General features: G+C 39.6%; 10 protein-coding genes across 21 annotated transcripts; 6 read left to right on the top strand and 4 right to left on the bottom strand.

The window, feature by feature from the left end:
* The first annotated feature begins 100,597 nt into the window (after positions 1–100,597).
* Positions 100,598–104,441, top strand: ccni2 (cyclin I family, member 2). Its single transcript, XM_084940670.1, has 5 exons — positions 100,598–100,927; positions 102,173–102,329; positions 102,788–102,922; positions 103,277–103,351; positions 104,166–104,441. The coding sequence occupies exons 2-5, from the start codon at positions 102,216–102,218 to the stop codon at positions 104,328–104,330; spliced, it is 489 nt and encodes a 162-aa protein (XP_084796796.1). The 5' UTR covers positions 100,598–100,927; positions 102,173–102,215; the 3' UTR covers positions 104,331–104,441.
* septin8a (septin 8a) lies at positions 104,110–144,869 on the bottom strand. 3 transcript variants are annotated; one of them, XM_084940667.1, is made up of 10 exons: positions 144,645–144,869; positions 134,200–134,314; positions 133,726–133,921; positions 131,348–131,534; positions 125,703–125,864; positions 122,128–122,224; positions 116,020–116,188; positions 115,724–115,856; positions 114,524–114,693; positions 104,110–107,374 (listed from the first exon to the last, which is right to left on the bottom strand). In XM_084940667.1, exons 1-10 carry the CDS (start codon positions 144,672–144,674, stop codon positions 107,206–107,208), a joined length of 1,428 nt encoding a protein of 475 aa, XP_084796793.1. In that variant the 5' UTR covers positions 144,675–144,869; the 3' UTR covers positions 104,110–107,205. The 3 variants fall into 3 exon arrangements, with proteins under 3 accessions (XP_084796793.1, XP_084796794.1, XP_084796795.1); XM_084940668.1 differs by having other exon boundaries at positions 104,110–107,371; positions 144,645–144,865; XM_084940669.1 differs by lacking the exon at positions 104,110–107,374 and adding an exon at positions 110,380–112,808 and having other exon boundaries at positions 144,645–144,866.
* Positions 144,870–146,943: 2,074 nt separating this feature from the next.
* sowahaa (sosondowah ankyrin repeat domain family member Aa) lies at positions 146,944–149,844 on the top strand. Its single transcript, XM_084941281.1, has one exon. It carries the CDS (start codon positions 147,092–147,094, stop codon positions 148,571–148,573), a length of 1,482 nt encoding a protein of 493 aa, XP_084797407.1. The 5' UTR covers positions 146,944–147,091; the 3' UTR covers positions 148,574–149,844.
* Positions 149,845–154,811: 4,967 nt separating this feature from the next.
* Positions 154,812–188,131, bottom strand: shroom1 (shroom family member 1). Of its 7 annotated transcripts, none has more exons than XM_084940659.1 (10): positions 187,925–188,125; positions 168,260–184,278; positions 162,871–165,787; positions 162,595–162,781; positions 162,270–162,322; positions 161,073–161,693; positions 160,299–160,889; positions 159,633–159,735; positions 158,728–159,000; positions 154,812–157,348 (listed from the first exon to the last, which is right to left on the bottom strand). In XM_084940659.1, exons 3-10 carry the CDS (start codon positions 165,573–165,575, stop codon positions 157,094–157,096), a joined length of 4,788 nt encoding a protein of 1,595 aa, XP_084796785.1. In that variant the 5' UTR covers positions 165,576–165,787; positions 168,260–184,278; positions 187,925–188,125; the 3' UTR covers positions 154,812–157,093. The 7 variants fall into 7 exon arrangements, with proteins under 7 accessions (XP_084796785.1, XP_084796792.1, XP_084796790.1 ...); XM_084940666.1 differs by having other exon boundaries at positions 160,299–160,886; XM_084940664.1 differs by having other exon boundaries at positions 184,199–184,278.
* Positions 188,132–190,832: 2,701 nt separating this feature from the next.
* aff4 (AF4/FMR2 family, member 4) lies at positions 190,833–220,451 on the bottom strand. 2 transcript variants are annotated; one of them, XM_084940658.1, is made up of 21 exons: positions 220,045–220,451; positions 207,631–207,760; positions 203,997–204,770; positions 203,459–203,497; positions 203,226–203,312; positions 202,937–202,964; positions 202,776–202,839; positions 202,522–202,614; positions 201,748–201,892; positions 200,792–201,545; positions 200,502–200,653; positions 199,931–200,016; positions 199,362–199,584; positions 198,897–198,994; positions 198,417–198,480; positions 197,655–197,791; positions 197,176–197,247; positions 196,917–197,010; positions 196,727–196,770; positions 196,363–196,580; positions 190,833–194,542 (listed from the first exon to the last, which is right to left on the bottom strand). In XM_084940658.1, the coding sequence occupies exons 2-21, from the start codon at positions 207,754–207,756 to the stop codon at positions 194,415–194,417; spliced, it is 3,426 nt and encodes a 1,141-aa protein (XP_084796784.1). In that variant the 5' UTR covers positions 207,757–207,760; positions 220,045–220,451; the 3' UTR covers positions 190,833–194,414. The 2 variants fall into 2 exon arrangements, with proteins under 2 accessions (XP_084796784.1, XP_084796783.1); XM_084940657.1 differs by lacking the exon at positions 220,045–220,451 and adding an exon at positions 212,689–218,745.
* A 2,117-nt stretch (positions 220,452–222,568) lies between these two features.
* Positions 222,569–229,725, bottom strand: zcchc10 (zinc finger, CCHC domain containing 10). Its single transcript, XM_084940656.1, has 4 exons — positions 229,618–229,725; positions 225,987–226,148; positions 225,784–225,825; positions 222,569–223,480 (listed from the first exon to the last, which is right to left on the bottom strand). The coding sequence occupies exons 1-4, from the start codon at positions 229,656–229,658 to the stop codon at positions 223,237–223,239; spliced, it is 489 nt and encodes a 162-aa protein (XP_084796782.1). The 5' UTR covers positions 229,659–229,725; the 3' UTR covers positions 222,569–223,236.
* Positions 229,726–231,662: 1,937 nt separating this feature from the next.
* On the top strand, positions 231,663–244,563 carry hspa4a (heat shock protein family A (Hsp70) member 4a). Its single transcript, XM_084940652.1, has 19 exons — positions 231,663–231,993; positions 233,936–233,993; positions 234,496–234,636; positions 235,470–235,592; positions 236,857–236,956; positions 237,272–237,405; positions 237,701–237,945; positions 238,108–238,184; positions 238,425–238,576; positions 238,858–238,964; positions 239,545–239,678; positions 239,782–239,963; positions 240,414–240,497; positions 241,488–241,646; positions 242,114–242,239; positions 242,389–242,496; positions 242,617–242,736; positions 242,863–243,024; positions 243,494–244,563. Exons 1-19 carry the CDS (start codon positions 231,887–231,889, stop codon positions 243,704–243,706), a joined length of 2,532 nt encoding a protein of 843 aa, XP_084796778.1. The 5' UTR covers positions 231,663–231,886; the 3' UTR covers positions 243,707–244,563.
* A 2,817-nt stretch (positions 244,564–247,380) lies between these two features.
* Positions 247,381–253,274, top strand: rnf14 (ring finger protein 14). Of its 2 annotated transcripts, none has more exons than XM_084940654.1 (9): positions 247,381–247,488; positions 248,111–248,269; positions 249,046–249,107; positions 249,229–249,382; positions 249,922–250,307; positions 250,404–250,632; positions 250,863–251,035; positions 251,565–251,695; positions 251,809–253,274. In XM_084940654.1, the coding sequence occupies exons 2-9, from the start codon at positions 248,119–248,121 to the stop codon at positions 251,870–251,872; spliced, it is 1,350 nt and encodes a 449-aa protein (XP_084796780.1). In that variant the 5' UTR covers positions 247,381–247,488; positions 248,111–248,118; the 3' UTR covers positions 251,873–253,274. The 2 variants fall into 2 exon arrangements, with proteins under 2 accessions (XP_084796780.1, XP_084796779.1); XM_084940653.1 differs by having other exon boundaries at positions 248,977–249,107.
* Positions 253,275–258,393: 5,119 nt separating this feature from the next.
* Positions 258,394–260,900, top strand: endou2 (endonuclease, polyU-specific 2). Its single transcript, XM_084940655.1, has 6 exons — positions 258,394–258,495; positions 258,864–258,969; positions 259,084–259,205; positions 259,539–259,651; positions 260,257–260,410; positions 260,646–260,900. The coding sequence occupies exons 1-6, from the start codon at positions 258,394–258,396 to the stop codon at positions 260,898–260,900; spliced, it is 852 nt and encodes a 283-aa protein (XP_084796781.1).
* A 2,739-nt stretch (positions 260,901–263,639) lies between these two features.
* Positions 263,640–272,612, top strand: ndfip1l (Nedd4 family interacting protein 1, like). 2 transcript variants are annotated; one of them, XM_084940650.1, is made up of 8 exons: positions 263,640–263,825; positions 265,714–265,801; positions 266,252–266,382; positions 268,404–268,463; positions 269,003–269,090; positions 269,196–269,320; positions 269,595–269,661; positions 271,474–272,612. In XM_084940650.1, the coding sequence occupies exons 1-8, from the start codon at positions 263,796–263,798 to the stop codon at positions 271,575–271,577; spliced, it is 693 nt and encodes a 230-aa protein (XP_084796776.1). In that variant the 5' UTR covers positions 263,640–263,795; the 3' UTR covers positions 271,578–272,612. The 2 variants fall into 2 exon arrangements, with proteins under 2 accessions (XP_084796776.1, XP_084796777.1); XM_084940651.1 differs by lacking the exon at positions 268,404–268,463 and having other exon boundaries at positions 263,644–263,825.
* Positions 272,613–272,838: the final 226 nt, after the last annotated feature.

Below are 272,838 nucleotides of genomic sequence, written 5' to 3'. Positions count from 1 at the left end.
CACAACAGCTATAGTATAGGCCTTGTAAAACCTTACAGAGGAGACATGCCATTCTTTTGTGATGCTGGTGGTTTCCATACTTCAGGAAATCCACTGCCTGCAAAGGATTCTGAACCCCTTCAGTGTTAGGGCATTGTCTCACCTACAGTTGGTTTACTCTGGTCCGAATCAGTTGATGACATTGTAAAACTGTAGCTTTTTTCCTGTGGTTTGGTTTGTTTAAATCCATATGAACTCCAAGTGAACCAAAATGCATCACTACAAACCACATGAGAATTTTCAGTCCGCTGACTGGCTAGATGTGGGGTAGGAGCAACAAAAATAAATACAGGAAGAAGGCGTAGGATGAGTAGGTACAAAAAGTACCTGGTACCAGGTACTAGTACCTAATGTAAAACCCTAAAAAATCAAGTGCCATGCTGAGCCAACCCAACTAAGTACTAGTGGAAAAGGGCTATTAGAGAACACAGAGAATTACCATTTCGCAGCTAGTCACTAGCCTGTACAGGCATCGCACATACAGGGAGTGCAGAATTATTAGGCAAGTTGTATTTTTGAGGAATAATTTTATTATTGAACAACAACCATGTTCTCAATGAACCCAAAAAACTCATTAATATCAAAGCTGAATGTTTTTGGAAGTAGTTTTTAGTTTGTTTTTAGTTTTAGCTATTTTAGGGGGATATCTGTGTGTGCAGGTGACTATTACTGTGCATAATTATTAGGCAACTTAACAAAAAACAAATATATACCCATTTCAATTATTTATTTTTACCAGTGAAACCAAATCAGCGACCAATATAGCCACCTTTCTTTGCAAGGACACTCAAAAGCCTGCCATCCATGGATTCTGTCAGTGTTTTGATCTGTTCACCATCAACATTGCGTGCAGCAGCAACCACAGCCTCCCAGACACTGTTCAGAGAGGTGTACTGTTTTCCCTCCTTGTAAATCTCACATTTGATGATGGACCACAGGTTCTCAATGGGGTTCAGATCAGGTGAACAAGGTGGCCATGTCATTAGTTTTTCTTCTTTTATACCCTTTCTTGCCAGCCACGCTGTGGAGTACTTGGACGCGTGTGATGGAGCATTGTCCTGCATGAAAATCGTGTTTTTCTTGAAGGATGCAGACTTCTTCCTGTACCACTGCTTGAAGAAGGTGTCTTCCAGAAACTGGCAGTAGGACTGGGAGTTGAGCTTGACTCCATCCTCAACCCGAAAAGGCCCCACAAGCTCATCTTTGATGATACCAGCCCAAACCAGTACTCCACCTCCACCTTGCTGGCGTCTGAGTCGGACTGGAGCTCTCTGCCCTTTACCAATCCAGCCACGGGCCCATCCATCTGGCCCATCAAGACTCACTCTCATTTCATCAGTCCATAAAACCTTAGAAAAACCAGTCTTGAGATATTTCTTGGCCCAGTCTTGACGTTTCAGCTTGTGTGTCTTGTTCAGTGGTGGTCGCCTTTCAGCCTTTCTTACCTTGGCCATGTCTCTGAGTATTGCACACCTTGTGCTTTTGGGCACTCCAGTGATGTTGCAGCTCTGAAATATGGCCAAACTGGTGGCAAGTGGCATCTTGGCAGCTGCACGCTTGACTTTTCTCAGTTCATGGGCAGTTATTTTGCGCCTTGGTTTTTCCACACGCTTCTTGCGACCCTGTTGACTATTTTGAATGAAATGCTTGATTGTTCGATGATCACGCTTCTGAAGCTTTGCAATTTTGAGACTGCTGCATCCCTCTGCAAGATATCTCACTATTTTTTGACTTTTCTGAGCCTGTCAAGTCCTTCTTTTGACCCATTTGGAAAGGGAAGGAAAGGAAGTTGCCTAATAATTATGCACACCTGATATAGGGTGTTGATGTCATTAGACCACACCCCTTCTCATTACAGAGATGCACATCACCTAATATGCTTAATTGGTAGTAGGCTTTCGAGCCTATACAGCTTGGAGTAAGACAACATGCATGAAGAGGATGATGTGGACAAAATACTCATTTGCCTAATAATTCTGCAGTCCCTGTATATAGCACCTTCCTGCATTGAGAATACTACGGAAGAGGATTATGGCTACTGGGGGGGACTTTAATCTCAGAAATTCTGACTTTTTTCCACAGAATTCAGATTTTCTTTTCTCAGAATTCTGAGAGAAAAGACAGAATTCAAACTTTAATCTCAGAATTCTGAGGAAAAAGTCAGAATTCTGAGATTAAAGTGACTTTTTCCACAATTGTTTTTTCTCAGAATTCTGACTTTAACCTCAGAATTCTGAGATTAAAGTTTGAATTCTGTCTTTTTTCTCAAAATTCTGATTTTTTTCTCAGAATTTTGACTTTTTCTGAGAAATGTGGAAAAGAAGAAAAAAAGACATGCCCACTTTTTTTTCCTTTGGCCCTAATCCTCTTCCATAGAATACAAAGCATACATGGGTATGTGATATTTTTTAGCTCAAACTGGTAGTTAGTCCAGGTTGGGGTTGGCTCATGTTCACACGATAAATGAAGCGCTCTTGAGTGCATTTGGAACCGTACCAAGACCACTTCCTCCAAAGGGTCTCGGTGCGATTGTTTTGGTCGTCCACCTGATCATTTATTCACACCTGCACAAACGAATCACACCAAGTGGGAAAATGAACCAGAGTATCATTTACTCCGACGGACTAAACACTACAGGTATGAAAACACCCTTAATGAAACATTTTGGTTTTAAGCCTCAAACCTAAGCTGAGACTCTTCAGCTAAAGCTGATATTTTCAAATACCTTTAACGTAAATATGTTTTGGTACAAAGCTGCAGTAGTAAAAAAAATGAAAAAACAAAAAAACAGAATCTGTGTCCAGGAATGTATCTATATAACTGTATCTCTGTAATAGCAACGCACTCTTCATGGAGTCGCAAGTCTGCGTTCCAAATCCTATTATGCTATTATCTATGAGATTTATGATCTTGGTCAATGAGCCCAGGGTAGAGTTATGGTCCTGAATAAATATACTATGCTCTGCTGAACTCAAGCTTATCATGTTCAGGACATGCCATTACAGCCCCTGTTGTTCTAAAGGACTTACAAAAGTCAAAAAAAAAAAGTTGACTTTCTCATATTTTCACCCCTTAAAGTGATTTTCCTCCTTTTTTTGGAACTTCTCTGGAGTGTGTCCTTGTTTTCATATTCATGCTTTTTCTTTTCAATCCAATGACAATCTGCTAGAAGGGCATCTCAACCAATTGCTTGTTTGGAATAAATGAAAGCTGCAAAAAAGCTAAAATAACTTTAAGGCGATCAACTTGATGGAGTCGGGGACTATGACAAGTGCCACTGGCAAAGTTTGCCCTGGTTCCTGACACTTTAGAGATTCAGCTGCTGTGAGCTGCTCATGTATTCACAAAATAGTGAAGGATTGACCAATAAAAGAGTTCATAAAATGAGGAATAGATATTTCTAACTCTATACACGGAAAAAAGCTACAGAGAAAGAGTGATGATGATAGAGGTAGTTAGAAAGAAGGAGACGCAACACAAAGACAATATAGACTGAAAGTAATAGTGTGCTACATTTCATCAAAAGATAAAAGATAGGTTGGGCACACATTTCAATTATTGTGATAATTCATTCATGTTACCAGCAACATAAACGATTATTCAAATAAAAATAACTGATAATGCAGTTGCTTTGTAAACTGCTTATTAAATGTGTGATAAATTTTGTTAGCAATTAATTTATCTGTTTTTGTCAAACTCATCACATGGGACGCTCAATGCTGGCTGACCTCTAGTACATATGAATTGTGGCTAATACCAAGCTAGATGTCTGGTAAACACATTGACATATTGAGTATTAAGGTTCACTATCTTTGAAACTTAATATTCAATATGTGAATAGGGTGGTGGAAGCACGGTGGCATGATGGTTAGCACTGTTGCCTCACAGCAAGAAGGTCCTGAGTTCCACCATCAGGCCAGGGTCTTTCAGTGTGGAGTTTGCATGTTCTTCCCATGTTTGAGTGGGTTCTCTCTGGGTACTCCGGCATGCAGTTAGTGGGGTTAGGTTACTGGTAACTCTAAATGGCCTAAAGGCATGCCATGTGTTACCCCTGCAACAGACTGGCGACCTGTCCAGTGTGTACCCTGCTTTTGGGCCCCTCCCCCCGCAACCCTGAAAAAGGATCAGCAGAAGAGAATGGAGGGATGGAGTATTAAGGTCCAGGGAGAACAAACTCATGCATTCCATATAGAAAGGCCCTGGAGTCAAACTCAGAACCTTCTTGCTGTGAGACAACCCTACTAACCAGTCCACCAACAGCAATAATTAGTACTGGCTTCTCAGAAAATGTAGTTGAACCCCTGCAAAGTGAGAAGATCAGATTATTGCAGAGCAGAAATTTAATGCATTATCTTTATTTTTTATTTTTATTTTTTTAATGACAATTAATATAAGTCTTACGGAGCCCCGGAGGGGACATGGGAGAAAAAAAAATTAAGACGGACTTTTGCGAGATCTCGCAAAACTAACTCGGGATCTCGCAAAAGTTTTGCGAGATCTTGCCGGCGTCCGAAGAATGCGGCTAAAACTTTTGCGAGATCTCGCAAAAGTTTTGCGAGATCCCGAGTTTGTTCTGCGAGATCTCGCAAAAGTTTTGCGAGATCCCGAGTTTGTTTTGCGAGAGCTCGCAAAAGTTTTGCGAGATCCCGAGTTTGTTTTGCGAGATCTCGCAAAACTTTTGCGAGATCCAGAGTTAGTTTTGCGAGATCTCGCAAAAGTCCGTCTTAATTTTTTTTTTCTCCCATGTCCCCTGCGGGGCTCCGTAAAGTCTAACAACACTGAGCTGACATTTGGAACTTTTTAACCATGACTTGATAGCAAAAAAACGCCAACCAAAAATTCTTCAAAGTTTACATGGAAAAGTGAAATTTTGCTGGGAAAGTGGTTAAATGGAGCTTGTATTCTAAAGCCCTTAGAGTGTCAGTAGGAAAATAGAAAACAGTATATTATAGAAAAACACTATAAAAATGCCAGTCCAGATAATTATTGCTAATACAGCATCACCAAGCAAAAGGTTTGTTGATTTTGCCCTAAAATAAGCTTCCATTCAGAAGCAAAGAACTTTACTTGTACCCATCTTTGCTATTGCAGAATTCTTCTGTTGCGTTAAACTGAGCACTATTTGAGCTCAAGTCTCTCGCTCATGTCTCCGATAGCATTCTTTATTTATCCAAGAAATATCATGTTTCTGCACTGAGGTACTAGTTCTCAGTCTTCTTTATCTTTTTTGTTTCGGAGTGAGATGTCAAGAAGTCGCCCGTGCTGTGAAAATGCTGTCATCATTTGAAATGTAAAATAGCACAGAAGCACAACAGTGCTGATCATTGCTTCAGTTGGGCACGATGGGATGAAATGTGAGAAAGAAAAGTCATTTATTCACTGTGTTTAACAAACCCAGATTCAGCTTCAATAAAATCTTATCACAGGGGTTTTGTTTCAAACATTCAATAACAGTAAATTTAAAAAAAAAAAAAGAAGAAGAAGAAGAAAAAAAAAGCTTATCTGTATTTACCTGCTGTCTGTCTGTTGGAGTAAAAGAAGCATCTGAAAACATAATGGACAAAAAGACAACATCTTTTTATGAAAATAAGTCAACAAAATCAAACATTTTAACAATTTCATGAGTAAGTTCTGACAGATCATTCAAGAACAATGTTTAAATATTTCTTTCACAAAAGAGCTGATTCTCCCTTCTGCTTTTGATCAGCCTCCGTGCTTGCTGGTACTTTTAACAACAAAGGGCATCAGTCCATCAATGAGATCAGACGAGTTCTTGCAATGCTGGGAAAGCTCTGCTGTTCCTGATGGTAAAAGTAACATTTAATCCTCACAAAACAAGGAAGGAATGTAAATGCACCTGTCTTTTTAAAGAGCAGAGCATGCAGTGATAAACTACTTTTTGCCTCCAACTGGCTATAAAGCCAAGGCTAAGAAGCAATGTATTGTATATTATGGCTATAGCTATTGTCCACAGTCCTGGTGTAATTTGTCTACAACAACAACAAAAAAACTTTAGCATTCTGCGATACTGACAATATACAGCAGTGGAGTAAAGACATTTGCATGAAAATTGACTTATTGAAACTTAGGCAGTATTTACCTAATTTAAAAACTTTCCTGCAGACAACCGCACTCACAATGTGGAAAAATGATAAAAAGCAATAACTGGATTTCATTGTTTCAATAACTGTATAAACAACTACTTGCCATGTTGACTCTCCTCCAATTAAAAGTTTTCTTATTCAGTAGAATAGTTTCCTATTGTCATTGCACATGTACAATGGAAACGTAGGTGTTCCACACCAACTGTGCCGGAATAAAACAAATAGTAGACAGCAGCTAGCAGTGACTTAGCTGAAGATGTCAGGTTACACCCAACACATACGGTGTCAGATGGGGCCTTCAACATTATCAACAGAACCTTAAAATCAATTGTAAAATGTGAAAATAATAAGTAATGTGATGTCTTTTTATGGTTTTGGAGCTGCTGCATTCAGACTTTGTTGCCTCAAATATGGACAAAAGGACTTACAGAAGTATCTGTGAGAGGAACTAAAAGAATGCATGACCGTCTAGATTTCTTTTGGATGAACCTGAGCTCGTCTACCTGAGCTGCATAACATCAATGGACACCTGAACTGATATGTTTATTCAAGCTGAAGGTATCAGGGGTTGTTGGCTTTTTATTTTTATTTTTTTGCAATATGTCGGTGATGGTATTTTTTTTTAAATGTAGAAAAATGCCATTTCACTTTGTTTATTGTATGTTTGTTTGGGGGGTTTTGTTTTGTTTTTCTAATGTAATGTACAATAACATTAGTGCATTTGGCATGACTAAAGATTAAACAATGTAACTTTTAACCAAAACAATATTATTCATGCATATTATTACTGCAAAACAATGCATCATTTTATTTTGCTGTACTAGTTTGTGTCATCAACTTGTCAAATATCAGCTAATCCTTACAGCGCACACTATATGCATACAGAGGTCAGAATATGTAATCGGTAATGCGTTAACCCAGGGAACCGATGTGATGAAAGAAAAATGTTATTTTTTCTAAGGAGTGAATTAATGTTCATCAAGGCACCACTGCTACCACCACTTTAACAACACATCTCATTGCAAATGTCAACTCTGCAACAGTAGCTCTATATTCTGCAGTCCACAAAATCCCAAAACACATTCTTCTGGAGAGAGTTAATAGCTTATACACAAATGATGCCTCTATCATGGTTTTGTCATGTTATAAATTACTCTTGCTAAGTGGGAGCTGCAGGGAGGCTCAAACAAAGCAATCCAGTCTATGTAATGGAGCTGTTCATTATTAAACAAAAGCCTAAATGGAGCATGCATTAAGGGAAATGAGCAGAGGCATTCACTGTTAGTGAATCACAGAAGAGGACTTAAGGTTCACTCTGGTTGAAAATCTAAAAGATATTTTTTTGTATTTGTGGTGTTCTGTCTGCTGAAAAAATAATAATAGCATACACAGGTTAATTTTCACCATGCTGTTCTTTTGCTGCCCCAGCTTTGCTTACTGTGCTGTGCAATAAGAGACAGAGAAAGCAAGCCACTGATAGGCTGCTGTGAGTCATGGATGGGAAGTAGCTTTTGGAAACTTTACATTTTTAGAATCAAAGTAGAATAAACTTCTACACTGAAACTAGTTAAAAGCTGTCTCTCGCAATTCTGTCTGTGGGGGGAAAAAAATCAGCGATAGGTTCTCTAAAAGTAGGCCAACTTTAATTGAATCACAGAAAAGGGGGGAAAAGGTTTTTAATTTGTTAATCTTGAGGCATTGCATGAGCACTGCAAATTATTCAATTAGCACTGACTGCCATGGTGAAGGATGCCTATGACTTGCTTAATAATTTTGATTTTCCTCAATGGTATGCTTGGAGTTAACACTGAACATCCTACTTCTGCTTTTTCCAGTCTCGTCTGAAAATAGAAACCAGACTCTGCTAATTTAGTTTTAACTAGGCCTATGTGAGAGCCCGATGTAATGGGAAGGAGCAATAGTGAGATGTAATAATCGTTCTCATGGCAGTAGATAAGGAGCTAGCAGGAAAATTGTGTATTTTCAAATCGTAAAACTTACTTTTATACATATCTTTTATGGAAACCTGTGTCTACAAGAGGACTGACTTTTACTGACTTTTTGCAATTTTGTATTCGGGCCCTTGGACATTTCATTTCAGCTGCAGATTGATGCATTTTCGGCTTTGCACAAGGTCAGTCAGTATCGCTTCACAGTATATGACAACTTGTACTCAGTTGAGTATAAGTTGCAAAGGTTACATATAAAGTCAGCTACCGACCAGATGAAAAGCTATGAATATATAGTGCAACTGCTGATGCTCATTCACTGCTGAAAAAAATCATCAAAGCCACATGACTCTGAGCTGCTTAATGAACATCTCCCCTTAGCCACCCTCTTTATCTCCTTACGCTCTCTGTATTAAATTCAAAGCACAAAACAAATGAATGCGCGTCTGTGTGTGCGTATTTGTGTGTGTATTTGTGTGTGTGTGGCTTCATGTATAGTATTTCTGCATTAAAGTAATTGCAATTAAACATCAGGTCAGCGGCATATTCTTAAAGAATGCCCTTTAGCCTCATACTAAAAGGTCTGACCTCACATACAGGTGTTTGTCCAAGGCAGTAAATCCCACCTAACATCTAATATATGACCATGAACTTTATTTTATGGCTTTGACCTTACCCCCATGCTTCATGAATCACGTCTTTCTCCACACGGTTACTATTAGCACAACTGATATGACAAGTAGGCAAGTCACCTCAGGCAGTGAAAGATGGGGTGAACGTTAATGGCTACAAAAAGTAGCCACTGCACTATTACTTGTAATGTTTCCCATCTGCATTCCCCTTTACATTATCACCCTTAGTTCATACTGTTCTGTCGCAGTTTTCCCCAGGCAGCAGAAGATCAAATCCCTCTGTCTGTGTGATGGATTACATAGAAAATGCTTACATATTTTCTCACTAATGACAAAAGAGATTTGGACTGAGATATGAATTATTAACTCATAACAAGGTAAGCATGACACTAGATCCAGTTACTAAAAATAATGGCACTGCCCTTAAAATATCCCCAAATCTGTCCTTTCTGCCACTTCACCAGAATTTTACGGGACATTTGGCTGCATGGAACTCTGTGTCTTCCTCTGACTTCCAAGCTGTCCGGGCATGCAGGAAAAGAAGCAGGAAAGCTGGGCATTATAGAGCCAAACCACAGTGTAGTGAAGGAGGCTGAGCCTAAGCTGAAAGCACAAGTACAACTCTCTTAGACAAATTAAGTACCAAGCATTGCTGAACCAGCCAAATTTAAAACTCGGGGTGTGCCAACAAAGCTCCTGTGAAACACTTTGATGCAGGATTTTCAGTTTACCCTTGTAAAACTCTGACAGAGTACCTAAATTTGAAAAATTCATATGTTTTTGATATAAAGAACATGGAAGTTTTGGGAGTAGTAAAAGTAAATAAGATTGCTAGTAACAAGACATTTAAAAGCCTAGACCCTTTAGCTGAGTACACCCTGAAATTGCAGCACAGTTAAGCAGTGACCACTAGTAAAAGCCTGCAATGAGTTAATGTGTTAGACCAGGTGCAACTGTGCTCTTAAAAATCATTTCTGATTAAGATTTGGCTGCTATCCCAAGGTTATGTCTGTGGTTATCTCTGCACTGGTTACAGTGCTCCTGCTATTTTTAGATACTGAATGTCCTGTTTAGAGCACGCAGACAATTAGCAGTTTCATCGTGGATCTCAAACTTGTCCTCAGAGCTAACATCGATTTTTGTATTAAACTTACCTAACCTTTCTTTCACCACTTAATGAGACTAAAACACAATAAACGTGAATGTTTCTGAACATCCACAGAGTTGTGAACCTTGAGTTTGTCCCCAGAGTCATTTGAAGTGCTGGAAGTGGAAGGAGACGACCTTGCAAAGGAAAATCACCAAGCAACTTTCAACTCAACAACTGTTACTTGTAAGCTAAATAAGTGTCTTGATGTATCTTATGTAAAAATACTAACACTAATAAAAACTAAGATAGATACTAATATAAAATACAATACAAAACCACAGTTTCAAAAAAAAAGAGAAAGTAAGAAAAACAAACTTAGCCAGAATTTTGCTCTCATTAATTTATATTGGATCAGTAATAAATTGTCCTGACCTGTTACTGGCTGATCAGGCCAGTGTTATGACAGGCTGGTGCTAGTTTGCTCTGTAGGTACAGCGAAGAAATTTGGCTCATTAAAACTGTGTTTATTAGATTCAGTGATAACTAAACTAGAAAAAAAGTCATGTGTTATGACTGGAAAAAGTATGTGCTGAAGAAAATTATGTTTTATGTATAAATGAGAGCATAAAAAAGGAGAAAATTACTTTAACTGTGCTTAGCATGTGGTTGTGTACAGAATAGTATATCCCAAATCCTGTCAATGCAATATAATTTTCAAACCATCCCAAAATTTCTGGAAGGCATACACCACACATTCTGTATCTACATAAGGAAAACTATTAATACAACATTTATTTTAATCAGTGGTGCACTTTAAAAAAGACATTATCCTGAAGCTACAAACTGAGTTCCTCCCCTCTCACAGTAAATAGTGTGTTTGTAATCCGGTTTGCAACACACATATACTGTCAGAGTCATTGACGAGCAAAGCTAAGAAGACAGCGAGCCAAAGTTGGACACGCACGCACAGCTGCTTATGCATGCTGCAAAGTAAGCAGTGTACTTCAAACTAAAATTGCCTTCGCTACACACTTGCAAAAAGTTGGCAAGAGCAAAGTGTTCAACCGGGGGGAAAAGAGAGAGCGAGAGAGAGATACTCCAAAGAAAGGATTAAAGAGAGTGAAGGAGAAAGGAGAGAAAGGAGAGGCGTGGGGGTAGTTCAACAAATTGGATATCAAATTAGATTATTAGCTTGGACATGTCTTTTTGTGCACTCAGGCTTTCTCATTTTGTCTTGTTCTCCGTTGTTCCCCCTGTCACACCTCACTAAGAGACAATAATGTGAGAGGGTAGTGTGCTTCTGGCCGCAGAGAAACTTTATCCTTGGTCACCTTCTACTTTGCACACGGACATATACACACAATGAAACACACATCTGCAGACATTCAAAGAAGCACAAACAAGCTGGCGTTGTGTCACGATGAAGGTCCCATTGTGTAAGTAACACTGCGCAAAGAGGACAGGTGATTCACCTGCAACATCATCTCTTAGCCTCATTCTGTTATGTCTCACTTTCCATTTTTCATTAATGCAGAAGGGTCGCACTGTGCCTGACCTGACACAAACAGAGAAAATACATTGTACAGAAAAACATACACAATGTTTTAGATCCTTCTGGATGCAAGGCAACCTTTTTTTTAAAAAACCTTGTTGATGCTGTCATTCATGTTTGTTTGTCAGTGTGGGTTGCTGTTGCTATTTACAGAGTCAGAGTTCAGTGGTAGGTTGGAGGTTTCATAAGCAGAGCTGAACGTACAATAACGTCTCCCCTGTGGATGCAAAAAAGCTTGTGCGTTTCTTGTTGTTCTTTGAAACAACTCGGGTTATGTCAGATTGGATCAACTTGCTGAAATTATACCGAACATATCAAAGCAAAACAAAAAGAAAAGGAGCCACACACACACGTACAAAGTCAAATGAAACTTAGTGATGAGACAGTGGCTGTCAGGGTGAGAGATGTTGTGAAATCACCGAAACGTGGAATAGTGTCATCAGTCGGGCAGAGGAGAGCTAATGCTGATAGCCATCTATGATATCAAAGGGGAGAACGACTTATCAGCCTTTAATTGACCATAACCTCAGTGCCAGGAACTACTGTGTAAAATCGACTGTGGTACTAATACACATTTGATTTTTCAATAGGATTATTATAGGATTGTGCAAAATGCATTTTAAAACACTTTTTTGTAAATGCCTCAAGAGGAAATAGAAATAATTATTAGAAATTGCTCCTCATCTTTATAACAAACAACTTTACATATGAGATTAAAGTCTAAGTTGAAAAACACTGGGCTGAAGTTTCTTAATGTAAATAATGTCACAGATACTCTTTTATCATGAAAAAGATTCAGGATTCAGGCACTGACAGAGTTTTAACATGTACTAAAAAACTTTCTATAAATTCACTACAATACCTTGGGAAGAGTAAGAAGCCAAAAAACACAAAAAGAATTTCAGGTTTAAGCTGGTCATTGCAAGTTACCAAAGCTTAATATAACCCTACAGGAAAGACTCTTGGAGATTTTGTTATCTTTTAGTAAAGAGTACTAAAGATTTGCCCTCTAGGTATGCCCCAGCATTTGGTCCTGGAGCAAAAGAAGGGCCAACAGAATATAACTAAAGCCCCTTTTCCCTAGTACCTACTCGGATTGACTCAGCATGGTTTGCCATGGCTTTCATGGTTTTCCATTAGGTCATAGTATCTGTTACCAGGTACTTTTTTAGTACTTGCTCGGCTGGGTTCCAAGCAATCCAAGCACGTGCTAAAACGTGTCACACTGCATGCCACACAAGTTAGGACTGGGTTGTGATGGAAAACCAGTTGATCCGAGACGAGTCGTGGCGATCCATTGCGAGTCAATCCAAGTAGGTATTGGAAAAGGGGCTTAAATACTATGATCTCAAAACCGGAAAGCCATCATACTGAAGAACTTGTCTTAAAAAACCCAAAAAAGGCCAAGTATTAACGAATATAACATGGTGACTTGCTCTAGTAAGACATTGTCTTGACTTGCATGAAAAGAAAATCGTCTTTCTGTAGAAGGCAAAGTAACAGGATGAGTATATGGAGCAAGACTCATATGAGACCTACACTTGGAGTTGCAGCATCAAAAATAAAAATCACATTACTTTGATTTTATATAATTAAACTAGAGATAACAGACTACACATAGAGGAGGTTAGGGTTGCCTTGAAAGGCTGCCAGAAAGCGACACGTGTTAATGCCATGAAAGGTTCCATATGACCTGCACAGGTCCCCAGTCCATCACAGATATCCATTCTAGCTCAGATTCTATGGTCAATCTAGAATCACCAGTTAGCCTAGCGGGCATATCTTTGGACTATGGGTGAAAGCCAAAAGAAATCCAGAGAGATCCTAAGCAGGAACAGGAAGTAGGCACAGGAAGAACAAGGAAACAAGGAAACCGGCTGGTTGATTTGAATCCAAATCCTATTTGATGCGACAGTGCTGTCGCTGCATCACGCATTTTCTACAACAGGACTTGATGTGCTTAAATGACTGAAAAAAAAAAAAAAAAAAGATTTCAGAGCAGCATTTTAGAGCCAATCATTCCAGCTTTCACAAAAAGGCTCAGTTCTCAGGCAGCCAGTCCTGTTTACTTAACAGAAACGTTGTTTAATACGGCACACTTTCAAACAGGTCTATGTATCTGTCATGTAAGAGAAGATGAGGGATCTAAGAGAAGATGTTAAGTAGCACTGAACAATCCACAAGGGTGTGCAATGCAGAAGCTCATCTGTCATGCCGCTCTGCTGAAAGCACAGTCTTCTCAATACATAAAGGTAGGGTGTCACTGTTTTCTCAACACATTCATTAGCTCTTATTTTTTCATTAAAGAGTCAGAATGCCTACATGGCCCAAAATACAAATCGTCCCTCCAGACAAATAAAAGAATAAGTCACCACTACCTTACCTTATCCAATAAGTAATGAAAGGAACAGATCAAGAGATTTTTAAAAGCAAATCATCTCATGCAGGTGTCTTTCTCTACAGCGCCATGATCTCCGCAACAATCACCAGCTACCTTGTCTGCTCGTGATTGTGGCTGCCAAGAAAATCAGACCATCCTGTCAGTAAAAGAAATAAAATGCTTTCTGTGCCAAAACAGACAGACGCTCATGCATGAAAGTAGCCTCGCGAGTAGAAATGAAACCTCCTGACAGAAATACACAGACAAACACAATTATTCTCTTGATGGCACACTCTCCCTCAGTCCCATTCTCTCTCTCTCTCTCACACACACACACACACAAATGTGCAAGCATACACTGGCTGCACAGGGAGACACAAGAGGGATTTGCCCAAACGAGCTGCATGTGAAAGATGAGCATTGAGTGTAATCCCTGCAGAAGGTAAATAGACTGGGGGAGGTTTTATACAGAATCCGGGGAGCAGAACTGCGAGTGTCACCTCCCGCTGTGACTTTGAAGACTGTGGTTGGAGAGCACAGATCCAGATAGGACAAGGAGAACAGGGAGCAAGCACCTGTTTTTTGGCTTGGTCGGTTGAGCTTTTTTTTAATCTGTCTATCTGCCTGCCTGTTTCTCACTCTCTTTTCTTTTCCTTTTCTGTCTTGTCCTATTTTCCTCCATGCCTGCGCCTGTATTGTTATCCGACTGCCTGACTTTTTCTCTGTGAAGATAAAATGAATCTTTAATGATCCTCTATGGAAACTTTCCCAGTCACAAAAGCCATAGAATAAAGCATGAGAAAATATAAACATGGAAACACGGAGTGTAAGAAATTGGGGATTATATAAAGTTGTCTAGGTTGTCAAATGAAAACCTTGTAAACCGAAAATGTTTCTTCAAAACTTGTGGAGAGAAAACTTGTTAGAAAAGTAACTACATTGTTGCTAGACAATGATTTAGAATTACACTTTGTGGAAGTTTGCAAAGGGTTCATGAGCTCAAGATGCAAAAAAAAGCAAAGAGCTGATGTTTAGAAACTGCACCAAAGGTCAAAGAATTTATGTACCGACCACTGGTCAGGGCCGTGTCCCATAATAGAGGGATCTTGAATTACCATATTGTAGAAATTAAGACCAAGGCTCTCTTTAAGGACCAAGAGTTATCTCTTATCTCTTTAAACTTTGGACATGCCTGTGACAAAAGTAAATTTGACATCATTTTTAGTTACAGAACTCCTGCAAGACTTTATGATTGAAGCTTCTATATATTGGTGACAGCTCCAGAAATGGCCATACCTTCAATTTTGAATATGTTCCTCATTTATCTACAGCGCTATCAACATTTCCACATGCATTGAGTTGTTCAATATCAATGAAAATTATCAAGTGTTACCATGTTTACATGGTTTGATCTGCATTTTATGAAAAGTAATATGGAGCTGAGCATGACGCTTCAAAGATGCAATGAAATGGCTGTTTTATGGAGATGTGCTCTTTTGATTAAATAACATACCCTTTTCTCTGTTGCCTGGTGGTGGTGGTGGTGGTGGAGAACCCTGAATTTCTTTTTCCCCAAGTTCATTAAACACATTCTGTCTAGTCTTACAGTCGTACAGGGCTGATGACACATCTATCAATATTTAGTTTTGCCTAGTTTTGTTAGATAAAAACAGAAACTTTATTACAGTATTGAAAAAAAAAGATATTCTAATATGTCCAGCTTACTTTAAAGTAACCTGAACTTTCCTCTGTATTATTGTCTTTATCTTACAATATAAATCACACTGAGGTGACTGTGGTGTTTGTCTTCTAGAATCTATTTTAAGAAAAACAAGTATGTCAACATGAATGCACTAACTTCAGCATTTGGCTCACAGGTCATACAGAAGAAAATCACCAAATAACCCTTGCATGTCCATTACGTCAGGACAAGTATCTCTGTTGTTACACTAGAGAAGTCCCAAATAGCTTCAGTTGTATTCAAAGCTTTGGCTAGTTTGAAGGGTGTGCTGTGCACCATTTAGGAAGGATGTGTCTTTGACTTTACTTAAGTTTTGTACTGATTTTTAAGGAAGTAGCCTGAAGTAGCCAGATACGCACAATTTCCTCGTACATGTACAATGGCAATAAAAGGCTATTCTATTCTCTACTCAAATCTAGTTTTATGTTATATCCCTAATTGCAATCATTTACAAGTTTTTGTTTTTACAATGCACATAACATTAAATATTTGGTGTGATCAGCTTTTCATCTCCTAGTTGCCTGTTAGTGTGCAGTTTTTCAACATATTTATCAGCTTCTATGGTTCTGGGAAAACTAAGTTGTTTCACTTGCTTCTGTCTCCTCATAGAATTGACTCAGTGATATTGAGATCAGTACTCAGTGGGGGGGATACCATCTGTTGCAGGATTTCTTTTTCTACTTGTCACTGAAAATAGTTTTTTAATGACTTTTGCTGCAGAATAAATGTCGGGTGGTTCAAATGCTTCCAAGCTGTTACTGCGTTATGAATAGGAATCTAAACTTTTGCACATATGTGGACATATTGTCAGTTTGTTGTTGCAGCAGCTTTGCCCTTAATGTTTCTCCTGTGTATCTATTACTTAGCCTCTCCTCTCTCATCTTTTTATCTGCAGTGCATCACTTGCTCCCTCCCTCCGCCACAAGCACTGTCTCTTCTCACCGCTTTGCCTCTCATCAGCTTCCACATCTATCTCACCCTGCACCTTTTCCCTTCATCTCCCACGTTGTCAACCTCCACCCCACCCAATTTATCTTTCACTCTGTCAGCAATGAGATCAAAGCATCAAGACACAGGGTATTTAACCCATCACTGGTCCTGCTGATCAGCACCTTCTAAAGTCCTGCTGTCAGACTGACAGAGGCTCATATTCATCCAGACACACAAAGACGCATACAATTCACAGAGAAGTGGAGCAGCACTTATAACAAGAGTGACAGACTGTACACAAAAGATACAGATGTCGTCTTGCATCTGTGTCAAATAGATGCCATCTTTGGCATACTTTAATTACAGATTTTTTTTATTGCATACAAAACAGGCACACACACGCACACACACGCACACACACATACAAACAGACCCAAAGGACTGCTAAGCCTGCAAGGAGAAAAAGAGGGCAGGTTATTGGCCTCTAAAAACAGAAAATGCTGATGCCTCCCATCAATTGATATCTTTCATCTGTTCGATGGGGCAAATGCATGCATAATCACAATTACAGAGGGCTCTGATCTTTAATCTGCAGCTGATTCATTTTTGTCGATGCCTTTCATTTATATTCATTAGCTCTTTGAACCTGAAAAGGTAGATTTCCTTTCACACTGGTAAGGTCAGATGCTGCTCGATGTCATATAACTCTAGGTTTTCTATCTCTTAGTATATCTATCCAGCCGTCTATACTTTCACCCATAAAATCTAGCCATATACCAAGAAAGTTACCTCGTCCTTTGATTGAGGAAACCGTACTGAACATCTAACTAAACTTTGTAGGTAAAAATAGCTGCCTCATCTAGTTTCACAGACTCTCATTGTGAGTACTCCTGCTCGAACATTACTACAGTTTCAAAGTAGTTTCATCATAAAATGAGTGCCTTCATAATATCCAAAGAAGAGACCATAAATTATCACATTCATTACTCTTTCATCAGTGTTGCCAACGTAAGCTGGTGTTTTAAAGTCAGAGGAAGCAGATGAGAAAGAGTCCAAATGTTTCCCAAAGGAAGATAAAAAACAAATAGGAGCCCTCCAGGACTCAACACTAATTGACCTGAGCTTTTACAAATTGTCTGTGAAGTATCTTCACAGACAACAATAATTGTGTTGACAGATATTTTTAACCTTGTAGTTTCAAGACACACAGATGGAAAAAAGTGGCTTGTCTATGTTGCTTCTACCTAACAGAGATTAGGTAGATGTTTTGGGGGGGTTATACTATGAAGACTTGTACAGATAATCATCAAGTTGTAAAAAAATTCTTGAAAACACGAAGACTCACTTACAGACCTATATTCTTTCATAAGCTTTCACCTCTGCTTAACCTCAGATATACTTTAATTTTAAGAGATGTGATAGAACATGACAGGGCAGCAAAGTGACTATAAAAAATATGATTGCTGTAATTGGTATAGCAGGACACTGAGTTTATGTATAAATTTCCCCCCGACCTCTGTAACCTTGTCTCAAAGCCTCACAGATAATGTGCTATGGGCAACTAATATTGACAGATGTGTTTGGGAGTGATGATTGGCTTATTGATGAGATGATCTGGTGTAAATATAAGGGAAGACAGTTTTCACCTATAAGCTTACAAACGGCTTATAGAGACTAAACTATCATTTTTCAGATGGCATGCTACTGGAGGGTAAAGATCGACGATATTGAATCGATTGGGATTAATGATGTCATAGTTCAAGAACAAAAAGATTTGGAAAACTTAGAATCTAGGCCTAGATAGTTGTAGAAGAAGAGTTATAAAGCCTTTGCACCTTTCAAACTCCATGTATCCATTTTCTCCAATTTATCCAATTTCTATACAGTGTTGCAAAGGTTTGTCAGCCCCACAACATCCATTGCTTTCAGGAGCTCAATGCAAATTTCATCCACCCCAGAGGCTCTACCACTAAGAAGATGTTTAGCTACTTCAGAGATTTCACTCCCAGTGATGACTGAGTCAACACCTCCATCCCTGGACTCTACTTCCAATTACAGTGGGATTTCAAACTGCTGTTGATAAAATAAAGTGATTAATTCAGGGAGGTGGATTGAAATATGCATAGTGACAAAAACCAGCAATGATAAAAAACTGTCATCACTTTGACAGGTGAAGAAATTATTGGCACCAGAGCAGCTGTGACCAAACTGCTCGAGATTTTGAGGATATTCTATTTTTTCCAAGTCATGCATCACAAAGATAAAAAACCAGGGATGAGACCCTATGAATCAACATTTCCATCTCTACAACAGTCATGAATTTTTATCCTGTCATCAAGTTTTATTCAAAAGCTCTATCTGAACAGCCATGACTCACAAAGCCAACAAGAAACATGGACGAGAGCTTGTTAGCTTGTTGGAAAAACATTTTTTAGCTTCAGGTTTGCAAGTTGTCAAATCCTTCTTTGTTAACAAATGTGAAAACGGAGGCAGAACATCACCAATTAGACAACATCAGCAGGGGGCTGTGCGCGACTGGTCGTGGCAGGAGAAATTAATTACAATGTTTACCAAAGCTTAACAAAAGTCCATAATTTTAATCATCACTGCTCATGTCATCGTGGTTCATTCAGAAGTCATCCACTGGGAATGACTTGTCAGGATCTGCACCATGCAAATCCTCTTCCTGTGAGTTGACAGCATCAGTGCTCGGATGCACCCTGTGAGGTTTGATTGCGAAGCTAATTACTGTTTTTTTCAGATTAATTTGTGAGTAAATTAGCCCTGACTATATGACGAAAACACTGGCTGATTTTAATCATTTTGCAACATTAACCTTTTGGTTGTTAACAATCACGAATTTCTCTGGTTGAGCGATGTGCAGGGGCAGAGTCAGAAATGTTTTCTCCCTAAGTCTTAATGAGTGTCAGAGTCAAATATTAATATGTGCTGGTACAAAGGATCAATTCATCCACACTTTACTACTTCCTTCATTAGGCATGGTTGTCACATCCAGTACACACCAAAACATCTAGTCTATCATAAAGTCTGCATGCATGCTGCCCACAATCATGTGTTACTATTTGCTGTATTTTAGTAAACATAGTCAGTGGTGGCGCTTTACTGAACTTTGATGATTTGATGATTTCTAACTTTTTCCCTCCCTCTGCACATATTTATATGTACTTTGGATAAAATAGAATGTCTCTTATTATAGTGTAGACTAGATCAACACCATCTTCACCCACTGATCAGTACGTAGCACAGGACTTGCAATTTCATTCACCAATTCACAAAATAATTGTGGCAAACCTTGAGAACACTTCAAGATTTATCGCCCCACCGACTATGTTTTCTAAAGGTAAACATTATAAACTCAGGATAAATGGCCAGCTTGATCGCACTAAGTAAGTGTAAGGTTTAAAGGGGCCGTTTTCATTTCTGTCTTATTTTTTTGTTTTTATTGTTTTCCACTGGGGGAGCATTAAAGGATTTACATTTTAACTTAATCCATTTTTTTTCTTCAGATTCAAATCCACCTTTCTTGGAATGACAGTTCCTGAAAACAATGTTGCTAAAGTATCAAAATACAGTTTAAAATGGAGCAACAAAATAACAATAATTGAACAAGAAAAATGTAATTTCAAAATCTACATTTAATATGTTCACTGAACAGCTGTACATGATACACATGCGCGTGTGAGAGTCTGTCCTTCACTGTCTCTTGGGTTGTAGCACGCTGATATATACTGGGCAGCCTGTCTCCTTTTCATAGGGGCATTTTTTAAATTAACAGTGATCACGTGTTCAGTATTGTGAACACTAAACTGTCGAATCACTTCCAGAGTGGGGTTGTTTTTTGCACTTCATAATTATGAGACCTCTTTCGTAACTATGTTGGTAAGTTTCAAAATGGACAGTAGAGAATCTTTCAACAAAGAAAAATATGTATATTTTTAAAAATATATATATTTTCTGAGTTATATTTAGAGTACCATCTGAAAAATCCTTAATTCCATTCTATTTGATAGGACTACATATTGATGTTTTGGTTTTGTGGTAAAGTTTGTCCTATTTGTTCAATCCAGCATGACAGTTGAAATTCTCATTAATTGTCTTTTGCAACGTAAAGTTTGTTTATTAGTGTGCTTAAATATGGGATTTTACATAATTTTTTTTCATAGTTTAACTAGCCAGTAGTCTGACATTTTTGAGGATTTGTCCCTAATTATAGATCCTGATTCGATTTTATGACACATAAAGCCTGTGAAAATTCCAGGCTTTTATCTTTTGAGGTATTCATGTTCAAACATTGACTCAGATTTCAAAGAGCAAAAAATAACATGTTGGACTTGGGTGAGATGAACCATGAACCATGAACCTTTTTATATATGAAGCGAAAGCACAATCATTATATATGCCCAAACACTGGACTATAAAATTGTTATGATTTTTATCCAATCCAATCCAATTCAATTTTATTTATAAAGCACTTTAAAATACCCAGCACAGGAACAAAGTGCTGTACAGAAAATACATTAAAACAATAGAATAACAGAAAACAGCAAAATAAATAAATAAAACACATAAAACATAAAATTAAAACAGCCCTATATTAAAACAAAACAAGATAAAACAGCATCGAATCACCTAAAAACAACTGAAATAAAAATAAAAACCAACATCTCACGTGGTGTCAAAGGCCAGGGTAAAGAGGTGGGTTTTCAAGAGTGACTTAAAAACAGATAAAGAATTGGCCTGTCTAAAGGAAGCTCGTTCCACAGTTTTTTTTTATCACATTGATTTCGGACAGAATGACCCATCAGAATAAATTTTACCTCTTTAGCAAAGAGAGAGGTGAGGACGAGCATTTCGATCAAGCAGAACAGTAAAATAACCTTCATAATAAAACTTACATTAAAATAGTATTATTTATCTTACGCTGACTCTTAAGTTTTTGTATTTTTTACATCTTATACTGAAAATCTGATCCAGAATATGAGAGTGGACATGGCCAATCTCCACAGCAACATGGTTGTTACCTCATTATTACCTACAGTACATTCCAATTAATCAAATGTGATAAAATGTCAAACATAATGAACAACATCCTGTTAGCACATACCCTGTAAAATGTTTTTCTCTGTGAGCTGGGGTACATGCATATAACGCTATTTAAAATGGCAGGAACGTGCGCATGCATCTGACGAGATCGTATGTCGGCCTCGTGGGCAGATGCATTAAGTAGATGACCATATGATGAAATCTTTAGTAAGCTGATATGAGCTCTCCATTAAAGCAATCACTGTGAAGGCTGAGCTTTTGAAATCTTTTCAGCCATAAAACAAATGAAAATAATCAATCGACAGCAACACTAAGAGGGAAAAATCCCCCCCACACACACACCTCACTTCCCATGACACGCACATATGCTTCACTCCTGTCTGAAGTTAAAAAGATTCTTACCTCCTTTTTGACAGCTCCTCTGAAGATCTGAACATTATCCTGAAGCCTGGTCCCTGAAGTACATTTCTGAATCCTCCTTAGGAATTTCTCAGTCTTACTGAAACACAGGGAAGCTTTTTGCCTCACTCTCAGCCTTACATTCACCTTTTGTTCAGTCTTTTATAAATCTTTCCTTCATTTATGTAATTATTTCATTTTACTCCATTTTAATAAAATCAAATTTATTTTTGCCTGCTTTCCCCGTGTGTTCCTTTGTGTAACGTAGCTGATGAGTTTTATACTGAGTGGGAAATAAAACGTTCTGTTACCAAACAAACTTGTTCCTTTATGATGTACAGCTGTTCTATGAGATGTGGCACTTCATTGACAAAATGTCTCAAACAGGCATTGTTTTTGACATTGCACTTAGCTTTGAGTTGGATTAAATTTGACTTACGCTGCCATTCACCACTTATGAGGAATTCATGGTCACCTGCCAGAGAAGGGTTTTTTAATCTCTGTTCAATGGTCTTCTTTGACTTAAAATTTCCACTTAATAAAGGAGACAAAAGGACATAAGTTAGTACAAGGTAACAGCTCACCTAGCCTTATAAAGTCAATAGGATTTTGTAACTCAATTTCCTGTAATCCCAAGAACATCATGAAGAAAATAGATTTCTTGTCACAGGAACAAAGGCTATAGGTGGTGTGAGATGTCAGCTGCACTCTCAAACACAGCTACAGTAGTACAGAATTTGACCATAGAAATGATTTTTTTTGTTTTTTGTAAAGAGAGAGAAACTAAAGAAAGATGGGGATACCAGCCAGAAATACAATGAATATCAAAGAGGAATGGATATTACAAGTGGAGGATAAAAAGGGATCCTAAGGGAAATCCAGCAGGCACAAGAAAAGTTGAAAAGAAAGCAAAAAAATAGCACGAGAGAAGGGCAAATTGACTGAAATAAGAATGGAAAATAGAAGAGAGATAAAACACTGAACAGACGAGAGAGGCAAGAGGAGACAGGGAAGAAGGGACAATTAAATTGACCAGTGGTTTAAATGGCACCCTTGGGGAGAGCGGAGAGATGTAAGAGTTGGAGAGGAAGAGGAGCTGATTCCAAAAAATAATTGAAAAGAGGATCGCATAAAAGCATTCAAAGGTTAAGTAATTTCGCTTGAGGATCCCGCAGCACATGAATGTTGATCAAAAGCGAGAGAAAAACAATTGGTAGAAAACAACGGAAGGACAGAAGAGACGAGGACGACGGAGGGAAGGAAGGAGTGGAAACGGGGAGGCAACGATATTTCACTGGAGGATTAAGAATTACCCTGAGGGCCATCCCAGAGGAAGGAAGCATGATCAGAGAGAAGCACTGACAGTTGGTGGAGACTTAAATTCTCACAAGTTGTACATGAATTACCAAGGGTTTTTAAAGTAACCAGGAGTTCATTTAGAAGTTTGTGCCGACATATGAAAAATTTGCACATTTGTAAAAGTGAATTACAGAGACTAGCCTTACCAAAACACACACATGCAGACAGACACACACATATTTCAGTAAATACCCCAAAACACAACCTTCCGGATATTAAAAATTCAGTGCTTTCTGTTCTCTACTGTCAGTCAGTCATTTGTTTTGACAGTGACAGCATTCGTGTCTGTATCCTGCACTTCAGAGTCTCTACCTTTCCCTGAGCCTAGAAGGAGCTGATCATAGGTGTCTTTACCTTCTGGGTGGAGTCTGGACTTCCACACCTCAGCCTGACTACCTGGTTCTCATTAGCCTTATTAACAGCCAGCATTTACAGACCAGCCCGATCACCCGGTCTCCACCCAATTTTCTGCCTCCTTCGTGTAGTAATCAGGCTCAGCTACTGTATGCCTCTCCTGCAAACTCGTTGATTCCTTGTGCTAACTCTTGTCTCCATGCTTTCGGTGTGTAATTCCGTGGCCGAAGTGGGGAGTACTTACCAAATTCCCTACCTGTTGAGCTGATCTGCTTCTCCTGCAACCTTTTGTGAAACACTTACCTCTGCAGTTCAACTGCCTGCTCACCGTCAGTGTTCTCTGCTCCTACAGAAGACCAAACCAGTGGCCTTTCACTCAGGTTTCTTCAAGTAAGGATACATCTTGCGAAAAAAAATCACTTCTCTGATCTTTCAAGCTAACACCTATCTTCATTCCCAGAATTTTCTCACCCAGAGACTGCCCAGTTACCCAGAGTCGCCTCAGGGTCATCTGTTTCTATTAACTTTGTGCTATAACAACTTGGTCTACTCGAGTCTTGCATTTTAGACCTCCATTTATCATCGGCCCACTCAGTCCATGACAGATCCTATAGGATATGGTATACCGCACCATCAACCAAGTGGTTATTACAAAATAAAAAGAAATTTGCTACCATTTTATAATATGGCCAGTGATTAACAGTGTAATTTTCCTGTAATTAAAAGGAAGATCAGTGTCTTTTATTTGAAATTAGAGTGTAGTTTTATTTAACTACAAATAATTAAAGGTAGTAGATTAGAATAGGGTGTAATTAAAATTTAGCAGAAAGACAAACAATATTTCCCCATCTTACATTTGTAAATATAGTGTACGTTTGGAGCAAATGCTGTGTCATGGAGTGGATTAATCTTGCCTTTTACATTTTTTCAACATCATTATTCAATATTTATTATGTTTATGTGGATGATGATGTTTACTTATAATGGAAGTTGGGGAAATATTGTTAGTTTTCTTTTTTTGCTAAATTAAAAAAATTATGCAGTGCTTAAAACTACGTATGGCCTCCCTACCTGTAAAATACCCATTCTGATAGACTAAGTATAAATTAGGTCTAGAATTAACTTTCTAACACATTTTATGTCCTATAAAATGGTTGGTGCATGGTAAATATTATTAATAGGCTATAATAAACAATTGTTATATGTAAATCAGTTCCTGCTTAAATTAGACAAAGAAGTCTTACTGTACATTTACTCTTATTTTAAATATTGTTTCTCAGAGAAGGCATCCATATATACATTTCCAGTAATTTTTTTATTTTGATTATTTTTGTAGATATAAAATCTATTAATTTTAATATCATTTGGATTGTGGGAATATTATGAAGATGCCACACTGGTATCTGTCCTCCCCAGAAGGTGAAACAGTGAATAGAACAAATAGCTAATAGTATCTTTCCTTTATCTACCAACTCACTAAATTAGGGACTCTAAAGTGAATGTAGAGTTTATCTGTAGACATTTAAGAGGTAATAAGACCTTTGCAAAATTATGTTGTCGCAGAGTCACTTATCTCTACACACAAACGTACAACTATTTTATCTACCCCTAAGGATTTTCCCACATAAATTAACTTCCTGTTCAACAGTAAAAGTGCATTTTCTCCTAAGTGTTTTTTTTTTTTTTTTCTAATGGCCCACCTCCCTGTTGCACATCCATTGCCTCGGTTTATGACCTGGAGTGCAAAGTGAAAAGCAGCAACAACAAAAGCTGTGTAGTACAAGAGCTCTTGGACCATTTATACTGGAGTAAGAGAGAGAATAAACAGAAAACGGAGCAAGAGAGGGAAGGGCACTTTCTGTTGTTCAACCACAGTTTCAATACAGAAGATATTTAACGTTGTTTATTCATGTATACCAAAAAATGCACTAAATATTCAGAGGGTCACACACATAAGCACTTGTATGTTTAAACATTCATACATACGTTTATAAAACACCATTAACAAGATGGGGATTCGGTTATATTTAACCTTTTATAACTGTGTAACTGCTTCAGAAAATGCATATGCCACATCTTCCTTTGGCTACTCCAGAGACAAATTTTTAGTATTTAACTACTGATTACTTATTTATTCATAAATCCAATTATTGCTGACTCCCACTTATGATCATCTTCAGGTCAGATCATATCACAAAACAAAGTTAAAAAAAAAAAAAGAGTTTTATACTGTGAGGTGAAGATTCTACAATAATAGAGAGGAAACCAAAACTCTGGAACCACCAGAAAGAAAAATTGAAATCCAGTCATTAAAACAAGATTTGAGGTGTGCATTAGACCTAGTTTAAATATCGTTTATCATAATCATCTTTGAGGCTACTATTAATTAAATAGAATCTGCTTCTGAGCATGATTGCATCAGTCATTAAGATTGAATCATTTGGAGAATCACTTCATGGAGCAGATGTGGCTCAATAGGTAGAGTGGGTCATCCACTAATTGTAAGCCTGGAGGTTGGATTCTCAGCTTCTCCGGATGTCAGTCTCCTCCAAGAAAGATAAATCTGAATCCCAAAAACCATCTAAAAGGAAATATACTGTATGTGATATAAAAAAGGTGCTTAAAAGGTGCTGAACCCATTTACCTTATGGCAACATGTACTGTAAGGCTACAGTAACACTAGGAAAAACAATGGTTGGGGACGGCAGCACGACCAGAGTTATTGAGACCATGTGCAGTCACCATGCAACCAATTGATCACCGCAACTACTTGCAATTAGTCCCAGACAGCAAAACATTCAGTGCAACTAGTCACCAACCTGGTGTTATGGTTTCCTCCAAAAACAACTGTCAAGGTTTAAGGGATATATGCAATGAAAACAGAATTGTTTGCATTGTTAGATTCTGGACATTACATCTTTCTGTTCTTGCAACTTGACTTAAAAAAAAAAAAAAAATCACATTTCATGATCTTGTAATGTGGAAAATCAATATTTTCTCAACAATACTTTAATATGATCTACATTTCCTTTTCTGTCTCTGTAAATTTACTTTCTACTTTTATGCTCATGTTACTTCTTTATCCCTTTCCAGCAAATCCAATTACACCTCCCAATCTTCTCTGACTTCTTTACTGAGTGATAAAGTTCAACCACAATGGTCCAGTGGTCCTTCAGTGAACCCATATGCAGGGATCACATTACTAACAATGCTGAGAAAGATGACACATGGGGGTGGTCATTATTGCAGTGGGTTTGGAGTGAATACGAAATGTACGCGTACGAGTATTTCTAGATGGCAGTCTATGCATTCAATAATTCTTTTATGAAGTTTAATAACCCGCTCTAAAATGTCACGTTTGGGGTTTCCAGCTGACAAAGTTTAAATTGAAGATTAAACAAAAAGTATGTGTGCAAAAAGAAGTCAGTGGTGATGAACAAGGAACTTAACGCTGGCTTCCTTTCACACAATGGCTGCTGTTATAAGTGATTTTACTGAGGTTAATTAAGCTGGAGCTGTTTGAATAGTGGAGTAGATGACCAGAAGATCGCTCATGTCTAAGGTGTTTCAGTGAAGTGTGCATATGGGAGAAAATACACTAAACTCTACTCTATAAACACCTACTGTAGAAACATGGATGTACTAAAAATGAGATATCATTGCAAGCGTACGGCAGCTATAATCTATATGAAGGTGAAACTGCGCCTCGGTGCTACACCAAATCAGTTTGCCCACCCATCCAAATGTGGCTAAAGAAAAATTACACAGCCAATAAGAGCTTATGATAGCAACCATGAGAGAAGGAATCATCAATCAGAAGCTGATGACAGCTGGGTAATTTAAACTGCAACACGCCTTAGGCTTTTGCTTGTGCGCGCATCTGTGGTTGGATGTATGTGCATGCGTGTGACTATACAGTATGTGAGAGGATATTCCTCATATATGACTTGTCTTTTGTGGGTGTGTATGTGAGCGTACAGGTCTGCTAGCACTCAGCTCCACAGCTACTGGCACGTAATGAGAGCTTTATGTGTTTTCATTACTTTGTGCCAGACAACAGAATCACACTGAGGGCTGTTGGCAGCAACAGAGGCTGGAGGAATGCAGTCAAATCAGATTAAGGAGGTGAGATATATGGTACCACAGGTGAGTAGGTTGGCTGGCTGAACTAACAAATCCTTGCTCTGGGGAAGAATACACACAAGCATTCCTGTATCGCGAGGTGCGAAACCACACGTTAGAAGTGTGTGCACAAAAACACATTCACAGTACATAAAGCACACACAAAGCAAAAAGGACAAACTGAGCAAATGACCTGTGTACTAATGTGCTCATGGGTAAAACTGCAACTGCCACTAAATTACAGGAATGATTGGACTGGCAAAGATTTTGTAAAAGGGTCTGCTTTCTATCGGGGGGAAATGAAATCATGCTTGCTGTTACCACAACAACAGTGTTTGAAGTCATTTTAATGAGTTACCCATCATTCTTATTTGGCATGTTTCTTATAATGCCTCTATATGCTATATGTTAAAGTGAAAATGACAACAAAAAAAGTGGAAAATATGTTTTGCTTTTTTTATTATCGATTCTTGTTTTTTATTTAACAAACAGCATGTGGCATCTACTATTTTTTAACCAACACCTTTAAGCATCCAGGAGCAGGTGAAATGCTGAATTTTTCAAAGCATAGCTGTTTTGCCTGTGGTCTCACAGCATCTATCACAGACACCGAAAAACTCCTGCTGAACTTTACCAAACAATCCTTGCACACTGAAAAATAACAATATAGGACCTTTTGCATTACAGTGGGAAGCCTGTGGGTTTTGGCCAAGCATCAGAAATGATGGTGTTGCAGTAGTACATCTGCTGTGTATGCTGTATTGAGGTTTTGCAGATAGGTGACTACTAACCACATGACATCAACTTGTTGGCCATTTTGGACATGTAAACATTGCAGTGACAGTGTATGATCAAGTGAATAAGGAACCAGTCACAGACACAGGCTTAGAGAAAAATAAGTAATGATTATTGCCCAACCAAAAAACCTAAGTGCATAGGCTGCTAGCAGTCACCCATAGTTTGTGTGGAAGTGTCAGACTTCACTACAGACAATGGCCCTCTCCGAGCTCTAATGAAGCTGAAAAGTGCAACAGAAACAGGAAACAGGGACCCATTTTCCTTCAAAATAAAAGTTTTTCTTTTTGAAAAAAGTTGGCTAGAGCCCTGAGGCTGAGGACCAAGACCTGTAGGTTCCCACTCCTTTTCCAGTTTGAGCTGCACTTACAAAAGTTTTATTACTTCTTGGCTTCAAGTTAGTAACAGCAGAAAAACATGAAAAATTACAGGAAACCACAGAAAACTGCAAGCAGCTAAAGCCCAGTTTTTGATGCAACATCTTTTTTGCACCTAGCAAGAGGCAGCAGTCTCCAGAACCTTCTGCCAAATAGTCAGGGAATACACATTTTTCCATCACGTCTAGTACAGCGGACAAATCTTGAGCATGTGTGCGTACAATCTATGTTTTATATGTTGGGTTTTTGGTTCATGGTAGATAGCTTTAATTTGCACTTCTGTTTGCAGTAATGAACTGAATTCACTGGCAGTAACTCTTTGGATGTGCAGTAAGTGTCAGTACAGTGTTTGTGTCTGCTTTTAATGCACTCCTGCCTGATGTCAAGCCCATCATTGTTGAACCCTTTGCACTTTGCATGCATGGACAGCTTAAAATTCTCTCATCAAATGAATCATATTATTTACCACAGATGAAAAAGTTATCAATGTTTTGGCACATTTACATGGAAATAACTTAATAAATTCAGTTTCAATTAAAGCAAATAGGGTTGTATAAGCTTTTGGAATGGGATCAGAAAAGATACCAAAAAGTAAAATCAGTGCATCCTCAAAGAAAAGAGCTGACTTGCAGGAGTCAGCAAGGGAAGCCAAGATCCAGTGTGGCTTTAGATAGAAAGAGTGACAGATTTGGAAAGAAAATGACAGGGTAATAGAAGGTAAGTGCCTTGAGACAGTACAATATTTAATCTCGCTGGCACTAGGCTCAAATATACCCCTGATGAGTTTGGCCTGAATCCCACCACTTTCTTCTCATTTTTGCCACAGGTTTAGTGCAAAGGAGGAGGGGGTGGGTCTCCTTATTCTTCTCAGTAAGAAAAAGGAAAGGCTAGCTCGGGGAGAAATTGAGAAGTGGGAGGCAAACGAATTATTACTAGTAAATTATAAATGTGGGACTGGATGAGACTGCAAATTAATCTACTGGAGGAATGAAGGAATGAGGTGATGAGCGGCTCTGGCAGAAGAACAAGCTGTGACATTATTGTGCAGATTAAAAACAATTAAAGTTACTTGTGAAGTATAACTGACACAATGGCTGTATTAAAACTTTAGCGCATGTTTTGGGAGGGGTGTCTTTTAAAAGGCAACAGTCACAGAAGTTGCACTGATAAGTTTATATTTTCAAGAAACAACTGCTACTTCAGTATCAGTGGTGTTCCCTTCTGCCAGAAGAACTAACAGCACTAACTATTTTAAAGAGTCAAACTGTTTGTTGCCATTAAAGCATCTAATCTTAATGGAGGGGAAAAGCAAAATTGGCAACAAAGCATTGTCTCGTTGAGTCAGTATAGATATTGTTTTATTTCACCGTTTCTAGGAACATCAGCAGCAGGAGAAGAATATTTGGTGCCTAATTTTTTTTTTTTTTTTTTTCATATTGTGTATTCATTTGAGCGAATGAACCCATCTGCATCAGTTTACCAGCAGACAATGTCTTCGCTCTTATTTGAACATTCAGTCACTGCTACTAGAAGCTGCCAGATCGCTGCTCTGGCCGTCTTCCATATCATTCTGCTGTATGAGACTCAGAATGGTTCCAATTCCACCTCCTTGCAGCTAGCAAAAGTGGTCATTTTCCTTCTCTGGAGATCCATTATGAGCTGGAAGGACACTCAAACCAGAATATATTATGTACATGCACCCGCACTGCTGCTACTGCCACAACTAGAATCAATTTTGTGGGAAATACTGTATTCTAGGCCAAGTGAGTTAAGTTCAACCAGCATCATCCTCTATCGGTTATCTAGGATTTTTGTTAGACAGTAATCTCCCCAGTAGAGCATGGATTTAAAGAACAAATAAATAAATAAACAGCTGGACTAGATTTATTTTTCCTGGAAAAGATGACTTCGTCAAAAAAGGAAGCCCAATGGCCAAACATCTGAAGACAAACTACAGTTGTCTTAGAACAAATTAGTCGGATATGGGTTTGCCTGGGAAATTTCTGTATCTTCAATAGCTTCAAGTTGAGACATAAATCAATAATAATAAGGCCACCTACATAAGATTTACAAGTTCTTACTTCTTACCGTATGATTTCATATAATCAAACCATATATAAATAATGAGCAACTGTTTTTTTTTTTTTGTTTTGGGGTTGTTTTTAGTATTGAAAAGGGGGAAAAAGCATTACATTTCTCTCTGCATCATTACGGTCTCCATCGCCCTCTGTTTCTCTTCTTCTTGTCTCCTCTTCTCAGCAATCAGGTCAGTTGCGGAGTCTCGCTTACGCGCATGTGCTCCCACAAATCCTGCTCTCACACGACTTGCAACCTGACTATGCAAGAAAAGCAGCATGGGACTTGGAGAGACGAGGAAGGTAAAAAGGGAATTGAGAAAAGGGAAAATGTGCAGCCCACATCGGCGTCTTTGAGGACGACGAGGCGCAGGCACGTAACGCTTGCAAAAGAAAGACAGAGGAATGAGGAAAAATAAGTAAACAGAGAAAAGCTTCACAACATCCTCCTGAGACTGTGTCATCTATTTTCGCTGCCTGACAAGCATGTTCTTTCACAGCGATGCGCATCAAGGCAGGGGGAGACACAGCAAATACACAGTGAATCAGCGCCATCTCTCTCTTCCTAAATCTCTCTCCTTCACCATCTCCCTCTTTTCTCTCACACACATTCATCTCCCCATGGATGCCATGTCACTGACTTCAAGAGAGGAGCATTTGCATTTCTCTTCCCCTGTGTCTCTGAACTCACATGCTGGTTCACGTGACAGTGAGCGTGAACGTCTGTGCGAGCGCATCTGTGTCTGAGTCTGCCTCTACGTGTTTGTCAGTGTGTGAATATGCATATGCATATAGAGACGCGGCATGTGTACCTGCTTACAAGCATGTCACGTTTGTGCATTTGCATGTTCGCGTTTGGGCTTTCATCACTCCTTGTTCAACAACGGGGTGCATGCGCGCGTGTGTTTGTATTTTGACACGTGTTGTTGATTGTCAAGACGAGATGCTCTTTAGCCAAACATCTGCATGCTGTTAGACATGCAGCTTACAGCAGAGACGAACAGAGTTTATCTTGTTAAAAAGGGTGTATTCCAGCAGAGAGCCTCGAGGCAGAAGAGAACACATAAAAAATATGAAGATAAGCAAAGTTGTGCATCTTTCCATTATGCACGATTCTAATGTAAGGATCCCAAATGACTGTTCGCAAGACGTTTGGGAGGTTTGCAGCCGTCTGTGTGAATCTCTAGCTTCATAAAAATTGAAAGGATAAGCTGAATGAGAAACTTGGTCTATAAACTGTTGAGTTCTCTACCTTAAAGGTCAAAAAGGAAATGCATAAAGATTAGTAGTCCAGGTAAAATATTACAACGGCATAACTTTGGGCATCAGGTTAAAGGAGAAGAGGTGTGTTATTGATGTCTTTGACCACAGTCACTCAGCAGAACAGCTTCAGTGCTGCTTGCCATACTTGAAAGTCTCCAACTGAAACTCCACTATGTGCACAAACATTATGTCTCCAAAACATGCTAAATAATGAGACAACTACTTTAACTGTAAATTAGAAACAGCATGCTTCTTTATTCGGAACACACACAGAACTTTGAGCAAGTGAGAAGTATAGTATGGGTCTAAGTACAGTGTAGAGCCTAGAAATGGCCCCAGGCTACCATTTTCCTATTCAGAAGTCTTAAACAGTAAATAAATACATAAATACAGTGTTAGACTCTCTTATTTCTTTATATTTTACATCTAAGGAGCCAGAATTTCTTGTAATTTTTTGAATTGGTCATGACCAATATTTCTCCAGCATTTCTGAAGGTCTCTCAAACTTTTTCTATGGACATTGGCTTCTTTTTAATACCAGTGCTTGTACTTTTGATAAGTCACTTAAAACTGACCTATGAATCATTCAGTCATACATGTACCTAACTCAAGGGATGCACCAGTGTTGTGTCTACACAGACCGAACAACTAAGCAAAGGACCATCTTTAAATTGTATCTTTAGGCCATTTGTTACAAGCACCGTGTTATAAAAACACACAATTTGTTCCAATTTCTTTAGTTGGATCTGAAAAATGTCAAACACAATTTGACAGGCATGAGATGGTAGTTTTGTGCTGACAAGGTGATACCCAAACAACACTTAGCTGAAAAGTTTATCTCTTTATGAGTTCTTATAGCAGTCTGAAATCCATGTCCTTATGAAACAGGAAAAAAAATTCTGAAAATACTTTGCAGAGAACCTGAGAGATGTATTTAGCCTTTCAGTTAATCCATCTACTGTTCATTAAAGGCTTATCAGAAACAGTCTCAGTGGAAGGGAGGCTGTCAAGAAGCCATTTTTATGGAAAGGAAACAGTGAGAAAAGGATGAGGTATGTCAAATTACACAAGAAATATCTGTTGCCGCTAATTTTTCCACTAAGTAATACAATCTGGAAAGAATCTGATGGCCAACACATTCATTTTTCAGCATGGCAATAATCCCAAACATACTGCCAATACAGTAAAACCATACCTAGATAGAAATGTACATAGTGAAATACTGTCGGTATTCCAGTCACAATATCAGTCATTGATTGGCTTCCCCTGAGCCCAGACCTCAATATTATTGAAGCATTGTGGGATCTTCTTGACAAAGAGTAGAACAAAAGACAGCCAACATCTTAAGAAGAGCTTTGAATGTCCTTCAAGAACCCTTGAAAACTATTCCTGAAGACTACTTAAAGAAATTACACAACAACCTGCCTAAATGACTTCAGACTGTGCAGAAGAATAAAGGTGATCGTGCCAAATATTGACTTTCAACCTTGTTAGAACTACACAAACTCTGTTTTTGCCTTATATGTTGTATTTCCACCTATTTCCCATTTTCCTGACAAAATATAAAGAAATAACAAAAGATATGACAATCCCAATGACATGACAGCAGAACTATGGTAAAAATATTTTAGTACTTTAATACTAAAATAAAGAGTACATCTTTTATACCACTAATGTTTCACAAGAGTTGACCAGAGTCAGCCAAATGCAGGGCCGACATAAATAGAGACGTGCTGTGATTAACGTCATGGTTTTGACTCAGAGAAGAGGCTGAGTAGTTCAACCTAAAAAGGATGATACATACGAAAGAGATGAAATTAAAAAGGATTTCTCTTGAGTATATTATCTTACACACCTCTTATTGTCCTCTGGACTGACTTTTTGAGTTGAAGTGAACGCTCATTATCGTGGGAAGAGCATAAGAAGGAGCAGAGGCGGGAAAAGGAGGACCTCTCAGACATTCATTAGACTTCACATGAGTGCAAACACTCGTGACTAAAAACATAGGCTAATGAAATGTATCATAAAAAATTTATTTTAAGTCAACTCCTTGAAAAGCAGGTATTCATGTACACAGCTGTTCTCAACTCGTGTGTGAGCTGCTAAGACAAAAATAGACCCTGTGCTGAGTGTGCAAGACACATGTAACTCGTGTTAACAGAGAAAAAAAACAGGACACGTGCAGTCAGCTCTGTGCATTAGACTTAATGTTGAACATGGTACCCACATAAGGCACACTATATAATGTCAACATTCGTATGTCATCTCCTGTGTTTGAACCTTAGAGCTGACGTGCCCGTCCAGAGAAGATGAAATGGAAAAAAATGACAAGCATCTACCAGTAAGATGTCAAAGAAACCTGCAGTCAGGCAGATGAAAAGTACATAAAATCATATTTACTGGGAATGTAAAAACAAGCAATTACTTCCTGAGTCGACGTCAACTTTTTCTCTTTCAGCAAACATGTGCGTGTCAATTTATCAGAATGACAGTAGCAGATAAAAGCTTTATTTCTCAGAGTTTGGGGGAAACAGACACAAAGTACATGTACGCATACATTTCAGAAAAGGGAAGTGAGTTGAGATTCAAGGACAGGCTGGTCACATAAAGTAAGCAGAAAGTAACAAGAAGATTCGATATCCAGAATACCAATCAAGGCACACTGGTGAAGATTTAAAAAAAAAAAAAAAAAAAAAAAAAAAAACCTCCACGACTCTCATTTAAGATCAGAAAATAAATTGTAAGCATCCCTGTACTGTCTACCAATATAAGCCATTCTCCTTCATTCTAATTCAGATACATGTTGTCATGAACCCCAAGCTGCGTGAACTCCCTGAAAGTCATCAGAAGTCACGTGAAGGTTAGAAACCGACTATCTAACTATGATGTCTTTGTCGCTGTTTGTCTTCCTTTCTTCCTATCACACTTGCACCATCTTAACGACTTTGTGCCTTTAAGCATTCATCAAATCTACAGCCAATAAATCAACCATATCAGCAGGATGTCAACCCTCCTGGTGACTGATAATTTGCAATTCCTAACACAATGCACTGAAATATACACACACCCAAGCCCACACACATATGTCCTCCTTAACCTCGACAAAAAGGAAAATCAACCAGTATAAATGTGAGTGGATGACAGCAGTTAAACTAGATTTCCAGCTGGGCGAGGCAAGAGATTACTTGGACATGGACCTCCAGGGACCATGCAAGCTTTATGCTACTTAAGTGGAGTGCCATGATAGTTTTAATTGAAAATTTGTTTGCAATTTATGCACCACTGATGGCCAATAACAACAGACATTACTTAGCTCTCAACGTTGTCTCTAGTTTTTTTTACCTAACCCTGGAGGGCAATAGATGAGGGGAAGGGTAGTTACATTTATGCACATACTATTTTGCACATTCCTAAATTAAAGTGTATTACACACAGTAAACTTGGCGCAAACTGGTATCCGAGCACTAAAAACAACTGTCCACGCTGCACAGAGAGTGGAAAGACACGGCGCTCTCAGCGGCTTATCTTGGCTGTGCACCCTCAAATTAATTCAGTCAGTTATCATGCTACATGTGACAGTAAATTAAAGTAACTGTAAACGCAAGAGTGCAACTCTCTGGAGGTACACTTGAACAGTGGGACTGAAGATAACAAAGATACCTTTGCCTGCTATGAAGTTTCCTAATGAGGAGAGTAAGAAAAACAAAACAACTGGAGCTCTTGTCAGCAAGATGTCCAAAAATACCTCCCACATAAAGTGTGTAGCAAACGCCCAGACACATAGCACTCAAACACAGCACTCCATTATGATGTTAACACGTATACTGTACATGCAGGGAAAAAGCACAAAACCCCTGAGCTGCTTGGAGCATTTGATTAAACTGTCATCTGCAGCGGCAGTTGTCCGGGCCTGTTCTGCACTGCAGTCTAATGGCCATTAGACTCAGCAGTAACTGAGGGTTGTAGAGTGAGCAATACTGATGTACCCTTAATGGAGATTTCATTGTCACTACTGGGAACATCGTTAGGGTCTGCTAGCTTCACATAGCAGTGACATCTAACCAATTACTGTGCTTATGAGTCCAATTAATTAAGAAGACAATCTGAGTTTGGGTGAGAGGCATTTTTAGGCTGCGCAGGGGAACATGCTACCAGAGAGAGTTATGGTGCAGGAACAGGTGCACTTATTTCCCATCAGAGTGATTTGGAGAAGAAAATCCACTGGTCTACATCCTTGTGTGTGTATGCTTAATGGAGGTCAACAGGGTTTTTGTGACACAAGCTGACATAGTTAGCTGAAACCTGAACTGGCACTGAAAGTAATCAGTTAAAATTCATAGTCTGCACAGCAAGCTGTGCCATGTGGGGGGGAATTCATAAAATGCTTTGTTACTCTTATTAACTACATGCTTCATTGCCCTTTCAGTAAACTAGACTGCTTTCTTTGCTAATTCAAAATTAAAGGGGAAAAAACATGTCCCACTGAACATATATTTATAAAACAGCGTGTCTAAGAATTTGGAAATAGACTGAACTGTCTCTGAGTTTGAGTCTAAATTAAATATTAAATGTAAAGTGGTCTTAAATTGCGATAAATGTCTGAATTTTACCCAGTAGTTTGGTTGCAGAATGGATAAACTTTATGTCCTGTATTTGTTCAAGGTTGATTTTGTAATGAAGGCAATTCAGACGCGTTATTGGAGCTTGTGGTAGAAATGGCAAAAAGCCGCAGCTTTTTTGGAGTAGTAACAACCTTATTATATTGCTGAAGCATCTGCACAGAAAGCATGCTAATGCTAGCCAAGAACCACGTAACAGCCGTAAAAGCTAGTTATTAAGTAAAGTTCTGCATTAATTTTAAGAAAAGTAATGAGTAATGTGGAATACAGTACTTTTTTTGAGTAACAACCCCAACAATGTTGCTCACTGTGTTTATTTAGTGACTTCCTTGCACATGTTGTTCCTGATTATCAGCTAACACCAAATGTGCTATCGCTCGGAAAAAGTTCAAGTCACCAGTTTTGCCACTGAGCACTGCTGAAACTTGCTTGAATCCAAAATAAACTATGTTATTAAGCAGCAACACTGGCACCCAGGATAATTACGGTAACACTGCACTCACATAGCTAATGTCTGTTTCATGGGACGCTGATGGATGTTTCTTCAGGGTAGAACCTATGAGGAAATGGTAGAGCAGAAATAAATGAGAAGGAGGAGATATTGTATGTCTTTTGTTCTGGGCTTATTTATTTAAAGCCGCTTTAATAAGCGTGTGGAAAAAATAGTTCATTCACACACAGACCTGAATCCGCTAGTAAGAATAGCATCTCGAAAGTTTGCAGAACCATCACACAAGTCAGGAACACAAGAGCATCTGTCAAGAGAAAGTGAATATCTCCTATAGGACTGGATGAGGCATTGGTTAAAATTCACTTTAAACACTGAATCATGTCTGGGCCCGGGAGTGCCGATCTATACACCATTAAAGAAAGATCTTAACAGAAACTGGAGCTGAGTGATTCAACAAAATGCTGTTCAAACCGCGGAAGTACCTATTGATTGATAGTTGGCCGAAGGTGTGAGGACATTTCAGACTAGGGCATTTTGCCGACTCAGCGGGAGAGAGAGAGGTGACTTTTTCTTGGCCGTGTTTTAGAGACGTTCCCATTCGCCAAGCAATTTGGCAGCAAGCGGTCACTAGCAAATGTAACTAATCACCTCATGTTTGGCTCTTTTTTGCCATAAACATTTTATCCAGCAGCATTTTTCTGGACTTGACTCAACTTCACCACAGTCATGAACAAAATTAAATGGCTTAAAATAATTTTCAATTCAAGCTAGCAACGGAAGCAAAGGGAAGACTGCTGATTGGCTGGTTGACTGTTTGATACTTGAGAGGTTACTTTCATCCTTAATTAGCCTATTATTGGTTGGCTATGCTGTTATTTACAAGGTTTGCTATTTAGCTCGTATGTTACTGATTGCCATCTAGTTGTTTGTCCAGATATCCGCTAATTTCTTTGGATTTATCATCGTTAATGACATGTTTCTTCCTGTTGTGGGCAGGAAAAGGTTGCCTTTTTTTTTTTTCTTTTTAGGCTACTGATTAATCACAGTTCTCTTTTTGGATTACACATTACATTTATGAGGTCAATTCATGACCTTTATCAAATGACAAAAAGACAAACTTGTTTTTAAAACATCTACAAGAGATACAGCTGCAATGACTATTTTAGTTTTCACTGATTCTACCAGTTGTTTTCTTCTTTTTTATGGTTTGCCTCTAAAATGTCAGATAAAATTGAAAAATGACTGTTATAATTTTCCACATACCAAGGTTTGGTGTTTTGGCTTTTGTCTCACAGTCCAAAATGAAAAAGATGATTACTTTTTCACTGATTACACAAAAACATCAAATCTTTACAATTATTAATTTGAATGCCAACAAATGCTTCTAATGTCTGATTTTCACTGGTAGTACCTACACTACTGAGGAGTGTAAGGAAAATTACAGAATTTTCCCGGATGGCTGACAATGGTGAAGATAAGACAAGAAAAAAATCATTTTTGTTCAATATTCCTCTCAGGTGTCTTCTCTGTGTGCTCCAGTTGACCAGAGAATTGATTGCAGTTTGGCAGGAGATGCTAAAAGAGGTGTGTCTCCATGATGATGAAGGCAGCGCTGATTCAGCAGAGATTTAGAAGGGTAAGGTGACTCATTTCTAATACTCCTCATGAGTGTTTTATTAGTTTAGTTTCAGAGATCATTAAAAATAATGGATGCACCAAAATGGATCTTGGAGGTTTTGCTCAGTAGTACAGCCAAATACAGTTAATGTCATATACCCATGCAGCCACAGCAAATTATTGTAGACCACTTATCTCAGTCTATTTCCAGTAGACTTTAAAACTGAGAGTGGCTGCTTGCATTGCACCAACTTTCCGCAGCCCAGAGGGACAAGCTTTGGAGGCTACTGTGACCCATATTAGTACTCTGAAATTAGTAACCCCACTCTGTGGATGCAGTAAAACTGCTGCAGGAATGGATTTTTTTTTGATCAGTTCTATAATTTTACTCAAGCAGAACTCTGAAAATCATCAAACGTATAAGTTTGAACTGCTTAATTCAGTGGTTGCTCAAATAACACACAAAGGACTTCTTTTAAATGTGCACACATTGATTGATTTACCAAGCCAACATAAGCTGAATAATAAGATAAAAGAATTTCTGTAACAAACTAACAATTGTGTTATTTTTGATGCATATGCCTGTGATTGTATGGCTTACTCCATTTTCCCCTGCTGTATAGTAATGTGGAAAAAGATAGCGTGATGTGTGACTGTTCCCTCCTCTACCCTTAATGCTGCCAAACGAGGTAGTTAAAAGACAGTTAAAAGAGAAAGGTTGATGTGTTTTCTGATCTTCAACAGTAACTGACTGTTTTTTTAATTTAGAGTTTGGTTGTGATTTGTAGTCTCCTTTATCTGAAAATGGAACTCCTATCACCTGGATAACTGCAAACATTCATGTAATTAGATGCTGTAGCAAGCTCTCTCTGCCAATATCAACATATTCCCACTTGAAAATGTACTGAAGCAAGTAGTCACACGCACATGCTAACATGTTATTGGAAGCTCTTCACTGTGACTAAAGACACAAAGCCCACCAACGTAAACCACTAAAACATTTGTTTACAGCAAACCTAATCAGACACTTAAATCACCCTCACCCACCTGAACATGGGAGATTTTAAAGGAGCTAAGAAAGCTAAAGGTATCAGCGACAAGCCAGCAGCCTCGGTATGAGCAATCCAAGGATAAAATCCGTTTGGAGGAAAATTATGGAAACAAGTGAAGAAGAGAAAATTGGTAGAAGTACTATTATGAAGTGAAGTTATAAATATACTGCATAATCTTTATTCAAACTCTATTGCCCTTTTTTATTGCAAAAATTAAAAAAAAAAAAAAACCTGCATTGAAGAAAAGTTTCTTTTTGTTTGTATATCCTGTCAATTGTAGCTCTTAGAAAGAAAATCAGCAAAAATCAGTATCAGTGGGGTTACAAAGAAATCGGATATTGGTATTGAAATAACTGCAATTGTTGCAATTATGTAACTGAATCTAAACTTATAGACTACATTTTTCAACAGAAAAATATATTTTATGCCATCTTAATCAAAAGTTAGCCTCAAAAGAATTCAAAGAATGCACATTTTACTTTACTATAAATTCTAACAGTACACACATTTCTAATAACCTGAGGGTTTATAAAGATTATTGCAGTTTTCACCATCAAAAGGAAAAATGTGTGCTGCCAAAATCACAAAGTTAAATTGTTGACATCCACCAGTCCTCCAAACTTGAACTTTTCCACTTGCTCTGCCGAGTGAACTTAAGCCCTGGGTGTGAAGTTTATCGATCATTCTTGAAAAAGAGACAGAAAGCAGTGACACTGTTTTCCACAGACAGCAGAGCTTAAGTCTTTCTTTGACAATCCATGTGATGACTGTACAATTAAAGGCAGTCTGCAGTGAATTTGAACAATGAAAGGCCAGTAGCCAACGAGTCTATGTAAGGTGAGACTGAGGAAAAAAAGAAACAAGACCTGCCACCTTGAAGTTGCATCCCTTCACCAAGTTACAGTGTACATTGATCTTCCCATCGATTTAAGTTCTAGCTTTGAATAGAGGCTGAAAAGGGGATTTTGTAGACCACAATCACCTCTGACCTTTTAGATTTAAAATGTCATAACTCCATTGTTTCATTCTGTTGGACAAGCAAGTTCTTAATCCTACGTGGAAATCTTGCTTAAAAATGTATTTTGTGAGGTCACAGTGGCCTAATTTCTGGATTAATCCCTGATGCCAAGTGGACATGAGTTGCAAATTTGAAGAAATTCCCTCAAGGCACACTCGAGATATTACTTTCTCACGAAGAGGAAAGACACACGGATGGATGGACAAACACCCCAAAACTATATTGCTATAGACCAATGCAATCACTGCCAGAGAGATATAGAAAACCCGTTGCTAAGTAGATAATAAGGATGGGGTGCTTGGAAGTGAGCAGACAGCAGAGAGACAATACAGAATATCTGCAATATAGACATTATATTTATGCATCATTAATTTAATTTGAATGAAACGTTCTCTGCTCATTCGCAAGAGGCTGTTACAATAGAACCTTAGGAAATGTATAAAAATATGGAGACACAGTGCTACTTCTTCTTAGTTCTTCTTACTGCTTGCTCTACCATCTATTACCTCCACTTTTCATAGCTCCTATATTCCAAAGTACTTGTGCTCTTTTATTTTATTTATTTGTGTAATTTTTGAGAAAGGGTCATAAAACTCCATTTGCTGTTTCTCCTAATCTGGCATTAAAATGTCTGCCTAACTTGTCCTGTGGCTGTAGCTCTTCAAATTTATTCAAATCAATTTATTTTTGCTCTTCTTCCCAGTTCCCCTAATGTGCTTCCCATTTGTTTGTGTCTAAAACACTGACTTCACTGTCAGGCAAATTGCCATCACACCCTGGTAAACATTAATTCATGGCCAGCCCACCTTGTTTAGGGAATGATTTAGCATGTAGCAATGCCTGTTAGTCCTCTAAGAATCACAAATTACTTTTTAGTTGAGGATGTCAGCTGTGTCAGTGCGTATACTGTTGGGATATTTTTGTTGTCATATACTACATATTCGGTAAATGTGATTAGCCCTACTTCTCCGCTGTACAATCAGCAATAGGAATGAGTGAAATGTTCTGTGTGGAGCAATACAATCAGTGAGCTAGCTCAGTATGCTGAAGCAGCTATCAGTGAGTCCCGCCTTGATCAAAGAACAAAATTCTTACTCAAGTATAATAAGGGTAGTGCATTACATTTTATGCAGTATCTCACCTGATTTTAGTCTCTTGTCTTCGTGCATTTTCAAACTTTATTTCCACTTCATCTGCTCTCACACTGTTCTCATTTCCATTCCCTCACTCTCCACCTTTCATTCTCGCCCATTTACAGCCTTGCACCTGAACTTGGGGCAGACAGTGAGGACTCATGGAAAGCTCAGCAGACAGAAACTTTGGATTCCGCTGATTACTTTCTGTTCTCTGGTGGAAGTTGTGCCAGATATTGAAATAAACTGCCAAAGTGTTTAATTAATTAAGACCTTGAAATATTATGCGTATGAGAGGACCCATGTGTACTGAACAGTTCTTAAATGAATCCCACTCAGTTTCCTTTCGCAATTTATAAGTGTGTAAAGGTGCCTTCTTAACAAGAAGTCCAACACTTTTAATTTACATTGTGAATGTTGTGCCCTTTTTTTAAACAACAAATCCCTACAGAATTCAGTGTAAGATAATCTGAGTTATTTGAACATAGCAGCATGTCCATGTCATTACTGAGTTACTGTACAGTCCTACCCCAACCTAGTCGGATTTCTACAGCGTTTTAAAATATGAAAGACCTTCCATAGTACTCTGCATTTGCAAAATTTCGTGTGAAATTTGATGTTTCACCATTAAACAGGAAGTCTACCCAAAGTTTCTTATGCCTGATAAGAGTTGTGGCAATTCTACACTTTATAGTACAACCCACAACTAAGGGTGTAATCCCCCTATTGTAATTAAGTTTCAATTCAACTCCCAGATATTTTACAGGAAGGGAGACAGTCCTTTTGAAAGTTATGTTTGAACAGTAAATGTGTTACTGTTATTTTTTTTTTCATGGGCTTTAGTAAATGAGAACAATCCTTATCATGTTTATATTAGTAAAATAAAAAAAACATTGGAATAATAGAATAAATATCATGCACATCAACGTAATGAATATTTTTTTAAAAGATGTAAAAAAATTTTTAAAAAAACACAATGGCAAACAAAGGTAAGATCAGCACACTCTATATTATGCCCCATGCCCTGAAAAGTACATTATATTTATGAATGTAAGATAGCAAACTACTGTTGTTTTTCTGCAAAATTACCATAACTTTGCAAACTTCTTAAAATTACTTACCCAGTACTTACCCCCTTATTCTATGTGTCTATATATAATAGCATTGTGCATTGTATGTAAATATAATTACATTATAATTTCAAATAAAATACACTGAAATTCTGTTTAATCACAGGGGAATTACACCCTTAGTCACAGGCCCTATTATAAAGTGTTACCAAAATCTGCACTGCTTGTTGAACATATGAGATACAGCAATATCAGGTGTAATTAGTGGATGTCCTGTAAACCCACGAGGGAAATTATTTGCAACTCCTCTGAGCAAAAGCAGCAGATAAGAGTCCAAGCCTGAACACTGCAACCGTGAACCATCCAGACATGTATAAAGTTGCAAGGGCCCAATCGTTTCACCTTTCCATCTTTAATTCTTTCTTTTATGTTTGTTTACATTCACTCCCTCCCCTCCTTTCCTCCCAAGCTGTAGATGTCACAGAAGCATTTACCGTAAACTTACAGTTCACACAGCAACTATAATCTCATTTATACATATTCACACTGCATCCCAATCTCTTTTCCTGTCCCAGAAACAGTGGAAGACAACTGGGTGCAAGTGTGTGCCTTTGCTTAAAAGGAAGAATATATACAGTAGTGATGGAGCTCACAGCTAGAGGAGCCCGGAAAAGCAAGCACGCATTTGCATCATACCACACAGTATCAACAGTAACAATATGTTGCTAAAAATGAGTCATTGCAATCGTGAGCAGTCGTCATAATCTCAGCTATGACTCATGTTTACCACTTAACACATTTCGCATAAAAATATCATCCTGAGAAATAGAAATCGTTAGTTGTCCCATTACGACATCAGAGTGCATAAGCAATGCTGATTCACACCAACACGCAACATACGCATTCAAGCCTTCAACATTTTTAAAAAATAAAAAGCTCCTGGAGCTTTTGCTAATCCAGTCGACACCAGGATGTTCGGAATTTCGTTTTAATTTCAGCTATGTGACCTCAACTCTCCACCTCTCTAGGCAACTTCCTAGTATTTAATTACACTATCTTTTGCTTTGCAAACCCTTACAAAATCAATGTAAATCTTTGATGTAAAAGTGCACTGTTGTCTTTCCAGCAGAATGTTCTGCCTCGGGGTAGTTAGTCCTGAGGGGCCAGCTACGTGTATTGCTATGCATTAAACCACGGTAAATGAAGGACACCACTTACCGGGCTAGTTGTAAAAGCAGTGACTCTTCTCAGGAGCCTCCCCTTAGGAATGTGGCTCAGAGAAATGAATATGCAGCAAAGAGAAAGAGAGGACATTCATGCGCATGCAGGAACAAATACATCTAAAAACTATATCAACAAAGAGCCACTTTTAAACAATGACCCAAAAGTTCTGTAACTCTATACTTTATGTAACCACTGTTACATAAAAAAAAAGGAGAGAAAAAAAGATTTTATGTGGCAATAGATATACAAAAGAAGGAAAGTAGGTGAAACTGAAAAAAATGGCAGAAGGGCTAAGAGATAAGAGCCTGTCATCCTACATAGCATTTAAATTAGAGAAAGGCAGACAGGCTATAAGCTCTCACTGACAGCGACAACAACATTGTAGCTACAGTAGTAAAATAGTCATCTCCATGTTGGGACAAAGATTGGGTTTGATTAGAGACTGATTTCTGCTTATGACTGAACATGTACGAGCCAGAGACATAAACTCAGCACCTCAATATACTGCAAAACATCTTGGAGAACTTAATTTGGCATCCCACTTTTTAGTCTATTGCCGAGGTATCAGAGGGCTCTAATGTAACTCATTTCTACTGTATATTGGAATGCGCTGGAACACAAACCCGTGCCCCTAAGATGAACACGGATACAGATCTCAGACTTTAATGTTTTTCTCATTAAAGTTCAAGAGTGGGGTTTTTGGTGAGGGCAAAATGTTTAGAGCAAACTGCTGTCCTGGATTCTCTTTTCACACATTGCACAGGATTCAGATTCAGCACCCTGGTGAAATCATGTAATTATAGTCAAGAATGAGGTTTTCACTTTGAGGAAAAGCATGCTGCGGGATATTCCATTCCCACGACTGCTGCCGCTGAGGTTGCACTCTTGCATGCCTCAAAGACTTCTGAGGATCAGTCGGTCGTTCTGTGGGAACTTCAGGGTCCAAACTCTCCCACAGATATCGTCCTTAATGCATTCTTACATGTAATACACATACACACACAGTATACACAGATGCACTCAACAATTACTACTAGCTCAGATCTTCGCCCACCCTGATTAAAAAGTGTCAGCTTGCTCGCTGCTCGCCTTTTTTTCTTCTTCTTCTTCTCTGTCCCATCAGTCATCAATTCCCCTCCCCTGACCTAATCCTGAGTTCACATTAATTAAAGAGGGGGCTGGAGCAAGAGAGACAACAAGAAAAAGCCAGTGCTACACACACCTAAGGCTTCAGTACTACAAGTTCACAGCTGGAACAAGGACCGGGGGGTAAGAGAATCGCCGAGTCAGCCAACTGCTTTTATTTCATTTGTGGGTTTCAGACCTCAGGGTTTCCTGTAAACTGCATTTGGTAATCAAATCCATAGCATCTCAATGCCGCTGCCCTCCTTCTCACTTCATGCTCTCCAAAGCTATTTTCTTCCCACTCCCCCTCTCTGCCCTGCCCAGGCGTGGGTCTCATGGATCTGAAGCCATGGTATGTGTCACTTTGGAGTGAAGCTCTCGTAAAGCCTCCGCTGTAAGGAGCACTAGGTCTCTCTCTGCCTTTATGGAAAATTTGATTGAAGAGACTTGAAAGGACCTGTCTGCCAGCAGAGAAGATTCTGCTTGCTGTTCACCATCTGGAAAAGCTCACACCTAGCTAGTTTCTTCTAGTGGTCTGTGGGACTTTGGTTCCATCTACTGGCAGCAGGGGAAACTGCAGGCTGAAGATTGAGGGAACGAGCAGGGGTTTCTTGAGTCATTGAGCGTTTGTTTCAAATCAGTGAAAGGATCATTGTAATGAGTTAGTAACTTGTGACACTTATTGCTGAGTTCTGTAAACAGCCAAGCCATCTGTCTCCTCTCCTCACCGTCTTTGGCACTCTCCCTCTCTCTGCTCTGCAAGCCTTCCACACAAGCCCAACATGGCTCTCCTACTGCATTAGCAAATGCTATCTGAGAGATGTTTTATACATTCCCTGTGGGTATGGGTGTCAAAACTGTTGTCCTTAAAATTAAGGAGTAGAGGTTGAAAGACTGAGATTAGTCGAGTTGCATAATATTACTTTCTACTGAAATGATAGAAGCATTCCTCTGGCACACTGTCTATTAAATCAACATTCAGTCTTAACTGTTGAGCTTATTTCCTCACTACTGGAGTCCTTTACGAACACGAGGGAAGTGACCTTCACTGATTCTTGTAATGGTGTGCATGGGTGATAAACCACTTGACAATTTAATGGAAATAAACAACACTATAAAGTCTCTCTTCTCTTCTCAGGTCTGTCAACTTGATAGCAGTCTAATGAATCTTTGAGTTACAGCTAAGACCGTAACCGTGATGAGAAGATTACGATAATCAAAGGTCGTTAGCTCTTACGGTGCTACATGACTTGCAAATAAAACGGTTTGGACAGGATATGAATTTGCTGCACATTTGCACTCATTACGAGGGGGCTAAATTGTTAAGTGTGCCGTGGTTGCCTGTGGGCCAAATCATGATGGGTATATTCACATGCATCTTCTGGTTGGCAGCAGCTGTCTTCTGCCAATTAGACACTTTGTCTGTGTGTGTGTATGTGTCTATGTTTGTGTGTATGCATGCTTAGATTCATCGCCAAACACACCCCAGTTCCCTTTGCCCCACAGGCACATGCTGCCTGAGCCCTGGCAACCCTGACGGTGTTCATACACAAACACACACTAACCATTAGATCCCGCAGTTTCCCCATACCCTGCCCCCCACTACACCCTGGGTTTCAGTGAGGTAGACAAACAAACACGCACTCTCTCTTTCTCGTCAATCCAGATCTAATACTGTCTAAATATGGAACAAAACTGGGTGAGGACAAAAGGGAGAAAGAGCAGAGCACGGGAAGGCTAAGATGTTATTGAAAATGAAAGAAAACACAGCAGGAAAGGATTTCATATCAGTATAACAGCACGCCTGTGTTGAATTACAACAGATATGATCTCAATAATACGTTGTCAGACATCATTCGTGGTTTGACATCAAAGATTTTAATTGTGACTCACTTGGCGACACATGACACGAAACAAACTGTAGGTTTTTCGTAAGCCAAGTCAGGAAATAATTTTACTTTTTCTCTCATTCTGCAAGCTACTATTATCTGATTTTATGCTGCACACAGCATGAGCATGCAAACAGCAGGGCACCTTGCTACCTTGCTGAGATTTTGGAGGTGTGCAGCCGGCCACCCGGCGCTCTTCATTTAACACTTTACTATGGTTGCACCTCCTTGATCTGCTACACACTGCAACATTTCAAACCGATCCATTGTCAAAAAATGGCAGAAGTACAGTAACTGATGTCTTATTTTATATATTTATTTTTGGTGAAACAGACAGATAAGCTAAGTTCACAGACATAACACATGATATTTCCCTTCTCAATAAAAATCACCAGTTAAATGCTTTTAATGTGAAGCACAGCTGTAGGAAATGCTCAGTTTGTATTGGCATTTTTTTAGGAATGTGACCGCAAGCATAACATTTGTTATATTGCAAAGAAATACAAAGACACGATTTTTCCATATTGGTTGAAAAGCTACCAAATCTTAAGAAAATCCCCTTAAATTTGAAGTTCCACTGATGCTCACACGGTTCTGGTTGGGATCATTCTCAAAGTGGGTGGTGAACCAAAAGCCTTCTTGTAATTCCTTTGGTTCCTAGCACATTGCCGAATTTTACCTATAGTTTGCATGGAAGATACCGACTTGTCTGCAAGCAGTTGAGAAACTTGAAAAAGTGTGACACAAACTGGAAACATAGACAATTTGCCTTTTAAAAAAAGTGTACTTTACCAATAAGACTAGCACATTTTTCAAGGTGCAACTTATTTTGAGCATGAACAGTCTGTTTCCTGTTTGCATAGTGCTCTTAAGTTAAAAAACTGCCGAGTGCTTGTAGACAAGTCATCTACTAGATAACTTCCATATAAACTATGGGCAACTGTGGAAATCTGATAGCTACTATACCAAAGCAAGTGCAATGGGGTTTTCGGTGCAGCATCTTCACTGAAACCAATTTCACCTAGCAACAAGGAGGAACTTTAACCAACCATTCGCTAATTGAGGAATACACTTTTTTCCTTAGGAACCAGTGGTAACCATGGGATCACTCATTAGTTATTTTTCCCCAGCCATGTGGTTGCCAACCGGTCTCTGTGGCTGTGTGAATGGGGCCTAACTGTGGAAAGTGATACATTATAATAGTCTTGTTGACCTTTATTGCTGTGGACATGGCGAAATTCAGTTCTCGGCTTAAACTGGCTTTCTTCACTATTAAATGGTCTTCAACAAACATAATGTAACCACAAACGTATGGACAGTGCTATAGGACATGAATCAATTGGGTTTTAAATATAAACTTTCCAGAGCACATGGAGTCTAATTCAGGGGTCTTATTATGTCTAAAAGCTTTTCGTAAAATAGTCGGATATGATGGCAGTGTTATTTTACCTGCTGCTGCAGGGGGGGGAAAAAGCTTTGTTTACCTCACCTTTAAATGGAAAGAAAATTAGTTTCAAATTTGGAGACAGTGAAGCGCTAAAAGCTATTTACAGACCCTTATCACATACACTCTGTGCAAGAGTACTCACTAATGGTTTTAGTCCATTTTATATGACTATAAAACAAAAAAACAAAGAATTGTAGGTAAACATTCATCAATCCATCAACTGTAAATGCTTATCGTTTAACCAGGCTGACATTGGGCAGAGTACAGCCTTGACAGGTTGCCAGACAATCACAGGTCTGACACCCTGAGAGAGACAACCTTTCACACTCACATTCACACCTACAGGCAATTTATAGTAGCCAATTAATCTCAACTGGATGTCTTTGGAGTTATAGCACCAACAGGAAATCCACAGAGGTACAGCTGAAACTTCACAAAGACAGGCCATTGTTTTTCTTACATGTATACAAAGTAGCAGTGCCATTAATGCCAGGGGTCATTTGTAGCAACAATAAATGTTTGGCATTGTTAAAAAGGAAATCATGAATTGCAGCGAAAAACCACTGTCGTTTCTGCACTTTTTCTGTATATGGACAAAAAGTATTTGATGCCCAATACACTTGACTTTTAACCCCAAAGAAGAAATAATGAATGGATAAAAGCTTGAGTGCTCCTGAGTCGGCTTGCCAGAATACACTCTTAATCCCAAGGCGAACCATCAGTTGGACAAAACTCACACAAGCAAATGTGTGTGCACTAATAAAGATTGTGTGCCAGTTTTGACAGCTGTGTTTGTGTGAAACCTTTGGGCACTGGGACCTTAACCAGGCTGCCTGCCCATCCCTGCTGTTGGTCTGGTTCAAACTGATGCCACGCATGCATCCAAAAAAGAAAATGAACACGAAAAACAACTCAAACAACATCGAAATTTTGGACAGAGTCAAAAATTATGACATTTTCTGCTTCTTAAAACGCCGTTATTCCCCCATAACAGAAAAAGGTGACCACCAACCAACCAAAAACCGCCATCTCACAAGAAAGAGAGACCCGAAAATGACAGCAGTCGGTTGGAAGGTCACAGTCTGTGCACTACATATCCATTTGAGCTTTTTGGCATGGCGATCTGCTATGATAATGGCTGCCCGGAGGGGGAACTGGCTGGATGGATGGAGCTGTTTTAATCTCAGAGTGGTAGACCTCTGTGACCTTGTCAGGAGGTGTCCTAGGTCTGGGTGACTGACGAGACTCCCCACAGGCATGGCACATAGCAGGGAGCGTGACTCGGTACCCTCATGCAGTAGAGACTGGTGTTAAGAGAAAGATGAGAGGCAGAGTGTGCAGAGCTCATGTCTCAGGCTTAGTTACAAGACAGTGAGGAGCAGCTGCAGAAAGTTACAAGATAAGGTCAGTATGTGTCATGAGGAAGAACAAAAAAAAGAAGAAGAAAGGTACTTCTTGGAACGCATCTTTTCTTTTAGCAGTTACTTGCAAGAAAAATCCAACATATATTTTTTTACCAACAAGACTGATTTCTCAGCAACAGGCACTTCAAACCTGAGAGACTACAAGACCGAAAATGGAGATTGTGCTGTAGCCAAGCCACAGTCTTTGAAAAAACAAGCCAACATGGAAGTGGTAACAACTCTAATAACCACTTGAGGTCAACTTCCAGAGTAAACCTTAAAGCAGAAATAAAGATGTTCCTAGCCTGGTACAAAAATTGGTCTCTATGTATGTTTACCTTTCATATGGGTTTTTATTTTAATATAGCTCACCCTTTTTAAGTTCAATGATTGCTATAATTTATGCATGATCAAAGGCATGGTATTTTGGGTGCTAGCACAGACAGCTAAAGCATCACCTTAGGCCTGTTTCGCAGGGCTAGAGAATGGTCAGTGACCCCCTAGCAGAAAGTGTGTACTTCATTGTGATCAGTTTCACCTACCCAGTGACAGCTAGAGACCTTCCTCAGTCAATCGCCAAACAGTCAGAGATTAAACATTTTTCCCATCAATTGGTTGTTACCAGGGGGTCACTAGCCCACCTTTAGGCCTGCATGATTGGGGTTTTATAAATCGATTTAACAGCAACTACCAGCAACCTCCAGCAGCCACAACCAGTCATTGAATAAAAAAAAGCGATTGGTGGTTGCCGGTTTTGATACTTATCAAGAAAGGGAGGCATCAGCTTCACATCCAGCCCATGAGTTTCTAACCCCAAATAGCTTGAGATATTTTTGTAGATCCAGCTTTTTGGAAAACAAGAAGTCTTCATTTAGGAGTGCAAAGTCTAGAAGGTCAAGAAATTCTTTTTGTTGTTGCAAAATTGAGACTGATTACTCTGAGCTACATAAGTTATGACAGAAATGTTCAATTCTCAATCATTTTATTTGGCTCAGTAGCCCCTTTATCTGTTTGTACAGAGTTTATTATCTTTTGTGTTTCTTGCTGTTTAATATGCCAAACCAGCAACCTTGCTTTTTCACCCAGCTCTTAGTAAAATTGTCTTAGCTTTATCAGATTTTCTGTTGCATTCTCTTTCAAAAAACAACAGTTGATAGGGATTTTCAAAGAAATCTGTCTCAGTCTACCTTGTTCTGTTTTTTTTTTTACTGTTCCACCTCCAGTCTGGAACATTTGTGCTTAAAACTTACAAGGCTGTCATCTGACTTCTTTTAAAGGATAACTTTCCCAGTGCAAAGCTGCAAATAACAGGTCTGTGTTATTTTCAAAATAATAATCAAGTCATGCCCCCAATTAATTTCATGAATTCTGGATTTTTAAGCCAGAGTGGTAGATGATGGCATCTTGGAGGATAATGCAAGGGTATAGGTATGTTCACAATGAGGGAAACCAGGGAATCATCTTAAATCATTGTACTATCATACCAGCAGTGTATAATTGTAGACATTAAGGTTAAAGTGACCAGGCACTAGTCAATTCTGGAAAATGTAAAGTAATTAATGAGAGTAATAACAAAAGGTTTTCTTCTCACCAAGCATCAGTTAACTCCTTAATATAGTTTACTAACTAGTTTCAAGTCTGCTGATAAAAACTGCTTTTCCTGTAGCTTTATATCAGAGTGAAGTCTTAGATTAAAATTGTCCCCTTTAATAAAGTTTGGGGCAAGGTAGCGAGATAAAAGAACAGTTGTTTGAAAAAGGAGGGGTTGTCTTATTAGGTCTATACATATTGACCAGATTCAACCTGAGAGAATTTCACACTGAATAATCAGATAACTACCAAATCAATTCTCCTTAATGCTGATAAGGTGAAACAGTAGCGAGTTATGTATGAGAGTAATTATCCCACATCAGTGTAACGTAAAAGAAGCTGGGAATACTTGGTCTGACCATCACGTCGTCATTCTACTGATGGGTATCTTGGAGATAGATTATTTTAATATTTAGTTGGCTTATTCTACTCGTGAATTGCTTTAGCTTGACAAGTTTGATTAAACCTCTTATATTTCATGAGGTGAACTGAAGTTCAGAGGACACCTGATTTATTCACATGATATTAAGTTAAGTGGAAACAAAAAAAAATTAAAGAGAACAAAAAGAACAACACTGACAGCCATCAGCTGCTACCCCTCAGCATCCTAGCACATATGGTATAAATTTGAAACTCCTATGTTGCTTTGTTCTCATGTTATCACATTCACAAACTTGGGTGTCCATGCCACCTGCATGCCTGGTGGTGTGATGACAATAAAAATGACATACCATACAACACTGAAAAGTATGTATATGGAGTATACTTTCCCCAACTTAAATAGACCTTTTCTTTCTGCAATAAAAGTATCCAAAAAGCCTTTTAAAAAGAGCCATCCATGCCATCATCACAGTAAGGAACAGTATGCCCTAACAATATGGACATCCAGGATGGAAAGTGTGGCCAATTTTCTTCACTTCATTAAAGATTTCCTTACATTTTATCAGTGCAGCTGACACAATGGGTGCCAAATGAATGAAACCAGTCGTAGATATTTGTTTAATATGCACACTGACATTCTGGTTAAAAATGACTCCAAGATTCCTCACATTGTTACTGGAGGCCAAGGTAATGGCTTCCAGTAATATGTCTTTAAGACATGTAGATTACCTCATTGATCAGTATCGTCTGGCTTCATAGATGAATAAAGCTGGGTATCATCTGCATAGCAATGACAATATATGCAGTGTCTTCTAACAATATCGTCTAAAGGATGTTTGTATAATGTAAAAAGTATTGGTCCTTGCACAGAACCCTGTGGAACTCTGACTAACCCTTGTGTGCAAACATGCACAAACTGGAAGCAGATATGGTTCAAACTAGGGCTGGGCCATATCATACCGTTCACGGTAATACCGGTATAATGTTGGGCAACGATTAGAAAATGAAATATCGCGATAGAATATGGGTAAAACGCGCATGCGCAGTGCCTTTATTTTCATACGCACATGGCGGGAAAAGCATGGCGGCGACGCAGAATGAGAAGAGCGAAAGCGGATCGTTGAATGAAACGGATGAACCAGAATTGGTTTGTAAAAATGCTGCAACTTCAGTGGTGTGGAACTGGTTTGGCTTTCATCCGTCAGATACACAACAAAGCACTATTTTTGGTAGCGCATGCTAGCGGGCCGTCGTTATTACCGTGTTTTTTGGAAAATACGGAACACTTAAAAATCAATCCTTTGACAGTGCCCCTTATAATCCCGTGTGCCTTATGTATGAATTCTGGTTGTGTTTACTGACCTCGAAACGATTCTATGTGGTGCACGGCGCTCGAAAATCTGTCAAATGTTTTAGCACGACTTTGCTAAGCTACGAACCCACACCACTTGATGGATTGTCGGAGCATTACGGCTATTGTAGGCAGGAGCCTCGCGGAGTGATACGTACTGCGCTTCAACATAATATTACCGTATTGTGTGTGTATAACCTCTTTTTAAGTTTTGTGGATATTATACATGGTTATGCTGAGGATATGTTGGCCAATTTCCACTGGAAATGCCTTTTGGTTAAACTGTCAGCAAGGATTTGCATTTGCACTGTTAAGTTTTTATATAACTTTAATGCACATAAAAAACAGTTGCTTGTTTAAGTGAAAATACGTTGATGTTTGTTTGGTTTTTTTGCACTAATAAAGTTGTGGAGTTGTAAAGTATTTTGTCTAGTGTCAATTTTATCATCAGTTATATTGTTATCGCAAATTTTCAAATGTATATCGTGATAAATATTTTTGGTCATATCGCCCTGCTCTAGTTCAAACCACTGCTACAATACCGACGGTGTATTCTAACCTCCATAGTAAAATATTATGGTGAAAGGTATGAAATGCTGTTCATAACCTTTAATCGAAATCCTGACCGAAACTCTTCAAATAAACTATTCCTTCACAAATGTTGTTTGACTGCTATTCTTTCACCCATTTTTAATATAAATCAAAAGTTAGAAATCAGTATAGAATCAGCTGACACAGCTGGATCAATTAAGTGCATTTAAGTAATGGTGCCTTAAGAAAGGTAGATTAATCACATTTAAAATTGAAGCGTTAACTAATGGAGAAACTTTTTTGAGTAGCCTTGTAGGAATGGGGTCTCAAACATGGTGAAGATATTGACTATCTATCTATGGAGCTATGTGTGAAGCCAGTATTTTCTGAATGTTAAATACAAACTTATTTTGGTGCCACATCACAGTGACTAATGACAATATACAATCAGTCAGCTTGTAGCAAAGAAATGGCTCTAACGAAGGTAACAAAAATATGATGCAGACAGCAAGGCAGAATATTTTTATTCATACAAGCACACAAAGAGAAGGCACACAGAGTGCTCTTTTTAATTTATGTCTGAACTACACTTTCCCCAAAAGACTGAACCTGCAATGCGAAAACAACCTTTCATAACCCCAAAGCATATTCATGCAGTGCAAAAAGCAATGTCTGTCTGGTAACCTGGCAACTCTCAGCAAGAAAGGCAGGGTGATAAGACTGAATCTACTGAAAAAACACAAAACTTAATTTCCCTCTACACACTCATGAGCCAAAAGATATGCATATTAAACTATTTTGGACACACTTAACCTGTAAAGGAACCACAAAAACAATGTCAAATCCACTCCTGAGACCATATTATAGCAACGCCAGCTCTTATAGTATGGTCTCAGGCTATTTCTTTAGAAAATGAGTTTTGGGAGCACAGGATGGATGGAAAAGTCAATTATTAAATAACTGAATGATGTATGTGGCATACAACAGCTCAGTTTGGCAAAGCAGCAACACATCACATCCTCTCACTATTAATGTAATGCCAAACACACTTCCATGTGTCTTCACATTTTTGTGCAGGAAAGTTGGTCAGCAGACAGGAGAGCCTTGAGACTCATGTCTGCTCTATTCAGCCACTCAAGTGCTGGTTACGCTGTGTTGTCTTTGTCCCCTGGCACAGCTGTTGTATCACAGCACTGGCAGAGGATGGGTTGTAAGGATGGGTAGTGAGTGCTGTTACTGTCTCCCACCTGTGTCTGTACTGGCAGGTTGGTTTTGGCATACATTATAATTTTGCCTCTCCTCTGGTTCATGTTTTACACTGAAAAATCTTGCTCTCAATTTGTTCCAAATGTGCAGATTGAGCAAGTTGTTTTAAGCTGTTCCAGTCTGCCTCCACGGTACTGCAGTAAAGCCCATGCTGTACTGTGAAGAGGCATCTAAATGACGTTGACGAGATTTTATAACGGCGCACTGGATTGGCAGCAGGTAAACAGAAATGTGAGACAGGAAATGATGAGACAGATAAGTAGATTATATGCCAAATTAATATCAATCACAAGATCCTCAGGTTGCACACCAATACCTGGACCCCTGTAGAAAACCAAGAAAATGCAGCAGGCATTCGAATTACTCGAATTTGAGAACTACCTTTCTATGAGACATTCATTGGGATAACACTGGTGTTACTGCTGATTATTGAACACTGAAAGCAGTCAGGGTTTGGCTTAACACGTGCTTACACAATTGACTCAGGCCAACAAAATAAAGGAAATCCTTTTCAAACAGCTATCAACAATTCAGCAGCTCTGGTGATTTAATATGATGTTTATGTCTATAACACTGAGATAATTATATGGCACTGTGTCATTCACGATTGTGAGGCATGAAATTTTTCTTTGCATTTAGAGATAATTACAAGAGCAGTGAACAAACGATAATGCATAACGAATAATGAGAAATCAAGTCACAACTGCTGCTGAATGTTAATCTGATCCAGGCGCTTAACTTCACCTACACATTCACTCATGCCTAATCTCCATGTTTGCAGAAGAGGAACAAGAGTAGGCAGCTGCATGGAGCTTTTATCAGCTCTTTGAAAGTGACTAAGCTTGTTACAGCAGGGCCAGGAAAGCACAGCTTGAATTGCTTCTAAATAAATAGATGTACAAACAATGCTGACATTGAACATACTGCTACGATTTTGGAGTAATTTTGGCCAGATTGCACCGACCAATATAAAACGAGTTTGGCTGTTCAGACCAAAATATTCTTTGCTAAAAGCAGTTGCATAACTGCAGATATATTTTTTTCCATTCCTATTCATTATGTGTGTGTATATAAGTTATTATATAAGATTTCTATTTTTTAGCAATTTAATTCTCTTCATTCTTTTCAAGCTCAGGTATATTTCTGCATAAACTGAGAGAAAATCATGTTCCCACTGTGGGCAGGCAGCAGGGGCAACACATTTAGAAACCCCATTCACACCTGTGAGCAATTAAATCTGTGGGACGAACACTTCAGTGAAGAAACCACCGTGACAAAGTTGAGAGTTAAAACTGCAATTAAACACCTCCTGTTGCTCCTTCAGTAAAAGCCAGATCTAAACCACATTTTTAATGATGCACCCGAGTCCCGAGCACAACAGCAAAACACACTCAACCAAACATGCATGGTCACGCAGATGTAAGAGAGCAAATTACCGGCAAATCCCTTAATAACACTTAATAAGTCTCAGTTTATATTATCACCTACCAGGGATGTAATGGTTCTCCAAATCTACGGTTTGATTCAGTCGGTTTTGTTTTTTGTTTGCTTGGGTTTCTTAAGTTGTTTTGCTTTAGGAGACAAACCCATCATGCGGTTCCATAATGAAGGGCATCTGGCATTAAAAAAAATATATAAAGCTGACAATACTTTATTTTGGCCAAGTATCATTCAACTAACTTAGTCCTTAACTGGTATTCTTCACCCTATATTAGCACACATGCTATATACACCACAGAAAAGCTCATAATTTATAAACAAAAAATTAAAAAGTATCTTTATTGAAAAATTGTATCTCAAAGAGGGTATGTTAAGCGATGTAAGCGCAAATAACCATGTGGGCAGAGAATATTTTCATTTTTCTGGCACATTTCACATAATGTAAGTTGCTTCCAGTAACTTCAGGACAGTTTTAATGTCCATGTTTAGTTTAAGACCAATTCACACTTATTCAAATCGCTTGGATCCACTTCACAGTAGACGAACACACTGTCGTCATTCAACGTTACTATGAGTGGGTTCCATCTGCGGGGCAGGATGCCCCGTCAAATCAATGAATTGACGCAGAACATTATTGCACAAAACATTTTCAATGCAAGCTTTCACACTATCAACAAGCTAATGCGAGTCATTGGGGTATGACGCACAATAACTTGCTGGTATAAAACACCATTCCATATTAAAGTGATGGTTTCCAGCTTCCTTGGGAAGATTTTTAAAAAAAAAAAAAAAAAAAAAAAAGACAATTTTCACACCATCCTGTTTAGACCAACCTAACTATTTTTCTTGTGTCAGGCTGACAGTTTCTCCTCCCCCCTTTTTCCCCACAGCTACCCACTTGTCTCTCATTTCATCTTCGTCTCTCTGCATTTTTCTTTTCTTGTTTTAACTAATCTACAAAAACTACAGTAACGTTTACATCTCGTGGATGATTTGGATTAACTGAGCCCATTAAGCTGAAGTTAGTCTTATAATGACTGACAGGTCAAGGCATTTAGACATTTTGTAATACAACTCTTCAGCTTTTGCACTAGTACCATTGTGCAACCAAATTTCAGTTTTCCTAAAGCATTTATCAGCCTTACATAATTTCTTACTTTACAAAGTGACTCAAAACTTGATATTTGCAATATTTATTGATTTCAATGTTAAGTTTTCCATGAACAATGACCTACAATTTAAAAAGAAGACTACTAGACCTCGGGGGACACGAGTACCTAGGTTGGCTAACCATTTGACCTTGACCTTTGACCTTGTTAGTCCAAGGTCAAAGTTTACCTTGAAAAAAAATTTCAAGAAATCATTTTAACGCTTTCCACCTAATATAATTTTTTAATCCTCATTTGATTTGAAGCACAGATCACAATCAGTTATTTAAGTTCAAAATATAATTAACAAAGCATAAATATAGCTAGTGTGATGTACAGTATATTCATCTGATACAAAACGCAGTGATCGAGGTCAGCAATCAGCATATGACTCATACATAAATCCTGGCTGAGAATAGAAGCACTGAATACTTTCTGGAACAGTGAAAGCCTTCATATTTATGCAAACATGTGGCACAGCTTCATATCTATACATTATATACACGTCACTAACGAGCAACAGCAGGACCCCCCTACTCTGTATGCACCGTTCAGTGCTTGGCTACCAGATTTCATTCATTGTGCTCAAGGTTAATTGTTTTCTAGGGGAAACACAAATGACTTGTAAGTAGCATGTTCATGCAGCTGTTGGTACATGTTTGGGTTTGTGTGATGCGCATTCGCGTGTGCACCAGTGTCAGAATGATTTAGCATCACAATTAACAAGCAATTGTGAATAAACAGACATGCATATGTTTACCCATCTCTTATGAATATATATAATATGTGGCAAAAAAATAAAATAAACCTAAGTAGATGCCCAGCTGTGTTTTCACGTGAATAAACAATCATCCACGTCGGCCACTCAAATGGAGGCACACATATCGGCACAAACAAGAAGAAAAAAAGAAGCACAAGCACAAATCAGGAGGGATTATGTCACTGTGAAACCAGTGATGAGAATTTCAAGGTTAAGGTCCAAATTATGAGGTGGCAGTTTGCCCACTCAGTGACCTAACAGCCTACCTGGCACATTAAATTATTTTTATGAAACATAAAATCTTAACTAGCAAACATCTGTCTATGCATTCTTGGTTCAAGCAGTCCCTGGAATCACTGAGCAGTGAATAATGAATGTGTATACCAGGGTTTTTATAGTAAGAATATTTATATTTTATTCTTTTATTGTTTTAAAATGATACAAGAGAATGTAGAGTTTTGAATTTGGGTAAGCTAAAAAAAGAAACTGATAACAAGATGTATATGAGGCATAACGGCAGATCTGAATTTTGCAGACCTCTTTTTGTGAGTCTCCTTGGACAAACAGCTGCAAGCTTTTCGCTCGATAAAGTCTTGTTCTGACCAATTGCAGTTGTGCATATGTAGTGCCCTTGATCTCAACTGAACAATATCCTTCCAGTAGACATTTGCATTGTTAATCTGACTATGGAGGTCACCTTACTGTGCAAAACCCTTTGAATCCAGAAAAAAGAAAAAAAGAAGAAAAAACAACAAACATATTTCTGATTGTACTCCTGACCGAGCACCAACTTTCATCTTGGACACTGTAGACAGCTGAAAACAGCTGTTTGGATGGCGAGTCATAGCTGCAGAGCAGGTTGTCATGACAATGATTGCTGCCATGGGAAACCCAGGTGAGTTTGACACAGACACAGAAGTTGTGCAAGATTTGCTTTTAGAAAACAGACATTTTACGGCTGTTTTTACACCTCTGCATGTTATATTTTTGCTTAAATCAAACTCAAGGAGCAAACTCAACAAACCATCAGCAGTTGTTTTAACTGTCTTGCATATTTTTCTCATGAACAGAGACTTCGGTGAAGCACAGATAAGTCATTTTCTTTGCAGGGAGCAAAGGTGATTGAGTGACTGACGGATTGACGCAGGTTAGAGTGGCTGAATGTTTTTGCAAGTTGGGATCTAGGCGACCGTGTTTACAGGACGACCTCCAAACACATAAATAGGAAGGTGATGGACAAACTGGGTTATGTAGTAAAACTAGCAGATAACAAGGAGGGCCTGATTACCACCATGATAGTGAAAATGATGTGGCAGAGAACAGCTGCAACATCCAGCCTTTAAATACCCAGAGCTTGATTAGTCAACTCGGAACAGCTGTGGAAAGGACAGCCCGAGCTGGAAGCCTCCACCAGAAGGTGGGCCTGCAAACGACTCCACCTGAGACTTAAAGAGGAAGATTAAAGGAGGAGAGACAGAGAAGGAAAAAAGGGAGAACCAAACCCCATCCCTGCCTCATTTTGCCAGTTAGTGGAACAAAAGTTTTCACATTTGCAATGCTGCCTTGTGGTTCACTGTGAACAAGAACAAGATTATTTCTGTGATGGAAAAAGCAGAATTTGTTGAACTACAGAGCAAAAGGTAATAACTGAGTGTAAAACAGCTCTATATTCCATGTGTGTTGCTACACATCCACGTTGCATTTGTACTGCTGAAGGTTAATTGCAATCCAGGGAAGGCACAAGTGGTTTTGTAACAGCGATGTCTTGCAGGTTGCATTTTGTGTGCGTGTGTTTTTGGGTGTATATGAGTGTCACACTAAATCACCATCACAATTACCATCCAGTTGGAAGTAAACCTGACATCTAAGTGTATGTTCTTCTCCTGCAAGTACACACGCACACAAAAACAAACCCACGGTTTTACCATCAGCAGTGCTGCCCGAAGCAATTATGAAGGTTATTATGGCCCAGTTGCGAGTGGCATGGTGGTGCTTGTGTTTGGAGGCTGACTCGACAGGTGAATTCTTTATTATTTTGACTGCTGGCTACTGAAGTCGAACAAATAAATACACAAGGCGCACACAGGCAAGCACGCACACTCACACATGCCCAGACTGCCGGGCCTGACCTGACAGCCGCCTACCCTGTGGTTCCCTGCCAGGTCAGACTCGTTAACTGTATTCCACAGCCATTTAGAGCCACTTAGTGCAGGAAACCGCTCCCTCACTTTCTCTCCATCTCTGGTGTACCGCACTCCGTCACTGACTCACTCACTCTCTTGCTCTCTCTACCACTCTTGTTTATGACAGGCTTTTCCCCTACCATGAGTTTCTCCCCCATTGACCAAGTTCTGGCCATTTAGCAAAGCCTATTAGGGCCCATTGTCTTTCGTGTGCAATGGCCAGTCAAACCATCTCAGCCTAATCAGAGCGCAGGGAATTCATCTCAATCTTAAGTGGAGAGAAGTGTTTGTTTTTCTCTCAGACTGTCCAAGAGGCAAAAAACACACACCGCTCAGCTAAACAGCTCCACAGAGACAGTGATAGGACACTAAATTGTCAGCTTTCAGTCCATTATATTCAGACAATCATAAATATACAACTGTCACACTCCAACAGCCTGCAATCAATCACATTTAAGCTGTTAGAATATTATAAGCAATTGTTACTGAGTTGCTCAATGATATGCAGGTCACAGCGGGATGTGTTAGCATATGTGAGTGTAGCTGTCAAAATTAAGCCGTATTTTGTCACTGCTAACTGCCACATCTGTCACGCACACACTTAAATTGAATTGATCATGCCAATCAGGCAGTCAGTCATTTAGAAGGATAAACTGCCGGGAAGCCAGCCCAAAAAAAAATAATAATAATAATAAATCAGGTCAGTAAAGTGCCAAGCCGGCACACAAGACTGAGCAGTGCCACAAAACAAACCAATGCATAAAGTGAATAATGAGTTAACAAAAATATAAAGAGAGACACGCGGAAATCAATTATGTTAATCAAGTAGACAGTGATTTCCTAAATTAGCCCTCCAGACATCCATTTAATCGATGACAATAATTGAGATCCGTAACTTCTTTACAGCTTCTACATATTCCAAATTCTACGCTGGCCTCGAAGGTTTGACAAATGGAGGAATTAAAACTTAAATATGGCCAAATGCTGAATAAAAGTGGAGATGACAAGCCAGGATGCTCAATTACTTTTCATTAGTCATGTAATTTGGTTAAATGGCCTTGGGAGTGGAAACCTTTTTATTTAATTGTCTACAAAAACTACAGAAACATTTAAATTTTGTGATCTGGACCAGCTGAATTCAAAAAGCTGAGATTATTTGTCTCATATTGGCTTGTAAATGTAGGTATTCAGAGATTTTGTGACATTGCGCCACAATAACCTTTCCAGTGGACTGGTGCAGCCCGCGTTCAGTTTTGCTACAGCATTTATTTATTAAACTTTCATGCGGTCTTACTTTACAAAGGCTGACAGTGACTGAAGACTTGATATTTGCTAGATAGATCGATAGATATTTCAATATTAAGTTTGGAGTGAGCATTAACTAACAAATTTGAAATACAGCATATCAAAACATTTATTCAATGAAAGCAAAATGGAGCATTAATGTTTCTAACTGCTGTAAGGTAGACTAGGCTAGTATTAAATGGATAGGCTGGGGGGTCTGCAATTACTAGAAAACTGCTGAATGGAGATGAACAACACTCAGCTAGGTCGTAGTATTTAATCCAGGGGTCTCAAACTCCAGTCCTCCAGGGCCGGTGTCCTGAAACTTTTCCCATGTGTCTCTGTTGCAATACAATTAGTAGGTCATTAGCGAGACTGAATGCATGCTGAGGTGGCAATTCAGCCATTGGATTCATGTTATAGCAGCTCATGAGTGAATGAACATGGTGCAATAAAAGTACTTTTAGAAGTACATTTTTCCAAATACTTAAATTTACTGAAGTAGCGTTGGTGGTTGCCACTTCAGCATGCAGTCAAGTTCTACACTCTTGCTAATGACCTACTAATTTTATTTAGGTGTGTTGCAACAGGGACACATGGAAAAGTCTCAGGACACTGGCCCTCGAGGACTGGAGTTCCCTGATTTAATTGATGCTCAGTTGGTACTAAGGGGCTTACCCAAAGAAATATCACCTGCACCATTACACCGACACCAGCAACCTGAACCATCGACACAAGGCAGGACAAATCCATGCTTTCACACCAAATTCTGACCCTACCATCCAAATGCTCCGAGTTGTCAAACCAGGCAATGTTTTTTTCAATCTTCTCTTCTTCAATTTTTATGAGCTCGTAAACTGTAGCTTTAGTTTCCTGTTCTTGGCTGTGTGGAGTGACACTGAGTGTAGTCTTCTGCTCCCATCTCCATCAAGGTTTGAAGTGTTGCTCAGAGATGCAATCATGCCTTGTTCAGTGTCACTCAAATCACCTTTCTTCCCGAATCTAATGTTTGATTTGAACTTCAGCAGGTCATCTTGACCCAGTCTATTTCTGCTAACAAGCAGTCGGACAGCAGCCAAAAACTGTATATTTTCCAGTAATTGGTAGCCTTTCTGTCAGACGTTAAGGTGTACAAGAGAACAGCAACAGGGGATGTAAAATTTGTAACAAAATGCAAGCAACAGCTTCTGTTATGGGGCTATGAGAAATTTACCAAAAATAATTCACACTAAAGTAGGCAAAACAAAAACAGAGTAGTTCTCTTCAACTGAAATGTATTTTTCATGCAGTTTTGCTGTTACAGCACAACAGTCATAAAGAAACAAACCAAATCCAAGATAGTATAGTCTGATACAGCAAGAAAGTCAGGAAACTGTAATGCAGAATAAAGAAAATTGAGTATATTTGATCATAAGACAATAAAATTCCTATGAATGAAAAAATAAAATAATGGTCAAATTTAAGTCATTTTTTTAGTTGTTTACCAATCAGTTTCTTCTCCTATAATCTTATTTGTACAGTTTCATCAAACCATGGAGCTAGAAATGCATGACAAATATGTTAAAGGGACATGCTGAATTCTCCTTCTAACCTATTAGCCCTGTGCTGTCTTTATTGTGTTCATCATTGTTTATGGGCAGTGACAGGAAATGTCACATCTGTCACCTATTATGAGGTGCTAATAAAATTTGTGTGAATTATTCTCTCCCACTGAAGCTGTACCTCTCTAAAATAAGTTCAGGTGTGCTAAAGAATGGCACATAATCATGCAGTATTCACTCCATTTTTTTTTTTTTTTTTTCTTATCATCATAGCCTCTCCGATCACAAACAGTTCCTCCCTTATTAATGCAACAGTCATAACTGAGCTTCATTCATTTTGAACAAATCACAGCATTCTCAAGAATTTTCAAAACTTCCCAAATGTTACCGGCACCAGACCTAGGGGAATCTGGACCGGCAGCAAGTGGCACACAGGCTAGAGAGCAAACAAACTGTGGATTAACAGAGAACACCGAAGTTAGCGTCTTGCTCAGGCCGCAGTTCATTTATTTCTGCAGCATATACACAATACAAATCACACTAAACCATGCATTCTTCCCATAAAATAACATATTTCATAAACAAAAGTTACAAAAAGTAGTCTCTCAAAAGCAAAATAAATATAAACTAATTCAAAATAACTTTACATACTCACAACTTAATCTGAACACGTACGGCTAAAGCATAACAACATACCAAAATAACCCACCTCACATTCGCGCCATATACTTTTGAACATGGCGTCCCCCGAACGCAACACAACATAGCGGCAGACGACTGCAAATGTTGTTTCACCAACTTACAGCTTTCCCCTTAACACATGTACTCAGTACTGCTTGGCTAACACTAAAACAAACACTACAACACATTTTCTGAAGTCGCGGGTTGCCACTGTCATAGCATATACTTATAGTGCTACGGAACATAATAGCATTATGCCGATGATACATTAATGCTCATTACAACAAAATACCACAAAACGACATCATCACAATCATCTCAAAATATGGCCGAACAGTTGTTACTCAACTTACATGACATTCAGAACCAGTTTGGTAACATAAAAGTTTGTTTGTCAGTACTTGTGGATTAATAGAGAGGACACCGAAGTTAGCATCTTGCTCAGGACGGAGCTCATTTATTTCTGAGCTGCGCATGCGCAGAGCCTGTAGCGAGTCTCTGGTAGTTCCACAGTAGTGCAAGAGCACCATCTACTGGCATAATGAGATATAACCTTGGTCTGGCAACGCATAACAATGTCAAAATAAGTCACAATAATAAACAAAAATAAGGGGGTATTTGGTTTCCTTACAAAACTAAACATGTAGCCTTTTCCAACCTGCTACACAAACATAAATCCCCCCACAAAAGCAGCATTGCTGATCGGGTTCACCTACAAAGCCAGGCAGTCTATAATAGTTAAATTACAAGCATCAATTAGTATTAATCTACCCATCCATTACTGTTCAATTCATCCAAATCATTGAAATTTAATCTTTTATTAGGTGAATATTAAAATGCAGCAGGTTCACATTTGGCATCCAGTGTCTGACAGAGCACTGTGACACAGCAACTGAGATAAACTGAGGAACATATATAAATCCATGACTAAAAGCACAGTATATTGTCAGAGCCAAACAGCCTCCAATGATAGTGTGGTATAGTGAACAAAGATATGCAGCAGGAGGCCTGCACCGGGATGACTATGTATAAATTAAACCCAATTTCAAACCCAAACTATCCCCCGTTCCCAATCTCATTTTAGCCCAATTTTAGTGCAGGATTGCATGTTGAACCACAACTGAGGAGGTCATAATGCATGATTACCTGTCGGAACAATCTGGTTCTAGTGCCAGTGTCCGACATGTTGTCCAAAAACAAATGCTGAATACATTTAGAGTTTGAACTATAAACAGTTTCCTAACTTTCAAAAGAAATGGCAGTCTATTCCTAATGCCTCACAGTCAGCAACAGCAGAGCGTACCCTTTTTACTTGCGCTTTTATGCCTTAAATGTCTTGGTAAAATTTGTTTTGGTGATTTATATTTACAAAATAATAACCATATAACCCTCCATATTTTTTAATTTGTTCATCAAGGCTGTGGAAATCAATCTTTCTCAATCAAAGAAAGAAACTCCAGCCTTGTGAAAGCATTGAAGCAAAAATTTTGGTCAAATCTCTCTTAGCTCGATTCATCTGTATAGTGTAAATAGAGACATTGTGCTGCGGAAACATTAAGTAATGTGTAGTGTTCAATGCTGGCAAGCAGACATGTGCACGCCGAGCATCAGAATAGGGGAAGAAAAGTGATTTAAGTGATTTTGAACATGGCGTGTGGTTGTTGGTGCTAGACGGCCCAGTCTGAGTATTTTAGAAAAGGCTGAATTGCCAAAGGAAACTTCAAATAACTATTCTTTACAATCAAGGTATGCAAAAGAGCATCTATGAATGCACAGCATTCATTTCATATCGTATTGTGGATGTGCCAGTGTGCCATATTTTCAATGTATGACTAATAAAATGGCCACTTACTAAAGAGAGCTGATTTTTCCAGAGACTTCCTATGAAGAAATGATCACGTGTGTCACGTGATTAACCTAAAGCCTGTGTGAATCCTCAGATACATTGTCAAACAGGAAACCATCCATTAAAAATAAGCGCAACAACCATAGAGCTAATATTATTTTTACAAGTGTTTAGCTGTCAGTTCAGTTTTAAAACTATGAAAGCATCATAATACAGTTGTCAAACCATCGCTAAAAGAAAAGTTAGCTAAGCCGCTACAAGGACTTAATTGGCCAGGCTCGCATCAGACATGCTGACATGTTGTAGCAGGAAAAGCAGCGGTGTAATTAATAGGGCCTCGGCGGCTGTACTTCTACACTGCCACACACAGAATAATAAACATCATTGTGGTTATTAATTACACCTGCTCTTTTCCTGCTATAAGTCAACATGCCTGAAGTGAGAAAGACAATTTGCTGGCATTATAAATATACACGTCACAAAATACATTAATTAGAAGGCAGCTTGTGAACCTGTTAGCACAAGAGGCAACTAACGCCAAGCACTAGGTAGTGATGGGATGATTACTGTCATCTCAACCAATAATAAATCCTTCTTTGGAAAGAGATCCTGCCCAGAAATATAAAGGAAACGCTAAAGCACTTGAGGATGACAACTAATAACATGATAACCCCTACTTTACCTAGCTAATTAAGTGGAAGGCAACAAACTGTGAGAGGAAAAGTCTGGACAGAGTGCTGACAAGGTCGGAAGTTCATTTTACTCTAACGTTTGATAGCCCTTTTTTTTTTCAGTGGCTGGTAATGGATGGAGCAAACAATCCAAGGGCTACTTTTTTAAACCTCTGTATTTATATGCTCATTTTTCTTATTTATTTAATGGTGGTAAACAACTTGGTTTCAAGCAGTTTGTATGAACACTGTAAGTTCAGCGTAGGCATGGGTGTAAAATGATCACTGCTGGTATCAAATAATTAGTGAACTCAATACACAATAATTGCGTTTTTCATTCATGTAATAAATCATATTGTGGTTTGATGGGCTTTGTTGGATATCCCAGCAAACATGGCTGAAACCCCAATATCATCTCCCAGGGTGCAACTGCTGAAACATATCTGAGCGATGTTGACATCGTTTTCCAATGAGGTCTAGTCAGACAATGTTTTACATTTACATTTAAATTAAGCCATTTGCAGTTATGTACACAGGATTTCTGTCTCATTTGTTCCCTATTGTCTGCTGTCCCCAACATCAGCATAATGTAGCTTACACCCAGGGACCAGGACTGAACTGGTAATCAGGCATACTGGGTAGCTTTATTTATTTATTTATTTATTTATTTTGAGCAATTATGGTGGGCTGCCTGGATCAACAATGCCATGGCTGATTTTATTTGTCCAGCCCTGCCAGGGACAAACTAGGGACAACTAAAATGTTAATATTGATGTAAAGTCAAGTATCTCAGTAGGATAAGAAACTGGCTCAAAAGCCTGAGATCACAAATATTTTGTTTATTTCATTTTTATTTGATTTGATTTTTTTATAAAATCAACAAGTACCTCAAACCAATAGCAACGTTGGTTGCGTGAAGACACGGAGTGGAAGTCGGGAGCACACGGGGATGTATTATTGTTGCGTATCAGTTCCATCACTGTAAATAAACGCACTGCTTGTACATAGAGCACTGCGCCTGGGTCCTCCTTCCCCACACCCCCCACGGTTTGCCATGCCAAACCATGACATTTACTTACACTGAATGTGCAACAATGAATGCAAATGATGGAATTGTGAGTCAGCAGATCATTGGGCTCCAGATCAGGCAGTTCCACAGAAAAATATTCTCCCCCTCTCAATAACTTTTCTGGGGTCACCTTCATCAGATGCACAGATGAGAACAAATGGGTAAGAAAGGAGTATAAGAAAACACTATGAAGAGTGGGGCGGCAACAACACTGACTGTTTTCTGCTTAACGATTCAGCATAAATTGAATGTGATCCCTCTCCTTAGGTAGCAGCCAGCTGAGTTAATTGTCAGAGGTGTGCTGGACTGAAGGGCAGGAGGCAAAAGGACCCGCCCCTGCAACAGAAGGTGTGGTTAATCCAAACACACACACATATACACACCTTAATACACAGACAGAGGAGAGGAGAGAGAGACGGATAGAAAGGATGAGCCAACACAGGAGGGCTGGAGGACCGTGGCATTAACTTTCCATCCAGCCATTCTCTTCCGCTTCTCCTTGTCAGGGTCACAGGGGGGGCTGGAGAATGTCCCAGCTGTCTTAGGGTGAGAGGCAAACACCCTGGACAGTCTAACACATAGAGACAGACAACCATTTGCACTATGGGCAATTTAGAGTTACCACTTAACCTAACCTCACTAACTGCATATCTTTGGACTGTGGGAGGAAGCAGGTGTATCTGGAGAGAACCCAAGCAGACACAGGAAGAACATGTAAACTCCACACAAAAAGACCCCGGCCTATTGGTGGAATTGAATTGCTGTGAAGCAACAGTGCCCTGGCTTTAACTTTAATTTTGGAATTGTTTTTCAACAATAGATGTTGACAAGAATCCTCAACTGAACGTTTTCAGTCTCTAAAAGTTCTCTGCAGTCCTATTTTTAGAGCTTTACCAAGAAAGATGTCACTAGCAGTAACTACACTGCTGTATAACCAGAATACAACCAGTTGGAGACCAGTTGCATGGAGTCCCCTACTGCAAAGAGACACATCACAGACCAGTTGCATTCATCAAGACAGGCGAGCTCAGATTGATTGCAATGTTCTGACAATCTGTCTGCAATTATAAATAAAATGCCAATTATTTGCAAGCATTGCCCCATCTCTCAGAGAGTGATGGATTGCTGTGTGCCACATCTACTTGCAATCAATCTCCAACAGCAAAATTAATCAGTGCAATCATTTCGCATTATTCAAGTATGACTGAGCCCTAAAGCAATCAAATTAGAATTTGAGCATTAGGAGCTTTAAATCTTAATCATCAATACCTTAGACAGAAGAACCTTGTCATATAATACCTACCTAATCATACATACATACATACCTTATATATTAAGTGGCCAGTAATAAATACCAACAATTCAACTTTTACAAGAAGTTATAATTTGGCTTTACAGAAATTGGGTTAGTCCATATTAAAGCTGGGTTAGTATGAGGACAATTAAATGCTACAGTAGATATGGATATCAACATTAGTATAATGATAATAGTCATATAACTGCTAAATAAATGTGCACTACTACGTAACTAATGATACTTAGAGTAATTAGGTGAGCACTGTTGCAAGTACAACTCAAGTAAAATTGTGGCAGTGGCTGCATCGTTGCACTGCCAGCAACACTTTTATTAGCAGCCACTACACTGATCCAAGTACTTGTGGGTCTCTTTTCATTTCTCATCTTTATAATTTTGTGTTTTTATTGTTGCACAAAAAATGAAAGGTCTAAATAGGATCGTACATCTCTATTTTTAACATCCTTTGGTTTTTTAGAACTTCTGAAGCCAGACAAGTGTGTCCGATTATTTGATTTAAAATGTATTTGAAGGCCAAGAAAATTTAATAAATAAATCAGATAAATTATGTAATTAATGAAATAGCTCAAAGAAGCTTTTACATTATACAAAAAGCTTATAAGAAATTTTTACTTTTATTTGAATCAAATTGAATAAAACCCACCGTTAGTAGACAAAATGGTTTAGCGAAATGAATGGTGGAAGACATTTGGCAGCTTACCTCGCTTTGCAGAGCATTAGATAATTGTAAGAGTTTTTCTTCCAAGTGCTTCATGTGGAAACTTTGCTTTCTCCCATATCAACTGATTTATTTAAGCACCTAGATAGAGATAAATACCACTGGTACCACTGTTGTCTTTGCTGCACCCGTAGAAAAACAGGTGAAACGATGCCTTTTTTGGAACAGTGAAGAAAAATCCTCTCTTCACAGAGTTACTGTTCAATCATGTAAGGGGTGAAGAGCCTGTGTGCTTTTCTATTGATTTCCTATTTTCTATACTTTTTTCCACCACTCATTGGCTTCATAGGGAAAGCCCATACATTCAGTTAGAAAATGGTGCCCCCTGCAACTTAGGAGAGTTTATTTATAACCACACTAGATTCATTCCCTTAAGCATATTCACAGGGTGGAAACATAGCTTGATCCCTAGACCTGCTGCTAAACAATTGACTTCCCACTCTGTAAGGATGTGTAAATACCCACAAGGAAATGAAAAGAAATAACTTGTAAGAATTTCCTGTTTACTAAAATAGTAAATGTTTGAACCGATTTCTAATTTTTCTCATATGTTCATATTATTTACTTACAAATGTGATGAGTAAATCGTAGCATTTAGGAAACAAACTGGCTTTTGCCTTTTCTTTTCTATTCATTATACCTTGGTAAGTAGCTGGTTGGTGTTTTTTAGATAAATCTGTCACTTCCATGCAAACTACAGGTGACTGCAGACATTTTCTAGACCAGAGTAACCACAAGGAGGTTTTTGCCCACTGGTTAGGGAATACACATTTTTCCCTAGCAACAAGTGGGTCAATGGGAGAAAATTGGGGTCACTGACCACTCTGTAGCCCTGTGAGATTGGGACTAACAATCATTTTCCTTGGAGGTGCCATCGACTTACAGCAACCACCTGTAACCAGATGGAGAATATTAATTTTTCCTTCGCGATCGGTGGTTGCCAGATATCACAGACCAGTCTCTTAGCTCGGGGGCCTTATTCGATTAATCCTGAATTGTCAGCATGATAAAAACTGTTCTGTGTACATTTACACTGTGTGTGAATGGCCGGTTTCTGTGTGTGTGTGAGTTCATGCACGTATTTGTGTGCGTTTCATTTAGTGTAGAACTACATTTATGCACTGTCAATTAGCATATCTTTCCTTTGCAAAGTACTGTACTCCTGAGGCACCAAGCTCCCCAATATTTCACACATGGGACTATATCACAATGATTTAGGGAAAAGGTAAAAAGCTTAAATGTATATCCAAAATGTTTGTTTTTCTTCTTTTTGTTTTAAGGATGCAGGTCCATTTTTCAGTACAGCACCTGCTCTCAGATTTCTTGACTGGTCAGCCTCAGAGTGTCATGCATGTATGTCAGACATGCAGGAAGAAGCACAATAGCCCCTCGGGGACAGTCCTGTTTTCTTTCCTGTTTCCCTCCACACCTTAGACTTCAGACAGTTTATGGCTGACTGCTATCATGGGCTGTATCAGCGGGGACCTGGCTTTGTCGAGTGATGTCGGCTGAACCACCTACAGCTCAGCGTCTCTGAGAAAGAAAAAAAAAAAAGCTGGAGTGGAGTTTAGGAGAAAGGAGACCCCCTTGTCACCTGACTTCATGAAAGGAACGGACGCAGAGGTGCTTGAGGACTTAGATACCTGGGAGACCAATGCCTCTCATCTCTTTTAAGCCTCTCTGGATGAACACAGGAGTAACTTTGGCGTCAGACTGTTACCATTAAAGGGCAACACTGAACACTACAGGAGATCCTTCCTCCCAGTGGTCATCAGTCTGCACAGCTCCACTCTCACTGCTGGACTCTGACAAGGATTATTATCTTGCACAGCAATTGCGTGCTTCAAACTCAGTCCAGTGCTGTTAACACTTTCATCGCTCAGATTTATTTTTTTTATTTTTTGGCGGGGGAGGGTATCAAATCTACTTGCTGTGTAGTGCATCTATTGTCATAAAGCAGCTCATAACTTAATGATCCTGCTTTTAATTGTTAATACTTCACAGCGTGGCTCACGCTTGTTAAGTGAATAAGGAACATATGTAAATGACGAGGAAGGGAAATGCTGGCGAATGATGGTTGCAAGGAGGGAGGGGCTTCTATCGTGGCTTCTGAAGTCAGCAGATCCTCATGGACTGCTATGCAAAAAGAGAAAGAAGAAAGAAATGGTGTGCAGAATTTACCACACACATTTATGTTGACAGAAAGTGCTTGTTGCATGGTTTCTGCATGCTGCAGCTAAATTATTAATACATTTGTAACATTGCAACGTGAGTTTTTGCTCACCGTCTGTGATTTATATGTGACTATAGTAATCTGTACATTGCACTGTCGCTCACACAATCCTCTTCCAGGTTCAATAATACTAAAATCCCTTTTTTCATGTAGAAGAAGGGATTGTAAGAGATTGTAGGGCAGATTGGGGGGCCTCAGACTGAACTACACAGCACACTTGGATTGCACGTCATGTTGTTTTTGATTGATTGACACACAATTTTACACTATTTTTCCAAAAGTATTTGCTCGTCTGCCTTCGCATGCATATGAACTTGACGTACATCCCATTCTTAATCCATAGAGTTTAATATGATGTCATCCTACCCTTTCAGCTATAACAGTTACAACTCTTCTGAGAAGGCTTTCCACAAGGTTTAGGAGCATGTTTATGGGAATTTCTGACCATTCTTCCAGAAGCACATTTGTGGTCAGACAATGATGATGGATGAGAAGGCAAAGAACGCAGTCTCAGCTCTAATTCATCCCAAAGGTGTTCTATCGAGTTGAGTCCTGACCTCAACTCCAACGAGTTGAGGGTGAGGCCAGTCAGGTTTTTCCACACTAAACCTGCTCATCCATGTCTTTATGGACCTTGTCATCCCCAAACTGTTTCCACAAAGTCGGGAGCATGAAATTGTTCAAAATGTCTTGGTACAGAAGAAGCTGAAGCATTAAGTTCATTGTACTGGAACTAAGACGCCAAGCCCAATCTCTAAAAAAACAACCTCAGAAGGCTCTGGTTTAAATTCTTCCACAAATAATGGCATAGTTTTTGTAGGACAGCAGTTCAATGGCAAAATGACAAAGCAACCTTGGTTTTAGATAGGAATATAACCAGAGTACAACCAGTTGGCAACCAGTTGAATCAAGTTTCCTATTACAAAGAGAGATGTTGCAGATGATTTGTGCTCAGAATAACTGTAAAATGTTGGCTGTATGCTTTTATAAATTAGATTGCAATTATTTGAAAACCTTCGCCACTCTCACTGAGATTAATTGCGGTCAGTCTGAGTTGGATTGTGATCATTTTGAGACAGGCCTTCTTCCACCAGGAAACCTGTGTAATCAACTTCTGATCAAAAGTGGTTTCACAGAGGTTGAGCATGCACAACGTTCAGCCTATGGGCACCCAGTCAATCACTGCAACTACTTGCAATTGGTCTCCAACAGCAAAAAAATTGAAAGCAATCACTTTCAAACCACAGTTTTTTCCTAGTTGCAAGGAGGCTGTTGTCCTGTTTTTACTCTAGTATATCTGAGCAAGAAAAGCAACCAAATTAGAATTTAAGTATCAGGAAGTTTACATCTTTGCCATCAGTGTCCTAGGCAAACGAACCTTATCATATATACCAAAAGGCCAAGTCATAATTTAAGTCATAATTTCCCTTTGATAGAAATTAGGCTAGCCATTATTAAAGCCTGGCTTGTATAAGAACAATTTTAAAAAGTCGCTATGGATATTAACATTAGTATAATGATCTGTATAATTGATCAATAACTGTCCACAACTATAATGCCGATGATAGTTAGCTTAATTAGTAGAGCACTGTTGCAAGTACAACTCAAGTGAAATTATGGCTTCATTGTTTCTCTGCCAGCTTACAGCTTCATGAGGGTGCAGCAGTAAAGACGTTTCTGTCACCTGTTTTCTTTTTTTTAATCATACGCGTAATGTTTCAAGGACAGTTGCTTCTTAAGCCTCATTAATTTTGGACTGTCAGCCACAGGGCAATTGTTTTCCCTGCTGAACAGGTCTTCTGTGACAAGGCAACTTAATAATGAGAGAGTGGAGAGAGTGTTCACTTATTCACAAGGTTTAAAGTAAAACTAGGAGACACGCACACACATTCACACATCAGACGAAGGTGAATGAAGCAGCGCGGCCCATCCACTCTCACAGCAGTAACAGCTTCGGTCCTCCACAACACATATCCATCCACAAGAGCAGTTTGCTCGTGCGTCACACATTTGTCCTTTTTGCATTATTCATTCAAATGTGCTCATCTGTTTTAATATTCTAAGATCTTCCCATAGCTTTTTATTCTCTCCCTGCGTCACTTTAATGACAGTGCCGGTGCTGGAATTGAATGATTTCAAACAAACAAAAATTATTATCGCAGCCCAGGCCATTCATTCATTTCTTATTCATATTTATCTGTTTTCAATTGTTCTAGCTAGTAATTGGAAAAAAAAATTGCTGTGATGGCAAACACTTTTGAATACAATAACAAATGCGCTCCCATCAGTGGATAAACAGCAACTTGCCAGTCAAATACTGACTGAAAGCCTGTAAATGCTATTAAATTCCAATTCAGACAATACAAAAACATGAATGTTCCATCTAAAAAGCCTGTTACACAGCTATTGCTTGTGATTTCATTTGCAAATTAGGATGAAATGTGGATTTTTTTTTTTAAACTCTGTCATGATCTAAATTTTCATTAACTGGCAGCAAAGCATTACATCAACGCAAATACTCCCTGGTTGCTTTTTTAGAGTACCACAGCATCTCTGCAGCCACCTCCCTGGGGCCATGGACACCAAGGGAGGGAGTCGTTTAAATCATGGTCTATTTAAAACATAGGCACATAGGAGGCAGGCTGGAGCTCGCTTGCTGGATAGTTGACAAATATTTTCTAAATCTTAAGCAATGACAACAGTGAGCTTGGGGAGGAAGACAGAAGGAATTAAACAGAATAAAAATGAGATGAGCACAAAATAGGGAGGCGCCAACCAGCCAAACATGGGAAATGTGCCCATAATTAAGAAATCGAATTTATTTTATCACAGCAAAATGTAATGTTGGAGGTCTGCAGTGTAATAATTCGCTTTAGAGTCTTATATTCCTCACACTCGACATTATCTCATTATTGTGATCTACAATTTGTGTCTTAAACGACATCTTGTCTGTAAAAAGTCTTTTTTGAGTGTTTTGAAGAATAAAAAAATCCCACCATAAGAAATGAACAGAACAGTTTGAACATAAAAAAATCCAGTTGCTGAAGTCAATGAATATTTAGATTTTACACATGAAATGCCTTCTCACTTCAACCTGACAACATCAGCAAAAGCACATCTGTTTATTCGGTTCTCGGGTCGAAACCACCACACGCAACTCCCACCTCCCCCACCCTCTGTACAAGCTGGATTTCTATGCATGGGCGGGCTGCAGATGTGTCCAACTAACAGGCCAGTAGCAAGTGAGTAAATTCTCAAACAAGTGTGCAAAGGACAAACGCGGTTCCACTGACACGTTCAGTCAGCGTTGTTGAATAATGGATTCTGGCTCGTGAAACTGAATTGGTCATGTTTTTTTAATGTCAGCGTGAACTTTGACCTTGCACGTGCTTTCCTAAAACAAAACAAAACATCCTTCCCAATCAGAAGAGAAACAGGCTCTATAATTATCATTGCAACAACAGATAAATGTGTCACCCAAATATTCACTGACTCGTGAATAATAAGGACATGATTTTAATTAACATTTCTGCAAAGCTATAAAGAGTTCACAGTCAAATTATCAGCTACATGTTAGCCGACCATGTATTTCATTTGTTTTCCTCACGCTGTCTTCTTTTGCTGTAACTACAGCGCAATGCACTCAGTTATATAAAGGCAATAAATGCACTTGGTTAACAGTTGGTTTAAAGATGGCCAACAGCCACTGTTTGGTCGTCCTTCCACTCTTACAACCACTCCAAAATGCAACACTTTTGACTGCAAAAATGATGCATAGCAATTGGCCGTTGTCCAGACAGCAGTTTTGTTTCCTTTAAATGTTGCGCGGGAAAACAAATGTGCAGACTGTATTTTCTTGCGGTCTTAGCTGCCGACATCTCCTCCATTTAAAATTCACATCTCCGCTTCATTTGTCAAAGATGAAGCTCAAACTCTACCAAGTTACGTACAACCAGCTTTTCTTTTGCTGAATAAGTTCATGCTTCAAGGTCAATTTTGAGCATTAAAAGGATGGTATAAAATGCCTCAGAGAAAAGGGGAAGAAAATACTGAAATGGTGCTCATAAAGCCTTTTTGTTAAATATGGCTATGAGATTTATACATTGGGTGATTGATACGATGTTAGGGAAATAAAGGATCCTCTATAACTGACAGAAAACTGTATAAGAAAGTGTGCTTTAGGAAGAGTGCAGGAAGACGCCAATGTACACAAGCTTTTTGCTCAAGCTAAGATGGAAGCAAAACAAAAGGTTCATTGGAGAATATATCTTGAAACTGTTATTTTCCCACAATCCTACTGGGGTTAGCATGAGGACAAATCCAGCAGAAGGCCATATTGAGTTAATGGGCAGAGAAGTCCCTTATCTGTTCAAGTGGGCCAGAAACATTGGATGGATGAATTAAAGCTCAAGCAAAATGGATTTGAAAGTTTAAAAAAAAAACACTTAAGAGATGTACTGGGACGCTGTTTTGATGCGGAGCGTAGATGAATGTCCACAGACAAAGTCTTAATTTGTCCTGATGCACTGTGATGAACTCTATTTTCAGCATGCACTGCTTACTTCGCTACAGCCTTTTACCATCAAACACAACCCCATCAAGAGCATCTGTTGTTTACTGCAGCGAGGAACATGAGAGACACGTGTTCCTCGCCGCGTTCCATTTTTGATGTGGCCATTACTCTTGGTGCCAAAATATAAGAAACGCTGTGGTACATTTTCACTCCACCTGTGCTGATGCCTCAGTTCTTATCATGTTTGTCACACATGAAAGGCATGCCCGCTCATGCTTACTCCACTGTTTGTAAATGGGTGCGCTGTGAGTGAAATGGACAAACACATATCTGTGTGGCAGGGATAATAAAGCAATGTCAACGGCCCGATGAGTGGACAGGATAAAAGCATTCAGATGACTGTTGTCTTTGTAAATTTTTACTTTTGCGCTGAGCAGAACTGATAGAATTAATAGATAAGAATTATGGTGTCAATTATAACCCTGACAGTTTAAAACAATGCCGAACCGAGACAATTTGACATCCTGTCAGTGAAAGCATTTTGCTCTGTTCTGACTATTTTTGCCTGCATGAAACACGGAAACCTCGCACACAAAACTGTAACTTTCCGCCTCAAACTTTCCACCTCGAGTCAGGAAAAATGAATCATTACTCTTCACCTCTTCCCCTCTTTTGGTCACATTCACACCCACGCACTTGTCATCATATTGTGATGAGCTGTCTAGCTTGCCTACAGCATTCTGCCGCAAGTGTTGGAGAATCTTCAAGAAGAAAAGAAGTGCTGATATTTCACCATTTCTTGACCTTGCTATTTTTGACACATATTCGGTGAGCTGTACAAGCCGCCCCACTGGTGGTAAGGCATTGTGCAGCATATCACATGTCTTTTTAGCTTCAGATTTATTTTCTTGAGCCCTTAACTAAACAGTAAGGGTTTTATGAGACATATGTGCGCAACAACATACAAAAAACAAACATACTATTGATCAAGTAGCTTCCAGCTTCCAGAGTTCTCCTCAGGCAATAATCATATTATATTTTGGCTCACATTACCACATTAGCATCATGCACTTTGTGCATGAATTTGTTGGCCTCACATCTATGATGATATGATGAAGCTCTGGTTCCACCTCATCCAATAGGTGCTCTGCTAGATTTAGATCTGTTAACAGTGGAGACTTTTGAGTACAGTGAACTCACTGTCATGTTCAACAAACCAGTTTGAGATGATTTGAGTTTTGTGACACGGCTGCTTCCAGCAGAAAACCATCAGAGGATGGTCATAACTGGATGGACATGGTCAGTAACAACACTCAGATAGGTTGTTGTGTTTAAATGATGCTTAGTTAGTACTAACAAGCCCAAAATATGCCAAGAAAATGTCCCCCTCATCATCACACCAGCAGCAGATGCCTAAACCACCGATACAAGGCAGGGCAGAGCCATGCTTTGGTGTTGTTTACTCTAAATTCTGACCCCACCATGCTAATGTCACAGCAGAAATCGAGACTCATGACAGCAAGTTTTTCCAATATTTTGTTGTCCAATTTTGATGAGCCCGTGCAAATTGTATCCTCAATTTCCTGTTTTTAGGTGAGAGGTGTGGTCTTCTGCTGCTGTAAACCATCTGCTTCAAGGATCACTTCGAAGGTGTTGTGCATTCTGAGACGCTCTTCTGCATACCTTAGTTGTTGTTGTTGTTTTTTTTAGTTATTTTGTCTTCTTCCTATCAGTTCAAAGCAGTCTGGCTAGTCTCTAAACTGCAGAGAACTGCAGCTCACTGGGTATATTGTCTTTTTCAGACCATTTGCTGTAAACCCTTGAAATGATTGCGTGAGAAATCCCAGTAGATCAGTAGTTTCTGAAATACTCAGACCTGTCCGCCTGGTACCAACAACCATGCCATGTTCAAAGTCACATAAATCACCTTTCTTCCTAGTTTTGATCCAGGTTGTCTTTCTTGTGTCTACTTGCCTGAATTCACTGGGTTGCTGTCATATGATTAGCCAGTTGATTAGGTGTACCTGATGAAGTAGCCAGTGAGTCTAAATGCTGCTTTTCAAAGTCAGTCTGGACAGCAAAATTCATAAAATCCTCCCAATGAACCTTGTTTGCATACACAGCAGGATCTTGACTGATCATAACAGCTTCTGTTTTATCTGCATTTAACCCTCCTTGAACATGAAAATCACATTTGTATGATTATTAAAAATTTCCTTAATGTTGTTAATTTGTAGAGTAAAGACTTCAACATTATCTATAAATTATCAAATACAAGCTAAATTGTTCTCTTGAGGACCTGAGGGTGAAAACATATCTGGTAGAAATGTACTATTGCATACAAATGATCTAATCAATCAGACTGCACTTGGCTGGAGCAAGCCTGTACATATCACAGTGATTTTCACTATTTGTGCAAAAGAAAGGCTCGTGTCAAATCACTGCTACATATACATATAGATATACAGGGAGTGCAGAATTATTAGGCAAATGAGTATTTTGTCCACAACATCCTCTTCATGCATATTGTCTTACCCCAAGCTGTATAGGCTCGAAAGCCTACTACCAATTAAGCATATTAGGTGATGTGCATCTCTGTAATGAGAAGGGGTGTGGTCTAATGACATCAACACCCTATATCAGGTGTGCATAATTATTAGGCAACTTCCTTTCCTTCCCTTTCCAAATGGGTCAAAAGAAGGACTTGACAGGCTCAGAAAAGTCAAAAATAGTGAGATATCTTGCAGAGGGATGCAGCAGTCTCAAAATTGCAAAGCTTCAGAAGCGTGATCATCGAACAATCAAGCGTTTCATTCAAAATAGTCAACAGGGTCGCAAGAAGCGTGTGGAAAAACCAAGGCGCAAAATAACTGCCCATGAACTGAGAAAAGTCAAGCGTGCAGCTGCCAAGATGCCACTTGCCACCAGTTTGGCCATATTTCAGAGCTGCAACATCACTGGAGTGCCCAAAAGCACAAGGTGTGCAATACTCAGAGACATGGCCAAGGTAAGAAAGGCTGAAAGGCGACCACCACTGAACAAGACACACAAGCTGAAACGTCAAGACTGGGCCAAGAAATATCTCAAGACTGATTTTTCTAAGGTTTTATGGACTGATGAAATGAGAGTGAGTCTTGATGGGCCAGATGGATGGGCCCGTGGCTGGATTGGTAAAGGGCAGAGAGCTCCAGTCCGACTCAGACGCCAGCAAGGTGGAGGTGGAGTACTGGTTTGGGCTGGTATCATCAAAGATGAGCTTGTGGGGCCTTTTCGGGTTGAGGATGGAGTCAAGCTCAACTCCCAGTCCTACTGCCAGTTTCTGGAAGACACCTTCTTCAAGCAGTGGTACAGGAAGAAGTCTGCATCCTTCAAGAAAAACATGATTTTCATGCAGGACAATGCTCCATCACACGCGTCCAAGTACTCCACAGCGTGGCTGGCAAGAAAGGGTATAAAAGAAGAAAAACTAATGACATGGCCTCCTTGTTCACCTGATCTGAACCCCATTGAGAACCTGTGGTCCATCATCAAATGTGAGATTTACAAGGAGAGAAAACAGTACACCTCTCTGAACAGTGTCTGGGAGGCTGTGGTTGCTGCTGCACGCAATGTTGATGGTGAACAGATCAAAACACTGACAGAATCCATGGATGGCAGGCTTTTGAGTGTCCTTGCAAAGAAAGGTGGCTATATTGGTCGCTGATTTGTTTTTGTTTTGTTTTTGAATGTCAGAAATGTATATTTGTGAATGTGGAGATGTTATATTGGTTCCACTGGTAAAAATAAATAATTGAAATGGGTATATATTTGTTTTTTGTTAAGTTGCCTAATATTTATGCACAGTAATAGTCACCTGCACACACAGATATCCCCCTAAAATAGCTAAAACTAAAAACAAACTAAAAACTACTTCCAAAAACATTCAGCTTTGATATTAATGAGTTTTTTGGGTTCATTGAGAACATGGTTGTTGTTCAATAATAAAATTATTCCTCAAAAATACAACTTGCCTAATAATTCTGCACTCCCTGTATATCTATATCTATATATATATATATATATACATACAGTAAGTGAAGTTTGGTGCAATAATAGATGTGCTTTGAACTTTGATTTCTTGCAGTGACTGTCATGTATTTGGTTATATGCGTGGTCTCCAGGGAATAACACTCCTTTCGTATTAAGCTCTTCCCCCACTGAGCATCCTTCCTTACGCAGACCTCTGCTCCCTTTTAATTTTCCCTGCTTCCAACCCTTTGAACCAAACGTTGGTTCATTCATTAATATTTATTTCCCTTTACATCACTTTGATGGTGGAGCCTTTTAAATGTTTAATTTGGTTCAGGGCCATTAAACAGTAATGCTGGAGTCTTTTAATTCTAATGTACACATTATGCCACAGACTGAACACAAGCTGTGTGGACATAGCCTCTATACTCTGCATCACTGTGGCCAACTGTTTTTGCCTCAAGTCCATCATATATTGATGTTGGTCAGAACCAGTAGGAAGCACATTTGAATACACTGGATAGTTCTTTAAGACCATTTGCAAATGAGAGCAAGTAACCTTGTAAAAGGTGCTTAATGGTGTGAAGAGGAGTATATTAAATAAAAGTGTTAGTGAAAAGCTAAGACTAATGAGAAATTTAAAACAAAATATAAAATGAAAAAAACAGTCTAGTCTGGATTCGAGCCTTCTGGTTGTAAGTCATGTGATTATGCCACCCACCATACCTCAACTCTTCATATTTTGCCTCCAAGGTGCAATAGTCCTCCAAGGCTTCTGACACATTGGCTGCTTTTTCAATCATTTTCATTTCAGTCCTTGTACCTGAGCACTTTCAGAGGAATGTTTGTTTGATAAGCCATTTAACATTCACAAGCATGAAAAGTCATCTAATTCAAGGGTTGAACCAACATTGTGTCTACACATAACAGACAACTTAGCAAAGAATCGATTCAAATTTTGTCTTTACGCACTTTGTTACTAGCAGAACAACAACTTGGCACATCTGAGGACGGTGTACAGTGTGTTCCTACAAATGTGAGGAAACCAGATAAGTGGATGGCCAAAAACTACAGCAGGTGAACAGTATCTGAAAATCATGACCCTAAGACATAGGAGGAAAGAAATATCGGCAAGACCTGAAACAGAACCTGGGAGCTGCAAATGACTCTTTAGTTGATTCATCTACTGTCAAAGAAGCCTCATCGAAAATGGTTTTAGAGGAAAGATGTGCTGTAAAGAAGCAGGGGAGAAAAGGCAGAGGTATGCCAAATTACACAAGAACTGGACTGAAAATTCAGGCCCCATCTTATCTTAATGACCTTGTAGTACCATATCACCGTATTAGAGCACTTCGCTCTCGCACTGCAGGCCTACTTGTTGTTCCTAGAGTATTTAAAAGTTTCCAGGCCCCTCTTCTGTGGAACCAGCTTCCAGTTTGGATTCGGGAGACAGACACTATCTCTACTTTCAAGATTAGGCTTAAATCTTTCCTTTTTGCTAAAGCATATAGTTAGGGCTGGACCAGGTGACCCTGGATCCTCCCTTAGTTATGCTGCAATAGACGTAGGCTGCCGGGGATTCCCATGATGCATTGAGTTTTTCCTTTCCAGTCACCCTTTTCACTCACTATGTGTTAATAGACCTCTCTGCATTGAATTATATTTGTTATTAACCTCTGTCTCTCTTCCACAGCATGTCTTTTATCCTGTCTTGCTTCTCTCACCCCAACCGGTCGCAGCAGATGGCCCCGCCCCTCCCTGAGCCTGGTTCTGCTGGAGGTTTCTTCCTGTTAAAAGGGAGTTTTTCCTTCCCACTGTCGCCAAAGTGCTTGCTCATAGGGGGTCATATGATTGTTGGGTTTTTCTCTGTATCTATGAAGCGCCTTGAGGCGACTTTTGTTGTGATTTGGCGCTATATAAATAAAATTGAATTGAATTGAATTGAATTGAATTGAATTGAATTGAATTGAATTGAATTGAATTGAATTGAAAATTAGTGGCCACATGTCTTATGGAGTGATAAATCCAAATGTGAAATTTTTGGTTCAAATTCTCCTCAATATGTATCCAGAAGGTCAGGAGAGAGCATTCACAGCTTAGTGGAGGCTGTCTGAAACAGCATTTCAGCCAGTTGTGTTAGGGATTGTCAAAACTGATGGAATTATGAATGCATAAAAGAACCATCAGATTTTGATCCACTATGCAAAACCACCTCGGATTGGCAACGGCTTCATTTGTCAGCATGACAATGATACCAGATACACTGCCAATGCATTAAACATGCACCTGGATAGAAATACACACAATGGAACACTATCAGTGAGCAAAATTCCCCATAACATAAAGTTGAAGACATATAAGGCTTCCAAGTTTGGTTTGTGCTGCATTGCTCTCCTCACTTGTCTGCCTTTATACTGAAATGGAGGTCTTGTTAGACCACATCAAACACATGTCCCAGCTCTCTGTTATCCCCACTCACACTCATTTCCATGTCTCTCTAACTGTTGGGCTCAGTTCTTTCCTACTAATGCATCCCCATCTCTTTTTACTTTGTAGTCCAACACATGACACCGACATCAATAGAGGTCCACCACCTTTAAAGAAATTACATTAGGTAAAATACTGCTCAGAGGGAAGGCAAGAAAGGAGCATCTCACAGGAGGTTTATATATAACACACATAAAGAACCACAATCAAGTAGTCACACAGTGTTACACAACCTGTGAAATGTGTTGTATAATGTGTCTGGTTGCTTTGGAGGAGCTTTGAAAAGTCATTTCAATAATGTTGTAAGATGTAGGAGTCATGGCACCTGACAAAAGATGTCATCATGTTACATTATGGAAAGTTTAAGACCCAATTTTTTGGAGCTTGAGCTTCAAAGGTTTCGACTGTCCTTTTTAAACGTGTCTCTGCAAGTTACTGCACCACTGGAGTACTCGCTTTAAAAGTCTGCTGTGTTTATTCATAAACTTTAGAGACTTTTCAAAGAGCTCTACTTGCAGGGAAGCGGTGAAAACATGTTATGGATTCTCTTTGACTTCTCTCTGCAGCAGGAAACCTTTATGTCTTTATTTATATTTTACAGGTGATCAATGTTTTGGAAAGGAATGATTTAGCTTTGAAAAACCATAACCATCACTTACGCTTCTGTTGGACCACATGTGTTTTATGACCCGCTGAAAGTCTCAGCTGGCCTGTGCGAATGAATTCTGTATCCAGTAACTGGATGCAGGAGGTGATCTGGTGGGACTCCAAAAAGATGACACAGTTACAGCAAAATCAATGAAGTCTTTAATAAGCTGGAGTTTGAATGAAACAACACATCTGTTAGAAAATTATATCTATAAAATTCAAATGATTTGTGTAATTACTTCCAATCATTTCACTGTGTGAAATAAACTTACAAATCATCTGATTGATTTTCATTCATGCAGGCCTAAATAAATCTACATGTTTGCAGTTCGTGTGAGGATTTATGCTACCCTGCTTATTAAATGTTTCATTTTAAAGGGACAGCATACACATGGTTTCACAGCCTTTTTTTTCTTCCCCTCAACTAACCCAGGAAAGCTAAATAAAAATGTAGAGATTACATTAAAATGTTGCCCAGTAACAGTTTATGCAGATATAAGTCAGGTTCAAACCTGTTCACTTTTTATTCACAATTTAAAGTTGAGTTTGAAGATCTTTTAGTATTATGTTTACTTATTATAGGCTCAACATATACACTATATACACATCAATTAAAGCTGATATCCAACCCTTCATCCAAAAACACATTATCCTCCAAAAGATTTTTTTAAGTCATTCAAAATTCACTTTGAATGAATATTAAAATCTATTAAATACAGTAGATGGTGTTTTTTTCCTTCATTCTCATTTACCAGCTCTGTGAGTGAATGAATGATAACAGAAGCAAGCTGAAAAAAAGCTGAGGCAGGAATCAATTTAGCGTGGACGAGGGCTGTTAAAGTGCTGTTAGAGGCCACAACACTGTCCACCCATACATCACTTGACAGTACGTGCAGGGTGTGTTTTAAGCTGAGGGTAAGTACTAACAATGTACAGCATACTTTGCTCAGTAACTGTACAACAAGCAAGATTTAACATGCCAAGTTACAAAATTCTATTAGCACTTAAACCGACAACTCCGAGAAAACGTACAATATTAATGCTGGATTAACCTCCGAATAGTAATTTTAACATTAAGCAATAAAACAGAGAAATATCCTGAAGGCAAAGTGGTTAGTAAATCTAATAAAGCAGTTGTCTGCTTCAAACTGTACACATAAGCCGTTCCAACAATAAAAAGACGTTGTATAAAGATCTAATAAAGTCAGCTATAAAATAATTCTGAAGAATGGGGGTAAAATCCCATCTCATTAAGTCACAAAAACAAATAAAAATATAATTTTCATGTAGACACAATGTATCACAGATAAAGTGCACTACGGTGTAATTACTGGAGTAAGCTACACAGCTGGAACAGACAACATGCATTTTGTCTGTCAATGAATTTTCTCGCAGAAAACAACATAATCCTGATATTACAACTAACCCCACACAGTCTAGCAGCTCAAATTATATTTTCACTGCCAGATTCAACAGTTTTTTTTAAATATTCTAACTAAAGTTTTATATAATATATGCAAGCAGAAAACAGTAGCTGTGTTATTTTGAGTGGAAGATGTTTATTTTGTTGGTTTTTTGGCAGGTGAAAAATATGGTTATCTCACAGCTGTGGCTCGTTGCTTCGTGTCTTTTCAGTTCATGATCATTCAGCGTGATTTTGTCACAGAGCAGGTATTCAGGTGTGCGTGCAGACGATACAGTTGTGTATCTGTCTGAGGGAACATTTTCATATTCAAAGCTGTTGCGGTACAGATAGTGTTTGACTTAAATACCAGGGGGAGGTTTAGACACATATTTCAGTAATTTCCCTCATGCGAGCCACAGATATGCTTTTCTATGTATAAGTACAGCTGTTTGTACAGGCAGCATAATAAGATGCATTTTACTATACAGGTCTTAGCATGACCTCAAGCATAATTTCATACTTCCCATCTATTTATCCAGCATATATAAATAGTTGAAAAATGCATTGTGATGATTGAAGCTCCTACAGTACTGTTTCTGTTTCTTCTTCAAAAAGCTTTCTATTGACGCGGGATGAAAGTCAAACTTGAAACAGTCCCTGTAAAATGATGAGGTGTGTAGTCAAGGTGGTGGGTGCCTTCAATTGTAGTTTATACACTTTGGTGCCTTTGTTGTGGTTCATTGCGTAGTTGGCTGCAGCTAGATCAAACACCTGGTGGTGGCTTTGGTGGTGGAGTTTCAGGGTGACCGGCTTCTCCGAGTGTGTTACCCTAGTCATCCTTGAATTCCAAACTCTGAATTGCAGTTTTTCATTCACCCATTGGCCGGTATTACTCAACAAAAGTCATCAAAAGTTATGAATTATATAATGCTCAGTCATTTTAAAATGTAATTTAATTACTCTCTGGAGAAAGTAAGTCGTTACAACATAAAACCCGAGGCACTCCCATACATTGACATAAATATCTGTAATAATGATGATAGACATATGGGTTTTCTTTTAGCCTTTAACTTTGAAGACAAAGCCAACAACACAAATTAAAGTTGAAAACTGGCCTAAGCAGACTTCAGTCCAATGACTATTGTGTTTCTACTATAGAAGCATGTATAGGTAGAAATGGAGGCTACAATGCTACAAGCCTGAGAGCTCATCACCTGTAGAAAATCAGGCTCTGGCTGTTGGGCTGGGGTCAACATAAACTCAGCTTTAGTATCATTCCTCACCAGCATCGTCGCAGTCAGAACTCATTCAGTTGAAGACTGTTTGCAGACCGAGTCAACCACATTTCCATTTGATCACCATCTGGACACACCAGAGTGGTTTTGAACGTCACAAATCTGTTCCCCATGTTTTAGGCCATTTCAAGGGCAACAAGATTGCAGACATTTGCAATAATTTGGGTCATCAATAGTTTTATAATGGAGTTGTTTCTGTCCTGAATGCTGTTTGCACTCAAATTGTAGACAAATCAAAACAATTGTAGTGGCAAATCAAAACAACAGTTAACTCAAGATGCTTTATATTGTAAGGTGAAGATCCTACAATAACAGAGAGAAAACCCCATAAATCGGTTGGTGACAGTGGGAAGGAAAAACTCCCTTTTAACCAGGCTCAGGGAGGGGCACCCATCTACTGCGACCAATTGGGGTTGAACTTTTTAACATGTTACACCCAATATTGCCATTCGCACATGCAATGCAAAGCCCTTTACATACTGCTATAAGTTTTATAAAATGCTTTATATTTAGTATATTTTTCATTTTTTACTTCTTGTGAATTAAGCTCACAAAGTATTTAGTACTCTGACGCTTTACCTTTGCCGTGCACTTCAACAAAACAACCTTAAAATTGAATCAACCTAACATGAGTCATTCAAACAAAAAGGACGACACCGTTATCTTATCAGTTTAAGCTCAGGGTGGAGAACAGAGGATTTCTGAAGCAAAGTTATGCTGATGTTATAAGTAAGTTTATTTTACAAAGAGGTGGAGGACCAGACACTAACTCAACAGCTGCTGAAGGAAGCTTCTGGTCTGGAACAGTCCTCTGTTTAATGAATTTGCTTTGCTGTGTTTCTATGACTGACAGTAAAATATTACAGTAATAAAACATGACTGCTGTTTGTTTTCTTAATACTGACTTTATCTTTGAGAGACTCCAAGATGATAAAAAAGATGCAGGCGAAACAGATGTTAGCATAAACTGACTTTAGTGTGATAATTAGGATCCTGATTGTTGGGGCAGGCATTATTGCACAGCTGTTAACAAAACAACTTGTCTTCATTTTAAAATCGGTTGAATAACAATTATTTGATATGTTGAAGTAAATAAAGAAGAAAGGTCTGCTTACTGTAGATGTCAGTATTTTCTAAGTGTGTGTGTGTGTGTGTGTGTGTGTGAGAGTGTGTGTGTGTGTGTGTGTGTGTGTGTGTGTGTGTGTGTGTCCATCACTACATTAATGAGCACCTTCCAGGCAGGTTGCTGTGATGAGGAGGTGCTCTCCTTTCCACAGAGATGAGAAATGATGGTGGCAGCCCAAAGTCTAATTATAAAGTGGGTCTAACAAACCAGCCGTTCATATGTCTCTCACAGCTTAATACCTCAGAGGAGGCAAGACAGATTTTTCCTGTAATTTTCATTCTTTGTCTTCTGTGCGTTTTGCTTCCTCAGAAATGTCGGAATGCCGCGTGCTTCCCTCCTCCACCTACACAGTAGCCGCTGCAGCTACCTCAGTCACTCCCCGAGAAGAAATAACATCAATAAACAGTTGTCATGGTTTTCAAACTCCACCAACAAGACTTGGTGAAATGCTGTTTAATCTATTCTTTAAAATACACGTGGGAGGATGTTTGTGCATTGTGTATTCTGAGTAGTGAGAATGCCTTCAGACATTCATCAAGAGTAAAACATTGTAGTTCCCCAGGGGTCAAAAAGACTTTCTAAACATAGTTTAATCATAGGAAAGAACAAAAATAATTAGAATACAGTTTAGTCCTTCTGTGATGAGAACTCTGTGTGACTGAAACTAAAATGCCTTGATACTTAAGTCTCTGACCCAGCAAACATGCCCATGCAGGCCCAAACCCCTGTTTATAGGGATGCTCACACTTGCAGATGATTAAGACCATATGGTTAGCCGCACCTGGCTGCTGCTTAATTTTTTTTATTCCTAGTCCAGCAGTGAGTATCGTAGGTTTTGCACAAAGTTCAGTAAAAACTTTATTTTGTAAGTTTTCTTCACCAAACTATCAGAAAATTGAATAAAATACTCAGAGTTGGCAGAGTTTTACTATTGAAACTGATACTCAAAGTTGGCTACACAAATAGAAAGATGTAGCTTTAGATTGTGGTCCCCCGAGCCTGTATAAAAATGATTTGGTTGGTTCTTAACTGAGCTCAAATGTGAGTGTTTTGTTTTTTTTCCCAGCCCTGAATATTTTACGTGGGTATCAAATGTACTTCAGAAATTGTGAAGACTCAAAAATAAGATATAAAATAATTACGATTTAAAAAGCAGCAAATTTCAATCCTGTCTGGCCCTGCAGCATAGACGATTTTCTTAGTACGAAGGTAAAGCTTTGCATGGCTTCACTGGATGCGCTAAAGTGAATGTACAAGAAAAATCACTTGACTTTGTGGGATCAGGTGGGGACTGGTCACTGATTTGACTGATTTTATATGGAACGAATTTTGGAATAAATTCAAAAATCAGCCTCCTGACATGTTCACATTCTGGTGTTAAACTGGAGCAACATCATCAAATTCAGAGCCCCTTCTGTTTTCTTTTCTTTTCTTTTTTTTTTCTTTTACCGCACAGCTTGTTTCTTTTTTGGTGTGGATGTACAAATTTTTCCAGGTTTTATATTCCCCATTAAATGCCCATTATTACTGGGTAATTATTCCCATAGTAGTGCAAGTTAGCAAACTTTGGTTCCCTATACTAGTTATCATTTCATCCATTGTAATCACCAACAAACATCTAGCCAGCTATGTAGCCTAGAATGTCCTTAAGTGACCGGCCGTCAACTGCAAAACAATGTGAGATGAGCGAATCACTTCCAGTGGGTACGCAGCCTGCCTGACCCTCACTATGGTTGCAAACGTCATGCAGGTTTCTGTTTAAATAAACTCAATGACAACAAGGAAAGCCACTAAACGAATATGCGGTGAAGTCAGGCTTCTGAAAGAGGAACTAAGAGGAGAAAAATTCACAAGACAAGTGGAGCAGATAAAAGTAGAAGCTACTTTCAGCTTATAAGGGGTCGCCACCCCAACTGTAGAGGAGAGACACTTGAATAACATAACCTAGCTAGGAGAGCAGCCTAGCATGTCCAGGTGAGTCGACATGTTTAGCAGAGCATAGTTACCAACCAACCTAACCAATCCAGGGTAATGATTTAACAGTCATTTTATTGGACTGCTTTTCCAGTTGGTGTCACATTATTTATAACAATAATGGCAATGAGCTCTGTGAATTTCTTGCCCAGGGCAATGGCGACTCTAGAATCGCCACTGGCCTGTAAATTTTATGACAATCCAAATTGGTGAACTGACTGACATACAAGTGCTACTTTCCCAGGAGCTTTGCTGCTTACATGGCTAGAAAGTCATGAGATTCTACTTCGAAAGAGCTGTGCCTCACATTTTCGGGGTTGTGAATGAGTGCAGTTAACTCCTTATATAAGATGATGAGGCGAAGCAAGCAGATGAGAAACAGTTGGAGGGGTTTGTGGTGCAGCATGAAAACTCAGCAGCTGCAACTCCTCCTTCACTTCGGTGAAATTAGATCAGAAGGCATTTTGATATTTCGAAATGGATGTACAGCTGCTTTCATAAACCCAAACTACATTATGCATAGAAGTTGCGTGGGGGTGCAACCATGCAGATATCATATATTAACGGATCATTCTGATCGCACGGTTTTATTGTTTAGGGTACTTTATAAAATTGCTAATAATTCCCATAATGAACACAATTGTTCTGCCTAATCTCCACTGAATTCTAGATAACTGTAAAGAATGCCCTTGCAGGTACTACTACATAATGATATGTACAGTGGTGGACAATTAGCTGTGCAATAATGATTATTATACAGTGGGTGGTTTCAGCCAAGCAATCTTGAGCCATAAATTTTAATTTGTTTAATGCCTGAAGTAAACCCGCACTCAATACAGATCACACCAACATTTAGCATAGCACCCGAGGTGCTATGCAACAGAAAAAAAACGATTTAAATGGAAATTTGCTTATTCCATTTTAACTTACATGAGACTAGTGATTAGAATTTCATTTTAAAGTTAACTGGCATTCAACAAAGGGTTCCACAAGCGCCTCAGCCAGTCAGAAAGAGACTGGAACCAAGTCACTCACACTGAAATTATTCAAATGAGTGAGCGTGATGCTTGATTTGTCTGATTAGGTAAACCTAAATAAACTGCTCTCACTGAGTAAATCATTGACTCTTTGCTTTCAGATTTACCAGCGAGATGCACTTGAGAGTTAAGGACGCGACAATCAAAATATAAAAGGTAAAATAAAATCCACGGCTGACACTCCAGTCACAGAATCTAATGCCGAGAGAGAGACACAGAGCAAACACAAACTAAACTGAGCACACATGCTAAAATGAAAAGGTTTGCGCTGGATCAAGGTCGTTTTAACATAAGCCTAAAAGGTGAAAGGCACCAGAAGAATCGGGGATAGAAAACTCGAACTTCAACAATGAAAGATATTGAGTTTCCAGAAATTCCTAGGCGACCTCTGCTCTGCTTCCAAGATGATTTTATTATATAATATTTTCCTCTCTTTGTACTCAAGAGAGCTTTTGTTCACTATCCCTTTTCACTTAAAGCAGCGCAGCCTCTGTGAACCCACACTGCCCCCTATTGATCAAAACCAGCCCCGGCATCAACACTTGGTGCTCTGTGATGAATAACAAAACTGCTTTCTGTGAAGCAACTTTCTCCTCTCCAGTGTTTTACTTCCACAAAAGAAAATGTGACTCGTGCTTACCTCTGTAAAAGGACAAAGTGAGAGCCCACCGGAGGACATAATAGTAAAGACTAGATAATATGCAAGTTCAAACAGAAAACTTGTATGCACTCTGCAAAAGTATTCTGCATAAAACTGCACTCTGGTTATACTGCAGTGGGAGTGCACGGAAACAGCTCTGCACAATTTATTTATCAGTCAAGATGCTTGACTCATTTGCATATGCTGAGTTCCTGCATATATTTATGTAGCAATAATAGAAAAGACGGTGACTCAGTCTCTAGTGGTTACCTCCTGCTTTTTTTCCCCCTTTTTGAACAACAAAATTAACGATCATCACTCAAAGAAAAGAGATTCTATTTGCTGTCTTTGGATTTAAGAAGACACGGACAGGTGATGTAACCGTCCACTGTTTTATTTCCGTCCATTATGTCTCATCAGACACACTGACTGTACAAAGTAATAGGACAACCTGCCACCTCTCCATTAAACAGCCCATGAAATTGATTGAGCTGGCCTCAATGTTATTACCTCGATGTTTTCCATCTTCAGCGTACAACCTTTAATAAAGGCGTAAAGGCAGGGGAGAAAGTAACACAGTGGGGTTTTTTTATTATTCAGATGGAGATGATGGTCAGGCTGTCTTCAACCCTTTCTTCTCTAACTCTTCTCTAACTATATGAAGTCTTGCCCTCTTGAAGTTATGCATTAAAGCTGGGGTGAAACCGTACATCAGAGAGCCAATGACAGTAGGGTGCTCCGGAGGAGGAACAAAGAAAGAAATGTACTTTTATTAAAAAAGGTTCATGGAATGGGTGTTCAGTTCAGCATTTGATCTTCGTATCACAGAGATGATGAAGAAAATGAAAGAAAACATGACTGAGGTTAATGAAAATCAGCTGAATGGTGAGACTGCTTGGAACACCTATGAGCTGGCCTCTGTCTCCCCCCAGTGGTGGAGGGAAAATGCAGCGATGTTTGATGGCTCAAGTTAATTTTATGTCAGCTGGCAGGAAGTAAGCCTATTTGCCTTTAGTGATTCCAGCAGCATTTCGATGGCCAGCTTCCATTTACCCTTCTCGTATCTGCACTATGAAAAGTCGATGAATAAGTGCAGAATACACAGTCTGGTCTATTTTACTGGAAGCATTAAATATTCGGCTTGAACTGCTTTACTGTACGCATGTGCACTATGGGAAGTGTTCTATAGATTAATAGTACAGTCAGACTTTGAAAACATTATTCTGCAGCGGAGCAAAATGTCAGATGTTAGCGTTTAAACATCATTAATGCACATTTTTCCTCTTGAAGATCTTATTTAACTTACGCCTCTTGTTTTTGTTGTGTCATATAACTTCAATTAAAGTGAAATGAACATATAATGATGTTGAGATTATGGACTTATATGACATCAATATTCATAATAAGTCATAAAATATGTCATCAAAGGATTAACCGGGTCCATTTATGAGCAAACCATTAAACATGAGACTAACGTTGGTTAAAAAGCTAGTTAGCGCCATCACCTCACCAAAAACAGGGTTTGAATCCACTGACTGACTGAGGCCTGTAATAGACTGGGGACCTGTCCAGAGTATACCCTGCCTCTCACCCTGGTATACCCAGCCCCAGGTGGAAAAAAGTGGACGACATTATAACAAACAAATCAAATATTTTCTTGTTTAAGCCTCTCAAATGTGAAGATTTTATACTTTTATCACCTTTGTGTCTCTGTAAATTTAATATGCTTTAACTTTGTTGTCCTACCAATAACACCTTGAGTTCTTGGCATTGAGATGGACTTCATATGGACCAAATGATCACCTCGGTCACTAGGTGGATAAAAACAATTTGTTGTTATTAATATGATTTCCATTCCTATCTTCCACAATCTCAGTATTACTTTTTCCTCTTTTTTTTACTTTACCTCACATTTATGTTTTATTTTCTTCACTCTTTAACACTGTGGTATATATAAAGGACTATTTTTCCACTATCTCATAGTATAAGGCCCTTACTATGCATCTGTGGCACTTTACTTATTTTAGAATACACTGTTTTTATTTTTTATCCTGCTGCTGTAAGACAATAGTTTCCCTTGTGGGATCAATAAAGCATGAAAAATCCTATTCCTTCAACATTTATGAGTGCAATGAATAAAATAAAACATGACGTTGAAGACATAATGTCAGCAAACCAACAAGCCCAGGATGACAGCACTAGAAGGGGGTACTGTGTACCATGCTAGAAAGCTAACATTCGCTGCTTATCACTAATCCCAAAGAACAGTTGAGGCCAGTGTGAAGGTAATTAGATTTGTAGGTACTGAACTTTAAATGTTAACGGATTATAAAATGTTTCATTCTCAAGAGGACATTTATGACTTCACTTAAAGGCAAAAAAAATCAGAGTACCACCAAGGTCAGTATAATTCAGCCTCTGGAGGCTCTGTCTGGGTCATGCATTCATCAGTTTTTAAGAGATTTTACTTTGGAACAAAATATTGGCCCTAATAACAACAGTCTGGTTATATACTTAAAACTCATAGTATGAAACTACTGCAGGATGAGATCTGATAATCAGTGATCAATTATTTTCTCATTATCAGCCACTGTCTGTTAACAGCTGTCATCTATGGGGACTTTTTTTTGTACATTATGTCCAAAAAGGGAATTCCCAAAAATCTGGGCATGCCTATGTGAGCTGCAATGTGGAGGTGACGTTGCTCTAGAGGGGCCTCAAAAAGATCAGCCATCTCAGTTTGGCCCCAGCAGTGATCAAAGTCGGAGATCAGATGTGACTTTAGGCATATAATGTGCTCAGCCAAGTGCACAAAGCCTTCCTGACAGGACAGAGATGGCTCTGCGTTGACAATGATTTACGGTGTGGTGTGGAGCATTCTTCGCCTACGAGGGTAGACAGGAGACATAGGAGGTCTGCAGACGCACTGTAAATTCTTGTTAAACTGATCAGAGCAGACAGCACTCAAACATCACCGAAACATCAAGCTAAACATGTAGAGTCTCCTTCTGCTTCCCACTTAAGATCCAAGAAGCCGAAGCCAGCGTACCCCTGAGGCTCTGTAAGTGTTTTCAACTCTTGTACAAGCACTCCGGCTTAACTCCCTTGTGATTTTACTATAGCACTGCATAATTACATACGTTCCGTTAAATAAAACTGTGTTAAAGGCAAAAAATATATTTTTACTGGGTTACTCAGATAGCCTAAGGTAAATACTGATGTTGTCTAGGGAAAAAAAAAATTGTCACTTGACAATTTGGGATTATTGGGTAAGTCTAATCTATTTTATTTATTTATTTATTTATGAAGTGAATCTATAGTCTGTTGCAAGAAACAGGAAAATAAATAAGCACAGATATTTTTTAAAGTCCATCTAGAAATGATTTTCACATGCCTGAAAGAAATTATTGGCTTTTTTGTAAGCAGGCTGTTAAAAAAAAAAAAAAAAGACACCTCCTTCCAGACAGGTCTTTAAAAAAAGTAATAAAGTGCAAAAGTTCAAGCAGTCTGAAACTGTGAAATCAAGTGAGTGTCACAAGTTATGTGAAGTGATTAAAGCTCCATTGTTCGCTTGCTGAGCTATGACCGATGAAGGGTAAAAGAAAGGAATTTTGCACAAAAGAAATTAAACTTCATTAGTTTGACATCGATTCCTGAATTTACATATTAATTTGGCTAATACAAGAAACAAACCTTTTGAAATAAACCTTGCAAAAAATCAGTCAGGCATCATGTTTTAGTAACTTAACAAGTGTTAAAAAGGAGTTCAAGCCCATATCAGCTGATAGTTTAGCTGATTCATATAGAGCCTATGCTATTTAAGCTGCTGTAGCCAGCCTATAGTTAGTATGCATTTGCAAGCCTCTTTGCAACCCTCCTCCATGCTTAATCTGTCCTATCTGTTCTTGCTGATGCATGCTCTTTTACCTTTCTCCAGTCTTATGTCCTCTATGAATTAATGTGAAACAATGCTGGAGGTCCAAGAAAGGAGATGTGCTGCCAAATATAAATGACTGCATATAAAAAGAAAAACTGATTTTAAAGATCATTTTCTACGTAATGCAGAGGTTTATTTTGCTGCCTTGACCAGTTTTACATGCAAAACTATGATAAAACACAAAGTGTCCAATCAAGAGAAGCACTGAAAAAGAATGGCAGCGTTCAGATTCTAGGAAGTGAACATAATTGGGTAAATAAAGAGAATTACACCATATGGGGGAGATATAAAAAAGTACTGATATGTGCATCCCCAGAATATATGTGTGCATAACCTCTAGATCTTTGCACAAAGTCTCAGTTTAAACACTCAGAAAATGAGGACAAGCAAGATATATATAAGACAAACACAGCCTGACTTGATACACTACATACTGTGTTCACTCTGCTAGTTACACTCTGTCAACATGCAGATATGCTGCTTGCTGTGACTGTTGTTTCTTATCAACATTCCTGTCTTGACCTTGGTTCAGACACATTGGTCAACTTTGAGCAAGTGTTTGAGAAAACAAACACTTGCTGCCCGTGGCTTGTTGACTAGTGTAAGGTAAGGTTTGCCTGGTGTATAAATAGACAGAGAAAGTCTAACGCTTCATTTCTGAGGTTTTCCTGACAGGAACCACAAGCACAGAAGCAGTCAGGAAACTGTGAGACACAAATGTGTTCTCTCCTAGAGCCGTTGTGTTGTTTGATTTTCTCTAAATGTGAGCGCAATTTTACCTCATGTTTGAAATATTCCTTTTATGACTCTATCTTGGGAGAGCGTGCTTATGTGATGGAGGAGAAAAATGGCAGACCAACAAAGATATAAGTATATAAGAATAGCATGATTTTAGGGTTTAGTTTTAGTTTACTAAAACTTTACTTTAACTAGCTGGAGACACCAACAGACTAAATAAACCAAACAGGAAGGCTGACTCTATAATTGACGGTTGGTTGGTGTTGATGGTTGGTGTTTGTAGTGATTTTTGGTTGTTGTAGTTGGTTGCTGGTTGTTGCTGTCATTAAACACAGGTGTTTGCCTTTATGTATAATTCTTCTATAGACTCGATTTTATGGCAGCTGAACGTAGCAACAGAGTAGCAAATAAAAAGAATAACATGTGGCTGGTTAAACAATAACTTAAAGCAGCGGTCCCCAACCTTTTTTGCGCCACGGACCGGTTTGTGCCCGACAATATTTTCACGGACCGGCCTTTAAGGTGTCGCGGATAAATACAACAAAATAAAACTAGTACCGGTACCGAAAAAAAGAAGATTTATTCATAACACACGTGAAAAGACCCAGGAAAACCGAGTTAACAATAAAAACGATAACAAAATAACGCTGAAAACCGATAAAAACCTTGAAAACCATACATTTCACACCTGAGCCTCAACTCTCGCGGCCCGGTACCAAATGACTCACGGACCGGTACCAGTCCGAGGCCCGGGGGTTGGGGACCGCTGACTTAAAGCACATAGCAAGTATTTTATTTCTTCATGTGAGGGCAAGCACTACTTCAAACCGCTTGTCAGAGTTTCATATCAAAGGCAGGCTGCTGGATTAAAGAACCAAGCAACAAAAACACCTTTTACTGTTTTCAGTGTTTGGTGTCGTGGTTTTTGTTGCACAGCATCTTAATTTCACTTTTCTAAAGGCCACACAAGATAATCTTCCCGTTCAGAGACATCACTCCCAGATCTGACTAAATGGGAGCAAAAGGGTCAGAAAACAGTCACTCCAAATAATAGTCTTATCATCCTTCCATGGTTGGGAGACTGTATGAAATGCATCTTGGGTGCAATTAATCAAATTCTGCTGCCAGTGGTGACACATTGATGAATGCTCCCATGTTTTTACTGGTTAAAGACAAAGGTGGAAACAAAAGAAGCACATTTCTGTGCGATTTCTTACTGTCACACAAACAAAACATACATCTTTATACTTCTAGAGACTCTGAGAACCTTGTGTTGATTTATTCAGACATTTTTTGTTTCTTTCTAAGTGCTTGTTTTACTGTAAAAAGCCCCACATAGGTGTGATTCATCATAACCGGATAAAACTAGAGGTGAGCTTTCATGAATTCTTATAATCAAGTTTTCTGCGGATTCTGAGGGCGACTGAGGTAAACAACCTGCTGTAAAAACTAAAAATGCTTTATTGAGCAATACTTAGTATGGATTGCAACATCCTGTGGTGTTGCAATACCAACGATGGGGTTTCATTTGTTTTTCTGAGGTTGGCAAAAAATTATGTAACAGGAAATTTCATTTGAATGTGTGGCATTTTGATACCTGCATTCAGGCTATCGCATGCAGCAGATCCACGCAAGTTGCACAGAAAGTCAAGCATTTTTTTTTTTTTTTATGTTTTCCTGCTATGGTGCATGATACGGTAATAATATGTGTGTGTATATACATTCTTGAGCACCTTTATGCATCTAAATCAAACTCTTGAATTTGTTTTAAATACAAGTGAATTCCTAAATAGACTGCTCAAAAAATAAAACAACATTTTCAAAAAAAACAATGGGGAAAAAATTACCATGCTGGATATGAACTGGGTAGGGAAAGAAAGGATGCCACATCATTGGACAGAAATGAAAATTATCAGTCTGTAGAGGGCAGAGGTCATCCTGTTCCTCCTTGCACAAAAGAGCAGATATCAGGCGTGCTGATGGGTTAAGGAATGCCTTCTATGGTCTTCTCATAGAGTAACTGCCTGTCTCCTGGAATCTCCTCCATGCTCTTGAGACTGTGCTGGGAGACAGCAAACATTCTGGCAATGGCACGTAATGACGTGGCATCCTGGAGGAGCTGGACTATCTGTGCAATCTCTGTAGGATCACATCATACTACCAGTAATGATACTGACCCTAGTCAAATGCAAAAGTAGTGAAAAAAACACAACAAAAATGTCAGCAGCCGCCAAGTCTAAAAGCATTTCTGTTTTTGGTGGCTATCTCTTTGTTGCCCCTTTAGTGCACCTGTTGTTAATTTCATTGACACTAAAGCAGCTGAAACTAACAACCCCCTCTGCTACTAACTGCCCAGATCAATATGCCAGAAGTTTAACTGACTAACTTGATGCTGTACTTTGAATAAATGTTCCTTTAATTTTTTGAGCAGTGTATTTATGTTGAAAGGCATAGCATAGCAGTCAGTATACACTAAAGCATGTATATATTTGTAATATCATTGGCTAAGCCATCTTTTCATTTGGATGCATACCAAATAAGGCTTCCATCTTCCATATATAGTATTTTTGTATATTAAAAGTTGCATAGGCTTTAAAAACAATCCAGTGATGGCTGGGCTCTGTGTTTTTGATACAGAGAGATCAAATTCAGCTCTACTATATGGTGGTCCACTGCCTATCAAGCTAATACTTGATAGGCAAGCTAATACTGCTGCCAATGCTGTTCGTAGAAGTGGTTTATGTTTAAGATCGCAATTTCAGACTCTCCTCCATTAGGCTAAAACAGCTAAACTATAAGCTCAGACAGCACCAGATTAAACAGTGTTAAACTCAGCTAATGGCCCCTGTTGACCACCCCCAACACGTTGCCTCTATGCACACAACTTCAAAGCAAACAGTAAGACTACGCATGTCTACAGACTTGAGCTGATATAAAACCTGTAGCTAGTTCGCCAGAGTAATGTGATTGAGGGAAATTAAAATCCTAGATGCACATTTCTCTCCGTGGTGCATGAACTAACATTCATTTCAGCCATCACAAAATGTTAAATGCTACAGGGAACTGCAAGTTTCGGGCTTGTGGAAAGAATTTCAGGCAGATCAGATTTCAGGTTTACAGATTAAGAATGCAGGAGTAGTCCTAAAGGTAAACAGTGTCTTAGCGGTACATTACCCACAGTATTACCAAAGAAAACTTAACACAAAGAAATTACCACATCAAGACTGCTGCACACTAAACTTAATGTTTGTTGTTCAGGTGAACTTTGATGTCAGTGAGAGAAAGGTTAGCAAAAGTCTTCTTCTTCATCTGGCTGCTCTCTTTAGGGGTCAACCATCTCACCCAATCGCTAGTGTCCTCCTCTATCACACCAACCTTCTGTAAGTCCTCCTCCTTCTCGCCACTTCTCTATGGTCTTCCTCTTTTCCTCCTGCCTGGCAGCTCCATACTCAGCACCTCTGTCTGACCTGAGACAAAAAGGCAGGACATATGGGTGCACCATCTAAGACAGATAAAAGGGGGCACAACCACTAAGAGACTTAAAGACATATTAATATATTTTTTTAAATAGATTAGTAAATGAACTGGAAGACAGTTAAGGGAAGCTAAAATTGGGATGACATGCTCTGGTTGGTTGCATCAGATTAAAATCTAGCTGCAGTGTTTTGCACCAGTTGTGGGCGAACAATACATCGTAGCAGGTCTCACGACCATAATATAAACCTTCCCTTTTAATCTTACTGCTATCCTTCTCTTGCAAATCAGCCCTGAGACTCATCTCCAGCCACACCACTGTCAAACTAAAGATTTCCCCTTACTTGCAGGCATGCATATTACACATGTGCTTTCTATCCCACAACTATACAAAAGATCTACCTGAAAAGGTCCATCTATCCATTTTCACACACTGAGACCTCCTTGTCTTTATCTTGCTGGCCACCTCCTCCACCTCATCCAGGAGGGGGGAGGGGGGGCACCAAGGTGTCCCACAGTCTGCCAAGAGAGAGGTCTTCCCTGAGGCCTTTCCTCAGTAGGACATGCCTGAAACACCTCACCTGAAAAGGTCCAATTGTAAAATCAGACACAGCCACAGAGTTGTGAGGCTGCAGGATCTCACAGCCCTGTGGGGAATGAGCTGTATCAAAGGACTTTGGAGGGGAGGGGAAAGAAAAGGGACAGGACCAGGAATCTAGCATCCCAGCAGTGAGAAGAGGAATGGATGGGACTCAAATACCCTGCGCAAATGGAAATATTTTTCAGGTAGAAAGAGCAGCTGCTGTTCATCCTTCTGCCTCTGTGCAGGAATGAGTCCCACACAGGATAAACCGAGAGCAGCTCTTTATATTTCAGCAAACACCATCACTTTCTTGCTGCACACAGCACAAATCTTCCATTTCCAGAGCTCGCTCGCCCATTTTGTGTGACGGGTCCCGTATGTCTGACCCACTAACACATTTCCGTTTATCAGGCGGCGTTACGTCACGCCAGTGGGCGGAGTCTAGTCGTTCAAAACACAGCCTGCCTTCAAATCCTCCCAGATTTTTTTTACGATTCCCACCTTTTTTTTTTAAATTTTGCTCTCATTTTACAGCCACCCTCAGCTTTTTCGGTACTCGGCGTCTTTTTTACTTTTTTAAATTTTTATCTGCTCTTCGTATATAATGCGGTGGATCTCCGTGTATTCTTTCCGACCTGGTTTTTCTTCCGAGATTGACTTCACGAACAGCATCATCCTCTGTTGTTTGTTTTCTGGATGCTTTCGATGGGTACGGATTAATTTAAAAGCCGTATAAATGCACCTGCCGTCGGAGAGACACTCGGCTTTTAAAATCGCAGAGGTAAGACTGTGTGAGAGCTAAAGTGGAGGGTTAACGGGAACAAATGTTTTTGTTTGCTGCAGCAGCAACTGTGCAAGAGGCTGCAGGAGCAGCTGCGGGGCATTATCCCGCCTGGAGCCCGTCTGCGTTGTGCTGCACGTACTGCACATCAGAACAAAGTCCATACTTTCAAATGATTTTGAATTTGCATTTTGTCAGCAGTGTGGAAGTCGAGCAGACTTGAGCGCGCAGTTCATTTCCTGCTTCGCTTCTTTTTCTGAGTAGAGCAGATTGTTTACCAAAGCAGACTAAAAACCGCCGCTGCAAATTTCGGTTTCGAGCCAATACCAAGTGAGCGCAGGCCCAGTGTTACCGATACGGATGCTTTACATTTCAGTTTTTCTGCGTGATGAAGAAATGCCCCTGTAGTAAATGAAATCCATCTGTAAGCACGACTCTCAGGGTTTAAACTGTAAGAAATGAATGTGTAAAATTACAGATTAAACTTTGGTACCTTGTTGCCCAGACTTCCCTCGAATTATAAAACTTTCTTTTTCTTACTATGAAACAATTTTTTAAAAAAACAAACAAACAAATTCTAAAGTAGATGCAGAAAAACAGGAAATTTTGTTATTTAATAGTTGTAATTGTAATTGTTGTAATGTGACCCCACTGCTGAGGTCTTTATTAGGAAAACCTATATATCCTATGAAAATACTGCATTAAATAGCGGCATTTAGACAAATGTCTCCTTTCTGATTAATAGGAGACATATATTGAACTTGGGGGGTAGAAACAAGGTCAAGTATCAGTCCAATACCAATACTAGCATTACTGTTGATACTGTCGATATTTGGATCGATTGACTCATCTCTACTGTGGATCGTGGAAATCGCATTTTTGCACAAAACTGGTTTGTATTTAAAGAAGCTGCTCAAGTTGATGTTTCTATGAAACGTTTCATCTTCCTGAACTTTACTAAGCTGCTATCATTTTTCTTCTACCCGTTGCCTACTGGTGGTGGTCAGAGGGCCCGGTGGCGCCAGTGTCCGGCAGCCTCGCCTCTGTCAGTGCGCCCCAGGGTGGCTGTGGCTACAATGTAGCTTACCATCACCAGTGTGTGAATGTGTGGATGACTGGATATGTAAAGCGCTTTGGGGTCCTTAGGGACTAGTAAAGCGCTATACAAATACAGGCCATTTACCATAATAGAAGAAAAAGAATGTGATAGCTTCTTGTCTCACCCAACCCTGCCCCCACCATCAGGTGTGTGTGCCCTGGGTGCAGCCTGGCCTGTGCTGTGGATGTGATGAAGAACCCAGGAGCCGCGGAGAGCCGTCGGCTGGACGGCCTGCTGGAGGCCGCTCTGGTCCGAGAGGCTCGCCTCTGGAAGGTACCAGTCTTCAAGAATGGATGCATCCAGGTGAGCCCATAGTTGTTAGGGGATGCATAAATATAGGGTGTCATTTTTGCATTTTCAACCTTTTCAGTAAAGGTGTTTTTTTTTTTTTTTTTTTTGTTTTGTTTTTTTAATGTTTATAAAGCACAGACATTTTATAGGCAGCTCAAACCTTTTTTTTATGACATAAAAAATGGAATGATGCCAACAGGAAAATCAATTTTGATTCGGTCAGTAAAAGGAGCCATTCTTATGACAGGAACCAATAAATCTCTTAATCTCAAAGTAGTTCAGCTGGTATTATAGAAAGGCAGCCTGTCATCTGGTTTTTATGTTGCTGTCATTGTACCTCTTAAAGCAATAACCACAGCAGAAAACCTTACAGGTTCTGGTTCGCACCAGGTTGCATTTTATTCTTTCATCTAAAATGTAGTTCTTTGCACATGTAAATCATTAATCTGTTTTATCCTTTGTCCGCTCAGGGCGCTGACATCTCTTCATCCCAACACCAAGAAATGATCCTTTGGCTTGGAGAAATGAACAGGCTGTTTCGTTTCTGTCCAGAGACCTTTGCACTGGGAGTGTGTGTCCTCAACCGTCTGCTGTCTACTGTGAAGGTAGACAACAACACGTGATGGTGGTGGTGTCCGGCTTTTGGTTTACAGCTTAATTTGCCCAGTAACTAAGGGTACACTTTAGAATAATAGATTCTGTAGTTTTAAATTAAACTGCTTATGCAAGCAAAGATTCAAAGTTGCATTGCGCACATTTCACAGCTAATATTCTGTATGCACACCCTGAGGGGCTGTTAGTTTATCCAGTGCTGCAGGAACAAAGAGGTGAGAGCGAGGCAGATCTTTACTGTTGCAACATATCATGTACTTAAAAGTTATCAGTTGTGATGTTTGATTTAATTTCCGCGGGTCTTTCTTTATGGAGGCAAACTAAACAAATCCTTTTGTGTTTTATAGGCTCAAACAAAGTACCTGAAATGCATCGCTTTTACCTCACTGGTTCTGGCTGCCAAAATCAATGAGGAAGATGAGGTAAGAGCAAGCTTTAAGCTACAATGCGAAACCAAGAGTTTAAGGCTCAGTCACAGTAGAGTCAAATTGGAGAGCAGCCAATTTGACTGCTTTTTTGGGGGGAAAAAAATCAGTGGTTGCCAGGTGACTGCAGTGAATTTATGTACTTTGATTATTGGGTTGGGGGGTTTTTTGTTTGTTTTTTCACACAACTACTTGAGCGTGTGATATCCTCACCCTCTACATTGGATTGCAAGGTGATTGCACAGGTTGCCTGGTGTGAGGCAACCTGTCTCCAGACAATCATGGTGTGACTCGGACTCACTGCAATCACTCTCAGACTGACTGTTAAACTGATTTATAAACGTGCAGATTTCCAAAACCTTGCAATCAATTTGATACAGTCTACACAAATTACTGCAACTCCTCTGCAACACATCTCTTTTCAGCAGGAGACTAGTTAACTGTATGTATTCTGGTAATATTCTGGCAGCAACTACATCACTATTTATGGAATTTTCAAAACTGAGGTTCTGACTGGACACTTAATTTAGCAAGTAGATGGCAACAGAATTGGATGTTCACCGATTTATCACAGTTAATTGCAATGTTATTACAAACTGCATGTAGTTGCCAACCAGTTGCAAACTGATTGCAGACTGACTCCGACTTATTGCCGTTTCAAGGCAAAGGCGACAAAATCACAAGTTTGTTGCACATGATCACTAATAACGATTTTAAAAATAGAAATAAAAATAAATAAACACCTCCGACTTCAGTGCATTTTCAAAACATTGTTTATTAATTTCCCTTTTCGTCTGTGTGTGTTTAACAGGTTATAGGCTCTGTTAAAGGCCTGGTTGTGCAGAGTGGATGCAACTTTTCAACAGCGGAGATTCTTCGCATGGAGAGGATCATTCTAGACAAGCTGCACTGGGACTTGTACACCGCAACACCCATCGACTTCATTCACATAGTAAGAGAGAATTCAGCAGATTGACAAGCAGACAGAATTTTTTTTTTTTCTTTCTTTTTTGTAATCTGGACCTGAACTCGAAATGCTTCATGAATTCAGCTCCTGGTCTTGCATAAAAACACACGTGGTACAAAAGCGCACATAAAACTGTCATGCTTGCATCATGTTTGCTTCAAGATGGCATTCACAAACCCTCACACCTTCACCTCCCCCTAAAGAAAAGAATTGGTCCTTGTAGTGATTGTGCATTTATTTGATATGACTCAATGTGGCTACAGTTATATATATTAATATAACAAACTCCATTCAGTTGATAAAGAAATCCTGGATTTCACTAAAAGCATATCTGGAAGGCTGGATTGTGTTTTTCTTCATGCCACTGTTTTAGAAATCAGCTTTGATTTCTTTATTTTTAATGAGCAAAAATTCCAAATATTTGTTTTTCAGGTTCTTAAATGCAGATTTTAAATAAATCCTCCAAAGATTTAATCCAGACATTTTTTTTTTTCTCACTTTCCTTCTAATTCATTGGCAAAGATGACATTTAGTGATTCATAGACTATTAAATTTGTCCATTGCAGAGTAAACAGATGAAAGAATTCAACTTGGAATTAAACTTGACATTAAAATAAAGCTTTAGTGCCATTTTGTGATCTAAAGATTTGACTTGCAGATCTCCATAGTGGACAAAATCAAGTTTTTGTGTTTTTTAAGCAATAAGTCAAGCGTTATGAGGCTTCTCTAACACAGAAGGCTGCATGTGCAAGCTGCAAGCAAAGTAACATACGTTGCATATCAGGCCAAGGCACTTCTGACTAACCCTGCAGCCTCGCTGTGGAGACCTAAAAGATGAGCGGCCAGGAGGGTATAAAGATCAAGGATCTCTAAAATTATATCAGGGGTAACCGCTCAAAAGCTTCGTGTTGTGTTTACGGCTTGGATCTGTGGCACTACTTGTTAAATCTTCCCAAGTCATTGCCTGAGGAGGTAACCGCTCACTGAACTGTCAACAAACACACACACACATTATTTGGATCCCCCCTCGTGCAGTTGGGCCTCGGGCTGTATTCATAATGCTTTTAAGTGAAAGTCAAAGAGCAAAAATTCACGGGACTGAGGTAAACGTCTCGCCTGTGAAGGTGCTCTAAAGAAAAATCTTTATCCATGTGATAGAAATAAAGCAGGTTGTAGGCCAGAAGCTTTATGAATACAGCCTTGACAAATGGTTAAACTGAATTCAGCCACATGCTTTACGAGTTTTACCTACGACTCATGATGCACACTTTCAAATGCATCTGACTTTTTAGAAAAGTTAAATATTTTTATTTTTGTCTTCTCATGGATTCTGACTCTGTCTCAACCCACACCTCAACGACCACCAACATTCCCAACAAATGTATAAATAACATCGTTGTGATTCTGAGAGCAGTGTAGGACTTCTTCTTAAAGCCACCAACCATAAACTGTCCCCCCAAAAAGCAGCTTGGCACATTCAGGCTGAATCCCCACTAAACTTAGAAGAAAAAAAAATGGCACTTCCCCTCCAGGCTGATATTTATGTCACAGGTTTACCGAGTGCAGTTCTTATTGTGGATCTATTATTGTCCTAGCGCTTGACTTTTCAGTTATTACAAAATCCAAGACTTTTAAAATAAAGACCTGATGTATTAATAAAAACTATAATAAAATAAAGACATTTTCTCTCTTTGTACTATTCAAATAAATACTTTAACTATACTTTTAAGTATGTCACAATTACATTCCCCCGGCCCTGAAGAAGTTTCCCTTCACTAAATAAAACTGTATTCTACCGTTGTCTACAAAACGGCTAACAATAGACTCTATCGATTAATTTGTCACAGACGCTCCACCATGACACTTTGATATGAATAAATAAGAGGATTTACAGAGTTTTCTTCGTGTTACCTCTCGTCGTTCTTCAACATCCATGTGAAACTCTTGGAGAAGCGCAATCAGCTGTGTGACGCTAAAAACCATCTTTACTGCTACATTACCCTGAAAAGGACTCCAGAAAGAAGTGTAGTGGTGAGGGACTCAAGAAATTATATTGACTTTAGCGCCACACCGCTGAATCTGCAGCTCCAGGAACATAACACTTTCTTTAAATCCCATGGCTTATATTTGCTACGGCGTAAAAGACGAAATAAAGCAGATGAACCAAACGCTATGTGACTAAATGAATGACGGGGTTTGAAACAAAAGCTGGATGAATGCATTCCTATTTTTTGATTCTCGGGATGTTCATCTAAACCAAAAGACTGAGCCAGCTTATCAGCCTGTACTCACTGGTTTTAGTGAAGCAGATTAATTAGTTTATGTTGCTATTTGGAAAAACTGAAACCACCTTCTTTTTCCACTGAGCCCCAACTCAGGTTTGTCAGTTACCTCCCACAAACGGTAACACAGAAAAGCACTGCACGTACAATACGATACAAACGAGATTACAATAAGCAGTCGGACAAAGAGGAGGGGGGTTTGGCGGGCTTCATTAGCAAAACCTGCACTGCTAGAGCTTCAGGTTTGGACCTCTACACTCACCTTTGAAGAGTGGATGATCAATCGGCAGATTGATCACGTCTTTGTTGGTGAGAAATTTGAGTAAAAGGGATGATTGATGTGCAGTTAAATGCACTGGTATACTTGATATAAATCTAGCAGGTTAGGAGTGGGCAATGGGTGGACAGACGATGAGATAACAATGACATCGTTATGCTAACATTTTGGTCTCGATTATGTTCTTTCCCCCCGTTGGTCCATCCTAGTTCCACGCCATGCTCGTCTCCGGCCACCCCCACCTCATTCCGTCCATCGGTCTCGGATCCGGTGTCGGCTGGTACCCTGCAACGGACCCCGGTGTCCTCCCCGTTGGGCTGGGGAATCAGAAGAGACCTCCCGGCCTCCAGGTGGCGTTGTGGACCAGGCAGGTGCAACACTGTATGGCTTGCCACCAGCTTTGGCAGTTCAAGGGCTCCACATTGGCTTTGGCCATCATCACTTTGGAGCTGGAGGCACTCACACCTGACTGGTTCTCCATGTTAACGGATCTGCTGAAGAAAGCACAAGTAAGAAAAAGCGCCTGCTACTTTCTCTGGTCACGTTAAACATCTTAACGCAAGATATTCAGGGATTAACACATACTACAGCCCAACCAACAGTTTCATGCATTCTGCAATTAGTGGTTGATTTTTAGCTCAAGTAGATTTTACCGCAAACGTGATAATAGAAAACATGGGCAAAAACTTGGACAGTATTGGTCGGTTTGTTGACCTCATGCAGAGAAATGTAATGTATGTTGAAAATCTAGCACTTTCAGTCCAGGCACTCCATGAGTCGTAGCAAAGCAGTCCATCTCAAAATCCACTGGAAAAATCCCAAAAGCTTGCCCATAGCTGTAAATCTGCAAGCTGCTTTGCAACCCTGTTTTTGTTTGGTTTTTTGTTTAGTTTTTTTTCCCCTGATCGAATCAATGTCATGTCAGTCACTGATGTCCACTGTGCTCTCAGCTTCTCATCTATGCATAAGAAATAAAGCTGAGGCCATAGGACACAGCCATAATGACAAACATTTGATCGTAGAAACTGTTGCACGTCAGGTATTTCTATTTGTATACCACCAATTCACAAAAAGCTTAGCCTCGAGATGCTTTAAATCCTAGAGTATTGGATTGAACTCTTATTTGTTGCCATGTCAAATCTTTAATTAGAAAAGTAACTTATTAGCAGTAACCCTGGCAACAAGCCTGTACAGGAAGTAACTAACAAAATGTTGTTTAAACACTGCATGTGTCTTCATTGTTTGAATTCTGTCGCAATTTCCATTTAAAAGCACACTAACACACCAAAGTCACAAGAAAGACTTTCCTACTCTGGCAGTGGGACCATCTGAAGTATAATAGACTAAAGTAGAATCAACAATATAGTCTGTAGGCCATCATTTACATCATGCTTGTCTTCTTTTTCTTGTTCATCTCACACACATTATCATGCTTCTTCTTGTTCCCATCCCCCAGGTTGACAGTGCGGAGTTCATCCACTGCAAAGAGATGGTGGACGAGTACCTGCACAGCCTGGAGTTCTCCCTGACAGCCAACGCCGTCTACATTTTCAACAGCACTCAGATCCAGGAGGAAGAGCGAGCCCAAAGCCCCACGCGGCACTTACGAGAGTCCAGCAGGGGCCAGGGCGATGGACAGCAGGGGGACTCGGACGAGTATTACGACGGATTCAGAAATCTCTATAACGAGGAAGCGACTCCCGGGACAGAGGGGAGCAATCGCGATGATTCGTTTGAGCAGGAGGACATCTCGTCGTGCCCCCCACTGCACCCTGCTGTCAACTAGGAGGACATTTTATTCACACCGTCCACCTTTCGTCTACAAGGACATTGTGGGACCCAGATGCTCCTCGCTAACCATAACATTTCAAGATTTTGTTTTTCCTAAAAGATTTGGCTAATGTAAAATTTAGTATTATTTTAGTTTCTTCTTTGCACTTGTCCTCACTGACTCTGAAGGTGTCAAGATTTTTTGGGGGGGTCTTATTCTGATCTTGTGGCTTGTTCTGGGCAGCTGAGCTGAAGCTGTGGGGAATCACTTACGTTACCAAAATTAGATTTGAATGTTTCTCTTTAGTGCAAAGTTACTGTTCTACCTGTAAAGGCCTTCTTCCCCTTACTTTACAACCTTCTTTTGGTTCACATCAACCCCAGATTTTTGGGGGGTGTTTGTTTGTTTTGTTTGTGGTTTTTTTTTTTTTTTTTTTTTTTAAGGCCTGTTTATTTGCTTCTTTTCCAAGTTTGACGGTGCCCCCCCCCTCCCGAGCCACATAGCACTTTGATATTAAAAAAAAACAAGCTTTTTTTTCTTTCTTTTTTTTATACAAATAATTATATATTTTTAACCTCTTATTATTTTAATCTTAACTCTACTAAAGTTTTCCAATTTTGTTAAATGTTTATTTACCCTTTTATTTAGAAAAGTTAAATTTTTACTTAAAAGCTTTATTTCATGACTTAATTATGCAAATGTTTTTATTAAATTAAGTTTCAGCCTGAGTTGGCTTAAATTATGCAGCCGTTACATATCATATGAGTACCTTTTGGGAGATTGATTCAACACTAGAGCAGAATAATAAAAACAATGGTGATTTTTGACGGCATGAGATTATCTGATTGATGATGCAGCGTCAGTGATAAATTAGCAATTTTTTTAATTTTTTTTTTTAATTATGTACTGTATGATAATCTGAGGTTGACCTATGGGATTATTCTTTCCTCTGTGTAAACTGATGAAGGCTGATGGATGGGAACGCAGCGTCTCTTGAGGAACTTTACCTCCACCGCTCTACCAATGCTGGAGAGACTGATCTTTGATTTAATTTTTTTGTTTAGGTTGCTCAAATTGTGTTCAGTCTCAGTAACATGACCTCTAATGTGAACAGGTTATTTTCTCATTTGTAAAGTCTGCTTTGATTCATCAAGTCAATCTGAACCGAGCAACACATATTCCTTCAGATACTGAGGCAGCTATATCTTATTGTCTACCATGGAAATAAAGCTATGATTTCAACAAATAAAAACTCATTTCCTGATATTTTGAATGTTTTTGGTTTTTTACTCAATTTTTGCTTGATATTTAGAGATTTTGTCAATTACTGCATACGAGGATCAAGTAGTTGGGATGGGGGGGTCAACAAAAAATCGGAAAAGTCAGTGACACTAAAAAGAAACAGGTGGTGAAACATTTTATAGCTAATATAACTGCACCTACAAACTGTGGAATAATGTTCCTCAACATAAAATTGCAAATATTTCATCGCCTACAGTACATTTTAGAGAATCTGGAGAAATCTCTGTGCGCAAGGGAGTTTGCTTGTAGTTTGTTCATCCACAAAATCTGAGCTCACAATCAGTCGTAAGTAGGTTAAAAAAACTTTTATCTAGTCAAACCCCTGAAATACGTCATGCATCTCAGCAGCTATCACTTATCTGTCACTGGCTTTGATGTTGTGTCTCAGTCCAAGTATGTACATGGAGGCTGTCAGGGTGATTAGCAGGCAGTGTTAGTGTACTAAAGCACAGAGAGAGCTCTGAACATATTGTAGGGCTGAATGAGGTCCAGTGAACTCTGCAGGTGGTAGACAGAATAATACCAATGCTGGCAGATCCTTCACAGTAAACGGAAAACAGTCTCAATTACCCAATAAAATATCTCAGATTATTATAGTCTGTGTAGTTTTTCATTGATAATAAATATAGCATTTATATACATGTTATATAAATTTAGAAAAGAAATGCACTTATACCTGTACCTGTTATATCATACAGCAGCTAGTTAACACTGGTAACAGGAAAAAGGGGGATGCCCCTGGGCTCGTAGCCAGATCTGTATTCATGACATGACCATATTAGGATTTCTGCCTTCACTGACATCACAGTCTAGCATAGAAAAAAAAAAAAAAAAAAAAAACACAAAGTGAGTGTTTTGTGCAGTAAAAATACTATATACCTCATCTATCTGATATTTTGGTCATATTCAATACGAGCAAGCACCTCTGTAAATTAGGTTGCATTCAATTAGAAAATGTTATTTATTGAAAGAGAATGGTGGACGGAGTGAACAAAGATCCCGCTCACTTTTATGAGCCCAGTTGGTGGCCCAGGCAGACGCTCACAGAAAGCAGCAGTGATGACTGAGGTTGATGAAGATCCACCTTTTATGACGCATGACGTCAATCGGGTGGTCAGGGATCCCTTTGGCGAAGAAGTTACAGATGGAGCGTCCAGAAAAGAAATCTGGAGAAATTCGAAACAATGAAAGAACTTAAACTGAAGTGGGGAAGGAACTGGGTAGGATGTGGCCGGCGTCAGGTCGTACGGGTTTAGTAGGGTGAGTTTACTTGAATAGTTTGTCATTTTTTTCTTCCATTTAGATAGTCCTGGACAGGAATTGGGTCAACTTATACGAGCCACTCTGTTCCCAGTTACCATAGTTTATATTTTCATACTGGAATGATGAAAAAGCTGAAATGCAAACTGAAGGGAGGACACACCTTTCCACCTCTCACTCCTTTGACAAACACACAGCCACACCCAACAGAGGTGAGCAGCGATGGTGAAAGCAGGGAGGATTGTGTGCCGAGCACACAGCACTTTATTCTTCAGTTAGAGATCGCTACACAGGAAACACTGCCTCAAGCTGACAGCTGTTTGGTTACAGCGAGGGGCCGTCAGCCTCTGTGTGTTGTCTTAATGCGCACCTGAGGGAATGAGAGTCTTCACCTGCCTGTGCTTCACTTTCAGCTCCCCGCTGGGTAAATATAGACAAACAAATCATGGCAGAGACGCATCAAAGTCAGGAGTGGAAGGGTGGGGGGGGGGTTGCATTTATTTCCAAAAGACACACAGTAAATACAGCTGCTCTCTTCTACATCTGAGTGTAAACGCGTCTACATCAAGCTGAATAGTTTCCTGAATCCTGGGTTTACGTCGATATACTGGCTTTGTGTTTGCGTCCACTGTCATAACAGTCACATCGAGACGATCAACTCACCGTTTACAATAAAGTTAAATCACTTACGGACAATGTACACAATCATATGTGCTTCTTATAACAATATCAGATTTAAAAACTAGTACATTTTGCATATTAAGCTTGGTAAGCTCTAGAAAATATTCACATACATTTAATGAGTTAAACTGAAACAGCACCAGAATATTGCATACATTTTTTTAAAAAAAGACTTAAGATTATTAGTTTTAGGTTGTCAGCACCTATGTGTATGCAATATGCAGTACACAGGTACTCAGTTATTGCTATTTAAGTATATTATTTGGGCTTAATTGATAAAAAAACAAACAAAAAAAACCCCCGACTTTAACCAAGTTTAACCGACACATTTTATCTGGGCAATATTTCAGAAAGATCATGTATTTAAAAACAAAAATCTTTACTGATATCTTCTTTTATTATTTTTGTAATACTTGCTGAAGAGTTTCAAAAATGTTGCCCAGGTGTTACGTTGTAGTACCAAACAGTCAAAGGTTCGAATGGTTTTAAGCTCTTATTTCTTGTGTGGATAGTTAATGAAGAAACAAAAAGAAAACAACAAAATATTTAAATCACAATTAAGCAAAACAAAACGCATATACATACATATTTATTTTAAAAAGTGTCCAAAGAGGAGGAAAAAAAAAAAAGCAAAACAAACAAACAAAGATCCTGAATAAATGAGATGGCCTCTGATGGAATGTGAATATTTTTGCTCATCATCTCTCACCATCTTTCACTCTTTTCTTCCCTGTGGCTTCACCATCATCATCATCCTCAGTGTCTTTGGTCCGTGTGCACAATATCAAGATGGAATGTCAGAACAAACAAACGAAAACAAACAAACCAACAAAAAACAGATGTTGTCGCTGCTATGGTGATGGAGGACAAATCCATGGCCGCGTGAGGAAGGGTATACAGCGCCCAAAAATTAACTGAAAAACAACAACAAACAATAAACCAAATAAATCGAATGAACAAACAGCGACTTTACTGAAATAATAAGTGAAATAAAAGAGAGGGATCAGAAAAGCAGCACTGAAGCAAAGAAGTCAGGAAGCTCAGATAAAATCGTAGCGCGTGTGCTGGTGAAAGAGGTGTGAACCTTTTAAACTACACTCTGTATGATGATTACTTCGAACACCAGTCCTGAGTGAAACGGCCAAAAATGATGTTCGGAAAAGCACAAAATGGAAGATCTGCAACAGGAACGAGTAATGCACGTGAGCGGCCACAAGATGGAGCCATATGCCTGGTCAACTTGGTGGGAATGACCATGAAGACTTCACTGCCATTCACCTATGACCAAAGCTTGGCATACACACAGAGATGCTTTTTAACCACTCAGACGGCCACAAGCTTCAGTCAAAGCCAGCTCTGATTGTGATACAGTGTGTAAGGGACCACCAGCCAACAAAACAAAACTAACACAGATAAAGAACTGAAAAGGAGCTACACGACAGACAGAAGTAAAGTGAAACCTGAACATTGTACACGTTTGACTGTCTGAAATGGCCTTGCTTCTGTAAGCCACCACAGTGGGTAATAACTGAAATCATCAATATGAGATTAAAGTGCAGACTTTCAGCTTTAACTCAAAATCCTGAATGAATGTGCAGGAATTACTGCTATTTGTTGATATATGTGCCCCATATTCACAGGACAAGTGACTGGCAGGTAGAAGGTTCGTGGCCAGGTCATTTCATGAAAAACTGAGCAGATAAAAGTTGATTCCAAGTACTGAACTTGCATTTTGTAGCTCCTAATAAGGATTTCAAAACGTTATCAGCTTCAAGAAACTTCAAGCTAAACTTCTGTTTTACTACATGAGTTTTATGGAGGTTGAGCAAAAATGTTGTTCTAAGATCAAACTCATTTTATAGCTTCAACAGTCAAGTTGTACTTGACCAAGACTAAACCAGAAAAAAGCAGCCTCTTATCAACAGTATGTGAACAAGTTGGTCTAAAGACAAAACAAGCTGAAGGTTCCTAGAATGCAGCTTTAAACGAAGGAATTTCAAAACAATGCCGACTGGGCTTTGAAACAACCGCAGCACCTTGATCCCTGCTGTGATGGGTGAGCTATAGATCGCTATGCATCTCAGTGCAATACTGTACTTAAAAAGAAAGCATAAAATATAAAGTGGAAGATTTAACAGCAGTGTACACGATGAGCACACCCCTACTGAAACATCAGTTTTGCCCTTTCTGAGGTTTTCACTACCTCCTGACTGAGTATCCTGAATAATTAGAGCGAGGCGAAAGGAAAGAGTGAAAGCACAGGAAATGTTAAGCTTGGGCAGGACAAAAAGGAGAGGAAGTTTCCTTAACGCATGCCAGGCCTTTATAATGGTTGAAATGCTTGTGTATTGGAGACAGGTCGACAACAGGTCTAAAGCAGCAAAACACGCTCTATTCAAGGCTCCATAAATCCAAGGGAATTAGCAGAATGCTAACCTCGTGTATCAGTGTTACTCAGCAAAACAAGAAGAGACAAGAGCAGCGGGGAAATCATTTCAGGTTCTGAAGGCACACAGTGAAAGGCAAGAGGATTACTTAAAGAAAGGAGTAGGATTTAAAAAAGAAGCAGCTTCCTGTTACTGAGAGAAGAATGACACGAGTGAGTGACTTAAAGGAGGGACTGCCTTACTTTTTCTTGTCCTTGTCTTTCTTGACGGGCTGAGATAAGGACAGTGTCTCGGCTGCCACCTTCCTCTTGTTAAAGGCGTTCATCTCCTCCTCCAGGTATCCTCGCTTATCCTCCACCTTCTTCTTCTCCTCCTGGTGCATCCGTTTCAGCTGCTCGAACTTTTCGTGCAACTGAGGGGGAGAAGACGAGTGTGGAGACGGACAAATGGGATGAGGACAAGAGAGACGAAACTTTAGAAGAAAGGGCAGTTTAGGAAGAGTTTGTCTGACTAATATTTTTATACTCAAACTGAACTGAACATTGGCTTTTCCTATATTTTTTCAGTGTATATAATTTTGTCTTGCATGGTTATATTACTAAGAGCAGGTTAAATAACCATATTATGAAGTGCAGTGAAAAACAGGGCATCCCCCTGTTTAGTCATGCACTGCTTCCCTTGTGATCGACAACACACCATCATCTGCTATTGCAGCGTGCAACATCAATATGTATAACATTGGATGCACTGCAGAGCTGCTCAAAGTGTTTTTGAGGGCCCTGTATAGTTGACAAGTAGACACCGAAACAAAATAGAAACTATTAAATGCAGGTGTTAAAGACCTAAAGTGTGGCTTTTATGGTTACTGGGAGCCCTTAGCAACATTTTATGCACTCCTCAAGTACAACAAGGAAAGAATGCACTATTGTAGATTTCAATCGTAATATTATGATGGAGGCGAAAACTCGTCTCTTTTCAACACTGAGAAAGTTGGTGGTAAACTGTAGAAACTGCACAAAATTTAAAAATGCCAAGACAAACTTTCTTAGATCAGACATACAGTCAAGTTACAAACAATAATTTAAAGTGTTTGATCTGTGCATTTCTTTCTGTGTAGTCACAGCTTCCTAAACTGACACTGAGTCATAACTTTGAGCCTCACTGTAGGGAAATAGTGCGATGAGGGTCTTGGTACTTTCTCACAGTGGCGCCAGATATGAGTAATTAGGATAAACCAATACAAACAGAGTCGGTCATTCACATGTGCAGACACTTTGTCATATGTTAAAATGTGCTGAACTCAACAGGTTTTACAGATGCCATGCAAAACTGTGTGCACAATATTTCTGATCTTCTGACAAAAATGCACCTGAAGTTGATATGTGGACATGTCAGGTGCAATTACTATCAAATAAACGACAGCTCGGCTTTTCCAGACTGACCTCTCTCTCCTTGTCTTTAAGTTCTGCTTCCGTCTCTTTTACTTTGTTGACAAACATTTGCCGCATTTCTTCCTCTTTGCGCTGCAGATCCCCCAAGAACTCTTTCCTCTTAGCCTCATACGTCTCCTGAAGGCTGCAGAGCAGTAAAGCCAGGACAGAGAACAGAAACAAAGAAAGATTAGGCACAGTCTTCAAAAGATAATAGTTTCCTTTCATTGCTGTTGACAGTTGGTTGACTGTGTGAGCCTTTCGATAAACGCATTGTCTGTGTTGCACTGGGTGTGTCCACCATCTACCTGAATGGCTCGCTGTCAGGATCCGTATCTTTGAAACCCATCTCCTCGAGCTTGCAGCGCCGGTACAGCTCATAATGGCGGGCATGTGTCTGCTCCCTCAGATCCTCCATGTTGACTCTGATCAGCATCTCTCTGAGCTTTACAAAGTCGCAGTGGCTCTCGTTCTCAACTAAAAGGACAAATACAGAACGCCATTAGTACAGCAGCAGAGACTCAGGAGGCCCTTTTAGTTATTCCCTCCACATTAGACTCCTCTGGTGTCCAAATAATGTTGTTTTCAGTCCTTGCTTCACGCCTTCATTCAGTGCCTGGCCATCATTTTCAAATGACTTTAACATGCCATCTGTCGCTCCCTCAGCCTCTCTTCCTCTTAAAAGCAGGAATGTGAAGCCTCCACAGGAAACAGATAATTCGGCATGTACATATACGCCATCCTGAGTGATTAAATTAAACCAAAGCAATTTTTTTTTCCAGCAGACTTCATATTCTGCACTTTTCATGCTCACTTGTTCAACTGGAGAGAATTTTCACTTTAGTTTCACATGAGTGAGTCTCACACTTAAATGCCTTCATGGTGACGAAAGGGCAGGAAGTGTTTCCTGCCTCACAGACTGACAGCAGAGGAGGGGAGAGGGGATGATGGGTGCCCTGGGCATCCACTCTGTTGAAGCCTTCAGTCACAGGTCACCTCACCCCATCAAAACAATAAGGACTGTTCTGATAATAAAATGTGTTTCATTTTGAGGCCAAAGCTAAGATCTGTAATGGCAGGAAAACCTAAGATGACTGAACCATTTTGTACAGTAAAACAATCTCAAAGTTAAGATAAAACAATTGAGTCATAAAGAGCTAATACAGGCACTTTGAGGGACTGTAGATCAGGAAGTACTATAAACCAGCTATATAAATGCAGTCCATTTGTCATTATTTACTGAAGTTCTGACGCGAGTTTTGTATTTTAGCTAATACTGACAGTTTCCCACCATAAAACGATGATCTTCCATTCAACTATAGCTAGCGAGAATCCCAATGCTTGCTACAGATCTGCTGTTGCTGAGAGAAATCTTATTAAAATAAAATAAAAACAAAAAGGGTTTAACTTGTGTGCAACATCATTTGTTCAGATCAAACATGCAAGGCAAGACTTCAGTACATTAAATAAAAACTTTTAATACCTTCTGAGTTCATTCGATCTCTTTTTGTCTATATTGGAAATTAACTTGAAAAACCATCTTCAGTAAGCTTTTTTTGTTTTGCTTTTAAATAACAGGAGACGATTTGGAGAACAATGAATGGAGTATTAGTAGACCCCCAAGGATATCTTCATAGACTGTTTGACTAAACTAAAAAAAATAAAAGCATAACTCATTAAAAAATTTGTTGAAAGTCAAGTTCATCAACCTACTGGCAAAACTCAGCAACCCCTTAAGATTACTTTGGTTGCTTCAGACCCGGTTTGTGAAGAAAGGTCACCATGGTGAGAAAATACAAAGGCATTATGTTTAAATACCACCAGAAGCTCTAAGGATGAATAAACAACAGTGGTGGCATTCAAAAAGCACAATTAGCATGGCAATTAGCTTTTCCAGGTGGACACAGATGTGAAAGTCTGCAGAGGATGACGTTAAAATATAACAATGCAACATAAATATTTAAACAAAACAACAAAGGGTAACTTAAAAAAAAAAGAAGGCATTCCTTTATTAGACTTGGACAAAACACAAAATAAACTAACAAATTCTTTTGAAACCAAAATTAATTTAAAAAAATCAGCAGTCATTCAGCTGCATGGCTCAGTCACTCATGTATTTTCTGCTCAAATTTGCTGGCTAACCGCACATCATTAGTGGAAAAAACATGGGTTAAAAAAAAGAAACTAGCCGTTTACTGGGGCTGCATCCAGGCTACAGAAAATTATTGTTCATTTGGCATCTAATAGCCTCTCTTCTGCACACTACCACCACACCCCCGTGAGGACTGAATGAAGGCCAACTCTCCAGCTGCCTGCAGCACTGAGCCCTCAAGATACAGAAGCACATGGCTCTGCTGGTACACAGACACATGCACAGAAATACAGAAGCAAGCAAGAGAGATGTGGCTCCAAATAAAGTTATCAAAAGTAAACATTCATGCAATTGAAAATCTAGAATGATCGTTTTGTACTGGGTTGATTAACTGCTCCGTGAGTCTTTGGAAAGGCTTCCAGATGTTTGGAGTTTCAAAGATAAATATTACAGATTAGGGAAAGCCTTGCCTCATCATATACATCCTTCAGTCTCTGCTGAATCCTTGAATTCCTTACTGCTTTCCAAATATTTATTCCCTGCGCCAAGGAGGTAGGTAGGATTTTGATAGTGTTTGCATGTCATTCTATCTGTAAACACCATAGCTCAAACTGTTTTGAAACAATTCTGATAAAACTTAGAGGTGTAGAGTGGGGTCATGTTAACAATCCATTAAAATCTGGCTTACATCCACCAAGGTCTTCAAGGTCAACTCACTGAATTATTGTGCAAATATTGACAAAAAGCCTTATAGCCAAGTGTGGGCTATATAGAGTTGTTGAAATTGACAACAGGTTTTCACACTGACAAGAAAATATTGGCATGGAACATTAACCCTAACCCTTTAATTTTATTACAGTACAGTAATGGGTTATAACCATTTAAATACAAAACAATTTGGGCACATGTACAATGATCTGGGTCATTTATGCTTTCTTCAAGAATTTTAAGATGGACAGATGGAAATATTCACAATTTGCTAATCTCTCACTGTCCTGCTGTGAGCTTATATACATACTATGTGTATATACTATTACGATATTTAAATGGTAATAAAAGCGAGTCATGTTGTAAAGTACATGCCGTACTTCATGCAGGGATGTGGGAACCAGCGGTGCTGTCTTTTACAGTATAAAGACGTGATCTCACCTCATATTACTTCAGTGCATGATCATTTCCTCTGGGGTCGTGTCTAGACTCTTCTTCTTTCTTTTTTTTTTTACTTGTTTGTATAAGAGAACATTAATAAATTGTGGTCAAATAATGCCCTTGTACAGTGAGGCTGTTTGGGTGGTGACGAGTCTTCAGGCGTGTTTGGTGAGGAGTTCTGAATTTAAAAATCCAGGGTCACTGTTTATTTCTGCTTTCTGCTGAAATATTAAAACCAACGAAATATCGATGGACGGATTACATTCTCAGAAGAAAATAAGTCTGCGAAAAACTTGATCTATGTGATTATTTAGTAGCTTTTAGTGATACTTTTACTGAGTAGATTAATGCTGAATAATACATTTTTTAAAATCAAGAACAAATGTACGTTTCTGAACTTACATAAATCCACACATTCTCAGTATTTACTGTTTATGTGATTAGGGATGTGTAATTTGATGCCAGAAAAATATTCTTAATTTTGTGTTGTTTTCTATCTGTGTGAATAGTAACACATAGAAAGCTGCAGAGAAGGTCTGCTACGTGTCACAGATGTCTGGAGTTCAGAGATAACAGCACAATAAGATCTTGGGGAAGATTAAATACACACACACACACACACACACACACACACACACACACACACACAAAGACCCCCTGAATAACTCTTTTAGTCAGCAGACAGCCCTCGTCTGTCTTTCTTCAAGCTCATGGAAATTTCTCATGACTCTTTAAGAGGTTACCATAACCCATCTATATGACATCTGGCATCTACAAACTGTTTCCACAGATTGAGAGCCTCCCTTCAGTCAGCTGCATGTTATAAAACACAGAGACCTCTGTGCTCAGATACTGTGACAAGTGTGTTGTATGAATGATGAGCAATCAGTGTGAAAGCAGGGCTGAGTCAAAATGGAAGCAGCTTTGCTGTATTATATCCCATCAATTTAGACTTTTGATGCCAGACATTGATGGACTTTACTGATGAGACATAACCATGCAGACAACAACAAGCTTCAAGAGTCTACTGCACAAGTTATAGTTGTTTCTAAATACAAAAATAAACAAATACTACATACCTGCTTGCAACTATAATACATTATTGTGTGTTGTGTAATATATAAGAACACTTGTAAAAATAAGAAAAGCAACCAGGAAAGAAATGAGCTTACAGCAGGGCTGACAAAACTTTTTTGCAGTAAGCACCAGTCTGTCGGATGGTTGACTGGACTAGAGCAGCACAGTGACCGATAAGTCCAGAGGAATCCATCCCACAGGAGACACGCAGCAGGCTTTAGAAATAACCACAGTGTCCTCTGAGGGTTGGAGAATGAGAGTGGCCAGTAGATAATGGAGACAGGAGAGGAAGAGAGGACGGGTGAGGGAGGGAGCAGTAAACGAAAAAGGAAGGAAGGAAGCGAGAGATGGAGGGAGAGTGGAAGGGAGTGAGCGAGGTTCTCTGAGAGGATGACTCCCACATGAGCAGCAATATTCTCACAGCAAATCTGTGTGTGTGTGTGTGTGTGTGTGTGTGTGTGTGTGTGTGTGTGTGTGTGTGTGTGTGTGTGTGTGTGTGTGTGTGTGTGTGTGTGATTATTAAATTAAACTGTTTACCATCATTGACAAACACAGAGGAATGAGCTGTGGGAAACAAAAACTCCCAAGAAACCCAACGTCTCCACGGGCAACGCATTCATGCCAATATCCAGGCATACATCCAGGCTCTGCACGCCTACAAACACAATGCATGAAGCTAAAGACGAGACATCATTAACGATAAACTGTCTGCGTGCGCACAGAGACACTGTCAAAACGATCTCCATACTTCATTTTAGTGTCACTCCGCATAAAGTGACACTGTCAGCTGTGGAGGGCATTCGGCATTAACGGGTAAAAATAAACAGGAAAACTATGGGATGCACTCGCCACTCTGCCACGTGCAGGAAACATCCTTCACCAAGGATACTTAACTGAGTAAAACATCCTTAACAAACAAAAAACAAATAAAAAAAACAAGAACAACAAAAAAAAGTAGTGAGTCCAGCTACTAGTTTTTGTTTTTTTTTTTAATTAAAAATGAATCATATGATTCAGAGCTTTGTCAGTCATATATTATTTTTTACTGTACATAATAATTCAGTGATTCCTGCAGGTTACTTTTCTTTCCACTGGCTTTATTGTTTTTCTCATTCTACTTTCTCAAATACAGAGTTACTGCCTGGTATGACTTTTAATATTGCAAAACATCCACATGAACACCCAAACACAGGCACAAGGACACTGAGCCACCTACTTCATCAGATATATAAAAATAAACAAAAGATAAAAATCCCACATGACCACTGTCAGCCACATTCACAGCACAGCAAAAACAAGAAAATCAAGCAAACTTATAAAACGGCGTAACAGCAACTGTACAACAGTTCAGCGTTTGTGCCAATATCCCAAACAGTCACCTGTCACACATTAGGTACGCCTATTCAAACGCTGAATAATGCAAATGCCTAATTAGCCAATTACAACTTAGTACTTTTAAGTAAAGAGACAAGGTCAAGATGACCTGCTGAAATTCAAACAAGAGCATTAGAAAGGGGAAGAAAGGTCACTTAGGCAACTTTGAATGTGGCATGGTTTTCGGTGCCAGAGTGGTTGTGCTGAGTAATTCAGAAACTACTGATGGTTCAAAAAAGAGGAAATATCTGATGACTAGCAGTGCTCTAGAAGAAAAGGACTTGCTGATGTCAGAAGTCAGAGGGGAGTGACCAGACTTCTTTGAACTGATAGCAAGGCAAAACTAATAATCATTCACTACAACCAAGGTATGCAGAAGAGCATCTCTGAACACCCTGAAACCTTGAAGCAGATGGACTACAGCAGCAGAAGAGCACACAGGGTGCCACTCCTGTCAGATATTAATTTGCACAGGCTCACCAACATTGAACAAAGGACCGGAAAAAAACATTGCCAGTTGTGACTAGTACTTTATGGAATATAACCAACCACTGAGGATATATATAATATGTGGTATATTACAAGAAAAAAAAAAAACACTTTATTTTTGTAGTAGTCCTGAAAAATTAATCAAACAAGAAATGATCCTTTAATAAACCAGCTATTTGATTGTAAAATACAAACACAACATATTGTGGTTAAATTTCTTGTCAGCATCTCTCACCTTGAACGACACCCCAGGGGTACTGTCTGGCCCTCACTGCTTTGTTCCCCACTTTGACTTCTTCCACACTCCCGACTACAGCAAATGGCAGATGGGCCTGCACAGAAAAACAAGTTAGTGTCAAAAAGCTTTTTACAAAAAAAGTTCTTACTGGTGCAATAAGCAGGGGACCAGGGTACACTGCCCTAAGGAGATTTTTTTTATTCTTCACAGAACAAGTCAATTTTCAGTAGGCTGTGGTGTAAAGGATAAGCTGTTTCACTGTGTTTGTCTGCTCTCTTATCCTTCACAACCAAACCACACCAGTGCAAAGCGTAACCATGTTTACATATGAGCTGCACCAGTGATCGGTTTCACGTTTTAAAACAAAATGGGTCTCCCAACTGCGGCTCAGATGGGAGACCTATTTTGTTGAAGTGATTAAACACACACGCTTTATTATTGCTCTCGGAGCTACTATGCTTCATTAAGACCAACAGTGAGGAGGCATCGCAGGGGAAACATGCCTGACACGCTACCTCAAAAATTAGATGGCAAGTTGAAACCAGCTGGCTGGTTACAGCTCAGAGGAACCAGCAAGCTGGCGAGTGTGGGTGCTGATGTAACCAACTATGAATAGACTGGGATACTGTACAAGGACAGTGCCTCGGAGACCCAAATGCTGTCTCGTTCACCATTTTTGTACATGCGTGGGTGTGTTTAAACATTATGATTGTACATGAGAGGCATAATGAAATCTGATCTAAAAATAGACAGATATTATCATGAAAATGCACTTGTGCCTGATGCTTCAGCAAAGGTCTGTAGCATACGTTTAATTATAATCCTACTTGTAAGATGAAACTTAAGTTGGAGTAATATCATAAAGTTTATGCACTTTTTAAATTTTTTACCTAAACCAAGGAGGTTACATTTTTGGTAGCGCTTGCATGTGTGTGCATTCAATTTTGTCATTCTGTCTGCAAACACACCAACTATAAAAGTCTTGCATGAATTCTGATCAAACTTTGTAGGACTGTAGAGTGGAGTTGTGAAGGTCAAAGTGATAATAATGCTATACAGAGCTATTTAAAATTATGTTTCTTACTGCTACTGTTTGTATTATTTTGTATAGGTAATGATATATGGTGAATCTAAATATCACGTCACTTTGGGCCTCTTCTTCAAGGTCAAGTAAGGTCAAACTTTCATAAAATGCTTTTTATCTTTTAAACTACGCTTAAAATTTACTGTCTTTGTCTGTATTGACAAGTGATACTGATACAGTGGGATGCAAAAGTTTGGGCAACCTTGTTAATAGTCATTATTTTCCTGTATAAATCGTTGGTTGTTACAATAAAAAAAAAATGTCAGTTAAATATATCATATAGGAGACACACACAGTGATATTTGAGAAGTGAAATGAAGTTTATTGGATTTACAGAAAGTGTGCAATAATTTTTTAAACAAAATCAGGCAGGTGCATAAATTTGGGCACTGTTGTCATTTTATCGATTCCAAAATCTTTAGAACTAATTATTGGAACTCAAATTGGCTTGGGAAGCTCAGTGACCCCTGACCTACATACACAGGTGAATCCAATAATGAGAAAGAGTGTTTAAGGGGGTCAATTGTAACTTTCCCTCCTCTTTTAATTTCCTCTGAAGAGTAGCAACACGGGGGTCTCAAAACAACTCTCAAATGACCTGACGACAAAGATTGTTCACCATCATGGTTTAGGGGAAGGATACAGAAAGCTGTCTCAGAGATTTAAGCTGTCTGTTTCACAGTTAGGAACATATTGAGAAAATGGACGACCACAAGCTCAGTTCAAGTTAAGGCTCGAAGTGGCAGACCAAGAAAAATCTCGGACAGACAGAAGCGACCACTGGTGAGAACAGTCAGAGTCAACCCACAGACCAGCACCAAAGACCTACAACAGCATCTTGCAGCAGATGGAGTCACTGTGCATCGCTCAACCATTCGGCGCACTTTACACAAGGAGATTCTGTATGTGAGAATGATGCAGAGGAAGCCTTTTCTCTGCCCACAGCACAAACAGAGCTGCTTGAGGTTTGCTAAAGCACATTTGGACAAGCCAGCTTCATTCTGGAATAAGGTGCTGTGGACTGATGAAACTGAAATTGAATTATTTGGGCATACCAAGGGGCGTTATGCATGGAGGAAAAAGAACACAGCATTCCAAGAAAAACACCTGCTACCTACAGTCAAATATGGTGGTGGTTCTATCATGCTGTGGGGCTGTGTGGCCAGTGCAGGGACTGGGAATCTTGTCAAAGTTGAGGGACACATGGATTCCACTCAGTATCAGCAGATTCTGGAGACCAATGTCCAGGAATCAGTGACAAAGCTGAAGCTGCGCCGGGGCTGGATCTTTCAACAAGACACCCAATGACCCGAAACACTGCTCAAAATCCACTAAGGCATTCATGCAGAGGAACAAGTACAACGTTCTGGAACGGCCATCTCAGTCCGCAGACCTGAATATTATTGAAAATCTGTGGTGTGAGTTAAAGAGAGCTGTCCATGCTCGGAAGCCATCAAACCTGAATGAACTAGAGATGTTTTGTAAAGAGGAATGGTCCAAAATACCTTCAACCACAATCCAGACTCTCATTGGAACCTACAGGAAGCGTTTAGAGGCTGTAATTTCTGCAAAAGGCGGATCTACTAAATATTGATTTCATTTCTTTTTTTGTGGTGCCCAAATTTATGCACCTGTCTGATTTTGTTTAAACAATTATTGCACACTTTCTGTAAATCCAATAAACTTCATTTCACTTCTCAAATATCACTGTGTGTGTCTCCTATATGATATATTTAACTGACATTTTTTTTATTGTAACAACCAACGATTTATACAGGAAAATAATGACTATTAACAAGGTTGCCCAAACTTTTGCATCCCACTGTATATGGGGATATATGGGGATTCCAAATATCACATAATAGTTTGCATCCAAATATCATGTAACATTTGACCTCTCACCTTATATCTTTAAAGAAAGCTTTATGAAGAGAAAGAAAATGAGCTGACTGGTTATATAGAAGTATACTTCAGTAAAATAGTATATAATACGCTGAAGTTATTCATACCCAGTTATTTATAATTCAATACATTTTACCAATTACCTACTCCTCCATTAAGTTTATATACAAAATACAATACTGTTCCCTTAAAAGTAAAAAAGGCCCAGAGAGTGAGCTCCCATGGCACAGGTTTGTGCACTCAGAGTGCCTGTTATAGTTATGCTTGCATAGGCAGACTAGTGCAGAACTTCTTTTTAGTTCTTGTTACGAACTAAAAAGAAGAATAGAAAAGTGCCAATCAGTGCAATCAGTGGGTCCAACGACATATGATCCTTGTATATAGCTACATACCCACGGTTAGCTAGTGTTTGCAAATATTATAAATATTTTACAAAGTATACAGTCAAAATGGTGAGACTGTAATTCATCTGCATTGAAACACTGACTCTTTATTTATGGTGTTTTAGTCAAAGCATATGTTACCGTCATTAAAACAAAGAATGTTTTGACTTTTTAACTGTTTTTGTGCAAAAAATATTACTTACATTCATGGAGGCATTGATCTCACTGACAGTTTCGTCATCTGTTGGGAACTGATATATCTGGACGCCGTTGCTCACCAGCTCGCTCATTATCTTTATTTTGAATTTATGAAGCTCGCTCTTGGAGATTGTGTCCGCTTTGGCAATGATGGGAATTATGTTGACCTGCGGAAATAATGACAAAAAAAAAAAAAAGTGAGATAGTTATTAAATATGTGGTGCACTGCACTGTTGTTGCTAATGTGGTGGAGTCTTCCAAAAATGATAATGCAAAGACGTTTTGTGTTACATTATGGAAGCATTTGGTTTAGCCTGGTTTAAACGTTGACATGACAAAACAAAAGGATGCACAGGAAACACCCAAATGTTTTCAGATCATGACAGATTACAGCAATTGCCATCTAACCATCATGAGCAAACACTGCTTAAAAAAAATTAAAGCTACATTAAATATACTGAGGTTTTAAACAGCTGTGTAGCGCATCTATAAGACCATGCACAGTTAACTGAATAGCAAATAAGCCCAATCAGAACCCCGACTGATAAATAAAACAAACAGTGATTATGAAAACAAACTCGGCTCCATCTACAATCAGCAGCAGATGTGAAGAAATAAACGCACAGTTTGTCTGCATTCCTCTGTACGGCTGCATTTCCCAGATCACCAACTGGGAAGATGGGCAGGACTCCCACAGATCCACACAGCAATTCCACAGCACGCCTTAGAGTATGAGTCAGAGCTTGTTAAAAATCAAATTTGAATCTCATCATACTTTGTTGGCTCGTTAATTTGCAGCGGGGTGGCCAGTATCAGGTTTTAACCCTTATTTAACAAACTAATTTAACTAATCTCGGTGTTATATTTGCTCGCTTCCCACAACTGAGTTTTCCCAGCTGACCAAAGATCATTCCCAAACAGTTAATGTTTGTTCTGAGGGACGAGGAACACCAGCTGTGACCACATTAAAGCAGTTCACAGGAAAGATAATCCCTGAAAAAACAGCCCAATATTTTTGGCACTTTGTCATTTAATGTTATACAAGGAAATATCTCTGAGTGTGCAGGTGAGACCACGCTGATACAGTCTGAGCCTTAATAATGAAAACGCTTACAGAACAATATGAAAACACCTAATATGAATGGATCCCATTATTATCGTTTGTGTTACATAATTATGTGGATAATGAGCTGCTTAACTCAGTTTTCATAATGAAGTTCCTGTAATTTCTGGGCTTTGGTGAACAAGAAATTGATGTACAACACTGCTGTGGAGTCAATTACTCACCTTTTTTAAAGGCTGGATTTATTTATAGATATAACACTGCTATGATAAATTACTTATTGCATGCCGCTCGTAATAGATTAGTTTGAATCATCATGTGTTTATTTTTTCAAGAAAAAATAAACACATGACTCTTGGGGATGCTCTGGAGTATTTCCTGATTTTTTTTTTAATCTGATTTATGGACGCTGCTGGATAAGAAGATTCTGGGAAAGTCGCAATAAATCTACAAATATAAAAATAGATGTTTAGCAAGATGTTTTCAAGCACGCCCTGGAAGCCTAAATAATACCTGATGGCAATAAAAGCAGGAACACAACAAATGTCTCACAGACTTAGATAAGGGTTTAAAAGATCTCAAACCTGCAAGCTGCCACTGACTGTGGATAACGTCACACAGCACTGATGTGAGAACAGCGTAGGCATGGTCTGGAGGACTCATGGTAAGTGGGCAGCATGACGTGTCCTGTCCCATGCACAGTCTACTCAGGCAGCAGCTTCTCTTGAACCAAACCGAGTATTTTCAGTACTACTGTGTGCTATATGTAAGGAGCGGACAATGCCCTGACCTGATTGTGCCAACACTGTTCAAAGCTCATGTGGAAAAACGGCACTACAAGAGTCAGGAAGCAGACTCCTTATTACTTTTAGAACCCCAGCATGTAATGTGTCCTTTCAGTAATGCTCCGTCAAGCCTCTCCCTCTATTTTTACTTTGGAAAACATCTCATCTGCCACAAACAGGAAAAATGGTATAACCAAAAACAGCAAAATGGAACCTAACCCAGCCATGTGACAGTGGATTACATCACAAATTAAAAAGGTATTCTTAAAGTTAAGCAGGAGGCATGAGTCCTTTCAATTGAACAACCTCAATAAACTGACTCTTTTACATTCTTTAATTTATAAAGTTAAGTAGAAATGTTTCCCATCCGTTAACAAAAAGAGTTAAAACCTTCATTTAAAACAAACGACACTCCTTTCAGACTCTTATCTCTCTTCCTGCCTTCATTTACTAAAAACCACATTTTACTTTACGGGCCTTGTGTGGGGAGGGCTGAGTCGTTAACAAGAAAAACACCATTGTCTGGGTTAGACAGAAAAAAATACACAGACTGAAGGGAAAAGCTGTTTCTGGTCTCTTTCCCTGGTTTTTCCTGTGACAACACTATCTGTCAGAGGGGACAGATCTGTTCATTTATCTTTTTCATTTCCAGATACAACTTAAGATTTACACACAATGTAATGATGCTTTCTCTGACAAGGATATGTCTCTGCATTAAATTTGATATTAAAAACACATAGCCCTGATTTATCGAGCCATGAAAAACATAACGATTTCCAGCTACTGGGATGGGTTTTTTTTTGGTTTTTTTTGTTTTTTTAAATTTCTTGGTTCTGCGTGTTTAAGAATTTGATTTTAGGCTGTAAACGCGTCTGTAATCTGTTGAAAACTAACTGGTATAAAAAACTGAATGCAAAAACATAAAATAACTTTGTTAAAGCTATTTGGTTTCTTGTCTTGGTTTATGCAAAACAAAGTAGGCACTTTCTGTGGTCACCCTCCAGATATCCAGAGCCCATAAACATAAAATAAGACAGAAATCTCATAAATGTGCAAAGGTTGAATATTGTTTGGTTTGCAGGGGTCTTAAATGTTGCCTCCAAATCTATCTAGAAAGAGAACCCTGCACACATAAAGTCCATCTGCCCTGTAAAACACAGCAGTGTCACTTCCACATTGCAGTTACTCAACATTGGCTTGTTTTCAGATACAACAGCAAACACACTGCACATTGTGGAAAAATTGCTGGGACAGAGCCACTGAGATCAGAGTGGTACTCATCGTGAACACCCGCAGTGGGTTCTGAATTGTGTAAATCATTAAGGATAAAAAATAAAGCCTACATTTCTTCCGGTTTAATCCGGAAACACTTTGTGAATGTGTACAAAAAAATGTTTAAAAAGGTGTATATATAAAATGTCTCTGATTGTTACACTGGAGAATCAAAAGAAAAAAATGTTAATCATATGGATCTACATAAAGTTTAGGCTGTGGTAGCTGCTCTGCTACAGTATATTTAGCTCAGGTAAGTTGGATGAGTCAAAGCAGAGGCCATGGCTTGGCTGTGTTCACTGTACTCATTTGGGTGGTATAAGGAGACAGTTGGCAAACATAGCGTGCCAGGTTTTGATCGTTCTGTTGGCACATCAAGACAGCACACGGGCTTGGTGGTCAGCGCCATCGTTTCACAGCAAGGAGAGTCCTAAATTTGGATTTCTGTCCTTTTCTAAAGTTCGTATAGGTTCCTTCACAGGTTAGGTTTGAACTCCTGTATCCCTAAAGGACAGTTTTAGTAAAAATACCAGAAGCACTGGTTTAATTTTGTAATAAAAAAGTACTTTGAAAAGAAAAGAATAAACCCTTGGGTTTTTAAGATAGGGTTTAATATACTGAATCAAATTTGTTCCTGAAAGCTGAGGACTGAGTTAAGAGCCGTTGCATAAATTATTTATACACTTTTTCTGATGCCATAAAACTATTAAGTGTCCCTGTAGAGCGGCATTTGGCTGAGGTATCTAGTTTTTATTATGAAGAGTATCGAGAGACTTCTGGCAGAGATGGCTTGATTGTTGGCAGGGGAAAGCCAGCAGGGTTGGTCACAAGCTGACCATCTGCTTTATTCTGGATTTATTATTACTGCACCAACAGAAACAAACAGAGACAAAGCTACCACTTCATCAGCTCTACAGCAGTGCTATTAGGAGTTAAATAGACTGAAAAACTAATCGCAACCACTGCAGATCAATCTGAATGATCGAATTAAATTTGATTGCTGAACCTTACAGTGTATTGTTTTGGTATAATCTCATACAAATTCACAAAAATTGGCTTATGGCTTCCACATAAAGCTTTGTAAGTGAAATGTGACAACTCCTGTGTGAGTTTACTGCCTCACAGCTTTAAAGTTAAACGAGCTCCTGCAGAGCTGAAAATACAAATCTCCTCTTTCACCGTCATTCACGCTCCTCTGGGTTTTGTCTGCTTCATAATGTCTTACAGCTCACCTCCCTGGCTTTTAATAATTAATTTTATTAAACTGTGAAAACAGGAATAAAATGACAAAATAAACAGATAATAAACAGGCAATGACCACTTAATACAATAAAATATAAATAATAAAATAATAAATACAAATGGCTCCAACTTAATGGCTCCAAACTGACTTATCTGGCTTGTCTAACTATGTACACCACAGTGACTCCGCCCCTTTCCCCTTCTTTGCCCCAAGTGCTGTTTTGATGAGATTTTTTTTTCCATTTGTTATTTAATGAAGGCAATCCCAACGACTGCATCTCCAGTGAGATACACTCATCACATACAGCAAATCATAGATCCATGGAGCAATAATCTGTGCAGTAATACTCACAACAACAATGAAAAAGCCACAAATCAATGTCTTCCTGAATCTGACTATTGACTGTTGTACAGCTGTGTGCTGACCTGCAAACATATACCAAACTCAATCTCAGAGTGAATTAGAAGGTTGTGATGCTGATGTATTGGAAGCAGAGTAGTTTAAACTGACATAAATATCTTTTTATAAATAAGAATCTGTCCCTTAAAACAGTGGTCCCCAACCTTTTTTGCACCACGGACCGGTTTATGCCCGACAATATTTTCATGGACCGGCCTTTAAGGTGTCGTGGATAAATACAACAAAATAAAACTAGTACCGGTACCGAAAAAAATCAAATTTATTCATAACACACGTGAAAAGACCAAGGAAAACCGAGTAAGCGATAAAAACGATAACAAAATAACGCTGAAAACCGATAAAAACCCTGAAAACTATACATTTCACACCTGAGCCTCAACTCTCGCGGCCCGGTACCAAACGACTCACGGACCGGTACCGGTCCGAGGCCCGGGGGTTGGGGACCGCTGCCTTAAAACACCAAATCAAATTTTTTCACTATGCTGGCTTTTTAGGTGTAAAACTAGTCATGGAGAGGTTCTCTTTCCCCAAATCACGACTATTACAGTTCAAACCATTAATCCTTTTCCACAGAAATAGCCAAATAGGTTCAGCCTAAACACTGCCATGTGAACTCTTCTTGAAATCCTAAAAGATGAAATGGAAACTTGCATAGTCACTGGAACATTTTTGTTTCAACTTTACTCTTCTCTTTTGGGACACAGAGTCCACACCCTGGTAGGCAGATCAGGGATGCCCTCGTTTCAGTGAAATTCAAACCAGTCACACGGAAAGGGAAGTCTGACTTCAGACTAATATTATTCAAACACACTTGCATTTTTCCAGAGGGAAAATATAGATGCATGCTTGTGTGTCACATGTGCGTACCTTGCTGTCCAGTTTTTTCATAGTAACGAGGTCCAGGGACTTGAGGGAGTGTCCTGTCGGGGCAATGAAATAAAGGCAGATGTGGATCCTGGTGTCGTGGTAGTTAAACAGCGAGCGTTTGATCTTCAGCTCTTCCTGGAGATAGTTTTCAAACTGAGTGTCAATGTAGTCAACAATGGGTTTGTAACTGTGGAGAGAGGAGGGGAGAAAAGAGAAACCGTTAGGATTTATGTCTGTGGGTCAAAGCTAAATATTTGTCTTCTTATTCATGCGCTGGTAATGAATATGAAAAGGGAAAGGGGACTTTTCACAGGAAAAGGAAAAGACACAGATATGTTTTCAGTAACTGTGAGATCTGATTCAATGCCAAGATCTCAGCTTAGAGTTGCACAGCTTAGTGCTGCATGAAATTTGTGTTCAGCTTATGGAAGGTCCAGTTGAAACTAATCAAAGAGGCTGCAGAAAACAACGCGTCCTCTCTCTCACAGAGCAGTGACCGCTTTTGGAGCCTTTAAGTGTCACCAGTAAATCAGTGAAGGGCACGAACACAAAGTAACACATCGTCTTCTTTACAGCCTTTTCTCCTCGAGCATTTGCGAGAAAGGACAGGAGAGATGGGGAGTGCCTTTAATGCTACACCACTCGCTCACAGCTACTTGACTATACAGCTAAATGTCAGAAAATGTTACTTACATTTCATTAAAATAACACATTTCTGTTGGTTATTGCTCCAGTACAGTTGGTTTCTATAAGCTGTTTTCAATCTTTTAACCACAAAAGCCGGTGACCAGCCTCATTGGGATGTTTTGAATCACATTCACACCAGACTTGTTTATTTGAGTCTGCAGCTTTAACTCGTTTCATTTGGGAAGATGAGAAGAAAACCATTAGAAGGAAGCCACGTGCTTAAATAAAAAACTAAGCGAACTGTTGGTTCATTAGTCATAGTAGATAACATCACACAGTCATAGTCTGGTTCTCACATCAACACTTGTCATTTTCTGGCTATATATCTCTACAATTATGATCATCTACATATGAGATGTTCAGTAAATTTGTTTGTATTGAACAGATGTCTCCAGACGAATTCCTTCGTTTATCTCGTGCTGTTATATTTGGACACTGCACAACCAACTCAAACACTGTATGTTTTTCTTGCTCTGGATAGTAGAAAGGCTTGAAAACAACTGCAACCAGTGTCAAACATCTTTAACACCTCCTGAATCCATATTCAGTCACATAGACTTCAAAGTGCCTCAGAGTGACCAAAATGCAACCCAGATGCTCATGTTTAACATGCGTCTGCAAAAGTAAAAGTGAAAATGATGACATTTTGTCTTTAGAAAACAACGAACTCTGAGAAACAAGCCCAAAAAACAGGGCTATAAGGACATAGCTGTTTTGTTTTGTTTCTTTTAGAATTAATAGGAAGCAGTTCCCTTGTGTGCTCTGGAAAGATGCAGTTTAACACTAAAGATGGAAAATCGTGACAGTCCTGTTACGTTTAATCTAAGAGCTTGAATGTGATTTCTACAAACTCTCTGACCTAAAGCCAGTAATTCCAAGTTTTTCCTGTTAACCATCACCATACACTACTTCCATCTTTGCTAAACATGACAAATAACTGAAAATGACATCATCTTGTCGACTGTTCAACTCCAGATGTGCCACTTCACTGATGTTTTACAACTCAAAAGTGACACATAAGTAGAACAGGAAAAAAATGTATTCCATTCCCTCAGCTTGCAACATGTTTACAGTCATCTGTCCTCTCACTTCACATCCATCTTCAATCTTCTCTGAGGAATGCACAAACTGTGACCTTTTGAAGCTCTCTCAGTGTGCCGTTACACTCCGCTGCAGGCTCTGTCCTTCGCCATGTTGGTTTAAACGGTCTACAGAGAAAGCTGCTATCAAAGAGCGTGAGAGTGCTGCTTGCTGGCTAGGCCACAACAAGTACACTTAATTCCACAGCTGAATGTTAAAATAAACAAATCAACAATTTCCTCTTTATTTCTCCAACTTCCTTCAATTTCAGCCTTCGGAGACACCATAAAAGAAAAGTGCAGAAGTCTGGACTGACAGTGGTTTGTGTGTCTGGGTCACTCGTTTGCCTGCGTAAGCATCTTTTCATTAAAAATGTGTCAATGTCATTTTGCAGCTCGCCGATTTTTGGGGAATACTTACAGGGAAATCTGCTTTTACAACAGACCAAAGGAAATCACAGTCAATTCGGTTTTTTTACTTCTGCTTTTGGCTTATGGGATAATGCAGAGATATATTTGTGATCACCATTGTTAGTTTTTGTTGCTGGTTACCAAGCAGGTCTGGATACTTTGTGAGGCACTCTGGGCTGCATGTATGTGCACTTAGCTCACCTATCCTCTTTGTTGATCTGATCGCCGAAGCCAACCGTGTCAACAATGGTCAGTTTGAGGCGGACGTTGGTTTCTTGCAGGTCGTATGTTCGAGGCCGCAGATACACGCCGTTCTGGTAGTGGCTCGCCTCTTCATTCTCAAACATGGTGTTAAAGAGCGTGTTCATTAACGTCGACTTTCCGATACCAGTCTCCCCTGTGAACGGTTGGAAGCAGAGAGGGAGATGGAGAAAGAGAGAGTGCGTTAGCATCACTTGGGAGTACTTCATCAGCTTTCAGACATCGATTTTTATTGCTGTAACAGAAGTGTAAGCCAGTGTATTACGTTCATGTCAAGAAATACAACACAGTGCTGCTGTTTGTTATTTATCTTTGTAGCTAAACATGTCACTCAGTGCAAAGTAAATCAACACGAGGGCCAGAGGGACTCTGGAGAAATGTACAGTAGTTACACATTCTCTGTCCGATACTCACCTACACATAGGATGTTGAAACAAAAACCCTGCGTGACCGATTTGCTGACCAGCTGCTCAGGGAGGCTGTCAAACCCAACATGGCCACCCAAACTGAGGTTACGTTTCTCTTCATTCTACAGGACACAAAAAAAAAAAAAAAAAAAAAAACATCAGAAGTGTGGCGGATGTCAGGAAAACACATGGCCGAGTCATTATTCAGAAGAGGATGGCACAGATACTGAAGCGCTCACATTCCAATGCGAGGAAACATCAAAGACCTTCTGCTCATTCTGCACATGTAAAATCCATCACATTATGAGTTAGGTAATCGGGGCCTGCAGTGAGGATGAGCTTCAAGAATAATCACTCAGAAGCACAAAGAAGAAAGACATGCTTTAACAGACAGAGGAAGGAAGTGATTATATTTGTATGGAAAATGGAATAAGGCACTTGAAAACATGCAAGATGCAAGTTAGCAGCTTGTTTTATAGAAAACCCCAATGTGAACATTTCAGAACTCCACCACCACTCCAACTTACACACTATAATAGAAATATATCGTTAATAGTGGGATGATAACAGCAGGTACAGAAGAGGCACCCAGGCTGCCTTATCTGCAACACCTTCGTCAGGTTTGATCTGTGGGATCCCCTGCCACTTCAAGAGCAGCTGGGAGATTTAATCCCTCTACTTCGAACCTCCGCCCTGCTGGAGGTGCATTGTGCACCTCTAAAAAAAAGGAGCACCCACAGGGCATCCTTATGAGAAGGCTAAATCAGCTCAACTGACTCATCTCACCGTTTAGGATCACAGGGATATTTCAGCAGGTTGTATCAGTGATCTTGCTCTTTCAGTCGTTTCTCAAAGCTCATGACCATCGGTGACATAGATCGAACAGTAAATCGAGTGCTTTGACTTCTGATTAAATTCTCTCTCCACTGCTGAGGTGAAGTAAGATGCCCACAGATGTCCAAAAAAAACAGCCACGGAAGTATTTAACCTAAAACACAAAAGTTAGCAATGCACGACAAACTAAAAACCACCAGAAAAAAAAACAACAACAACAAATCAGGAGGGTTGTAACCTTTTTTCACATTTGATCTAGCTCATTTAACCAATCTCAGCCAAAGAAGAGAGTTAAAGCTGTACAAGAGGGCCAGCACCTTGAGATGAATAGGGCCACCCGATCTCATCTGGCTGAGCCACGAAGGACTGCATATTTGAAAGCTGAAGTCACCAAGCACAGGCAGCTGAGAGCAGAGCACAGCCAACAATACAGAACTGAGAGGTGGAGGCAGGCTCCGAATACACAGAAGATGACTTTTAAACCTAACTGAACTGCATAATACAGGCTGGAAAGTGTGTGTGTGTGTGTGTGTGTGTGTGTGTGTGTGTGTGTGTGTGTGTGTGTGTTCATTCAGGGGTTTCGGGAGGTGAACGAGAAAACAGGGCTTAATGTGTCAGGCAACACAGCTGGAGTAATCCAACATGAGCTGAGATAGGCAATACTGAGCTGAGCTGCAGCACATTGGGGAGATTACTATACTACACTAACATGTGTTAAAAGTAATAAATATCCTATATGCATTGATAATATGAATATTATTTAGATGTTTTAAAATGCACTAATGTTTATTAAAAAAAACATGCTAAACAAAGACATCAATTTCACTGCAAACCCCACAGCAACAGACAGAAACTCCCTTCATTACATATCGTTCTGAATTTATTAATGAACATTGTATTTATAAATGTGAAAGGAGCAATAACACAATAATTGTGCATTGTAATAGGTGCATGACAGACTGAATATATTAGTATGCTAAAACAAGGGATAAAGCCGGTTTCAGTTGTGTGCACTGTAGCTCCATAATCATCCTCGATTTCCAGTTCGAGCAGTTTATACAGTTTATACAGCTCTTGTTCTTAAGTCTGAATACGTATATTGTAAGTCGCTTTGAAAGGAAAAAGCAATGAATAACTGCAACGTTTGCAGGAGTCGGTTTCAGGTTCACCGAGATGAATGAGAGGAAGAGGCTGTGGCCATTCTTTCTTTGTTATTCGCTGTAAACTCAGACCTTGTCAAACAACATTAGTCGGCCTGCTAGTCAGCATTGGTAGTCAGCCTGCTGAATGAATGAAGCCGGGTAGAGATGTTCAGATAGAGCAGTGGTTCTTAACCTGGGTTCGATCGAACCCTAGGGGTTCGGTGAGTCGGTCTCAGGGGTTCGGCAGAGCCTCCGCCGTGACATGCACGGCTCATTTTGTGCACCAGTAAAAAACATATGTATGTCTTGAATTTGAAAAAATCTTATTTTATTTTTCACTAAAGAGGGGTTCAGTGAATGCGCATATGAAACTGGTGGGGTTCGGTACCTCCAAAAAGGTTAAGAACCACTGAGATAGAGGGAAGGGAGCAGACTATGATATTGTGCCTGTAAGCGAAACTAAACTCTGGATTCCTGAGTAGGTTTTAAAATAGGAGTTAAAAATTTACATAAGCCTGTATTTATCCAGGAAATTATAAATAAAGGCTTGCGTGCTGCTTTTCCATAAACACTTTTGTACTTTAAATTCTGAAAGTGTGTACTTTAGTTTGTAAGTGTACTTCTTCAAGCTCAGAGTTCCTATTTAATACTTTTATAGACATTTAGAGCATAGCTAAGCTTAAGGAGGGTTTTTTTTAACTTGTAAACCTGCTTCTGTGGATATTCCTCCAAACTTACTAAACCACAATGGTGAAACAAAAATTCAGAAAAACAACAAGGATTCTGACTCACTCTGGATCATTTTGGGTTGACCTCCTACACTGAACCTAATCACGCTGTCAGTAGCGCATGATTTTTGTGTGTAAGTGAGCGACACATAAGAAGCAGATGGACCCCGTGAACGGCTGCTGCAAAATGAGTGCCCAGGCCTGACCAAGAGTGTTATCTTTTAGGAGAAGACAGCACAGAACTGCAGACGTGGACACAAACTCCCCAAGCTGTCACTCGACTGGCTGAATGTGTAAGTGTATGCACTGGACTGACTGCAGGAGGAAGCACTCAGTTTCCTTAGTGTCCTTAGTGCAGTAAAACGGCTATCCAGCCATGTGCAAGTACTCCACTTTAAGTAAAAACTTAACGAATCAAAGAAGTTGGGAAAATAAAAATGGACTGCAATGACATTTCATTTCTCAAAAAGAAAAACAGTGCAGAAATAGCTCAGATAGAGAGTTGAGAGTTGATAAGAAACTCATTTATTGCAATGAGTGCAAGATGTTGCAGAACTAAATGTGTTAAATAAAGCACTTTAATTTCAGCTGCCAAAACACTGCACATTTTATTGTTAATATAGATTTATATTAGAGATTATAGATTTAACTCAAGCAAAGTGTGACGTACAGCCAAAAAAATAATATTATGTTAAACATTTCTCCATCTTTGGTATTTTTCAGGGAGGCATTAAAGGATTGCCTAGTTCACTATACATTCTTTTCACCCTATGTAATTCAAGCCAACTGGATTTATTTAACAACATGACATATCTAAAAATAAACCTGCCTGTTTTTTTTGCTTTCTGGTCCATTTAGATTTGATGTCGAGAACATAATAACACCCATTAGCAAATACAGGATGTATAACCAACAGACAAGAACCGTTAGGGAAACTATGAGGTATCTGACTGTCCACCCACCCACCCGAGCTAGCTCGGAAGAAGAGAAAAGCAGCGGCACAAAGTATGTCAGGAATGAAAAGCTTCTGGTTAACTGTCTCAGGCTGAAGAGACAACACAGTTCCCAGGCCACCAGGAAATGGTTGCACAGAAGAGGCCCCAGGTGGCTCCAAGTGAAATGAGCCACAAACAATATGGGCTAGGTCACAATGCTGCTCGCTCGAAACTAGCCGAGTTGCTAAAGCCTTTTATTATTGTTGCAGATGAAAATCCGATGTGAAACAAAAAGAATGGCACAAGTAAAGGTAATTAAAGGTAATCAGTTTCAAGGTCCTCACCGTCACATCTGCATGGTCTACTGGGTCACCCAAAAAGAGTTGTGATACGTTTTTTTTAAAATAAAACCTGTGCAAAAACTAAAAGAAAAGCTCTCAGTTTGTTCTGTAGTATGTGTATCCTGCACTGCAACCCTGAAGTCGGTGAAACACGTAACCATTTTCATTGTATATTCTGCCACATGTTTAGTTATGATTGTTTAAGGTACAAAATAATGAACCTCTGCACGGGATCACTTAATCAGGGACCGAAATACTGCTCGTCTGCCGCTCTTATCCAAGCTAGTTCTTTCTTTAAAAATGCAACTCAGTGCTACAAAGCTGTGGATATTCAGTGAATTTCTGGGCTCTAACCAAGCAAGCCGTGAGATCATTTTTTCAAACATTCTATGTGATTCGGATCTGACCTGATATAAACTCAGGCAAAAAACCAAGCTCTGTTTCATGTGCCCATCAGTCCACAGAAACACTCGGTCACCGGCCATCAGTCGGCCCCTCCCTCTCTAGCCATCTTCTTTTCAGCTGTCTTCCAGCCTTCTGGCCTACATCCCCGCCTGACTGGTGTCTGCAGCTTGTGTCTGCCTCAGTGAACCTCCACCTGACAGACAGCAGCAACCACGCACAAACATACAGTTGCAGCTCATGTTTGTGGGGAAGAAAACTTCACACATTACTACTACTACTTTAACATCTTGATGTAAAATTTGTTTAGATATAGTTTGTCTGTTAGCAAAGACAGAATTCATCCACTTGAATGTGGCATGAAATGAAATTACTTTTATTGTGATTCAAACTGTATATACTGTATTAAGCTTTTGCAGGTAATGAAAGTGCAAATGACATTTTGGGGGCTTCTTGTCACACTTTGGGTTTGATTTGACTTAGCATCTGTGAAGGGAGGAGACCACAGGACAGCCTCAGTGACAAACCCACACACGCACACATTTATCACTCTTTAGCTGAAGTGGCTGCTGACTGGTGTTTCCTGTCCAATGAGAGCTGTGTAAGTTCATGAAAGTGTAACTCTACTTTCAAACTGCCAGTACACAGTACTAACATGTCACACTTTTGAAATCAATAACGTATTTTATAAATTACGTTACAAATATTTTTGCATCTTACTCCACGTCAACAAGCATTAAATGCTGAGTGAGGTGTTTTTGCGTTACTGTCAGGTCAAACCACACCTACAGACTTCTGCTCCACCGGTTCTCAGCAGCTGCCCATGCTGGCAGCGATGTTGTAATGGTAAAAATGTTGACGGTTGAGATTTGAATGACGTGTGCCTCCTCTTGTCTTTTATGCTATTATAATCTGCCCCACGCTCGTGAACATGCTTACATTACTACTGAGCCTCACCAGTAGTAACACCATCCATGCCGAACAGTAAAGACAAAAGGGAAAAAAAAGGAGTGACAGATGGGAAGTTGAGACAGGAACCATTTTACGAGACAGATGCACAGCATACTTATCTTTATGGGGGTTCCTTACCATTAGAAAAGAAGAAAGTATGTTTTTGTTTTTAACTTATCCTATCAGCCACAAAAGCAATGTCTCCTGAAAACGACAAATTAAAACGCATGGTATCAGACGTCCAACTGTCCCGCCACACTGTTGAACACAGAATATCGGACATTAACACGGCTATTGAATCACAGTTGCACTCTGACCTTCAAGCATGTGAGTATTTTAGTGTGGCATTGGATGAGAGTTGTGATATACAAGACAAGCCTCAGTTGGCAATATTTGCACGGTCTGTGTCAAACGATTGTGTGATCAAAGAAGAACTCCTGGATATTGTGCCATTAAAAGACAGAACCCGTGGCATAGATGTGAAAGAAACCATGATGGCTGCATTTGAAAAAGCAAATCTGCCCATAACGAAATTAACTGCAATAGCCACGGATGGAGCACCAGCCATGATGGGATCTGTGAACGGGCTTGTGGGGCTGTGCAAAGCTGATCAAACTATTCCTGACTTTTGGAATTTCCACTGCATCATCCACATGGAGCAACTCGTGTCTAAATCATTGAATTTAGATAACGTCATGAAGCCTGTGATGGAAATCGTCAACTATATCCGCACACATGCGCTTAACCACAGGCAATTCAAGAATCTCATCGCTGAGGTGGACCAAGAGCTTCCAGGTGACCTGCCGCTGCACTGCACTGTGAGGTGGCTGTCAAAAGGCCAGGTACTCTCTCGCTTCTTTGAGCTTTTGGATGCCGTGAAACTGTTTATGGAAAAGAAGGACAAGGACTATCCCGAGCTCTCGGACCTCAAGTGGATTATGGGTCTGGCCTTTTTGGTCGACATGCTGTGTCACTTGGACAGACTGAACCTGACCCCGCAGGGTAAGTTAAAAATGCTGCCTGACCTGGTGCAAAGTGTGTTTGCGTTTGTCAACAAACTGAAGCTGTTCACATATTCAAAAGGGAGATTTAACGCATTTTCCCACTCTGCTAAAAGCCAGCAGGCAAGTCGCCAGCGCCGCCCTGAGTAAGCAAAGAGCCAGATATGCAATGCTGATTGAAAACTTGCACGAAAGCTTTGTTACCCGGTTCCATGATCTACAATTGAAAAGGCCACAGATTATGTTCCTCGTCGACCCATTTAATGCAGAGACCGGCTGTTTGAAAGTCCCGCTAGTCACAGATGAAGCTGCGGCTGAGTTGGAGATGATCGATCTTTGTGAAAAGGACCAATTGAAACCTGCTTTAAGGGAAGGGACCATTGAGTTCTGGAAAAGTGTGCCAATGGAAAAATACCCCAATGTCAAACGGGCTGCGCTTAAGATACTGTCAATGTTTGGGTCAACATACGTCTGCGAGTCTGTGTTTTCTACCCTAAAACATGTCAAATCAAAGCATCGATCTGTTCTGACTGACACACATGTGAAAGAATTGCTTCGAGTGGCAACAACGGAATACAAGCCAGATTTAAAGAGGATTGTTCAAGGCAAGGAATGCCAGAAGTCCCACTAAACAACATGCATTGTAAAAGTAAATGCTATTGTAGATTATTATATTTTTGTTTGTGGACTTGGTTGAACTGAGAGTTTGTGTGTGTGAGACAGTGCACACAATGTTCATTGTTGAAAATGACTGGCCTGTGGTTTTAGTACTGTAGGAGTCCATTTCTGTCATTATCATGTTGGTGTGTGACATTTACAATAAATCTGGCTGAGCAGAGATGTGTGTATTTTGTGTGTGTGTGTGTGTGTGTGTGTGTGTGTGTGTGTGTGTGTGTGTGTGTGTGTGTGTGTGTGTGTGTGAGAGAGGGAGGAAAGGATGGGTGATGTTCATGTGTGCCCATGCGTATGATGTGGCTCTTTGCAATAACACAGTAAAAGAAAGTGGCTCTTGGTCTCTGACTGGTTGGCCACCCCTGTCTTATACTAACTAGCAAACACGTTGTTGAATACTTCTGGTTGATACTTAAAAGCTGATTTAATTCAAAAATGTGGATCCCAGGGAAGAAAAACTCCAGGACGTAAAATATGTAATTTGCTTTATGTGCTAATTTTGAATGAAGTAAGAGCTTGATTTGGCTAGTCATATAAAAGGAAAAGGAGCAACCAACTGCACAGTCCATGCATAAATATGATTTTGACTTAAGAATCTACCTTAACGCAGTTTTCTCTTCTCCTGCCCTTCTTATTGGTATTTACTGATGAAACTGGAGGGACCCTACCTTCTGTTTTACCGTCCACTCTGCCAAAAATGGCCAAATCAGTTCTGGGTTAATGAGCTGATGGTTGACTTAATTTTAAAGAACACAAATATTCATCTGGAGCAAATTCCATAGAGAAGAGCAAAAGTTTGATTTAGAAAACATGATGTTTGGAGCTGATGCCAATTTGAATTTTTAAGGAATAAATATCACAATATTGATGTACTGGACATCATAATGTATACATGCAACAGCTACTTTTCGCTGCTCCCCTATTCACAAGGGATCACCACAGCGGTTAGCTCCGCATGTTTAATTTGGCAGAGTTTTTACACCGGACATCCTTCCTGATACAAGCCCAAAGGCATTTGCGTTTCCTCCTGGGATGGAACTTGGGATCTTTCGCTTGTCCTGCGAATGTTTAAACCGCTACTCAAATACAATATGTGAGTTACACTAGAAGGGGAAAATAACTTCGCAGCAATGTGGTTTACTAACCCGTTAGCATCTAAACACGAACACAATGCTTATCTCCACGCTGTCTGCTCAGCTGTGGTGTGCACCCTGCTCCATGTGCTGCAGGGTGCACAACTTAGCCAGAGAATCTTTTTCTACATCCAGACATATCAGCGTACAGTTTCATATATCAGATCGGCTGTAGGTATGGGAGCATGTCTAGCCGCCAGTCTATCCGGTTCAGCTGTTCATTGTGGACCACACTTTGTTACATTTCACTGATAACTAAGAAAATAACTGAGCTACATACATGGTAATCCTCATTCAGCCTGTGCTGACATTATTTTGCAAATTTAACCTCAGTAAATAAAGAATTGGGAGACAGATATTGACTCATCACAGCTGAGGCTGCAGCTTGGATGTCATGATTCATCCGATTCACCAGGTTTGACAAGCTCGCCCGAAGGCCGTTTAAGCCCCACAAGTTCTATATACAGCTTACAACGCTGATGGCGGTAAACTTGAGCCACACTTTGACCTAAACAATGTGATACAGGCGTGTTCCTTCTTGTTCCAGGATGTGTTTCATTAACAAATGCATGTGCAACTAGAGCACCAGCTGTATGAAGACATTGTAAGCACAAGTTAAATAAGCTTTTAAAAGAGCAAGGACCTGCCTGCTCGCCTGCTTGAGTCCTTACTCCACATCTCTTGGCTTTAAGCACTTTATGGAGCTAATTTCATTTCACGCATGCAGTCCTCACGGGAGAGACAATACTCTTCAGGGTCAGTAAGCACTGTGCCTCCTGAATGTGCTCGGGCTTTTTATTTTTTTTAATTGCATCCAAATGAAAATGAACATCATTATTTTTATGCTACACACTCTAATGCAATCAATAATTGAGAACGACACACATTGTTAGGCAGTTGGCTTGTATTGATCACTTCATGTGGATCCGGCCTAGAAAGTTATCCCAGCGCTACAGGCTCCACCGGATGGGGCTGACGTGGAAAAACAATCCAACCAAGCACACATCTCTATCAATAGCTGGGTGTAATTAAACAGTACTCCCTTTACACAAACTGCCAGGCCAGCAGGTCAGTTTGTTCAATGTGGTCTCACTTAGTTCAGGATGTTAGACAGCTGCGTTGCTGCCAACGCCGGCCTGTTTCGCTGCATTCTCAGCATTTTTCTCATTAATCAATCCTCTAAATTTCGTATTCCAGATGAGACATTTTGGAAACTTCCACTGGGCTCTGAGCCCCCATTCCTGGATACCTTCCTAATTTAAGAAATGCGAGGAGTGCAATATCCTCTCTTTATTTCTGGATCCTCTCCTTTTCTTCGCAGACATGTGTTGCATCAATAAGTGGTAGGAGTGGCCGGGAGTGTGTCCTTAATCTCTTTATCCCTGCAAGTCAGCTCTGCTTACAGCCTAACACAGAGATCTTTTCAAGCATCTGCCAAAAAAGTTAATCACCTTCTCCCATTCATTTGCCACTTTACTACAACAACATCATCACCATTATTACTAACATCATTCATACACTCACCTATTCTTTGTCATGTGACTTTGTGGGAATTTACAGAGAATTTTCAGGTATGTTTTGCGACACTTCACTGTACCTACAGAGTCACACCTGAATGACAACATGGCATGTTACTATGGATGTAATCCAGGATGCATTCCACCCTCAACTGATACTACTCTGCCCAGCCTGCTACTGTGCCACTGTACAAAGCAGTATCATGAACTGACATACCCATGGCTGTAAACATAACATTTTGAGTCTAAGGAAAAAAAACACAAGTGTATTTATTACTCATCACTGCGATTAATACACCTAAAGGAGTCTTCAAGTGGTAATTTTATCCACTGGCTAGCCAGTGTACATGCCTAACTGTGATTCTCCATGGCGGTTGCAATGTTTGTTTCCTTAATTTCTAACAATCTCAACAGTAAATAGTTTAATGTTTCCATACGCTACACCCATATATTCAGCAACGCGTCCACGCGTGTAAACGCAACCGAAGAGAAAAAAAATGCATTACACGGCACGACATTAAAAATAGTCAGCTACTGTAGCGTACTTAATTTCCCCATAACTGGGAAAAACACAGTCACCATCACCGAAATCACTCCCACCATCTCGCCTGAGCCCACAGTCCAGGCTCCAAAAGCGGGGGAGGCTTAGCTACATACATACCCACACATAGACAGCAGCTAACACACACTTTTACTAATCACAGCCAAGTGTGCCCGTAGCTGCACTTGCAATGTTTACTGCTCCTAGAAAACAGAGAGGAAAAAAAACAAGGAGCTCCGGATAGCATTTGCTTACCGAAAACACGTCAACGTCCGTGGCAGCCATGGTGCGGAATGTATGGTGTTGGTGTGCTGAAGCAGACCGAGCAGAGGCGAAAGGGAGCAGCCCTTGTGTCTCCGTACTAGCCTGCTAAACTACTGACTGAGCCGAGCTGACAGTGATAGGAAGAGAGGGACACAAGGCGGAGAGGAGCTGCTGAACTGGGCAGGGAGGGCGCTAAGCTAGGCGACGAGAGGACTCCCTGCTACTTCGGTTCTGCTTCGCTCAGACACGCTACAGTTTTTCATTCGCTTTTAAAACGGTACTAGTGTAAAAGAACAACAGTTATTTTTTTCTTTTTTTATAAACTAATTTATATATAAGCGAAAGGGTGAGAGAGTCGGTTATTACAGTACTTAACGGCTGTTTGACGGAGCACTGTTTGCGCATGCGTACGCACATTCCACATTTTTATACATTTTGGCTGTTTTCACATAAAGAAAGCTATTTTTAAGTAGCTTTTCATTATATTGATTATCAAAGTGAACTACAAAAGATGGTTGCTATGTAGTTTTTATTAAGCACTAAAGAGTTTCCAGGCGATATAAGAATAAATATTTATACCTAAGTTAAAGTCGAGCGTGAACTATCCCAAGTATAGTTGACATCTTTGGTTGTGACATATACTTTTTCAATATGGCCAGCTTTCTCAATCGCTGCAGGAATGTCATGTTGCACATTCTGCAAGCCAGGACAGGAGCGAGCAGCAGAAATATGTGTCAGTCAGAGATGGATATCATTTAAAAAAAAATACCCAATCATTTGGATGCCAGTCAAAACATGGCATTCATATTTAAATTAAGCTAATTAGGTCAGAGATTGAGTTTACTAGAATGCAGATCAGCCAATCAGAGAGTTGGAGCAATCCGTCACGTGATGTCGCGATTTTCAATATTTTTCTGTGTTATCTGTCACGCAAAAAAAAAAATAGAATATGTATCTTGTATGTGTGTATATCAAACTGGCTTTATTCCAGATAAATGAATGGTATTACTATCATGAGTAAGAGCAGTGGTTAAGTTATAAGATACCGTTGCAATAATTAGGATTTCCAAAGAACTAAGTGGCAAACCTCCAGTACTCAAAAGTCAAGCTCACACATGCCACAAACTGCAGTTCTTCTAATGGCCACTTGCAGCTCGCTCGATGAGTAAGTCAGTCTGTATTAATTACAATCTTGATGTTAAAGTGCCCAACTTTATCAGGAGAAATAGAAGGAAGGTCAGAAAGAGTTGCACTGTGTCTTTGAGGATCTCAAGAGCACATACTGGAAGAATTAAAAGAAGTTAAAGTGACTAAGCGGCATTTTAAAAGGCTGGTACAAAAAGGCTTTTGGCCTCTATGGATAGTGCCCCCCTTCATTGGGGAGATGCATAACTCATCCATGTGGATACTGGAGTTAAGTGTGTGGCTGTCTGATTGGTTAATGCTAACTGAATGCTCACACAACATGACTGACCAGTTGTAATGTTTATTCTGGAACAACATTATGATGAAGATATAAGATATATAAGATAGGAACAAAACTAACCTGGCAATATCAAATAGTATGTGGTGAAATTATCTGACAAATACTATGGCTCGCTGCGAGGTACAGACTATCAAACAAGGCTTTGGTTCAGTTTTGTGGAGTAAAATTGCAGCAATTTATTAGCCCGATGGAGTCAACAAGATAGGATGGCCACAACAGCCACAGCCACAACAATGATGCTTCCAATCAGATGGGTGAGGTCACGGTTGCTATGTCCATCTTTTATTTACAGTCAGTGATGGTAACAGATTATATAACCTATATGACATTTTCAAAATACAAAAAAGAAATAATGAGCCCACATTTCATTATAAAATATATGTAACTAGGTTGTAACCACAATGATTTATTACTTTAATAAATTTATTGATTTATTTAATTATTTATTAATCATTATTATGATTAATATTATTTAAAGTGTAATATTTTCAATGTTTCAGTGTTGAAGTATAACCCTTGCATATAAAGTATAATCCTTATTACAAACATTTCATGTTTGTGAGTACAGTACCTACATTTCAACACCTCATGTGAGCCTAATCCAATATTTTTTAGCCTAATTACCAAATATTTTCTCCTTATCATTTATATGTACTTGTAGCCTACGAATAGGAACAAAGTGATGTTTTTTGTTTTATTTTACTGAGGTCTACATTGTTGATTTACCGAAATTTTTGAGCATAAGAATGTTGAACTACTTTGCTCATAGTAAAATATGTACATACATTATTCAAATTGTCCACGTCCTCACTTTCCCCGGAAAGAGCCTCCTCCAGGTGTGGGGAGGAGAGGGAGCGTCCAGGTAAAGCGGTCTGTACCGTCACACGGATAAAGGTGTAACACACCGCGCAGCTGTAAGGAGCTTTCGCTTTTTTCTTTTACAGCGCTAATAATGATTTTGACACAAGAATCCATCCTGTCTTTGCTGGTAGCGGAGGGTGGAAGAGTGAAGAAATCCGACCTGGTTGATAAGTTCAGAGGGTCGGTGGACACTGCGGATCCCGAAGAAAGAGAACGGAATAGGGAGCTTTTCAAGACTTTTGTCAACAATGTAGCGTTTGTGAAAGAAATCGACGGCGAACGGTATGTTGTCCTGCGGAAAACCTATCAGCATTTGTTGGAAGGTCCAAAGATCCATGTGGAAAAGCCTGAAAATGAAAAGATCCCGCTGACAGGTGAGCAGCAGCGCCCACCTGCGCAGGCTGGAAGCTCTGAGGATCAGGGAGGTGTACAATCAGCTGTTACTGAACCTGATCAGGAAGAGGCAAGTGAAAGTAGTGACCATCCCACAGAACTGCTTTCTCCCATACAGATGGCACTGCAAAGGAGTAAATTTGCAAGTGTACGACTTAAAAGGTCGCTGAATGTTGATGTCCAGCTGCAGGATAGAAAGGGAATTAACTGCTCAAATGCGCCTGTAAAGAGCAAGCCATATGCCTTGCCTCTGAGGATGCCCCCCAGCGCCACTAAAGTGGAGATCCACAAACTTAAGCCTGACCCAGATGAACCCGAAGAACACCCAAAAACAGATGCTTTCAGGGACAAGAGAAACAAACTTAACCCTGACCCAGATGAACCCGAAGAACACCCAAAAACGGATGCTTTCAGGGACAAGAGAAGAATGCCTTCGGCGGAGAGGGGCGGCAGCACCGGCTCACCCCAACTAAGGAGGGCAGCGAAGAGCACCAAGGCATCAGAGGAGCACAAAGACACCAGGATTCCCTCTATGTTTCCCCTGGAGCACTCAGAGCATCAGTGGCTCGTCAACTGCGCCGCCGGCCACTGGAGCCAGGTTTACGGCCTGCTGCTCAGAGACAACCAGCTGGCCGAGAAGAAGGACTTCATATCAGGGTTCACTGCTCTGCACTGGGCAGCCAAAACTGGGAACAGCGACATGCTTGTGAAGATTATCGAAAAAGCCAGGCAAGGAGGGGTTCACGTTGACATCAATGCAAAAACACACGGGGGATACACTCCTTTGCACATTGCTGCATTGCATGACAAGCAATATATCATTGGCATACTGGTGAAGGAGTACGAAGCCAACATAAGCATCAGGGACAACTATGGCAAGAAGGCCTACCACTATCTCCACAAAGACGTTTCTGAGTCTGTGAGAGAGATGCTTTGTAAGCCCAAACCCCAGCCGGCACAGGACAGGGCCCTGCATGAGAAAGAGGAGTTGGATTTGTTCCCGGATCTCTCCAAAGGCCTGCATTCAATAAGCCGCCTCTTTCAACCAAACGTGACAGGCTACAAAAAGAAGCACAAGCAGCGGCCGGGGCTGTACTCCCTGAACAACGACCCCATCGAAGAGGGAGAAGACAGCGGCGCCGGCTTCAGGCACAGGCCCATGTCAGATGTTTTTATGTGAAAGCAAAGCTCTTCCCTGACGGAAAACACACCAATGACCTTCAAAGGATTTGGTTAATGCTCTCTTTTTTATTTTTAGCCTACTTTCTGCAGTTATTATTGGAGATAATGATACAAAAAACATGTGGAGGGATTCTATAGAAACACAATTTAAGTGGTTAAGATCAAAGAGAAAAGATTTAAAAAACCTCGAGGTCAGCAGAAGCTGTGTGTGACGTTACCTGCATGAGGTGAATGTCAGACAATGGTGGCTCCTGTGAGTCATCTTATTACTCACACAAGTGTGGGCTTTTGTAGGTGTGGCCCCTTTAGTCTGTCTGTTTTCAATTGAACTGAGCTTTAAAGTTGTACAGAGAATTTTCTACTGAGTCATTTCAATTAAGACCAAAGCATCATCACCTGAGAGGAATCTGCGTGTTCAGCAAACTGGTAATAAGGACTAATGTATAATATCACAGCATTACAGTCACAGGAGTTAGCATGTGGAACAATTGTACAGACAAAGTGGAAAAAAATAGTACATCACTACATAACTTCACAGACCAGCTGAAAAACAACAAACTGAATGAATATAGGATATGTTCCTCTCGGTGATTGAGTTGTTTCATTGTGTTCTTATGAAGACTTGTCTTCATTTTTGTTGTTTAAGGTGAGAATAACCCTCTTTTTTTGTAAAAAAGGAGTAGGTCTCAATAAGTGTTTAACTTCTAAATACACCCATTGAGGTGTAGTATGTATATAGTATGTAAAATTTAAGATGATTTCATATTGTGTTTATATATCACACATAGAGTGTTAGGATGGTACTTAAATTTTTCCTGTTTTTTCTTCTGTTTATGTTTTTTATATGAATACTATAGCCAGAATTAACTAAACAAAAATAAATGTAGTGGTTTAGACCAGTTTTCCAGTTCATGCCATTAAAAAAATTAAGGTGTCTGTTTATGTAATCGAGCTTCCATGGCCGATAAGTCGTGCCATGAATTCTCTTCCACTGTGATGTCGAACGGGCTGTTTTTCTTTTAACCACCGACTTTAATCTGGTTGATCTTCTTTTGTTTTTGTCAAAGTACCCGTTCTTATTCTTCTTTTGATTTCAAACTAAAGCGTACATACCGACAGGAAGTGAATGCAGAATAAAGACATTCTGTTACTCATTTACTGAGATCAAGACTTGACTTGCTCTGTGTTTTCATTTATGAGCAAGAAATGCAGTGCAGTGATCTCACAAAGCAGGCATGCGCAAACAGGAAAAAAAAAGAGGAGGTGTTAATTTATAGGGGAATTAAACTTCCAGTAGAGAAAAATATAATTGTTTTGGAAAGAAGAGACTTAAATATTTGTGCCTCTGAGGGCAGGTTTAGAAGACTAAGCTATTCACTGCTTCACTTTAAAATAGATTAATTATTAAAGGCTGTGAAGCATTAAAAAATTCCCCCGAAGGAAGCCGACTCTGGATTTCACTGTAACATAATCAAATTTATAACAAAACAAAAAAAAAAAGGGGGGGGGGGGTACAACTTGTATCATTCATTAAGGCCACACAGGTGCTCCATAAATCATTAATGCCCCTGTATTTGCCAAGTAATTCTCCAGGCTTGGCTACATCTCCTGACTTGTCGAGACAGCTGTGATTAAGCCAGGTAAGCATCTGGCATTGAATGTGTGTGGCTGAAAGATCAGAACGAGCTTTGCATACACTTAACTCTGCGTGTGCTGCAAACTGGAGGTAAACGAGAGGCAGGTGAGAGCGGGAAGAAATAGCAACATTTAGAAATAGTAGGCCAGCTCACTATCCCGCTGTTCGCCTGCCCTTGACTCGTCTCCCTCTGCTTCTTGCGTGTCTCGTTATGTCACTTTCCCAGAAGCGTACATTGTTTGTACGTCAAGATGATGTTTCATCTCAGAGCCTCTGGGCTTTATTAAGCAAATGTTCTTTTCTGTGGCTGCTGCGGGGAGGAAAGCCAACACGGGTTCAGAGAGCTAGGAGAGTCAGCACATAGAGCTGATGTCAAACTGTTAATGCACATAAACATATGAGTGTTTAAGGATTAAACTGTACCATAGAGAGCAATCAGAGCAATCCATAATTAAATGTTGTCCTAGTAATGTTATACTGTTACAAGCCTAAAAGTGCACTACTGTAGCAAACCATAAAGGAAAAAAAACACTATCTGACAGCAAATTCGTAACGGAATAGTTTGGTACTCACACTCACTGGGCACTTCATTAGGCACTGTTCAAATCCTTGTTAACTTTTTACATGTTTTTAATGTAAACAAGCATTAACACAAATGTCTAATTAGCCAATCATTTGGCTGCAACTCAGTGTTTTTAGGCATGTAGACACGGTTCAAGAGGACCTGCCAAGGTTCAAACGGAGCATCAGAATGGAGAAGAAAGGTGATTTATGTGAGTGACTTTGAACAGAGTGTGGTTATGGATGTTTCAAGTATTTAAAAAAACTCCTGATCTTCTGGTATTTTTGCCACACTACCATGTTTATGGAGAATGGCAATGGAAAAAAAGAGAAAACATCCAGTGAGCAGCAGTTCTCTGGGTGAAAATATCTCACTGATGCCAGAAGTCAGAGGAGAATGGCCAGACTGCTTCAAGCTGATGAGAAGGAAACAGTAACTGAAATGACCACTCTTAAGAACCAAAGTATGCAGGAGAGCATCTCTGAAAGCACGACATGTCAAACATCAAAGCAGAAGAGCACACTGTGTGACGCTTTTTCAGATAAGAACAGGAAACCTATCTACAATGCGTGTGGGCTCACCAAAACTGGATAATAAAATCAGTGTAAACAGCATGAAAGCATGGATCCATCCGGCCTTGTATCAGCAGTTGAGACTGCTGGTGGTAATGATATTATAATATTTTCTTGGTACACTTTGGGCCTCTTAGAAACTACCACATTTCTTTAAGTTAGCTTTAATAGGTTATCAATGTGTTATTAAATGGAAACAGGCCACTTTGCAGCTCTGTTTCCTGCTTATTACATAGAAACTACCAGGTATTCCCAGGTAATAATCACACTTCTTTAAGTGTGCTTTAATAGGTTATTCACCCTACCTTATATTGTAAGGTAGACTCTACAATAATATGACAGAGAAAACAATCATATGACCCCCTATGAGCAAATGGTTTGGCGACAGTGGGAAGGAAAACCGAACTTTTAACAGGAAGAAACCTCCAGCAGAACCAGGCTGAGGGAGGGGCGGCCATCAGCTGTGACCGGTTGGGGACCCACCTTCTGGTGCTTCCTGCAGGATAGTGCACCATGTCAAAAAATTCAAATAATCTCAAACTGATTTGGTGAACATGACAATGACTTGACTGTACTGGTGTCCACTCACTAGATTTCAATCCAACAGAGCACCTGTGAGGTGTGGCAGATCAGGAAATTCACATCATAGATGTGCAGCTGTTAAGTCTGCAGTAAGTGTGTGATGCTATTGTGTCAACATAGACCAAAATCTGTGAGCAATGTTTCCAGCACCTTGTTGAATCTGTGCCTTGGAGACCAAGGCAGCTCTAAAGGCAAATAGGGGGTCCAGCCTACTTCTAGTAGGTGTATTGCACACAACCCACATTTCTAATGTCTGTAATTTTAGCAGTAAATTTAATAAAACAACACAAATCAGTCTGTCAGTCTGCCCCAGGGCAGCTGTGGCTACAACTGTAGCTTGCCTCCACCAGTGTGTGAATGTGAGAGTGAATGAATAGTGGAATTGTAAAGCGCTTTGAGGTTCTCAAAAAGCGCTTATATAAATGCAATCCATTATTATTATTATTATTATTATTACAAATGACGCCTGCCAACACCCCCCTTAGTCACATAAAGTGCACATTTATTTCTCTGCATTATGTAATGACTCCTAACAATGTAAGGCAGTGCACCACGGCAGTCTTGCAATATTTATTATGGCCCATAATGTTTGACTTTTTTTCATTGCATTGTTGGAAATGTGTAAATCCTGGTAAAATCATAGTTATGTAACATTATGCTGAGAGCTGTCTGTAAGGTGCTCTGTAGATCGAACCACCTCTCAGCAGTCCAGTAATACTGACCTCAATGCTAAAACATATAAATGAAAGAACACCTCTGTGACGGTGTCAACGAAATGTATTTATAGATATCATTAAAGCATTTATGGCAGACCAGGTGTACCTAATAAAGTGGATACTGAGTATATTGAGAAAGGCCTGGCATTCATATTGTACACTGTTCAGCAGGAATATATAGTGGCAATAAATCATAGCCATATACCATTTTACCGCAGCCTAGTTAGACTGAGACCAAGCCTTTGTTAGTTTTCATAACTGAGGTGAGTAATGACTGCCAGAAGGTGGAGGCCAACACAAGGTGTGCTGACATTCCTGAGGGCAGAGGGTTCAGAGTTCAGGTTGAAAAGTGAGCTTTAAAACCACTAATCTGAGCTCCTGGCAGAGACATCACTGAGTCACCCACTTTGATAAAGAATCCTCCTCACCTCCTGCAGGCACTGTGTCTTCTGGTCATTTTAACACAGTTATTTGGTTACATAAAGGGGGGGGGGGGGGGGGGGGGGGGGGGTTGTGGAATATATGCTTGAGTTTTCTGTTTCCCCACATTGCTGTGGATACAGTGGGTGATTATCAGCAGCAAGGCTCTTCATTATCTGGCGCTGTGACAGAACTGCTGCTGCTGCTGTGTTTCACCATGCTATATCCTCCCATTTGCTGTCTGGAGTATATCTTTATACTGTCTCTGTAATGATGCTAAACCAAATTGCCATGCAATCAGCGTCTTGGAAACAAGATCTCGCTTGTTTAGGATGCTCAGAGTTGTGTTGTATGACACCGCTGCTTCTCTGGGATTCTGTTTTGTTTTGTTTTTGTTGGTTTGCAAAGTACTCCAAGTGCTGCGTGGCGTCTCTTCTCGTCCACCTGGGGATTTCTCTGCCACTTTCCAAAACAAAACCAACCATTTCTTTGCTCATTTCATTTTGTGTCTCTTAATAAGCATGTGCTGACATCCTCGAAGGCATCCCACTGACTAAACAAATGGGAGCAGCGAGGCCTGAAAGACACGAGAGGCGGAAGACAGCATCAGTTAGTGTTACTTTGAAACCACACAGTCTTTATTCAATCAATTAAATAGGATTATATTTCTGTTAATCTTCCTGTTGATTTTGGTCCAGACTTTCATGTCATTTGGTATACCTTATATCTGTTTGTTAACACGATTATATAACCAAAGTGAGATACACGACACAACCTCAGTGCATTTAGATATGATCAAGCAGACCAGCTGAAGTTCAAACTGAGCATCAGAATGACGAAGAAAGGTGATATAAGTGATTTAGGTGATTTAACAGAAAATACTGGATATTTTCGTTCCCTGGGTGAAAATATCTTGTTGATGCCATAGTTTAGAGAATGGCCTTCGAGCTGATAGGAAGCCAGTTATGGAGAAGAGCATCTCTGAATGCACAGTATGTCCAGTCTTGAAGCAACTGCATTATAGCAGAAGAAGGTCACACCAGTTGCCACTGTTATCAGCTAAAAACAAACACTGAGGCTTCAAATCCCAGCCTCACTGGAAAAATGCCACGTGGTCCGATGAGCATCAATTTCATTCAGATAGTGTAATCAGAAGTTGGTGTAAAGGCCATAAAAGCATGAATAAATCCTGCTTTGTATCAAAGGTTCAGGCTGCTAGTGGTGGTTTAAAGGTGTGGGGGATATTTTTGGCACAGTATTATAGCTGACCATGCTGAAATTATTCCACGAAGAATTAAAGCAGTTCTGAAAGGCAACAGGGGGCCAACCTGCTACTAGCAACAAATAAAGTGTCAAGTGAATGTAGTGCACATTAATAAAAAATGTATTTTAAAAAATATTTAGTTTACATGCATAGATGATGTATGTATTATCTCCACAATATCATTTTTTAATTAAAAAAAAATGCAGATTAAGAACAAAACAGGCTCACAGGAAGTTCTCTGCTAGGAAAATTTGGACTTTCAGAAACAATGTGTTGATCTGCCTGTAGAGGGCAGAGGCGAGCTCTGATTTGAAAGCCCAAACAGGATATCAAATTTGTGAAATAATGAGATAAAATGTTATGTCTGTACTGGTCTCCCACAGTGAATCCTGCAATGGTAGCACCAACCTTAAATCCTATCTTTTTGCATTCCTAGACAAATATGCCATTATTTGCTTTGAGGGGGGAAAAAACAAAGGAGGAATGAGTGTGAGCTTAATTTATTCACAATATTACAAACATGATGGAATTTGGAACTCCAAACAGGCACAAAACAGCAACTCTTGACAGAAAACAGGTGTGAGACATGCCAGAAGAGGTGGGTTTACAAATGTCTGCTGCTGGCAGTCGGGACTCACTGAAATGTCTTTGCTTCTCTTGGCTTTAACACAAATTCTCCTCGTATCAGTGTCACAAATCTGCAGTTTTTGGATCAAACCCGCCTTTTCCTTCAGCTAAACACAGCTGTGATTGAAAGAGAGAAACAAGCAGTGACTCAGGAAACCGCGCACACGTACAGTAGCAAAAACCAACATTTATCCGCGTGCAGCCAAGGGTCTTCTGTTTCTCCAAAAATGCCGGTCTTTTGGATTCTTTAGGAATTCCAGCAGGCTGAACGGAACGGCATGCAGCCTCTCCAGCCTTGCGTCAGCACAAAGGCCAAAACAAGCATACGTTTGTTTAGCAAACTGAAGCGGTCAGAGTCATAAATCTCCAGAGAAATGTTTCAGGGGTGGTGGCCAAGGTGGAAAAACTGTTTACCACAAAAACATGGAAATATTTATCCAAGGTAAAAGGGCACGTAGTTACTAAGAAAAACACTTTTTATTTACTTTTTTAAATTTTTGAGACTGCTACTGCGTCTTTGTGGTCGTTATTCCATAAATATAACATACATAACCCACAAGCGATACAGTGTGGATGTATATATATATATATATTTTAGCCAGCAGGTTCATCTTCACAGGAGTTTTGCTGAAAGTTAACACGGCAAATACCAAAAGGAGTTCTGTCTTTCTGTTCAACACATACACACACACACGCAGACAGACACACACACAAGCACGCGCGCGCACACACTGCGTATACAGTGATGATCAGCAACATTAAACAGCTCTCAAAAGTGTTGGACTGAAGGTTCTGTGAGAACAGAAATGTAAAAAACTATGAAAACTAGCTGACAGATTTTAATGGGGAAACAGTGGTGCAGTTAAAGGTGAGTGGATGTGCGGGTAAAGTGTGTTTGTACTTTCAGAAACAGCCTTTAACTTAAGAGAAGTGTGTAAAATGAAACAAGCATCACGTGTTTCTAGAGGGGGCTACTTTGTGGAGGTAGAGAACAGGAAACCAGTCTAAGACGCCTGAATTGAAGATTGCGAATTTTTCTCATTAAAAAACTTAAAACAAAAGGCATTTCAAGTATCAAGAATTGGCTATGTGACAAAAGGACATTGGGGAGCAAAGTACTCAGTGATATAATTGTTGCTTATGTGTAATCTGCTTTTAAGAGGCTTAGCACCTCCGTATGAAGAACTATTCCAGTATAAATCATCAAGGCTTTAATGAAATTAACTGGAAAAGAATTTGTACACAATTTTTCATGCTGATTGATGCGCTCGTGTACCTTTTAAAAAAGATCACTTCAACATTCCTATTTAAAACGAACCTGAAACAGGAAGAAATATTGTTTAAATGGATGGAGTAAGGCTTCCACTTGAAATGATCTTGAATCTGATTTGAAGAAATGTGCATTTAGGTTTTTTTTTTTTACAAAGTGCTTTTTTCCATTCACCTATTTTTTTTTTGGTTTTTAGTGCCTTCATTTGAAACACATTTAAAAATAAGAACATTAAAAAAAGATTAAATCTTCTACATCTATTGTACATTTTTACTGATATGATACAGTACATCGCTCTCTTTCAGACTGCTTTCTTTCGCTGGCGTCCTCCCGCTGCTCAAATACAATCTTAAAGCTTATAGTAGGTTTCCACAGGTGCAGATACAGGGCTGAAGCACTAATTAAAAGTGAAGGGAGGGTTTCTGCATTGCTAAAAAGTGTCCCCACAGCAGCTCTAATGGAAAGTGTTCCACAGCTTCAGCTATCATCAAGGCACACAGAAAAACCCCCAAACAAAAACAGTTCACTCCTGTTCGAAGTAAAAGATGTACCGTAGTGGGACAAGCCTGGAAACAGTGGTGGGCGGAGTCAGTGAGCATTTATGAGTCTCAGCAGATGACAGGAAGGTAAGCAACTTCAGTCATTACTGCTCACCTCATGCACTGCCTATATAAACAAATAGAAGAGGGGTATCGTGGGTCTTGCTGTAGCTCTGCTAAACTCTTTTCAATGACCAAAACAGCCATGACAGAGTGCAAAGGGTTGCAGAGACCAGCTGGACCTCTACAAAGCCAACATGTCTCTACATGTCTCATTTTGAAGAAGCCATCCTCATTTTAGGTAAGCGAAGCAAATCCAAAACTTCCCCCTCACAGATCCAGGCTGCCGGTAAGGGCCTCCAGCTGCTCCTCTCCCAGCCTCTGCTTCTCCTCCAGGTCCTTTTGCCGGATGAGCAGCGACGCCTTGGTCTGGACGAAGCGCCGGTAGTCCTGTAGTTGTTCAGCAGACAGCTGGCGTGACAGGAAGGTGGAGACGAGGTTTTCTCTGCGATCCAAGTTATCCTTCAGATCTTTGGCATCCTCCCTCTGTTTGCATAGCAGACGATGGCGACTGTCCAGAGATTGCTGCGTGGAAACGCGAAGAGAAAAAATGATAAATTCTAAGGGATAGAGTTAACGGCTACATTTCCTCTCTATTAGACACATGTTCATAACCAAAATAAATCCCTAAGACAATCATGTGACATTTTGTCCCATATCTCATATGGGGTGTTTTTATAAGTGACAGGAGATAAAGAGGAGTGAAAGTTGCGCGATTATGTTTCAAACAGCTACAGGACAGAGGGTGCAGTGTTTCCTTGTGTCAACAGAGGGCAGGGTAGTTACAAATGTCATCGAAACTGGGTTGGAGTTTCGATGAGTCAGTGTAAATACCAGTGTTGCTGATAACAGCGAGAAAACAAATGAGCCCTCTACCAAGCCCTCAGTATGCAGCACGCTCAGCGCTGCTATTACAGAGCACAGGGCTAACAAAGAGCCTTTTCAGGGGAAAATCTGGAAGTCTAATGCATCCATGCAAACATACAAAAAATTATGCTGGAAACACTGAAACAGGTTATTCAGAGAGGGCAAGAAAGCACAGGCAGAACTCGTGTTACACCTGTGACGTGGCCACTGGATTAATGATTAATTAAGAGAGCGCGGAAATTATTTAGGAGAAGAAATTTGCAACATGAAAACTCTTTTAAGTGAAGCCCCTATCAAAGTGTGATCCATCAAATTAATCTTCAAACATTTGATAAGCTGAAAAGTGGCAATTAAGCCCAGATAAACCCAGCAGCATTTTTTAAATTCCACAAAGTGAGAAACCTTGACTCCATTACAGCTGCCCTTCAACTTTTCCCCAAGTGGTGTGTTTGCTGTTCTAAAGTAAACAGAACAAGAGTATAGCTGAGGGCATGGGAGCAGCTGCACACTTCTAACACTCGCTCTCCGTGGTCTTTTTGCCAGGAGCTTCTAATGAGCCACAGTGTATATTGAGATCCTTAAGCTTAGTGACGTAGCATTTCTCCCAGGAGCACTCGCTGACAGTATGCTTTTACTCACATGATTTAGTGTTTATGTGTAAACAGCATCAGCGTGTGAATGGCATCAAAATACATTGAGCACATGCTGGTGTATTTGAGAGAGTTCATTAAAAAATTATTAAATTATTTTAATTTTTTTTAAATTATATGTGTTATGTAATGTGAATGACTGTTATGTGTTCATGAAAATCCAAATCTGAGTCAAAACAAAGGCAAAAACAGATGCTGTAAGAAGGATTGAGTGATTGTGGGTTTTCTTTGCAGAAACTTGGAGAATTTTGGAGAGTTTTCAAAACAATCCCTGGTAAACAATTATGTAACGCTAATTAAAAATACTAAATTAATTATCCAGCGTTATTTTCACAATAGTTGGCATGCAGAATCAGCCAGTCAGAGTCAATGTTTCAGGTTCCCCACCTTCTCCTCAGCATCAGTGTTCTCATCCACGGTGCTCAGGGCGTTCTGTACCCTGGCCAGCCGAGCAGACAGGCACAGCAGCAGACTGACCACCCGCTCCAGGTCACCTATGAACAGGTTGTACCTCTCCAGTTCCACGGGGAGACAGCGCTCACGGACAAGCACCTGTAGCGCTTCCCCGCGGGCTGTGTTCTCCTGAACCTCTACCTGGAGGGCTCCACGCGTCTCTTCATAAGAGCGCAGACGGTCCTCGATGTACGAAGCCAACAAACGCTGAAAGGAACAAAGAGAAGAGTTTGAGACGCTTTAGATAAATGAGATGTGGTGAAAAAAAGCTGGATATAAACCAGTTAAAAATATGTTTTTTTTTTACATTTGCTGCCATGGAACCATGCCATGAAGGTATACTGTACTAGCAGTGAGTGTGCATGGCAGCAAGGAACAGGGGGGAGTTGCTTGCTAAGCCAAACATTAGACAAGAGGGAGACACTGATAAGAGGCAGACAGTATATCATGTGATAAGAGACAGAACTATTGCTGCTTGAATAGTCCACTTAAGGCCAAATAGCTTACAGATGGTATCAATATGAAATCACCAGAGGCTCTGGTTTAAAAATTAAAACTGAATGAGGCCACAGTTCAAACTGTTCACATAAAAGCAGTGCTCATTCTGTCTGGCTTTCACTCATTTAACAAAGCAGTGATTTGAGACATACAGAGTATTTTTACCCATAAAGCAGACAGACCTTTGGTCTCATAGGGATGTCTTGAATGTTTTTCAACTAATGAATTATTTCTTCTTACTTTGGTGAGGAATTTTAATGTTGAAAAAACAATTAAGCTATACTTGCTCTGTAATGCACGTTGAACTAAACTACTCACTATTTGCATAAAATGATGATTACCTTCTTCTCTGTGATGTCACTTTTGCTTTGCAGGTCTGCTGATTTCTCACTGTCGGGAGCAGGGGGACAGGGAGAGGCTTCAGACCCTTCCACTGTTTCAGCACTGCAATGAAATTTGGTTATGTTAAAACAACTTGATTCCTGCTGTCACAATATAGACATGCTCAAATGACATGTTTGTTTCAGCTAGGCCACATTTTAACAGCAACACAGAGTTAACTGAGCAAAGTCCAAATGTTTTCTGCATATTTAAATACTCTGAAATGCATCTGCACATTCTCTTTGTATCTGAAGTGTGCTTACATTAGCAGAAATAGAAGTGCATGCACAGCAGTAAGCAAATATACAGGTGTGTCTGTGCATGAGATGTTACACAAGATAACAGAAGCACCAGTGGAGCTCAGTTCGTTAGCCAGTTTAAACTAGTGTCAAATTTCATGGAAACCCATCAAACTAGAAATCCTAATTACCTGAGTGCTGCACACCATTGGAAACTCTAGCTTGGCTATTATTATCCATTCTTTACGTTAACTGCTTCTTCTTCAGGAGTGAAGAAGACCTCCAGCACAATTTCTATTTTCCACGAGTGTAATAGTCATTCCATCTGCTTTGTTTACCACTGCTGAGTTTACCTGAAGTGTTTTCTTCTGGCACATGAACATTTACCTTTCTGCTGCTCCATTCTGCTCTTGTTTCTTCTTGTAGTGCTCCTCCATGAGCAGTGTGTCCTCCGACAGCAGCTGCTCCATCAGCATGAGCGCTGTCTTACGATTGGTCAGTGGATAGAGCACTCTAGCTAATGTCTGGTCGGCTCCGACAACTGCTTCTACAAGCTCCTCCCACTTAGGTCTCTCAGCAGGTGTCTCCTGGCCCTCCGTCTCTCCCTCTGGTGTTCCCCTTTCCTCCATCTCCTGGTTTTCTCCCACATTCTCATCTTCCATTACCGGATCTTTCTCCTCATCCACCTGATGACTGATGTCTTCGTCGGAGACCGACGTGCAGGGAGACACAGAGGTTTCACTCATCTGCTTTAGAGGGACTGCACTAGTGGAGTCGAAAACACTGTCAGTCAGAGGTGTAGTCTTGACTTCCTCTTTGACCTCTTCTTCTGGTGACAGAATCCAGAGCAAAGGATCTGTGGTGACGCCACAGCTCAGAGACACCTCATGGTTTGAATCAGGTGGCTGGCCATTACTGCTTGGTTCATTCACCGACTGCTCCCTCTCTGATTCAGTCACAGAAGATGTGCTGCCTCTGCTGGAAGTCAAGAAAAATCACGATAAAGATTTACACCTGATGAAATTTGCAAAATCTTTTTTTGATGTAATGTTTCCTGTTACTGATTAATTCAAATGAGGAAGAAACTGGCACATTTAATTAGCACTTTTTTTCTCCCCAAAATGGAAACATTACCTATTTTCACATGGGGTCTAATCTTACCTGGACCTGTTTTCAAAAGGAAGCTTTGTCTGAGTGGGGGTGGACGCAGTGGATTTAATCTCCCTCTCAGTGATCTCTTCACCTCCAGGGGACGGTGGGTTTGAGGAAGTCTCACTAGGCGGTCTGCTAGACCTGCATTCATCTGTGACAGGGCCATGAGATCCAGGACTCGCAGGATGAACCTTGGCTTGAGAAGGGGAAGAGGAGGAGATAGGGGAGATTGATCCACTTGAGTTCCTTGATCTGACTGTAGCATCCTCCTTTGAGTTCTCCTTCAACAGGGCTTTCCTCTGGGTTTGGTTTTGTGACTGTCCCTGAGTGTGCTTCTGACCAACAATCTCTGGCTCTTTTCCTGTTTTCTCCGAAACACTTTGTTTCTTCCTCCTTCTTTCCTGCCCCTGGGCTTCTCTTTCATCAGAAAAGTCTGGTCGTCCCATCCCACTCGATTGCCTCAACAGCTGATCCAGCTGTTCAGAACTTTTACTCAGGGCTGACACCTTTGTCACCTGGGATACCCCAAGCTCTTCCATGGATTTTCCCCTCTGTGACGGTACACGGACCTGGTGATGGTCCACAGGAGCTGACTTTCTCGAGGATTCCTTAATGGCAATCTTCTCAGAACTAAAATAAGAACAGAATCAGACATAAAGATTCATGGCAACTGTAAGTTACTTTGGAGCAGAAACCCTTGCAATGACGTGTACCCCGCAGGGGCCAACACAAAGAGAGAAGAGCAACCATTCACACCTAAAGTAATTTTGAATCACCAATTAACCTAACCCTACCAGCTGCAGTACCCAAAGAGAACCCACGCAGACATGGGGATGTCTGATTCGAACCTCTCGCAACAGTCCTAGCCACTGTGCCACTATATTACCTGAACATGAATCATTTCTAGAAAATAAAAATATCAATGTTCAAAACAGGAGACTCAAAGTTGAAATCAACATAATTTCAAGAAGTAGGCTAACTCATTGAAACTGGTTCAGTCCATTACTCTTCTTTTACGGTCCATGTGTAAATCTTTTGAAAGGAATGTCGGTGAGCTGGAGGAAGTTGGTGTTGACTTTCCAGCACCACAATGAAACAAGTTGAACTTTATAGTCTGTGCCACAGTGCACACATCACTGACCTAATACTTCTCTGACCTAAAACCCAATAAAAGTGTCCCAAATTATCTGCAGCACTGGTACATACCTGCTGGTCTCCATAGTATTAGCTGGTAGTAGATCCTCCTCATATTCATTTGCCTGCAGACCCAAAAAAAGAACAAAAACACTGAATTTAATTTGTACTGGTGTCAGAAATTACTACACTGCCAAGTGAACATGACCTGAAATATTTTGCTTTAATTTTAATTTTGTATTATTTACGTTGCTGCTTTTTAAATGCAATACAGACTCTAAATTAATTAACTATATCAGTGAAAGGAAATCTACAGGTGACTTTAGTAAGGAATGTCATATTAAGGATACATCTAAGGGCTTTTTAATGATATTGCAACTAATTTGGCCTGCTTTACCTCAAGTGTGTGCGGTGTGGATGTGGAACGGTTCCTAAGGAAACTGGGTGGTTCTGGCTGGTCCAAGAGACTCTCTGCTGATGCAGACTTTCCCTGAGAAGGACCTTGGCTCTCTCTCCATCTGGACTGATTTTGCTGGCCACTATATTGGCCTGAACAGGACTGTGCTGAGAAGAACTGTGCATACCTGTTTTGTGAAAATTAAACAGAATACTTTAAATGCTTGATTTAATCCACACTACAAAGGCAGAACCAAAAGAAGCTTCTCAGCTGTACCTGATCGAGCTGGTGGAGGAATCGAGGATTCGGCCTGCAGAGTGGGGTCTGTTAAGCTTCTTCTTTGTATTTTTAGCTTCATAATTCCCCGATAGAGACCTGGGACCTGGCCAGTCAAATGGTTTCTCCCCAAGAGAGTGCCTCTGTCTGGGTGGAGGTGGTATCTGAGACGTTGGTTGCTGGGGTTCGGCCGCTTTATGGCCCGTCTTACGCTCCATGTAATCCACCAGAGCCTGATGTCGCAGATGTTTTAGGTTTGTCTTCGAGGTGCTCGAGGTTGAAAGAGCTCGACCTCTTGTCTCAAACATCTTCCTCCGTGCTTCAACCAATCCCTGCTCTTCTTGCGGCACCTGCTCCTCTCCCTCATTTTGATCCACAAACAGGTCGTCGCTTTCATTGCCAAATGAGCGGCAGGCTGAGTGGTGTGGGCCACCGCCGAGGTGGTTGAGTTTCTCTGGCTCCGAGTAAGACATCTTCTTCTGCTCAGGAGTCAGTCTCTTTCTGCTTCCAATTCGTGCCACCTGTGGCTGGGCAACATTTGTTGGCCTCCCACTTTCATTTTCATGCTTTTTGCCAATCTCCATGTGATCGCTGATGTCTTCTTCTTTTATGCTCCCCTTCTCCATCCCTTCTGAAGTGACAGAAGGAGTGAGCGTGTCGCTAGAAGTCTCTGAGTCCTGTGAGGAAGAGAAACGATGAATCACTCCAGGCCTCAGCTCTGGCTTTTCCCTGATCCGGTGTGGCCACGACAGCTGCAGGTCCCTCCTTTTAAATGACGTCTCCCTCAGAACTTTTGATTGAGCATCTTTCAGCTTCTCTTTGTAGTACTTTTTAAATGAGTCATCCAAGGTGTTACAGGCAACTGAAATATCATCACCTCTATTATTCTTGCTAATGTCGCCCTGTGGAGGTGTCTCACTGTCATTTACTGGCACATCACCTTGGCCTGTTTTGTTTAAGACTGTTTCCTTGCCTTTTATACTGATCCCAGGCTCATTCTTGGGCTGTAATGCTGCTCTGCTGGCACCAGTGAGGTGGTACAGAAGCGGGGTTGTTTCCTTGTTTATCCTCTCACTTGCAACATCCCCTAAGGGCTGCCATTTCCCTCTCTTTGCATGATCGTCTCTCTTGTGGTGGTTGGACTGCTCATTGCTAATCAGTGATGTATCCTCCATTGTTGGTGAGGCTGATTGTGAGCAGCTTCTTTCGGGACCACAATAAAATATAGGGTTGCTGGCAGTGTGCCGGCCAATTTCTCGATTCTGCACTGTGTCGATTTCTTCTAAGGCCTCGAAGCTTCGCGAGGACTGCGTCAGCTTAAAGGACGGTCTAAGTTGCTCCCGACTCTCAGAGATCATATCTTTTCCTGGGGTAACAGAAGTGAAAACATCATTTTCATCTAGAATTGTACCACTGGAAGAGCGAGAAGTCTCTTGGAGAGGTCTAAACAAATTGTCCATTGTGCTGTGGCATCTTTCTCTTAGCTTGTGCGTCTCCAACACAGTAGAGACTTCACTTCCAGCCTCAGAACCACAAACAGAAAGAGAGTGTGTCTTCAAACCAGACTCAGACAGCTTACACACTCCAGTGACAAAGTAGTATTGACCCTTGTGCTGAATGCTGCTGCCGCTGATAAGACTCTGATCATTACTCCCCCAGGGGCTGGCAGCTCGGGCTGGCTCTGAACCAAGCCATTCGTAAGCAGAATGCGCCCTTTTGCGCTGACTTTCAAGATGGCGCTTACTAGCTTTGCTATAATGGTCTCCATTACATCCACCAGTGCTCGGGGGCTTTTTGGCTGGCAGGTGGTCAGGCTGACTTGTGCCTCGAGGAATAGATCGGCTTAGATTGTTTGCTGACTTCTGCTGCTCAGAGGCAGCTTTGTTCTCTTTGATGGATAGGTATTCTGGGTTCAGTGGCAGCCTGGTCTGATCATTAGGCTGGAGGTGGGGTCGGTAGCTTGGTGGCACCTGTGCCTGTGGCTGCTGCTGTTGAGAGCCTCTCCAAACTGGGTATACTGGGTCAGAAGTGAAGTCCGAGTTGCTCGTATCAGCATTAGCTGTCTCAGGTTTTGTGGCATTTAGATCATGGTGCTGCCGAACTTGGGGTCTGGCCTTCTGATAAGGCTGCTGGAGCTGAAATTCAGCATTATTATGATGGATGTTTTCAAAGTTTTTAGTAGCTATAAAACTATCCAGGCGTGCTGGAACTGGAGGAGGACGGACAGGAGGGACAGCACTTTGGGCTGAATTCCCCAAATGCATCTCTCTTTTTGAGAGTGCTTTGTTGTTGGTATGGACACTGTTACTGCCATTGTAGTTAAGGTGGTTTACATTAGTGTTAGTTTTGTTGCGGTACTCCTGGGTGATAGATTCAACTGAGCGATAGAGCTGGTCCATGGTCTTTGAGTCAGACTGCAGAACCTGGGTCGGATGGTAAATGGACTTTACATACTTAAGATCAGCATAGTGGCTGAAGGAGTTTGGCTGAAGGTCCTCTGGAAGAAAGGGAGATGGATAGTCTGGGGCAGTGGAACCACCAGAGAAGGAGCTATAGGCAGAGTCTCCTTTGCCGTGTTGGTGGTGTGCAAGTTGGTCGACGATGCTACTGCTGGACTTGGCTGGGGAAAGCCGGCTGACAGGCATGCTCAGAGGATGCAGATCCACGTTGCTCATTCTCTCAAAGTGGAAGTTGTAGGAATCCATGGAGGACTGGGGCGAATGGCAGGAAGGGAAGGGCAGAATCTGTAGATATGGTGTACGTGTATGAGCGCTGATGCATGTGTCTTCCTTGTGGTTGAAACTGGGAAAATTACCACAAACACATCTGCACCAGGTTGTCCGTCACGTTGGTTACTATTTAGGTCATTTTCCTGCCTTCTTTTTCCGTAGTCAGAGCCCCATGAAACAGTCTGCTCCTGGTGAAGAAAACACAAACACAGCACAGGCCTGAAAACTCAACTTAGGCTTAATGTTTCAGGACAAACGTGGTACAAATGACTGCTCAAGAGTGAAGTGGTTTGAGAAAATATGTGCTCAGACAGCTACAAGCAGTAAAAGGCTGATATGACTATTTATTAGCTTTGGGTAGTTTTCACAAACACCCCATCTCATAGCTGTTAAACTGCTTTGCAAGGCATGGCACGCAAGTTTGTTGTAAATTATCAACATGGCATGTCCTGTGGCTGAAAACTACACAAACAACAACACTGGAAAATGAAAGAAAACCACCTTCACCCAGACTGTAGAGCATGTTTGTGAAAATGCATGTTTTTGCAAGGTGCCTTCTGCTTAGCTATGCCAGGGGAGCAGGGAGGGTGTCAGAAAACAGTAAGTCAACAGTGAAAAATATTTGCTTTGCTTTAGCATTTCTAGGTCAAATTCCTCTGTTGGGAAATTCTGCGTGATCCCTTATAAGATGTAAAGACAAATTATACACCGGTTCACTGATTTAGTATTTGTTTTCTTCTAGCAGAGAGCTAAGAGCATCAGGTTTAAAGTGTTCATGTTGTTCACATTAGGCTTACAGGCAAATAACATTAATATTTTTTTATTATTAATGTGAGATAGTATTTTGTAATCAAAAGCAAACTAAAACAGTATCAATCAAACAGGTTTAGATAGTTAAAGTACACTCCCTTTAACACAATTACACCTTTGTCTGCCTCAACATGTACTCAAAATTAACACTATTATGTGAGCAAGACAAGTTTCGTGCCATTTTTTTTTTTGTTTTAGGGTTCTTACAGTTCACGCCAGCTTGGTTTTGTGGGTCAGTGCAGTTAACCACCTGTTGAAGAGGTCTGCCGTTTTGCATCAATAAGACCTCTAATTAAGTTCCCTGAGACTAGCAGAGCACATTGCAGCACACTCATGAAAAAATGTCAGGAATTTCATATAGAAGAACAGAAGCACCTGAGGATTAGTCATGTGACAGGTGTATAATGCATTGTTATACACAAGTGGCTCATAAAAACATTTGTTTTCCTCTTATTCACTGCACACCGCAGTATTTGATTTATGTATTTGTTTTGTCAAATGACTGTCTAAAATATGATATGTTAAGAGCAACATAATAATCAATGATCAATGCACTATTTAATTATAAAAAGATCACTATCCTCTCCTTCAATGTAAATCTAAATGTTTCAGAAGCAATATCTGCAAATATGTAAAATTTTCAGATTTTATCAAGTTTACCACCTGACCCCGTGACTGGAAGATGCTGTGCACCGCTAGTGTCACACCATTTCAAATGACACTTTTTATCTGCAACATTATGGACATGTAATTGCTCCACTCTAAAGGTAACTGTTCTGACATGTATATACAATATACTATTTAATGTTGAGGCCACGTGCCTATGTGAGTGATGTGCTGCTAACAAACAGATTCTGCCAGTTTCCTGTTTGATCAGGAACTGAATAGAAACAATCAAATTTAGATTTTATATACTTATTTACTGCATTTTGAGTTCTGCAGTGGATATTTGTTCATATAGTCACTGCAGTTCATTCTCATACAAAAACCAGCTCTGGCAAGTGACTGCGGCGTTTGAGCGTTACAGTGGACTCTCCCATGACCTGCATGCATTTCTTTCACTATGTCATCAAAGTTTATAGTCACACACCTGTCATGCATACACAAAAGCAAATGCTGCTAATATAACAGAGTCAAGGCAACCAACCCAGTTTTAGGGCTCACCAGCGACCAGATTTTGCTCAACTGATTTTGTTTCCTGCGTAATCGGGAATTGTTTCATTCACAAACCACAATGATGACTTGAGATTCCTTACAGTCGCTTTCAGAATTTATTTTTTTCCCAGTGTTTCCAGGTTTTTTGCCTGGTATTAAAAAAAAACTGCATTACAGATAATCCGAGGTGGCCGTTTTGCATATACACAAAACCCACCTCCCAGGAGCCATTCACAGCTAAACTACAGTATTAAGGGGGGTATCCCATGTGTTTATGAAGGGCCTTCTGATCTGTAGTGTGTTACTCTGCGTGTGCCTTTGTGTGTGTGTGTGTTTTCTAGCCATCCTATTTTCACTGTGAACAGAGAGAGGCTCCCAAACAGGGGAGCGCTGAAGTGGAAGTGATGGAGGGGACAGGCAGTGACAAAATGTACAGAGGGGAGAGAAGGAGGGAGGGTAAGGCAGAGGGTGACCGGCCCAGACAAATACTCTCACACGCAAACCACAACAACAAGAGACAAGAGAAGTGAACAATGACAACAGGAAAGCTGAACACAAGTTAGAAAAACAGACCAAGTGTCACAGCAGCAAAACGGAGAGGGAATTAATCTGGAGCTCTACTGTGTTCAGATTGGATTGAAAATGTATAAACTTTAGGGAGCACCATCAGAAAGAAAGGAAAAAGAAAAACTCACCAGAACTCTGAGTCAAAGTCACTGCCCTTCCTGATTTCCATCTGAAAAAGAGAGTGTTTCCTAAGTTCCTAATCTGAAATAAAGATTTGCCAATTGATTTCCATGCTTGTTTCTCATTCAGAACATTGTTCGTCTTCTAAAGAGGGACCAGACCAAGTAACCAGGAGAGCCAGATATTAGAGAGAAGACTTCTAGCGGGTTCCTTCTCCCCCCACTGAGACCCGAGGCTGCCTAGCGGGGACCACTGATTGGCTAGCCGATGACGTCCGGCTCTCCGATGCACAATGAGCGCAGCGGAGGGAATATTTCACTGCTGCAGATAGCTGCTAGTGCTGCCGGCCGCCTAAACAACAGAGAGCGAGAGAGGGGAGGAAAAAAAAAGAGGCCTCGCATTCCTGGCTGGCTTCAAAGACGGAGCACAGCCCGGGCGCCATTCATTCCCAAGGCCCTGAGCCCGGCACATGGAGACTAGCCAAGGCAGGAGGGAGGGGATAATGGTGGTGGGTCGGGTGGGTGTATGGGTGACCTCCCAGCCTCCACCCCAGAGGAAAAAAAAAAAAAAAACAGTCACAAAGAACAGCTATCCCCCACTTTCATCCTAATTTTCCTCTTTCCACAATTTCTACAAGTCTCCTCTGTATTTCTTAATAAACTCATAAACTGGGCATCACACAAACAAAAATATAACACAGCAGTACTGCAGTATTTGTGTTGGTTTGAGATAAGTGGCCTCTTTTTAAACCTACAAATGTAAAGCATGTTCACCATGTCAATAATACACTTTGAATTAACAGGTTAGTTTTATTAAACCCTAAATGGGCACAAAAGACACAATATTAAGAGAAGACTTAAACCTTAGCATTGCAACACGACACTGATCAGTCAGTCACACGAGTCAACAATAACCTCATCTTTCAAAACTCCTGCGTGATTGTGTAGTGTTGTACAAAGAGCCTTGTTGCTTTCACTGTTGTTTTCTATTGAGGCTGGCACCACTAGTGCTCTGCTATGCGGGATCTTTGTTACTGTCAGCCACATCCACGATGTTCTAGTGATTTCACTGCTGGCTGACTCCACCTGTTGTAAATGTACTCTAACTTTTGTTTATGATCATGCTGAGAGAAGGAAAGAAACATTAGCATGTAAAACTGTAGCATTATCACTGAGAAAATTGACTATAATAACACTTAAAAAAGCAAACAGGCAAGCAAAGTTGGCTTCAAGTATGTTGAATGGTCAATTCTTGAGCTAGATTTGAGCTTAAAGCAATTTCCACACGTGATTACAAAAGAAATCCATAAACATAACATAACATACGCATAAACAAGGATAAGCTCATGACCACTTTCTGCCTGGCAACTGAGCTAAGGACTATATCATGGCAGATGGAGGGGAGAGTAAAAAATTTAAGAACTGCAGGCTATGCAAAAAGCAGATTTTTTTTTTATGTTTAAAAGAAATGGTCACAGGAGGAGCTTGTTTTTATTTTGTTAGGAAGACGGGATTCATAAAACCAACAAATGAGAGGAAGAGAGGTTAGGCTGATCTAGAGAGGGAGGAATGAAGTATGGGAGGGGGGTGTTAAATTCTTTCTCTTTTTTTAATGTCTTTTATTGGTGATTACGTGTTCCAGCGTGACCTTCACCATGAAGCCACGAGACTGGACCACCAAGTCTCTGAGAAACAGATATGACTCTCAGAAGGCAGAAATAGAAAAAGAGAGGATGCCAAGAAGATCAAAAGAAAGAAAGACAAATATGCAGGGAGAAACTATTAAAACGGTTAATCCTGCTGGCCCTGCTACATCTTCTGAGAAAAATGACAACAGGTTGGTTGATGGACACCCCCCCAGACAGACCGCAACAAATGCTTCTGTTATGAGCCCACAAACTACTGTTGGTACTGTTGCTCTTAATTAGAATACTGAATAAGTGTTTTTCCAGCACCATGTCACTGCAGTTGTCTCATTTTTCCAGAAGGCAAGCATTTTCTGCTACAGTCCTCAAAGCAGAGTAATGACATGTGTCTGCATAGTTTTTAACTTTGAAAAAGGACTTAGTTTACCCAGAACCCACCGCAAATTAGTCCTATTTAACACTGTCATGAACTTAACAGCTTTCTATAACAGATATGGCTCATAGCTAAGCCATATTCAAAAGGTTTATCTTTGTAAAGTCAACAAAACCTCTGAACCTTTGTAGACACGTCAAGATTTCTGTTGACCCTCCTGGTGGTGGGCCCCACTTTACAAGTGCTCTTTAAATGACTGTAAAAGTGCCAGTATGCCCGCCACATTGGCTGTTTCTCTCACCACCACTAAAACATCACACAGTCACTTTTATATATGCCTGCAGTTAACACGCAGGAAGTCACTGCAGTATTCTCCTGAACGATAAGCATCACCACATCAGCACCAATATACCAAGGGAAGAAGTTACATCAAGATTTTACCATCAGCTTGACATTACCATAGTTGATCAACAATTTCAGGCTAGCAAGAAAATTCTAATTATTTTGCAAATTGCAAAATTACAAAAATAAGTCCAGGCGACTTTTATGATACTTGGGTAATAAAGGACTACGGAAAGCAATTTCCATGCTCTGCTGTCTTGCTGTTGGTGAAAAAGATTTTTCCATCACAAACAGTAAATCATTACATCTTATTATTATCATCATTTTTTTTTTCTTCTGACTTTGGTGATTATACTAATTACACATTTGTGATCCTTTTGACAAAAACAAAAAGAAAGGCACACCAGATTAGCAGTTTGAAAACCAATCCTGGGCTGTATGTGGACACTACTGCCCACAACTCCCACTGTGTTTGGATGTATATCAGCTGCAGCACTGAGCGGAGCCTTCCTGCAGAGCAGAACATTCACTCCGTCTGAGAAAAGTTCAACCACAGCAAATAGAAATGACAGATATTTAAGTTGATGAGAAGCAGACCAAGACTCACAGAGCAAAGCTTTGACTCAATGTGTAAAATTAGAAGCCAAAGAACTTTTTGGCTCATGAAGGCCTTCATCAAGACTACGAGCCGTGATATTCTTCACTTACTGAAATATGCACATAGTGCTTTAACCTACATTCCCTTTCACTGAAATCCACAAAACCTAACTACCAGGGAGGCAAAAGAGACTCAACACAAGCTCAAATTAAAATAAAAGTTAGAAACATGACTTCACTTCTGGACAAGAGCCTCCCAGAGGACCAACAGGGCATCATTCTATTGTCCTCAATCAAACAGAAGCAGGGAGGAAGCCGTATTTGAAAAGCTGGAAGTGGATGTATGTTGAGCTCTGACAGAGCAAAGCGGCTGGTTGCGGGAAAAGGAAAGGGGCTTGCCATGCAGTGTTATCATTAGCACCAGCAGTGTACTTCTTTGTGTATGTGTGTGTCAGACACACATATGTATGAACCACAATGATTAAACAGTGAGAGCTGCAGAGAGAAACTGTGAAACTGTTGCTGGGCAGTGCTCACATCAGTGGCTAAAATCTCTAGCTGACCAAGACAAGCTGTCACACTCTAATAAGCTCTGCATTCCTGCCCTGATCTGGCCTAAATACTTGACAATATCAACACTGAGTCCACTTCATGTTGTTGTTGTTGTTTTAACAAAAAGAAAGTATAGAAAAAAGAAAGCAATATGTTTGCAACGCCAAACACTGAATGCATGTTTGTGCAACTATGACACTCCTTTTGTGTTTGCATAGATGCAAATTACTAACATCCCTTTAGTTTAGCTGTGCTTACGTAAACGCCAAAGATGAGACACACAGAAAACCCAACAAGGGCAATAAGTGTATATTAATAACATGCACCAAAGTTATTTTGTATCCTTCCTGGTCAATGATTAACCAGGAACTGCATCGTGCCTCGCAGCACTTGGCTCAAAAATGAGTACAGGCCTCTAAGAATGATAAACTATTCTCAACTGGCCTCTGAGAAGACAATTACTTTTGTATTAAAGACCCCCCAGGGCTTTGCAATGTGATCTAGTCATGGTCAGTTTAACTGGATACTGTAGGAATTCCACTGCACTAGAAGAGTAAGAGCCTACAGACTATTGGGTTTTACTTGTGTGAAGGCGAGTCTGCGAGTCAGTCTAAAAATGGGCCGTGCAAATTCATAATTTCGGCTCCATATCCTTTTCAGTCTTTGGTATGTGTAATAAAATCTGAGAACATACTGACCTAGGTCAAAATCCAGATGTAAAAAGATAGTAAACAGCCAATTACAAATATATCTCAATAAACTAAATGTTGGCCTGTGGCCTGATAAGATAATCTGATCATTTAGATACAGACTTTATTAGGTGTCCTATGCTACTACCAGGTCGGACCACCTTTTTTCTTCAGAATTGCCTTAAGTCTTCATCGCACTGATTCAAAAAGGTGGCAGAAACATTCTGCAGAGATTTTGCTCCATATTGACATGACAACATCACACAGTTGCTCCAGATGTGTCAACTGCACATCCATGAATCCAATTTCCACTGTATCCCAAAGGTGTTCAATTGGATTGAGATCTGGTGACTGTTAAAAACCATTTCAGTACAGTGACCTCATTGTCATGTTCAAGAAAGCAGTTTGAGATGATCTGAGCTGACATGACACATTAACCTCCCAGAAGCAGCCATCAGAAGATGTGTGCATTATGCTAATGAAGGGACGGACATGGTCAGCAACAATACTCAATGTAGGCTGTGGTGTTTAAAAAAACGCTTGTGTGGCACGGACATATCCCCCACACTATTACACTACCATCACCAGCCTGAACCACCGATACAAGGCAGGATGCTTTCAGCATGCTTTCATGTTGTTGCTGAATAACAATTATGACCCTACCTTCATCACAGTTAAGCAGACGACAATCTTTGTTTGGGCATGCCACTTTGAATATTTTGGAATTAATTTGTAGAATATTCAGAAGATATTCAGAATATTCAGAAGACACCACTGCAGGGCAGCAGATAAAAAGTGATTGTAAATGCGTGATACCATCAACAACAAAGGAGCCATGGCGACAGCAAGTGAGAAAGAAGAGACTGGTCCCTACAGGAAGCTGAGACAAACACCACAAAAAAGCACAATAATAAATGACCCACTTCCTGGTTAGTGGTGGGGAAAGTCTCAATGACTCCTTCATTACAGAAAAAAGTTATCTTTAAAGAAAAAAGTTGTCTATTCTTCTTGGGTCCTGAGTGTCAGCCCTCACAGCTCAGCCCGGATCTCTCAGCTGTCACTGAAGGCACTGTTAGCAGTCTAAACAGGGAGGATAATTTGATCTTCATCCAGCTCAGCTCTGTCTTTTCTTTAAGCACTACGTGTCGCTCAACTCGTCAAGCAGGGTACCAATTATTTTATTTTTATTATTATTTATTAACTTCTATCTATAAAGTGTAGAAAAATAGAGGGAGGGGGGGACTCAGTTTCCCTTCATCTTTGCTTTCTCCATCCCAAAATCAAACACAAACACTCACATCTGACATCCAAGAGTCACAGATTTGTTGGTGCCAATACATACACCACAACTATTATTAAGACATGCATGCTTACAACTTCTGTTTATGATATACACACATATAAAAGATCACATATACTGAAACCTAAATAGCTTTACATTGAGTATCGAAAATCCAGTAACAATGTAGCCATGTTTTACTGACCACTTTCACGTCTTCAGCTGACATTCTCTACCAGTGAGCTCAGTGTCGCCTGGTGGCAGTGACCATCTCTGCCATGTTACATAACGAGCTGTGGTCTGACTATAGACACATAACAAACACTGGATATCACACATGGTGGCATTGCTGCTGGGGCTACAACACCACGTGGCTTCACCATGAGGACGTGAATTCACAGAGGTGGAGACTTCCTGGAGAGAAAGTAACTTTACAGAGCATGTATTGTTCTTGTAAGACCAATCCCTAATCTTACACTATCAATGTCATGGACAAGGTATGAACACCGACTTCAAACCAAAAAGAGCAAATAAGAATATATGCCAATATAAGAGTAAATACTATCTTCAGGAAAGACCGCGTGAGGACATGTGTTACTAATGAACAACATAAAAGAAGTAAACAAGAAAACAAAAACTAAAAATAATCACAGCAATAGTGCAGAGGATTTGGAAATCCTTATGCAAGACGCTAGGCATCTGCACCTAGACAGTATAAAATACACTACTCATAAAATGCATTAATGCTGGTAAACCCAGGGTAAAGCTGTTAATGGGCTTCTCTATAGCACAAAGGCTACATGATATGACCTGGTTCTCAGGTTTTTCAAAAGCAGCTGCAGTCTAACGCTCTCTGAGGGTTTACAATGGAAATCAGTGTAACCCCAGTTTCCTGGTCTTTATTAAGAAGCTAATTAACTCTGATTTTAAAGCATGGAGCTTACAGTTAATTTAGGTGTGTATTCCTGTAGTAATCCTTACTGCAGAACATGTCAGATGTAGTAGCAGCCTCAGCCTAACTCACATATCTGCTTCTATAATTAAACTTTAAAAGATTGAGCATTAGAAATACTACTTATTTCATATAGTTATTATTAAGGGAAAGTGCAGATTTTCTTCTGTTGAATGGACTGGGGCAAAAACCCTGATTATGAAATCTAATCTCTAACACATTTTGCTGACATCATCATGATGTCAGCAAAATGTCTCATCAACTACTAGCTGGGCTACCTTTAAATGACTACAAGTGAACTGCCATGATTACCTTAAAGTTAAATCCAGTGCTTTGGTTTACAACTAAATACTGGTCATTCCCATGAGTCTCAGCTTTACTACGTGCGTGTAGTGCCAATTAGCAAACGTAAGTAGATTCTTTTCTTATAGCTGACTTTACACTCATGACAATATTGATCAGCGGGGCAAACACCTGACCCTTTATGGTGACATGGCACTTAGTGCGTTATCGCAGGCTGATTGGCTGGATTGGGAGCTTGGCAGAAGCACAAGGAATGTGCTTGATAAGCAGCGAGAACATGTACTGCAGGTAAAAGCAAACAGGCTGTTATAATCATTACACAAAACCCCAATTTTACTTGTCGTTTCTTTCAGATCACATCCCGACCTCAGGCCACTCTGAGAATTCAGTTATCAGTTATGTTAATGGTTAGTTCGCAATGGCGTCTCTTGTGCTCTAGTGTCCACTGGAAGAAATTCTCAATTTCTACACGGTTCTTACAAAAGTTGTTAATTAAACTGCTGTATCTAAATATTACTCATACTATTAAACTGGCAGTGAGCTCACCTGTTGGTCTGTGTAGATAGTACGTGAACATCTGATAAGAGACAGCCTGCGGGACACTTCCTGGTCGAATACAAAAGTGCATAAGAGAAGATCACAGAACTGTGAGCCCTCAGCAAAGCAATGAGGTCACTATTTGATTTAAAAGATAAGTTTAGACCATCTATGTCTGGCATACTCTGAGACAAACACGTTGAAAACGGACTGCCCTTTTTCCTATCCACTGTGCTCAGCGCGGCTTAATTTCGATTTGCAATCCAAAAGTTCTCATGACACCTCCAGACAGGAAAAACAGGCCTGTAGTGAAGCTTTGTTATATCATAAGGACAAAGTTTTAGTTTCAATACTGATTACATAATGACGTTAAATATTTAATCCTCTACTGAGGGAATATGCATGGGCAGAAGTGCCAGGTTAACAATGTGCCAATGGCGAATATTTGCAAAGATGCCTAAGCACCAATTATGACTGTTAGCGCAGAGACCAAGCACACTTTAGATTTAGTTATTTGATTAATCAGAATTTACCAACCCTTCTTCTAAGAACCATGTCAGCCATTTAGTAGCAACACAGGGACGTACTACAGGTCTAGCCTCAGGTTTATAAGGTTTGTTACTGCAGTCATGGAAAATCCAAAATCTCATCCCCATCCATCTGCTGCCACACAGATCGTAAATTTTCACGTCAACACACTATCCTATTACCTTTGAGACGCTCCGAGGACATAAGTAGAAATGGGCGTTTTCCCCTCTCATAATTGTTCAACCTCCTGGAGTGGCTAAAGTCAGGTTACAGTACTAAATGACCAACGGCACTCCAAGACAACAGCATTCCTGGTCTGGCCTTACTGCTCCCTTGTACCCATATAATGTGAGGCAATTATCAGTAGTGAATGGACAGTCGTAGAACAGAAAATAACAGAAGCATTTCAGAGACCGGTTTTGAGGAAAACCTGCATTCCAGACTCTAACAGTAAATACACTCCCTCATTGCTGAGATCCAAGCATCAAGGAAGGGCACTGCACACTCCTACAAAGGTTTTTGCTCACTCGGTAACTCGAGTTTGGAAGATTGTCAATTGTCAATCAAACACCAAAACAAGAAGTGTTCCCACGAGTTGTTGTAACAGCAGTTTCTCAAGTAATAAATATTTACCACGTTTCCCCATTCACTTCTATTGAAGCTTGTCCAGCTGACAAATATAAATGTGGGTTTCCTGCTCGGGTCACATGTTTTTTTTACTGCGTTGTCATCTCACAAAAAAAAGGAAAGAAAAAAATCGCTGTACACATGTTATATAAAGATAATGGCTGTGCTGTGATTTTGGCTAAATGGACAAGTGAAATTATCGCTCAGGGAGAAAGTTAAAAGCAACAGGATGCTTGTAATTTTCTTCTTTCACACACTTATTTTGGGTGTTGCAGCTTTCTAAATTGTACAAAGGAAAAGAGAGAGGCGTGCCTGGGGTGAGAAACGCCTTTGATAGCTTTTTGTTTCTAAAGCGCTATGAAAAGTCGCTAAGTTTGTAACTATGACATGAAGTGAAGAAGAACGATCGTGGCTTCATGTCAGAGTGATGAGAGCAAGGCATCAGAGTTAAGACTGCATGTACCTCCACATGTATAAAAAAAGAAGGAAAAAAAGAAGAAGAAACACGCAAATCCTGAAACTTCCATCCATGCACTTATGCAATGAACGAACCTCAACATTCAAATATTCAGCTACAGCCCTAGTTTGGTTACCTAACAGGCTCCACCCACCCTGAATGCACACCTGTGCTTGTGTCGGTCCATTAAACTAAGCCTGCATCCAGTCACAGGCACAAAAAAAATATTTAACCAATAAACTCTGCCAGTAGAATAACATGTTTTTGTCCTGCTTTTGTTGAATTCCTTTCCACAAAGAGCACATAAATGCAGAGTCACTGCAGTCAGTGGCAAAAGCTTACTGACAACAGGAGTCATTCACACATGGAGCTTTTGCTGCTGGGCATGTCAGTGACATTAAGTCTGGAAAGGAAGGAGACAAAGGAGAAAACAAACATGAGGATAAAAAAGGAAAACATATAAGAAACTGTTTGATCACTATCTAAAGTGGCATGATGAAAGTAGCAGACATGCCTCTAATCTCCCTCTTTTTACCTGGCACTATGCTTTTAGATGCATGAAAAGGACAGTCCAGATACAGAGCAGCAGCTTCATCAAGGACAACAAGGGGAAATTTGCTCAGTGTTGCATTAGGAGATTTGAATTGCAAAACAACCGGGAAGGCAGATAGAGGCAGTCTGTGTGGGCAAACAGTAAATATGCACTTCTCCCTCTGCCTCCAACTTGACACTGAACAACAGATCTGATCCAAAGCATATTTTTGAGGAAGGAGATTTGAATGTTTAATCTAGAACCCACTTGGCCACTGTGACCTCCCCGCTCAGTTTAACACCCTCCAAATGGCAGATGAAATCGAGCAAATTAAATTGGCCAGCATTCTCCACATTTTTGTTTTCGCTCAATGAGTGCAAATTATCAGGATTACCCACCCTGATAGAACAACCGGATTAAGCCAAGGAGAGATGAAGGCCCCTTACCAGAGCCTGACTAACGGGCAGAGCTGCAAGCAGTAACTCAGTCAATTAATCAGGTTGTTAAACTGAAAAATTGATAACTTATTCTTTTCATAATCACTTGTTTTAATCCCTTTAATCTACTATTCCTTTAATTTCTATAATTTGTTAGCCTTGGCTCCTACCCATTCCTCTTAAAGTGTAAAACAAGTGAGGGTTTCCAGCAGATTTCCTTTTGAGAAGGATGCATTTCATCTGCTATAGTAACCAAGTGAATAAAGTGCCTGGAACATAAACATGACTGGAAACCACCTCACTGTTTGGCAGTTACTTGTCAGAAACCATCTGGTGTCTGACTTTAAATTCCTGTTTATCTAAAGAAGTACTTTCGTGCATAAACATTGCAGGTACAGAGACACCAAGATTAGAGTAATTTAGCCACCACACTAAATAAACTTTCTGCTTCCTAAAATACTAACTTGCTAACTGAAAATGCCTACAAGCACACAAAACAAACAAGTGGTATGATCACATCTCTCAAGGTAGTTAACAAAAAGAACAGAAGCTAAAATGCTCAAGCTGACCCATGATCAGATGCTACTACACTTTATTGCAACAGATCTAGCAAGCTGTAATTTGACCTCCTCACCCCTGCTAATCATCTTTCCACTCTACATGCACACAAAGTACATTTAATCTAGTGGGCAGCTTAATGACAGATTTTTTTTTTTAATTCTTAATTCCCAGCTTTAAGCATGCTCCACATATTTTTTCATGACCATATAGTAAACAAACCAGTACCAAACACTTCCAGTGATACCTACTTCCTCAGTTTTGATGCATAGTTAGGGCTGTGCGATATGACCAAAATCTCATATCCCAATATAAAACATCTGTCGTCCGATAACAATATAAATCACAAAAATGTAACATTTTCTATAAATTCCGTGAATCTCGGGTAGCTGAAGTGTTTCCAGCTGAGCGTCGTGTATCTGGAGTCGAGTGTTTTACCGATGCATTAAACTACACATTTTTAGACATAGGTTGTAACGGCCGCCGATTTCTTTGTGAGTATTTATTACACGGCGTGCTGCAGGGAAAAGCCTGTTCTAACGTTTGAGTCTAAGGTTTATTTTTTAGCACCTGATGGCTCTTTTTTTGCTTCTCATCGGTAAATACTCTCCATACACTTTCACGTGATTCAGTTTATTTTGAAAAGTCTCAACAGGATCTTGAGCTTTATTGTGAAAGGTTTATGTGGAAAATAAACAAGCGGACACGTGATGGTTTTACCGTCGCTGTTGCTAACGACAATGCATAAAAACAGGCGCTTGTCCGTCCATAGTGTGGTTATATTAAATATAAGAGAAAGAGAGAACTTTAGGAAATTAATATAGCCACTACAGTGACCATCAAAACGATGAAAAAATATTGCCGTAAACAGTTTATTTTGCGACACAACGAAACAAACGATAGTGTAAAATGAAACGATAGATGTTTTTATATCGTCATCCGATATATATCGTTATATCGAACAGCCCTACATGAAGTAGATCATTTATCTTTTTGAAATGACTGCAGTGACAGTTTCCCTCAGTACAACACACACAGTATAGAATATCACGCCACCACTCAGTTGGTGTGTAGGCTGAAGAAAAAGAAGACGAAATCTCCTGTAGACCCCTGTCCTCAGGAAGTTGTGAGTTCTCTTTGTGCAACAAGGCCCAGCACGAGGCATTTCCTACCTTTTGCCTGGGGACTCTCCACACTAGAAGAACATTGACTGACCCTGAAGACTGTGTGTTTTGTTGCCAACTCCGGGACTCAACTCTGAAACCTGAAAGACAGGTGACGTTTGTGGAGAAAGATGGCTGCCGCATGGCATGACCTCCGAGTCTAGCAGTTTTATGTGAGTCAAAAGGCGAGGAGTGCCTGCTTGATGTTCCCGCAACTAGCTGGGCTGACCACATGTTCGAGCACGAGCCAGAACCAATGAAACATCTGTGAACCTTGTTCCTCTCCTTCCAGGAGCAGAAGTTTCCTTTCATTTTCCACTTTATTTGTCAGGGACCATGTCCAAACAAACAAAACATTAATCTCCTAAGAGAGGAGGTGCATTATACCAGATTTAGCTGCTAGCTAATTTCCATCTGCAGTCCCTGAGCATTTCAAATAACAAATAAAAATACACAGAAACACATCTACAGTTAGCAAATTATACTAATACAAATGTAGCTGATAGGTCTATACACTAATTCAAGCATCTCGGCTAAAATTTAAAACCACATGGTACCACAGTATCCATGTGAAGTTATAGTCACAGCACTTTTCTTACTAGCCCCAGATAGAAAGCTGGTATAAAGCCCATTTTCCCATCATAATGCAATCACAAGCAAAGAATTTGTTCCCTCAACAGGCTGATAAGTCTTTCAAACTAAGTAATCTTGGCTAAGCGCTTTTGCTCTGAGAAGTTTTCTTTATGCTGCAGAGAACTATATAATAAAAAATAAACAACTAAAAGCAGAGTTATTATTTTATCTGGAGTACAGTATTTCTTTGTTGCGACATGAACTGAGTTTTCTGCATTCGTTCCACCTTTGCCTAAGTAGTTTCACTGACAGAGCACATGACAAAGGTGTATCAAAAGAACAAATGTGTGTCTAATGTCCTGATAATTACAGAGTGCCACCCACACCTCTGCATACGCCTCACATTATACCAACGCCTCTGCCAAGGTGAAATACTTGGTATTAACTTCTAATTATCCTGCTTTTGAAACACATACAGTAACCTAATAGTGCTGATTATCATGCTCAGGAGTCAAGCGATTCCTAATCTCTATAGTCTTTCTCAGCACCAAGTTTACCACCGTGGTTAATTTTAGGGGTACTGATCACAATGGGCTCATGTTGCTAGTGGCAGTGCAGGTTTCCTACCTCAAAGCGGGGGATGAAAAAGGGGGTAAGGAGAAGGAGGAGGACGGTGTGGAGGGGTTAAGACTTTAAAACAAATCACACAGAGATTAAACTTCACTAGAAAACAGTGCAACTCAATTTGGACTTTGTAACCTGGTACAGAAAAACAGAGTGATGTAGAAACACTGAAGTGACTACAGGGGTTAACATTAATGTCTTCTCTAAAAAAAAAAAAAAAAAGCTATTCAAGATGGAAAAATACTTAAAACAGTATTTTTTTTCACAGTGCTGTTATATATACTATTACATAATAACTATATGTCTTGGTTGCGTTTTTTTAATATTTGTCTTGTGGCTTGGCCTGTTCTAGTCAGATGGCATATTAACCCTTTAAGACCTACCATAGAACCAAGTCCGCCAGAGCTTATAGTATATTTTTACATGCTGTGGAGCCATTTTTTGGAGCATTTCAAGTTGCTATACATCAATACAACCATTATAGCCCAAATTTTAATAATATGTCTGCATTAAGTGCATAGTAATTACATAAATTGCAAAAAAGTGCAATAAACTACAAAAAAATTTAAAATCGTTTTTGATTTTTTAACATATATTTCTAGTTAGAGAAATTTAAGAGGCTTATCCCTCAAAACTGTAAATACAAAAAAGTTGCACAAACTAGTTTCCCACCAAAGGAAATTTATTTTAAGTGTCTTCATAGTTTTATTTTTGAGATACACCAATTTTCATATACTGCAGGAAAAACGAAAAAATATATTATAGTGCAAATTTGCAAAATAACAGCATATGCATCAAAATAAAATATTTCCAGCAGTGCAATATGAGTCCTCAGCATCCCAGAAACGACACAGAAAGTCATAAAGTCAAACATAACTTTTAAAAACACAAGTATAGGCTCATAAGGCCACGATGGTAAAAAAACTACATTTCCGCAAAATGACGTCACTTCCGGTTTCGGGCAGGTCATGCCGGACATGTGATAGTTCACGCTGATGGACGTAGGAAGTGTTACAAACAGCTGATCGGATGGCAAAGCGTGTTTCTGGAATATTATGTTTTTGTTGCTGCAAGTGCTTTTTATGCAGGTTTTGCAAAGCTATATGTGGAAGGAAACTGTGACCTAGGACAAGCTGATGGCATAAGATGTAAGTACAACTCCTCCGGTTTCATATGCAAAAAAAATTATTGTGCTAGCTTACGTGGTTGCAGTGCTACCGAGATTTAAAAATAGTTACGCAAAATGGAGCGTGTCCGCTCCGACCGGCTTTAAAGGGTTAATAGTCTGAAAGGTCCAAAGGAATAAGACAGATTGCATGTAATATTAAACAGGACCATTTCTGGCAGAGAAAAATCAAAAAGAAATCTGTCTTAAATTACTTCAGAAGGGCAGCTCACGATGATACTCATTTTTCCTTTAATCATGAGTATTTTAAACGTAAAAAAAAAGATATTCATTTCACACTGGCATGAAACAGAGAACAGCAATAAATTTTGTCATCAGAGAGGCTTATTTTTGCATGACAAATGACTGAAACCATAATTCTATTGCAGAATGTCAACTAAACAATCCACTGTACAATCACTTTAGCCCACACTAATTTATCATTTTGATGTGTGCAACGTGCTGAAGCTATGTCAGCACTGACTGCACAACCACACACACAAAAAAGACATCAAGCGGTTAGTTCCAGCCATGTCGGACAGCTGTAAAGGCCTCTTTTATTAGTCAATATCACAGCCACATTAATGCGTCCCTGGCCAGCTCAGGTCTCACTGACAACCCCTCACCCACACTTTTTCATCAGGGGCTATGAAACCTGAGAGGACCCTAAAGCAGACCTGCAGGCATGGCACACACCCAAGCACACACCCCACAGACTGTGCGCCTTCCTGCCTTTTACTGAATACTCCACTGTGAAAACCACAGTGAAAAAAGCAATAGCGTAATCCCCAGTGTCATTCATTAGAGATTTTACAACTGTAAAGTAATAATCCGTGATCAGTGTGCAGCATTTAAGTCCAGCGCTGTGCTGGATTTGGATTTGTCCTGATGGATTTGCTGCATGTGTTGTTCTTGACAAATAACTCAATGCATTATTTTCTCTATTTATGCAGAATTTAAATTGGTCAGTTCAAATATTTACAGAATAATCTGCTTTTATATCATGCAGAAAGAAACAAAAATTGCATATTTAATCACATGTAAATCTTAAGTTATTTCTTAAGTTGTTGGATAAGCAACAAGAAATCAATAAGATAAGAAAAGATTAAAAAAAGATATGGTATAGAAAATATATTTTTACAGTCCAGGTTCCGCTGGGATATACTTTCGAAAAGGCAAAAACACGATGTCTTCTAATTAAAAGTACCCAGTGAAGTTTTTGCCCTTGTGTGTCATCATGTCAGCACTTTTGTAGTGTTTATTTGTCTCATGTATGCTAACAATGATGCACATGCATGCAACTAAGTTCAATCTATCAACAAGTTCAGGGTTTTCATTTAAAAAAATCCAGCAATGATCCAGAGACAGAGAGGAAGAAATCTGCAACACAACTTTGAAACAACAAAAAATGCCCCTTGATTTTGTTTTTATAAAAGACAACCCCACGGGGCACCTTTAAATACTTTGTGAGTGTAAAAGACCTTTATCTAATGTGCTGCTACAATTCTATCTACACAGCTCCTAAAAAAAGCAGAAAAAAAAGATTCAGGATGTATTTTTAAAAGCTGCCCATACAAGTAGGTTACTCACATGTTTTACCACACACATGCAAAATGCACTCATGACATATGACACTACCACATAACAATGAGGGGCTTATAGGTCCAAACAATAGAGCAGGAGTGGTCCTGTAAGAGCACCAGAGTAGGAAGGCACACACATAACCGAACACACTTTTCAGCTTCCCCAAAGGGGGGTCTCGCCCTAGCCAGTAATAACCCCTGGCAGCCATTTTTCTTCTTCATGTCCATCCATTATGTAGGACTTTAACGGGTTTTCTGCTCCTCTGACAAAAGAAGGAGGATCTGACCATAGCTCACAACTACAGACAAGTGAGTTGTCAAAGCCATTGTAAATAAACCCCTGTCATTGCCTGCAGAACAGAGCCCTGGAGTAAAAGACAGGAAACGAGGAGGGGAAAAAAAGCGAGCAAAAAGAGCTGAAAAGGTTCCACCTGTTTAAGTCTGCTGGATGGTGATGGGGACAGCCTTGCCTGTTTCTCAAACACGGAGCGTGAAGGACCCCCTCAAATGTCTGGAAGGCCATCCATGCATGAGGAGAGAGAAGATGACGGTGAAAGTGAAGGGTGCTCAGACAATCTTTATGTATGCATGCATATAGACAGCGATGATTTAAAATAAAGACTTACATGTGATCAGCCATCATTTTTACCATTGTTATACCCTTTATACTAAAGAAATGATTCAATACAAAACAAGGAGAAAGGGTATCCAAAACTATGACTAGGTATATGATGATGAAGAGTCCTTAAGTTTCCTCATATTGCCCAACATCACAGAAACCATCTAAAGGCAAAAGGACATTTTCACCTAAGTGTCGATCATATAATAGCATGCTTTTAAAAAAAAAAAAAGTCAACACCAGTTATGCATCTAACCTTGGTATCTAAATGTTCCATTTGCAGCTCGTCTGGTGCAACTTAATAACAACACCTACAGACTTCCCTTGTTTAGTTTATTACTTATTAATCATGTAGGGCAATTTGGGCTTGAATACACCCTACAAGCAGGTTTTTCTCTTCCTCTTGTGTGCTCTTACTTTAGGTAACTATAAAAGAAAAATCAACTGATCTGCCATGATTTCCTCATCAGGCCCTCATGAAAGTCACTGCAGTGCAAGTGAGCATATCTGAATACGTATACAAAACACAGAGGCACGCTAAAATCCTCTTCAATTATCACATCGACCTTCCCAAGGGCACGACTTTCAACAGCCTTACGAACTGGACCACTAAACATTATAACACCTAACATCAGCTCTAACTAGGGTTTAATTAATATGTTACAGTATCAACACGACAATGTGCCCACGCTTTAAGAAAGACTAACCTCTTTCTGGATGATATAAGGTCAGATATAAAGTCTGGGTAATAAAGTCAGACTTTAGTGGTCCAGTTTGTAAGGTAATAAAGTCTGACTTTATTACCCCTAAAATCTTGATAACATTGTGTCTGAGGACTTTGGTCAGCAAACATGTTTTTGCTTTTACGTCAAACAAACACATTCGGATTCATTTTATTTTTAAAATGAATGACGCACTGCTTTTATACTTGGTCACTACGTGCCAGACGTGGACCGCTACAATTTGACATACTGCACAGATTACACTTTTCCCAAATCTTTCCTTCTGTGATAAACAAATCACTCTATACGGGGTGAAAGCAGCCACCCTGGAATTGTCAAATAATTGGTACCGGTTTGGGTTATTGTGAACACAAAGACATGGATGTTGAAATGGAAACAAAAGAAACCACCGGGCCACCTCAGCTTACCAAAACATGTCACAAAACACAGTTGTAAAGGATCAAATTCTCCCTGAGAGAAAATGTGAATTCGTTCGATATGGCACATATCTATTTTGACAAATCAAACACACATTTTATCTGCCGTTTTACCTGTGACATACTTCCAATAAAATCTCAGAGTACTTTATTTCTCGCAAAAAATATGGTGATATTTAAGTTCCTACTGACCAAAAATCCCTAGAAAAACAATCACCACTTACTATGCTCTTAAACTTCTTTCTTATAGCTGATTACAGCATGCCTGCGTCAATCCTTTCGTTCATCAAAAGACGCCAGTGAACTTAACACCTAATTCTATGACTCATTCATGATATCACTTTTTTCTTTCACAACGGTATACATTTATCTTCCCGGAACCAACAATGCCATTCACACATCAGTCTCACATCATTCAGGTTCAAAGCAAAAGGTATATTACATCAAGCCTGCACTTCCATCATGTAAACAATCCACTTAAGGCTAATAGAAACTAACAGGCTTCTCATTGATTTACAACTTAGAGACCTTCCTGCTACATCTTACGCCATTATTTCACTATGATGCCTCGTGCAAAGTTCAAAGTGAGGCTGATAATGGTTTAATTACTGCGCTGTTAAGTAATGTGTTAAAGATTTCTGTTACTTTCAGCTGCTTTGTCTCTGAAATTTAATGAGATTTTCTGTGTAATCCCATTTCATCTGGATCAACCACAAAAACCTCAGTTTCTACAGAAATAATCTGAAACCTATGTGAAGTATAACCTCACGCCCACAGCCAAGCCAGTCGCTTCAACCTTGCAGTGGTTGGTTGTATAAAAGGTCACAAAAAGAATTTAAACATCCAAAACTACATACGTTCAGCTGCAGTGTGAGTAATTTTCCACCGCTCGAGGAAAAAAAATAAACATAAAAATGACCATGTCCTACAGGTCGAACAAAAACATACTGCATGCAGGGTTGAATTCCTACAACATTACATACTTTACTTTTTTTCCCTAAAAAAAAAAAAAAGAGAGAGAGAGAGAGAGAGAGGGGAAGACTGAGATCAGGTTTCAACACCCAGTCTAAGTTTACATTTACACCCCATGGCTTTGTGACCCTATACTCTCATTTATAACGCTACCCTTCTGCTATTTGCTTCCATCTTTGGTTTCCGGCTTTCTTTCTTCTTTATACTTCCTGCAAACAACACTTACTCAGGCTACAGTCCAAGCCGCCACCTGTATGCAACCATTACCAAATATTTGTATTGCCACATGCTAGCTGCCAATTGGGATCAACAGGTGTTTATGCAAGCACCTCTGGGCTAAGTCCCTCATCTCTCTGCATGCATTACGCCTACATAATTATACCCAAATATCTGAGTGCGTGCTGCTGTCAGGTCAGGCTCTGTGGACGTAGCTGGGGTTGAGCCAGGTCAGCAGCCCCGAGCATGGCATCCTCCAGCAGTGGCAACAGCAGCACACAGAGAGGCCAGTGTGCTCCCACCATCTGACCATCCTCACAGCCTAAGTGCCTCAGTTTCAGCTCCAACACAAAACACCAGTGTCTAGTTTCCCTTTAAATAAAACATACTCCACTCATTAGCTAAAAAGCCCCCCCACCCCTCCCTCCCTCCTTGTGCATAATTGAGCGCTAGGTATCAATTTAAGGCAATGAAGTGAGGTTAGAGCAGGACAGTACTATGTTTTTTTAGTTGTTTTGATTTGTTTCAACCAACAACCAAAGCATGAGTAAGTAAGGTACAACACAGCAATTTAATATGGTGATAACAGTAGTTAGGGTTTAGGGTTGTTTCTTTCCAGTCCTCAGTATCTATTACAAGCTTATCAGTCAGCTGTCAACTCAGATATCGCTTATTATCTCCCACTGTTACCTAACATTCATGAACAGTAATAATAATGTCTATTAATAAGAAGCTGCTAACATTAACGCAGATAAAACCTCATCATATTACAAACTAAGGAAAACTATGGCATTTTAAAGGTTAAGGGTATAGATTAAGAATTACATCTAATTTACACACACACATACATATATAATGCATTTATTAAGTATTACAAAATAAATAAGTAGCGATATAAGCAGCCTAGATGGGCTTTGCTAAATACCACCAGATCCTACTATTGACCTCACCTCCCAGTAATAAAACTGAACTGAGACCAGCTGTAGCTTATTCGTGGACACTTTAACTTCCCACAGACAGGAAAAACAACTTGTATAACAGCAACAAGAGGTCTGACTGTAAGGTGTCACTGTCATACAGGTATTCTGCGAACATTTTCACAAATAAACCTGCTAAAGCTGACAACCGAAACTGAGCAGCCACGGCGATACTGGATGCACCTGCTGCCACCCTAAACTACCCTCAACGTACCTGCCGATTCCCGCTTCTTTCGCGGTCCTCAAACTGTAGCTTTACTCCTGGTTTGTTGTCTTCAGTGGGTTTCCTCTTCGTTTATCAGTGATAGTTACACTAACTAACAAGGACGGCTCACCTGTATATGGTTAGCTGGCGTGTCTCGCAACCTCTGGTAATGAGCTTTCCTTTTCCTCCGTCCGCACTCAGCTTACCTTATTCCCTGGAGAGAGAAGCGGATGAAAGGTAACGGAGGACCAAGGTGGCCAATTAGACGTGGCGGGAGGCGGGCGAGGTGGAAATGCACGACATCCTATTGGTCAGAACACATTAATGGCGGAGCAGTGGAAAAGTTAATTTCCCTGTATTGTTTTCATTTATAAAAAAGAGAGAGAGAGAGAGAGAGAGAGCGAGAGAAAGAAAGAAAGAACGAAAGAAAGAAAGAGAAGGAGGCGCAAGAAAGCTGAAGCTAAACTTCGAATATAAAAAGATTTTGAAAATAAAATTATCTGTAAGAAACGACAAATGTTTAAAATGTGCCTAAATAATAAAAATAAAATGTGGCAAGTTGCCTTTACAAAGAGTTAATGTTCTCAGGCCAGAGCAATGTGGATTGAAAGGAGCTAATCATTTCTAAGAGGCTCTGCCATGCAAAGCTATATAAACTACTTTTGTTTCATGCACAGAAAGATTAACTAGGCACCTTTTTTTTAATCTTACTGAAAGACATGAATTACTGAGGCCAAACAATTTGGGTGGTTTGGGATGTCATGAGCTCACTGTGAAGATATTCAGGGAAAGTCAGGTTACTCTGATGTCGTTTGTTACTGAGTCACAAACACTGTATGATCTCAGATTGCATTAGTTACTGTAAGCTCCATAAAGGCATATTCATGGACATGTAAAGGTATATTTAGTTCATGGACCACATTCAGTATAATTTAATTCTATAAACTATCTTCAAGCTAACTCTACAGTCAATATTTTTTCCTTAAACTCTACATTGTTCTGTCTGTTCCTTTAAACTCCCTGATTCAAGATTAAATGAAGCACTTGGGGTGTCTCTTTTTAGTTATCCATCACCTCTGTGCATGTCACATGGTCTGACTAACAATCAACTGAAGTGGCAGGATAGGATAACAGCAATGACAATAGCAACTAATGGCCACTTGGTGGCAATTCATTCACTGTGGAATGAAGCCTAGGCTTTGTCCTGGGTCAGCAGCCATCTGTGGTGTACACATCACTACATAGGGTTGATAAAATAATGTCACACTGTGTAAAAAGAGACTAGAGCTGGATAATTCAAATACAGCTTCATATGTGGTTCACCACTCTGATTACACACCACGACGGTTCATTATCACTGCTTAATGCAAAGTATTTTCACTAGATGTGGGAGTCACCAGTCACCCCACAAAATATGACCAGAATACTTCACTCACAATATGATATCATTGTGATTTTTTTTAAATATATTTTCCAATATCCTGAGTGTTGCAGCAACAAATACTGCTATTTATAACTTTTTTTCAACTGCAAGTTATGTCCTCAAAGTTAAACTATATCTGTTTTATCCAATAAGCTCAAGTTATCTCACGTGGGGTATGTTTTTTTTGCTGCAGAGTGAAATTGTCAAGCATACCAGCACTGAGTCGAATCTCCTTGAGTTGTGCTAATTGACAAAGACTCATCCAGACTGATGGCAACATGTTGCCAATCTGTCTGCATTTGTAAATTACACAGGAGTTACTTCAAACTGCAAGTGTTTGCAGAAAGGTTTCCTCCTATCAAGAGAGATGAGTACTTTTACATTGTAATGTATATTGTGACTCCAGGACCTAACTTGTGTGTATTTGTATTTATTTAGGGTGTTTTATCTTTTTCATTCTAGCAAGATTTGCCATTCTGATATTGGGTTTGGAAACAACAACAAACAATAATTGCAAGAGTTCATTATGCTTTACTACCACAGACAAATTTTGTAGACTGTTTCTTGAGATTGCACAAGGAAGATTACCTTATTTCTAAATATACAATCTGTTTTAAGGGGGGAAACACTTCAGTCTAGATGGGTGTTAGTCCCATTTTAGTTTGCAGGCCACATACAGTATCATTTGATCTCATTTAGCCCAAGCCACTAAAAACCACTGCATAATTACATTTCCAAAAATGTTCCTTTCCTGTGTAAAGAAGTACACAGATATTCTGAAAACATTTGCATTTAGTGAATCATCCAGACTTTTAACAAACAGACTGAGATGTCTGGTAAAAATAGGAACAATTTCAACAATGGTCTCAGTTTTTCCACATTCAGTCAGCGTGTCATCGCAGAGAAATGCGTCCGCAGGGCCCCTCAGCTTATAAATATTACTTCAGTGTGGGATAGCAAGGCCATGGGTATCATGGACATCAGCAAAAATGCTGTTAAATTGACAATGACTCAGACATTTGGCATCGACTAAATTAACAGCTCTGATCACCACCTTTATGATGTGCTTGATTTTTTGCAACATGATGGGTTCCTGGTGAAAAATATGTCAAAAAGTCCACTAAAATAAGCCCTCATTCCCTGCAAGAATGCACTCTTTAGAGAAGGCAGTTCTGTTTTGTGTTTGTTTAACGGATGCTCACTTCATTAAGTACACCTGTTCAACTGCTTGTTGACCTGGCAACAGCGTGTGGTCCAGGAGGACCTGCCAAGGTTCAAATGGAGCGTCAGAAAAGGAAAGCAAGGGGATTTATTTTAGGGACTTTGAACAGAGCATGGTTGTTGATGCCAGATGAATTAAGAGCTCCGAAGGCAAAAAATGAGAGAAATTTATAAATTGTTAAGACACAAAACACGTCAGTTGCTTTAAACTACATCAAGTAGAAAATATAAAGCTGATGGAAAGGAAAAAAAAAGAAAAGAAACAGCACTCTATTAAACATATCCATATATATTTTATTCTCAATACGGCAAAATACAAAGAATATTCAGGACAGACTTTTATTAGTCACAATTAATACTCACTTCACAAGAATGCTTTTAAATTACATTACCTAAGTTTGAAGATCAAACTTCAATGAGTACCTTTAATCATATTGCATCCATCATATATAGTATCTCTATCATCAGTTCTCTTAAAACTAATCCAATTTAGATTATTGTACATAGTGTATGCTGCTGGTCTCGGCTCTGAGACAACTTCTAGAAAAAAAGGTGTTATACAACTTACTGTATAAACTGCTACAACTGGTTTTGATGTGTAGAGAAATACCTCTGTTTCAAAAGACATGTTGGACCAATTGTTCAAAAGGGACACATAGTAAATATACCTCTCTCTGAGGAAGAAACAGACATGGTTTTACAGAACAGACTGTACACATGCCATCCATCCATCCCATGAGATCAACAATATACACTTCATGAAAAAGTACACAGCTCCATATCAAATACAGAGAAGACAAAATATTCGCACTTGGATCGAGAGACGTTAATGATTATGCGGCAACCGTGATACTGAGACAGTGAAGCAGAAGACAAAGAATACCAGCACAGTTAGAAAAAGGACTGAGAAAGCATTTGATATACAGAGTTAACAGACTAGGAGTGTAATCTGTAACCACTTGGAAGAAGGAAAAAAAAAAATCCCAAAGGGAAAAAAAAAAAAAAAAATGTGCATAAAGTATCTCACAAGTATATTTACAGCATTTTTAAATTTAATAAAAATGTCAACCTGTAGTAGAAATTCACCCTTAAAGAAATGTTATATTTACAATTTATACATTTGTATTTAAATAGAAACATGCAAGTGTTAACATTTTCCTACTGAATGAAAAAAACAAACAAAACAAAAAAAACTCATCTTACCCTGGATTCTTTCAAGTTAGAATTAATATTAATTACTAATTACAATGAAATCTCATCCTGAACAACCCCGTTACATTTACACCTTCCTATTTCATAAAACGGTGCTCATTAAAAAGGCAAAATAGGAAAGGAACATTAAGCAAAAGGGGCAGAAAAATAAATAAGTATGAGTAGCAAATCGTTAAAAATTTTCTCTAATGCTAAATTATTTTTTTTTTCGTTTTAGGATTTATTTATTTTTTAATTCATTTCTTTTTTACATTTGAGTACAAGATAGTGTAGGGAACACAAGGCGCTGACCTCTACTTACAAAGTGTACCAGTGTATGAAGACATTGACTGGGCTGGCAAAACCCACAGAGGAATTCCTATGAGAAAAGTGGCCTCCAGCTTTAAGTAGAAAATGGCTAAAGCCATCTGTGTTTGGTTATAAAATCAGATCTATACACACACATCCATGCACCCACACATGAACGCACACACACACAGCCAAGCTCGCATACTAAACCAGTACACAAAATTGCAATAGCTAAAGGCATTGGATTTGAGTTCAACAGGTTTCTCACTGAGGTGGGAAAAAGAAAGTGGGGGACAGAGGAATCCCAAACATAAAAATATAATTATTTTTTCCACAGAAACAGTTTTTTCTTTTTTTGTAAAAATCCTGCATAGATTAAAATAATACCTCCTATGACTTGCTTTTTTTTTTTTTTTCAAGTGTAAGATAAAATAACAGTATCCCTTCCTACAACAAAGGCCAGGGAGCCAGTAAAAGAAAGAAAATGACAAGAAAAAAAGGAAGGGTCAAACCTGGGCCAAACAGCATTTTGTTTAGTCTTGACATGCAGGGGGGAAAATAAATTAAAAAAGGCATTATAGATCTTTCTGGCACGTTCTTGTCCAGCCAAAACAAAATGAATGCCATCTGGTCCAGGCTTTAGTATTTCCAGCATATTTTGATAGAAAGTGGGCTTGAAACAACCAAAATGGACAGTTCATGTAAGTGAATTACTGTAAAATCCAAATGCCAACTTGAAAATCAACGCAATGTTAACATACTGCCCCAGCTACTATCTTGTAATACAAGTGCGATTACAGTTTGACAACTTTAAATAGGAACATATACAAATACTTGTTCTTATAACCTCTGTTGTAACCCTGCTTTATGCGTCTGACATGTTATACTTTTGCTTGGCTAGAAGGAAGTAAAAGAAACTGGTTGGTATATAAATAAAATCTATATTGGTTTTTATACTTTTTCTTGAAATATATAATCATAGATTTAAAACTCTGCTGTATAAATACAACACTGATCATCTGCATCGCTGATGAGTTCCATTCCCCAGACAACATATTTCCCTTCAAATAAATTAGCTTCTGTTCAGCCAAATTAGCGGCAACTCAGGCCCAGTTTTTATAAAATGTGCTGTGACTGCATTGGATGTGGACATGATCTTCAATACTTAAACACTCCCTGCTGTTCCCTAGAAAAATAGAATAACACTGATTTGGAAACGGCTCGTCCTCTAGGAAATTTTTGAATGAACAATGCCGCTGCGAGTGGGAAAGAATTGTGAAGCTTCAAAGAGGCGGAAAATCTCAACGTTTGCCATCATCAATCTTGCTGAGGTCTCCCGTTAGCGACCCCTGGAGGCCATGTGAAGCATTTAATTTATTAGAAAGTGGCATTCACATTTCATGATTCTGAAAAATGAAATGGCACTTTTTGAACCAAGTACACCAACCAACAGATGTCCTAAGGGATCATTAATAAATATGTGTGTGCCCCACAAAATCTGCTATGCACAGTAGCCCTTCCTTCAGTCCTTAAATCTTCAGTGGGATTCTTCAAGGTTTAATTTGTGGTGACCAACACCATCTTTGCAAATACATAAAAAAAAAACAAAAATAAAACACAAACCCAGTAAATGCTGCAAGAATAACTGCTGAAACAACTGTTAAGTGTTAAAAAAAAAACAAAAAAGTAAAAACTGTGAAAAGAAAAGAAAAATAATTGAATCAGATATGACCGGTGACTATTTTCCTGTAGCTGACATACAAGGCACAGAAATGATAAAGAGAAACCTTCATTTTTAAAGCACCTTTGGTGTTCATGGGAGGTACTTTGGTGAAACAAAGACAAATAAAAAGTTCAAAGCCAAAGTAGCCTAAAAACCAAAGCAGAGTTTTAGTGTATTCATAATAAATAATTCACCCAGTGCTTCCATGCTGAAGAGATTAAAAACATGGCCTTCGAAGATTTCTTAAGAATGCCGATATATGTGTGAAGCCAGGCGATAAGCTCTTCTGACTCCTGCTGCAGTTTGGATGCTTATCCCTGTGTGGTGCCGTCGAAGGTGAGAGATGCTCTAAATTGCTCAGTGTTGGTATTTTTGTCTTGTTTTTTTTTTGTTTTGTTTTTTTTTTTTGGCAAGCTGGTGTAGGAAATGGACACAGTGTTGGAGATATGTCTGAGAAGTTCATCACACGTGTGTGTAAATGGAGGACCAGAGGAGGGTTGTGTTTGTGTGTCTGTCTTCTTTGAGGGCATGCGTGCGTGCGTTTGTGTGTCTGTCTCTGAGCAGATGTTGCCGAACACAAGAGGCTGAGGTGTGGGTGTGTGGAAAAGCAGCTTGCAGGGAGTGAGTCCTCGCTAGGGACTAACTTTTGCGTCCAAGCGCAGCCAGTGGAGGCCCTGCCGAGTGTAACGCACCAGTTCTGTCATGCTGCTGGTGTTGAAAATCAGAGGTCCCATAACTTTGTCCAACTCTGTGAAGAAGTCTGGAAAAGAGGGAGAAAGAAAGAAAGACTGGTTAATAAAATGACAGAAGACTGATAAATTAGGTCCTATTACCAACCAGACCACACAGAGTTAAGTGCATTCAAGGGTTTTAATGTACACCGATTGTAGAGACAAAAAACATTTTCACAATTTGTCACATTTGTCAACATGTGTGACGGGAAAAACCAGCCAAAGGACACAGACTGAGAATCTCAGCTGCACACAAAAACAGCCAAGCAATGAGGCAATCAAGAACCGCCCGACGTTTCAATGTTTCCAATGTTTGTTATCTTCACTCTCCACAAATATCTCAATACTAAGTCCAAAAAAAAAAGGAAAAAAAAATCTGATTTATTGAAGATTTAATCTGAGGCATAAACTGCAAGAAAAAAGACAAAAAACTATTTGGCCTCAAATCCTCGTCCAGCAAACCTCTGAACTATGAGGGGAAAACCCCAAACTCAGCGCAAACACACACACACACACACACACACACACACACACACACACACACACGCACGCCTGGGGGTGAAAACTGGCCAGACAACCAGGGAAAATTGTGCACTTAGTGATGCTGCTGACTTTTCCATCTTTAGATTGTGGCGATAACGTTGTGTGGGCTGTGGACGACCGAGGGTTTCTTGTAAACGCAGTAGTTTTTAATCAGAAGTTCAGTCAATCACAAACATGCTTTGAGCTATGAAATTTGCATTATTACTATATTGCAATGATTCAAATTCAAAAAACAGTTTGACATCTGTAAGTAAAAAAAATGAAAACACATTTTATTTATAGGTAGATAAATAAAATCCGTTTTTGAACATTAATCTAGAACACAGATGTTAGATTGTGGGCCAGATACAGCCCACTTTGATCTTAAGTGGGTCAGAACAGGGAAACTCCCCTTTCCATCATTGTAAAGAACTTTAACTACACATTTACTCTGTTATCTTAATATTAAGCTAGTTTTAAAGTTGCTTCGATAGCACCAATTCACAACAGTCACCCATATTATATTAAAATATGTACTATAAAAAGATATAAGAAAAAGAAGTGCAATCTGAAGAAATGTTGCTCTAGTAAATGACACGTCTGTTGGCACGACATAAGTCTTCTGGTAGCTCATTGCCAAGACTCCTGTATATTTATAAAATATATAAAAGCTCTAAAATAGAGATGAGAGGAAAGAAACGTTGAAAAAGAGGCATGCTAAGATCGTCTGATAGCAAATCAGTCCTATTTGAAGCTGTTTTTAAACTTGGAAAGAGCCCAAAAAAAAAAACAAAAAAAAAAAAAAACAACACAAAAAACAAAAACTAACAGTACATTAACCATTTAAAAAAAACAAAACTATCTGCTTTTTTACTTTAAATAAATAAATAACAGGAAAACAGACCGAACAAACTCATTGCCTTTACGGTAAACAGATCTCAAGGCCTACTCTGTGGCAGGAAAAACACTTCATTACCAAAACATTTCTGCAACCAAGGCAAATAAAACCTTCAAATGAGTCATAAAATGCAGCTGGGGAAAAAAATTCAACAAAAAATGGTCTGCATGCTCGATCAGCCAACCTGCTGCCCATTTGTATAGATCCATACTCAAATCTCTTTACACAGTGGGTTCAAATACTGCTGGCAAACATCTATGAAAAACCTTACCGCTGCTGCTGAGCTATTAAAGATGTAGAAAATAGCAGCTCAGGATATATAGCTCTAAATCCCATCTGTGTTTGCTTTTAAACATAAATTTAAAAGTCTAGAACAAAGACCATATGTCTCTTCCTTTTAACTAACAAGTAAATCCTTGTGTCGTATACCTTTTTGCTCTTTAGATAGTTGCTCAGCCTGGTCCCAGACCTCGGTGGCGTACAGGAAGTTGGAGGTGACCTGGACATAACTGGCAGCCATCTGGTGGATCCGCTGAGGTATGGTCACAGATGAGCTAGTGCTGCTGGTACTGCTGACTGCTGAGTAGCCACCCGCTGTGCCCGGTGAGAGTTTGGGAGATACTGGAGAGGGCATACCTGCCGTCTTACTGCATTAGGAAACAGAAATAAGCAGACATGGCAATGAGTTTCCTGGCACTGTGAGGGAGAATCTGGGAGTCACTTGACAGAACAGCAAATAAGAACCTCTCCTTTACTTTATACATCAAAGGATGTAACCGAGGATGTGACTTACTTTCCCATTCCAGGAGAGGGAGCTTGGGTGTTGCTCAAAGAGTTCTGGCAAATGAAATAAGAATAACATTATGTACACACAGAGGAAGCATGTTACATATTCACAGAGAAAAACGTCTTTCATGGAATTTTACTGCACGTCTTTAGTTTTGAAGGTCTGCCAAGGAAATAAAGTTAATAATAAAAAGTACCTTTAGGTGTTCGGTGAGTGTTTTAGAGTATTTTAGAGCGCTGTCTTTCCTCAACTTGAACAACCGCAGGTAGAGAAGAGACTGGCATCGCAGGCTGGAAGCAAAAAAGGATAAATATTGATCTAAACTAAAGAAAGAAGCAACAAATATTTGAAATGTGTGGAAAGTTTAAGTTACACGGCCAGGTAATGAGTACTTGGAGTTGACAGCTGAAGACAAGAGTCCACCACCTGATGGACTCTTGCTACAGTGTACTCACCACAGCACAGCTAGCCTCTTGTCTGCTGGAGTAGCATCTGGGGCCATGTAGCTTTTTAACTTCATAGTGTATCTGGATGCAGAGATAATCAAGAGCTCAAGTTTTTAGGAGAAAAGGGTTGAAGCAAATTAAGCACCTCCTTAAATATTGTACTTTTTAAAGGAGCACTCCATCCACTAAGTATCAAAACCCATGCAGCAGAGGCAGAGACGATCTCTTTTTAGTCCAAAGTATCAACTTGTTTGTCAAAGCCTGGTGCTCACATTACCCACAATGCAAATCAACCATTAGCGTGGTGTGTTATGCAACTTGTGCCTCATGCAGCCCTGAGGTGCTTGGCCTTTGGCACAGAGATACAGGTTTTGTTTTTGTTTTTCTTGAACAACTACGTCCTCATATGTAGTGGTTCTCACCAGTGGAGTTCTCCTTTAAAGTGTAATTCTGCTGACAGTGATAAACACAGCTATGGCTGCCCTTACTTGATAAGCTCCACCGTTTCAGCATACATGGGGAAAGGAGACTTTGCCTCTTGAGCGCTCTTCTCCAGCGCGTTACCACATTCAATGAAAGACACCACAGCATCCAGATAGAAAACCGCCTTGTCAAAACGGTCAAACTGTAAAGGAAATTAAATAAATAAATAAATAAATAAAGAGGACACATAGTGATTAAATACTACCCACTCTTTTGAGACTGGGAGGACAAACTACCTTCACATGACAATAATTTGACATGGTTTTGGCCAGTAACATTAGATAAGTGACATGGTTTGAATATGACCTGGTTGGGATTGCATAAACTAATCATATCACTGAAGTAATATTATGCTGATGTAGCTTATGATCCTGATTTTGTGTTTAGAGAGAAAAGAAGAAAACAGCAACTAAATAATTACATTTTGAGTAAGAATAAGATAATCCAACAGAGATGGCTATTTTATAATGCAAGTGTACATAACAGATACCAAACGTGAAGCTAAACAGATCCACCTGCTCATCTACAGTGACCCGGTAATAAAAGCATTTTTATTATTATTTTTAAGGAAATCACGCAGAGCTCAAACTAAAAGCAGCTTTGAAAACTAAGTAAAATTTCATAGTCACCACAAAAAAGTCACTGTGAAATCACTTTCTGCATAAAAGGAAACCTCTTATTATATGTAACATAAAGCACCATAGAAAATGTCATTTAATGTTTTAAAGTCCTCTCAATTACACCAGTCATTGGGGTTTTGCTCTTACCAGTGCATCTGCATTGTGTTTAAGTTTCTTGGCCTCCTGTAAGTAGTGATCTGCTGAATGGACCCTGAAAGAGAATAATGAGAAGGTTTAACAAATCAAATCATTTAAGTGTTCTTGACACTGTGGCGTGCTTTTTATATCCACTAAACATAGAAACTTTGAAAGAATGTCATAAAAAAAGTCTCTTAACTCCTGAAACAGCTCTTATCTCATTAAATCAAAATGTGAAGTGAAAAGGTATGAAAATAAGAAGCAAGACTATGTTGTTGCATTACCACGGCATTAAAAAGGCAGCGATTCCCAGCAGAGAGCCTTTTAAAATGGAAATTAACATAACTTTTCTGGCATGCAGGCACATCTATTCATGACCTCCCCAACCTCCTGCAGCTTTATGCATCAAAGGCAACTCTAGATCCCCACAGCAGTTCTTTCTCTGTGCCCCGCTGAGGGGTTATCCACAGTGGAAAGAGCTCCTCTTACCTGTCCTCAAACACCAGCTTGGATCTCTGAGACTTGGTGCCGTCTGTGGAGAGCGGGGGCACAGCCAGCTGGTTATCGCAACCCTTTGAGGATTTCTCCTGCAGAGAAGTATGGGGAAAATAACATTTTAGGGAAAAAGAAGCTGGATTTTTGTTGTTTTTTTTTTTTTTTTTAAACAGACTTGCAGAACAGGACAGAGTCACAACAAGTTAGAGGTTGGTCTTATACAAATGTAAAACAATCCCACCAAAAATCAGTGATTATGTTATAGTTGCAGATACACACTGCAAGCCATGACCTTGGCTACTCCCTTTCTACCCTTAACAACAACTTCCTCCCCACTCCATGCATGCTCTGGTATTTAAATTGCTCAGGGAAAAACACTGCACAACTGGCAAGATGAAAGTCTGCCCTATCTGCAACATTTGATAGGTATCAGAGATAACAAAGGCTTCTCATGCCTACCTTGCCGTCACGTGTGCTGCGCCCTTTTTCCTCTCCTTTTCTATGTTTGGAGGTGGAGCTGCCCTTGGTGCTGTGGCTCCCTTCTTTTCCACTTCCTGTCCCGCTGGACAATGACGTGGAGGACTGGCTGACTGTCCGCTTTCGACTGGGATGCTCTGCCTTAATTGTCCGCATGGAAGGAGAGGGGACTGGCTCCTCTTTCTTTTCCGAAGACCTTTTAGAACTGAGTGGGATTCAAATCAGTATTTCATTATGCATGAAAACTAGGCTGTCTACTCAACATAAAACATTAAAACTAAAAAGTTAAATATTAACATTTCATGTAATTATAAACAAAGAATGCAGATATGGAGCATAATGGTTAACAGGTACAGCTTGAAGGGGCTCAGATATAATAATAAACTCACTACATTAAGCTGTTATGATGCTCATTAGAATTTACAGGGTTTATTTTGTCTTTTGTGTGATTATCGGAAAAGGCAAAATTAACTACTACTGTCACATTAGGCTCCTGGCTTACAGAGGGTTTACTGGTAATGATATTCAGGACAAAAGCTAAGATTACTCACTCTTTACTGCTGCTTTTATGATGGGATGTAGATTTATCCTCTAGCTTGATCCGCTTGGTCTCTGGCTTTGTGCCTTCCTCATTAGTCTAAAGAAAGATGAGAGAGAAAAATAAAAAGCAGGGTGCATTAAAGAAAAAGTCCGATTTAATAATAGGTTACACGCCTCCAATTATTATCGGAAGACGCCAACTCATTGCAGGTATAGCTCAACTATGCCAGCTCACTGTTATCCTAAATGACTGTTACATTCCAAACTATCCAGTCACAAAGATTTTAATTCTCCATCTTTGGTAGTTGTGTGGCTATGATTAAAGTAAAATGCACAGTCATCTAACAGCGCTAAATCCAGGTCTGGATCTCAACCAGAATGTAGTCAATTGTTCTTTGGCTCAAATGCACTTTCTTGCTTTAATGGAAATCTGGCTGTGTGCTATTCCAAGAGATGCTATACTGGGGGGAAAAAGACCTTAATAAGTGAAAGGGATACTCAATAACAAGCTTTTCTATTTTACTCTGCTTTCAAGTAGAAATACAATGTATTTCTTACAAAAAGCACTGAAATTTGCTCTACCTTGTGTTTCCTCTTGGCCTTGCTCGAGCTTTTCTCAGAGCTCTGTTTGCTGAAGTCTTTGCTGTCCCTGTCGAGAGAGTCTTCCCTCTCCACTTTTATCTCTGCAGGTTCCTTGTAGGGCCGCCCTGGGATTCTGGACAGCAAGCTGAGATCTATGGGAAACAGGAAGGAAAAGGGTAGGGTATGGCTTAATTTGGTTCAAAGTAAAGAAACCCCTTTGGTTCAGTGCCCACTACACCTTGACATATTCTCTGGACTTTTTACAAGACTTGCGAGCAGTTTCGACTAACCTATCTTGACTAATAAAACTTGCTGCTGAGGCTGTCTCGCAGGGTAGCGGTCCTCGGGGTCACTGAGAGGAGACAGCAGCCCTCTCTCTTCCCCAGGCGAAAAAACGCACACGGGTGTCCTGATACTCTCTGTGTACTTGGGTGTCTGGGATGAGGACGGGATGCTGTCGTTTCCTTCAGAGTCTGATGATGAAAAGTCTGTGTCAACAAATTCACGAGATTTCTGAGAAGTCTTGGTTGCTGCCTTGGGCTTGCGCTGAGCTGCAGTGCTGGAGGGAGTAGTAGTGGGCCTCGGCGAGGATTTGGGTTCTTTTTTATTGCTTGGTTTGCGTGAACCCTTCGTAGCAGCTTTGGGCTGATGAGGAGGTATCTCTGGAGCCGGCTCACTCTCCACTCTCAGACCTCCCTTTGGTTCCTCTACCACAGGAGGCTTCTCTGATTTTTTAGGCTGCTTTTTACCCACTCGAATACGTGGATTTGTGCCACCCTCGCTCTGTGCGGGTGACTTTTGCCGGCCACGGCCACCTTCTGCACCTTTCTGGGCTGCCCGCAGGTCCCTGCTAGGGGTGGGTGCTGCTGAATCTTTTGACCCCCCTCCTTGGCTACTATAGCTGCGCCCTGAGCTGTTATCTCGGCCATCTTTCTTGAATTTGGGTGGGACGTTATTGTTGTCCAATGGGGATGAAGGTGAGGACTGCTTGGCTTTCTTGAACCAGTTGTCCAACTGCCACTTGTTTGCCATGGGTTTTTCAGGCTGAAGGGGCACAGAGGGGAGCACAGAATTAGGAAACAGTCTCACTGATTGAACTCCTAACAAAATATAAGAGTCTAGAAGAAAGTACCATATAAATATTTAATCCAAAAATAGAAGTGGACAGTGTGAAAACTGGTTCATACAATCCTTAATCAACCAAGCGGTATTACAGCTCTGTATAAAGTTACTGAAAAATTATTACTTCAGGAGAGGCAGGCCGTGGTTGCTCGTTGGCTTCGCTGTCTGTCGTGCTGCTTTCGCTCTCGCTGTCAGAGCCCGAGCTGCTCTCTGAGCCGCTATGGCTGCTGGAGTCGTCCCTTGATTGCTCAGCTGCTTCGCTGTTATTGCTGTTCAATAGGAGAGCATTAAACATTGTCATTGTGGTGTATGAGCAAACATCTATACCTCCACATAAAGATTTTAAGTGATCAATAATGGTATTTTACGGTCGAGTCACTAAAAACCTGTGTATGTTGAGATTATTCGTTACCGCAGCAAAAATCTGAATACTTATGTATGCATTTTTCAGGGTTTAGAATCAGTCAGCATAAGGATATTAATGCAACCTGTGTAGTAGCTGCTCGAGTCCTTGGGTAGTTCATGGGTTTCAATGCTTTAACTGTCAAGCCACAAGGTGTGCATAAAAACCCCAAGATTTGCATTCTCTGTCTTTCTCCACACACTCAAGAAAGCAGCTTTGTTATATATTCAGTTTTAAAAAATGTATATATATATATACTTTGCATCCAGCAGTACAGCAAAAATATGGTTTTATATTTCAGGCATCACTATGTCATCAAGGTGCAGTTAACACATAAAGACAAGACACAAAAGGGCTGAAAAAGAAGAAGAAAGCTACTCGAGCTGTGAAGTTTTTCTTTCAAGATCGGGAAAATGATTCAAAGTTAAAACAGTAAGTCTCAACATAGGACTTAGATAAAACTTAAGGACTTAAAAAATGTTTTCTACAGTTTACCTTGCTGATGTGTTCCTTGAGGCATTCTTGGCAGAGTCCTGTTCTCCATCACTGTCCTCACTGCTGCTTAGCCTTAGGTCTTCCTCCAACCTACTGAGATACGGGAATCATTTGTTATTCTTTATATGTCGCCACAGTCGTTTGGAGTTACTGTGATTACTTTTAGCTTCTTAACTCAAATATTTACTGTTCAACTATTCCACTCACTACTGACAAGAAAAAAGAAAAAAAAGGTTCAAAGATGAAGCACTTACGTGGGCTGGTCATCGCAAGTTTTGGCTTGGTGGCTACTCGAGCTCTTTGATGAACTGCCTCGCTCTAAAACACACATAAAAAGATTTATATGTATTGATTGAAAGCCTAGAACATATGCATTTAACTTTACTTCACTATTTTATGTGTGTGTGATACTCACTGTGCCCACTTGGAAAAGGGTGAGTATCCTGAAATTTAAAAAAAATTAAAAATTAAAAGGAGGTGTTAACTTATTTTCATGAATCTCTGCATTATTATATGACTTTGCATTCATGAGAAAGATGCCATGATACATTCAATACAAGCAGTAAGTAACAAGTTGACTTATCACATTAAGTAACCTTCCAAAAAAACCCTCCTTTGCTTGTCTTATGCAAGGTTTGATTCATACAAATGGAAATAGTTCATCACAACGCAATCACATTAATCAAACAGACACTGCTGCTGACCTTGGTGGGGAATGGAAACTTGGAGGGCTCTGTTTTACAGGGAGTGTGGATGGCTGTCAAAGGAGGGGGCCATGACTGAGTCATTTCCTGAATTTAAAAAAAGAGAGAGAAAAGAGAAAACAGAAGGAAAAAACCCCCATTAAAATTAGCTTTAAGGTGTGAGTAAACTTGATGGTTCATTCAATTATTTGAAGCAGATGGCTTTTCTATGAAAATGAGAGTTGTGTCTGTACCTTCAGAATTTCGTCGACACAGTTGGCATCACCGGATCCCTAAAGACAGAAACAGCATGCTTATGAGACGTATAAACAATATGATCTCAGTACAGCATGTGTGAGGTGGCTTCCATTTTGAGCCCTATTAGTCATCCTATAGGCATTTTGTGAGAACTAGGAGTTCATTCAGACCATGTGTAACAAGCTGAGAGGTCCTTTAACGTAATCATTACATCATTAAATCAAACACATGCCACTGCTCTGACATAGTAAGCTATAAATTCTACACAAGCCGTTGGTAGGTCGTTTCTAACGTACAATCAGGGTTACACCAGAGGGACACCTCTTGTTTTGAGTCAAGGCAGAAATATATATATTTCTGTGGGTCTAAGAGAAAATGAAGGAATGATCACAGCATGCAACATTCAAAAAGGCATCTGCCTTAAGAGAGACTTCAAAAAGCTGCTCTTGAGGTGATATACAAACAAAGAGCACATTCTTTAAATAGTCAACATACCAGGTTCACAACAGCATGAGATTGAGACTCAGGTCTTACCTCTACAGGTTGGGAAGGGATCTTAAGTTTGGCAAGCTTGGACTTCATCTCTCCCACAGTGCTGCTATGCGACTGTCCAGTGTAGCTTTCCGCTTGCGAACTCTTAGGTTCTGCTGTTTCCTGGCCATCCATAGGCCGCACGTAGGCTGTTGGTTTTTGCAGCATTGTGCTGGGCTTGGACATGAGAGATGGGGGAAAGGCCTGACTTGAGTGCTGTCCACTGGGGAAGGACGTGTGAACCCGTGAAGGTGAGTCCCAGTTGGCCTCTCTGTCTCGCGGTGACTTTGAGCGGTAGCGGTCCTTGTTGTGATGCTGCTCAGCAGACAAAGAGCTCCGCGAGTGACTACTGGAGGAACTTAGAGAGCCCTTTGCCGGACTTGACATGTGTGACTTCGAGTGATCGGACCCTCCGCTGTGTTTACTTGACTTTTTTTCCCGCACTTCCCCTCTCTGGCTACTGTTGCTGCTGCCGCTACCGCCTCCGTTGCTCCTCTGGCTGCTGTGCCCGCCCTGGAGTCCTGAGCGTTTCTGGGACTGGGATGAAGATCCGCCCGCTGCGGGGCCAACAGGGGTCCACTTACTGCTCTGGCTGCTGCCGCCACACCGCTGGTCCCCACCAAACAAAGGTGGGCCCGACTTCTCCTCAGATGAAGACGAGCTGTTGGATGGTTTACTATTAAGTTTTGGAATGGTGTCACCAATTGGCTCTTTCATTTCGTCGTAGTTGCCCAGCATGCTCTGAATACGGCTGGACAGTTTATCTTCCTTGCTCACCTGCAAAGTGAAGCAGAGACAAACAAACAAAAAAGAATAATTATTGTGGAGAACATGAGTGAAAAGAGGGAAAGCAGAGAAAAGAGAAGTTCAACATTTGAGGTAAAGGCGCTCAACCAAAAACAGAGGAGCAGTGAGAGGCCTTCACTTTTTCAGACTGAGCCCAGATCAGTCCAAACCCATCTGCGAACACAGTTACGCTCTGCCCAGACACCCACCACAGAAGATAATCAATCACTCTGAGGCCACGAGTTCCAGCCGACCTGTTTGCAATCAGCCCGTGACAAAAGTCTGTGTAGAGTATCCAGTTTCACACGCAGCCTCACGCTTCAGTTTTGTTTGACAGAGTCACACCGAGGGTGAAGAAATACTAGCCGTTATCTGCAGCAGGAAATGTAACTTAGCTTGGTCATAACGTGCACTCCACTACCTCCTGTCTGCGCTGCCTGGCTCACATATGCGCAGCTAGGTATCACCTATTTTTCTTAATGGCTGTTGGTTTCAATTTTGTTTTAGGCTGTTTTGTTTTGAGCAACTGCACTGTTGCTTTCACATAACACACCGTTGTTGCGTTATGTTTAACTGAGGAAATTTCTGAGAGGAAAACCTTCAGATTGTAACTCTGTCAAAGCTTTTTTTTTTTTTGATAAACAATGGTGTATAGTGGTTGTTCAACTGCTGAAACTTTCAGAGGAAACCTCCAAGATGACCACAGGAACACTTTTCACCTTTTGGTTCCTGTGTGACAAAAACACTTAGTCCTGCAGCAGTACGGTCTTTAAAGCTGAAATAAATAACTTAAATCATTCACACTTCAACAATAACAAGCTACAAAGAACAAGCCGCTGATTGCCATCTCTTCAACATTTCTTCTGCCATTTTGTGATATCCGATAATAACAGCCACACGTTTTTGTTTTTAATCTGACACACATTTAATTTGCCTATTTTTCGACGCAGACACAAACGTTCTTAATAGATTTTTAATTTGCTGAGTCACTTTGGCTTTTTTGGGTCCAATTATATCCTGGTACCGTTAGGGTGAAAGCACCTACCCCGTCATATAATTTGAGGGATCCCTGATTTTTATTTTTATTATTTAAGGAGCCTTTCTAAGTGAAAAGAACGTGAAAAACAATATGCGGCTTCATAGATAAGCTTTTATTCTGTGCCGCTGAGAGAGTGCGTGAACTCTATGCCATAAAAATGTTACTGCTGTGCTGGTCTACATCTGGGAGGGCACAGCTGCAGCTGCATGCACACATGGCCTTTAATACAGAACACTAAACTTCCACTTAGTGGAGCATGACAGAGGAGAGAAAAGTCAAACTAAAGCTTATATAAGACTCGCACAAGTAGAGAAAACTCTATTGGACAGACTTAAGCAGTTTGCTTGTTCCAAAATTCTGCTCTGATACTGCAAAGACTGAACACCATCTTGTTCTTAAACATAGTATCAAGTGTGTGAAAACAGCAGATCACAATGTACACGGGTGAAAAGCTTCTTCCTTTGTAAAGGTCAAGGAGTTTTCCATCTTTAATGTCAGCTTTTTTATCTTTGTTGTGGCCCAAAACACTCCTCACTTACCTCTGGTGGCTTTTCAATTCCCAACCTGTCAGAACACATTCCTCACTGCCTCTTTGATGGCCAGCTCGAGCTAAAGAGAGAAGCCACTTACATCTGCTCAAATCTGGTTAGTGGCAAAGATTAGACCAGTACAGAGAACTCAAATCCTCTTTACAATTATATTGGCCGGGCAGGAGCCTGAAGCTGGCTGGCCTACATCTATGTGTGTCTGCAAGCACAAGAGGAAGCTCTGCAAAGAGGAGGCATGTTTTCAGGTCTTTAGTTTGCTTTCAACAACTGTAATGCCAAAAAGCTACGCAATGCCAGGTGTTTTTAAACTGTGCTGTATTTAGTGCAGAGTTGGTGAACTGCTCACAACTATCTGACAAGTATGTAACTCAAACCTCAAATCTTTGTAGAAACATTTGTGCTTTTAAGCCATAATTATGATTAGAACAAACACTGCACACAAACCTACCAATTTCCTCTTGAAATCGATGTTGCTGGTGTTCCATCTACTTTCAGTGAAGCTGGATCTTCACTTTCTGAGCATATCTTGCTTTTTTATCACACGTGAAGTAAACAAGATTAATTCAATTCATTTTCTTCAGTATAAATACACTTGGTGGGAACTACCATAAGAAAGGAGCCTGAAGCTAAACACTCATCTTCACATAACCAAAGACATGTTTAAAAAAAAAAAAAAAAAAAGTCATGACTAATTTGCATTGCCAGAAAAGCTTCTGATATTATGTACTATTCTCACCACAAAGCTTGACATTCACATGTCAGAATTCATTCCCCTTAAATGCTTGCCACAGGGGGGGGATTTGTTTTGGGGGGACAACAACACTTCTGAGAAAAACTATAGACTTCAGGCCTCAATGTGTTTCTCCTCCAACCTGTAATTCAGCTCAGTTTCACTGATACATACTGAGAAGGATAGCCTTAAACTTGCTTTTGGGCTATAGTTCACCTTAGTAACAGTGTTACCTGCCTGACGATCCAGAGGATTAACATTTCAGTTGATGTAAATCTACATTTCTAAATAGTTTAGCTCTTGGAACGTGCTTGTTTAAGCTAGCAAGACTCCGAAACAGCAGTGTTGTGCTGAATACTAGATCGCTGTAATAGTGTGCAGGAATTTCCCACATTGTAATTGCTTAATTTGCAGGAACTGATTATTATTATGCACAATCTGACACCTTGCATTTCCAGTCACTGTTACAGACTCCCTTAATATTACTAACCACTTACGTGCCAGATAAAGTGAACGTGAGTTGAACAAACTTACCACTTTGTAGGGTTCGGGGAAGAGAGGGGAATTTGCTGGGAAGGCCTCTCCTCCTCCCTGCTGGATTTCTTGATTTCGCCTTTCTCGTTCTTTCATTCGGAGCACATTCCGGTCCTCACGGTTCATGTTGCTATCAACACAGAAGAATAACAAAGTAACATAATGAGAAGAAACAATAAACAAATAGCGTATGTCTTTGCTGAACACGGATGCCTGCAGGGGCAGTATATTATGAAAATGAGATCTCGGAGACAAGTGCGGAAGAATTAAGCAAACATATACTCTTGTTAAAAAGTCAGCTTGGAAAAATAGAAATGGTCATTTTTTTCTCTTCTGTTTTACCCTTTACCATTTAAAAAAAACAATAAAGTCACAACAAGTATTGAGAAAGATCACACTACCGCTGTGCTCTGCTTTGACTCATTGTTAGCACAGACATAACTGTCATTAGTGAAATCCCACACGTATCATAAACAGGGGAAGTTGTGACCTGTGGAGAAAGTATGTTCTAATAAGCTTAGCCTAGTCTAGACACTGTGCAGTACCCTACTTCATCTGCAAATAATCTCCTTGTACAGATGGTCAGCACAATTTGCCCCCATCTGAAACTACCAATTCAATGTTTTCACACAGTGAGAAGGCTGCAGTTTACATACTTTTTATCTCAAAACATCAACAGTTGCAGGAAACGTTTGTGAGCACTTTGTTATTTATGATTGAGATCTGGGTAAATCCAAAGGGTACAAATCAATCTGACTGAACCACTAACATGTTTAAAAAAAATGTAAATAAAAACTTTGAGAAGGTTATCAAAAACAATTTAACTTCTGTTCTAACAGCATCTCAAAAAGCAAATGTTGCACTGATGGATCTCAGATGTCGAAGATGGTCAGCTTGATCACCAAGCGTTTGACAATTACGTCAACAGTTTAGCTTATTTTCCTCTTAATGTATTCAATAAAAACACTACCGGTATTACCTGCAAATTCAACTCAACCTGCCCCATTACTGTTTTAAGTACAGATCTCTGTTAAATTAAAATAAACAACAAAAAAAAAAAACCCACCCCAACATATACAAAACAGACACAAAAGGTTAGTGGTTCAGTGCCTACTTGCAGTCACTAATTACAATACGTTAAACCATTCATTGTTGTATGCGATCAAGGGTTTCAGTTAGCACTAGTTTGTTTTCTCTTCATGCTGGAAGCTGAAAATAAACTTGAAAGCATTTCTCTCTGAGCGAAAGCTGCATTTCTTTTGGTTGGGGAGCACAGCATAGTAGATCAAGTAGTACAGTTTAACCTCTTCCTCCACCTGCTATCGGTTCTTCCTAAACAAGGGGGAGGGAAATCACCCAAAACTAATTTGCAGGTTTCCCTCTTAACAGACTTGGTGTTGTGAGCAATGCCTTGACGATAAATATATAATAAGGTTAAAAAAGCACCACTGAATAAGAAAGGTATACCACTGATAAAAAATTAAAAAAAATCATCTCTTCAATAAAATAATCCTTATGGGATAATAAACCCTGGTAAATGAGACAAAAATGTAATTTTCTGGGAAAAATGCACAACTATAGTGAGGCACAGTGGACAGAGCATGATGGTTTTGGCCAAGTTGCTACCTCAGAGCCTAGATGCTTTGCAACTACTGATGCATGGTTTAGAAAGTACACTGTGTCCATGACCTAAAGCTTAGGAAAGGATAATGAATGCAACAAGGTGACAACTCAAAAGCATAAGAAAACAAAGATGAGCATGCTGTCCTGACCTTAACCCAAACAAGATGCCATCCCAAAATTATTAATCAACTAAAACAGCTTTTTGTCATGTCTCATAACATCTATAACAGTCTCAGAACACTTTTTTTTTTTAACAAAATGAGTTTCTACGAATCTTACTAAACTTACCAAACTCAAAAGCTCACTTAATTTGAAAACAACAACAAAAAACTGTCAGGCTTTTCCAGTGTTATGACTAAATGTGTTAAATAAAGTCACGGAAAGTAAATGTGTTTATTGCAGACTGTGTGACTAAAATGAAAGATCGGGCCACATTTAAGAGCAATCAAATCACAAATTTTTTCTCGTAACCTGCAAGAACCTGATTGCTTTTAAAATATTGGTAATTTTGGGTGGACTGTGTGCTGGATGTTTGCTTGCAATGAATGACAAAGTTAAAATAGACTGTAATTATCTGCTATGAAACTAGCTGGAACTCACTAGGTCCCTACAGATAAATAAACACACCCCGTAGTCTGTGTTTTCCTTCTGAACATAATGTGTGTTATTTAATCAGATGAGGAGAAAGTCATAAGGGCAATACCCCTCTGATCGGATGTATGGATTGACACCAGTGAGACAAACATCATTGCGACATGTAATATATCCATGTACACATCATTACGATAACAACTCAGAGCCATTCTAAAACATTACCAAAAATGCTCTGGTAGAGGAGAAATCAGGCACCTCATAGGTGCAGCGAGCCAAAAAAACAAATGTGACTTCCCTCTGCTGTGCACTTTGTTTAACAGAAAGCAACTACAGAGGTTTGAAAATAGAAACAAGCACGCTGTCATCCAGGCGTGTCGCCTCCCGGTTTAAGTCGACAGCTTCAAGCTCTGCCAGTGACAACAATGATTGTAAGGCTGTTGACACAGTGCGATTAAGCAGCAACCATCCGGCCTCCTTGTAGATTCTCAAAACTACACACAGGGTCTTTCTAATCTTTCCCAAGCATGACTAAAAAATGTAAGAAGTGGATGAGAAACTGACTCAACGATGAGGAAATTCTTTATACACAGGGAAGTCAAATGGCGAGAGAGTACACTGGAACCTGAGAGTTACGAGGAACTGATCAATCATGATAAATAAACTGTGTTACAGACTAAACCTTGTCACCATATGCTGGTCAAGCTTTGAATGAACTATTAGAAAAGCTCATCAGTTAGTCTAAACAGTAATTTCCCAACCAATCTTTTTTTTTCTTAACACAACCTTTAACCGTTTTATATCATCAACCCTGACATCTATGAGTAATGACAACTCTGACGCATTACTCATAGGAGGTATAGGGATTAACCCACTATGGCTAGGGTTCATTAAGCCACACTTACAAAGAAGCGACTAAGTCAACTTTATTTCATGAAACATACCATTAACATCACGATCACCTCTTGACTTAAAGCACAGCCAAGAACCAAGGCTGAAAATACAAAACCGAAATCCAAGCAACACACTTTGCACGACAAACTTTCTAAAACTGAAGTAGCTATGATTATCATCTACAGATAACATGGCCTCCTGCTATAAATGCTGTCCATAACTTTATTTACATCCATGCACATTTGATTGCTTAGATAAAGGGTGATTTTAATCTGCTCCAGCAGTATTAGTACTACACGTGTGTGTGTGTGTGTGTGTGTGTATATATATATATATATATATATATATATATATGTAAATTAGTTTGTTGATGTAATGTGGGTGTGGGCCTGCATGTGTGATTAAGCCACAGTGCTAAATGATCAAAGGCTCCAGGCAGGATCCTTTGTAAACACAGCTCATTTCCAACTAACTTACCTGAGCTGTTAGTTGTTATTATTTGAAAAGGGTGTGACGCTTTAGTATTACTCGAGAGAAACTCAACAGCCAAGGAGACTCAACTGTCTTGTTTGCGCCTCCTGGTTGTTGAACTTCTAACATTTATAATAATTGTTAGTAATAATTGTAGTCCACTTTAATTTTAGACTCTTCCCAAAAAATCTCATTGACTTAAAAAAAATAAATAAAAATCACACTTTCAGAGAAATTACCATGGTCCTATTCACGAAAACTTTTAAGTTTGGCTTCAGAATAACTGAGAAAGTACTCACTGTACCCAAACAGAAAAAAAAAAGAATGAAAAACAAGTGTTGGTGACATGATATGACCATGTGGCACGTATGTGGTAAGCCTCTGCACTCAATCTGTTTATAGTTTAGTCTTAGACCTGCCTCTAAACACAAACTAGGCCTCAGGGAGTACCAAACCAAGACCCTGATCCTTAATTAAGAAGTATGATTAACAAAAAGTTCGAGCAAGACAGCATGCCTTTCTGCACACATCAAGATTTTTAAATTGTGAATGAAGAGTAAATCCACAAAATAAAGGCATGGATTTATTTCTGTAGAAGTGAAACTGTTACCGCACACACAGCTGGTTTTCCACAAACAGTTTTGTGTTCAACATGTCCGAGCAACTAAACCAACACTGTGGATGGTGTTAATCATAATTCCTCCAAATCAACCCAGCCCTCACGTCACAAAGGTATTGTTATTCACTTTCAAACTGAATGATTAATTTTATGACTTACAAAATAAAGGGTTTTCCCTTCCAATTTGACCTAGGCCAAAAAGAGTGTACTATATATACTTCTCAGATATCAGTAGCTGAAAGTGCAAGCTATACAAATAAAATGTGACTAATCGAGAATAAATTCAGCCACCATTTACTTGTGTTGTGCTCAAAACAAGTAAAACCTTACTTTAAAGTCAAGATGCACATATAGGTGAGCTTTGATTGGCATTTTCCTGGTTTACCAAGCCTAAATCCAAACCTTGAGCCACTCCCCTCCCTATTCCAATAAAATAAGATGGATTAACAATAAGAAAAAGAGTTTCAAGTTTAAAGAACATTTATTAATATCAAGGTGTGATGGCCAGCTAGGTTTACTGTAGCCATTCAACACTGTGCCAAACTGAAAAGGTCAAAGTCTGAAGGCAGATCACTCTGTACCTAAATGAATCAGCTCGTATGTCTCGTTCTAAAGTACCACATAACAGTCAGATCTCATCTTTAAAAACAAACAAAAAACAGGGAAAAAAAACCCCACGATTTTCTCAGTATCACTGAGTACAAGATCTGGCTTCTGGGACACAGCCATTATGTAAGGAAAATCAAACATGTCTCATCTGTCATATTCAAGTATTCACAATAGGATAAAGTTATGTGCTTTAGTCCTACCAGACACCAAGAGAAATGAGTAAAGCAGTTAAATAGCTCTGCATTTCTTACCCTGACTGAGAGGCCATGGCCCCAACCACTGAAACATTGGAAAAAGGAGGGGAGGAGGTTTCACAGGATCTCCCAGGAATTCAGAAGTATTCTCGTCATGACTTGTCAGCCTGAATTTCCACACAAACCACCTCCAGTCAAGAAAACCTGACCCCTTTTTTTCAAATCTAGATGTATCTGTGGGCGTCCAGCTGAAAGAATGTGACTAAAGTTTCTTTACTCGACTGGAAGGTACTGTGTATTTCCTTGGAGTGGAGACAATTCTGACTTAGGGAGGGGAGGCGACTGCTTGTTCTCGGGAAATACCATGTCGGCAAACAGCGGGGGTTGGTCACATGCGAGGTGAAGGCTACAGAAAGCAGCAGAAGTTTTTATTTCTGTTTTGAAGATAAAGCATGCATGAAAAATGAGAAAAGTGAGGTGAAAGAAAGAGGTTAATATTGAATAAATGCAAGGGTATATGTGCTATTTAAATGTTTGGAGTGAATGCAATAGATAAATTAGGGATAAGAGACCTAATTTCTCATGTCTATTTTTATAGAAGAGTGCCTGATGTTTGACTGAGACCACTTTAGGCTGATTTTAATCTTTAAACCCCTCAGAAAGTAGCAGAGGAATAATTTAATCTGAGATAAAGCAAGGAGCACAAGCCATCAATTTGAAAAGCCTGCTGAAACACTGTAATAGAAATACAGTTTTGTTTGCTTTTTTTTTTTTTTTTTTTTAAAAAAAGGGGGGGTAACTAATTAAACCTTTAAGGAATCTTAAAAGATCACCTAGTCTTACTGAACCTTTTTACACCTTATTCTTACACACAAAATTAAGAAGGAGTGAAAAATTAAAAAGGGGATTATTGCAAAGGAAATTAATGAGCTTGGCCTTAAGGAAATGATTTCCACAACCGCCATGCTGGCCAATTAGAGCATCTACAGAAAAACGGCACTGAAGAAACAGCGAGAAAGGGAATAAATCTCACCTCTCTCCGAGAATGGCACAGTCCACCTCCTCCCATAAAAGGAGATGTTATTTTACACCGCAAAGCCTCTCCTCCAAGTGATGTCACGGCCCTCAGCACAACCCAGCCAATCAGAGCTGCTCTTTCCATCAACAACCTCCCCCCACCCCCCACTATGCCCTGGAGCACAGGGCAAAGCACCCATGCAGCCTGTTAAAGTCACAGCGCTTAGGCTTCCAGTATGCTGGGTGTAACAAACATGAGGCTTTTTCAGATGATGACGAAACATGCTGACAAGTGTGGCATCACTGCAAGCTGTGAGGATTTTTATCTGGTACACAAGCTGACAAAATGATGCCACTTCTGTTCTTGACTTTCAGCAGATGTTTATCATTAATCAAGAACATTAAAGGGCGGGCTTTTAGGTACAAGTGTTAAACATTCATTTATTGCTTTCAACAAAAATATATCTGAATTTGATCACATCTTTACAAGGTTTTGCCCTCATTATCTGAGGGTGCTTTGATTTAATTGCAAAGAAATTCAACTTCAATAATCTCATAAATTATGACAGTTTTACATGAATTCTATGCTGACTGTGCCAATTCTTCCCCACACACAATGATGCTCGCTGTGCTGTTTGCTTGTGGCGTTATTTAAAGTATTAAAACGAAGGCCGGCCTCCAAACTTTGGGAAACTCCATTTGATGGACTTTATAATAGACACAGCTGATATAAATAGTCATCAATGGATACCAAGGCTGTACAGTACTGCCAACAGCTGCATGTCTGTATCATCAGGCTTACGTTCTTAGAGATACTGTACTGGCTGGAATTATTTCCCATTCATGCTGAATCTGAAAGCACAGTGTGTTAGTCTGTCATTTCTCAGCACTTCCGGCAATTACATATGCCCTCTACTTTTATAAATAGAAGCAAAGTACTACCCTGGGAGGATTTAATCAATGACCAGGCTCATGAAGTAGAAAATGTTAACAAAAGGTTTACTATGCACATTACAAATGGCTCTAATTTTGTATTAAAAGCTATGAGCTGTATGCACATCAATTCATTTTGGATATTAAAACATAAATATTGCATGTTCAGTGAGTCTTGGTTAAGCAAAACTACAAGTGTCATCGATCATAACTGGTTTCCAGGACTTTACAGCACCTTAGATTGCTCTACAAAAAGTATTCTGTAGCAGGTGCAGATGGACAGCCAGTGCCACCACCACTACCACCCCCAGTGCTTTTGAAGCAAACCTGCTGACTGCAGGAATTCCAGAGGGAGCGTCCATTCAAATGCAGCAAACCTGCCCTCTATACCAGCTGTTTGGTGAGGACTACAGGCAAAAATCACATGCAGCTAGGACAAGAAGACTAAGAAGAAGTGTTGGGAAAAACTGGAGTGACTTTCAATCACTAAAACATGCAATACTTTTCATTAAGAAAACCCTGCAAGCCATATTTCTGTATCAGCATTTCAAGAGGAAAGAAAAGGGCTTGATTTTCCTTGAGACTTTTATATCAAAGTGCAGATGAGGAATTTTTGAAGAGGGCAGTATCTTAAATTCCTGCTTCAATTAAAAGAATTCAATATTTCTATGTGGCTGCACATTAGCTCCAATTAGCATATCAAAACAAGTCTCGGGTCTTGATTGGCATGTTCTCTAAACAACTGCTTATGTCCTTTCATTAAAGCAGGATTGAAGCATTTGAACTGACTCGCTGCCTGGAAAGCCTCCACTCAGCAGGCGTGCATTATCTGAATAAGAGGGAACTGGCAGCATTTACCAATCACAGGCTCAGTGCTGAGACTGTTGTGCATTTACACAGCTAATTAACTCATATTAATTTAGGAGCTTTTTATGTTTAACATTCAGTAAAGCTGTTTACCAAGAGCAAAACGGTAAATCAGTCTCTTCATGGCACTGTGAAACAGATAAAAAACACTTAAAGTAGTCATTTTCTAAAGCTTTTCTAAAGCTCTTCTAAAGAACTTAGGTATCTAGTAGGCAAAGTAAAGTAGTAGGTAAAATATACACTCTAAAATCTAGAGTAACTCTTACAAACAAAGCTAAAAAGTACCAGGCTCGAAAGCTCATTTGGATTTTACCTAGGTAAACATTGTCACGTGAACTCAGAAACAAAAGAAATGCTCTCACTTGCAGGTTTGACACAGATAACATAATGTTCAGTGTACTTTTTAGGCCACATTGTTAGTGGAACATGACACCCAAGCCTCAGTTATCTTGGCAACATTTCCAAAGGATCTGCGTCATTCAAGCTCTTCAGAAGGCACAACACAAGCCTGTCAAGAGGTTTTTCATTTTTAACCTGCTTCTGATCTATTGTACGATTTTTAACTCAGCAGACTGAGCAGCAGTGTACGAATAATATTTAAGCAACATGGATTATACCGCAGAGAGAGAGAGGGAGAGAGAGAAGAAGCCATTTCGTGAATATGCATTTCATAAGGTTTTAGCTACCCATCTTGAGTCTATCGGACCTTCCTTTAGTGTGATGAAACAATCTACCAAAGAATAAACCGTTCCTTAGTCATTTTTTACCTTAAAGAAACTACAATTATCCAGTCAAACTAAATCTTAACCTTTAAAACAGCAGGCACTTTGCAAACTAAAACTGTAACAACATGCAAAGATTTCCTGAAGTTAATAAAAGGTCAAACAAGACTGCAGTTCTCTCTACTGTGTAATAATTTCCCATCCATCAGTCTCAGCTGTATTACTCAGAGAAAAGTCTGCACTACATCTAAAGCTGAAATGTCTGTCACTAACCTCCAAACATCCAAATAAACTCTCTCTTGTAGCTGGAATAAAGGCTCAGTTGTGGTTAAATGGAGGAGTGAAAACCTGCAATGATAAGCCAATTAACTGAAGTGCTGTCGAAAAATGAATCAGCAAATATTTTTGATAAGGGCACTGAGCAGAAATTTTCGTCATTTCTAATCAAAAATGTGCTGGTTTCAGCTTTTTTGGGTTTCACACTTGTTGATGTGAACATTTGAAGCATCACCAAGGAAATGGGTGTAAATATATACAAAGCACTTTTCAACATTTTATAAAAAAAAAGAAAGAACATAAATCCATGAGATTAATCAATAATGAAAATAACTGGCAGCTGAGCCCTAAAATGTAGACAATTATTTATGCAAAATATTTACATAAGACACTTAACAATATGAATCTACAAAATCCACATTTTATCTGCGTATTGCATAAATTCATACCTCTGACTCTGGGATTTGTTTCTGTTTATGTTCCTAATCCATTTGTTATTTCCTTCAAAGCACTTATCCTGCTTAAAACAAAACAAGAAGATACTGTGGCAATGAATTTCACTACTATCTGAGACATATTACTGCTGCCACCGAAAAAGACTGAGGCTATTATCGTTCCACTTTAAAAATAGTATTATAAAGCAGTATCTCACAGCACCAATCTATGCCAGATCTGTGAAATGAAATGGCCTTAATGAGCTTCACCTTCACAGGACTGTAAAGCCACATGAGAGTTTAACTCGCATCGCTGAGAACAAAAGCTGAAGAACAGATGCATGAGGTCAGGACACAGTGAGCAGCATATTTCTCTGCTGCGTGAGCAACAGTACTGGGGGATAAAAAGAGAGCTGCTGATGTCTGATTAGATTCGGGCTAATTAAGCTGGCAGACTCAGAAAGAGCCTTCAAACAAGTTACTCTCAACAAGCTTCTTTTTGTACAGGAAATAAGATTTGATTATGAAACTTACAAACCTTAGCTGAACACACAATTAACTTGTACTTTGGGTCAGGTTAAAGAGGAAAAGGTAAATGCTAAAAAGCTGTAACATCTGCACAATGCATAAACCAGACAAGTGCAACACCTTAAAACCATTTCTATCATCAACAGAATAGCTTTTCTCTTTAAAATTGTGGCTAAAGAGGCAATTTTAAGCTTTGGATTAATTTTCCTCAAATGTAGGTGCTCAGATTTGAAATTGTGTACAATGGGCTGCAGCTGAACAGTCTGAAACTAGACATTGCTCACTTCCCAAATATCCAGCCAGCAAAACAACAGTGGAGTACATCAGGAATGTACAATAGGTGTGCCAAAGCCAAAGAAAACATGCATGCACTGCTCTGTCTGGAACGGACAAACAAGTCGCATAACATCTCGACTGAATGTGTGCCCTTCGCCTTGGCCACAGGGGAAACTGTTAAACTGAAGCCTCACAGCAAAACCCAAACAGGAAGTGAAGAGGATTTCACAGTAAGCCGCGTCACCAGTAGCACATTTACACATTACTGCAAACAAGGTGTTTACATCGCTGCTCCAGGAACCCTTTACCCCCCTTTTTAAAGATTCTTTTAAACTAACAAAGTTGGTATCTAGAAGTCATCTAGCCTCAGTTGAATGTCAAGTATGCTTAAGGCTTTCTTTGGTGCTTCGGTGTGTAGAAACCCAAAACAAAGACTATCACATCCAGACATTGTACAGTCACATGCATCAACCTTGTCTCTCTGCTCAACATTTTCATTTAAAAACAAAGGCATGACACATATATGAGCTATTTTTAACAGTTTAAAATAGCATGTTTTACCTGGATTAATTTTCCGTCTACAACCTTTGAAGTAGCTCAAACACTTCAGTTCAGCTTTCTAACTTACTGCCATCAACACAGCTCTTCAAGCAAGTCTGGTGATGGCATTATGTTTCAAGCTGCTACTAAAAGTATTTCAATTGTATAGTCAAACAAGTGGGTGACCTGTGTATTAAAATACAGTAAGAGCTCCAACCAAGGGCTACACTGTAGTTAAACTACTTAACAGCGCACACAAAAGAGGTTTTAGCCTTGTACCAGAAGAAAATCACCACGTCAGTGAGACATGGGGTGTAATTTACTAATGCAATAAACTCATTTGTTAAAAGCTGTCTGAAATGTAGTCTAGTCATAGTGTATAATCACCTCTCAAAGGTCCATTTTTTCCTATAAAAACCCCAACTTTATTTACTATTTGTTTATCTTCTAGAGTGGAAGCTGGAGTTTCAGACTGCACTATTGCCTGGCATTTTCAGAAAATTATTGAATATAAAACAGCAGTTGTCCTAAACCAGCCAAGTACTGCAGCTCACTCCACTGTATGAGGGGGGGGGGGGGGGGGTTTCTCTGACATAATTGAATCCGACGGCAATATCAACACTCCTGTTACGTCTACATAACAACAAATCAACAACTGCAACCACAGTTCAAGTACTGCTTTTGCTCCATCCACCATCTGACTAAAGTTGCTGAGCCGGTTCACAGCTACCTGCCGTGAACGAGTTCATGACCTTAGGGCATGAACTCGTCCCCCCTCCCGACTAAGTGCAGCCAACCATAATAAGTCAGTTGGTTGCACTTTCCTTGTCTCCATGCGTCAAGCCTATCCCTCCACATGCGTGCATGAACTACCCGTGACAAGTGTTAAGAGGAACTCTGGACTTATCACGCATTTTCTGGCCCTTCCCCCTAACTATGGCACGTAAAATGGCTTCCTAGAAAAGCACATCAGCTGATCCTTCGCTCAACCAAAGCATACATTCGGATTAACTGTGCTGCCCTTCTCCCCAGTGTTGATTTTCCATGCAAATAAAGACTTTGACTGGACACAGCAAGGAGTGGCACTAAGAGTTAGTAATACAATAAAGGAGGAGGATACGAACCAAAACTTTATGCTCGTCGTCACTGTGCGAAAAATAACGAGTATCAAGAGCCAATGATTACCTAAAACGACCATAAACTAGCACAGAAAGTACAAACAAGTAGCACTTATCTCCCATTGTTTGATTCCCCAGGTGCTTTTTTATGGAGAGCGAATAGTCTGTATTTCAAATGCAAAGGAAACATAGTATGTTTATCATTTGCACGTGTAGTATCATATAGTTATGCCGCCGTCTGTAAGAGCAAACTTAGGTGTACAAGTTATGTCAGCCACGGCTAAACACAAACATCAGTCGTCATGACCTGTTAGCTGCCATGACAGGAACAAAAACATTACTCCTATCACCGCGATATTTTCCCCTACTTCCTTGCATAGAAACGTATAAAAGTAACATCTACCCTTCCCATCCATCGAATAATTAAAGTCTCTTTCCACCAGAACGCCAAAGCAGGTACAATGTCTAACCAAATCATTAGCAACTGGCTAGCACGCTACCTACACGACTACCTGCATATTTGCTTTAGCATAACGTTAGCTAGCCGGACCCTGCTAGTAGCGTATTAAGGCTAGGCTAGCTAGCCCTGAAGCTACTGATTTTTTTTGGCGAAATTCTAATTAGCGTTCACTTCAAATATCAGATACCCTCTAATGCAGTCAAACACCAACTAACGTCTTCCATCAAAGTTGGCATCCTTACCTCTTGTCTTCTTTTTAGGCCCAAACCATTCTAGCTATTGGAAAGCTCTTTTTCTCTTTGTCTTTTCCACTTCCAGTTACACGCAAAACGGATTCAGAAAAAAAAATGCTCTAACGGCTAAAATACTAAAACCAAGTGGATGGTCTTCATCTTTTCCTTAAAACACGACGACACATCGAGAGGGAAACAAAATAAAAATCATTTTCTCTCGCGTTCATTTTTTTGTTACTCCTGAACTGATAGGTAAGACTGCTAGCTAAGTTAAGCAGCCAGCAGGTACCACCACAGACAGGACTGAATGCATGGATGGCAAAGCGGTGGTGCATTCGCGCTGTCGGAAATCTGTCAATCCCACCATCCGACACAGTAAACACTGTCATAAAGTAAATCTTAATTAACACGTCAGCACCGCTGACGATGTCTTTGAAAACGCGATTGAGCCTTCTTAGCAGTTGCGAGTTTTATTTTTTTTATCGTACCCCTCGGATAGCTATAAGTAATTCCCATTCGGTTTGAATGCAGCATTTCAGTGACGCGCAAGGTTGACCAGACTTTGACGTTTAGGAAATCACGTTTCATTGTTCCCTGATTGTACCATGGACAGCAGGTCATGACAAACCGTACCCTGCTTTTAATTCATAGCTCATCTAATCTTCAACACACACCCTAGTTATCTAGATTTAGCTGCCTGAGTCTATGATTAATAAGTAAATACGTTTTAAATAATATGTTTCATTTTTAATCTTTCAAACAATGACTTACTTTGTGATGGCTTACTCTGCCACCAACTTCACACCTTTAGTGGATGTGCAATAATATGTCTGACTTTACAGGTGCCTATACGCAGCAAAAACTGACATTACATTGGTTAAAAGGCTCAAAGCAGCTTTTGGGTGTCCTGTAACCTTATTGACTGTGTTGGATGCTAAACTCTATGTTTATATTTTAATTACTACAAAAACAATAATTTTACAAGATTTTATATTATCTTTGAAGACAACAGCATTCCCACTAATACTGCCTGACATGGACATAGAATGAAAAGAAGGAAGTGGATCAGTTCTAAGGTTTCAGGCATCAGGACATAATGTAAAATATCATCTGGTCCTTAGTAGGTCTTAAAATAAGGTAAATGCAACCTCAGTTAAACTTGAAAACGTGACATATTACACTGTTATTATTTATTCATCAAAAATTGAGTCAAAAAACAAAAACGTGTGAGAAACTAAGTACACCCTGCTTCATCTCAGACTCTAAAGGCCTTGGTTAGCATGTTAAATGTTAAAGCTTCATGAGAGTACAGTTACAAAAAGATTGAACAAGTAAGTCTTGTTTGGAAGGGTTGCCGGAGAAAGCTTCTTCTCTCTTACAAGAACATGGCAGCACAGCTTAAGTTTGCAAAGTTGCATCTAAACAAACCACAAGAGCAAACTCCTTTGGACATATCAGTACACAGTGAAGATGTTTGGCCATAATACGCACTGTAAACTTAGAACTGAACTAGCATATCAGCACAAACACCTCACACCAACTGTGAAGCACGGTGGTGGAGGTTTGATGATTTGAGGTATTTTTGCAACCACCGGACCTGGAAACTTTGCAGTCATTGAGTAAAAGGTGAAGCCATGTGACTGTCAGCTAAATCTTTGCTGAAATTGAGTTGTGCAAGAGGACATTGACAGCAAAGCATCAAATCTACAACACAATAACTGGAAAAAAAGAAAGAATCGAGGTGTTGCATTGGCCGAGTCAAAGCGCAGACCTCATCCTGATGAAATGCTGTAGCAGGAAAGTTGAGCATAAACAAACACAATGCAACGGCAACCCTCAATGAAATTAAACAACACTGTAAAAAAAAAAAAAAAAGAAAGAAAGGAAAAAAGAGTGGGCCAAAATTCCTCCACAACGTAAGCAACTGTCAGTCATACAGAAAATGATTACTTCAACTTATTCTTGCTAAAGGCTGTTTTACAAGCTACTGAATCATAGGGTATACTTGGTTTTCCCACACACTGCTTCTGTAGTTTGGCTAAGGTTAAAAATGATTTACTATGTCATGTGTCGTTCATATGAGGTTGTGTTGAATAATTTTAAGACCTGCTGACACAAGATGGGTTTTTCTTTGTTATGTCCTGATTAAGGTTATTAGAGCTAGCTAAAAATTAAAACTAAACACTTTTATTAAAAAATAAAATAAAGCATATTCAGGAAACACCCTAAGTTTAAAAAACAATTGTTACAACTTGCCTGATGAGGCATTGATGGATGTGTTTATTAAGACTCTGGATGTCGTCAAGACCGAGTCAGCTTTGTTTTTACTGCAATCCTTGGTTTTCCTGAAACTGACATATACCCTCCCTATATTGATAATAAAAAGACTAAAATGATAAACTGATAAAAACTAAACTGAAGAAAGAAAATCCTCTCTGAAAACTAACGACAACTAAACGTAAAAACAAAGTGAAAATGAAATGAATTAGAAAATGCAAAACTACAATAACCTGTATTTCACATGACTATATGCTGATTTTAAAAATATTTTATTTGTAAACTCGTGAACAAAAGGACAGTTTATTTGACATTTTATTCCTAAATCCATATATCTAGAATCATATAATGCGTTTCTTTTTTTTTCTTTTTTTTTTTTTAGCAAAATAAAACATTTTACAATAGCAAATTCAAAAAGGTTAAAAAAACAAAACAAAAAACAAAACAAGCTTTACAGTGAAACAAGCAAATCCAATTCCCGAGCAATAAGAGTTTTTTGTGTGCGTAACTAATTTTATTCAGACTAAAACACAACTGTTATATAATCTTTTATACCGAGGTTGTATCATGTCTTTTCAGTTCTAGATATGCTGCTGTTTTATAAAGATTTTGAGCTGTACAGATTAAGTTTCACTAAAAATATACTAAAGTACAAAATCACAAGATTTCATTTGATTAATCACATTTGTTGCTTTGGATATTTAAAGTTTGTATCCTTAGTAGACCTAAAAATTGAAGAAAATATCCCACTAGTAGAAGTAACACTGGAATTGCCTTATTTCTCTCTTTTGTGACATCGTGTCTCCTCTCCTTAGTCCATATCCACCCAGTTGTTTTTTGTTTTTTTTTAAGGAGAAAAAAAAAAAAAAAAAAAAAAAAAAATAATCAGGAAAACAACAAGAAATCCTGCTGATTCCACAATGTTTATTTCTTCTTTTTCTTCTTCTTAGGAGGTCCTTGATCCGAATCGCTGCTACTTCCTGAGTCTGAGCTGTCTGAGGACGAAGATGAGGAGGACGAAGAAGAGGATGAGGAGGAGGAAGAGCTGTCATCGTCGCTGTCACTGCTGCTGTCATCTGAAGAGGAGCTGGAGGAATCGCTGCTGTCTGACGATGAGTCACTGGAGGAGCCGCCTGAGCCGCTGCTGCTGTCGCTCGAGTCTTTAGCCCTGAGAACAAGTGGAGGAAAATCTGAATATCCAACGCTGAACACCAGAGGTTTGGTTATTAAGGTCTCAGGCTGTACCTGTTACAGTCCCTAAGGTGCATCTCACTTGCTGTAATACTCTGTTTACAAACACTGGAACTCAGAGGACACAACGTCAACTACAAGTGCTGATTGTGCGTACCTGGAACATTACCTGCACACCAATTTGTTTTCTCACACACGAATTCTAGGAAAATGTGGGTTGGGACATTATCCAGAGTTGCCCTTTCACACTGCGTGATGAGATAATACGTGTTAGCTGCATTTTTTCCACGATGGGGAAATTGGTGCAGCTGGGTGTCACGCAGACTTCGCGGATGCACATGTGACAACGATTTTACGGTTTTCCTTTTGGATGCTGAACAGACCAGAACAGTCGCACGATGAGCTCTCTGATAATCAGGCCTTTATCTGCCTCTTTTATGAGTAGGGAGTGACAGTGTTATAATTCTCAACAGCTACTTTCATATACCCCTGTTATGTCTGGTACTGATGGGATTTGATGGCATTCTCCCTCCGACTCTCAAACAAGCAAGACTAAGAAAGCCACAACACTTGGAACAGCAGAACTTTGAGAGGTTTTTCAAGTCGACTCTGGCTTAAAATGCATTCAAGTGACAAATTTTTTTTTTTTTTTTTTTTTTTTTTTTTTAAAAACCACACACATTCTTATAATGCTTTTACACCCATTGAATAATTGCTGTGTCAGGCACCCTTACCACCAGGGGGGCAAACTTTTGAGTCAATCTTCAGTTAAATAGACCCAAACGGGCGCTCTTACTGCTCTCAAAAGAAGAAGAAAGGTTAATTCATTTGGGAAAGATAAAGAGTTCTCAGCTGAAAGGAGTGCTGTGGCTGTTTTATGGCTGTCGCAGTAAGAAACGCAAAGGTGTCAAGGAGGAAGAGACAAAAAAAACCCCAACAAAACAAAAAACAACAGGTTTTGGTGTAGCTGCTTCAGTTTCACAGTCCTGTTTTTGCACATGCTGGGAGAACAAAACAGAGACATTGTGACTTGTTATTAGTAACAACTGTGCTTTTGCTGTGATCACAGCTCGGACTACAACAATGGTGTTTCTAACACATCACTGTGATGAGACCAGAATCTACCATTAAAAAATTAACAAAATAAAAGTTTTAATGCATTTTCAACAGATAAACAAAGTGTTTAAGATTACCACAGATGACATTTAGAACAGTTAGGTTGATGGATTAGACATTATGGCTATGAGACAAAACACTGCAATCTTTAAGAGATTTGAAAAGGTTGCAAATGTAGTGATGTGCAGTCACCAAGAGCTTCCACAAGAGGGAGCTGTTTAGGGACGTTTCACTCACTTAAAACAGACTGGTTTTAATTAAAGCTTCAAAACAGGGAAGCAGCTCCGAAACAGATACTCAGGGATGCCAGCACCTTCCTGGAATCCCTCGCTGAGCAAATTTTAACACCAGGTTACACAACTATGGCTCCTATGTGACCTCATCAACTTTCAGGTGACCAAGTGTGAGCGCCAAAAACAAACTAAGTCGTATCGCTTGGTTTATAGGATTTTTTTTCCCCGGAAATTAATCAGTCTAAAACTTGTTGAATTGCAAAACCGTAATCTAACCATTCTTCTCTGCTATAAATGTTACCCAGTATCATTTTGTGTAATAAGTTATTTTTTTTAGGAATGTAATACATGAACTGTGCAACTCCACAGGCCGGTATTGGAAAGCAGGACTTATTCTTGTAACTTAAGTCCAACCTCAACTCCGATGTCCATGAATGCGAGCCTGCAAGGTCCATTGGCATATTCATAAAGCTCGCAAAGACGCACTGAAATCACGTTCCACTACTTTGCTACAAAATTTATTCACAGACATCATGGAGGTCAAAAAAAAGGGAGGGGAAAACTTACGACTACGACAGATGAACACTTTATTTCTCTGCTTATTAACCGGAATACTGCATAATGTAAAGGTCTTATTTTTTTGTAATACGTTTTGATGCTTATTTATCATCTAAGAGATGCACTGATTTCTAAAATTTGTGTATGCTAGCAGGAGTCACACTACATGGATGTAAAAGCTATTGGTCTGAATATGTGAGAGTGCAATAAAAGCCATTTTCCCCATTAAAATAACAGTTCTGATAAATTGCGATCTCAGTACCGATAAAAAAAGAAAAAAAAAAAGAAAAAAGAAAATAATAATTGTGCAACCCTACTTTATAGCAGGTCTGATAACTACATCATATCAGCTGTGACAGTTGGTCCACCTTACTTCTTTTTCACTTTCTTCTCACTGGAGCCTTCTGTGCCTGGTCTGTAGAGACCGATATTAAAAAAAAAAAAAAAAAAAAAAAAAAAGATTTTTAGTGAACATCATTAGTGATTAGAAAAAAAAAAATCTGATGCACAAATATCTATATTAACACAGAGGTATTGTTGTACATAAAATTGCTTAATCTGATCAAGACACCTTACCCAGCTATGCTGAGGGGTTTGTTTTCATTTTCCTTGAGTTTCTTTTTCAGCTCAGTCGTTCTTGATGGCCTGTGCACATATTTCCTCTTCCCGGTGCATTCGTAGGTCCAGTGTCCCATCTCCAAACACTTCTGGCAGCGCACATGTTGTTTGTTTGCCTCCCTGTATGTAACAACAAAGGCTAATATGAATGTAAATAAACATGGCTGCAGGTACATCTCTTTGCTGTCACATACAGTTGTGGTAAGAAGTTTACATCCACTCATCGTGCGTGTCAATGTCATGGTAAGTTTGGACTTTCAATTACTTTCTTGGATTCTTTTTTTTTTTTTTTTTTTTTTTCCTCTATCCCCACAAAGTGTCAAATGTATGCATACATACTTAAATATATACATACACTCCCTTAAATATAGGGATGGGTATCGGTATCCGGTGCCATTATGGCACGGTTCTGACATAAACTGTAGTAACCAGACCGAAAAGCAGCGCACATTTCGGTGCTTTTTTCCCCTGAGATGTCATACACTTTGGATTCTAGCCAATCATTTTACCTTTCCGAGGATAGTAGGTGGGCCCAGGTACGTACGTTCTTTTAGAGCAGAGCTACAGATTAAAAATGCCCAAGGCGAAGCGGTCAAAGTCTGGCTGTACTTCACAGCAAAAGATGCAAACTCAGCAGCCTGCAACAAGTGCTTTAAGGTGATACTGTGCAAAGGAGGTAACACCTCGAATCTGATGAAACACCTGGCGACGCATAGCGTTTTTTTTAAAAGCCGAGAAATGCACCATATTTGATAGCTTGCTGCGAGACCTCACACCGAGCACATCTACTGCGGGTGTGGCGCCTGTTATCGGACCCGGAGTTGGCAACATCCCCCAAGAACCCGAAGATTAGAGTCCTGGCCCCTAGCCCTGCCAGTGTAGCAGAAATGATGACGGACGATGATGGCAGCAGCAGCCGTTCTTCTCTGCGTGAGTAGGTTAATGTTGTTCGTGTGTAATTTACGTTGAGTAGGCTCACCACGTTATTACATTAATGCATGTAAGGTGAACTAGCAAACACCGTTGTAGTTACATGCGGCTCTCTTCTTGGATGGCAGATACTCCCTTCACCCTGGCCAAAAAGGCTAAAATGACCAAAGAAAAAGTGGAAAACAGCTAAACATGAGAGGTTTTTGGACAAAGTTTGTGTTTTTTTATATTGTTTAAGCACTGCTTCCAGCCAAGAGTGATATCATATATGCCCTATAGCTGCAGAAAAGGCTAACATTGTTATCTTTTTACAAAAAAAAAAAAAACAAAAAAAAAAAAACAGCTAAACATGAGGTTTTAGGACAAAGTTTGTGTTCTCCATTCTTTAAGCACCGGCAAAAGTACTGGTTAGGCACCGGTATCGGATAAAACCTAAACGATACGCATCCCCACTTAAATATTTTAAAAAGTGGCATTCACAGTGCCTTTTAACATGAAAGGCCAAGGCCTATTAACTTCTCATTAGTGATCATGACTTTCTGCAAGTGGTAGTTTCTCTTTGCCAGTATAAAAAGGATTTGGCTTACAGCACTCACTAGTAGGGCTGGGCTATATCATACCGTTCACAGTAATACCGGTGTAATGTTGGGCAACAATAAGAAAATCAAGTATCGCGATAGAATATGGGTAAAACGCGCATGCGCAGTGCCTTTGTTTACATACGCACATGGCGGCGACGCAGAATGAGAAGAGCGAAAGTGGATCGTTGAATGAAACGGATGAACCAGAATTGGTTTGTAAAAATGCTGCAACTTCAGTGGTTTGGAACTGGTTTGGCTTTCGTCCGTCAGATACACAACAAAGCGCTATTTTTGGTAGAGCATGCTAGCGGGCCGTCGTTATTACCCTGTTTTTTGGTGTGCCTTATGTATGAATTCTGGTTGTGTTTACTGACCTGGAAACGATTTTATGTGGTACACGGCGCTCGAAAATCTGTCAAATGTTTCAGTACGACTTTGCTAAGCTACGAACCCGCACCGCTTGATGGATTGTCAGAGCATTACGGCTATCGTAGGCAGGCGCCTCGCGGAGTGATACTACTGTGCTTCAACATAATATTACCGTATTGTGTGTGCATAACCTCTTTTTAAGTTTTGTGGATATTATACATGGTTATGCTGAGGATATGTCGGCCAATTTCCACTGGAAATGCCTTTTGGTTAAACTGTCAGCAAGAATTTGCATTTGCACTGTTAAGTTTTTATATTTATTTTAATGCACTTAAAAAAACTGCTTGTTTAAGTGAAAATACATTGATGGGTGTTTTTTTTTTGCACTAATAAAGTTGAGGAGTTGTAAAGTATTTTGTCTAGTGGACTACTTCCAAATTCTTCAACTTCCCCTCAAATCAAGAGCTAAACATTTGTAGGGTGGACACAATTAGATGTTCCAAACGGACAATGATCCTGAGCAAACATCAAAACTGTTTTGTTTTTTTTTGTTTTTTTAAATGGGGAGGGGGAGCTTCTGGAAAGACCTTCCCAAGGCCCTGACCACAACCCTATTGAAAATTAAAAACCAGGTCAGTGCTAGGAAACCAACCAATTTAAATAAACTCTTACAAGTCTGCCAAGTAGAGTGCTCAAATATCCAGCCAAAAATCTGACAGTAGCTTATTGATGGCTACCAAATGTCTGGTTGAGGTGCAACTTGCTAAAGGACATTTAACCAAATATTAGTGGAGGTGTATGCAGTATTTAAGCCTGTATATATACACTTTTGATGCAATGTGGATTAGAGAAAATCCCAAATAAATTGAAACTTGTTCTTGCTTTCTTTTAACATCGTTAAAGATGTAGGCTGTACAGTAATCCCACCCTAGAGAAAGAACAGATCAAATAAATCATTAAAAGCGCAAAATTACCATGACCCCTTTGGACCACAACTGTAAATGTTAATGAACAAAAGTACAGCTTTGTAGTTGCTGAAGAAGTTGGAAGTCTTAACTTCATCAGTGCTTTAAAGGTGCTTTTTCTACAGCGAGTAAATATGCAGAGTATATGAAGATGGGCTGACCTCTTATTCCTAAACGAATTTAAATGCTCATTAAAGAAAAACAGTAATGAAAAGGAGCACCACCCTGCAGTTCTCCTTGCTCAAGAAGAGATGAAATCATTTTCACGTATCAGAATAAGTTCAGGTGCAAACTCGAGACCAGTGATAAATGGCTGGGGAAAAAAAACGAGCACCAGCGGGACATTCCTGTGTTGCCTGTGTTACAATTCAATGCAAAAATATTTTCAACGTTTCCTCACAGACACTAAAATGCGGCAAAAATCCGCCTGACTTTTATAAACAAGTGAGCGCAGAAACGTGACAGACACCCGACATTTTATTTGTCGTTCCTGAAACAGATAGTGTGACAACAGTGACATTCACGGCGTCAACCAGCCTTGAACAGACACCCTCTACAAGAATAAATAAGCTAATAATGATGTGGAGCACAGAGAGGCGCGCTGGAGCTGCGTTCACTGTTCACCGGCCCCTGAGTCTGACACGGAGCTCGAGCAGCTGAACCTCGCTGCTGTTCAACAGCCTGTAGTACTCACGAATATACAAAACTCACAGCGCTACAGTCGATTAACAATATTATACTCACGCTTGCCTCCTGGCTATTAATCTATGCATGGGAGTCGCCATGTTGCAGGTTACTTTTTCTTCTTTGTTGGCGTTAAATAAGCGCGTATTTCTGGCCCAATCAACTCCTTTATCGCCTCCTATGGGTAAGGAAGGTCTACTGCATGTATTTGTAATCATTAACATTTAATTCACAGCAGCCCTGACGGGTTTTTTGGGTTTTTTTTTAAATAATACTATGCAAAAGTCTTGAGCAACTCCTCATTTTTCTTGATATTTTGCTTATAAGGAACAGGATATTATTCTAAGTGGTCTTGAGCAATGGTTCTGCAGGCTTCCTGAATTCTGTCAAAGTTTTCCTTTGGACATTCGCTGTTATTTTCCCTCTGTTTCAGTCCAGTCTGTGTATGTAACCATTTCCGGAGGAATGTTTTGTTTTTGTTTAAGACACTTAACTCTGACCTATGAATCATTCAAACATAAAAAAGCCATCTAAGGGATAAATGAGTATGGTGGCAACACAGATCAGACAATTAAAGACACAATTTCAAATTGTATGTCGTTAAATTGTAATCGACAACTACAAAAAAAGCTCTCTTCGGCAGATGAGAAGTATCTCAAAGTCATCCTTAAGAAACAGGACAAAATCCAGTAAAGACCTGACACTGGCCCTTCTCTTAATCCATCTACTGTTTGACGAAATGGTCTCAGTGAGTGTCAAGAAGCCATTCTTAAGAATGGGAAACAGCCCGAGGTATGCTAAATTAGAAAAAAAAAAGTGGTCTGAAAATCAGTGTAATTTGAAATTTGTGAGTCGAATCATCATCAGTTTGTGCAGAAGAGGTCAGGAGAGACGTACAACTGTGAGTGTCTGCAGAATCTGTTAAACAAAATGCAGATATGAATCCCCTCCATCATGTAAATCTCATGGTGTTGGAGTTCTTGTTAAAACTGATAAATTATGACTGCAGAAAAGCACAGTCAGAGTTTGATCCTCCACGCAATACAGTCTGGAAAGCATGACAGTGATACCAAACGCACTGCCAATACAGCAAAAGCATTATGAAAATATGTGTACAAACTCATAAACTCAGTTTTTTCTTGTATTTCCATTTGGTTTGAACATGTTTCAATATCTTGGTGCATTGATTTCCTATGTTTCAAATAAAATATAAATGAATTAGAGTTTAGTGCAGTACTGTGATACATGTGATTCATTTATACTACATTAAAGGAAAAAATGTGCCTCACATAATAATGTTTGTTTTACAATCAGCATATAATGGCATATAAACATTCTGTTTATCATATTTCTCCCCAGCTTCTTATTCCCACTTTCTGTGGAAACAGTTACTGAGGTTAAGCATTCAGTTATCTGTCACCAACACAGTGCACACTTTCAGCAGTCAAGTGTCACCACACCCACCTGCATTTACGATTTGTCAGAGCTGCGTTTACATGTCATCAGCTCTCTTCTGTTTCATAGATTCTTAAATAAATGACATTTTGTTTTTGCAAACCAAACCAAAAAAGTGTTATGTCAGCTACTATTTTATACTAATTATTTATAATGATTGGTAATTTTATATCATGAAAATTACTAAGGAGAACGTATTTAAAAACTAATCTTTTTCAGTAACAACAACTTTAAAAATTGCTATGCTTTAGTTGTTTATAATTAATTTGTTTAATGTTATTATATTTTCTTATTTTCCCCACGACTTCGCTCTGAGCTGGGTCATTTACATTTTTTTTTATTTCTAATAAAAAAAACAAAAAAAACAAAAAAACAAAAGGGGACAAAAAATGACTTCATCACTTTTTGCATCACAGTCTATTTTTGTTTCCCCACCCTGATTCGATTCCAGAATTCATCAAGCTAGTCATTTGTTGATTTCACTTACTGTAAACCTTAAACTTGGAGGTTATTTTTTTTTATTAGATAAGAAGAAATTTATGGAGCTTTCGCCCTACACCTCGACTGTTGGAGAACTGTCTTTCACGTGGATATGGAAAAGTCCAGAGAGCGCTAGAACCCTGTAAATCTCGCGATGTCTGCGGGCGAGACGTTAAAGCAGACCTTGCCGCTGCAGCCTGCCTGCACACATCAGAGACACCGGCAACAATCAGCGGTGTGGATTATGAGTAGAAGTATTTAAGACAGAGCAGCTTAACAACTTCACTTGACTGGAGCATCTTTTTTATGTTTTAAAATCTATTTACAGGTTTATTTTCTTTACAGAAATCATACTGTATACAAAGATAAACCTAGGAGACACATATCGCTGAAGATGTCAGTGGTGGGATTTGACTTGGGCTTTCAAAGCTGCTATGTAGCTGTAGCCCGAGCTGGAGGAATCGAGACAATCGCCAATGAGTACAGCGACAGATGTACACCGTAAGTACCAAGTAAAATCTTATTATAGTTTGTGAAGGATAGCTACACAGGACAGGTTTTCATTTATAAGTGTTGTCTCACCTGTATCACTGTAATACACGTGAACGCAACTTCACGATCATTTGCGCTCATTGCTGGGAAATTGAACTGCTTTTCCGTGTAAGTTAGTGATACATTTCTCAGCCTGTCTATGGTGAGCATGGAACCATCTAGAAATTAACTCATAAGGCTCACACCGCCTTCTAAGACCGATTATGAAGCTCCGGCGAGCTAAGCAAGTTAGCTGAGCTCATAGTTTTGTTAACGATAATGACAGTTTGGAGAATTGGTGTGGCTTCGCCGGTTAAAACACGACCGGGCGGTGTTTGCCACCTGTCGTTTTTAAGTAGTTGTACTTGTCTTCAAGGCGTAAACTCCGACCAACCGGTGTGCCCCGTGTGGCAAATTGTACGCCTTGCGTTATGCTCTGTACGATGACGACAGCGGCCAGTCTCTTGTTGGAATATTCTAGCAAATTTTTATGTCTTTTAGCCTTTCATGTTTTAAACGGTGTAAGGTTATATAGTATTTATTACATGAAAAACATATTGTTATCAGAAAGGTTTTTTAATATTATTTGAATTCTGCTTATTTGGGTTCATGGCGCATTTTGTAATTCCATTAGTTAGATTTCAGTCATCGTGACTGATTTTTAAAGTCTTTACAGTATTTTTTCTTTTGTAAGAGTTCAACGTTAATATAAAGCACACAAGCGTTATTGAATGTTATACACTGTCACTGGTTTTGAATGATTAACTGGTATATTTATAGATGTATCATTACAATTTAGAATTCCCTCCCAGTATTAATAAAATGAAATAAGACCAGTTATTATATTGTAATTTATTTATAACGTTTGTATTAAACAGGGAAAGAAAAAGATAAACATTACCCAGTTTATGCTTAGATGTGCAGCTACTAGTCAGAAAGTTTTAAATTTAATATAATATATATAAAATGGGTTTTACGTCATGGTTATATGAAATATGTATACATCATTAAGTTGCTGAAGATACTTTATTGTGAATCAACCTGGACTTTTTAAAAATTATTTAATTTTATTCAAATTTACAAGGCAAACATGTGTCAGAGAACTAGATCATGTATAAGATAATTTGGTGAATAGAAAGATTATACATCACAGTTTCTTGGTGTGTATATATATATTATACAACAAATTCACATTCAGAATTTAAACACAGAATTTCATGTTGAATATTCGTAACACACTTTGTTCTGTAAAGGCTTATACTTACTGAGTAAAAAGAAAACAAATACTTTCCTGGTAACTTGTACAACGTTTTGTCTGTTGCCCACATAAATATGTTGCATTAAATTTTGAAAAATTATGAATATTGGACATTTTTTGACAAATATTGAACTGTTTTTGTGAACTTACTCTCTACTACATCATAAACATCACAAACACCACTGTAAAAAGTCCTTTGAGTGCTCAAATAGAAAAGAACTTTATAACAACCAGTCCATTTACCATACAACTTCCTGTCCTGTTCTTGATTGAAGATCAGCATGCGCTGAGTGACTCTCCTCAGAGACTTGTATTGTTGACATCACCACACTCCACTTGTGTGTTCATAGCAATGCTTACTCTGTGTCATCAGCATCTGTGTTTGATAGAGATGGTGATGAGAGGCAAGCCCTGTGTGATTTAAGTGGACTTACCACACCACTTCAGCCTGTGTTTATATAGTACAGACAACGCAAAACTTAATCAAGCCAGTCTGGAGCCTCAGTCCAGGTTTCAACAAGGATTATTTAGAAAAGTGCTGAGATCAACTAGTTAAAAATTGTGACCAGTGTAGATTGGTCACTGAACTATCATGTGAAGCTCTGCTAGTTGTGTCATTAATGTAGCTTAACATTTTGACTTGTGTGTGTCCAGGTCTTTTGTATCGTTTGGACCCCGAAATCGTTCGATAGGAGCTGCTGCAAAGAGCCAGGTAAAAATTCAGTCACCGATACTGTCATGTTTGGGAGAATTATTTACAATATAAATGTAAAAAGTGGTTAATACTTGGGCAGCATGGTGGTTAGCACTGTTGCCGCACAGCAAGAAGGTCCTGAGTTCAATTCCACCATCAGGCCGGGGTCTTTCTGTGTGAAGTTTGCATGTTCTCCCCGTGTTTGCGTGGGTTCCCTCCAGGTACTCCGGCTTCCTCCCACCGTCCAAAGACATGCAGCTTGTGGGGATAGGTTAATTGGATAATCCAAATTGCCACTAGGTGTGAATGTGAGTGCGAATGGTCATCTGTCCCTGTGTGTTGGCCCTGCGACAGACTGGCGACCTGTCCAGGGTGTACCCCGCCTCTCGCCCTATGACAGCTGGGATAGGCTCCAGCACCCCCCGCGACCCTGAAAAGGATAAGCGGAAGCGAATGGATGGATGGATGGTTAATACTTGGCTTTGTTTCCTCCTGTTTCGTCTCTCTTTTTTTTATTCAGGTGGTGACCAACTATAAGAACACACTGCAGAGCTTCAAGCGATTACATGGCAGAGCGTTCACAGATCCTTACATCCAGTCGGCCAAGTCTAACTTGGTGTACGAGCTGGCACCGATGCCCTCTGGGGCCACCGGTATAAAAGTAAGACTGTATTTTCTAACCAGGTTTCTGCCCTCAGCTTAGCTGATGGGAAATAATTGATCAAAAGAAAAAAAAAGACCATTAAAAGAAAATTAACTGAGAGACAGCACAGTAGATACAACAGCTTATTTCTGACTATGTTGCATCCTCCACTCACTACATGCTGTGCTCTAAGAAGTGCGTCATGTAATACTTTTTGCTCTGATTCATACCATTCCTACTTCATCTTCCCATTTAATCCTAAAAACACTTTCAGTATGTTGTATTTATTTCTGCAGGGATTTTGTCTCTTGGAATATTATCCTATGGGCAAAATGATAATTGTGTTGGTGATATGAACCGTACGCTTTGCTGACTGCCTAAATGTGAAAAATGTACACATTTCTGGCACTAACAGATGATGACTGTGAGACTCCAGAAATACCCAAAGTTATTGCAAGTGCATAAATGACAATGCCTCGCTTGGCACACTGCAAAGGCACAAAGCGGCATGTTGTAGAGTCCCCGTGGAGATGATTAATGTCAGTCCTCAGGATAAATAAGAGCAAAAGAAATATCAAATCAAATCAAAATACATAAACCTGGTTTTGCCTGTTAAACCACAAGGCTTTGCAATCTGCATCTTTTCCATATTTTATCACATATGCATATTTTTCTCAGCTTAAAAACCCTAAATGAAACTGAGATAGCCATTTAAATAATTAATGAGTTGTCTTATTAATGGAAATATTAACATAAATTGTCTTGTGTACACTGCAGCAAACATCTTACTCTACTGGACAGCTCTATGATTTGTCCTGACAGTAATCTTTTACCTCATTACCAATTTCTAGGTGATGTACATGGAAGAAGAGAGGATATTCAGCACTGAGCAAGTAACTGGCATGCTGCTGACCAAACTGAAGGAGACTGCTGAAAGTGCACTCAAGAAACCAGTAGTAGATTGTGTCATCTCGGTAAGCATTAGTTGCATCCTGGCTCAGGGATTTTAACCAGCTGCTTATAGCCCTCCTTTTCCATCATGTAAACTGCATCCACCGATTGCTCGTCCTGTCACACTGAGTGCAGCCAGCGCGCCTGGTTGAGTCACGTGTTTACATTTGGGTTCTACATTACCAGCTCCTTCGTAGCTTTGGTGATGATGACTTCTTCCTCAAGTACCTTTTGCAGGACCAGTTTTCTTGCATATTTTGCAAAGTATTGTGGTGTGTCAGAGGATGTTGAAGTCGCCTTCTTTTTAGGTACTAAATCATCATTAGAGGCTGACACGGGGCTTTTACTGTCAGACTTTCCTGGGCTTGTCTCATTGTTGTCTGCACTAGAGGACCTAAACACATGGCGTTGCTACAGCAATGATTTTCCCATATAATACTTTTGTATCATGTTAAAACTTCCAGATTTTGGATGATATAATGTGGCACAGCCCTACTTAAGCTCTATGAGACGTGTTAAATAGGATTGGATAGGTCTTTTATTAATCCACCTGGTTATCCTGGTCTCAATAGATGGTTTTTCAGGCTTAAGTTTGTAACAACAGATCTTATGGAGGTAGCTTTAAATGTCTTAGGAGTTGTTTGTTTATTTGGTGAAAGTGACGTTGCATGATGAAGCTTTAAGTTGCCATAAAGTGACTTTGTGTACTGTACCTGAATAGAACACTGCATTAGATTTACATCCTGTCATTTGACAGCCAGCGATTAATGTCATCCTGTTGAATTTTCTACCAGCTCAGGTAAAATATGCAGGCTGACAGCTGCCTGCAAGGTGTAGAAATGCTTTGCCACCTGCTCTTGTCACATTTTGAGCCCTGAGCACTTCAGCACACGTCTTGTCTGAAAGCTTTATTTCGTCTCTTGTACCTCGAAGCTGAAGAGTGGGAAGCATGTGTTTCTTTAGCACAGAATAAGGATCTGTTACGTAATGTTACAGAGCTCACACTTTGAGGCCCTTGCTTTCACTGAGCCTAAACTTAAGGTTTACATCAGCTCTGGAGATGGATGGCATGTTATTAGTACTGTTACCAATAGCTAAATTTAGCCTGTGATCTTTTCCACAAGGAGCTGTTTTGTTTTGGCACCCTGAGTAACTAACTTGGTAATTTTATCCAGGGAGGTTATGAATCTTGTGAGATAGGTGATTTATTCCTTTGAGGGGCCCAGATTGATCCTAAATATGGAATAGTGTAATGTAATGTTTTGTTTTGTTTTGTTTTCCTCTTAGGTACCAAGCTATTTTACTGACGCAGAGAGACTGTCAGTCGTGGACGCAGCTCAGATCGCTGGCCTCAACTGTTTACGACTGATGAACGAGACTACTGCAGGTACATGGAAACATCTAGATCATCTTTAAGTCTGCTGTGTTGTTGTTGAGCCTTTAATCTCATACTACTCAGAAACACGTTGAAAATGGTTATTGCATTAGTTTATAACTTAACCATAAGATACAGGGAAATAGATGCACAGCATTAAACCTGCCCTACATTTTATTTATATACATTTGCAGCATTGCAGTAACAATTTTATTAGTTCGAACAGATTTAGTTTAGCATAGTGCAGCTGGAATTTGGAGTACTAATTAGTTCCTGGATGCAGCGGTGAGCAGAAAATAACCTGAAGCTTCTGTCTGATTGCTGCAGTGACTCTGGCATATGGAATCTACAAGCAGGACCTGCCAGCTCCAGAAGAGAAGCCCAGAATAGTGGTGTTTGTGGACCTGGGCCACTCTGGTTACCAGGTGTCAGTTTGTGCCTTCAATAAGGGAAAGCTCAAGGTGAGTGATGGATAAATACTGAAAGTGCTCATGTGAGTTAGCAAGTTTACTAAAGTGGATTCTGTTTAAATCTTATATTTACGATATTCTGATGTCAATAAACAGGCCTGACTATTAAATGAATGTAAAAAAAAAAATACAGCATTTATGGTCAGTGGTGAACACTTCTGACTATCAGTGAAGTTGGTGTTCTGGGTTATGCTGTTGAAAAATAAGGAGGGATCAAAAATCGTCAGAGGCAAAACCTAAACTTGCTTCTACCTACTACTAATATATTTACCTTCTCTACTGTTAGATCCTGGCCACTGCGTTTGACTCAGACCTTGGTGGCAAGGACTTTGACGATATCCTTGTCAACCACTTCTGCGAGGAGTTTGGAACTAAGTACAAGCTGGATGTGAGGTCCAAGCCCCGTGCACTTGTGCGGCTCTACCAGGAGTGCGAGAAGCTCAAGAAGCTGATGAGTGCCAACTCCTCTGACCTCCCTCTCAACATTGAGTGCTTCATGAATGATATTGATGTTTCCAGTAAACTAAACAGGTAAGAAGTAAAGTTAAATTAAATAAGAGAATAAGATCAGCATATAGCATGTAACCACAAGTATTTTAAAAAGGGAATAGTGTTGTTTCTTAAATTAATGGAGTTTTCCATAGTGTGCATGTTGGCTGCACCTATTAATAATTTATGATCATGTGTCCCCAGAGGCCAGTTTGAGGAGATGTGTTCGGGGCTGCTGGCCAAAGTCGAGGGTCCCCTGCGCAGCGTCATGGAACAAGCCAGTGAGTACATGAGACTGTAATAGCAGCTGGACTATCCCTGTAGGCACGTGCACGCTCACACATTCAGTCATGTGCTTTGCTGTGGTAGCCCTTCCCCCTGGACAATAGCAGCATGTCAGCCTTCCTTTAATCATTACTTTTCAACTTTAAAAATAAAATGAAACAAATATGAAACGTATTACTTTGTAAACCTAAATAACCTGCTTTGTTTCGCAATTGTCTCTTGTTTTTTGTATCCAGAGCTGAAAAAGGAGGATATATATGCAGTTGAGATCGTGGGTGGCGCCACCAGAATCCCTGCCATCAAAGAGCGGATCAGCAAATTCTTCGGCAAAGAGCTGAGCACCACCCTAAATGCAGACGAGGCCGTGGCCAGGGGCTGTGCTCTGCAGGTACAGCTTGCCTGTCACATGGCAAACACTTTGATCCCCACAGTGACTCAGGCAGCAGACTCATACAGTAACAGCTGTGTTATACCAGGAGGGAGACCTATGAGAGGAGCGCTGAAGGCTGTGATCTGTGAAAGATTTGGTGACAGTTTAAAAAAACAAAACAAAAAAGTTCACAAATACTGATACTGAATACTATTTTTGGCCTGAAAATGAAAAACACAAAAGTTTAACCTTAAAATTCTGGTTTTTGTTGTTGTTGTGTTTTTTTTTTTTTCCCTCAGTGTGCCATCTTGTCACCAGCTTTCAAAGTGAGAGAGTTCTCAATTACAGATGTTGTCCCTTACTCCATCTCCCTAAAGTGGAATTCAGCTGCAGAGGAAGGACTCAGGTACTCTTTAGGCTTGAATCTAACAGAAAGTAGCACAAACATCCCTTTAATGCAGCTGGTTTAATACTTGAATGTATTGTCCTCCTGTTTACATTGCTCCTATTATATTGAAGTGTGAAGCTTAGCCAGAACTCGTACTGTTGACTCCCTTCATGACTTTCTGCCACACCTTGCCCACACCCATGTACCACGCAGATCCAGTATCAAAAATCTTTTCTGGATTCATTCACGCTTTGCTAAATAACATCCAAATCCTGTTTCAAGCCCTAAAACCCTCTCATAAATGATCTTTGAGTTTGATAAAGACTTCAGATGTGTTTTATAAACTGTTGCCAAATAACAGATTGGTGCATGCTGGTGGGTAGGTGGGTGGGTGGTTGAGTAGGTGGAAACCTTCAGAGGACAAATGGTAGGCTTCGTGTCAGTTCTCTCACCACTTGCGTTGTTGGAATAAAAACTGTAAGCTAGCACAGCTTGTTTCAAACCATCGATGACATGAACAGAAAATTGAGTTTACATTCTGAAGTCCCGTCCCTGTATATTTGTCTCAATCGCCTGCTCTTTCTGTGTTTTTTTGCAGTGATTGTGAGGTTTTCCCAAAGAACCACGCAGCTCCTTTCTCTAAAGTACTGACCTTCTATCGGAAAGAGCCATTCAGCCTTGAAGCCTACTACAACAATCCCAAGGAGCTACCTTACCCTAAAGCCACTATAGGTACAGCAACTTCATTCAAATTTAGATGCAGTTCTGTGAGTTTCTATTTATTTGTTCATATATGCGCAGGTATTTTCATCAGTGCTAACTTTTAACTCCGCAGGCCAGTTTCTGATCCAGAATGTGGTTCCTCAGGCATCAGGGGAGAGCGCAAAGGTCAAGGTAAAAGTTCGGGTGAATGTTCACGGTGTGTTCAGTGTATCAAGCGCCTCGTTGGTTGAAGTTGTGAAAACAGCTGAAGGAGAGGAGCCAATGGAAACAGACCAGATCGTGAAGGAAGAGGAGGTGTGTATTATGTGCTTTTGCACTGATTGTTAGACACTAATGACATGGAGAGGGTATGTGTATATCAGTAAGGAAGAGACGGGAGAAATGTTTGCTTTGTGTTTGTGTTGCGCCTGAGAAAGCCTTTCAGTCAGTAACTTTGTTCCAGCCCAACCCCATTACTGTATTATTTAGGCATCTTGTCTTGACAAGCTTTAGATGGCTTTAAGAGCTTTAGCAATGAAGGTTTCTGACTACACTATTGCATACAGACTGATTGCAAGTCTTGAACAGGAGTGCACATGACACAAACATTTCCAAAACCTTGACGTGAACATCTGAATAATTGCTGGGGACTGCCATTTTAAAATGGGCTGAACCCAGATTTAATAGATGACACCAGCAACAGAACAGCACATGTTGTTTTAATTTAATTGTATGTATATTCTTTCTTTCGTTACCGTGTGTCAGAGCAAAATGCAAGTGGACCAGGAGGATCAGAAACTCCAGGCTGGAGACAACGGAGACAAGAAAACAGAGACAGAAGAAATGGAGGTAACCTTGTGCTGGGCGATAAGGATACCCTAATGCCCATACATGCATATATACATACATGTGTACATACATGGGTACATACGTTCATATAGAAGAAAAATTAGATTGCTCTGTATAAGTACTACGCATACAGCAACCCGAAGTCTTTAAAATGTAAAAGAAGTTCACTTTCTTCAACAAACCTTGTTCCCCTAAAGACACAATTTACAGTGTTTAACACAAAAATAACCCAAAATAGACTGACACATATGTACATGGATACTTATGGAAGCTTATTTCTGCCACTGGGGAAAAAGTATTTGGCAGAGCTAATGTAAAATTTGATATGTATTACTCCAGCAGTGTCTATTGTGAAATATATGTCTGGCAAGATATGACCATTATTGTAATTTTTAACCATATCGCCCAGCACCAGGTAACCAATACATCCAATACATTTTATTTTCCTTATTATTTTAAGAAACATGATTTGCCACTGACTTTTTTTTAAAATTTAAAACATTCATTTATTTTTTATTTTTTTGAAGCATGCTGTTTAACATAAAAACACATAAATTTCTCTATTTGTAAAGACTAACTTCTAAAACTTCTTAAGCAAACCTCAAATGGCCCTCTGAAGGTCTGAGGTGTCATCACTTTCCAAAAGTGTCGTCATTCCCAGAGCATAAAACTATAATTGTTCTTCTCACTTACAACGAAAAATGCATCCATACTTTATCATGTGGAATTTTGCTTTTGACATAACAAATAAAAGCCATAGGCTCATGAAGAAATTATAAACTAACAATATAGAAACTTACAGTCAATACAGGCCAGAATTTACCTATCACAAAAAGCACAATAAAATTATACAGATGGTACAATTGTGAAACTGGCGAAACACAAAAGCACGTTTGAAGTTGGAGCTGTTCAAGTACTCAAAAAGGCTGAAGTCAAATACTGCTGATTTGTCTGGTGGGGGAAAAACGTGTTTCATCTCTGCTATTACAGACAACGACAGAGGATGCCAAGCAGCAGGAGAAGAAGAATGACCAGCCTCCTCAGGCCAAGAAGCCCAAAGTAAAAACGAAGACACTGGAGCTGCCCATAGAGAGCAGCTTGGACTGGCAGCTTTCCGGAGAAGAACTGAATTTGTTTGTGGAAAATGAGGTAATGCTGTAAAAATCACAGGGAATGTGTGGTGTGCATGCACAGTGTTGTCTCAAGCAGTAATGCCTAGTGAGGCTCACTGGCCCTGGGTTAAGCTGTCCTTGTTACCATTAACATTTAAAGAAGTGGCTCCATAGTGTAGCTGTTTACCTGTATTTGTCTAAGCAGCAAAAGATAGAAACGGACATATTAAGCAGCCAACAGTGTGAAAAAGGGAGGAGCTGATTTGGCTTTTATCATTAACAGCCCCTAAAAATTGACAACTCTTGATCATTTGATAATTAATCAGTTAATCAAACCATAATATCACCTTTTTTTTCTTTTTCTTTTGACATGTGTGACATCAGGAATATACCTGAAATTGTAAATGTTGTCTTGCTTCATCCTCAGGTGTTTTTTGTTTTTTGGTGCACACTTAACTAAGTAAAGTAGTTAAACTAATGTAGACTTTACTGTGACTCCTCCAGGGTAAGATGATCATGCAGGATAAGCTGGAAAAGGAGAGGAATGATGCAAAGAACAACGTGGAGGAGTACGTGTACGACATGAGGGACAAACTCCACGGCATCCTGGAGAAGTTTGTGAATGAAGCAGTGAGTACACACCGGACACGTCATCATACACTGATCGTCTCTGTAACATTTGGATTCTGTTCAATTTAAACTAAGTGTAAACCTTCAGTTCAGATGAAATGCATGCGTTTAATGTTAAACATGAATCTTCCTCACTGCTTCACATGCAGGATCGCGATTTGTTCTCATTAAAACTGGAGGACACAGAGAACTGGCTGTATGAAGATGGAGAAGACCAACAGAAGCAAGTTTATATCGACAAACTGGCTGAACTCAAGGTAACTACGCACTCATTGTATGACTGGACAGTTTTATGGGAGGAAAAAAAAGTGGTTCACTATACAGATATTTGGAATAACTTTGCTAAATCGGCCTTACTGACGATGTTGCTTTAACAGAAAATTGGCCAGCCTATCCACGAGAGATACGTGGAAGCTGAGGAGAGGCCGAAAGCGTTTGAGGAGCTTGGGAGACAAATCCAGATGTACATGAAGATAATTGAAGCTTACAAGGCAAAGGTAACCAGGGTTTGTTGTTGAGCTCTTTATACAAAGTTTTAAGAACAGCTGTAGGTCAGACGTATCACAGACTAAGCTCAAGAATCCCCAGACGTTTGTAAAATTTACTTTTGTGTGCCCCAACAGGATGAGCTCTATGATCATCTGGATGAGCTGGAGGTGACCAGGGTGGACAAGCAGGTAAACGATGCCATGGTCTGGATGAACAGCAAGATGAACCAGCAGAACAATCAGGACCTCACCGTGGACCCAGTGGTCAAAGTTACAGAAATCAAGGCCAAGACTAAGGTAGACATTAAAAGCACACACACACCACTTGCATGCTCTTTAAGAGAGCTTCATTATGGGCTTCCTTAGGGTTTTAAGGGCTCATTGTCTACAATTAGTAGACAGTAATATAAATATGAAAATATTAGCAAAGATTATCCAGTATACTTCTGCAAATCACAACCTCTTTATTTGGAAAGGAAAGTAACATCAACTTAAAAAAATCTTAACAGAATAAACATGAATTATTATTATTATTATTTTACCTTAATAGTCATTAAGATCATTATTCATCATTATCTTTTGTTTTCCTTATACTGACGGCCTAAGAGCATCTGAAGATTTCACAAAAACCCAAAACGACACTCAACAGTCTTGTAGTAGCTGCCTAGCAGTTTGAAGTAATTTGTCATTGTGATATGAGCTGAAGAATTTAAGTTTAAAAACTGTGATGTCATGTTCTTAGCATGTGTATCTTTTTACTCTTTAGGAGCTTTATGCATCCTGCAACCCAGTGTTGTCTAAACCCAAGCCCAAACCCAAGGTGGAGCCTCCTAATGAGGAGAAGACGGAGAATGGGCCGGTTAACGGACAGGAGGGAACAGAGAGCCAATCGTGCAACCTGGACAAAACGACGCCCGCGGGCACGGAACAGCAGACAAAAACGCCAGAGAAAAATCTCCCTGAAATGGACATTGACTAACTGTTTCCACTGCAGCCCCTGAGTTTTACTTTCCTCCTGAAACAGAGTTCTGTCCTTCCTCTGAGATTGTTCTTGATGACCGAGTAACCTCTCTCAAAGACACAGACGACAGCATCTCTAATCAACACTACGCATCAACCAGCCTCCTCAGCATGCCATTTCTCATTTTGTTTGAATACAAAAAATATTGCATAATAGTAATACTGAATGGACTACTTAATGACATAAAGGTTGTGAGCGTAGGATGGAAACTGCTTTTCTCTCTGTGCTGCTTTGGTGGGCTGTATTGTTAAAGATGACTTCAGCATTTTCAGAGCAAATGTAAACTATGAATGTCAGATATGAAAAATTTGTAAGCAAAATAGCTGTTCAGGGGAGAATTATACATACGAGATTATTGAAAATGTAAACTACAGTATGTCTGAGCGTAAGTATACATACAGAGGCACTGGTAGTTAACACGGATTGTTCAGAGTTGTACATGACAAAATTGTGCTCCCCCACCACCATCACCACAAACAATTGTAACTTCGGATTATAATGTTATTTCGTTTAAGTGGAAGCAGGGAGTTTTTGTTGAGTTTACTTGTACCGTATGTTTGAACTATATACAACAAGTTACTGTCATGCAGTATTTCTTTGTTGAGCTTTTCTCATTCAAAAGCACTGGTATGTCTATTGTTCTCTGGTAGCCTTGAATTTTTTTGTTTTGGGAGGGGTTTTGTTGTTTTGTTTTGTTTTTTTTACTTAAAAGTGAATGCTGGTGCAACAAATCACCTTTTTGGGTGCTGCTGTTGTTACCACGTCACCAAAAAGAAGCAAAAATTTAAAAAAATAAAATGACTTATAGCTGAAAAGTTTTTTTTTTTTGTCTTGAATACAGTAGTTATTGCATATCCTACATCCAGTTTTCAGAAAGAAAATAAGGTTTATTTTAAATGTAGTTTTGCAAACACTCTACAAACATCCTGCAACCTTGCACAATACACTGCTCCAAAAAATTAAACACTTTTTAAGCAGAATATAACCTCAAGCCATTTAAACTTCTTGAATATTGATATGGTCAGTTAAGTAGGAGAGGGCTGCTAGTTTTTGACCGACCCCGTAGAAGTGGCCGAGGTAGTCCAACTCTACCAGGATGGCACATCAGTTGTCACTGTCAGGTTTGCTGTATATCCTAGAACAGAAGGCCATTCTTAACCCATCAACAGGGCCGGTATCCGCTCCGTTGAGCAAGGAAGAACAGGATGAGCACTGTCAGAGCCCTACCAAGTGACCTCCAGCAGGCCACTGATACAGTCAAAAACATGCTTTGTGAGGAGGGCATGGCGTCCTCTAGTGGGCCATGCGCTTACTACACCATTATACCACCAGCAGGCTAAAACATTAATACGAGGCAGGATGGATCCATGCTTTCATATTTTTTACACCAAATTTAGGCTGTCTGGACATTCTCCTTTGACCTCTAGTGTTAACAAGGCATTTTCTTACAGAGAACTGCTGTTCATTGGATATTTTTTTTTTACTTGTTCAGACCTTTCTCTGTAAACCCAAGACATGGCTTTGTAGGAAAATCCCAGTAGAACAACAGTTTCTGAAATACTCGTACTGGGAATATTTTAAATCACCTTTCTTCCCCATTATGATGCTCAGTTTGAACTTCAGCAGGTCATCTTGATCATGTCTATATGGCTAAAAGCACTGCATTTCCATGTGATTAGTTGATTAGATATTAGTATCCGCAAGTAAATGAACAGATGTACCTAATGAAGTGGTGTATGTTTACCAGTGTTGGGTAAGTTACTTTAAATTAGTAACTTAGTTACATTACTAGTTACTTCTATCAAAAGTAACTCAGTTACTTCAAGTTACTCGTTACTTTCAGAGTAACTAGTTACTAGGGAAAGTAACTTTGGTTTTTACTCAGAATTCTCTTGTTAATGTGTTGCTTCCGTAACTGGATACCCAGCAAGATTGCCAGTCTTCTAGCTTGCTTACTTGCCACAACTGCACTGTGCCACCTACCAATAGAAAGGAAAAAATAATGTGCACATTTCCACGAGAGAAATCCCACGCCTGATTCTATCCTAGCATGCTTTTTACATCCAACACAAAAACTGCAGTCGTGGTGCTTTTGATTGTACTCAGAACTCGGAAATTCTGCCTTCTGAATAGGAAGATGTAGGTAACACCAGACTGCAGATGAGCTGCATACAGAGCTGGACTGGGACAAAAAAATCGTCCCGGGCATTTTGACTAGAGACCGGCCCACCATTATAGGAAAAATCATAAAGCCTTTGAATGAAAATAAACACTGTTGTGACAGTGATGTACACTGTTCTGATGGTATATATGTATCAATCTATCAATTGTTTGTTGTAAGACTCAGATAATTATTTTTTTAAAAGTGAGACATTTTAAATGAGAATAAGAAAGTATTTCCTTGTGCCCCCCTTTCCCTTTTAATGCCCTACATGGACCCCTGGCAACACTTTGCTAGATCCGCCCCTGCACAGTTACCAGCTGTCAGCTACTTAGAAAAGGATCCTGGTGTTATTTGTCTCTCAGAAACAGTTCATAACTTCTCTTCAACTCATTCATGTTAACTAAAAGGTAAACCTGTTTCTCCATCACAGCTCTGATGATTCAGTAAGGACATCTCCTGGTTTCATCTTCATGTTTCCCTCTCACCACATATTCAAACCGATATCATGACCAGCAGGTTTACAGCTGTGGCTCCAGCAAACATCAGCTGATACTAGAAAGTAATATTAAATAAATTCTAACAACAGCTGATCAAGCTTAAAAGTGCTGCTGTTGTTTACCGCGACATCCGCTGGTTTCCTCTTTCTGGCGCAAAGTGGGCGATAAATAAACAAGAGAGAAAAGCCGATCAGCTGATCATTGATCAGTTTCATGATTGAAGTAGAAACAGGAGAGGGAGGGTGAGAGGATGAGAGAAGAAGAGGCAGCTGTGCAGCGTAAACACAGAATAAATCCAGCTTTGTGTCTTTTTCATTGTAGCTGAAGTCCGGGACAAACTGTTCCTTTTCACCTCAATACGAAACGCGTAATATTTTCTCTGAATACGAGACGATTCCGTTTTTTACAGGACGGTTGGCAACTCTAATAATTAACCTTATGAACAAAATAAAGTTCAACATCAGTAACATAGCACCCACCCAGCTGTATAGAAACTCCGTCATGCTAGCTAGCACGCAGTACGAAAAAGTCAGCATAACGAAAATAAACTCCATCTAAACTTGGTTCATATCTGACCCAGATGGACTGCAGGTTATAACTTCTTACCTGAAGTTCAGTTCACCTGACACTCTCGGACCAGCGGCCGCTTCGGGTCTCTCCTCTTGCCTCCCTTTTTCTTCATCCACCTGCTGGCCTCCACCACTTGCTAATGTTATTGAATCTGTGGAAGCTCCGCGATAGCCACCACACGAAGTTACGAATAACGAGCCTATCTAAATCCCAGTAACGAGTAACGCGTTCCTGGTTTTGGCATAATAACTAGTTACCGTGCTCGTTACCACAATAATAACGTAGTTACTGTAACGCGTTACTTAATAACGCGTTAGTCCTAACACTGATGTTTACTAAGATTCGTACAGTCTTACAGAGGTACAATATTTATTTAAATACCATGAGGTTGCTGCTTCTTAGCATAACAAAATTGCAAGTAAAGATGTCATACACTCACAAGCCTGAAGGTGACGCGCCATGACAGAAAGAAGTCAGGGCAGGAGTCATTAGTGCTTTGGCCGCATAAGGTAAGAAACATTGACTTTTCCATAGTTAATTAGTACTTAGAGGCTTAGGGATCTTATGCAGGGATTCTTAGTTGCGTAGACGAGCTAAAGTGCTGTGTTGCTGCTACAGAAGAAAAGTTAGAGGACGGCCGAGATCCCCAAGAAGCCACTGTTTGAGCTAGCACAACAAGCTAGCCTGGATGGGTTTCCCCTAGTTACTTTGGTAGTTACGGAGCTGTCCTCTAGTTTGAAGCTGACTTACGGTTCAGATTTAGTTGCTGTTAAATTAGGATGGAGTTAGGAATACGTCTGACATAGATAAGTAAACTTTTTATAGCTAGCTTGCTAACTTTTGGGCCACACTGTAGCATGACATTAGCTACGGTAAGCTGACGTTCTATCACAGGAAACTGTACTTTGCTCTCAGGTGATTAGTCATTGTTATATAAAAAGAGTCCCGGGAAAACCACGGTTAACCAAGCTGCAAACTGTGAATGCAGGAAAACGTTATTTTTCTGAGGACAAAATGCAAGTTGCTGCTTTGGTTTTTAGCTTTCTGTCAGTATTAACGTGTGCTAGCGGTTTGTCAGGCTTTGTCACGACATTTCTAATAATAAATGTTTGTCACACACTGTTAATGCAGGAATGTAAATGTCTGAGGACAAGGAAGCCCAGGAGGATGAGCTGCTTGCTTTAGCAAGTATCTACGATGAAGAGGAGTTTCACCGGGCAGAGTCTGCACAGGGGGGAGAGATCCAGCTCTGTCTGGAGCTCCCTCCAGATTTCAAAGTGGTAGTCAAAGGTACAGCTGTCCGGTAGGCTTTGCAAAGAAAGAAAAGCAAGCTGTGGGGAAAAAATCTGACAGGTTTCATAATAATAAAGCACTTTTCAGGATGCGTTGGAGAAGATGGGCTAACCCTAACCCTCTGTACCTTAATATAATTTTATTAAGATAGTCCAGATTCCTAAAAGAAATGGCAATGAGTATATGGTGATAAACATGATTAAAGCTTAAGTAATTATTAGTTTGTTTTATTCAAAGATTAGAGATAGCTTTTTCAAACTGCATGTGGCCATTTAAGATGTTTACATTGATATTTTCATCTTTTCATTTGTGTCCTACAGCATTACTCTCTCCTTCCTCCCTCCATCTCATCCCCCTCCTCACCTCAAGCCTCATCTGTGCTGAAGTCAGGACTTTAACATAAGAAAACTTGCATAAACATACTTATTTATTACCGATATTGTCACAGTTAGTGTCAGCAGGTTAGACATGCAATCCTCCCCGGTCTCCATGTAGCTGACAACAAGCTCGCTAAACAACAACATGTTGGACTCAAGTGTCCTAAAAATTCAACTTTCCCTTATATAAATATTTGATTACCTTTTCATATCGTATGCGAGTTTGGCCATCCACAGCTAATATGGGGTGCAGAGGGTTAATTCAGTTATTCCCCCCTAATCATGCACTAATAAGAAATGTAATGAAGTCTCTTCTGTCTATCACAGGAGAGAATAAAACTGAATATAATGTCTCCTTCCTACCTCCTTTGGTGGTCAACTTTGAGATTCCTGCAGACTATCCCTCTACATCCCCACCGCTCTTCACTCTCAGCTGTAAATGGATGACCAGAGCACAGGTACGGACTCATAACAACTCAGATAATCCTTTATTGTGCCACAAGAAGTACTGGACATGTTGGGATATTCAAATTGTGAGTCAACAGTACATCGTAAATATCAAAACCTTTCTCACCTCAGATGAGCTCTCTATGCCGACGACTGGATGAGCTGTGGGAGGAGAATCAGGGCTGTGTGATTCTTTTCACATGGATCCAGTTCCTCAAAGAAGAGGCTCTGGGCTTTCTGGGTATCCAGTCACCTCTTGAAATCATAAGGGGAGGAAGTAAGGCAGGTAATGAGTGAAGAAAACCCGACCGTGCAGTGAAAATTAGAGCATAGATACCTCACACCACACACTATGCACACTGGGACAAACTGACTCAAAACATTAGATTTGTTAATGTTATTTAACCTCGCCATGTCTTCTTAGCCGTTAGCTGAAATTATCCACATTCCAAAATAGCATAACATGGACACTGTCAGTGCTTTAGCTGCACTAAGCTTAAAATGAACATTTTGGATGCTTCTCAGTTGCAGAATACTTGGTGCACACGTAGGCATCCTGGGTGTGAGGATCTCAGTTTTCTCATTGTTTTGCTGATGGCTCCCTAACATCTCATTGGTGGTATCCACTTTTTTCCCCCTGAAAGTTGAACTGGAAAGATGGAAGGTTGAAAGCTATTAATTGTTTCCCTGTCATGTGCATTGGTACACACACTTGTACAGATTGTTCACATCTCAGGCATTTTTTTCTGTTTGTAATTCATATGTACAGATTGCATTTTATGTTTATAAATGGTGTAAATTTGTCTTTTGCTTTTTTTGTCCTAGCTATGGTGCAGTTTGCGGGCCATCCTGACAAAGCAGAAGAAAAGAAAAAAGAATTGATGAATTCCAAGTCGGAACAGAAGTTTTCGTCGTCTTCTCAGCTGGACCCGAGGACTGTCCTTTTGATGGACCCGCGTGCCGACCTTCTACCTCAGCTCCTAGACTTTGACGAGGCGCAGCGGCAGAGGGTGTTCGACAACAGAGTGTTCTGCTGTGGAATCTGCTTTGTAGAGAAGCTGGGCTCAAACTGTCTCTGCTTTAAGGAGTGCCAACATGTATACTGCAAGGCCTGCATGACTGAATACTTCCAGATCCAAATAAGGGATGGCAATGTTCAGTGCCTTAACTGCCCGGAGCCCAAATGTACCTCTTTAGCCACACCGTCACAGGTATTTGTGATTTATGAGTCAGTTCAATTAAAGTCCAACTCATCCTACCGTCAGCGCCTACCCTGCTTTCCTTTCCTGTCTGCCTTTATGTTTCAGGTGAAACAGCTCGTGGATGAGGAGCTGTTTGCCAGATATGACCGTTTGCTCCTTCAGTCCAGTTTGGACCTTATGGCTGATGTGGTCTACTGTCCCCGTCAGTCCTGTGGTACCGCTGTAATGATGGAGCCAGACACAACCATGGGCATTTGCTCAGCATGCCAGTATGCTTTTTGCACACTGTGCAAGCTCGGGTATCACGGTGTCTCCCACTGTAAAATTCGTGCAGGTAATGCCACTGAAACTTTAATAGTTTTCTTTAGAAGCAAATCTGATTGGTCAGTTAACTCGACCTACAAATTTTGTAGTAGAAACCAGAAAGTCTCCAATATCAAAATGTTGTCCTTGTCCACCAGATTCTGTACATTGGTGTGAAGATTTCTTTGTTTAAAGACATGCCATCAACACGTCTTCATGTTCAAACCAGTGTTTTGTTTTGTTTTGTTTTTTTCCCTACAGAGGAACTGCGTAACCTGAGAGACGAGTACCTGTCTGCTACTGCTTCAGGGCAAAAGTTCATGGAGCAACGCTATGGGAAAAGGGTGATCCAGAAAGCAGTTGAGGAGTCCTTTAGCAGAGACTGGCTCAGTGAGAACTGCAAATGCTGCCCGCGCTGTGGAACCAATATACAGGTTGGGCTTTCCCTGTTGTTAACAGTGAAGTAGAACTGGCTTTGACTTGAGCATCATGGTTCAGATTTTTGTAGAATTGAATGTTTATTGTCATCAGATGGTCTCCAAAATGAACTGCAGCCACCAGTCAAAAATTGCTCCTTAAAACGTACTGGCCTACAGACATCCTAGCAACTCATGTTTGCTAGGGGGAAATGTTTACTCCTGGAATCATTGTCTGCGTTTGTGTCACGTGTTTATTTTCGTTAATGCTCGGTGAGTAGTTGTCAAGAGCTTTCATTGAAGTCTATGAAATCCTTGACGAGAGACTCTGGCAATCTGCCAGTAGCCAAGGCAATCGCAGAGCAACTTTTTTTATTACCTGGAAACCACTGTCTAACCAGGTTGCCAAGGGGTTGCCTAGTGATCTTTAGGTCAGTGACTGAGGCGTCATATGTCATTATTTTTTCTGTTCTGTCTGTGAAAAATCTTGCGTTCGCTTCCAGATTATCCCAGTTGTAGCTAATGTATCATTTCTGTGTCTCTTCAGAAAGTTGATGGCTGTAACAAGATGACCTGCACCTCTTGTAAGCAGTACTTCTGTTGGCTGTGCCTGGGCGTCCTCAGCAAAGTCAACCCATACAGTCACTTTAACAACCCACATTCACCTTGTTACAACCAGTAAGAGATTTTTTTCTTCTTCTTTTTTTAACCCCCTCCCCCAAGTTAGGCTTATTGATATTATATTTACATTATGTATTGTTTGTGAATGCATCTTTTCTTTCCTGTTGCAGGCTTTTTCTCGGTGTGGATCCTGATGAAGATGATGATGCCTTCTGGAGTGATGAGGAGGACTGACACTGTGCAGTGCTTCACTGCTGTATGCTCAATTTGAATGCACTTTATCTCTCACATAGCCACCACTTCATCTGTGACTTCACTATGCCTGCATTGGCCAAACAGTGCAACTACAGCCACCATAACCCTACCATGTCACTATTATGTCTTTGTTTTTGTTTTTCCAAGCGGGTCAGGGATCTTGGATGACAACTTTTTTTTTTTCCGTAAACCTGACATGTCATGTATTGCGATATAAAGAATTAGGGAAAGAGAGAGCTGTCATAACTTTGGCTAATGGTAACATTAAAATTGCTGTTTTGGTTTGTACATCAATAATGGGTACTTAGATATGTGGTTATTGATTGGCAGCACAGTTTTCTGCACATGACTGGGTCACTGGGCTAAGTCATTGGAAATGCTGTTTGAATTTCAGATTTATGCAGGTCAACAATATATTGGTTGTACACGTCTAGATTTTCTCTTTTCAAGTAGACATGCACTTCCTGTCCTGCAGGTTTATAAAGTTTAGGAACTGTTAATGGAACCACTAGTTAAGCTCAGTTTGCTCAATTTCAGGTGCTTTTTCTGCCTTTCCAGTGTTAAGAGGAAAACTGGAACCGTCTTTGTCCCACTTTGTTAATATGACGTTAATAATGACAATCTAATCTGATTTTTCATTTATCAAAGGTATGGCATGAAAACCTTTTTTTTTTTTTTTTAATTTTGTGATATAACAAATACAATTAAGATAAAGCTTTAAAGAAATGGAGACAAACCCAGAGATGTGTTACTCACACATAATTTCAAAACTGGAAGTTGTGCTTTGTTTTAGTTCTAGGCATTATGGGAAAACCCCCTTGCCTCCCAAAGACACAGGGTGCTATTTACAGAGCCTACTCCGTAGTCTTTCATAAACAAGTTTAGCTGAGTCATTGCATAAAGTCAAAGCAGGTTAAAATTTATTTCACTGGATTGGTTGGTATTGGTTTTATTATATTTCTGTACAGAACTAAATAATAGAGGAAAGTGGCTTAGATACTTTTGAGAATCAATGGTTTAACGATTGCTCATTAGGGTATGTGTTGCTTTAATTTCATTCAGGGATTGGTGTGAGAAATGATATAATCGAATAGATCTACTCCTTAATGTTGCCACTAATTAGTGTCAAACTGAGGCCAAATAGTTTAATTATATCCACAGATACAAAAATTAGTTTGTATTGTATTACTTCATTTACATTAGAGTGAAAGGGCAAATTTCTAATGCAAGCAGTTCTGTTCTGAATTGAACCCTGCAGCAAATCTGTTCCTTTTCAGCACTGAATGATTTGGTCTGTCCTGCAAAGCATGTGTCCTACCTGCAGAAGCATGTGGATTTGCATTGCAATTAACTGTTCCTCAAAGTAAAAATTCTTACTTAACATTTTGTCTGTTTCATTTCATGTCTTGGTGCCAGCATAATTCTTACCTCACTGCACATGAATAGACACAACTGTAGGTTGAGGTTTGAACGCTGACCTTAAGAGTAATACTGAAAACAGCACAGTGCAAACAGTTTAATGGGTTATTAATATTTGAAATGCTTGCCTCTGTTGTCAGTAATTTAGTGAAAACTTCCTGATCCACTAAACATAATGTAAATGTCATGACTGTCTTGCAGTGTATCACTTTGCCCACATGTCATGAGCCATCATTACTGTGGGCAAAGTGCATATACAGTATAACAGATGGACGAAAGTACTGTGACATTACTCAGGTTTGTGAAGTCCTATATTGAAGCCTCATGATGAATTTTTGACACCGTCTCTGTCTTTGGAAACCTGATGTACCCATGAAACTGCATGTTTGTTAGCTAATGACTTAGTCCTGCTTTCTGACAGTCTTGTGCTTGAAAGCCGCTGGACTTCTTTAGGTTCCTGAAAACAATTTACAAAATGAACTTGATGTTTTATTCAGTATGACCTGAAATAAGATACTGAGCGCACAAGCTCATCCGTCCACTGCTTACTGAGGTCAGGGCTGAGGGTTGTTTCCACAGTGGTAAGTTTTATTGAAAGTCTTGGTGTGACCCCTCTTGTGACTGCGTTGGCTTCAGTTTTTTAAAAAAAATCATCGCTATTATTTCAACGGAATCCTTTTCTCTTACAGTGTTACAACAAAATGAATGTGAGATTTCACATGACCAGCAGTGTCATATTTAAATGTAGGGCATATATTTTTCTTGTTTCTGCAGAGAGGTCCGAAAAAAACTTTTGCACGTGCATTACACAATTCAGGTTTCTGGTACAGATGAGTGGTAAAAGTCTACACTCTTACCATAAAGTGGTTAGGTTAAAGCAGCTCTTTGGAAAGAAAGGTCACGTAAGCAAAGGCCCACAGATTGAACACCTGAATGGAAACATGTCACACTGGTACTGAATTGTGTAAAAAAAAAAAAAAAAAAGTGACCTGATTAAATAACTTTCCTTGAAAGAAAAAAAAAGTTTACTTTCTTACACTTGTGCCAAGGCTCCAAAGAAACTAACAATAAATAATCATTTTATATAGGTTTTTTTAAAATGATCAGATGATGTCATGTTTAATGTCACGGGACGGCCATCTGCTGCGACCGGTTGGGGTGAGAGAAGGAAGACAGGATAAAAGACATGCTGTGGAAGGGAGACAGAGATTAACAACAAATATTAATCAATGTAGAGAGGTATATTAACATATAGTGAGTGAGAAAGGTGACTGAAGAAGAAATACTCAGTGCATCATGGAAACCCCCCAGCAGCCTAAACCTATTGCAGTGTAACTAAGGAAGGATTCAGAGTCACCTGATGCAGCCCTAACTATATGCTTTAGCAAAAAAGAAAGTTTTAAGCCTAATCTTGAAAGTAGAGATAGTGTCTGTCTCCCCAATCCAAGCTAGAAGCTGGTTCCATAGAAGAGGGGCCTGAAAACTGAAGGCTCTGCCTCCCATTCTACTTTTAATAATCCAATCCATTATTATTATTATTTTAAATACTCTGGGAACTACAAGTAAGCCTGCATTGTGAGAGTGAAGTGCACTAATGGTGATATGCTACTATAAGATCATTAAGATAAGATGGAGACTGATTGTTTAAGACCTTGTATGTGAGGAACAGGATTTTGAATTCAATTCTGGATTTAACAAGGAGCCAATGAAGGGAAACCAATACAGGAGAAATCTGCTCTCTCTTTCTAGTCCCTGTCAGTAGTCTTGCTGCAGCATTTTGGATTAACTGAAGGCTTTTCAGAGAGTTTTTAGGACTTCCTGATAATAATGAATTGCAGTAGTCCAGCCTGGAAGTAATGAATGCATGAACTAGTTTTTCAGCATCACTCTGAGACAGGATATTTCTAATTTTAGAGATATTGCGCAAATGGAAGAAAGCGGTCCTACATATTTTTTGTTTTGTTTTGCTTCAAATACCTTTATTATGAAGCATATATAATGAAAAATATAGAACCTTTCAGTTGAAATTAATGTTTCAGTTTTTAACTGGACAGTCTATGAACAATTGTTTAACCATGCACAGCACACAAAGTCCCCACATCACTGCCCCCCCCACCCCTCCCTATCAACTCAAATCCTCAAGCTGCATTAAAGGCAGTGAAGTTTTGTTCTCTTTATATTAAAGATGCTAAATCTGTTCAAAGTCCTCCAGTCTGTTTTCTCACTGTTGCTATCCTGATGTTAAAAATTGGAACATCCTTTTTTCCCAGAAGAAAAACATAAGGTTTTTTGCACAGAGGAGGCCATAGGACAGGAGGTGATGATCAGAAGAGGATTCAGTCTTATTTGGCTTTTAAAATCTTTGAAAACAAGGAAAATATTCCCAGTCAAAAGTCCTCACATTTGGCACATGTGATGCAGCAATGAAACAGATTTGCCCCTGATTTATTTATTTACATATAGGTGATTCTATTCAACTTCACTTTTAAATAGACTTTTAAAATGTTCAGCTTTAACTTTAGTCATATCTTAACATTATCTAGCCCCCTTTCTCTTCCCAGCTCTCTTTCAGTCTTTTTGAGACCATCCATATTTATCTGTCTCACTGCTTTTTCTAAAGTATTAAGCTATGGCTTTACTGAGTGTCTGACCTTCAGATGTCTATAGAAATCTGGCTTTGGCAAGCTGTTTTTCTCTTGAAGCTGCAGGATGATTGCAAACACACCTTGGTTATACAGGCTCCATCCATCACTGAAGGTTTAACAGGATTTGCTAATATCAAAAGTGAAAACAGCACCCAGAGCTTAATCAGTTTGCCTCCAACCATAAACTACTGATGACTGGGTTGTAACTGTAGTATGATTTTTTTTTTTTTTAAACTTTTTATTTTGTACTTTTTCCAATTTTATAGTACATGCAAACAAAAACACAAAAAAAAGAACACAAAAGAAACAAAAAAAAAAAAAAAAAAAAGGACACCCAATCTGTGGAAGAGGGGAAAAGGGAAAAACAAAAAACAAAAAAAAAAACAACGAGGAGAGGTCCCTGCCCTATGGGGCTGAGTGAGTCTTATAGGCTATCCATTTTGTCCACTGTTTTCGGTGTTTGTCAGATTTCCTACATATTTGTTTAATATCAAGTCAAGTCAAAGTCAAGCCACGAAAACTTTATTTATCCCCAAGGGGCAATTAAGATAGTTGATACCTATATATGTACATTGAAGGACATATCCTGGTCAAAAATGACTCCAAGGTTCCTCACAGTGTTACTGGAGGCCAAGGTAATACCATCCAGAGTAAGAATCTGGTTAGATAGTTTCAACTTAATGACTTAAAAATTTGAATTAGGGATCTTAAAATTTTAGCTTCTTTAGAAGCAACTTAAACTTTCAAAATGGCAATTTTGAGATTTAGACATAAGCTAATTTTGCTCATCTCTTAGACTTAATTCTGCCAGACATTTTTTCAGTAGTAGAAACAAGGTTAAAAAAAGAAAGAAGCCTGGGATTGTATTTTTCTGAAAATGAAAACACTCAGACAGCTACAAGAAATTGTATATTACAAAAAGATAACACAAAATAAAACTCTTCTATTCTAATTCCACGAAGGCCACATTATATATAAATATTTTAGGGATTTCTTTTAATAAATAAAATTATTATAAATGTAAAAAGTTGTATTAGCTCCTCCTTAAATTTAATTTGTTCAAGACTTTAAAATCTTGTTTTAAAATGCTTTAATCAAGCTTTTAATTTGAAATGGTGAGGTCAATGACTTGTAAAAAAAAACACAACAAAAAAAACCCCCAATCGTGTTTCGTACAAGACCTTGGTTCTATGTAGATGTTTAAGTGAACTTTAACCATTAACAAAATCTTATTACCTGAAATATGACCCATATTTACCCTGTAATTCAGAGGTTATGCTGTGACAGACAGAGAAACAATGAAATTCTAAAGAAACAAAGACCCCACGTTTTAGTGTGAGACTGAAAAGAGACGACAACATAGTGTGATCCCTTTGGTCAGAGTTGCTGACAGGGGATAACCCTTTAAAACGGCCCCTCTCTCCTGTCCTGTCCCATCCCCTGCCTCGTGGTCTCTGTTCGCTCCCCCAGCCCATGCCTGCCTTTCTCCATACACACTGATTGACTACATGGCTGGACTATTACTATGCCTCTAAACACACCTGCACGGCAACCAGCACGAGCAGCACCTGACCAGCACTGAGATACTTCACTAACCCTCAAATCATTGATTTGATTTATTAAAGCAGGAGGACAGACAGAGGAGAAGGTCAGTGGATTTTGATGTGGTGGCTGATGGGATGCAATGTGTGAATCTATGTCAGCCACGTTTGTTGAATGCAGTAGTGTTTAAGCTAGATTAAGCAGTTGAAGCTATTGGTTTTACAGTGCCGAGTCACTTAGGACAGCCTTGTTAATCGCTTTCATGTATCTATCTAAAACGTTGAAATGTACAAATAAATAAAATAAAATACTAAAGTTAAGAACGTCATATCAGTTACAAAAGATAATAAACCACTAACCATAAAAAGGACACAGAAATGATTAACAGTGCTTATTTAAGTAGCTTGAAATATCCAGTTATTTATGATAAAGTTGACATTTTCCTCAGTGGGAAATGGGTATTTATTATATCTAATTATTTATATAATAAATACATTCTTTATTAAAAAAAAACATGTAAATGGTTGGGCTAAAATGCTGTACTCAAATAGCCAAAACCATTTGTATAAACTGATTTATAACCTCTGTTTGCACACACATCACCTCAAAGTTAAATATTTCTGAAAAGCTTTTTACACATAAGTGAGTATTATATTTAATCTGATGGGTCACTTAAACAAGTTCAAAAAGAGCAGAAATACATTATTGTATGTCTACATGCATTAGCGTACCTGTGCTTTACATTTTTATATGTGAACAATAGTTTTATGGTGTTGTCCACCTCTGAAGCTTAAAGCTTGAGTTAAGCAGAGGCTTCAGTAACTGTTCCTCTCCTGTCAGAAGCACATACTGGAAAGAGAGAGCATCCACAGCACATCTGCAAGCGGTCATATCATGATTGAGAGTGACAGAGAGCTGTCAGCCATGGTGCAGGAGCTATGGGACAATGATATCAACAGACTTAAGCCTGGAAAAGACTACAGGATCTCCCTTCAGGTGCAGACACACACAGACACCTGTTGTAGATAATAGTATATATTGCAAACTTATGACGATATCTGACAGTCTGCATTACACCTCAAAACAGGCACTGTTCTTCTCCTGCAAATAGAGCTTAAGTTTTTAGCTCTGAATGAGCTTTACTCAGTAAAAAAGTCAAAGCCCGGAAACTTAGAGACCTACTGTAAAGGTAAAGTTTAGATCTTTGTGATAGAAACCGTCGATATTTATAGAAAAGCGATTTTATTGTAGACTGTAGTAGTAATACATACATTTTGGAGGCATAAGTAAGAGTAAAGGAAAAGACATCACTGGAAGCATACATGAGGAGCATTTTATGAAAAGCACTGTTCTTCCTGTTTCAGGGAAAAGCTGGAGACAGCATGAACATCAATGACAACAATGACGGGGCGGGATATCCACTGTTTACCTTTGTCGATGAGAACATTTTCAAAAAGGAGACTTTTTTAGGTAAGTGCACCAGGCACTGTATTGTTATCATCCATGTTTATGGGACTGAGCAGCCCTAAACATTGTTTAATGACGTAATGTGCCACTGAAATGTGCCTCTGTTGATCTTTGCAGCCTTTATCTCCCTGCTGGATAACTATGAGAGTGACACCGGTAAGCCAGAAATTGTAACTCCTGAGGAAGTGGCAGAGAACCACAAGTTCCTGGACTCCATCGTTCAGACTCCCACCATGAAGGTACCTATGAGGGGCATTTGACTATGTTCGCCATCGTAGGTTAGTGTCATTAAATACAGAGGATGAAGAAATATTATCAATGGCTTTCTATGACAGGAACAAAAAAAACGGATGTTAGTAGCACTTATTTGTCTGTGGAGGTTTGTTCCAGTTTCACCTACTAATGGTGGAAGAGATAAACTCACGGGATCACTAAATAATTAGGATTTATCCTCTGTGGGTTAAAGGTATTTGAGATATTTAAGTCCTGATCGGACCAACTAGCGCTTTCATCTCGAGCCACCCTGCTAGCTGAGCTATAAGCATTTTGCAATAAGTTCTTCTGTTTTTTAGATAGCCCATAAATACCTGGTCAAGAAGCACCTTTCGCCTGAGGATGAGACAGAATTCAAGAAGCAGCTGTACAGGATCTGGTTTGAACTTTATGCGAGGAGAGGATCCAGCAGGTGGGTGGAATCTGTGTCAGTGGAATTCAGCACTGTGATGGTAAATACAGGCTGACAAACTGGCTCTGTGTGGCAGATACATTCAGCGTCAGTGCTGTCAAATGGAAGAAAAAAAAAAAAAAAACGGTGTTCAGGATTAAAACAGAAACTAAATTGGATAAGCTGAGCAAAATGGATGGATGGAATAAAACGTATCTCTAGGAGGCATTTGCCTTGTCCATGTGGGCAGCTGCAAATTTAAGGCATCAATTTTGGAGCAGCTTCTTTTTTGGCCGGTAACCTCTCAGTCCATGTTGATGTAAAACTGGCTTCACTGTGGACAGCAACACTGCTGGTCCAGCAGTTTCCAGTTCATGGCAGTCTGGAGCCTTGGTGGTTCCTGGGTTGTTCCTGAACATTATAACCAATTTCATCTCATCTGAGTGGGTCTTCTTCCAGATCCTGGCAAAGCAAAGCAAAGACACATCCAAATAACTTGTACATATGTATGATCGTTTAAACTCGCAATCTTGGAATCTGCAATTGTCAAGGAAAACTACTGTGGCATTCATGCCCATGATGAGTGGCTGTAAACTTCTGACATTGCCCTTTTTGTCTCTCTTCAGGCCAGACTCTTCGGGCTTTGAACACGTGTTTGTTGGAGAGACAAGAGGGGGGAGGACTGTTATTGGTTTTCACAACTGGATCCAGCTATACTTACAAGAGAAGCTGGGCCATATTGATTACAAAGGCTACAGTGTCACTGCACATTCACCCCAGGTATACTATTCTTAAGACTTTCTTTAATTAAACTCAGGCAAAGAAGTTCTTTTCTCTGGTACTTTACTTTTAACTATTTAGACAGATATTCAAAAATGTATCCAGGTTACTTTTTCCCTGTATATTTATCAGTAGTTTCTTTCCTGTCTTTTCTCCACTGTCAGCAAATATCTGTCAAACAATCTGACTCATTTCTCCCTGCCTAACCGGCTTTTTCATTTTGCCCCTACCGCAGCCCGATGAGAACAAACACATCCTGGCGCTACAGTTTAGCTGGAAGAACGGTATAAAGCCCAAGGGCAGCATCTTCATCGGAGTCAGTCCCGAGTTCGAGTTCGCCCTCTACACTCTCTGTTTCCTCACCTCGCCTAATGAACGCGTCAAAGTCCAGTTCAGTTTGTACGACATGGAGATTGTTTGCCACCACTACAACCAGAAGCATATAGGTACCACCTACCCTGTGCTCCTCAGGTACCTGAACCCTCGGTAACTTGACTAGAAAATACATCTGACATACAACTTCCCCATCACTTAAGCTTGGGTACAAAGTGTCTTAGGTATTGTTGTTGTCTTTTTATTTTACATAAAGATACAATAAAACCTTCCAAGAGCTAACTGCATTGCCTTTGTTTCTGTTTTGAGAGTGTGCTACGGATTACGTGATGGGAAATAACTGATGAGTCTCTGAAGTCTGAGGCCGGATACTGATCTATCTTTATCTCTATTTTACATTTTTTCTTAATCTTTCTTAACGTTTTAGGTCATTAAATACATTTTAATACTAGACAAAGATAACCAGAGTAAATAAAAACATGTAATTTTTAAGTGATGATTTAATTTATTAAGAGAAAAAAACATAAACATACTTGACCCTATGTAAAAAATGAATTGCTTCCTAGACCTAATAACTGGCAGCAACACTGGAGAGTTTTTGAACATGAATGGCCTGTTTGAGGTCATGCCAAAGCATCTCAGTCTGATTTAAGGCTGGACTTTGAGTAGGACTCTGCGAAATATTCTTTTGTTTTTTCTTTTATTGATTTTTATGTGTGTGGGGGATTTTTTTGAGTCATTCAGGGGTGGACTGGCTGATGTGTTTCAGATCACATCAGCCAGTCTTGAAGATCGTCCCATGGAGGCCATTTTTGTCCAGTTCTTATTGTTGAATCATGAACTCTGACCTTAAATGAGGAAAGTGAGGTCTGCAGTTCTTTAGATGTTGTTCTGAGTCCTTTCCAGACTGATAGATATCAGTGACTTTGTTTCTCATCTGTTCTTGAGTTTATTTTGATGGTGGCATGATGTTTTCTTTTATAGATCTTTTAGACTTTACTTTGTCAAACAGGTTCAAATGAAGTGTTTTCTTGATTCAACAGGTCTGGCACTAATCAGGCCTGGGTTTGGCTAGTGAAATTGATCTGAACTTTCCAGAAAATATGGTTAATCACTGCTAAATCATGATTTCATAAATTAAATCATCTTTTAAAAAATTAAAAATTTAAAAATTTTGTATTTACTTGTGTTATCTTTGCCTAATATTAAAATTTGTTTGATGATCTGAAACATGTAAGTGTGACATACTATAGAAATATGTAGTTTATGAGACATAATCGTGGGATTTTGCTGCATTAAAAAATGCAATAATTAATGTACAATTTCAAGGTTATTTGACTTGAAGAACAGAACTAGTCCCAGGACATGTCAGTACACCTTGACAGAGGACTTTATACCAGTGATGTGTCGGTCGCGAACGAAATGGCTCTTAGAGCCGGGTCTTTGACGTGAACGACGCAGGCCGGCTCCTTATTGCGAGCCGTGGGTTTTTTTTTTCTTTCTCTCACCCTCTCGCTCTCGCACTTTTTTTCCGCTTCACTCCGCATACGAGCCTTGTGCTTTGCGCTGGGAAGAGGGGGGAGGGGCAGTAGTTACACTCGCAGTAGCACAGGAACAGAGCAGGAGGGAAAGAGAGAGAAAGAGAGCCAGGGACAACGACGTCACATTAGAAAGGTATAGTAATCATCCACAACTATTTTCAGTTGCGGATGATAAAGGATTTAGAAAGTTTATTCATGCAGGCCCATATGACAGAGAATGTGCATCTTCTTTTTGTTTTCATATTTTAATTTATATTCAATTGTGTTGTGGTTTGCAGTGTTTTGTGTTGTTTCATTTTAAATTTGTTTAAAAGGAAAAAGCTCAAAATTTAAATAGTTAAAAGTTGAAATGTGAATAGTTTGTTTTTGTATTATATGATTTATTTATTACATTTTATGTGGAGTGAATAAATAAAAGTATATTTACGGTGGCCCCTAGAGACAAAGCACGTACAAACTTCAAAACACGTACAAACTCCGAAGCACGTACAAAAGACAACAGAAGTGCTCCAGGATGCTAGGGGCAGTGTTGAGCTTTTGTTACCTAGTGGCTACACAAGCCAGCAAGTACCAACGACCGGATTTGGTGTGCGGTAGTAACAGGTAAATGAACACTTTTTTTTTTTAAATTATTTGAATATATATGAGTGCTTGTGTATAAATACACAAACAATACACATATGCTTTCAATTGTGTAATTTAAGTGATCTAGGTAGCTCTGTTTTGGAAGTTCAGTTAACTCTAGAAATGTGTTTTGGAGTTTGTACGTGCTTTGTCTCAAGGGGCCACCACATATATTTATATATAAACATATATAAATAAAACCACTTTTTTTTACATTAGTAATTCCTTTTGTGCATAATTTTATATTATTGTTAATAATAAATTATTTAAAGCAACAAAGCAACCTGAAGAGCCGGTTTGGAGCCGAAAGAGCCGGGTCTTTTTAGTGAGTCGAGCCGAAAGAGCCGGTTCTCTAAAAAGAGCCGGAAATCCCATCACTACTTTATACTTTAAACGATCTTAAATGATCTTGTTTCACTTTCACGACCGAAAGGTGGCAGTACAGGGTTTGTTGTGGCCAATGACGTCAATCAGTTGACGTACAAGAACTTCGTCAAGTAAGTGAGAACGTAGCGGAAACTGATTAATTACATAATAAAATAATTGCAATCTAGCATTAAAATGGAGCATGTTTCTTAATTGGAAATACGCGAACGAATACAAAGTTGTAAAACTGCAATGACAACATATTTTTAATTACTATGAAAAACCCAAAGTATTGCGAATTAGGCATCACAATGGATTTTATTTTGAAATGCTAACAGGAAACTTTTTGTATTTTGTCGGTCGCTAGTTTAACTTGACAGCATACAGGCACAGCCGAACGAGGAGTCTTTCCATTGTGGCGAGGACAGAGTTTACCGTTTGTACTGTTATATAATTTCTTACTCGTTGGGTGTCTTGCTGGCATACCTTTCTGTCGTTGATTGATAGCCGTTCGAGCGGGAATGGCCGAATCGAGCCCCAGATATCAGCAGGTAAGAGAAGGCTTAAAGTCAAGCTAAAAGACGTTAAAGCTTCAGTCGTAGGTACCGTCGTCTAAATGCTGTTAGCATCGAACTGTTAACTTCGAAGATAAAGTCGCCCAGGCGTGTCACTTCGTGTTTGAAAACAAGACGACAATTCCCCGTCGAATAAAGATGGATGTCGTCGATGGATTTAAGCCGATTAAATTGTGGGGATTTCTTATTTTAATCGTTTAAAGGGTTAGGTGTGCTAACGGGAAGCTAACGCGCTAACGAGACGCTAAGGGTTTTAATTACGCGTTACGTGAATTTTGAACCGGGTTTTTCTTTTGGTCTGTGATAATATGTGGGCGTCTTTTTCATATTGAATTACAGTCTACCGCGAAAGCTTGCCAGCTACTGAGTATTGTTTGGTAAATAAGGTCAACCGTTGAGCAATATCTCGATCACCTTTTGAAAAACGTGAGAGCATTTAAACCGTGGCTATCACCTGAGCTGCACCAATGGGTGTGTTTACTGTTGTTATTAGAGCACACAGGCCGTATTAGATGTATGTTCATGTTGGTGTTTGATATAATAACTAATGATCAGGTGCATAGAGGCTAATCTGAGTCTATGAATTTCTCACTGTGGGGGAAAAAATACTCAAGATCTATTGACAGTAAAGGGAACTATATTTATAGTCATATTTATATAGATAGATACTTTAAGCATCTCAAAAAAGGAAATTACTGTGTTACAGAAGCCAGTGTAAAGAATAAAAATATAAATATTATAATCTACAGTAAAAATACAACTGTTAAAAGTACCACAGGCCTGTAGTGAAGTTAAAGAAAACAAAAATAAGACTGGGATTGCGCCAAAGAGAATTTTAGCAAATGTGCACATGACATTAATAAATTAATAGGTACACTTTAATGTCTAAGCTACATAATGTATGATTAATACTCCTGCAGTCCTAGTGTTCCTGGAAACTGAGTTATGCCAATTCAACAATCAGTCTTAGTTTTAAACTCTTATTTTGGGGAAATAGGAGCAAATAAAGTCTCACTGTTTCTAAGTCATAACTGTGTTGGCCTAGTTTCACAGACTTACCTGCTAACAGTTTCCTTGCTAATAACAAAAAAGGAGAAATAAGAAACACATCACTGAACATCTTTTTTTTCTTTCTTTTTCCCAGTTCTGTATTTCTGATCATTATATCAATGCTGAGTTTTAAGTTCCTTTTAAGTAGGTCAGGATGTCCAGTGTTGTGCCACAACTTTCAAACATGCAGGCTTCTTCCCTGGCTCAGAATAGGCCATTGGGGAATGCCTGTGCACTTGACTGGTCTTCAGTTTTATATCCAAACCTTTGTTATGGGACTTAACAGAAATCTGTCTTTTCTTGTAACCGTGACAAATATGGAAGTTAAAAAAAATCTGTATAGGGGCCAGTGTGTTCATTTGGGCTGAATTTCTCAATAATATCAAAAGTCTGCTTAATAATTAATATTGTAAAATCTTAACCAATGAAGAAGTGACATCTGTATAGTTTCTTATGACATGTTTAGATTTTATTTAATTTAGTTGACTAGTTGTGGGATTTTTTTTTTAATATGCAATATTTAATCTGCTGTTAAAAAGCTATTTGACTTGAAGGGCAGAACTGATCAGTCCTAGGACTTGTCTGTGCATCTTGACAGCAGACTTCACACCTTTAGTTGTCTTAAACTGTCTTGTTTCACTTCTTTAGAAAGGTTTCAACATTAAAACAAGCAGGCTTTTTCCTGGCTCATAATCTGCCTTTGGCGAGCGTGGAGTTATTTTTGGCCACTTGATAGGCAAATATGCATATGGAGGGTTTACGCATATATGCCTCACAGCTTTAACTGTGAACTTAATTTATCTTCCTCTCACAGCTTACCAATGAGGAGGACTCAGAAGAGAGTCCACAGGTAGCGGCTGATGCTCCTCCGCCGTACAGCAGCGTCACAGCGGACAATTCTGGTAAAAATGATGTTTCCTTGGAGCTGAGGTCATCTGTAGTGGTGGCATGTTAGGGAATCACATTCATTTTGGTCCGCACAGGAGTGCCTGAGTAAAAGTCATGTATTAATAACTGCAGTGTACATTTTGTTGGAAAAGTAGTGAGCTAAATGCAACATGTAGCTGAGAAAGAATTGATGTGTTATTGGGCAAACTGTGTTATATTAGAATCCTCCAGAAGACACATGAGAGAAAATACAGAAAATTTCCTCTTTCACTGTTTCCATTTAGTCACCACTTACAGACTAACCCCTTTAAAGGTTTATGTGAATGTTTGAGAACACATGTTCAGTGTTAGCTTTAGTTTTGTCTTTGTCAACAAAAGGATTGGACCTGTTTAGAATCAAATAATACATTTCTTTCAGTTTTGTGCGTGCGTGTGTTTGAAACTGTGCTTTATTTCTTCGCTAGCGTTCTTTGACTGCAAGGAAGATGGGATTTTCCCCAAGCCTCCGTCATACAATGTAGCGACTACGCTGCCTTCCTATGATGAAGCAGAAAGAACCAAGGCTGAGACTAATGTTCCCCTGGTACCCGGAAGAGTGAGTGTCTCACTTTTTTTTTTTTTCTGCCTGCAGTCACATTCAGTACATACACTCTCTCACACACATACACTCGTACACTGATGCTTGAGCTTGAACACTTCCTGTGTTGTCTGCAAGGCACGAAGTCTTATCGCTCAGCTGTGGAATTTTTTTTTTTTAGTCTTCTTCATGTATGCGACTGTATCTTTTCTGCTCGTCTTTGTTACCGGATTGAACAAATGCAGATTCAAAAATGAAGAAAAACATTTCTTCTTGTTCATATCAAAGGGCATTTGCTGATATCTTTGCACTCAGTGCCCACAGCTAGCCGCAGTGTAGTGCTCACAGCCTTTTCTGATCTACTCTTTGTGCACTTGGTGGCTCGGATTGTTTACTCAAAATCAGAGTAAATATAGGTGCAGCCTTTCTCCTGTGTGACAAGCTTAGGACAGTCTGTAATGATGCAAAGTTTGGATTATATTTTCGTACCAGTAACTAACATGTGACATAGCTAAAGCTAGCCACATAAATCGATGTTTCTGGTTGGTGTTTGTACTGCTGTTATATCAGTCCCAGTGCCTTACATCACTTTTTACTTAGTGATGGAGATGTGTAGTAGCAGTATAAACTTTAAAAATGTTAGGAAGACAGACTAAAAGATGTGATAATATACTCACTGGCCACTTTATTAGGTGCACCTTTTTTACTATTGGCTTGGGCCCCGTTGACATCCAGAACTGTCTTAGTAATTTGTGGCATAGATTTAACAAGCTCATGGAATCATTCATCAGAGTCTTCGGTCCTTATTTGGTCCATATAGATTTGTCAGCTCTACATCCACAAGACGAATCTCTTGCTTGTTTCACCACATTCAAAAGGTTCTCTATTGGATTGTGATCTGGTGATTGTGGAGGTCCTTTGAGTACAGTGAACTCATCATGATGTTCAATAAACTTGATGATTTGGGGTTTATGACACAGCACATTATTCAGCTAGAAGCAGCTGTCAGGTTTTAAAGGGATGGAAGTGCAGTATATAGAGGGATTGAAACGGTCAACAACAGTACTTTGCGGCATTTAAACAAACTGTTGATACAAGGCAGGATGGATTTGTTCTTTCATGCCTTTTACACCAAATTCTGACCCTACCGTCTGAATACTGCAGGAGAGATCAAGACTCATCAGACCAGGCAACCAGTCTTCTGTTGTGTAATTTTGGTGAGCCTGTGTTAACTCTAGCCTTGGTTTCCTGTTCTTATCTGACAGCAGTGACACACTATGTGATCTTCTGCTACTGTAGCCCATCTGCTTCAAGGTTCAATATCTTGCACATTCAGAGACGCTCTCCTGCATCTGTAACGAGTGGTTACAGTAACACAGTAACTGTGGAGTCACTCTCGCCTTACTATGAGCTCGAAGCAGTCTGGTCATTCTCAGGTTAGCATTTTCTGAAATACTTAAATTAGCCCTGACACCAACAGTCATGCAGAGTCACTTAAATCACCTTTCTTTGTCATTCTGGTGCTGATGTTTGCACGGCAGCAGGTTGTCTTTGACCATGTCTACATGCCTCAATGCATAAAGTTGCTGTGGTCGGCTAATATTTAAATGAATAAGGAATTGAACAGATGCACCTAATAAAGTGGCCAGAGAATGAATGTTAGTGTAACTGCAATAGGTTGCTAAGAGGATTTTATCGTTAACATTATGTATGGGGTGTCTTATATAGTTTTAAAAAAGGGGAGATCACTCTTCATCCTCCACAGTATGGCAATAAATGGAGTTTTAAAAAGATTCAGTAGTTTAAACAGTCAGGTGCTGGTTTATTACAAGGAATTCATATCACACCTCTATCTCTCTCTCTCTCTCACACACACACAGACATGCGGAAACTAAGAGCATGTTTTTAGCTGTGAAATGGTGGCTCATGTATGACCTCTAGTGGTCACTGTGATGCACTGCATCTTACTGCATGTGGGGCTGCCCTGTTTGATCGCTGCTGTTGTGTTTCTCTGCCACACATTGCCTTGCGCTCAGCAGCAGCCTCAGCACAGGGACCGCCTGGAGACTTTTGACGATGTAATTCGCAGTTCACTGGAGGTAACTCGAAGAAGAGTGTACGATGAGAAGGAGTGCGTTTGGTCCTGGTTGTGTAGCTAGAGTGTGTTTGTATTAAAACCCTCAACCCCAGACCTTCCTGTGTGTTTGTGTATGTAGACTTTAGAGTGTTAACTGAAAGTTATGTAAGACCTAGTTCTGCTGGTGGCCTGCATTGAATCGGACACATGCCAGACTTTTAGGTAAAGTCACGCTGATAGTAATTAAGTCGGCTTGCTGTCTTGTGAAAGTTTCCATTAGTGTGTTGGTTGTTTGTTTTGTTCATTCTGTTTGTTAGGACGACTTGGTTTCTACCAAGAGATGCTCACCCAGGCTCAATCACAATTGGCTTTGTCTACATTCTAACTGTAGAAATTAAAATATAGCGGTGTGATGTGTTTGAATTTAAATTGTCAAAATTTGAAATGATTAAATGAAAGCCCGGGAAGCTCTGCTACTGTCGTGTGTTGCTGTGATGAAATTTTCTCGCTGATTAAACGCCTCACTGTTTTTGTGCTCCTTTGTTACTCACTCCATCACAGGATGAAGACTTTGTTACCAGAGATGACTTTGAAGATGCAGATCAGCTGAGAATAGGAAACGACGGCATCTTCATGCTCACTTTCTTCAGTTAGTTTCAAAATCTTAAACATGTTCTGTATTCATCAGCTCCTCTCGTCCTTGGATTTGTGCAGAGATGACTGACTTTTTCCACCTTCTCTCTCGCCCTTTCAGTGGCATTCCTGTTCAACTGGATTGGTTTCTTCCTGTCTTTCTGTCTGACCACCTCTGCTGCCGGACGCTACGGGGCCATCTCGGGCTTTGGCCTGTCCCTCGTCAAATGGATCCTCATAGTCAGAGTACGAGACGCAGACATCACGCAGCACACATACAAACACATAAACTGTGGTTTGATGTACGCACAAGCGAATCAAAAGCCCCAAACACCACTGTGGTATTTTAATGCCGTCTCTGTAGTGGCTGGCTTGTTGGCACCAAACTGTTTCCTCAAAGATCCGTTTGAGAACTGTGCTGCTTCCTTAATTCGCTTTTAAAATGAAGGACTCATTTGAGTGAAAGCTGGGCCAAATTTATTCTAACCCGTCATTTGTGTTGTTTCATTGGGTTTTTTAGTTCTCCGCATACTTCTCAAATTATTTCGATGGACAGTACTGGCTGTGGTGGGTGTTCCTGGTGTTGGGTAAGTAGTGAACCTCTGAATTTAAATGAATTGCACGCTTTGTCTTGAACAGGATAGTTACCATTACCTATAAAAGGTAGAAGTTTAGATATCAAATTCAATAAATAATACTTTATCTATATTTATCAATTTATTTTCAGTAAAGAAATGGGTAAATTGTATTGGCATGTTAGAGTCAAATAATTTACATTTAAGTCTCATTCACCCCTCTGTAAATAAACACAAACACTGTTAGCAGGCAAGACAAACAACACGAAAAGAAAATGTGTTTTTAAGGATAAGGTTTTCTTTTTATCAGACTCCCTTGATGCCATAGAAAACAATAACAACAGTGAAATTAAAGATGGGAGTAAAACTGGAAGGTCTGGGGTGTCTCAGAGTGTAAGGAAAAAAAAAAACATTCGATAAAACTACCTCTTAAAAAAATTACAGAAATGAAATGACAAGTACGTAACTTCACAAGTTGTTCACAGGATGAGAGAGAGGGAAACTATGAATATGAATCATGTGATATCTTTCATTGTAAAGCAAATATAGAAGCAGGTTGGCACAAAAGTTTAAAAGTTTTTTATTTTTCCTTAATTTTTATTATTCTGATGTTTTATTTATTACTCTGATATGTATATATCACTTTCCCCCCCAAAAGTTGGGGGCCATTTAAAAAATATAAATAAATGGAAATTTTGAATTTGATGGCAGCTGGATCATCTTTGTCCTCTTTAGTCCAGAAGACATTTCCTAAAGGAATTTCAAATTTCATTTCCTCTGACCGCAGAGCAGTTTTCCACTTTTCCTCAGTCCATTATAAATGAGCTTTGTCTGGATGAAGATATTTGTGGATCACATTCACATGTGGCTCCTTCTTTGCATGATAGATCCTTATCCTTCATTTATGGACGGCTCTGAACTGTTTTCACAGACGGCGATTTCTCGTGATTGTTTATGAGTCTATGTAGTGATTTCCCTCATTCCTGTTTTTAGTCCAGAGCAGCACGATCTCATACATCCAGTAGTGATTTTCAACCTCGTCCCTTACACACAGAGGTTTCTCTGCAAATCTTTTGATGATATTATGTACCGTTCTGCCCATCTTTACAAGTGAGGAACTCTGCCTCGCTCAAATGCTGCTTAAATATGCAATCATTTTTAATTAATTAATTAATTATTTTTTATAAAAGGCTGATGGTATATTGTTGTTTGTAAATGTGAAAAGTTGAGAACAAGGCGATCTAGAATTTTGAAATTGATACCATAGGGGGGTGTGTGTGTGTGTGTGTGTGCGTGCACTAGGAGGCTGAGGGGTGTCAATGGAGGCTGCCAGTATTTTACTGATCCGTCAACAGCTAGCCTAATTAGCTGTAAAATCTTCCACCTGTTGTTTCTTTTTCGTACCACTTACTTTTCCAGCCTTTTGTTATCTTCGTCCCGAATTACTGGAGACAATAAATCCCAAATTAGCCACTATTTCTCCTGAACCAATAAAATCTCTGTTTAAATGTTTGATATGTTTTCTTTATTCTCTTGGGAATAAAATGTAGGTTTATGAGATTTGCAAATCATCACCAGCTTCATTGGAATTGGTTTGCTATCACTTTACTTCAATTCACTTATTTATATAGCGGCAAACCACAACAGTCACTAAAGGCAATTTATGTTGTAAGATAAAGATCCTACAGTAATACAAAGAAAACCCCTTTATCTTTGTTTTGCTAGTAAGAGCAGCTGCACCTAGGGGCAGTGAAAGTCGTCACATGGAGATGTAGCATTGTTGTTTATTGGACTAGTCTCATGCCTCTTTCTTCCCCTCTTCAGGCCTCTTGCTCTTCCTCCGAGGATTCATCAACTATGCCAGAATCCGCAAGATGGCGGACACTTTCGCCACCCTGCCCCGCACCCGGGTCCTCTTCATCTACTAAACCCCTTCATTCTTTTGTTTTCTTGTTTCTACAGTGAGACACACTGTTAAGCGTTATTCAATCAGATAGGGAGAAAATATATATGTTTTTCCTCCCTCGGCCTAAGATGATTTGGACAATACCACGTCTGTTGTTCCCTCTTGGTGTAAATCTTTGACTGCTGAGAAATCTGTAAAACCCTTCAGCTGTTAGTGGTGAACTGTCAAGTGCTATTTTGCAATTATGAAGTGTGTAGTAAATGTATAAATGATGCCTTATTTACAATTTTACCATCTATTGGTATCTGCAGCATGCTTGGGTCCCTCTTTAACCACCAGGGGGCAGTCTTGCTTTTTGTTCTTCTCTTTTTGGTGGGGGAGTGGGGCACAATTGACTTCTAATGAAGTCATTTGTATAGATAAAGGTGTTTCTCATCCCAGGGGTCAATGGATAATTCTGGGGTTATGGGTTGATTTGTGTAATGTAAAATTATATATTTCAAGTACCAATTTAATGCTTTTAACCTTTTTGATGCGTTTTGCTCTTTGTCAAATGGTACACAGTTCAGGTAATATAGGGCTGTAAAGGGACAATTATTAGCTTTCTGTGGGTTCGAGGCTGAAAATATGGAAGAACATTTGTGTATGTCCATAGAAGATCAGGTGCCAGGCTTACTTCAGAGCATTTTTCCTCATGTATTTATAAACACTCCATGTCCTCACTGTAATTAGGAATGTTGTTTCCCCATTTGCTTTATATGTATATCGGCCTGATCACCCCTATATGCAGGGATGACCAAGCTTGAGGGATCACTGCTTCGCTTAAGGACATGTTGCTAGTCTGACACTGGATTTAGATGTGCAATTGGACACTTCGGTTCAAATAAATGACGCCAACGCCCTGTCTTAGTCACTGGCACCCAGTTGGTGTCCAGAGAGAGAGAGAAAATGTATTGCCAGATGTGATTTTCAAATTCTACTCTTAGGAGTGAGAAATATATTCATTAACGAGAGTTTTTCTTTGATGTAACAATGAAATAAACTTTTTTTTCATTAATGTGGAAGTGATTTTTATTTATTTTTGGTTCACTGCTGCACTTTGTTTTCACTGTATTGAGCCAGCTACTTAAAAATTTTAGGACATCATTTTGTGTTTTCAGTGTGGAATTAGAGAAGTTTTTTTACAAGACAGTGCAGTTCTGTGAAAAACTACACACACGCTTAAAGCTTCCGTAGGAGTTAAGAGGGAAAGTAGCAGCCAAGTGTTGGTAATAAAATGCACT

The sequence above is a fragment of the Perissodus microlepis genome, chromosome 10 (genome assembly GCF_051167445.1).
Source record: "Perissodus microlepis isolate ML-2025 ecotype Zambia chromosome 10, ASM5116744v1, whole genome shotgun sequence".
NCBI classification, from domain to species: domain Eukaryota; kingdom Metazoa; phylum Chordata; class Actinopteri; order Cichliformes; family Cichlidae; genus Perissodus; species Perissodus microlepis.
This window is presented reverse-complemented; position numbering and strand designations above follow the sequence as displayed.

Bases quoted from the DNA above. Each gene is read 5' to 3' on its own strand.
- ccni2 (XM_084940670.1), top strand. From the start codon at position 102,216: ATGAAGAACCCAGGAGCCGCGGAGAGCCGTCGGCTGGACGGCCTGCTG. The intron at 102,330-102,787 runs GTGAGCCCATAG...TTGTCCGCTCAG, and splicing joins TCAAGAATGGATGCATCCAG to GGCGCTGACATCTCTTCATC. The intron at 102,923-103,276 runs GTAGACAACAAC...TGTGTTTTATAG, and splicing joins GTCTGCTGTCTACTGTGAAG to GCTCAAACAAAGTACCTGAA.
- septin8a (XM_084940667.1), bottom strand. From the start codon at position 144,674: ATGGCTGCCACGGACGTTGACGTGTTTTCG. The intron at 116,189-122,127 runs GTGAGAGATGCT...TTGTCCTTTTAG, and splicing joins CCCCTGGGGTGTCGTTCAAG to TTGAGAACGAGAGCCACTGC. The intron at 115,857-116,019 runs GTAGATGGTGGA...ACTGCTCTGCAG, and splicing joins CCTGACAGCGAGCCATTCAG to CCTTCAGGAGACGTATGAGG.
- sowahaa (XM_084941281.1), top strand. From the start codon at position 147,092: ATGATTTTGACACAAGAATCCATCCTGTCTTTGCTGGTAGCGGAGGGT.
- shroom1 (XM_084940665.1), bottom strand. From the start codon at position 165,575: ATGGATTCCTACAACTTCCACTTTGAGAGAATGAGCAACGTGGATCTG. The intron at 160,890-161,072 runs GTAAGATTAGAC...CTTGACTTCCAG, and splicing joins CCTTTTGAAAACAGGTCCAG to CAGAGGCAGCACATCTTCTG. The intron at 159,001-159,632 runs GTAATCATCATT...TGTTCCTTTCAG, and splicing joins GTGACATCACAGAGAAGAAG to CGTTTGTTGGCTTCGTACAT.
- aff4 (XM_084940657.1), bottom strand. The intron at 202,965-203,225 runs GTCAGCAGCAGT...TTTAAATTTCAG, and splicing joins AGTTTCCATTCCCCACCAAG to GATACTCACCCTTTTCCAAG. The intron at 196,581-196,726 runs GTAAGTCACATC...TTCCTAATGCAG, and splicing joins CCCTCTCCTGGAATGGGAAA to TAAGACGGCAGGTATGCCCT.
- zcchc10 (XM_084940656.1), bottom strand. From the start codon at position 229,658: ATGGCGACTCCCATGCATAGATTAATAGCCAGGAGGCAAGC. The intron at 226,149-229,617 runs GTGAGTATAATA...TGTTACATACAG, and splicing joins TTAATAGCCAGGAGGCAAGC to GGAGGCAAACAAACAACATG. The intron at 223,481-225,783 runs GTAAGGTGGACC...ACTTGTTCTCAG, and splicing joins GAGAAGAAAGTGAAAAAGAA to GGCTAAAGACTCGAGCGACA.
- hspa4a (XM_084940652.1), top strand. From the start codon at position 231,887: ATGTCAGTGGTGGGATTTGACTTGGGCTTTCAAAGCTGCTATGTAGCT. The intron at 234,637-235,469 runs GTAAGACTGTAT...ACCAATTTCTAG, and splicing joins CTGGGGCCACCGGTATAAAA to GTGATGTACATGGAAGAAGA. The intron at 243,025-243,493 runs GTAGACATTAAA...TTTACTCTTTAG, and splicing joins AAATCAAGGCCAAGACTAAG to GAGCTTTATGCATCCTGCAA.
- rnf14 (XM_084940653.1), top strand. From the start codon at position 248,119: ATGTCTGAGGACAAGGAAGCCCAGGAGGATGAGCTGCTTGCTTTAGCA. The intron at 249,108-249,228 runs GTACGGACTCAT...TTCTCACCTCAG, and splicing joins AATGGATGACCAGAGCACAG to ATGAGCTCTCTATGCCGACG. The intron at 251,036-251,564 runs GTTGGGCTTTCC...GTGTCTCTTCAG, and splicing joins GCTGTGGAACCAATATACAG to AAAGTTGATGGCTGTAACAA.
- endou2 (XM_084940655.1), top strand. From the start codon at position 258,394: ATGATTGAGAGTGACAGAGAGCTGTCAGCCATGGTGCAGGAGCTATGG. The intron at 258,970-259,083 runs GTAAGTGCACCA...TGATCTTTGCAG, and splicing joins CAAAAAGGAGACTTTTTTAG to CCTTTATCTCCCTGCTGGAT. The intron at 259,652-260,256 runs GTGGGTGGAATC...GTCTCTCTTCAG, and splicing joins GCGAGGAGAGGATCCAGCAG to GCCAGACTCTTCGGGCTTTG.
- ndfip1l (XM_084940650.1), top strand. From the start codon at position 263,796: ATGGCCGAATCGAGCCCCAGATATCAGCAG. The intron at 269,091-269,195 runs GTTAGTTTCAAA...TCGCCCTTTCAG, and splicing joins CTTCATGCTCACTTTCTTCA to TGGCATTCCTGTTCAACTGG. The intron at 269,662-271,473 runs GTAAGTAGTGAA...TCCCCTCTTCAG, and splicing joins GTGGGTGTTCCTGGTGTTGG to GCCTCTTGCTCTTCCTCCGA.